Source organism: Chlamydotis macqueenii, chromosome 2 (assembly GCF_036417535.1).
Source record: "Chlamydotis macqueenii isolate bChlMac1 chromosome 2, bChlMac1.mat, whole genome shotgun sequence".
Classification (NCBI taxonomy): Eukaryota; Metazoa; Chordata; class Aves; order Otidiformes; family Otididae; genus Chlamydotis; species Chlamydotis macqueenii.
In genome coordinates, this window is record NC_141557.1 from 47046694 (window position 1) to 47333879 (window position 287186).

A 287186-nucleotide genomic window follows, 5' to 3' on the forward strand; every position below is an offset into this window, starting at 1 on the left:
CTCAATTTTCTCTAGCATATAGTAAAACATGTGCCATCCAAAAGTGCCTTTTGATTGTTTCAGGTATTTTCCTGTTTATCGCTTTTAATGTAGAAATGTGTATTCCTAGATCTCTGGCTAATCACTGGGATCACATATTTCAAAGTGTACTGGGTCATTTTAATGCCATTTAAGAACTTAAAAAGATTCCTGCGGTACTGATATCTGTTTTTCTCAGGTAACTGAATTGCCACAATACATTTTTATCAGAGTAGTCCAGTTGTGCGTTCATCTGGTCAGTATTTCTCACTTGTCTTTTCTTGAAAAGGAATGTAAAGTCTGTAAGAGAAATTCAAGGCTGTCTCATCCCTCTAGCTTGGTTTCTGCAGTTGCTTAGATGAAATGTTGTAGTTCATGTTCTTTCTAATCAACTGATGAAAATGTAATGGAGGTTGGGCTTTTGTTCACAACCTCTTGATTATTGAAGGAAGAATATGATGCTTGTGGACTGCCGTTTTTATTTGTTCTATTTTAACTCACCTTTTGTATGACCATATAAACCTTGGTTTACAGTTGTTTCCTGTCTAAAGTTGACTGTCACTGTGCTTACTCTGCTATATTTAGAGTGAACATTCAGGCACGAATTCCAGTTCACTTTTCATTAAGGGAAAGTTGTGACTTAATTTTTTTTTTTTAATAAATAATATATAACGACACTACCAGCTGGAGTGAGTCGTGTATGTCTTTCTCATGTGTGTGTAAACATAGCCTTGAGTATTTGATATCTGACTGCTGGTAGCTATGCCATCCCCCTAAATCATAGAAATGGGTTTCTAGAGAACCTAGTTTGCTAGGATAGTATGCTGCTGACTGTACACGTCCTTTTTCTCGCATAGCCAGTGATATGTTATTAATTGCTGTTTTTAAGGGCGTATGTTCAGATCACTGGGGAGGAGGATTGTAAAATACTTGAAGCTTTCAATATAAAAATAAATGGTTCAGCATCTTCTTATTAAGATCATGATGTTTGTAATTTATTCACGCCCAACTGATGCATACAATTGAATTCCAAATTAATTTCTTTTTGGGATAATAGCATAAAAGTACATTTTATTTTAGTTTTTCAGCCCAGAAGAGAAAATGTCTGAAGCCCTTTTTTGTCCTACATTAAAGTGCATGAAATCAGTTCATACTGACTGCTTTCTTAGGTTTTTTATTATTTATTTATTTTGAAAAAAGTTTAATGCACATAGAAAACACATAGAAATGCATAGAGAAAATGTTTGAAATCTTCACTCCTGAGGATCCCAGTAATAGCTGGGAATGCATCCTAGGCTGAATCAGTCAGATCTACTCTTGGAAAGCATGGGAGACTCAGCAAGGATCGGCCAGTCCCAAGGCCCTCTCTGCAAAACTGACACTTACTATGAGTGGAAATTAAAGTACTTATCATTTGGATCTTCATTGAGACTGTGCCATCCTGGAGTAGTTCCTGTGCAGTGGTCTTTATCTAAAAATGATTAACCGTTAATTGAAAGGTGTCAGTCTAGAGGAGGACAGCAGTTCAGAAACTCCTGGCTAGAATGTTATTTGCTTTTAAAGAACAAAGAGAAGCGGAGAGTTTTATTGCCCAAAGCAGGAAAGCTGAAGGGATTCTACTTGCTGCTTGGACTCGAATCTGTGAGGTTTGGACAATCTCAGTCTGTCAAAACACTGGTTAATTGCTTTATTTTTAAGCATGTGTGTGAATAGTCTAGTGCAGTTTCCAGGTAAATAAAGAGCAAAGTTGCTACTCGTATTAGAGCAAAATTTGTAGAGCACCAGTAATAAATGAAAAAGTTGCTTTGTTGTTGTTGGCACTGGGCTAACATTGAGACTTCAACTTCTTGACCTTAGAGGGGGGAAAAAAAAATGTTACTCTGAAGAAACTATCCTGAGATACCTGTGAGTGTGACAGAGAGTAAATTTAAGTATGTGAATGTTGGGGGGGGGGGGGGGGGGTAGGAAGGAAGCAAAATGCTGAATAACCCTCATCCATGTGCACATCTTCACCAGCCAGCATTTTATTGTGGGCTGCTGTGTACACAAAGATGGGAGCAAATCTGTCTCCTCAAATACTCTGAAGCTAGAAACTGAAAACATGTTATAGAATTCACTTCTTTAGTATAAATAGCTTTCTACATCCGACTTAGTGATTTGTTTATTTTTGATAAAGTATAGCTTCCCAGCAATTAAGTAAGCATGGGTTACTTAATTTTCTTTGAAACTGAGGAGTTCTGGTATGGAAAACTGATCCAGCCTGGAGGAAGGGGCAGTCCTTTTATGGGGACTTAGAAACTTCTGGCATGTTGTTTCAGCAGCATAAATAAAGCATGGCAAATTGTTTCAATTAGCAACACTCCTAACATAGGAAATGGGTTTTTGTGGTTTGGGCTGCATCCATCTCTTGTGTTAAAGAATTGCTATGCTGCTGCACGCAAGTCAGGCTTTACACTTCTGGGCAAGATGAATCTTCAGAAACTGAAGGAATTGCTTTGTTTCTTCCTACATTTTTGTGTGTGTGTGAATGTATTTTATATCTAGATATGTATTTTTATCCTGGTACAACTGCTACAGTGACTCATAGCTGTAGAAAGATTGCCATGATGTCAAAGATGCTCTGACAGAGCAATACTCTGTCGGCAGACAGCACCTTTTTAGACAGGAGGCTAGAAAAATGGTCTCACTTTCTGAAAGGTGTTTTTTTTTTCAGAAGAAAATGAGGGGAAAAGTTGCAGTGATGTCTTGTCATCTTTGCAGCAAAACTATTTTATTTTTTTCTACCTGGAAATTATTTGATTTCAGAAAGTATTATTTAGAAGGAACAAAATGTTCCATGTAAAGTATGTACCCATTTTCTTTTTTTCTTCCATTGTCACCAGAAAGCTGCACTTTGACATTGCTCACCAAGGCAAAGTCTGTCCTGCACATGGGTGCAAATCTGTGCTAAAGGGAATTGTGGTCAGCTGGAGGGGTGGAGGAGAGTGCCGTATGCCTCTCCTCCCGTCAGGGGAGAGAAACACTGAAAAGGAGCACCAGAGGGACAAAGTTTGCTATATGTGACTGATTTAAAGGGAGCTGAGCCCTAACAAGCAAAAGGCATTTACAGGCCTCCTGGATGTATTTGATTTCTTCTGGAGACTTTTTGTTCTGAGGCATTTTCTTTTTTTTTTTTTTTTTTTTTTTTTTTTTTTTTCTTCCCCCAAATGTAGGAAATGAGGACAAGTTCATGAAAGGTACAAAAACAGCTTCAGGGTACATCAGGGTCCCTGCAGCAACTTCAACCTACAGGCTGTTTTTCCCAGTAAGGGTTAAATGTTAGTTCTTACCACACTATTTGCAGAGCCACAGCCCCTCCATGAAAAGAAAAGAGAAGAGAGCTGTGTTTGGCTGCATTACACCTAGCTGCTTGACTTGGAAACTGATTTCTTCCTGAGGCATGCTGGGCCTGACGTGTCTCCATCAGCCAGCGAGGGCATCGCCTCCACTGTTGCACGTGACTTTTTTTCCTTCAGAAATACAGAAGTTTTGAGTGGCCTTAGGCCTCGTGGTAGCAGAGGGTACTGGAGCTCTCCCGCAGGCTTTTCCCACTCAAATGGACCTATTCTCCAATATTTATCAAAGGCCTTTGGAGCGATGGGTGCTCATCTGTGAACACCAATTGAGGCCATCACTGGTGCCTGCTGAGGTCGGAAAGGCTCCATCCTTCAGCAGAGTGGTTTTGGTAAATACTGGGAGAGGTGAGGGGGTGTTTCCATTTCAGGGGATACCCACTTAAAATGAAACAGGGGACCAGTTTGGGTATTCCTCTTTTTCAGGAGCCATGGGCATGGTTTTGCCTGAAGGTGATATTAGGATATCCTGAACTTCTGCCACTTGTCACTGTGAGAAAAGTATCCCTGCCTTCAATCTTTATTTTGAGAGCTTAAAAAACGACAGACAGAGCCCACACAGACAGCTTCCTCCCTGTGTGAGATTAATCATGGCAAGACATCTATTAAGTACATGTATCTAAATCTAGTTTTCTGCACAGAGGAACCTGGCCTTAAGTGAGATTCACCACTTGGTCTGAGGGGTATGAACTGCAGGCTTCTGAGCCCGGTTGTTTTAGCATCTGCTTCAAATTTTTCATCACAAACACTTTTTATTTGAAAGGTTGTGGTTTTTTTTTTTTTTAAATTAGAAGCAAATGAATGGTGCATTTCGCTTCTCAAAATGCTACTTTTATTTAATTGCTGGATTCTGGAAAAACTAACCCAAAACCAAATATGCATAGATGTTCTGTAACATACGCTTAACTACAAAGGCATAAAAATGATTGCTCTACAGTTGAAGCTGCTAAGTAAAGTTTTGTTCGTACTAAACTCCCCATTTGCACTTTAGGGCATGATTGCATGAAGCTCTCAACTTTGAAGACCTGCACATCTACTGGTGTCTTCTCACTGTAGAAACTATCAGAGTTATGCTACTTGGAGAAGTAACGTGACTTCTGATGGCCTCAAAAGTGAGGGCTTTCAAGATAAATGCTGTGATAAATGTTTTTGTGTAAGAATAACCATCTTAGTAAGAGGCAAAGTCAAAAGCTTGAATTTTTATAGGTTTCATGTTTCCTTAGTAAATTAAAACTGTTCTACTTTCTGCCAAATCAAACCTGTTCAGATACTTGGTAATTACTTTCACAGCTTAATGCTTTACCTATTCAAAAGCTTGAAAAGGTTCATATGTTTTGCCTTAATTTGTTTCCTTAAGTTAATGAGAGTTTATTTAATACGTGGTCAACTCTAAAAAGTAAGCAAAGGCATAATGAAGTCTTCTAGTATGATTGTTCAATGAACAGAGCAATTAAAAAAAAAAACAAAAAAACAAAAGGCAGCCGGCCATTAGATCTTCCTCTCTAATTTCTTTTCTTTGTGTTAACAGAGAACAAGTCTCCAAATATCTTAAACCAACTTAGCAAAGCATACAGGTTTATGCATATGTCTAATATCCCAGAAGACAATTTAATATTTTTCCTTGGTAGTCAAACATCTGAGGAAGATGTGTATTCTGACATTTGATTTTCAGCTGATTGGTTCTGCAGGCCAAACTCCTACACATTCTCCTTCAATTTTTTTTTGGCCTTTTTGGGTTAAAGCATGAGATACAGCTTCAGCTGAAAGGCTATGCTGGATTTCTGTGGCAACACTTCCCGATAATACTCGTGGGACGTGAGTCTTAAGGAATCTGTGACCAGGTTATAGGTGGAAAGGTGGCACTGCTGGAAGTAGGACAACTCAACCTGGAGAGGTTGAACCATGTGTCAACAAAGTTCCTCCAGGAACAGACTGAAAGGCGACTTGTTGTCATCACCCCCCTTACACATGTCTTGTCTTCCTTTCTCTCCACACTCCCAATCAGTCAAATTCAAGACAGAAGTCTCCAGAAACCACTTTTTTTGGTGAATGTTCTCTATGAGATTTACTCCCAGCAGCCAATGCTGGGACGAAATACTTTTAACCTCTGTCTACAGCATATTTTTTACTCCAGCTACACCTGAACTTGCTTGGATTACAGCAAAGATGCTGGGTGAGGTTTGCCGCAGCAAGGTCCCCAGGTTTTGCTGCCCCAAACTCGCTTCAGTGTTGAATGAAGTGGTAGTACTTGAAGTAATTGTTTGCATCTCAAATAGCTGGAGAAGTACTTGGGAAAACATTCATATATGTAGGAAAAACTCAAATTATTCTGGAAATTATTTCTTCTCTTGACATAAATGACCTCTCATATGAGTAATCCCTAATTAGACACCAAATTAGATGGAAGCATGCCAAACAATAAGCCGAGTCTTTGAACAGTGCAATGAATCATGTCGCTACCAGTAACCTCTTTCCAAGATATGCTTTACAAAATCTGTAATGGCTTTGCTAACATCTACCATAGTAAAAAATGTCTCCACCAATTCACACTTTGATTTAAGTGATGCAATGGTGAGGACTCCATGGCTTTCTATCACCAAGGAATGAAACAGAGGAGCTGTTCCTGTTCTGCTGCCTTGAAGTAGAAAAAGATGATGAGAATAATGCATCCCTTTGCATTTGAAGGCTTAGGTACCAACTTTAACTTTAATCATTAAGGTGAAACTTATAGCTTATTCTGAGGGTAGATATTTTCCTGTATGTTTCTTTCAGGGGTAATTTCACCTCAGTCTGTTATTTCTTATTGTTAACAGTTAATAATGTATGCCAAACTTTGCATTTGTATGCAAACTTTTGACAATCTTGTGTCATCATTGTGAGGATGCAGATGCAAGAGGAGGATCCCACTTGCAGTGGCAGGAGCAGTGGATGCAGCTTTCTCCATTCCTGGAAAAATCACAACCATCTCTCTTTCCTGCCAACATCCCAGAGATGCAGTGGGTAGGCAGGCTCTGCTGGGCTTTTGAGGATGGCAAGGACCAAATTCCCAAGCCAGCAGTTGCTTTTGATGGTGTTAGCTGAAGGTAGTACCCCACTGACTATTGAGTCTCTGCTCCTAGCCATGATATTTAGTTAAATCACTATTCTACCCTAAACTTTGTGGGCAGAATACCTTTAGATAACCTTATACAACAGTAGAAACATGAGATATTACCTTTGTCAATGTTAATAGTGAGCCCTAACTAGGGTGGGCTCAGAGCTGGAGCCCACACTTTGGGTTTGGGCTAAGAAACTGGTCACATCAAGGTCATGGCCAGGGAAAGCAAGAGAGGGAGGAGGAGCTCTCCTGCACAGCCGGAGGGCACCTTTCTGCCTGGGTGCTTAAATTTCATCCTTTTCCTCAAAGCTACTGCTGTAATAGCATTTGCTGCGGTTACTGCTGCTGTCGTGCTTGCAGTAAATGTACAAACCCCGCTATGAAACTACTGGTACAGCTAATGCATGATGATATAATGGAAGGGCATTGTATCAAGGTTTCCAGGCGACTTGAATTTTCACACTTTCCTGATTTTTTTTTTAAGGACTGGGACTTTACAGCCTTAATATGTCTTGCCTTGTGCGTGTGTTGTCTTTCATTGTGTGGGATTCAAACCTGCAGACCCATAACTGCAACATCCATAATATTCAGGTGCCCTCTGCATCACCATCACAGCTCTAAGGCAGATGTCTCTGGGCACACGTGGTGCTTGGGTACCAGGTGACCAGGAGCCCTGCCTTGACCCAGCCTGTGCTTCTGAACTAGCTCCCCACAGCGATGCTCGCACAGCCTGGGCCCCTTTCCCAATGAATAAAATAGCATTAGCGTCTCCTGGGTGTGACTGCGGCAAAAGGCTGGAACATAGATGTTGATAGTCTTCTAAATGACCTGGTAGTTTTTTAAACTTTTCCTCTTTTTTGACAAAGCTGGATTTTTCCTGCAGCTCTGCTAAGAGTAGCTGAAGAGCGAGTGGATGGGCCTGGCTGCTGTGCTTCCTGCCTGTTTTATCTGCCTGGGAAGGCTTGAATTTAACCGAGAGCTTGGTTCCTGGACCATGGCTTCAGATTCCAGGCATGCATAATTCCTTGTTGTTCCTGTTAGCTGAAATCCCAGTGCTGTGCTTGTGCACCTCAACACTATGCTAAATATCCCAGCTTGCTCCATGCCATGGAGACGCAGCTCAGGAAGTAGTGGAATTGCTGCAAACTATGACGTGTGCAGATAGGATCTGACATTCTGCAGTGGAGGGATAACTGGCACAGGCTGGGAAACTGTCAGGTTATGTGTGGTGCTGTTTTTAGCAGACAATTTTTATGCAACTTTATGTCCCTCTGCCTGGAATGATCAACTTTAATTCCCAAAGAGTGTGAATTCAGGGCACTGGAGAAGGGGAAGGTGAGCACGAAAGGAGAGGAGTCCTCAGCCCCACGTCTCGTGGATGATCACAAGGCAATACCTCAGGACTTCAAGCTCTGCCTCAGACCTTTGTGTGATCTAGAGCAAGGCAGCTGCCACCTCTATGTCCTTCTCCCCTGAGGCGGAGGGAAGGAGGCGGGTTGGCTTCTCAGTTTTCCTGTAGCTTGGGGACATCCGTCTGCTCCAGGGATTTTTGGCAATGGCCAGTTTGCTCCATCATTTGCGAACAGGTAAAGGAAGAAACCAAGTGATAGATGTGCCAGGAGGATCTATCAGCTTATGGACACCTCTCTTGTTCATCCCAAAACATGAGGGGAGCAAGAAAATTATTTTGCCCCTGTTAACCACCAGTTCCTGAGACTGAGGACCATGATTTCCTATGTACCTCCAGGGTCATCTGGGCCCACCGATTACCACGTGAATCAAAGGCTGAATCTTTGCTTTTGGGTGCGTGCACTGCTCACTGCAGTTCAGCCTCCAGAGCTGTCTGCTCTCTTTTTAACCAATTGATAAAAGCCATGAGGTGGTTTTTTATCTGTCTGTGGACACTACTTACATCTGCACTTCCAGCAGGCTTAAAAATAGGCTACTTGTATAGGCTGGCATAACAATTCCGGTGAAAGAGAAGGAAAAATTCTCAATAATTATTATTTTTGTTTGTTTTCAAGCTTCCCACATTTTATATGTGAAGTAGAGGGTTTTTTTCCCCAGTACCATGCTTTCAGGTTTGCTTATCTTTCTCCAGTGGTATGCTAAAATTACTTGCTGCGCTTGCTTCCCTTTTGGTGCATAAATTTTAATTTAGGAATAAAAAGCACTAATTGTTATTCTGCTTTATTTTTCAAAGCAAGTTCAGTTTCTAGGCTGTGTAGAAAACTGTCAGTCACTCGCAGTAGGTACATAGCACTCCACCCACACAGCGCCTTCCAAGTCCACCCTCTTCAATGGAGCCAATTGTTCAACTGTGTTTATAACCAGTGCTATTTCTGGAGCATTTCCTGAAAGTTGACTGGTTTAAGGTCTACCCGCTTGAGGGTTTGGCTTTCTGCTCTGACATGTTATAGAACAAAGTGCAAGAGCTGGCCTCCATGGATGTGCGGTGCAGCACCTCGGCCTGGTGCATGGGCAGGTGGGACCTGTGGCATCTCCCATCTCCCGGGGTTTGGATACCGCATGTCAGTGTGGCTTGGTGCTCGGGAGGTTGCACATGAATCGTGATGAAATTCAAGCTGCCCGTGGACCATCCTTCTCTAACAGTAAATCAAATCTGTCAGTATAGTTGAGCTGATTCACAACTGCATCTACCCATTCATGAATTGTGTGTCTGGATTGATCATTTAACACAAAAATACATCCTATTGCTTTGGTGGAGCTTTTTCAGTTTCCTTTTGGTTGAATAGTGATATGAAGTTTCAGCTCTTGTCTTTTTATCATACTTGGCAGAGCAGGCAGAGCTCTGGCAATATTGCAGTGTAGAAATCACATCCCACAGGAGTTTATTTTATCAGCTTTCTTGTTAACCTTTCTCTGTAGGATGGCTTTTACATGACCAGGTGCCTGAGGTCATCAGTCTCCCCCTGAAATGCCCAATTCTCCCCTGTGGCTGGAGAAGAGGACCCGTTTACGTAGGTAGGATACCTTGGTCAGTCTCTGTGTCTGCACAGACTAGCTGAGGTTGGCAGGGACTTCTGGAGATCATCTGGACCCACCTCCTGGTCAGAGCAAGGTCCCCTAGCGCAGGTTGTCCAGGGCCATGTCCAGTCAGGATGTGAGTATCTCCAAGGATGGAGACTCTGCAGCCTCTCTGGGCAACCTGTGCCAGGGTCTGACCACCCACACAGAGAAAAAGGTTTCTTTTCAGTTTAAGCAGGACATCCTGTATTCCAGTTTGTGCTCATGGCTCTGTCTTCTCTGTCCATCCCCATCAGGTATTTAAACACATGGGTAAGACCCCCTGAGCTTTCTCTTCTCCAGGCTGAGCAGTCCCTGCTCTCACACAACAGCTGCCCCAATCCCTTCATCATCTTGGTGGCCCTTCACTGCTCTCACTCCAGTAAGTCTATGTCTCCTCCTGTACTGGGGAGCCCAAAACCAGACCTGGCACTCCAGATGTGGCCTCACAGATCCTGAGAAACACAGAAATAGTATTTTCTAAGCATAGCTTCCTGAGACGTATTCTTCATTGGCGGACTGCAAGGTTGGCAAGCAGCTTGTGTGTTTTGTTCTCTTCAACGGGCCCAGGCTTACCTTCCTAACAGGGCTGAAGGGAAAGCAATTATTTTCTGTGATCAGCAGTTGGCCTCACCTCTTGGCAGTGTGGTCATCTGTGGGTTTTCTCTCCGTCCTGGGGTGAGGCTGGACGTTGAGGCACTGGTTAGCGAGCACCCGGGCTGCAGGCTATGGGCGCCATACCGCCAGCGCCGATGGCCTGAGCCTGCAGCACGAGTGCGCGTGCGGGAGGTTGTGGGGAGGTGAGGCAGCCACCAACCTGCTTGCACGGGGCAGGACAGAGCGGTGAGGCTGCTGGGTGCAAGTGGCGGCTGAGATGTTTGTGATTTTGTTTCTAGCTGTATTTGTAACAATCCCCAGGTGTTACCTTTGGATTCCCTCTGGGTACTTCTAAACTGGAGATACTTTTGGATGTTGTTAGGGAATAAAACGCTATTTTTTTTTTCTTTATACACCACAGTCTGATATTCTCTCATCCCCTGCTTTATCTTCTACCCCCAAGGAGATTATTTTTATGCCTTCCATCAGTGTAGTGACCACCGACTGTTTTATATTTATGCTCCCAGCGGTTGTTTGGCTCACTCTTGTTTGCTGATCCTCACAGATCTGTGTTTCTTCCCTGCCTATGGCAGCTCCTGAGCTGGAGAATTGTAACATTAATTTAGTTTTTCATTTTATTTCAAAAGGAGAGATTGAGAAGTCAGGTACTGAAGTGGGGTTCAGTGCGAACATAGGAGTGGGACCAACCAGTGAAGCCTAAAGGAATAACGAGGCTCTGGTGGAGGGGTGGAGGTGCTCCTTCCCTTTTGAGGTACATCCTACTGATGGTCTCATTCCCCTTCGGGCAGGCAGCAGCAGGTGTGTTTGGGAGCTGTTCCTGGCAAAAGATGATGAAGAGATACTGCACCTGACAGGATGAGAGTCTCGGGTCTGAGTAACCCCCAGGCTGAGCAGCCAGGTGCAGGGAGCAGAGGCATGGGGTTGGGATGCTTGTTCTGAGTGTGAATTTTCTCCCGCTCTCTCTGCTTGGAGTCCTTTTCCCATGTCACCAAACTCTCTTGCTCTGAATTTACCCGAGACTGCTAAGGACCGAGTCCCACAAAAGTGTTCCAGGCTCAAAACAAGCTTCTGGCTTGTAACTCCCAAATTCTTACCCACTTTTGCTTACCTGCCCTTTTTACTGACCGAAGCCAAAAGCAAGCTGGCTGCTGGCCGGGGCGCTGACGTGTCTTAATAGTGTGCTGTTCTGGCCCTTGCTGAGAGGGATACTTCAGAAAGGTGTTAACCATTTTGGGGTTAACCATTTTACTTTTAACCGTTTGGTCCTTTGCCTGTGCTCCAGGACCCTGGTGAATTGGGGCCAGGGCAATCAGTTGGGTAGATTAGCACGGCTCTACTGAAGTCAGCTGTGGGTGGCGTAGTGGTGGGGTAATGCTTTCTGTGGCCTCATCTAGCAACTTCTTCTTCTTTTTTTTTTTTTTTTATATAAATGTATGCACATTTCACGTTTCATCTTTCCTCTGCTCTGTTACAGAGTCACAGGCAGCTGAGCAGCACGCGATCTTACACAACATCTCCTATTTTAATAGCACGAGGTTCATTTGAGATTGCAGGCATCACAATACATTGATTCAGACACGATCACTTCCACATTTTTTTTTTCTTGGGGAAGAGCTGAGGTTTCTTTCCATTAGTCTGCATTCCTTCAGTTGAGACTGCACTGTGTGGACAGCAGATGTTCTTCTCTGGCTTGAGTGCCAAAAAGATTTAATGGAAGATCAAAAAAGTGATGCTTGTCCCAGCCCCCAGCAGATGGACCCCATCTGGTCTGGGCAGTTCCCACTGGGTTATACTGGAGTGGAGGCAGCCAGCGTCCCCGGTTCAACCCCTCCACTCCGACATTCACTGCGAGCACAAAATGCGGGACTGGCCACAAATAAATGAAAAAAGAGTGCTGTGGTAAGCAAGGATGAGGACTCTTCCAGAATTTCTTTTTCTTTGGCTTTTAAGATGAAATCTGTAGTTCAGAACATCCAGTAAGAAGAAACATGTAGAAAAATACTAAACTCATAAACACAACCCTGAATCTGCAAGGTCAGTTCTGGCATCCTGGGTCCAACAAATAGGGCAGGAAGCAAAGCCACCCCTTCACCGCACTCCTCCCAGCTTCAGAAGAGCAAAACACCTATGAAAAATGGTGTTGGCAGGAGTGTAGCTATGTGAAAATAGGAGTGCAAGAGAGATATAAGCACGAAATCTGCTGAGAGAAACTTGTTATTATCTAGATTTTGACAGACTGACTCCTTAATGTCGTCTCTGGAAATATCCTTTGGCATCAATCTCCGTGGCTGTTTTTCAGATTCACACTCCATGCAGAGAGATGGTCCAGCTACAGGACGGGCATCTTCCCCAAAGCTTAGCATTGGCAGGGTCTGTGGCTTTCCCAGCACCCCTCTCCAGTTCCTGGGCTCCTATAAAAGCTCTCTATTTATTTCTCTGACCACACATTTGTGTTTTATGGTAGTTTATGACCAATCAGGATCAATGCCAGCAATGCTGCTGGCATTGCTGCTTTGCATTCATGTGTATCTCAAAACATGGAGGGATTGTCTGCCAAGGGAACTAGAGAGTTTATATTGAGACAAGCTGGCTTGTAGGATGTGACTGTGACCTATAGTCCAAACAAAGAGCTTTGAAAACATGCAGGATCAGGGCCCAGAATCTGTCCTCTTGTGCAAAAAAAAAAAAAGACCTAATTTCACATGCAGTTCTGCAGCAGTTGAAACTTCCCAGGCTGGTGTGGAGCACTGGCTTCTTCATGTATGGTCTTCTGTCCTTCACAGGAAGCTGAGGAGGAGAATGAGGAGGGAGAAGTCATCACCACCTCAGTGAGGGAAGGAGAGGAATGCTCAGTGCCACTGCAGCTCTGCTCATGGAGGAGGAGGAGGTGGGAGGCAGCCTGGGAAGTCCTGGCTCAACGCTGGGACCTGAGATGCCACGTCCTGTAGCACCACTGCCACTGCCAAATGAGGATGAGGAAAGGACCTTTCTTCTAGGTTGGCTCAGGAAAGGACCTTTCTTCTAGGTTGGCTCATATATTGGAGTGACATGTCCCAGCAGCAAGAGAAGGGGAGGAAGGAAATCTTTTTTGCCTATAAAAGGATTCCCTGCCTGTATCCCGCATGTGGCATATGACTGGGATGATGAGCCAGGTGGGGGTGGAAATCCTACAAACCATATCCCAGGGCAGAGATGCTTTTCCCCTCTGCCTTTGATATCTCCAACCCTCTGACAGGTCCCTGGAGCTGCTCTGAAGAGAAACGCAAGGAGAAGAAAGCACTCCAATCACGTTGACGCAACTCCATTCCTTCAGCAAGCTATATATATTTTTATTTTATAGTCATTTGAACAGCGGAGAGTTTGGCAATAACGACAGCCTCGGAAGTGTGCACTCTGCATTTGTGTGTGTGTGTCTGTGTCTCGATCCCTCCAGCTTGGCTCCCACTTGATGTCTTGGAAGACCCACCATCGTGCTGTTTTAAAGCAAATTGAAATACCTTTCCTGTGGGCACCCCAAGAGCATCATGCCTTGATACCCCCAACCTGGCAGTGCAGGGGACGTGACCCAAACTGGAGGAGTTATTACCAAGCATCGAGCTGCAAAGAACCGCTGATACCTTTCAGCCAACAGCCAGCAAATCAGCATCGGCAAAGCTTCGTTAAGCTGTTGGGGTGACCTGCACTTCTTGCCCATCACTGCTGTTTATCTCAATTTAATTTTTTTCTTTGACCCTTTTCTCAGCAAAAAAAATTACTGAGGCTAGACTTACAGCTGGGCATGGCTTCATTGGCATAAATAGAACTCAGCAGATTTATGTTTGCTGAGAACTGTGCCTGGACCAACAAAGACTGGAGTGTTTCAGACCCATCACTAAAATAGGTCAGATGATTCCTAAAGCTGTTAAAGTGGGTTGCCCTGGGGTTCATTTTCAATAGACAGTTGTTTTTTACACGGCAGCATGTTCCCTAACAGCTTTGTATTTCTATTATTTACCTAATACTTTCATCTTCTATTTCCAATAATATTGTTTGCCTGACTATTCTGTAAGTCATCACTGCTTCCTCTCTGATGCTGGAACATAAAGTTTCTGGTGGGATTTTTTTTTTTAAAGATCTGGCAGTGGGTCTACCTCTCCCACCGAAATCAGTGAACCTGGCTTCTGATTGGTGAGAAAAGGACCGACAAAGTGGGGAATGGTTCTGAAAAGGACACCCTTCTTCTCAGTAAGTCAACTCAGTCGCTAATTCATTCATGCACGTAGCTGGATGAGTCAGACCACCCACTGAGCAGCCAATGAGCCCAATTGTATCTCTCAACGCCAAGCAGGAGTAACTCCTCGCTCGTTGAGATAGGACTTCAATCCCCAGGAGCCTGAATTGGAGCGCTGTGAGGGGTGAGTAGCTCAGTCCCATGTGCCTCACTGCCAGGGCTTACAGGGAAGAAAAACAGGAGAAGAAAGTGGGAACTAGCTTTGCTGGTGTCCCAGTGAAGATCAGCAAGATGGGAAAGGACATTGCAAGAGTGACAGCCCCAGGCAGCCGAGGCGGCTGTTTGTGAGGCTGGGCTGCTGCACCGGTTCTTTGCGAAAACAACCGAGCCGTCCTAATAAATTCCCTGTGTAAAAAAATATATCTATAAATTGTGCCTTAATAAGAACGATGCAGCTGTTAATGGGGCTGGATATGGCCAAATGAAATGCTCTAACGCTCTCTAATCTGACACAGAGCCATGATGACTTTCTTTTTGCAAGGAATGACTCTACTTGAACACATGTGTGCATACATACATGTACATGTACACATACACGTACACACACACCTATAGCTTTATAATCCTGCTGCCAAAGGGGTAAGACTTGGGTCGTGGGTGGGCAGAGGCAAGGCCCTGCCACTACACGATCATGAACTGGCAGACGTAGGGCAGCTGGTCTTTGCACCTCTTGTCAAACCACTTGCCCACCGCGGCTCCCGACAAGGCTGCGCAGTTTTCCAGCTTGCCGCCGTCAGGCTGGGTGGTGATTTCAGTCTCCCAGTTCTTGTAACGGACAGGGCCACCTGTCATGTCGACCCACTTGCCCTCTGCCGCCATGTCGTTGAGGCCCAGCCAGATCTCCACCTCGGAGCCGATGCTCTTGCGCATGTAGTCATAGAGGGCATCGTTCTCCTCCCCGTTCTGGGGGGTGCTGAGCGTGCCGCCCTGTGAGATGCAGTTTTCGCTGGCCTCGTGGTACGTCTTGGTCTCCGAAAACGCAAGAAAGCATTTCAGGTGAATTTTGGTGCCTTTCAGGCAAACTGAGAGGTTATCACACGAACAGAACAAAAAGACAGAAAAGGGAACTGGTTTTAAAAACAGGGCCCAGGAAGAGGCAGCAGTAGCAAAAGCAGCGGCCAAACTACAAACTTCATTTCTTAGGCTGCTGAGTGACTCTGGGCAGCACGGGAGTCTCAGGGGCCCTCTCCCTCCTACACAGGGACGTGCCCTCCCCATCTGCAAACTGTTGGGAAAAATGGACCTCGGGGTGCCCCTGCTACCCTCCCGGGCTCTGCCGTTGCCAGCGCGGAGGCACAGTGTGATCCTGCTGCCCCTTCCTTTGGCCTCACTCTTCCCCAGCTGCTGCTATGCTGTCTCTGACGAGGTTATTGGAGGTAGGGTTTGTGACAGGCGCTGCCGGGTGTTGGGGTGTTTCAGATGAAAGTCTGTGATTTGAATTAATTCATCTTAATTATGCAAGCATGAGCAAAATGCCTTTTTTTAATTGGCTTTGATCAGAAGCGTTGTGCTTGCATAGCTTGAGGTCTTCAGAGGAAACTTCTACTTGCCTCTGATTTTATTGTTAAGAATAGCAATTTTTTTTAAAGCTCTAAACCCTGAGAGTGCAGCGTACTATAGCCAAACAATAACTCATCAGAGCCATGCATTAGTATCCAAACCAAAGAATGCGAGCTCGGAACTAAAGCCTTGATTTCGTTTGTGTTCCTTCTCTTTTAAGGAGAAAATTCTCCTTAACTGGCATTTTCGTCTCATTTCTGTTTCGTGTTCTGCAAATCCCTCTCCTATTGATGTTGGTGGAGTTTGCACAGAATAACCATGGCAGAAAGATGGAAATTTTAGGGTCATCCTCTCTATGTGTTCAGTGAAGCACGGTGGGACTGACTTCCATGAGGTTTCCTGGGCCATACCATGGTGCATATAAGAAACCAGATCACCATTTCACTGGGGTTTAGACAAAAGAGTAAGCTACGTTTGACTGAAGTACAGAATAATCTGTTACACATCCCTCTAATTCATAAAGGAAAATGAACATCTGGCTTAGTGTCATAGAAATATCCACAGCTTTACAAATAGGAAGCTCTAGCACATAAAGAGGGGTGGCATGTGCTGCACAACTCATGTCATTGACTGCTTGAGAAGCTTCATCTGCCTGGAGGAACTGCAGTGAGCCCACACTTTGCTTTGATCCCCCAACCTGTGATGGACTTCTTGTCGCAGGGCGCTTGGGCATCTCTTGTTAAAGCATGCGGAGCAACAGTAGCTGCTTTATAAGCAGCTCCTCTCTCAAAGCAAAAGCCATGCCTTCTTAAGCGAGTCCTTTACCTGTCTGGAGTGCTTGCTTTTCCTTCAGTAGAGCAACCTCCTGAGAGATGTTGTCAATCATGGCCTTCAGGTCTTCAATCATTTTGAGGCTCACACCATCTGTTGGAGAAACCAAAGGAGGTGCATCAACATCAGCCGCATCCCCCAGGGAGGCAGCCGAAGCTGTTCCTATCGTCAAAACTCCCTGCTTCTCTGCCATCAGGGAAAGAAAAACAAAAGGGATCTGCAAAGTCAATGCCTGTCCCCTCGCACATCTACGAGAGTGAGCGTTTGCTGGCTAGCCTGGTTCCACCAGCAACCCAGTTTTCCCAGTTTGGGTTTCAGTGCTTTGCACCCCGTGGTGGTCATGCATGTGAGCATTGCAAGGTGCAGACTCGTCTCTGGGGCCCCTGTGTAGGGCACTCACCTGAGGTGGTGCTGCACTGGGGTCAAGCTCCCAAAATGCAGGGGAACACCAACCCTTTCTGAGCAGGAATCCTGCCACACACAAATGTTTTGTGGGGAACTTAAAGCTGCTGCTGCTGAATAGGATTTATAGGATTTATTATTTTTTTAAATTCCAAAAAAACAAGCACATACCACCCCAACCCGCCCCCCCCAGCCTTCACAGCACACCCTTCCGGCTTCTCTTAAACATCCTAAGGCACCATTTTCTCTGTCTGCACTCTTTGCTGTGCCCCCACGTTATCCTGCTCTCATGGGTGCGTTGGCAGGAGAGCGCTTTGCTCACCAGGCTTCCGCTCAGTGGGAAAGGGCTGGAAGGGCTGCAGTGCCTCCAACTAGATCTACCCCTGCACCATCAGCCACCCCATCCCTCAGCCCACCAACCACACCATCCCTCAGGCCATCACAGCTGCCTCTGCCTTCAGCAGCCCCACTAGAGGTACCGGAAAACTGGCCAGAGCTGCTCTCCTGCCACAAGATGCTTCCTTGACCAGGGATTTGGTTGCAGCCTGCTACATCTTGCAAGGTGTGTCACCTCTGCGACAGGTCCAACTAACTATTAATCAGTACTTGGATTTGTCCTGTCCAGGCGCGAAAGACCCATCATGCCTTGGAGGTGGTGGGAGATTGGACATTGAGGTGTTTGTATTCATTACGCTGTCTCTGCTGCTCCTGTTGCTTTACCTCACCTGGTAGAGTCTCAGTGGGGTGAAAAGGGACAATTTGCCATGAGTGCAGTAGGATGGGCTTCCTCGAGGGTCAAGGAGATGGGGAGCCCAGGCACCACACCAGGTAAGTGGGGAAAGAGGCTTGGTTGCAGATCAAACCCACCAGCCCAAAGATTGCACAGTGCCATGAATATGGAAAGCCAGACATGTCAGAAGGAGGGCATTAAGCAGCTTTACTCATTGCTCAATTAACTTTAATAGGTTCACTTAACACTGAGGCACTAGTAATTATTTTGGTGCCTTTGATGAAAACACTTTGTGGGAAACAGCTAATTAATGTGGGTTGTTTTGTTTCGGTTTTTTTTCCATGCAAGGCTCTCCTGCAGCAGGACAAATGTCTCTTAGGTTTAATTAACATCCAAGGGCCATGGAAGGACACTGCCAATGAGTCTTGCTGGGTGTTCTGGTTTTGTTAGTGAGGGGGGGCCTAAGGTGGTAGCTTCTGTAGGAAACTGCTAGAAGTTGCTCCCCTTTGTTCAGTGGACTCGACCAGGCCTAGGGCGGACCCACTGCTGGCCAAGGCCGAGCCAATTGGTAGCAGAATGTCCCGTGATAACGCCTCTGCGATAACGTATTTAAGTAGGGGAAAACAGAAAAAAAAAAAAAAAAAAAAAGAGAAGATGTGAAGCAGCTGAGTGGGGGGCAGAGAGGGGGAGGCGTGAGCCTCATGGGCCTTGCAGGCCTCACCCTCTGGCCTCCCGCCGGGCAGCCGACTGGCCCCAACTAGGCCCAGCCTGGCTGCAAGAAGTGGAGAGGAGATGAGAAGTGAACAAGATGTAAAAAGGATCCTGAGAGGCGTCTGCCAGCCTGTTGTGAGGAATGGCTGCAGACGCCAAGGTCAGTGAAGAAGGAGGGGGAGGAGTAATACGGCTTCTGGCCAAGATTCCTCTGCAACTCGTGGTGAAGACCATGGTGGAGCGGGTTGTCCCCCTGCAGCCCATGGAGGTCCACGGAGGAGCAGAGATCCACCCGCAGCCCGTGGAGGACCCCATGCCGGAGCAGGTGGAGGCCTGAAGGAGGCTGTGGCCGTGGAGGGCCTGCTGGGACAGCTGTTCTAGAGGGACTGCACCCCGTGGAAGAGACGACCCACGCCGGAGCAGTTTCATGAAGGACTGTGGCCCGTGGGAGGGACCCCACGCTGGAGCAGAGGAGGAATGTGAGGAGTTCTTCCCCCGACGATGACACAGAGGCGTAAAACAACGTATGATGAACTGACCGCGACCCCCATTCCCTTTTCCTGCCCTGTGCCGCTCGGGAGGGGAAGGTAGTAGAGATAATCTTAAGCCCCGGAACAGGGTGGGGCGGGGGGAGGTTATCTTGTTCCCTGTCTCATTCTCCTGCTAATTTTAGAAATAAATGAATAGTTTTCCCCAAGTCGAGTCTGTTTTGCCCGTGACGGTAACTTTAAGGATTTCTCCGCGTCCTTATCTCAAACCTTGGGCTGTTTTTCTTATATCATCTCCTCCTATTCTCTCAGAGGGTGGGGGGAGTGAGAGAGAGACTGCGTAGTCTGGTCCCAATCAGGGCTGAACTACGACACTGGGGCAGCTCCTTACGCTGTTCCAGCTGGTTTTGCTGGTGGGTTCCTGTCTAGAGGGTGCCCATCACCCCAGGTGGACATATCTCCTTGATAACTACCTGAGCACCATGTCCCTTTTCTCCACCTCATTTCCAAGCCCTGGGCCACAAGATGTTCCTGCAGCAGCCCGTTCACCGGGACATCGCAAGGAGAACTGGGAGTGGTTGATTTGCACTTCAGCTACAAAGCAAGTACTGCAGTTACAGCTACATCAACAAACATCGAGCTTTCTATTCTATTGCCAGAGGTTTTTGGCTCTGCGCTGCCATGTCCTCAAGGCTCACCTCCTGAAGCCTGTGGCCAAGGCTCTTACAGCCTACGAGCTGCACGATTAAGTGCAGGCAGAGGCAAGATGAAAAGGAGACTCATAGAAGGATGCAGGTCGCAATAATCTGTTTGAAAGCCTGGCCAGTAATGTATTTGATGCTACAAATGGGAGCTCTTGCACGTTTTTTCTTTGCTCTGATTATAACAACCGAGTCCCTCTGTACTTCATTTTGATTATTTAACTATCCCGGTATGAAATTTGGATCTCTATCTGGGGTGCTTAGCTTTGCCTGAGGCATTGTCCAGTTTGTTCCCATCCAAACAGGTTTCTGTCCCCCAGTGGGGCAAGCATCGCTCTGGTTCGCAATGTCTGTCATCAAACCTTTCCAGCCATCGCTATTTCTTCTAACACCAGGCATTTCCCTGAACATCCCATCTGGAAAAGTCGGGTCCCCTATTGCAATCTGGATCCAGTCCCTGGATCTGAGCAGGGGACTGAACACACCTGCACTGGGTTTATATCAGTGTAAATGTTCACAAGCATTTTCTGGGAAAAGCACTATAGAATCATAGAATCTTACGGTTGGAAGAGCCCTCCAAGATCATAAAGTCCAACTGTCAACCCAACACCACCATGTCCACTAGACCATGTCCCAAAGTGCCACGTCTTCACATTCTTTGAACACCTCCAGGTATGGTGACTCCACCACTTCCTTGGGCAGCCTGTTCCAGTGCCTGATCACCCCTTCAGTAAAGAAGTGTTTCCTAATATCCAACCTAAACTTCCCCTGCCACAACTTGAGGCCATTTCCTCTCGTCCTATGACAGGTTACTTGGGAGAAGAGACCAACACCCACCTCTCTACAACCTCCTTTCAGGTAGAGGCCAATGAGGTCTCCCCTCAGCCTCCTCTTCTCCAGACTAAACAATCCCAGTTCCTTCAGCCACTCCTGGTAAGACTTGTGCTCCAGACCCCTCACCAGCTTCATTGCCCTTCTCTGGACACGCTCCAGCAACTCAATGTCCTTCTTGTACTGAGGGGCCCAAAGCTGCACACAGTATTCAAGGTGCAGCCTCACCAGTGCTGAGTACAGGGGCACAATCACTTCCCCACTTCACAGACTTCAAGATTACACGGGAATTTCGGGCAGCCTCAGGAGTGGCACCCACATCAGCCCCTACCCGCTAATTTAAGCATCCAGACTTCTGGGCGAGAACCCCGAGGGCAATGGGAGGAGGGTGAATCTCGCCTGCCCACCCGAGACATCAGGGTTCAGGGAGATTTTGCTGAACCGCTGCATCTGGGGAAATCACTGGGGAACAATTTGAGGGGGAAAAAACCCAACAGCAGGCAAAGTTAATGTTCTGTCTCAGCATTTTCTAAATGCTATGGTTTGGCTTTTTCATGTTGAAACAGCACCATTTTTGTTCTGAGGCTGATCCAAATGTAAGCAATAATTACAAAAAAGAAGAAGAAAAAACAAAATAAAAGAAAAAACAAATAAAAGGAAAAAAATATAAAAAGCTTGGCTCAGATAATCATTTTCTTTTCTAACATTTGTGGTTTGGCTGTGCAGATTAAAAAAAAAAATATATCCAGCCAAACACCCCAACCCTCTCGTGGCCTCACCCTGCCCAACCCTCCCTGGCAGAGGGCAGGGGGTGAGCTGGGACGTGGTGGGGGGGGCGGCACTGGAGGCCTGGGATAGGGATGGGGATGGGGATAGGGATGGGGATGGGGATGGGGATGGGAATGGGATGGGGCCATCTTGCTCTCGCTCAGGGCAAGAGCAGCCAAGCCCCAGCCCCTGCGGTGGGTAGGCAGGCGGGCTTGGATGTGTCGAGGGGCTAGGGGTGAAGAAGAACTTTGCGGGGGATTTTTAGTGCTTTCCTCCCTCTTTCACCACCCCCTGGTGTTGGTAAAATCAGAAAAAAAGTTAGCAAAGAGATGCTGGAAGTTTCCAGTAAAGGCAGGGCAGCTGACCTGCCGCAGGGCTGGACGCAGCCAGCCAAAAAAATGCCAAGTTTAGGGTTGTTTTTTTTCTTTTCCCTACAGAAAACTTGATCTCTCCTTTGAAAAGAAACCCTGAAGCTCTCAGGAAAAATTGCCACCAGCTGTTTCAGATGGCTTGATTTTCAGAAAAAAAAATGTTGAAACTCCCCCACTCTGAAAAATGTGTTTAAATCTGAGCCAAATTTTCCTGTCAAAAAGGTGATTTTTCTCCCACCTGCTTATCACCAATAGGTTACAAACAGCAGTTCCAGCGACACAAAAAGAAAAATAAAATTTCTCTGAGAAACTCATCTTTCTCTCTGTACATCCAGTAACTACAATGCATGTATGTGCCCTATACCAGCCCAAGGGGCATTTTTGCTCTAGAAAACAGCCACAGACCAGAGACGTGGAGTAAGAAGATAGATAGACAGTGATTTCATAGAAAGATCTGATGGGAGAAAAAGGAAAAATTTCTCAAGGATGAGATCTGGTGAAAATAGCCACTGGGCGAGCATAGAGAGCAGCCTGGCCAAGTGAATTCCTGGGATGCTTCTTCCTTGCTCGCTGCTTCGTTCCAAGCAGGAAAGCGCCCGCCAGAAGCAGTCTGAGCCCACGCGACTGCAGTCAGACACATCGGGCAGGCTCACACACCGCTGGGCTGCAAGGCATGCCGCTTCCTTACCTGCTCACTCCTGTTATCCATGTGCATTGTGTCAGAGGATGGGATGGTAGCAAAAGAGAAGAAAAGGAAAAAAAAAAAAAACCACTAAGGAAAAGAGAGCTGGAGCACCTTTTTGTGTGCATTCCCCTCTGGTAAGACTGAGTAGTCAGAGTTTGCGAGTGGCTTGACATACACCTGGGGCAAGTGGTCCATGATGGAGATCCATGTCAATATTTAATGGTTTATATATCGCTCCAGTAATCTGCCCTGCTCTTGTCACCAGATCTACAACAGCAGTCTGTCATCTGCCACGTATCTGCTTCTGAAAAGTGACTGAGTAGGGGTAGGGGGTCAGAGAAACAGAGATTCTAGTAGAGGGAAGGTTTGGGGCCAACCTTAGAGATAACATGGAAAATGCAGCGCCCTCCGAAATTCAGACCAAGTTGTCCCATCAAATTTATTCAGGGTAGTAACCTGCCAAAAACATTGCAATTTCCTCACTGTTTTACAGAGGGCTACGCAGTCATTCCCACGGAGGGGGAAGACACTTTATTAGCTTTACAGATGCTTTTTAAAAAGGTTTCATTAAAGCTCTATCAAATGCCAAAATGAGCAGGGTGACTGCATCCCCCCCAAGCCCCTCCAGGTTTCCTCACTGGGAAAGCGCCGCCGCTTCTTACCTTTCTTGGAAGCTGCCGGTTTTTGCCGGACCTTGGCGTTTTGCTGGCTGGAGATGTGGGCGAGGGAGAGGAGGCAGAGGAGGAGGCAGGCTCCCCGGAGCGCCATGCCGCTACCGTCTGGTACCGAGCGGCTCGAGTCTGCCCGCAGACAGTCGGCTTAATGCCGGCTTGAATCAGAAATGGCTTTCCCAGCAAGCCACCCGCTGAGCCCCGGCCAGAGGCAGCCTCCCGGCCCCAGGGAGGGCTCAGGCGGCTCTGGCCAAGGCTGAAAACATCCCAGCGGGTTTGCATTTCTTAGCACGCTGCTTGTTTTTGTTAAAAAAAAAAAAAAACAACAACAAAAAAAAAAAAACCAGAAGGGACTGAATCTACTGAAAGTCTGCTAAGCTAAACACAAGGAAAGGCTGTGGAGTGGTTTCCTAAGGACTTTTAGCAAAATGCCATGGGTTTGATCTCCATGTGTCAGCGATGGCAATGATGATGTGAGGTGTGAAACGGAGTTTGGGTGGCCGAGGGAATAGAGGGAGCTGCTGCGATCCCCCAGCTCAGGGCAGCTGCAGGGGGCTGAAGGGCTTTTTTTTTCCTAGAGCAATCCTTGCTCAAAGTGGAGACCAGCTCTTACACCTCAAAAAAAAGGGCTCCACTGTCTCCTTGGCAGGGTTGTCCTGCCATCATTGCTTCTCCATGACAGGTAAGACTGATGCCTCACACCCACCTCTTCCCAGCTTTGCATGGGGTCCCCTCTGGAGGGTGACCCTTGCTGTGGGGACACCCGTTTCCCCACTCCCTGCAAGGACGGGAGGCAGGTACTGGACAGCCCTGCCCGCTGCATGTAGAGCCAACACACGGCTGTCCCACAAGAGCCACATGCTTTATCCTCTCTGCCCCAGTGGCGATTTCTCGTTTGCCCTTACGCAGCCACGGGTTGAGGGCAGCTTCCAACGTGGTAGGTTTGGACCTCTATTTTTGGATCTCTCCCCCTAAAAGAGGGGGCACTGGGCACAGCAGCCGTGTGGTGCATGTGACTGTGCCTTTGCTCTCGCCCAGCTGCCACGTTTCAGTTGCAGGATAAGGCTTTGGGCTGTGCCCATGCAGGGCAGTTTAGTGGCAGCCGCCTTGGCTGTGGGACCAACTCAGGGCTGAAGGGCAGCAGGGGCTGACCCTTTGTTTGCTGCCACAGTTCCTTTTTGCATCTTTCCCCCAAAAGTGATCTGAAAGGGGGCATGAATTTCAGCAGGCCTCAGCAAAAGCAGGGACGAAGAGAGCTGGGAAAGTGTTTGACCTACTACTGCAGATATCCTGCTAAGAAGAAAGCTGCCCTTCACCTACCTGGCACTGGACCACTTCTGCTCCTCCTCTGGCACCTTTGAGAGTCAAAATCTACACATGCTCTTTGCACTAAAGAAACCTGGCACATGACAGGGTCCATAATCCAAAGCATTTTGTGGCCACCATCTGTCAAATCACCAAAACACTTCATAAAAGGTGGTTGGTGCTTCACACCCACTGCCCTGGAGTCAGGCTGAGTATGCGGAGGGTCTTCCCTGGGGCCACCCGAGTCGTTAGGTGACTGAAAATATTTTGAAATTTGGTCTTCACTCCGTTTTGGGAAAGTTCAGGCTTCTAAAAACCCCAGGGCTGTAAAAGTCGACTGGGATGAGCTGGACTTGGGATGCAGGGGGTATCGCATCCCATAGAAAGCCGCTTTCCCTGGGTCCCCTTTGCAGGGTCCCAGCCTGACTTCAGCGTAGCCCAGCTGCTCCAAGAGCAGCCCTGCAGCCTAAACCAAGACCATTGCCTCAGTTTTTGGGTGCTGTGGTTGTTCAGCACAACCAGGCGAGTCTTTCCTGCGGGAGGAACAGGAATAATCTGAGCATGCAGAGGAAATTCATATAGAGAGAGGAGAGGATGGACAAAGTGCTCCATATACTGGGCATTATCTTAAATTTCTTCTGAAAAATGAAGGCAAGATGCCACCCAGCTCAATGTGAACCAATGGAGTCGCAAGAGCGTAAAAGGTCCAAGCTAAACGGGTGTGGCTGGAAAAAGAGCTGCTGTAGATTTAGTTTGGCCGCGGCTGTGTTACCCTGTCTCACACTTCTGCTGAATCAGGAAAACCCTGCCCTTATATCCTACCTGAATGGAGCTTCCTTGCAGTCCAAGCTTTTGAAGCCAAGGAGGAGTGGGTTTGATTTCCACTCCCCTTTACTACACACACTCAATCACACTCAAATTTAAGCCAGAGAACATATATTTTGGGGATTTACCGTTCTCCTGCCTGGACTATCCCAAAACAGGATGGAGCCCAAGAGATGCCAAACGCCTACATCCATATCCATGTTCCCTTCTCTTGACACTTGAGTAGCATTTACTTATCCAAAGTACTTTTGGTAACTCAGCACCTCCCAGTTTTCCTTTGGCTGCAGATTTGCTCGCCTGCCTTTGCTTTGATTCATGTCCTGCCATGCTGGGGAAAAACTGAAATGCTCTCTTTTCTGCACGAGAAACAGATGGCTCTGATGTGGAGTCTGACAGCAACCTCTTACCTCAGGTTTCTGGGTGGCTAGGACCTGCTGGAGCGTGGCATTTCTCTGATTTCCTAGCTGAAATGGGAAGGGCAGGGTGGCTTTCCATTAGCACCTCTCCAAGCATGGGGTCCCCACACTGAAGGTCTGCCACCAAAGGGGCCGTTACGTGCGCCAGCCAGCAGGTCCTGTGGTGGATGCCACCATAATTGTTCTTGAAAAAGAGAAAAATTAAAAGAAGCAGACATAAAAAGCTGGTCTCTGGCTGTAACACCTATTCGCAGGGTGCTTTGCTGCGTGTCTGCGTTATGTAGGCTGAAAAAAATAAATCCGAGATCCTCTAAAAGCTCATGAACCCATCCAACGGGACTGAGCTGCAGTGTCGCTGCAATGGGTCCAGAACAGGGATGCTATGGGGAAAGACCATGCTGCAGGTACCCAGCCCAGTCCCTGCCTGGGCTCCTGCTGAAGACGGAGGCTGCCGTTCCAGTTAAATAACGGGGATATCCAGGGTCCTTTGTAAGTCAGCTTCTTGGGCAGACATCATACTTTTGACATCCCGATGATTCATGCTTCATATGTAAGGGAGGTGTGGGAGGTGGGTAGAGGTAATCTATCTTATTAGATGAACTAACAAAACCGTGGCAAGGTTTTGGCCATGTGAACCGTTCCCCCTTTGGGGCTGAAAGAGAAGCAGCAAACGTCGGAGCGGAGCAGAGGAGATGGGAGGCCCTTTGGAGAGAAAGGGAGCAGGCGCCAAGGGAAAGAGAGCAACAAGCAATTAATGGGAAGGTTAATGAAAAGGAGAAAGGCTATAATTATGCCAAGAAACCAGGTTTTTGTCCACAAATTTTTGAAATCTGTACAATTATGGATTTTACTTCCCAGTAGAAGCACTTCACTCCCTGGTTTCAAGCCCGATCTCCTGACAGTAGCTCCTGTTAGCTGTAAGGAAACTGGTTCAAGATGAAAAAAAGAGGGCAGAAGAAAGTGTGCTTATGGAAACCATCCCAGGGCCTCAGGGAAGCAGTCAGAAAAAGTTTACGTGGCTTTGGGAAACCCAGTAAGTAGGCTGCGATGCTGAATTTGGAAGGCTTTCCGTTAGCAAAACAGTGGCTGGAATAAGCCCATGAAAGGAAGCTGGATGCTCCTGGCAATGGCACAGACCTGTGATTTCATGCCCAGCTAGGCAAGGAAATGGGCAGCGAGATCAGAGGCTGTTTTGATTCGGCTCCTAGAAAATGAGCGGGTATCGCCAAGCCAAGAAATGAGGCAGTGCCGTCTCACAATGGCTGGAAAGTGAAAGGGTGGACTAGATAACAGTATTCACACGGTCGTTATCAAGACAGGCAAATACCAGCCCTGGCTTTCCAAGGCTAAGTTATGGGTTCAAAGGCCACCACAACACCCATGACCCTGTCTGGGGCAGCAGGCAGGCTTTTGTACCTCTGCTGCCTTCACCGAATGCACTCTGCCAGGGGGAGGATCCACGTCTCCGCAGCCCTGCAGTAACCTCGAAGAGGAATAGGAGTAAAACAGCAGTGGACAGCAAAAAACAGGCTGCGAGGAAGCGCGGCTAACAGGAGAAAATCTCTGATATTAATTAGCCGCTACCCGAACTCGTGCTGGCATCGTTCCTGATTTCCACTGGCATAAACAACATCAGAACAGGTTGAAATGGAAAGAGCCGAATCTATGGATCATTGTGTTTGAGAGTAACCAAGAAGAAATGCGATAATAGTTCAGGAAAGGGCGGTTTTTGTAAGGACAATGATGGGGAGAACTAAGGAGTCAGGACTTTGCCAAAACATTATCCCCAGCACCAACTTTAGGAAATTGGCTCTGAGTGTAAGGAGGGAGCCTTCCCATCACCGCCCACAGCAAGCATGGCTTGCATCCCTACTCCATGTTCACCAAGGGTCACGGGACAGAAGGATCTGTGCTAAAGGAGATCCTTGGGCCTTAAACCAGACATAAACGTGGAGAACTTGAGTTCCAGTGCTATCAGCTGCTCAAAATCCTCCTTTTTCCAAAAAGAGCTGAACGAAAGGACTCACTCTCCATCATCTGGAGCATGCAGCTTCTGTGGGCTAGGGGTAAATCTGACTGTCTTCACTGCTTTTCTGCCCATCATCCATGTCCCAAAGTCCAACCAGCCAAAGGAAAACTGTAGTCAAGTGTCTAAATCTAACACCAAAACGCTGGAGAAATTCCTAATTGTGTAGGATTGCTGAGCAGGCTGCACGAAACCGTCTGTCTCGGCACCAGCTCAAGTGAAGTCACCGTTGAAATTAAAGGCAGTATTTTAGGACTGGCAGGCAGACAGAGGTCCTGCCAGCTTATGATCTTGCTGCATGTCACGCTCACCTTTGAGCAATTGGTTTGCTTTCATATGGCTGTGGATGCTCAATTAGGGATTATAAAATAATTTCAGCATGAAATTAATTTCTTATGAATTTTCTTATGAATTTCTTAGGATTTTTTCCACTTAGAGAAAAGGTTGCATGATCAGAAAGCAGGAAGAAAGCAATCCATGCCTTGAAAAGCCTCATCAGATTAAAGTTGGTTTCTCTCTGGGCGAAAAGGAGAGAAGTAGGACTTAAATCACGGCTTTTCAACCCACAGGTTTCCAGCCCTAGAAATACCAAAACTTACCGTTTGCCAAAACACAGCCAGAATACATGGTGAAAGCTCTCCTCTGGAAGGGAGGGACTGCAGGCTGGTGGCTTCAAGTGCCTCCAACACCTGAGCAGAACTGGCTCAGCCGCAGTCCCTGCCATGCCAGCTGGGTGGAGGAGGGCTCCTATAGGTCAGAAAGCATCCAAGATTTCATTTCCTTTTCCCCCTTCCAAGTTCCTAGATAAGGGGCTGCAGTAACTATGATCTTCTCAGTCTAAATCAGGGAGATTAAATCTGATCTACAAATGGTGCGACATGAAAACTCAGGGGTGCCTGCGCTGCTCATCTTACCCTAATCTTGAGAACAGGGTAGCAACAGAGATGTTCGTGGAGCTCGTAAGACAACCGCAGTCTTATTAAAAAGTGTTCCAGTTGATGAAATTGATGTTGAAATCATCACCAGGGAGTCATAGACAGCAGCACTTTTGAGATCCTAACATTGTTTCGCAGGAACAGCAAAAGAAGGGTCTTTGTTACTGGGTAGCTTGAAATGCAGCTGATCCAAGGAAAAAACAGGGCACCGCAGTCTCTCTGGGAGGAGATGGGTACAAACGTGCCTTGCTGTGGCCAAGCTCTAAGGCTGGAACTCCAGGGCTTCACCAAAGGAAAAGGAGCAAGAGCTTCAGTCCCAGTTGCCAGCCTGCTCTTGCACTTTGCTCAAGGATGTGAAAGGAAAGGAGGGAACAAGGCTCTGGGAACAAGGCATCTTAGGTCTCACCAGGTCACGCTGACTTCTTCACCCTGCTCTGGGGCTCCATGGCTGCTTATTACAGGCAAAGTAAACCAGTTCTCCAGCAGGGCTGGAGAACATCCTCCTGCTGAAGAGATGTTCTACCTAGCAGAAGGTGGTAAATCCCAGTTAATTCCTAATTACAGAGAAAATGCAGAAAACTCCATGAGATATTATTTCTCCCCCCATTGACTCAACCTCCACCCTCAGGGCTGAACAAGCTCTCCTCTCCTCCCCAAACGCTGAAGCATTACTGTAGTTGCGAAACATTGGCTGATGGGATTCCTGGGCTTGGTAAATCTGCTGTGCACCACAGATCTGGAGGAACATGAGAAGCAAACCAGCCAGGTCCACGGATCTACAGCCTTGCCTTCTCCAGATTAAAGGGGACTGTCCGTCTCCAGGAGACCTTTAGGCTGGGACACATGGCAGGGCTGGGCAGGGGGCTGAAGGTAAATTGCAGCTGGGTGCATTTCAGGGAGCACAAGTAGAAGCCTAGCAGGAGTTGCTAGACTCTTCATCTCTAGTGCACAGCTTTTAGCCTCTCGACACTCCCGGTAGAAGCAATTAATTTCTGGGACAAACAGAGAGCTATCCTGCTCCGCAGATGTTTCCTCTTAGTTCTACTGGACTTGAGTCAATGAAAACGTGGCAATATCTGCACAGCAACACACGGAACTTTCCACCAGCCCAGATGGGAACAGGAGCAGTCTCAGTTGAAGCCTTTATTAAAAAGCTAACTGCTATTTTTGTTTGGGATGGAAGGGAGGGGTTAAAGAGAGCTAAGAAAATAGAAATGGGCAGCATAGCCCTTTGCATGCCTGAGAACTAGAGTCTCAAAAGATTTCTTGGCAGATGATGTATCAACCCGGAGAGCTATCGGCCCTTTTACCCCGTCAGAGCTTTGTTTATCCATTTGGGATACGAGTTGGTAGCAGCAAACCTCGAGGGACAGCTGTGTCATACTTTTGGCCAGACTCATTATTTACATCTCAGGGGTAGAAGCAGCCCCAGTCTGAACCGGGGCCACGCTCCACCCCACCGCTTTTCAACGTCAACAGACGGGAGGTAGTGAGTGTGGAAGGAATAGATCCCTTGAAGACCCCTAATTAATTCTGTGCCCGCTTCCATGGCTACAGAAGCCCTGGGGGGAGGACACACATGGTTATAGGAGGCACTGCAGCCACTTGCACCATGTTAATTTACACTTAGGCTTTCAGGAAGTGTTTGGTACCAAGTATTTTGTCACTGACTGGGGTAGCCATTTTTGTATACACGGCTGCTCCACGGCTTTCCCCGTGCTAGCAGCACACACAGATGCTCAGGTAGCAAGAGTTTGCTTTTTAGGTACCTTGAGCACGTAGCCTAGATCTCAGATGAGCTAAATGCCATCCTTAGTAAGAAGTGGAGAGGGAATGCAAATATATTCACCACCACAGAGGTGTCAGTTAACACGCTTGAAACACTGTGAGGTTTCTTCTCTGCCCCAGCTCTCATAACAATCAATTTAAAATTAAAAGGGTCTGGACAGGGAACAAGAACCATCTTAAATGATGTAACTTGCAAAATGCTTGGAGATCCTTCAGCTGGAAGGCTATGTAGAAATACACTGTTATTACCATGTTACAAAATTCACCCTGGAAGTCTCTGGGCAGCCTTTTGGTATCCAACCACAAATCTGTAATAAAACAGGCAACAGCTATTCAGAGAATGGCTGTGGTTTAGGACTTGCAATCCTTGTTTAGACTAACCATTTTCTGAAACACTAAACAATACATGACTAAACAAAAACTGCCTGTGATAGGTCTAAGGTACTGTAAATGGAGTTTCTCCCTTCAGCTTTCTACATCCTTACAAGTAACTTTGCGTGGCAACTAATGGATCGCAGCTACTGTGAAGCTGATGTCAGGTTAGTCTTTGCTTCATGTAGAGTAACTCCTCTGGAGTGGTTAAAGATGATTTATATCATCACTGTCACTTTTTGTCTGTATTACTACGTAGCACTATCATAACATACCTAACTAGGCTGGATGGCCGAACTCAGAGAGCGGTGGTCAACGGCTTGATGTCCAAGTCGAGACCAGTCACGAGCGGCATCCCTCAGGGGTCCGTGTTGGGCCCGGCACTGTTCAACATCTTTGTCAGCGACATGGACAGTGGGATAGAGTGCACCCTCAGCAAGTTTGCCGACGACACCAAGCTGTGTGGTGCCGTCAACACGCTGGAAGGGAGGGATGCCATCCAGAGGGACCTTGACAGGCTGGGGAGGTGGGCCCGTGCCAACCTCATGAAGTTCAACCAGGCCAAGTGCAAGGTCCTGCACGTGGGTCAGGGCAATCCCAGGCACAAATACAGGCCAGGCAGAGAATGGATCAAGAGCAGCTCTGAGGAGAAGGACTTGGGAGTGCTGGTGGACGAGAAACTCAACATGAGCCAGTAATGTGCTCTTGTGGCCCAGGCCAACCGCATCCTGGGCTGCATCAAGAGGAGTGTGGCCAGCAGGTCGAGGGAGGTGATTCTGCCCCTCTACTCTGCCGTGGTGAGACCCCACCTGGAGTACTGTGTCTAGTTCTGGAGCCCCCAACATAAGAAGGACATGGACCAGTTGGAGAAGGTCCAGAAGACGGCCATGAAGATGATAAAGGGGTTGGAGCACCTTTCCTATGAGGACAGGCTGAGAGGGTGGAGGTTGTTCAGCCTGGAGAAGAGGAAGCTCCAGGGAGACCTGATAGCAGTCTTCCAGTACCTCAAGGGGGCCTACAAGAAAGATGGGGAGAGGCTGTTCAGTAGGGCCTGTTGTGACAGGATGAGGGGTAATGGTTTTAAAATAGAGGCGGGTAGATTTAGATTGGATATTAGGAAAAAATCTTTTACAATGCGAGTTGTAGAACACTGGCACAGGTTGCCCAGAAAGGTGGTGGAAGCCCCATCCCTAGAAACGTTCAAGGCCAGGCTGGATGAGGCTCTGAGCAACCTGATCTAGTTGGGGATGTCCCTGCTCCTTGCAGGGAGGTTGGACTAGATGACATTTGAAAGTCCCTTCCAACCCAAACCATTCTATGATTCTACGATTCTAACTTGTTACTTAAGGTACTGAAAAAAATTCCACCTTTTCAAAATAGGTATCTTGGGCAACTTTCGCACAATTTATTTATTTATTTATTTATTTTTAACCTGCCTGCTTGTTATAGCAGTGGCTACACATCTGAAATACACAGCAGTACTGCAGCCACCTTGAATTATTATGTGAGTGAACTCTAGGAAAAGGGCTGAAGAGATATGAGGATCTTAAGTACACCATATATTTTAATGTAATCATCACTATTAATTTGAGCTGTAATATGTTTTGACCTGTATCTACAGCTCTCCTTCAACAAAAACCTTCTCCTCCTCTCCACCAAACAGATTCCAGACAAAAGAATGTTCTTAATCTGATATTCGGAAGTTAAATCTGGAAATTCAGAAAACACTGCTTGAGTAAGAGCTGATTCCTGGATTATTGTAGTAACTTTTGCCATAAGGTTTGTTCAAAATGGTCCTTCTAACATTTGCAGCTGAAATATCAACTGCTTGAAAATAAACTTTTTCTTTCAACTTCTTCCATCTGTTGTCTCTTCCTATTCTGCCAAATAAACAGCTCTTACTCTTTGCTGGGCCACCAATTGATGTAGGGAGACAATCCACTGCTTTGAGGACCTGGTGGTGCAACCTGATTGCGTATCTTATCTGCCATCTTCTGTCTTTCCCCGTAAAGGATCTTTACTGACAGCCACTATGCTTTTCCAGCTGAATTATCAAACTCTAAAAAATTAACTTATTTTCCCTTCTACCTTAGCCACCATGTGTTTTGGCTAGGTTACTATTGTATCTGTTGGCAAAAGGGATAGGCAGAGCTCTAGTAAGCAAACAAATCTTGCTTTAAAATATGAATTAGAAACTTTGGACCATGTTTTATTTATAGTAAAACCTAACCACATTTTATTCCAAGAAAAGTAAGATAATTTGAAGGAAGACTTCCACAAAGTGCTGGCTGGTGAACAAAAAAAATTTCAAGAAGCCCCAAACCTGGCTTGTGCTGTAGCGAGGACACCTTCACATACACTGCAGAACACAGCAAATAGAATTAAGTGGAAGCTACACCAGTCACTCTTGAGAACAGACTCAAGCACTTCCCAGTGCAACTGCATCAATTGCTGCTGGTGCGCTTCCTAGGTGCAGACAGTTACCCACATGGAAAGCATCTCAAATTTGCTTATTCTTTATGCTTAGTAACTTTCTAAGGAGGATAAAGGCACTGGAACAAAAAATACCCTTTCTCTATATACAAACAGACAAGATTGCACGATCAATTAAAAACAGTTTTGAACATTTAATAAAAATTCATCCAAGAAATCCAACTTTCTGCCGTGAGGTCCCCAAACTCTCTTCTTCATCCAAAATCTTCTGAAGGGCTATGTGCAACGACTTGCCGACTCTTTTTCCCGTCTGCAATGCAAAGAAAGCAAAACAAATGTGAGACATACGCTTATTAACGGGAAGACAACTCTCACGGAACACTTCTTTTTAACAAATATTTTCCCTTTAATGATTATTATACACCACCTGGTATGAGAGAAACATGCTTTTAATTAAGAAAAAAGGTGGTGGAAGTTTCATTTTAATTTGATTACGTTTTGGAAAAATATACACATAAAGGCAGCACTTCCATTCATCAGAGAAGCATTCTATGATCATTAACACCAGATCTACAAACCGCTGGACCATCCAGGAATACAAATTAAATTTACATCAGGCACAAGCAGACATTCAAATTAACCAGCACAGGCAATATGAAGCCATATGCTAGCTGCCAGAGGACAAAAGATACCTGACCAGCAAAGCAGCCTGCTAATACAAAGTTCAGTAACTCTTCTGAATGTGCTCAGAATCAGCAGACTGAATTTAGACCAGCTCAACACCCTGTCGCGTGGCCAGAGAAGCCCAAAATGCACACTGGCTGCATCACTAAATCAGTCTGTGGGCAGATTCTTCATTATGGTGGGCAACTCTGTAACATCCAAGGACCTTAAAGGAGTTAACAGAGGTTTTCTTTACAGAAATAAACTTCAGCAGTGGAAAACCACCAGGATTAGTTCCGATACCGGCCTCTCTTCCCACATGCACAACTGTACTGTGGGAAGTGCAGGACAGGGAAGCATTGGGCAATGCTGAAATAAAGATCTTAAGGTAGTGAGTGGTACCTGTTAGAGCTTTCCCAGGGTTTCTGAAATAGACTCCATACAGAGATGAAGGGACACACCTGTCCCTAAAGAGCCAAAGACAGATTATATTAAACTGAGTTTATGAGCTCCTGATGTAAGCAACGAAGCCTATGCCTGCCATACAGCTGACCACAAAGCTCTCTTTCACCTGTTGATGACAATTGCCAACACCATGGGCACACAAATCTTAAAATAAGGTACATTTCCAATCGAAGAACCAGGTGACAGAATATGGCCCATAATACCAAAGGAAATTTGGGAAGAGCTTTGATGCAGCAGGGTAGCTGTCAATCCTACACACTAGGAGTCATGATAAATAAAGGTGGACACGCACAAGAACTGTTACAGCTCTACACTGGGACAAAGATCACAGCAGCAGTCAGGAGTCCTGAAAGGTGATATTACTTTGTGCACTCTTCTCCTCAAATGTAGGACAACATCACTCACAGCAGGTCAGAGTGAATGCGAACTGCGTAGAGCTTTGATTTTTAACACAGCACACAACACTTGCCATCTTATTCCTCCCTGCCTCTCTTATGGTTGGGATCATAAACTCAGTTTAAAAAAAGTCTAATGCTGGCAGCTTCCCAAAACTTTCCCATGAAGCTGCCTTCCTAAGAGGTATGCCCTAGAAACATTTCTCTCTGGTTCTCTACCAGACAGGGAAAGCTGAATGCTCTCTGACCTACAACCAAATCATTAGGGAATGGGGGTGTCAAGCAAAGGTTATGCAGCTCCTCCACTAGACATTCCCAGGCTTTTTTGTTTTTCTTGGTATCCTAGTCAGGCCGCTGAGTTTACAGCGGGTCCAAACTGACAATCTCTTGACCTCCCAAAAAACATCTTGGTTTCTTCTCGTCAGCTTTATCCCCGACTCCTCCAAACTGCTGACGACACACGAGGGAAGACTTCTTCCAACAAAGTGAGACACCACAACTCACTGGGTGATCAGCTTAAGCTTTTAACTTCTTTCACCAACAAGCAAGGACAAGTTCCCTAAAGCTCTTAAGCAGAGTAGGACAGTTGGAAGATTTCCCATGGTTCCCTTCCACATGCATCTCTGATTAGTGTTTCAATGAGCATTACATAACCCCAAGCACTGCCTTTGGGGGTAGGCTATACAATGGAACTGCAGAAGTTAATTTCCTATTTAGGGCTTAATTTAGAGAGAAATCTGTGATCAAAACAGAGGCACCAATCAAAGCTTTCTGCAGGTAATTTGCACATGGGCCAGATTCTACCATGAACCTGTACCTAACTTAAGCACCCATCTCTTCGTAGCAGCCTTAGACCCAATACCTCAAGTCTTCCGTGACATTTAGTTAGAACTGGACTCAAAATCCATCAAGGAAGACACATCAGATGTCCACAGAAAGTCTGGTTTCTTTAGGATGCCGAGTTAGAGATAATTTGCCTATGCACATCTACGCGGATGATAAGGGGCATAAGTGACCTCTCTAGGGGCAAATAAAAACCCCACCAGTACCACCAAGATTGGCACTCTGAATCAACATCAAGAAACAGTGAAGTGCCATATATACTCAGCATGCAATTTCCACTTGAGACCAACTGTTTTCAAACTTGGCTCCAAGTTCTGCATTCCTCACTCACTACAGTCATGCTGAAATTAGCTCTAGATCTCTAGGAAATGGAGCCAATTTGAAGTATTTAATTTTCATTCTGACTTCAAGTTCAAAACCCAGTTCTGTCTCAAGCTCACGGCCAAAACCAGGCATGAGAATTTATACTGGAAGACAGTTTTAAGAAGAAAGGTTTAAAATTGAATTCTTATGTGGATGTGAACAACATTCAGATACTAGTACTTTCATGGAGTAGGGGCAGATTAGAAACCCAATAAAGGTGCAAAGAAAAATAACAGTAAAATTAGAACAGTAAGCCTATCGCAGAACAAATGAGTTGTGTTAGAAGAGAATACCACACACTAGCAATTCAAAGTACCATCTCTCTTCTATTAGGGACTTCACCATGTTAGAAGTTTCGCTCTTTCAGTCTTTAAGGGAAACAATGAGAGGAAACAGGTTCTCTAAAAATTATCTCAAAGTTTATCAACTTAAGCTTTGCAGTCTTACAGCTGTGAGGTACTTGACTGAAACAACAGTGAGTACCATACATTTCAGGCATCTAAAAGTGTTAGATAACTTCAATTCATATTAGATTCTTTTTCAAAGGAACTGTCTGTGACCTTCAGCAAGTCCCTAATAAAAGCACCAGGATCTCTGCTCTTGAAGTCCTTACTGCTGCTTTTCATATACTCAAGTTCCAGTTCATCCAGTACCATCAGTAACTGCTCAGACCTCCTTACCTCCATCATTTCAAAAATACTCTCAGGATCAAGGCTGCCTCTCCCCATTTTCTTCATGGAAGTGAGAGCACCTTTACTGGTCACAGAAATAAGCAGGCTGGCCAAAGAACAAGCTTCTTCCTGAAGGGTAGCATCCACCACATGCCTGTATCCAATCTGTAAATTCATGACAAAATAACATATTAGTTTGCAGTTGTCTAATCTCTTTGTTAAGAAGTTAAACTCCGAGTAGTAGCTCTGTTGGCTATCTACAGCCTCCCATCCTAATATCAGGTGACTGACTTGACAGCACAGTACTTAAACAGCCTCTGAGCCCAACTTATGTGTACATACACAAGAGAGGTGAGACAAGCATGCCACTATTTCAGAGTTTTCCTCTCAGACCATCCTTTTATCTATTTAAAACTTCAGATTTCCCTTTCCCCTCAACTCCAAGGACTTTCCTCCTTGCTGGGTGAAAATTACACAGCCCGAGACTCAGGTGAGCCCCCACTTTAGTGGTGGCCTCTCCAGTATTTATGAAACCTGCTTAAAAGAGATGTCAGATGAACTTCCAGGCAACTAAGCAAATCACTAACTTTGGCATTGGAAAATGCAGCATCCAGCAAATGAACTGCATTACTTTTGGACTATATGGAAAATGAAAACAAAAACCTGTTTCAAAGGAAAGGACAGCACTGCACCCATGAAAACAGAGTTCTATCCCCAGCAACAAATACTCGTTGTGTAACTCCAGGCAGATGACACAGACTCTATGCATCACAACAACAGTCATTTGTTTTAAGATACTGAAGTATCTATTGCTCTGGATGTTGAGCAATGAGTACATGAAAAATAATAAACAACTCTTCCACATGCAAGATGATGTGTTTTATGAATGCATCAAGTGGAAATCTGCAAGTCAGAGTGGGGGAAAAAAACCCTATTCAGTAAAAGTTCTTAATTAGGAGGTCAGGGATGAACAAATACATACACAGTAGACACTGATCACTTCTTTAAACATAAGTTTTCTCTCTAGGCAAAAAAATAAACAGTGGGTGAAGTTAATAGAAACCAAAGTCTCTACATAGAAAGCCAGAAATTTGTCAGGCTTACTTTGCTTAGTGTGACGATGCAGGGCACATCATCCACATTAAGCCGAATACAATCGTAAGGGTCATCAGACAGCTCAATCTCTTTAGAGCCTTCTTCATCCTCCAAAACACGCACTTTGGGTATTCTGTGGAAACAAAACGTGCAAAATCATTGCCAGAACAGTTAACGAAAACAGGTGTCATACAGACTCAACTCCAAGAAGTGCCCTTTCCTCTAAATGACGCTAAATGTTTAGGAAAAAAAAAAAAAATCCAGAAAGTTATCAAAATATTACCAACTCACTCACTGAGACTAGGAAGAAAAAATTGCAAGCAGGAAGATACTTAGAGTAAGACCATCACATTTACATAATTCAAAACCGTTAGAATCCAGGCTGGTTTTTACACTAATATCTGGGGAGAGATTCTTTTGGAACTTGCACAATGCAATTCTGAACAATTCTTTGTACATCTGTCTGGACATACAGGAGAGAAATTACCGAGGCTGAATCCTTTTATACTCTGGTTCCCAACCTTGCAGACAACAGTAAAGTTGTCAGAATTACAGCAATTGCATTCCTTGGCAAAGCTGTGACATCAGTAGCAAACACAAGTAGTAAAGCTGTTCGGAAAAGAATGACACTAAGCAGACCTAGGGTAAAGGAAAAAGATTACATTAGTAAAATCCTTTATCTTCAGCAAGATGGGAAGATTGGCAAGATATCCTTATTCTTTAAGAAGCCAGAAGACACTAACTGTTCTAAAGACAGATATAAAAAAGCAACCACCAGGGATAAAAACCCAGGCAGAAATCCAAGAAATGCTTTCCTCTCAATTGTGAGTGATGAGCTCTCTTCACAAATGAGCTTGACAGGCTCCTTATCAGTGATACATGGACTGTATTTGTTATAGTTATTTAATGAGAGTTTTACAGGATGATTTAATGCAGCTTTCTTAGCAATTAATAAAGCCATTTAAAACAATTTAGTAGAAGATGGTATCTCAAGAAGCCAAGAACCTCAGTGTCTTATATACCCTCATTTATCCAGGTGCCCACTAGAATGGAGCACTAACTGAGAGGCTTTGCTTTACTGGTCAGTAAAACCCACACACAGCTCAACCATACTGCTTCTCACTTTTACACATTTGCACTTGAAAACATAAAATATTTCAAGACATCCCTAGAAAGCTAACTTCAGCAACCATGTGGAATGTAACCACAATCTGGTTTTATACTAGTACTTTTTACAGAAGCATCATGTTTTACTAGACTCTGGAGGTTACATTCTTTTAGCGTTCTGTACCAAATCTCTTTTAAAAGAGGAGGAGATAGGGATTGATTTAGTCAACTTTTCCCTCACCAATGGAAAATTATTTTTGTTGTTCCCTGGAAGAGTATTTTAGTTATTTGTGGCTAAGAGTCCTAGAGGCGAGTACTTCACAACAGCTAACGCTGCTTCAGTGAGAACAAACTCCCTATGAGAACACAGGCCTGAGCCAAGCGAAAACTAAAACTAAAAGCAGAACAACTACGATGTGTACTTTTCCCTGAAATTAAACTAAAAATGCTTTGCAGAGTTACAAAACAACTCATTGGGAATGCATCAAAGCCTGTTTTCAAGTTACAAATATTCCACTAAAAACTGACGGAATAAAGTCACAAGGTGACTAACCCTCTAGCTACACAGGACCATGGAGAACATTGGACAACAGCCTATACAAGAAGTCTATGTGCCAGAGCAGTGCTTAAAAAAGAATGAAGATTTCAAGAAAATGCGTGAGATTAAGCAATTTTTAACTGCATCCTATTTTGGGACAGGTACGAAACCAGAGCAATGTTTGGTCTGCAAGAAAAGTTGCCAGAATTAAAACCTGAAAAAATCCCTGCAAAGAGCTGTTTTGGCCAAAAACAGATGAGAGGTACAAATTAGAACTACTGCAGAGGCAAAAAGGTAGGTGATCAGACACAGCATCATAGTTGCATAAAAAGGAGGTACATACACACAAAAACTAGGCAAAGAGAGTGCAGCACAAAGCACTTTCAGAAAACGGATTTATTTTCCCAACTTGATAAGATTTATCTTAAGAACTAGCTGTACATGTTTACTTTGCAACTTTTATTTTTCTATTCTGATTCCTGCAACTAATCAGGGCAGAAATCTGTACAGCAGGACTTAGTCACATAACGAACAATGCTCTTTTCAGTATGCTACAGACCCAGATTTCACAACTGCAAAATCAGTTCTCCCTTTGGAAGCAGGCATCAGTTCTGCCTCTACCACGCTGCCCAGCAAAACAGCACAACATCTGCAAGGCTGTTGTGTTATGAACTCCGCAGCTTTTGTAACTTGCCTTGTTTCTGTTGCCTCAGTTGCAAGTAGGCACATTCCGCGGGATCAAGTTTAATGCTAGGTCCTGACACAGTAGCTACTCGCACATTCTGCAATACCTACTTTGATCATGGATAAATCCAGCCTTAAGCACCTTACAGACACAGTTAAGAAGCCAGTTTGGCATCTGCTATCTTTTGCACATGATCTTCATACAGTTTTCAAAACATAATGAACAATACAAAACTCCAGGGAGTAAATGTTCTCCCTAAAACAGTCACATTGTAATTGTTCCATGCCTAAAGGGGATACAATGAGTCAGGTCAGACACACAAAGGATTTAAATCCCACAATTCTTGCACAAAATTCCTGAAGTTACCATTTTGCATTTACTTAGCCCTAAAGAAAAATGTGTCCATAGTTACTATAAAAATGGTTACAGCAAGACCTAAAGGCTGAAGCTGAGGTTTTAAAATGCCTGTCTGAACACATGAAAATGTGTAGCTTCAAAGAAAAAACAGCAGCATGAGCTCCCCTGCTCTTGGTTCCAAGGCTGCAGTCAAGGCTGACAAAGATCTGAAAACAGTTATAACAAAAACCTGGTTTGTAAACAGATTATGAAAGGCAAGTAAGACTCAAAGAGGAACACACGTGTCAAGCAAAGTTCAGAACACTTAATCTGAAGTTATCTTCAAACTGACACTTTGTCTTGGTGGGACAATAATATTTTACGGAGAGTGGGCAGTGACTCTAAACGACCTTGTGTCAATCCAAAGAAAACTCAGTAGGTAACAAAGGAAAGGGAGAGAAATAATGAATGAGAACAACAGGTCTTCACTTTGCATTTCTTGACGTTCAGAGTTCATAAGAGATTAGATGTACTAGCATTCCCTCCTCAAATCAATAGACAGGTTTCTCACAGGTCAAAAATCAACAGGCTCTGCGCTATGTCATACTGTATCGCATTTTGATTTGATATCGGAAATCCACAACACTCTGGATGCTTATCCACAGATTAAAGATTATATGAAAGATACAGTTTCCAGAAGAATAAAAACAAAGCAGAATCCCTAAAACAATTACACTCTCCATGTTGCCCATGTTCCCAAAGCAACAGATTTTTTTTTATTTACTTATTTATTTAAATTAGTTTTTATACGATTGTCTCTATTCAGAACTAGGATTCTCGTTGAAATAAGAAAAAAGACCTTGTAAATAAAGTACATACCTTGGATCTGCAATACAGCTCACACGGGAGCAACTGTTTTAACTATACGACTTTTGCATCCCGGTAGCTCACACACGGGGATACAGGCATTTCTTCCCTTTAGCGTACTGTCAACTCTTTTGTGAGTCATTACACTTGTGACAGTATTTTATAACGCTACAAAAACAATCTACTGTTAAAAGTTACTGCTGAGCACTTGATTAACATGGGAAATTTCTCACCAATATATACAAGTTGTAGTCTTAGATGGATTCTCCCTTTGTCTCCTTTTAAATTGTTTACATCCTAACACATTGCCTGTCTTCAAAAGTGTATTTTCATCTTCTTCTTGCATACTTTTCCAGCTGTAGTACTCTGTGCTGATTCCCTGACAAATAAGCCAGAACTATACCAGTGACTTTAGCAGATCTCTAATTTATAGCTGAAGAACAATCTGAAATCCACTTTTAAAACATTTATGCCTATGAGTCCAACTTTTGCACTTCTCACAGCTACTTTTGCTACATAAGTTTTTTTAGCAAAGCCATTCACTAGTTTCTTTCTCAAGCACGCTACAAAACTCTGTAGCCCCTTTCATCTATATATAAAGAAGATAAAAACATTAGAAAAAAGAATATTTAATGTTATAATTAAAACACACAGAGAGCACTTGCATCATTCATTCTACTAGATTTTGTTCTTCCATTCTTTGAATTAAAATGCATGGGGCAAAGTTATTTTAAAGACACAGCATCTCTTCCTCCCCACAATGTCTCACCACCATTTTTCCTCTTAGTTTTAAAAAGAACTCTAGACTAAGAGTTAATGAGAAAGAACATCAGAAATGGGAAAATAGGGCTAGCTACAAATCAGTAGTCACATTGACAGAGGGCTTCTTATTCAGGACCATCACATGTCAGTAAACACTTCTTATTTTAAACCACACATCCACACAAAAGCCTCCACACAAAAGCCTCCAACTACTTGCAGCAAAACCATGATCAAGACAATCTTTTCTGGATCTGGCTACAGAACAAAAGTTATATTGTGAGCCTGATTGTGCATATAATGCAATATGACACTTGATTATTAGAAACTTAATTCAAATCATTAGTTCATGTTACTTGCCTTGCATCCGAATGAAAGTTGCCTTGGGCATTTCTTTAAATAATTAAGCATTAGAAATGCTTAGCTCACAGAGAGTACTTCTTTTTCACTTCCCATGCCACTTCTACTCACATGAAATGAGACCTGTGCTTTACCTTGTGTTAAAGAGAGCTGCCTTCACTGCGATAGAGATTGCATCAAAGAGGTTCCCACCACATTCCAATAACTGGGGAGGAAAAAAAGAATCTCTTTTAAAAGAAAATCAAGCTAGTGCCTTCAAACCAAGTCTTTATTTTACTTAAACCTACTTGAAACAGCACAAAACTAAGACCTAGAACAGGTTTTTAAGTCTTTAAAGCCTGTCTATGAAAATAAAAAACAGATAGGAAATTAAGATTTCAGCTAACTGCATACATGAAAAATAGAAGAGTTAACACACTCTGTAATAAAATTAATGATAAAATCTAATAATAGTAGCTGAAATGAAACCACTGCTTTTCTTACTCTTCTCGTGCTAAGGCTTTGAACTAGATTATGACCAGAAAACTTTTTATAAACTCACTGTATTAATTCTTTAATGTTAAATCAAGCCAAACCATTTTCTACACTTTATTTCAAAGAGGAGTCTTTTTTAATTATCAGTCGGATAAACACAATTGGTAGAATTGTTTCCAAAGAACCAACGTGAATTGTTACCCAGAATGTGGTATGAAAAGCTAGTTATATAAGCTATAGTTGTGAAGGCAGATCATGATTTATTCTCTATTCTTTATGGAAAAGGAGTCATCAGCAGGTTTGTCTTGTAGCTGAAAAGGATCTAAGGAAATCCAGATGTCAAAGTGTACTTGTTGACAGCACAACCATTTGAATTAAAGTGTGTGGAGTAAGTCTAGATGACTTAGTTTCTTCCCATGAAGATAAGGAGAACAGCACTGCACACTATATAAAAAGGCATGGCTCTCATAACTACTAATACCTTCTATAGGCTGACAGACAATTCCAAGATGTATTCGGCCATAGCCTGGTGTTACCTCTCCGACAAGCTCCGCTCTGAGCTGCCAGCACTATTCCATGAACACACACATCCCCAGCAAGCATTTGAAACTTTAGCGAGAACATATGGATGCTTCTCTATTACATCAATCTATGCTGCATGATGAGAGCAAAACAAGTTTTGCAACACTGATTGCATGGATTGTTCTTCAAAATCTATTTAAAAATGAGACAAACTCCCGCACTGGGAGCAAATCATAAATCAGATATTCTGGAAAGACAGTTTATTTTTATGAAGACAGACTGAATTGTGTGAAAAGAATGACAAAAAGTTGGGACAGAAAACTAAATACAAAAGTGATCAAATTATTTCTTTGCAAACACCTGCTGGATACAGAGGTTAACTTGCCACTTTCAGTCATTATTGGATTTTACTGGATAACATAATAAGCCCCACAATATCTTTGTTATTAAAACACAATAATGGGATGTGCCTGTACTGTTGCTAGGCTTATGTTCAGGCTGCTGTTCTAAAGCCTTATCTGTATTACAGTGGCGCCTACAGGCTAGGAACACAGCCTGGACCAGGCATGCTACAACAATTCCTGCAAGAAGAAATGAATGCTCTCGTCAGCTAAAGCACCTTGTACTGAGATTTTCCCTTTTTAAATTTTTTTTAAAAGGACTAAGAAAGTCTGCATAACTGTCAGTTGTGGGAGACAAAGGGGTCTTTAGAAATGACTGCTTTTAATTTACTGAAATACAAATGAAAGTTATTTGGGATGGAAAACAAGTAAACACTGTAGACCTTGCCTTATACAGATAAGTTTCTCCTCCAAAAGGACAGATTTCTAAGGTAGGGGTTTTTTTCCAAACTGTGAGGAATAGAAAAGATGAGAAAATTCTCTAGGGATGCTCAGTAGTGAATTGCTAAAATTTCAACAGAATCTAATGCATCCCCCCAACACACAAGGTACTACTGTGATCTACTGAGATTGGGTAGGGAACGCAAAGAGATTGCATACTTCAATTCCGCTTACTTAGCACTGCAGGCTGCTGGGGCAAATTATGTGGAGAAGGCTATATATGTATCAAAAACACCTCAAAAATGCTGAAAAGCTTACTTCTGACATCAGTGACTTATAAGGGGAAATGAATTGAGGGAAGGTGAGAACAGGCTTATAGTTTTGCAGTACTGTGTAACTCCACATCCATGAGCTACTCTTTGGAAGCTGAATGCCTTTTATTATTAAGAAAGAATGTGTGTATTTTGAAAGGTCAAGTGTAGTAGTGTGTAGAGTTGAAGCTATCTTCTTTCTAGTCTGACTGTGGACAATTACAGCACCTTGCAAATATACTGACCACTAAAAAACACCTGAGAGATGTTTTTAATTGATAAACTGCATGACTACGCAAAATACACTGTCTTCTCTTTTAAGGTTACATATTTCAAATTTTGTTTACACATAGGAGTTGAACATAGATGCTTCGATCAAAGTGTGCATAGCTAAATTACATAGCAATGGAGTATCTCTACGTTCGTAACATTCTTCCTCTGTTTTTGTCTTGAAAACAAGTACCTTCCCACCTGACCACAAGGTACCAGTAGTTTCAGGCTTCTGATAGATTTAAGGCTTACCTTCTCTCTAACTTAACTAAGCAACACAAATACTAATGTGAACAATTTCCTGGAATTCTGAAGGAAAACATCATACAAAGGACTCTCAATAAGCACTGTTATGGAATCTGCCTCCCTCAAACGATGAATAATATGACTTGCAGTGCCTTATATGAGCACAAGTGTCATACAAGAGTAGCTTCAGGAAAACCTCTAGGTATCAAGCATCCACATCAAGTATAAACTATCACATGTGATACACATAGCTTCTATTTAGAAGATGAAACAGTACAAATACCTCAAAAATGTGAAAATACAGAGATCTGGGGAGGAAAAAATAAAAAAAGAGGGGTAGGAAAAGAATAAGAGACAAATGTTAACAGTATCTTGTTCTAACTATACCAGCAGGTCTTCAATGGCTCACACACAAAATTCCTGCAGAATACAACACTAAAAAGACTCATCAAGTTTAGAGTCCTAATTATGAACCCACAGAATAATCATTGGGACTGTAAACAAAGCTAAATGTAAAATTAATTACAAAACATAAAACTAGATGTTTATAATTCTGATACAACTAGTAGTATTAAAAATCCAGGCTGTTTTTCTCTGTGGCTGTGGACAATCAACAAATTTGTCCAGGAAGAATCAAATAACGACCAGTTCTACCACATACAAAAGCTATACAGAACTGCTGCAGCAGTAGCTTTATGAAAGTCTTTGTTTATGCAGTGTTTATGCAATGTTAAGCAGTACATTGCTTAAATAAGCACAACATTTAATGTTCTGTAGCTCTGCTTGTAATTACCTAGTAACTAAAGGCCCCAGTGTGATTTCTCAGAACTAACACTTCATTCTCTATTAAACTATGCTCCAATAAGCTGACTAGGACTGTTAAAGCACTCAACAGTGGTACATATTTGATAATTCTGTATCTGAACCAAGTGACAGTATGTACCATATCTACTACAATTAGGCTAATGCTACTGCTTTTTAAACACCTAATGGACTAATTTTCACATTTACTTAAGCCTTAGTCGGAATGTTCCTGTTTTATTTAACAAAACCCTGTATTTTTTCTTTGGCAATACAGTTTTAACATTCTGCAAATCATTTCACAGACATTAATGTATTCCTACGAGGAAGATCCCTTCATGTATTTTCAGTTACAAATTTGACAAACAGAAACTCAACTTTGGACCAATAAGAATTGGAAATAATCTTCAGGAGAGTCTGACTTGCAGACTTCTATTAAATTCCCATGACAGAGTGCTTTAAATACAGCATAGTTTGGAAACTGAGCTGCTGCATGCACCAGATTTATACACATAAAATTAAGTTTCATTTTTTAATGGAAACAAATATTCCGTTTCTCTTCTACAGTCAATACATGCACACAACTTTCATCAAAAACTGCCTAGACCAAATGTAACTTTTGCCAGAAAAGTTTATATTTTACTTCACTGAATTAGTGCTGACAACAGTGCAAAGAGGTAGACAGGATGGACAGTTATGTTAAGGTTAACACACACCCATGCTAACTTAAATTGATTAGAATGACAGATTTGCTGTTATATCTAGCCTGGAAAAAAAGTTTAGCCTTCTTTAGTGGCAACTTCCCTCTCCGTATAAGGTCACTGATTTTTATTTGAGACAGACTTGGAGTATTTAGTGGTTTATTAGCTCTGCAGTGGATTAGTGGCATCAGGAAGAGTAGAAAAAGAGTAAGCTGGAAGTTGTGATTAACTATTACAAGTAGATTCACAAGAAAACAGTCATCCGTGCTATGAAGCATTATATCCCATTACGAGAAGCTTTTTTTTACATTGAAATACACGTGGTTATGCTGAGTCAGTTAGCACCTTGGAAAACCTCCTTGAATCTTAGTTTTCATTTCCTTACTTACCAATACATCAACATAGAGAATCCAGCAGTGATCTCTGGGATTAATACAAAGTGATTTCAAGTCTATGCTGCTCTCGCTGCTAAATACTCTGTAGAGTGTATTTGCTATCTCTGTGCCCAGTTCTTCTCCTCCCCGGCCTTCAAATTCAGGAGTAGCATTTGCAGAACTAGATAAAGAAAGAAAGAATACTTTCACTTCTGAAGCAGCCAATACCCAAAGAACAGTTCTTAAATATAAAGCATCAGAAATATCTAAGGATTTACTTGTACAAGAATGGGCATCCTATCTGTAAAGAAATTATTTCCATTTTGCATAAGAAAATGTCTTGACGCAGATAATATACCTACATTTTGCTAGAAACTCTAATACTAATTAAATTCCACTGCTATCTTCAGTTCCCAAGTTACAATATTAAAGTTGGTGAATTCTCTCAGCTATTATTTCTTAAGCACTCTCATCTTCCATCACCTCAATCCTTTCAAAAATCAAAAAGTAAAAGAAATCTGAACTAAGTTCAGAACAGCCAACAAGACAGCCTGTTACAGTTGAATGTTAAATTAATAAGAGAGTGACCTAGAAGACAAAAATGTGACAATATGACAAGTAAAATATGCATTTTTTTTTTTAAGTGACATGATTGCCTGACCTTAATTGGTAACTTCTTACTGAGTGCACTCTCTGCTATCAAGTTACTTACAGACAGCAGCTCATTACTTGCAGCAACTAAAGAACATTTTTTCCAGAAGGGATCTGACAAAAGCATGAGGTCTTCTCCTTCCTGATTCCAACATAACAAACTTTGTTTACGAGCAGTCATGCAAGACAGTCCTTGGGTGCTGAGGCCTTGTACATAGCTAAGAACGAAATTCTAACAATAAAATAGGCTTGTAAAAAACCAACCAAACAAAAACCAAAACACATCCACAAAAAAAAAAGCCCAAACAAACAAAAATCCCACCTCCAAGTCACAACGAAACAGAGCAGAAATGTCCAGAGTTGCATACACAGCAAAATAACAAACAAATATTCTGAACCCAGCCTCTGGTTTATAGAGGGCAAGAGCATTCTCAAGCAGTGGACCCATGGCACACACTGCAGATCTTGTTTTAAAATAAACTAGTCAGATCTCCTCCTAATTAATTTCTCATTACAGAACATAGGAAAGGAGGTGGTTCCACGGAATTAGTTTGGTATGTTCAAAACCTGATAGCAAAGCCTCACAGTGCCAATTTCTCATGTGTGTTTTCTGTCTACCTGATGACACAAACTCTTAGCTCTTCCAACAGGAACACCTCAGAAACGCGAACATACAGCAGAAAACAAAGTCTTGGAATATAAACCCTTCACCTTAAAAAAAAAAAAAAACAACTAAAGATCCACATTACCTAGGTATGACTTAAACCATCAAGTGAGCTGTATCAACAGGACTGCAGCGCCTATAAGGGAAATCCTTACCTCACAGTAATTCTCCTAACTCATTCTTTTGCAGAACTGATGAAGACTCAGAATGTCAGGAACAGCTACTGAATTTTTTAGAAGCTATTTGCTGCTTCTGTAACCAGACCTCACTACACATGCTTAAAAAAAATAAATTACTATCAATCAAGCACTGACCCACGCTTCCAAACCACATTTGCCACATGAATAAGTGCTGCAAGTGTGACACAATACTATTCACAGCTGTGTTAATATTAGACATCAATTTTATAAGATAGAACTATATCTAAGTATAACTTAATTCTGGAAATATGCTGAGTGAGGCCTTTAGGTTGTATTAAACAAGCACTTATCCATGGAAGCAGCTTTCACACAAGTTAACCAGATCAATTTGTTTAAACCATTCTTTTTAAAGTATGGTTATGCAAGCATTATGATTCCTACAGTAAGTTGAAAACAAGTACACAAACCTCAGTCTACACCTTGTTATTATTTCTAAAGACAAAGTTTTATCAAATGTTGTAGTTTTTAATTATAAATGGTCACTTTCTTTAAAACTCAATTGGAATATCACTGCAAGTTTCACTGCATCTTAATTCCATTCTTATTTTAACACTGCAATTCCTTGCAAGCAAAATGAAATTAAAAGTAACGTTAGCAGGGTACTATCACAACAACCATTTGGTAAATACTGCCACCCAATGCTTACAGACTATTGTGGTAACTCACATTGTGTAAAATTGGGGGAAAAAAAAAAGTTGTCTAGCACACTAATAAAAGAAAATGCCAAAAAGCTTGTTTTATGGGGCACAGAAGGAACTTAGTAGTAGCCAAGTGGAACACAGAATTTCTACTCCTGAATAGAATGTAATTTTAAAGACTTTCAAAACCATTTCAGTGTCACATTGCATAACCATCCAGACTCCTAATAATGAGGCTTCTACCACAGATCTCTACTTTCAAAACCCTTGCTGTTACCAGCCAAAACCTTTCTCTCGCAGTAGCTAAGCACTTCCTATCTGTTGCTCAGCCATTAATACACTATAATCTACAATGTAAGCACTTATAACAAGAGATAAAACCGTTTAATTAAACAAAAGCTTACAGCTATTTTCCTGGTATACAAGGGCTTCATTACGCAGAGAATATTCTTCACTTAAATTCATATTTACTTCAATCAACCAATACGAGGTTTCTACTCTTGCACCAAAAGAAACATACATCATTTCAAACAAGAAGGCAGATTCACTGTTTTAGAATCAGCAGGAAATTAACCACCTAACTAATCTTCCATTCTTCCAGAAAGCAGTCAGAAGATAACATGTTTATGACACATCTGGACTGTCAAGGTAGCCCCAGATACATCTGAATTCAGATGCAGATGCTAACTGTGTTAATACGATTATGATGATAGTCAAGCTTATGATCCTACAAAGGACTGGGCTACTATTTAGCCTAGTCAGACTGGTAACTCTGCCAACACGGATTTACTGATTCAAGTCTTTGCCTGGGCAGGTACTGTCACTGTAGTTCACGTCAAAAAGAAACATCCGCTTACAGAGCTTGGAACAGTTTTCACTCAAGCATCAGGTGGTGTTTCTCTCTGAAAACGGAACTAAAACCACTACAGACCATTTTTAATGGAGGAAGTACTGTAAAAAAAATTGTAAAGACATTTCATTCTTTCAGAACTCATTAGTTTGCCTCTTGCCTTTTCAAAGTGCAGTTGCCATGATAACAGGTTTATGGTACAGGAGAGCAGGGGAGGAAAGGTTCCTTTTCTGCAACCAGCGTTCAAGTGATATTTTTAGTGACTGCACTGAAATTTGTTTTAAGTTAGCATTTTCCCCACAAAATCCAATAGAACGGTATCTGAGGAGCATGCTGATGTAGCTTGTTCTGCAACGCTGCCATCTCTTATGATCTGGAGAACTGCTTTCCATCTGTAATATTTAAGATCATATCTGATCCAGTCTTCCATGCAGGTACCAATGAAACAGGCTCACTCTTCCAGCTGGAACAAAAGGATGTCTGGCCTTCAAAGTGGAGGAACAGATGGTCAGACTTGGACAAATATATGATTTGTTTCCCTAATTCCACAAACAAAATCTAACGCGTTCAAGGAATTCAGATTTGTCTGCTTCTTAAATTTACTTTTTTTTTATTTCTTATAATTTGAAAATTACAGATTTTTGCTTCAGCCAAAAAAAAAAAAAAACCCAAACAACCAAATAAGTCAGTATTAGAACAACCCCAAAACTCAAACATGAGAAAAGCAGATGCAGTAGCCTTTCAACATCAATGACCAGGACAGCTGTCTTCTCCAGTCCTGATGTGCAGTAAGGACATCACATAAAATGTGGACTTATTCTATGATAATTAATTTCTAGTATCACAAATCAGTGTCCCAAAAATCACCTCTTCCAGAGACTAGCATTAAAGTCTCTCTCAAAATAGGACTAAACATGCTTCTCAGATTTCAGGATAAGGACTTAGGGCAGAATGAATAGAAATGGAATTTTGGGGCAGAGAAATATATATGATCCAGCTAGTGATTATTTTCAGCACTACAAAAAATCTTGAAAGTTTCAGGAAATAAGCATTTTAAGATAGCAAACACTTCAGTCTGAGTTTTTATTACCAGTTTCAACAATAGAAAAGCCAGGTAGCACACACAGGAATTTCGACACGAGAGGCAGCGTATCAAACTGTGATCAGTTACTACCACCCAGTGGCAGCCTGGAAAAGCAGAGTACTGACAGCATCTTCTTTCCCTTTACAGACAACAAGCTGCTCCCACTTCACATTTTGTCCTTTGGATCTTTCTGCAAGCTAAAGGTCACCTTCCCCTGGCAGCAGCACATTGAGAAGTGACTATCCTTCTCTAAAATTTAGGCTTTTGGTCTGTGTTGTCACAGAAAGCAAAGATTACCTATTTCTACAACTGACAAGACCCATCTTGCACAATATAGCTGCACATCTCTCTCCCACCTTCTTATGAAGGTGAGATTAACAGTTAGAAAAGAAAACCTACTGTTAATCTAATGCGTTAAAAGTTTTTCTAACATTTATTTACATATGAAAGAAGAGTCACAGAATTGCAACATCCCCACTGACCACTTCTTTAATAAGGAAAAGTCCCTGCTGTCATTGAACTTGGCTCATACAGAAACCCTCAGAACAAAGAGAGTACTATTTAGGGTATTTCACACGCAAGTTTTGTAAAGCAGTCAAACTCAGATCCCCTCTAACAGCAGGACTGCATTTGAGACCATCTTCCTGTCTGATGTTTCTTGAACAGTAATCATAGACAGATCATTAATTCATAGGTGAGTTCTTCCCTCTACTGTAAGTTTCCACAGTTACCTGGTACCTTGTGATGTACAGAGGCAGTCTTAGAAAAGGCTTCACAATGTGAGAGAGATATAAATGTTAAGGTAGATACAGGCAGTTAGGTCAGAAAGATTCTCAGATACACACTTAGTAGCTCTCATACCTTAGCTTTACTAACGGTATATTGGTTTAATGTCAGAGCAGTAACATTTTTTTATTTTTAATAAAAATAAAGGTCACATGCAAAACAGTTAACTTGACAGTGCCAAGTCTTCTATGAGAGGTTCCCAAAGCCCATTACTTCATTAAGAACAGTTTTAGGAAGTCTGCAAGACATGGATACTGCAATTTCAGACAGCAGACAGTTTGGAATAACACTGAGATGTCACTATGCTATCTCAGAGCACCCTGAAAACAAGAGATCTCAGTTTTCTTCTAGCTTCCTTCATAATTCAAGCACTATGAAGACTATAAGGATAAGCAATAGTCCATTTGTAGCACAAAGGCAGGAATATGATTAAAAACAAATACTGTTTTAGTTAATGAAATACTGATTCACTGATAAATACAATAACTAAATTTTCTAATTAACTTTTGCATCCAAAGTTTGCAGTGAGAATTTTTTTTTTTAAAAACAAGCTGTTTTGTATGAAACACCCTTCAAACTTTTCCACTGCTTTCAAAGACAAAGTAAGCAAAATTATTTAAGTACAGTTGAAGTACAACCTGTATCAGTAAATTCTTTTCTTCTGGAGTACTTCATTTTTGAAAGACTATTTTTTTTTCTATTCTGTCATTGTAAAAAAAGACAATTGACATTGTAGTCATGAATTCACGTTAAACGCATGTGCAACTGAATCATTACTCTCTTCCAGCTGCAGCGATGCTATGCAATTTTTTTTTAACCTGATTTCATTCTTTAGCTCTAACTGCTTTGCTTATTTTGGTTCTGCAGAACCAGCAGAAAGTTTCTGAACATTCACCACCACTGAAAACATAGAATAACTTGTTTCTGTTACTCAGACCCTTAATGTGATGTTAGTGGAATGAAGGTATAAACTTCAGAAAAGTAAGATTTGATTAGTCATTTTTTCCAAATATTAGATTTATTTCCTTCTCTTCTAGTATACTAACCAGTCAACAAAGAATTCCAGGTAACCTTCATCTGGCTTCTCCAACTTTGGTGTCCCCATTTCAGCTTTTACACCTACCAAGATATCAGTGTGTCCCTGTTAAAACAAAAGTGTATTACACAACTAGAATTATAATCACCAAACTACGTGTTTAATTTAAATGTCTATGGTAAGCTGACATTCCTACTTTTCAGTTATCTGCACCTATCACTGTCAGAGTGAACTTAAAATCACTTCTTTTTTTTTTTAAAAAAAGGAAAGACTTTAAAAGGACAATGTTAAGCCTAAGAAGTTTCTTCAAATAATTACTCAAATTAGTACGTATTAACTTTCTCTAGGTTAAAAAGACACTCTTCATCCCCATGATGTTTTCTATCATTTTGGTTCTGGGAATGGCTATACCTGTAGAACCTTTATAATATTGCACAGTATATTTATCTTCTTCACAGTCAACACACGCCAGCAGTAGTTTTGCTTCACTTTAAAGGAAAATAATTATTTTTTCTAGTGATTAGGCACAAAAACAATTACATTTTTTTCCAATATGAAATTGTAGATCAATTCAGACTGAAGGCTTTTCAGGTACTTCACAGTAAATCTTGCTCAAGTAGGTTAAGCCAGCGTGAATGAACTATAGATCCTGTCATTGTTTCCTTAACCCATAGTGTCAGTTAGTGCTATATAGGCAAACATTTTATTAAACACACACACACACAGACCCATCTACAAATAGCCTTGCATTACCTTAAAACTAGTCATACAAACCAGAAGTTTCATCAGCAAGCTATGTGATCCCTAAGAAGTTTACCTACCAGCTTTACTCTTGCAGATCCACTTGTGTTTGACACAACATCTGTTTCCACTTCTGCACATCTGTAGTCTTCACAGCCACGACCATCTACACGAAGGTCCTCCTAAATATGACAATCAGTATATTAAGGGAATCGGCGATGAAAAGTAAAAAGGAATCTGCAATTTTAAAGTTTCTTTTTCCTATGCCAAACACAACAGTAAAATTAACATAAAAGCAACTGTTTCCAGTTTCATCACTAACTTACACTTAAGAGCACAACAGAACCACTTTTCCGTTCACTTCTCATTTATCCGGAGCTTGCAGCAAGCTCTCTGCAGACAGACCTGAACTTCTGCACTACTTCCATCCTGTTTCAACAGAAACCTTCAGAATGCACAAGTGTAAAGGACTTGGCTTTAAAAGGTACTTTACCTAACACAACACAGGTCTTTTTCAGGATACTCAAGTTCTGTACTTTCCAGACATAGCAGACAAAAATAACCCACCAGCCTTGCAAATGCTTTGGTCTGTTTTATTTCAAAAACAGATATTATGATCTCTCAGATACTATACAGCTCATTCCTATAAAAGTAGCTTCCTCTGGAGTGAAATACAGTTTCTGTAATTTGCAGAAAGCACAGTCCTGTTATCTTTGGCATTTCTCCCCACATGTCCTTCACTTTCCCTCCTTGGTCCACTCACTGCTAGCTGTGACAGGCTAAAACTCTATACGATGACAAAAACTTGAAAAAGAGTGAGGGAAGAGGGGGAAAGAGGAGGAAAGAAATGCAAAAACAAATCCACGTTGTTTTCTCAGCCTGCTTTCTGTTCGGATGCCCTGCTCAGTGTGCTTGGATGATTACCCCAGAGTTTTTTCCCTCCAGACACCAGGTAACGGAAAGCTCCCTCTCTGCCTCCCAGCCTACACTGTAACTCATTCCGCCCCATACCTGCTCATAGAGAGGAAGCCCGGAGAGGCGGGCAAGGGCCCTGCCCCACGCCTCACAACACAGACCTACCACCGGCCACAGGCACGGCTGGGCCGAACTAGCCCTTGGATGACTTCCCGCTCCTCTGGGCGGAGGCTACCGCCTCCACGCTGCCCTGAGCTAGTGCGACCTCCCACCGCCGCCACTACCTGGACGCCATGCACGATGTAAACCTTCTCCGCCTCGCTCAGCACCACGGACGCCATGACTCCCGCCACCTGATGCCCCTAACGCTTCCGCTTCCGGCGCCCGCGCGCCGCCGCCGCTACTGGCAACGGCCGCCGCTACAGCAGGGAGAGAGGGCGCGCTCTGCGCCTGCGCATGGCCCCGCGCCTGAGGCGGGAAAGCGCCGGGACCGCGATAGCAGCCGGGCGGAGGTGTCGCTTCGGGAAGGGCTGGCGTAGCGTTAAACCCCGCAAGAAAAACGGGGAAATGCGGGCTTTCTTTACTTCAGAGGAAGGTCCGAGCCAGGTGCAGCACACGGGGCAGGGCAGAAACCAAGCGCTCTCCTTAGGAGAGTGCTGTTGGTCCTCTGCCAGGTGTCCCAGGGAAAGCAGCATGGGAAATGCAATTAAGGGCTCACGCTACACATCAGAACAATCATATAATTAAGGGGCTTTTTATTGACAGCCTTAACTGAAGGTTTCAAAACGATGAGTGGTTAATGTTGCAAGTTCGAGACTTTTTTTTTTTTTTTGCACAGCTCTTGTTGTATAACTCAAATTATTTTAAAAGTTGCTATCTGGCTGCACGCTGATGCTTGCGTGGGTAGGAGCGACCCATGGCTTACAAGGATAACACACCACGCTGCCGGCATTTCTTCGGGTGTCTCCAGCTCTCTGAGACTCTTTGCCTGATCAAATGTACAGAGCATTTCTGGCTGTGCCTACTGGAGCAGGCAGCGCAGTGCGATGGGAACAAACCTGAAGAATGAGAGATGTTCTGGAGGTTTTACTTCAGGCTAGCGCTGGTCTGGTCCCGTTAGCGGGCTGCACGTCCGTTAGCGGTCAGAGCAGATGCATTTCTGGGATGCACCCCACGGCTTACCTGCATCCAAAAAGAGTCAAGTTTCTGCATGTCAGGATTCTCACGCAGGGATCGCTGACTGCTTCTCAGCAGGGAGAGGCAGCGGTGGAGCCTGGGGGCCGAGATTTGGGTAGCTCTCCCTCCTTGCTGGCCCTGGGGAGGTGAGCTGGGCCAGGGGAGCACAAGGCAGAGGCAGCGCTCGTGCAAACAGCACTTTTCTAAAGGCTGGAGAAGCCCAGCTCTGGCTTGTTTTTCCTCAGGGATGGCAGAAGGCATCCCCTTGCTCTAAAGATCAGCACTTCTTTGATTCAGAATTCAAATTCCCATCTCCAGTGCAAGGTGACGGTAAATGCTACCAGGCAAAAAGGATGCCGGTTTTTGTTCGTTTTTAACAAGGGCAAAGCAATGTCTTTTCCTCATTGTGGTAAATGGATGACATGCGTTGGCTGGAATAAAGCCAGCCTGAGGGAACCACCTGGAATGTAAAAATATCCGCGCCCGGTGGTTACCGCCTGGCGAGGCGGTGAGCGCTGGAAGCGGTGTCTCGGAACGGAGGGCGTCAAGCAAAGGCGAAACCTGGTCTGCCTGCCAACAGGCAGGTGCCTGGGCGCTTTGACACCTGCAGCGATGCGCTCGGCCCTCCTGGGCGCTGCAGGGTTTCGATACCTGCGTACCAAAAAAATACCCGAACTCGTCTGGGGCTCGAAGGTGCGCAGTGAGCCCCGTCTGTTCCCCCTGTCAAAAAAAAAAAAAAAAAAAGAAAAAAAAGAAGAAAAAAAAAAGGTTATTTTTCTTTTTCCACAACAAAACCCGCATTTCCCTCCCCCCTGCTCCGCGCGCCCGAGACGTAACTGCGCAGTAGGCACAGGCGCGCCCCGGCCACACGGGGCCCTGCGGCACCACGGCGGCTGGGACGAGCCCCGCCGGGCGCGGCGCCGGTGCCCGCCCGTGGGCCGGGGAGTCCCCCGCGCCGCGCCCGGCGGCGGGGCGGGGAAGGGAAGGGCGGCGGGCGAGGCGGGGGTGGGGTGGGTGGGTTGCGCTGCCTGCCGCCGCCGCCGCTGCTGCTTACTTCCTGGTTCCTGCCGGCGGCCGCCCCACCTCCTCGCCGAGCCAGCGTAAGGGGCGGTGGGGGAGGGAAAAGTGGTGGTGGTGGGGGGGGAGCGGGGGAGCCGTGCTGCTGCCGCGCGCGGGCTCCCCGGTGCGGCGGGGCCGATGGGGCGCGGCGCTGCCGTGGCGGAGGCGGCGGCGGCGGCGGCGCGCGCGGCGCGGGGGCGGCCGTGGCCGTGGCGGCGGCGGGGCGCGCGCGCCGGACGGTGGCGGCCTGTGGGGTAGGTGGTGCGACTGACGGCGGCGAATGGGGGGGGGGGTGACGGCGGCACGCCGCGCCTGCCCGGGCAGTTGTACGCTGTCGGACGGGGGCGGGAGCGGGCTGCCGTCGTCGTCTGCCGGAGGGGAGGGAAGCGGCGGGGCCACCCCACTGCCGAGGTTGAGGCGGGGGCCGCGCCTGCCTCTTGCGCCGCGCACCCAGCCGCCCCCTCGCCGTGGCTCTGCGCCCGCTCCTTCCCGCGCAGCCCCTCGGCCATGCGGGAGCCGGGGAGGGGGGGACGCGGGGGATGCAGCCGGCCAAGGGCCGCTCGGTGCCGTGCTTGCCTCCGCCGGCGCCCTGGGCAGGGGCGGCGGGTCGCGTCCCGCAGCGGCGTCTCCTGGAGCTGTTGGCATCGGCCGGAAAAGGAGAGAGGGGCTCCCGTACGCCCCTCGCCGCCGTCTGATCCGCCGCCTTTAGATGCTGCCAGGCTCAGTGTGTTAAGTAATACCGGGCTCAATACGTGATTTAGGTCTGCTCCGGGGGCCGTTCCGAGCAGCGTAACGTCCCCTCGGCAGGAAATTTAAACCCGGAGCCTCCAGCAATTTCGTCGAGGGTCCTATGATCTGTTCCTGAATTGGGGTGATGAAAAGGCGGGGGGGGGGGTGGGGGGGGTCCTGTAACCTGTTAATAATGAATTGCAGCCATGAAATGCGCCCGTCAGTGAGCAGCTGGGCAGAGGAGCCGGTGGCCGTGGTGGCCCAGCGTTTGACTGCGGCTGTGTCCCATGGGAGCGTAGGGCCTCGCAACTCCGCAGCATCGGGAGTAATCTGTGTGGAAAGCATGGTGGCGGGTTTAGTTGAAGTGGATGGTGAGTTACGTGGTAATAATCTGGACAGCAGCTTCTAAGGATTACTGGAGTCCTGAAAAGTGGCTTTTTGGAAGAAGCAAGTGCTCATGACGGCTCATAAGAAAACAATCGTCAAGAAAACATAGGGGAGGAGGCAGCAGTCTCGTCTCTGCTGCGCTCTCCCGCTGCCTGCGTGCCGGGGTGGACACCCGAGCTCATTTACATTTCTTTGCTTTGATCCTGATTCAGAAAAGATAAACTGTGTTTTTCAGCATGCAAGAGAGGTTGTGTGCCAGACTCTTGACACAGCAAAGATGCCAGTGTCAGGTCTGTAGGGAAAGAGCCCAGATTTGGATGGTCGTTCTGGTACAGTGGAATCACAGAGAAGGGACTGACAGGGTACAGTGAGTGACTGCCTCCAATGCCTGGTGGTGTAGATAGCAAGGCTTTAATGAGTACTGTGTTTTTCTTTGCTTAGTGAAAGCAACAAATAAGTCTTTTGTATAGCGATCCAGGCGTTTCGGTGATAAGAGTTGTTATAAGGGGAGCCACGCGTTAATTCATGTGTCTTTGAAAATGCAGCCCCGTGTGCATTAAAAATCCAGTCCTTCAAACACTACGACTCTGTCAGCGTATCTCTTAGTGCTGTCTCACTGATGCAATAGTATTTGTCATACTAATGGGAGCTGCTTGTGGTAGTAAGTTGCGTTTGACTGAATGCTCATTGAGATTTAGAAGGTGCGACCAGAAGCTCTATGCGGTTATAGGCTTATAAGAGGACAAACGTGAGGTCTGCCTAAAAGCTAAAATATTTGTTGCAACATTTAACACCTCCCGGGAATTTTTGCATACGTTTCTGCTTCCTTTTTAGTTTTTATTTTAATTATTGAACTTATGGACAGGGTGTGTATTTTTATTTGAAATTGCTTGTTTGGTAGTTGACAAAAATGGCAAAATGTAATTTAATGCAGCTATTTGGAGCAGGTTGCAAGATAATTCCTCAGCTGTGCCCAAGTAGTTACGTGTCTTTTCTGGGCAGTTTCTTTTGTGTTAGCAAAGGGGAGCAACTCAGCTTGGGTGAATCTCTTAATTGGGTGAATTTCTTATCTAATGTGAATTTAATTTTCTTGATGGGTGGGTTGCTGTGCATCTCAAACGGAATAGGAGCTAGTGGTGTTGCTTAGTCAGTACAGTTTACACCCATGTGTTGCATTGTTTCAGGGAAACTTGCTCATGCAGCCATGAAGCTTGCTCGAGCAGACTTTTCCCATACATTTGTGACGGGATATATTTCCTGTAGAGGAAATGCAGAGTAGGTGATGGGCACCCACGGTGCTATCAGTCTAAAAATGCCTTGGCTGTAGCTCAGCCAAACTCTGCAGATGTTAATTGGCTGAGCTTATGGTTTTCTCTGGTCCCTCTGCGGTGTGGATGTGACCTTTTACTTAGGGTCATGTTCTGGAATACAATTTTTCTGCCTTCTTGAGAGAAGACAGAAGATAATCTAAAATATGACAAGATAGAAAAGCTTGTTGTCAGCTTTTATTTTACCTGTCCTGTGCTTAGCTGGTTGAAGCAAACGAGATGTGAAGATGGTACCGTATTTGACTTGTGTGTGTAACTAATCTGAAACTTAAGGTTGTGTTAGAGAAAATGAGAAGTTAAAGCTTTCCTAACTAGAGCTCCATATTTCCTGGGTTGTGCAGACAATAAGAAAAAAAAAAAAAGCCTGTAACTTGACTGGAACTGCAGTGCAGCAGGTCTGCCAGTAACACGTTACACATCCTTCTTTTGAGAGGGAGTACAAAAGAGCGAGCCAGCTTGCCTCCGCAGGCTGTGGGTGCCAAAGGCTTCCTCATACAACTGTAGTTCCCAGCTAGTGAGAGGCAAGGTGCAGTTAGGTACTGGCTCTTAGTCCCTGGGAGCACTGGTGGGTTAACTCCTTGCACCTGCTGCTGTCTGTGCTGGTGGAGGGTGCTTGGGAGTGCTTCTGGAGACTGGAGAGAGATTTCTCTAGGTTTGTAGCCCGATATCTCTTCACTCCAGCAGATTACAAGGTGACCATACAGAACTGGTGCTGTTATGGGAGAAGGAGTAGGAGTAGGAGTGGAAGGAGAGGGGAAGGGGGGGGAAGCAGAGGATGGGGGTGGGAAAGTAAGGAAATGAGAAGGGAGGCTACAGCAGCAGAGTTCAGCTAGAAAAGTGTTGGGAGTAGCTGTTCCAGAAGCTGTAATAGCAAGTAAGACAAGGACACAGAAAACGCCTTGGACAAGAGAGGAATGTTGAATGGGAGGAAATGCAAGGCCCTTGTTGATGTTTTTGCTGCTAGCCCAGTGGTGAATGGCGTGTTTGTGACGTTCAGCTGTGAGTTTTGCAATAATGCAGAACTGATAGAGGCGACCAATCTTAAAACATGGTGCAGCATGCAGGAGTTAAAACAAATGGGCTCAACTTGGAACAGTAAGAGTGAATAAAGGTAGTGTGCAATGCAACAGTGAGTGAAACAAGTAATACTTAGTTTGTCAACTCAGAAGTTTTTTACTGCATTTCAGAAGCTTTAAAATATCCAGCAACTTTGAATCTGCAGGTTTTTCCAGTTCTCTGAAGTAGCGGCATAGGTGTCTTCTAGGCTAACTCTTAGCATCGCAAAGCTGGATTGTGACAGTTGTGATTTTAACTTCAGGCCTTTTCAGGATAGAAGTGATTTTCTTTTTTTTCCTTCTTGTTTTATTAGTGCACTCTTTTAATGTATGCCCTGTGTCTTTCTGTGTTTGGTTTAGATATCTGCTTAGATGTAGTATTTAGATTTAAAATTTAAATGCCTTGCTGCCTTCATACCTGTAGCTTCCCTGCCCCTGTCTGGAAGAGAAGAAGTGTAGACTACAGGTTGAGGAATGAAATACAGAGGTACTAAGTGACTTATTCATGCTTGTGAAGAGGAGGCTGTAGCAGAAGCAGGGGAGAGCCAGATTCTGAACTGGACCATCTGAGTGAGAATGTATGTCTGATAGCTAAGGTGTTCTTTGTGCCTTGAAAGGTAACATTCATAATATTTCTTTTTAGACTAGAATGCTTCTGCCAGCTTCTTCTTAATGATTAAAACATTAAAGCTGCAACTCTTTTCTGCTTCTCTGGAAAATACGTTCCTTATGCCATGAAAGCAATGTACTTTTAAAAAAGAGATGCTAAAATTAATACCAGTTGTATAGACAAACCTTCCCCCTTTAATTTTTGTCTTTCTCTCTTTTTTATTTTTTAATAATTGATACAGGGCAAACTGAGAATTTAAATTCCCTTAATCCAGTGGCTTGCTGTTTTAAGTCCTGAGTCAGCATCAAAATTGCAAAGCTGTCTAGAAGACTGGGACACCTTCTCCTGTTTTGTCTCTCATAAGGCTGTCTATTCAGGATAACTGCAATGCTGTGGGAAAGCATGACACCCCCATTCATTGTTTTCTGTTTCCTAGCGCAGTAATTTCTGCAAGATTGCTCTTTCCTTCCAATACCTACTCCAGATAGGTTGCAATGCCACGAAGTTGGTTTGTATGTATATGTTCAGGATTAATATTTCTCTTTTTATGTAAGTTATGTAGCTTATGTTTAGTCTGTTGGGAAGCTGTAACACTGAAGTGACAGAATTTCTCTGTTGCCCTTGCAGCTCTGATAACCCTAAGTTATTTTGTAGTGGCTTGTACTTAATGATGGTTTTATGGAACACCTTCCATCTCTGTGGCTTTTTGAGCAAAAGCTTATTGGGATCACTAACCTTGTGCTCAGACCAAGTCAGATGCAAGCCTGACTTCAGTCTCTGTTGCCCTTGTGACTTATGTCCTGTTCTTAGACCTTGTTCCAGTTTTGTCACTCATCCATAGTGGTCCAGTGTCTGTACCTTGGACAGTGTCTTTGTCTCCTCTCCTTTGCTCAGATTAGCAGCTGGCAGGCCTTCTAGGTGGGAGTGCAACCATTTACCAGATAACTCAGACTCTTAGGTCAATCTTTATTACATTATAATTTATTTATACAATACATATTCATTAGTTAAACAGAAATGATATAGACATTAACCAGGAAGCTGTTACCATCTGTCCTGAGAGATTACGTACCACAAACGTCAGTGTAGGAGAAAACCATATTTTTAATTGAGAAAACGTGGCCTTATTTTCCTTACAGTTTGACGAGTGAAATTCCTCTGGCACTGTTGAGGTTGCTTCTTGATTGCAAGAATGTAAATGAGAGGAGAACTGTGGGGTTTGTGACTTATGTGGCTGCATCTCTTTTGAGCCCGTGAGTCTCAGCTCGATCCAGGCCCTCAGGCTGGAGTTTCTAGAGCTGACGGATGTCTTTGAGGTAATTTCCACCTCCTCCTGCTCTCCTAAGGGAGAAGTTCCCTCTATGTATTCATACTCCCGTTCGAATATATTCTTCAGAAATGCCCAACATCAATTAAATCTTCCCCTCTAATAAGATGGTTCTAATAAAAATAAGAAAAGTGTAATTTTAGTGCGATCCATTTTTACTAAGGTCTTGTTCACGCATGGCCTCTTCAAAACAATAAATCAATTAAAAAATAAGAGGTTATGATTCACCAAAATAGTTAATGATGTGAACAGTTTTCTAAACTGTGACTATAAAGCAACATGGTAATACAGCCACATACTTCCTTCATATATACAAAAATGTTATGTGTGCTCTCTTTCCCCCTTTCCAAGGCTGGTCGTCCAAGCCTGTGCATTTAACCTCAGAAAACACAACTTTGTTTTCAGCTTTTTAATTTTTTAAGATTATTTTTAATGGATTTAATGTAATTCACATTCTGATTTCTTTATGCCATTTTTCTTCAGTATGGGAACTGAAACTTGTGAAACTGCATGACTTCAGTAGTGAAAGGGCTCGGGGGAATGTAAGGTGTTTGTGAGCCTCTTGCTAAAAGCAAACATGTAGCTGGTAATGTAGTACTTAGGCTGAAACTGTACAACTTAATATAGCCTGAATTTCCGTAAGAAAAATGAAAAATTATCTGCATTAGGCATAATCCTGTTACCCTGCTCCTGGGGTGGCTGGAGTAGGGCTAGCTGTACTGACTTTGCCCTGTGACATTTTGATCTGAGTCATGGGGTGTCCGGTCAGCGCGGTGTTAAGCCCTGTGCCTGATCCCTCTCTATTACTTTTGCCATTTTAACCCGAGAGGAGTAGTTTTTGACCTGTTCGGGGTCTTGGAATGGGGTTGCGTTTGTTTTGTTTGTTTATTTTTTTTTAACCGTATGTGGAGTGCCAAAAATATTCCCATGGAAGTACAACTCTCTATAGCAAATTTAAGCCTGCTAATAATAGGCTTGCTTTTTTTAGCTACCTTTCACGGACCTGTTAGAAATGTCCCGTTGACCCTCTTACAGTTTTGTAAACCAGAGCTTGGAAACTGCCATGCTGATAGATATCTGGATGAATCTGCAGGAGACTGCCAAAAATTCTCAGCATAGCTAGGCTGTTTTGTTCCAGTCCTGCTCATCAGATAAAGCTTTTTAGGCCTTGCAGAAGCCATTAGGAAAAAAATACATGAATACTGATATTTCTGTATTATATCTTGCTTTGGCAAGTTTTGACAGGCTTATTGTTAGATTTGGGCTGTATGAAAGCGTGACAGGAGAAGCATAGGTAAATATCCTGTTAGAAAACACACTTTCACTTGTTTCTTTTGCAAAGGAAGATTAAACATGCGGTGTTTTAATCAATGCAGTTTTATATACTGAAAAGATGAAACAAACTTCAAAATGAACTCTCTTGCAGTTTATATCTCTCTATCTATCTGGGGTTTGTTGTTTTTACTGAAAAGGACATCCTGTCCGGTGGATCTAGATTGCCTGGTTTAGCTATCATGAGTATAACGTGGCTGGTAATGTATGTTTGCTTCTTTTTGATGACAATAAAAAATTAACTTTACTGTTGCTCATCAGCTCTCAAAATGCCATTACTGAAGTCTGGTTCTGTGTGTGTCATAACAGCTGTTCCAAAATATCTCTTTAAAGTATATAAAAACCCAAACTGATAACCTCAAAAAATGCACGTGATCTGCTGTCATCTCATTCTTTTAATTTTTTTTTTCCAGAATTGTTTTCATGTAATTGGCAGAACTTGAAATTCACTTGGTTCATAAGACGAAATAATAATTACCTCTTCCCAAAGTTTAATGTTAATGGGCTTCTAATAGAGGAAATAGTTGCAATGTACATAGTGATACTGGAGTTTTGCAAGTCATGTCCATATGCTTGACTTCACTAGCATGAGTAATTACATGAAAATCAGCTGGGTGATGGTGATGATGGCATTAAGCTTGGTTTTATAACATCAGAACCTCACGTAGCTTTCAGGTGCACGTAGAGTGAAGGCCTACATCATTCATTTGTTCATTCTTAATGTGTTCTTTGGTGGTCACAGGCCATTAAAAAATAGTTTTTTGACATGGCTTTATGGCAGGTCAAAAGACAGTTACTTAATTTATTTAGAGTGTAATGGTATATTTTAAGTGTTCATTGTAGCAGGAAGTGGATTTTGTTTAATTTACATTTCTAAAGTGTGTATTACATGGGTTTTTGATTGTTCCTGTAATGCCAAATGCCTTCCAGATAAAAAAGAAGAAAAGATCTTTGCTCTGACATGTCGTTAAGCTAAATTGATGTGTGTGTTGTCATTGTGTCTCACCCATACCGTACCTAGTGGCCTCTCCTGTAGCCTGACACCATGATTAAGTCCTTAAGCCCTTTGCCTTCATTGTTTACGTATTGTTTGCTCCGGAGCAGGAGGGATTGACATATTCCATCTGTGTGTTACAAATTAGGTTCGTATGCAGCAGGGCAGGCCAGTTAAGGCAAGTTACTGCTTCCTTCCCCTCTACAGTCTTTTTCTGGAGGTATTGTTTATATGAAATACCAGGTTGGACAACATAAACAAAACCAGATGTTTGTGTGTGTAAGAACAAGGAATTAAAAAAAAAAAACCACCCCAAACAACCACAACAAATCAGGTCATGCATGTAGAAGAGAAGCTGAGACTCCAAGCTCCTGCAACTTGACTCTAAGTTAATGTACAATAAACCACATAGGTATTTCTCAGATAATGATTACTGATTTTTCATTTTGTCGCCTGATCATGCCTCTAAAGCAAGCATTAAATAACAAAGTACATTAAATAACAAATTTGTCCGCCAGCCAGAAGTCAGAATTGGAAGCCTGAGCTGTATCCTCTTAACTGCTTCCTTACTGCACTGCAGAAACCAGTCCCCAGCCTTTCTGACTGGGGTGCCTCAAGGCTCCTTCTAGTTTCTACTTAGAGAGGTCCACAGCACTCGCTTTTTTTTTTTTTTTTCAATTTACCTCAATAATATTTCCAAGAGAGAGCTGTAAAACTCTTACTGGAGTGAAACCGCTTCACTTATTTGCAAGAGAGATGAATTTTTATTTGACTGCTGAAGTGTGCTGTTTGGGACTCAACCCACAGTTTTAATTGCTGTATATTTATCTAGCCTTCAGTCAGTCTCTACTAATACTGACCTTAAGGTGACTTGTCAGACTAATTTGTCTGTTAAATAGGAGTTTGCTTTTCCTTTGCTTTGGGAAACAAAACTTCGAGGGGTGGGGGAACAGAGCCGCTCAGAGTCTAGGCAAAAAATCCTGAAAGTCTGTGTTCAGGATTATCTCAGGTTGTTACTGCACCTAATGTGCCAAGTCTAAGCTTCTGTTTGAAAATTGAACACCTAAATTACTGCTTGCTTTCTTAATTTTTACTGCCATGTGATGTTGCTGTCAACTAAACATTGTTGTCAGGCATAAGTCTTTAAACCTGACATAAGGTTTGTTTTGAGCTGGCATAACCACTATAACAATTTAAATAAGATTATTAAATGATGCAGTGAAGGTTGACCTGTTTCCTTGCAGGGAGGGAGGGCTTGAGTGTTTAAAATACCTGTTAAGGCTGTGTTAATGTAAGAATTCATAAGTGTCCTTACAGAAATTGTGAAAAACTGAGGAAAAGATACGGATTTACTAGTAGGTATAGATTTATCTGAACTTAGACCACCAGATTGTTTGGGTAATCACTGTTTCTGAAAATTATATAGCTTGTCTCCCTAAGTATAGGAAGTCATGAGGCTAAATTATAGCTGTGGTTAAAATACAAAGTAATTACAATGTGGTATGTGAATTTTGTGAATGAGGAGGAGAGGTTTGTGTTTGGTTTGTTTTTTTTTTCTCGCCAAAGTAAATGAGATCTGCACGTGCACATTTTAATCTTGTTTTTTCTGTTCTGTGTGATGTATATATAAAGATAAGACTGATATGCATTTACAGTAATCCATGTGACTTTCTTCAGATTCATAAGACATCTTAAAGTCTCTCATTTGGCAGCATGCTAAATGCTCAAAGCAGAAATATAAGAAAATACCTAATTATCATATTTTGTTTATACCAGTTACCTTAGAAAACAAGTATTGTAAATGGTCTGGTTCATCCACTTCTGCAAACCTAGAAACTTTGCACTCCTATCTTTTGCCTCTCACTGTGGCAGTAGCAGTTTCAGTCACCCCTCTTCCATGTCACTTGCACTAACATACACGAGCTCATCACTTCTGTTCTTGGATGTAATTAATCATCCTGCTCATTAATAACCTTAATCTTTGGCTATGAAGGACTAATTGTCCTTTACAAATTTGATTCTCTTGAAAAAGCAAGCTACCATCTCCTTTCCTGTCTAGGTAGGGGCAACAGTGTCTCTATTTAGCTTGGCGTTGTGCAAAATAGAGCTTTCCCTTTGTACTTGGCAGAACTTGGCCATAAAAGTTTTGAGAGAAGTTTAAGGTCCTTCATACTTTTGCGATCCTCTCACTATATTTTCTGTAAAATTTATGCATTTTTTTCTAGGCAACAGTGTCACTTTCCTTAACAATTAAACTCAAAAATAAGCTTCAGTATGAACTTTTTTCTGGCAGCAAATGTAATGGTGAACATTGTCTCCCTTCCTTTGTATTAAAATGGAAAAATGCACTCTATTTTTTGCAAAGCAGTGAGAATAATCCTTACATGTTGAAATACGAAGAGATTGAACCCTTCTATTCAGGTCTATGCAATTCAGTATATTTAGTAGTAAAATGATTGTGTCTGTTTTTATAGAAGGTGGGTCTTTATGTAGGGATTGTAGTGTTTTAGAGCATTTACAGTATTGTGCAAGTACTCTGTTAAGAAATATCTTTGGAAGAAATTGCCAGGTGTATAAAGAGCCGCTTTCAAAGCGTAGCATTCCAGGTGTGCTCTCACGTTGAGTGGTGTACATTCACAGTGCAGATTGATCCCCTGCCGAAGTCTTATGAGCAGCTTTTTTGTTTTCTCAAATGCCTATGTTTGGTGAGAGTTACGTTGAGACTACAGTAAGTTCCGTATATACCTGGAGTAGTACAGTTTCTGGCTCCAAGATGGACCTTACCTTCTGGATGGCAAGGTGCCTGCAGAGACAGAGAGGACAGGGCAATGGCAGCAAATGTCATGTTAGCACCCTTATTCCCAGTCAAGGGAATGCTAAAGGGGAGGCAAAATGAATGCCATTGAAGATTGGAGCAAAGGTGGTGGGACAAGCATGGCAAAGTAGAAAACTTAAGAGGAATGTAAAGGCAAAGGAGGAGGTGAGAGCGGGAGACAGCAGTCATTCGGCAAGAGCATCCTCCAGGCAAGACTAGAAATTCCTATCAAGATCTTTGCCTGGTCTGCTTCTTCAGCAGTTCCTGCCACTATAATTTCACAGTGGTGAAATTTTCACAGGTTTGTTTTTGCAGTTGTACCCCAAAGCTGTGAGTCAATGGTTAAGGAAAAAGGAAACCTCTTCCACTTGCTGAACTTTCCAGTATCTGTAGGAGAGACCCTTCCCTTCGCCAAGCCTGGTGCAGCAAAAAGGGACCCTGCTGGCTGTTTTTACTTTCACTGTCTCGTGACAGTGTCCAGTTCTTGCTTCAGTTCATGCTATGGCAGCTCCTGTTGGCACGTACCTGATCACTGCTCTCTTCATTAAAATACTTGTTGCCTTTCCTCTGGGGGGGGGTGGAGGTGGCACGCTGATGGATTTAATGTGTAATTAAGCAAGTCTTAAAAGCACTTAGAGAGTCTTCTGAGTAAGAAGTGTTCTGATAAGCACAAGAGTCTGGTTTCCAAATCCATTATTTCATGTTCGATTTATTTACGTTTTTTGCTTTTTCAGCTTAATTTCTGCAATTTGGAATTTCCCATGTGATCCCCATGCCATTACGCGAATGAAGGTCTACATGTCTTGCAAAGCAGTGAACGCTATTTCTGACTCTTTTTCAGATGCAAGTATGGACATAATAACCTATGATGATTACTCCAGTCCACCGCTTCAGAGATATTGAAAGGAAACCTGAATACCTCCAGCCAGAAAAGTGTGTTCCACCTCCTAGCCGCGCTTCCCTGGGAACAATGTGGTTTATCCGAGATGGCTGTGGTATTGCATGTGCTGTCGTTACCTGGATGCTGGTGTTCTATGCCGACTTTGTAGTCCTTCTTGTCATGCTAGTTCCATCGAGAGATTATGTTTATAGTGTCATCAATGGCACACTGTTCAACACCTTGGCTTTCCTCGCTTTGGCTTCACATTTTCGTGCTATGCTGACAGATCCAGTAAGTATATCTCTCTCTGTACGTCTCGGAAAGAAACAGGCAGTGTTTTTCTTGTCTGTGAGATGTTGGATAACTTAGTTGCTGAGTGAGTGGCAGATTTAAATAACTTTTGTGTGTCAGCCTGCTGAGTGAGACTGCTGATGTGGTATGCTAATTTCTCATCCCACTCAAGTCAGATGCAATGTCAAGGGCCCAGCTTTAGATTCCCATTGTGTGAGCGGATCCTCTTTTTGCACTGGGAAGGAGAGTATTTCTCTCTGACGCTGTTTTCTCCCCAGTGGTAGATCTTGTGTTTGTGGCTTGTCGTGTCTTGACAAACAGGAAAGCTGGAAAAGCTGGTTTTGATTGTCTGCCTTCGCAAGTATTGCTTCAGCAGAACGGAGCAGAACATATGTTGTTTTGAAAGCCATGTTACCATCTCTTATACTAGTGATTTAGTTGAGTATATTGAACCATGCTGAAATAAATACTATGTGAGCATGCTAAGAGCTGATAGTTTTTAGGCAGGCAGGAAGCATCAGAGTTGTGAAGACCCACTTGTATGTCTCCATAGGACATTGCTTTATGAGAGATCTGATCTGCTCCTTTCTTGTCTTTCAGCTAGTGAGAAGATGCATTTTAGTACATGATGCTTCTTCCGAGTGGCTTGTGATAGTTTATTTTGCTTAATAACCTCTGGACAGTAGATTCAGTTCAAAACCCCATCTCCACTAGTGAGTGGAAGGAAAAACAAGCTTAGACTCCTCTTGGCCCTTTCCTCCTGAGTGTTCTTGTTGCTGTTGGAAATGGCAGTGTCACTCTGATACTCTAATTATCCCTTCCAAATGTCATTTCCTATTTGAAACCTTGTTAGCCGCCATTAAAACTTAAGTGTAATCTTTATTTCTTAGTTTCCTGCTCTCCCAGAAGCCACAGCACTGCAGAAATGGCTTGATTTGGGGTAATTTCACAGTTTCTGGTAAAGACTGATGTATTGCATGCTACTGCTGCTGGGCAGAACTGTGAGCAGGAGCTGAGGCTCTAAAACTTTTTGTCATTGGACTCCGGAATACAGTGTTGCATCAATTTGTTACATAGTTTATATCCTAGGGGTTCTCATTGTTGTTGTTAATTATTGTATGTTGTGTGGCTTTAATGCCTAGGGACCTTCAGGTCGCTGGAATTATTTTGCAGAGTTAGCAGGAACTCGTTTGAAACAAAAGCTATTTTCTGAAGCAGACTGGGCAAGCAGTGTTGGAGAAACAGATACAATCGCTATGCAGAGTAATTGGGAAAAGATATGTTGTGGTGGGATTTTTGTGCGCAGATGGTGAAAGCCAGTGGGATTTTGTTTTACTCTTTGTAGAGCTTTTTATGAAGAAATCAGGTAAACAAAATGGAGGAGGGAAGATAAAGTGAGGGGATCAGCAACATCTGGCAGACAGTGTGAGTCAGGGGTGAAGGAAGCTGCCAGTACATGGAGAACCAGGTGCACATCTAGGATAAGAATGAAACAAAGCACTGCTGAGGCAAACAAATAGGAATTCCCATTATAAGTAAATAAAAACCTGAATTCTTCAGAATTCATAAAGTATGTCATACTTTCAGAAACTGCTTCCTGTGAGTTCTTCCTAAAAACATTCCTAAGATTTTGAGCTTTGCAGCATACTAAAGAGAGAACATCAGTTGTAGCATTTTGTGGAAGTCGGTCTCGGTAATTTCTAAATTGGTCAGGCCTGTTGGGAGGTTTCTGTAGGAAAAACCCAAAGACTACTCAAGAAAGCCTTATAGTACTGGTTTAACGTGCAGTTATCTCGTCGATGTGTGTTATTCCTGTTTGTTGCTGCTGGGAGGTTGTGTAGATGTGCTAAAAAGAGACTGTTCCATCAGAAATCTGTTAAAATATTACATCCCTGGTTTTATGTCGGTATAAAAGCCTTACATCCACAGAGACGCGTTTGTGCCAGCGTACCAGCGTGGATTTCATACAGTGCATTTCATGACCTTTTCCCTTTTTATGTTTTTTGGAGGGGGCACATTTATGGCCCTAGAATCATAGAAAGGCTAGAAACTGTTGAACTCTGGCTTCTGCAGCAGCAATACGTTACCTGTTTAAAGACATGCATTTTAAAGTGGGAATTGCACAGCTAAGAATGTTTTACCTAGTCTTATTCAGGTGGGAGGATTCTTAGTGTTCACTGTTTGAGTGTGAAACCCTAATTGAAATAACAAATACACAATGGAAGCATAGCTATAAATACATGAAGCATTTACCAGCAGCTCTTAGTGTACACAATGATGCTTCAGAAATAGCTGCTTCTACTGGAATAAAACATTTGCGGTTTTCAGTTTGTGATATGAAACACTGGCACGATAAATGTGTTGATAGATGTGAGGAGAGCAATGAGGATTCTTAAATATTGTAAAGTTACTATAGGATTACAAAAGACTAATTGCTTAAGTGAGAATTTACTGATATATAAAAAACCAAAAACCACCAGAATGATGTTTAAGTATGTGGCTGTATATATTAGGACCTCATTTGAATTTCTTTTCTGAATCTTCTTGCTCTTCCTGAAACTCTGTTGATGTTAGTGAAGATTTTATTTCTTTCTGTTCCCTCCCCTCCCATAGTTTTAAGTCATCCTATTGTTCTTAGCATTTGTAATGTCCACAAGTTAATCTTTGGGTTTGTTTTTTGTTTTGTTTTTTTTTTTCTGCAGGGTGCTGTACCCAAAGGTAATGCCACAAAGGAGTTCATTGAGAGTTTACAGTTAAAGCCAGGACAGGTGGTTTACAAGTGCCCAAAATGTTGTAGCATCAAACCTGACAGAGCACATCACTGCAGGTAAAGTCTTTTCTGAGGATTGCTCTTTTATCAAGACCTCCAGTGTGCCTTGATCTAAATTGTTATTGGAGTCTGAGACTGGAGTGGTTAAATTGAGAGACTGGCATCCGAATTCTGTTGCCAATACTGCCAGACACTTTCAAGCTTCTCTGAAAAAATCTCAGCCCTCTTCTGAAAAGTTTTCATCTGTAGTAGGCTGGGGCCACTTCTTGCGAAGTGAGAAACACTTAAAATGAATGCTGGCTTGACTCCAGATCTGTAATTGAAATTCCCTGAGTTTTCATGTAAGTGTGACTTAAAAAGAGACATTATATACCAGAACGCGTAGAAATCATTAAATATAGTGTCTCTCAAATGGTCAGTGTCCTTTCTATTTTTGTTTTTATTCACCAACCCATTTGTCTATCTGCAGATGCTACTTAGAAGTGAAAGTTCAGGTAACTATGTATTTTTTTTAAGATTTCTGACTTCCACATTTTCTTTGAGTACTGTGACTTTGCTTTGTAATAGATCAGTATGCCTACTGATCTGCCGTGTCCTTTCTTTTTCTGGTGGGATAAACTACCCTGAAGGAAGTAACTTTTTAGTACTAAAGACAGTGAGCAAAAAATTAATTACTTCCTAAAATTATCTTCTGCTTTTAAAAGAAGTGAACCTGCTTTCCAGTAAGGAGTTAATGAGTTTGCAGTGTTGTTCCTTCCTTACCTACTGAAAAACCAATACATACTGAGAGAGCTCCTATCAGGGTTACTGCTGATTCATGCGGTGGTCTTGCGGGGAGGGAAATACGTGCTACTGAGCTGAACAAACTTGTTCTGCTCTTTGCATTTTTCATATTTGTTTTCAGGTCTCTAGTTTGCAATTGTTTTTCTTTTCTTGATTTTTTTTTTTAATTTTAAACAAAATCAAGAGTTGGTTATTCAGCAGGAGCAATGTGATCATGCCTATCACTTATTAATGCTACTGTAAAATCCCCTCTGACACTTGTTAAATTATGAATGAAACTTCGCATCTAAAATGCTGTCTTGCTGATGACTCACAGTGTAGGTAAATGAAGATGACTCTTTGGCTAAACACGAAACCTCTTCTCCATGGTCATTATTTCTGTGCTTTAAGATAACTTTATAGACATTAAGATTTGAGAAACTGATCCACTGAACACTGATACTGTTGAGACTCTTCAGACAAACTTTTTTTTTTTGTGGAGTAGGGGGATGCATTGGACTTTCACACATCAAAGTTGTGCATATGCGTCAGTGGGGAGGTACTGCTAGCTGTATGCCTGAGGAACCAGAGTGCTTTTTGATTCATATGCTATTTTGTGAGTCCCCTGTGCCCAGTAAATTACTTCTTCCAGCATTTGGAAGCTGGGTAGTTGAGCAAGGGGAGAGTGTTTGAGTATGGGCAATCCCTGCTGCCTATAGTTTTCGGTCTTAGTTTCTGAGTTTCTTTTTCCACCAGCTAGTTTCAAGTTCTGCCTCTCATCCAGCTGCTTTTGGTATGTATGCATGGAATAAAAACCCTCCTCTCCGCCTTTGCTGCCTCCTTTAAGGACATTGTCTTTGGCCTGGCTGCTTCAGGTTGTCCCTCTGGGGATCTAGGATGTAGGAGCAATTGAAGAGGTTGCTTGGGTGCTTTACCTGTTTCAGAGCCCAAAGGAAGTGTGTGCACATCTGCACAAAGTAAATTAGACCACAGGGAGGCACCCTCCTGCTTTTACACCACCTGCCCCACCTCCTCCTTCCCCGTTTATTTGTTGGTTTTTGTTTTTTTTTTTTTTAAACCAGTCGTTGATACTTGTCATCTGAAGTATTTTATTATCTGGCAGATACATTGGTTTTACTGTGCCAGCTGATTTTAGTTCCCATGTAGCTCAGAAATAATTTCAAACTGCTTATTCTAGCAAAATGAGGCTTTTCCTGTTGTCCTCAGCACCTGGGGCTGGTAGGTAATAGGGTGCCTGTGCCTGCCTGAGGAGAAGCAGCTCTTCGTCTGGCCCCATGCTGAGATGCTGAGGCATGCCTGACCAACCCTACATTTAGGATCGGGCTATAGCAACTCATTTGTTTTTCAGGCATGGCGTGTATCCTTAGGGATTACCCCCTCCCACTGTGTAGAGTAAGTGCAAGGCTGTTCTGACAGAGAGGTTTTCTATTATTTATTCATGTGTGCTCATAAGAACCTGTTTGTGTTTTTGTTCGAGTTTCGTTTAAGCATTTGGGTGCTGAAGTTTATTGTTTTATATTAAGGTAAAAATTTTTTTGTTGTTGTTTTAAGAAGAAAAATAAAATTATCTGAGCTCTCTATCCTTTCTGTTTCAGTGCTGCCAGAATTGTTCTGGAATGGCTGTTTCCTTTCTGGGTCTATTGTTTGTTTGTTTTTTTTGAGGTTTTGTGTTTTTTCATATTTGATTTCTGTGCTTGTTTGTGCAATGTAGTATCAGGAGGCTGTCTTTCGTCTCCTATCATATGAGAAAGCAGCACAGAAAAAGACTTCCTTTATTATGTGAGTTGAAGCAGTTGCTGACTAAGGAAGAGAATGATGTTCAGACAAAGTAATAATCTTTTAATTGTTTGACTTCTAGGCACAATGTGCGTGCTGACAAGAATTTGAATTTTGATTTTACTAGTCTGGTTTTGTGAAGTGCTTTAACATCTAATTTTACCTTGAATGCGTATTGTGGTACTGTCTTCCTGACTGACTGCCACAGCTGTTTTATGCTAGTATGTGGCTTACCTTGATGTCAAGAATTTTTTCTGATGCTTTATTTGATTTTATTTTTTGCAAGTTCCTACTACCAGCTTATGTTAGTTACTAAACCTTAGTCTGTTATTAGCAACTCTGAAAAATATCTTTATTACTGCTTTTCGTATCTTTTTGGGTTTTGTTTGTTTTTAATCTGTGGACGTTTTCACAGACCAAATAGGTTAAAACTAAAGTAGATAACAGTTTTGGTTTGTTTTTTTTTTTTTTTCCTTCTGCCTGAATGTATTGTTCAAACCATATTTTGGCAGAACTGCTGATGTGAATATTATGCTAAGGTACCTTACTTGGCATTAATTTTTACAATGGTGATTTGGTATTGTATGGTTCATTTTGAACAGATATAGTCAAGTGAGCAAACCACAAATGTAAATGTTGTAAATTTATTGAGGTTCGAATTTCACCTCTGATTGTTTCCTTTGATTTCTCTGGCCCCTAAACCCATGTGAAACCTTGTATTCCTGCTATTGAATGTGCTATAAATAAAGACCTGTATTCTTTCAGTGTTTGCAAGAGGTGTATTCGGAAAATGGACCATCACTGCCCTTGGGTCAATAACTGTGTAGGAGAGAATAACCAGAAGTACTTTGTACTGTTTACAGTAAGTATTTTGCAAATGGTGTTTGAGGTTGTCCAGTGGGCAGCACTGAAATGCGGTGTGTGAAGCAGCTCCAAAGGCTGGCTTCCTTTTTTTCCCTGTTTCACGAGAACTTTACAGGGAACTGTTGCAGGCTTTGTTTCGTTAATTAGGGAACACACACAACACAGCAATGGGGAAAAGGCATCAGGGGAACTATCACCAGAGTTTTGTGAGGTTTGTGTTGACAGTTGTTCAGCACACTATTTTGGAATGCAAGTAGTTTATTGTGGCGTTGAGCTTGTTGAGAAGTGAGCTGTCCTTTTACAGCATACTGTGGCTGGGATGATCCCAGGCCATATGTAGGGTTCCTAAATATTGTAGTTGTATGAGTACCCATGTGGGATCATATAAGAGCTGTTGCCACATCTAAAGCAAGGAGTGGGAAGTCTGCATCCCCTTTGGCAAGAATTATCCACCTTTTACTTGCAAGTGGCTTATTTTCATACTTGAAAACCAAGGAGGTGTTTGACTTTTTGTACTATATCTGTGGCATTATGAGTAAGAAAATGGGAGTGCAAACTTGGATACTACATATTTATGGAAGGGTTGAAATCTGTTTCATCAAAGCGAACTGCAAAGATCCCGTGGGAGTAGCTTGAACGTTACAAGACTGTGTTTCAGTGATGCTCTGATTTATTAATAAATCTTCTGAGACATCTGTAGGTTCAAGGAAGAATGTTCTCGTATTACCAAGTAAAAAGGGGGAGATTTTCAGTTAAATAGAAAGGCTTACTGTTCTGTGATGTGGTTTGTTAGGATGTTGATTACAAAACAAAACTAATCCTGTTTCTTTCCTTTGAGCAAGAGTTTTTTCACCATGAGGAGTGAGCTAGGTGTTTTAATTGTATCAAAAGCATTTCTGTTTCTGTTAAAACTGACATCTACTTTCAAGCAGACTGTATTAAACACTTAATGTAGTTGAGAGAGAAACAAAATAAGGGTTGCTGGTTTTGTTCTTGGGTATTCTTTTTGAGACCTGAGGAAGTGAAAGAATGGCAGCATGTTCAACAAGGAAAACCAAGAAACTCTACCATCACCTTTTACTTCTTCATGAGGGCTTTCTTGTAACAAACTCCCTCTCACTTCCAGTATCTGCTAACATTTGTCAAATCTGTAGATTCAGGAGAGTCATTTTTAGCCCTGTCTTGGTAAATAGTAGTGTGTATGTAGCATTGCATATAGTTTAAAGCTTTTTATTACAAAGCTAAGACCCCGTTTAAAACAAAAAGGATTAAGTACAAAGCATCGAAGCTTGAGAGAAACTTTTCATGCCAGTGTCTACCTCAGGGGAAAATACTTACTGAAAAAAAAAAAAAAGAAAAAGAAAAATCATTTTTCTGAAACTCATGCTGACAAATAGTAAAAGTGCGTTTTGTGGTTAAGACAAATTAGCTGTTGTTTCTCTGGGAAGCTATAGTGCTCTTAAGAGCAAGGATGTACACTTTAACAACATGATACCTCAATGTCAGAGTGTTGCTGTTCTCTGAAAATTGTGCTGTACTTGTTGGAGATAAGGACAGTAAGCTGTGTGGAAGGCTGTGCTGGGGAGCCAGAGGCTGAGTTTTGTGTCCAGCTGGCTTGGGATTAAACAGTCTCCCTCCTGTGCACTGAGAGCTGCTAGTAAGGTCAGACTGAGTCTGTGTAGTCTTGGTGTTTGCCAGCTTCAGGGTCCTTGTTTAGGAAAGATGGGAGGGCTTGGTGGATTTTGGAGTGGTTTGTTGGTTGTTTTGTTTGTTTGTTTGTTTGTTTTTTGTTTGAAGTCTTAACACTTTGCTTTAATTAAAGTGTTTGGAAGATGTAGCATTTTGGTCTTTAAATTTACCTGATACCTATATTACATCCTTTATTTTTTCAGATGTATATAGCACTGATTTCCCTGCATGCTCTAATCATGGTGGGATTTCACTTCTTGTATTGCTTTGAAGAAGACTGGACAAGTGAGTACTAACAAAGTATCTCATTAAAATACCAGATTAGCCAGTGAATAAAACCTTATGATGTAGTTTGCTTGTAAGGCAACCCCTTTTATGCTGGTTTCAGAAGAATGCTCTCAGGGCTCTGCTGTGCTATCTCTATTTTTTTATTTTTTTATTTTTTTTTTTTATGATCAGTCCTGGAACTTGATAATTCTTTCTGACCTGCTGGGATGTCTGTCCTGAAAAGTCCTGTTTCAATTTAAGACTGATACTGCATAAGGAGAAGCTGAGATGTAAAGACACCTAGATAGTATGTGTGCAATAATCTACTGTTGACATGAACACAGCACTAATTTCCTGAATGCCAGCACGTGATAAGAAGAGTGTGTATGCTTTTTTTAAAAGAGTAATGTGAATCATTCTTGCAAGACTGCCAGAAAAACATGCAAATCAGATCCAAAAATCCACCCGCACAAGAACAAACAATTCCTTTCCACACACACACAAAAAAAACCCCAACAAAACCCCAAACAGACAAACTAAAAACCCGAGCCTTGACTCTGGAGCAGCCAATGAGTAAATTTTCACAAAGCCAGTTGAGATGTGGTTTTAAAAACACAAATAGATGTGTTTTTAAATCCTAGAAAATCCTCTAGGTAATGCTGAGTCAAACAGCAGGCTGTCAAAGAATGCGTGTGCTGCCTGTGGATTTTTTTGGAAGAGCGTTAGCTTAATTTTTCTTGGAATTTCAGTTGTGTCATTCAATGTAATGACCTGGTTTAGTTTATAATACTGCAGAGGATGGGTACATTTGCACGTATCAACTGAATTTGGCAAGGTTATTCTGCAGTTCAAAACTTTGTAAAACAGCTGCCAGGTGAAACTGAGAACATCTGGATTTGACTCCAGTGGCCAGGAACATAGTAGAAGGATACCTCAAAAGACAGAGTTTCCTTTGCTTGCTTTCTCAGAGCCTGGGTCTGTAGGGAAAGCACTTTCCCACCTGTCCCAGGTTTAGGTGGTAGAACAGAGCAGTTAGAGGAAATGGCTCTGTTGTTCCTGCTGCCTTGGATTTGTGCTGATTGTGTTACCTCCTGATTATGGTACCTGTTAAAGTTCAACATCTTATGAGAAAACTAGGGTTTTTTGGTGATGCTCATCCTTGGATTACAGTAAAATCTGGAAATGTTCTAACAGTTATGACACTCAACTCGACACTGATTTTTGCTCTGTAACTTTTTCCTTACTCTTCCTTTCTTCTGCTCCTCTTTTATAGTTACCTTCTCAGATTTTTTCAGCTCTTGCCTGAGTTTGCAGTATAGAGTTTGAGGAAAACTAAGAATTAGGCTTAATCTGCCCTTCTTTAGGTTATGACTTAGAGCAGTTATGAAAGGAAGCATACTCTGGTTTTATGTTGGTGCTACATCTTTGTGTCCTGACCACCAACTTGAGATTTCTAATGGAACTTTATCACTGTGGAAAAACTGCTGGGGCAACACCTAAGTGGAAAAGAAAATTGCATTCTTGAAGTGTTGCAGGGTTTGTTGTTGTTTTGCCTTTTTTTTTTTTTTTTTTCTTTTAAACTTACAGGAGTATCATTTCATTGTTGAATATCCTCAAGAATGTCAGAGCTTCCCTGTGCACCTTTTTGAGAATGGTAATCATATAATTTATTTTGACAGTTTGAGTATGGAAAACTCATGGCTTAGCAGGTGTTTTGCAGCTGCTGCATTACCTGATCTTTCCCCTTCTAACTCTGTTGTTTTGTCTTCACAGAATGCAGTTCCTTCTCTCCACCAACTACAGTGATTCTTCTCATCCTCTTGTGTTTCGAGGCTCTCCTATTTCTCATCTTCACCTCGGTTATGTTTGGGACCCAAGTACACTCCATCTGCACTGATGAAACGGTGGGTGTCTCACACACTCTCTCCTTTATCCTGTCTCTCTCACTATTTTTATAAAGAGAGAAGAGCTACAGGCTTCTGCCTCATTGCATGGGGAGTTCCTGTATGTGTACCCTTTGAGGAAAGATCCAGTGTAATAAAGTGAGCTAGCACAGTGCTGCATTGTGCTCTCTGAAGGTTACTGTGAGAAGTAGAGCGTACACCTCTGTGTTGGCTGGGATGCTGTGTTGACAGTAGCTCTGGTAAGGTAGGCGGTGGTAACTGGGATTGTGCTGTGGAGAGTATTTGTCTCTGTGGATTCAAGAACCTTTGTTCTTTAATGAAGTGCTTTTACATTGATATTGTCTGAATTTCAGACAGTGTTCCCTAGTGTCACTATTTACAGATTTATGTGCTGGAAAGCCAAGATGAGTAGGTGGGGGAGGGATATATATATATATATATGTGTGTGCGTGTATACACACACACTCCTTTTAGTCTAGAAGACTTCCAATTTTAGCTGTTTATTAAACAGTTCAAAAACTCTTGCAAGAGGGAGAAAGAAAAGGGAGTGGAGTAGGCTCATGGAAACCTGCTCGGTACAGTCTGTGGCAAAGCTACCATGTCAATTCAAAGATGGCATAGTAGAGGTTACAGTAGTAGTGTTGCAGTCCATCGTATATCCCTGCATTTGCCCACTTCTGTAAAGATAGAGCTGGTGACTCCTGGGGATGTTCCCACACTTGTGAGTACTGCCGGCCTTCACCAAGCACGCTCAGATACTTGAATTAACTGGAGTTGTTGAAGAGAAGCAATAGTCTTAAAAGAGTGACAACTCTTATTTCCTCCCCTGCCTCCTTTAGCTTTTTTCCCCGCTTCACTTGTTTGCCCGTGGCCAGTTAGGTATTTTTTTTGCTGCCGTTGGAGAGCTATCACTGGCATTATAGACTGTAAGAGCCCATCACTCCTGAGTCTTTTTTGCAGTACTTTTTTAATGCTTGGCTTCTACAAGAGGCTGATGTTCATGCTGTGGCTCTTCTGTGTTCAGAGGAAGACTTCAGCTGTTCTTTCTGCTGGGGAGAGCCCCAGGAAGAAGTACAGCATGTCGTACAGAACAACAAGATCCTGCTGAGCTTGAGTTTATCACTAAGTGTGTAAATTAGGAATGCTGTCTATGAAATAATAATATCAATTTCTCAGTCTTTGAAACCTGTCAAGAATCTGTAGAAGCTGCTTCGGACAGCTTGGCACCCAAATAGGTCCCTCAATTTTCCCTTCCCATCAAATTTTGGGACCTCACAGATGTTAAAAGAACAATGCTACAGTCTAAAATAAAAAGTGAAATGTGATCTCCCCCTCTTGGGTTGTGGGTTTTCATTTTTGTTTTTTTTTTTCAATATGTACCAGTAAGGATTTGGCTCAGTGGAACATCTTGTCGTTGATTTGCTAGCACTGAGCTAGCTGTGTCTCACAAGCGATCTCTTGAGCGGAGGAATATTTCCAGGTGAAATTTTTCCTGGTGTGGTCTCGCAGTGGTTTACTTCACATTTTAGAGATAGGGCTGTGTCTTGCCCTTTCTCACCTTCCTCTTCCAGTCACTTGGAGACCTAATTGCCCGTCTTGTGTACCCTGTCCCACTGGGATGGTGCCTTTCTGCCTGAAGGGATCCAGAGCCCTGATATTTTGTTGTTGTTTCTAGAGGTGACATTTCCCACGGATCAGCACAACTCTTGCAGTTGGCCCATGTTGTGTTCTGCAGAGCTCCCAGAATCAGTAATTGGAGACACACAGATGTATTACAGTGCATTAATCAGTAGCATGGGAGAGACGTGTAGGTCGGGAGAAGCTTACCTTGCAAAAGATCTGAAGTCAAAGAACAGAGTGATCTGCCTGCTGCTGCTGCCCATGGAAGAGTGATGCTCTCCAGTGACTGCACTCATTCATTTTGCTTCTGTGGCAGCCAGGCATAGCTTTCCTTAAAGACCAAATTCGCTTTGTGGGTTTTAGACACAACACAGATAATTTTGGTTTTTTTAATGATCAACTAGTGAATGTTTCAGCTGATTGCTTGATGGCCTATTTTTGTTCTCCCTCTAACCTTTACTAAACAATGCCAATGATTTCTATCAAATCAGTATCTTATTTAACCCCTTTACCCTGCTGTCAGTCCATGCATGTTTTAGCAGTGATTCTAATGAAACATGAAGAGGCAACCAGGTAGACTCAGCTACACTGAGCCATGGGCATTTCCTGAACTTGCTTGGTGAATCTGGGAACATTATAGAGATTATCTTTTGGTTTTTGGGGTGTGGGGTTTTTTTTGTTTTTTTTTTTTTTTTTTTGGTCTGCAAGCTTATAATGGTTCCCTCTAAAACTTTTCCATCTGGTGAGCACATAATACTTTCAGCCATTAAAGCACATAGTTTTTGTTTGGTTTTAGGTGGTGGGATTTTTCTAATTGACATCAAGAGGCAATTGGAGGGCAGGTCTTAAGGTTTATGAAATATCTAGGCCTGAACAAAATGCAAATAATTTTATTTCCAAGGAATACCTTCTATCCTTAATATTTTCTTAGTATAAAGCAATGAGAAGCAAAGGAAAGACAGTGTAGATGCATTTTTATTTTCTTGCTCCATCCTTTGGATAAGGGGTAACTGAAAGTAGACCTTTCCCCAAATCCAGAACTACAAAATTGGAGTGTTTGACTGAAAATGTGATATTTCTGTTTTCAGGGAATAGAACAGTTGAAAAAGGAAGAGAGAAGATGGGCTAAAAAAACAAAATGGATGAACATGAAAGCAGTATTTGGCCATCCGTTCTCTATAGCATGGCTTAGCCCATTCGCAACACCAGACCAAGGAAAAGCAGACCCGTACCAGTATGTGGTCTGAGGAATTCCTGACCAGCATTTCCACTAAAATAGAAACATATTACAGCACTACTGTTATAAATTTTCCATGAATGTTTAAAGCAAAAAGCTAAACAAACTTTTTAATGTCTATTAAATGGCTGATAATTGCAGAGAAAAAAAGCCCTGTATTCCACAATTTTAGATAATTCTGTATCTCTGGCTGAAAGTGCTGCTGCTTTTTTTTTTTCTTTTCTTTTCTTTTTTTCTTTCTTTCTTTCTTTTTTATCTTGTTAACTTTACTGGCCTTTGTTTCTCTCTGCTTTCTGTATGGCATAACTAATGTGGAGGGGTTCCTCTTTCTCTGTTGTGACCCACCTCGTCTGAGTAGATTCTCATGCTGTCTCCTGACTGTGATGAGCTCTGTGGAAGACATATGAGTGCCAACAGCCCTACACAGACACCTTTGGACTTCCTGAAGGAGCACATTGCTCTTTCATAAGTGAACTTGAACAGGGAAGCAGCCACTTCACTTACCAAAAGGTGCAAGACAAGAATGCAACACAGCAAGAGAGCCAGTTGACCTGGTGATCGCGTACGGTTAAAGTACTTAAAACAAATGTTGCCAACACCAATTCCCACCCCACCCTCCTTTTTCCTTCCAGCCACAGACCTGATTCCATCTTTCTGGCATTATTTTATCTGTTCCCTCCGTTGTGCGCAGGAAACTGTTGCCCACTTAGGGTAACTGCAGATTTAGAAGACTCTTTGGATTATTAAATGCCTTACACTTGCAGGAAAGAAAGAAATCGAATTTTCAAGTGTTTAGAATAGCAGAATCATCTTGTTTGTGTATGTTTGTCCTGGTAAATGAGCTGTTAGAGCGATGCCTGCTAAACAGTGTTAATATGGAAAACTGACATGAAAGCCCAGATTACTATAAAGACTAATATTGACAGAGTGTGTACATGTATCGGGGTAATTGATTCTAGATTCTTAGCATTGCCCTGGCTTAGAGCTTTGTAAATCTTTTCTCATATTTATGCATATGTGTGCATGTGTGGAAACATACAGACACGTATGTGTAAGTGTTTTAAACTGGGAAATATTGATGGTAAGGAGCATGCATACTGTTATGAACTGTGTGACTATGAAAGTGGGAGGGACAGAAGGCATTCCAAAAACGGGTAGAGCTAAACCATTCATAACTACAACTGCCATCTTGTGTTTAGGCAGGAATTTTATTATATTTTTTGGATCATGACTCCCATGGGCTCATCAAAGGAATTGCAAACAAAGGAAAAATACAAATCAGCTATGTCCATGACTTCCAAGGAATCTTTTGTTTCCTTGGTTTAAAATAAAATGGTATTTTTTTTGGAAAGTGACCTGTTTAAACTGCTTCAAAGCCATGGGGGAAGTGAGGGAAATCAGGGAAGGAGAAATTTAATGGATGTCTCATTTTGGAAGTAATGTGAATGCTGCATCTTTTCAATCTGTCAATGCTTCCATATGGAAAACAAATGCAATAAAACTTTTCCAAAAAACTTGTTTGCTGTTCTTATTTTCTTTCTTCACTTCAAATGCTGGGAAAAATCTGTAATGGTTTTCTGAACTTTCACGTCTCTACACAAGCAGACAGAAGCATATAAAGGTTGATTAACTGAATGTTTAAATTTTAAGTTTAAAAATGAGTTAATCAGTAGTATACTGATCTGTCAATCATGGGTTTTATTTCACCACTTGGAAGAGGCAGTCAGTAACTGCTCTGCTGTGTAAACAGACTCTGCAGTCCTGCTTGCTCAGGGTTAGTTCATCCGGAGTGTGTGGTAATCTGATGGAGGGAGCCACAGGCTGCACTTGTGCCCCAGTGGGAAGATTCTGTGAAGGAAACGTGGCCTTTGCGTACACATTTTCTTCATTAAGGAAGGTTCAGGAAAAGTTTAGGTTTTGTTTTGATAGTGCTGATAACTGCTGATAGTGGAAAGCTATTGTAAGTAAATACGTAGCTCTGATTTTAGCATGCACTGGTGTTTTTCACATAATGCTCCCAGCTTAATAGTTAAGGGCTGGATCTTTAGCCAGGATCAGTTCAGCCGGTGAGGGACGTGCAGGTGGTAACTTCAACTGGTAGAGAATCCAGCCCTAAAACTGTCTTGCTGCAAAATCAAATGTATTGCGGGGAGAGGCTTTAGTCACCTAGGCAATTAACAAGTGAATGCATCTGTCTATACAGTTCATTGCTTTAAAAATTGTTTTGATTATACATTCTACTGGTGCACATTCCGGTTTTGGTGTATTTTAATAACCCTTATTCACTATGCATTTTGGAGCAAGATTGGTTATGTTGTTCTGATATTTTTACCATTGTGAAAAAACGTGTGGTTACTCGGTTCTTGTTTCAAACAAATGCAAATTGTTAAACAGCTTTATAGAGCATTGATATTTTCAGTCAAACTGTTCTCGTTTTAAATGAGGCGTCGTGACAGCTTGCAGAAATGTCCATGGGTACCTGTGGTGTGCGTGTCTCGGTAACTGGGGATCCTCTGTTTTACTTGCACTGTATGACTCAGTGGTGCCATTTGATGCAATTTGAATGATGTGGGTCAGTATTAATATGAAAAAGGTAGACTTACCAATTTGCTCATGGAAATTACTTTCTCAGACAGGACTGCCTGAATTCAGGTGCTAGTTCTGTTTTAGCACAGCCAAGAGAAATTGAAAGACAAACTTTATCAAAGGCAAGGTGCTGCTTTTTTTGAAAAAGCTAAGTGGTGCTCCAAGTAGAAATGAGTGCAAGGAGCTGCTGTAAGGAAAGTCTGCCTTCATCATTATTTCTGATAGCAATGCTTCCTGTGTATCCCCTTAACGGACAAATTGTTATGATACTTGCCTCTTCTGCTTGCTCTTTCTGTTTGAATTTTAAAAGTGTATTAAAAGAAGTTAACGCATTTCTTCTAACACGCACGAGCTGTCCTGCAGATCGCTTCTGGGTCAGGCCACGCAGCCCGGCATCCTCCTCTGGCGCTGCGCAGGAGCAGATACTGAGGGCAGTAGTGGGAGAAATGGGGTATGTCCTGCAGCGTCACGATGGTAACAGGTCAACCTTGTCTCCTTGTCCCCACGTTTGCAATGTTGTACTTCTTACTGAAATGGGGATGTCTGGTGTTTTGTATTTCTCTGTGTACGTGTTCTGATGCTTTCTGAGCACTTTTGAAAGTGAAGTAGTAGCTGCATGATTGGAAAAAGAAACAGCTGTTAGTGTAATTTGAAATACAAAATTCTCACTTTCTAAAATAATGGTGAGACATTTGGGGTAAACATTAAACATTTTTTTAATTTTTTTTTAATTTTTTTTTTTAGAGGCGAAACCTCACACCCTACTGACTGCAGGGCAGGCAGCCAAAATTAGACCAGGATACAATTTTTTAAAACTTCTGCCCATTTCCAATACGTGCACTGGAGGGATTAGCGAGGTCAGACTGGGAGAGAGAAAGTACACCTGCTCTGATTAACTGCTCCCTAATCTGGCATTAGTACAACCTCAGCCTGACCTTGCTTATCGCCTTGCTTAGCAGATACTGTTCAGAGCAGGTGAACGATGGGGTTTTTTTTGGGAAGTGTCCAAGATCTTGATTCCTGATTTAGATGGCAGCAGGGATCAAACCGGATTACACATAGGACTGAGGCCAGGTTTAAGGCTTGTACTGCGAGGGAAGAGTTTAAATGCTCGGAGTGTGTTTCTCCTCCTGCTCCATGCTACTTGTTTTCCTTCTCTCCAGATACTCACACAATAAAAGCTGCAACTGCACTGATGGTTTGTTACTAACATGTTAGAAACCTCTACAGTTTGCTAAGGAGCAGCCGACAACCGAAGGTCTTCCTCTGCTTTAAGCTGCAGAAGCGTTTGCCTCCTGGCTGCGTGGCTGCGGGGCACTGGAGCTGGAGTATCCCAGAGAAAAAGTGCATGGTACGGCTAAAACGCTTTGCCAAGGCTCTGCTCTGCCACGCGTGAGCACTGCCCTTCTCCCAGCTTGTCCGGCAGGGAGATAAGGATGGGCACTAGCCACGGCATCACCAAGTGCCTCGTTCCCAAGGGGTCAGAGGCTGCAAGTGATTTTTCCCTGGAAAAGTCAAAATTGCTCATTTGCAAGCTTGGAAGCAGTGCAAAGAGACGCGCTGCCTGTGCTCAGCATGCATCTTGCAACGCTAGTGCTTCAGGGCTTGAATTTTGCCTGAAATTGCAACCCCAAAGACTTCACCTTTGGTATTGCGTCATTTCTTTGTGCACATTCACTGCTGGATTTCTCGCAAGTCAGCACGAGAAACGGGGTGTGAATGAAGCTCACAAAAGCTTTGCACGTAAATCTCTGGTTTATGGTGTGTTTTCTCCCGGGCCTGCTGGTACTGACTCAATGTTACTGCAAAACCAAGCTGCTGCTGTATTAAGATGTCATGTTATTTTTAAGGCTTACTGTGAGTGCAGCTTTGATGCCGCTGAGCTGTCGCGTGTATTCATTTCCCCTCCCACAAAGTTTTGAAATGGTTCTTTGGGTCATTAGGAAAAATCTGCAGAATTAGAACGTGAGAAGTGTTATTTTTCATCTAGCTCTTCAAGAGCTGCTCTTTTAAATGGTTTTAACTGAATTTGCTCATTTTTCCATTCCTTGAGCGTCTCAAAACTTGGATCCAGTATTCTTCCTTCTCTGAGAACAGAGTTTCGATGTGGTCACTTGTATATCATCATGAGTGTATGTATCATACGCAGTCATAGATCTGACTCTTCCCTTACGTGAGACAGAGGATGGGCATAAAAAATTGTGCCCTATTTCACGTAGCGGTAGCCTTTAAAAAAAATAATTCTTGCTTCCTTATTTATACATGGAGTAGTCTAGCAGAAGATGATGTCACAGCTCAAATTTGATGGATCTGTTATTTAAATACAATAAAAATGTTTGCTTTACTAGAAGTGATGTTCTTGGAGAGAGAATGAATCAGAATAGTGACTGACGAAGGCTCCGGTCCCGCCTTGAGAGCTCTTCCACCTCTACAGCTTTCCTCGTGTCCCAGCGGGTATCTGGCTTGCATTGTGATGTGTCTTTGACGATATGTTAAATGGGAATTGTGTTCTTCCGTATTTGCTCTTAACTGGCACAAAATAAACTTGCTGTTCTGTCGGCTTCTAATGACAAGCCTAGAAATGGCTGTGGTAAATTCCTGATCACTGGGAAAAGTCGCAGTATTTTGCCTATATCTGAGCTATTGTAAAAATGCCCAAATAAGGTGGAATTTAAAATGTTAATTGTATTTTGTTACTCCTTGGAGGAATTAAAAAAGCATCAGTAAAAGAGATCCATGTTTCCAAAAGGGATGGCTTTTTAAAAGCCGTCTTTTTACCATAAAAATCAATAGCAGCTTGTACCGAAATGAGTCACCGAGGTTCAGATTGTCCATGCATTTGGTCTTGCTTTAGGATTTTGTTGTTAAATTTGGGGATGAAACCAGAATGTCTGTCTTCATTGTTAACTAAATCCCGAGCAATGCCCCGACTGTAGATAGGCAATTTTGCACGTGCTGTGGCGCGCAAATACCTGCTATAAACGTGAGACGACCCAAAACTCTTCTCTTCTTGCAGGGTATCGAGCGTCTTAAAAATCAGAAACCGACCTGGGAGAGGATCAGCGGCTGGGAAGGAATGAAGCTGGCATTCGGTGGTGCCTTCTCCTTGGGTTGGTTCAATCCCTTTTCAAACCTGAACTGTGAGAGCCCAGCGCCGACCGCAGCGGTGGCAGCAGCTCCTGCATCTGCAATAATGACCCAAGAAGAAATCGAGGAGTTTCTCGCTCGAGATGTTGCCCTCCAAGTGTTACAGGAATAAGCAAAGCGTCCTTCAAGATGTCAAGAGTAGCTTTCAGTTTTTTGTTTTTTGTTTTTTTTTTAATAACTACTTGTACTGGAGATTTAAGGGGTTGTTTTTTTTAACATATTTTTGGTGCATTAAAAAAAATCAGGAGTATTTATCTGGAAGTTAGGTACAGCACTGGCAGAAGCAATGCAAATCTCAGAGAAAGCTTTATAAATGATGAGACTCATAAGCTCCTTTTCGGACCTGTGACAACTACTTTATTGAGCTTTTTTATTTGGCCTTTAAGGAAAGTTTCTAATTGTTGGATAGATTGGTCCAGCTCCCAGAAATGTGCAATCCTAAGGAGTCTGCTTAATCTTTTGTTCTTACAGCCTTTTGGAGGGCTAAATGATAAGCCCTGCGCAATGGCCAGATTAGCCCAACTTTAAAGGTTTTCTTGAAAAATGCGGCCTTTTTGGCTCATCCCATGGATGCTGCCTCTGGATTATGAAAGCTGCTGGTGCTCGGGTCTTAGCAGAGGTGGGATAGCGGGGTACAGATACGCAGATCGGCGAGCTCACCCTGGGTTTGATTCCTTTGGGCTCTGAAATACCTCCAGAGGTAAATTTTAACCCTCTGTCCTGGTGGGGCTACCCAAGTCTGGTGGTGCGTGGCTGAGACCAGTCAGCCGGTGGTGGCACCGGGCTGGCAGGAGGATTCACCTGTGGCCAGCACAGCCGAGAGCAGGCACTGGCCAGGTTGTCAAGCTGCTGGCGGGGGGAAGCTTTCACCCAGGGGCTGCAGTTCGTTAGCGCACAGGCCCTGTGGAGCCTGGAGCTGCCTGGCTGGGCTGGTATAGGCCAGGCACTGGGGCTGTTTCTGTGGTCAAAGAAGAGAGGAAGGCGTGAGACCTTGTTGATGGAGGTCCTGGCTCTCTTGCTTTGACTTGCCTAATTTAGATGTCCCTCTTTTTTTTTTTTTTTTTTTTTTTTTTCTTTCCCTTTTCCCCTCAATAGCCAGAGTTAGTTAAGAATTAATATTGTCTCTTAATCTCACTGATGTTTAACATCGTCCTATTAGTACTTGCCATTTTTCAGGGTTTCCTTACACTAATTTTGCAGCCAGCTCCTGGTGAACATTGAGGAACCAGTGGAAGGAACATGCATCGCTCAAGGAAGGTGTCGCTGCAGGTGGCAGTGCTAGCTGCTGCGTTCAGATACATTACAAACCCTTGGCGTGCTGCAGATGTCAGTGTAGTTTTAATTTAGACTGGTTTTGTTTGTTTTGGTTTTTTTTTTTTTTTTTTATTCCTGTCATCTCCCGTAGATGAATTGTCAGTAATTTTGCAGGTTATTGGAAACATGCTCCTGTTTTTCCCCCCACAGGAACATGCTTAACATCTCCCCCTCCCCTGGAACATGGACCAAAGATAATTGCTTCCTGTAGAAAGCAGGAGAAAGGAGTTTGGGGGATGAAAGCATGGTATTATGAAAGACCTAGATTGTTTTTTTATTATTTATAGAAGCAATACCAAATGGAATTTGTACTGGATTTTTTTTTCCTTTTTCCCCCCCAAAAGCATCTTAATATGTGTTAGTGGTGTGACGTTCAGGGCTACCATGGAGGGATGAGCTTCTTTTGTAGCCCTGTCCTCTGCCACAGCAGTCTCTTTTCCTGACAAAGGAACTGGGAACAGAGTGCAGTGACTGTTAGGAGCACAGCTTGGCCAAAATCCAGGGAGTATTTCCAAGCAGTCATGTCATCCCTTATCCCCTCTGGATGGTCTCCTCTTTGTCAATGAGAAATAGATTTAGAAAAAACTCATGTCTGTGCTCTGTGCAGCAGTGTGACAGTGAGGGAAGAAGCTGTCCTGCCTCTGCACTGGCCTATGTTTGTCCGCATCCCACAGGAAAGGGACATCAGGGATATATGTAGATCTATAAGGGATTGCCTATAGGGAACAATAGGGATGTTGCAGGAGGAAGAGTACCTTTTTTACCTCATGTTTGCTAATTTTGGCTTGCTGCTTGGCCTCTGCATCCAATAAATGTCCTTGCCTCCAGTGCTGTGTCCGCAGAGTGGGAATGGTGCTATGGGGTCCAGGGGGGAGAAACTAATTAATGGTGAATTAATCACCTTGAGCAGGTGCATGGGGATGTCAGCTTGGGTGAGACCCCTTTATGCTGCGTTTTGGTGATGCTTCTCAGGATGCAGACCCCACTTAGGTGGTTTCAGGTAGGCATGGATGGAGACAGCAGGTTCACTCTCGAATCCGGTTCACCTCATTGTGAGAACAGCCATCCTTTGCTTCTGTTTCCCACCTCTTGTGTTGTTCCTCAGGTGCTGGCATCTCTGGGCTTTTGTTTGTTTGTTTGTTTTTTAATAGCTGAAATAGAAAAGCAGTGTGAAGAGGCAGGGGAGAGCCAGAATAACTGACTCCCCTCCTCCCACAGTGCAGTTACTGTCCAAGTGAGAGACAGGAATGCGTCCCTGTGCCCTATGCAGAGCCGTAGGCAGCCAGCCAAGCCTTGGCTCTGGTACCTCCCAACACCTCGTGGGGTGACTTCCTTTGTCCAACATGTTGGTTGTTCTGGTTCTCTTGACTGTTGATCTCCCTCATCTGCCTCTTCTTCCTCAAAATGCACATACCCTTTGGTGTATCTCCTCTGTCTCAGTATAGTGTGGCAACCATCAGAAATTGCAAAAGTCTTCACAAGTCAGAAAAATCTGTTTTGTCCGCAGCTCTGGCGTAAACCTCCTTCTTTAATGACTACCTGGTAGCTTGAGACCAAATGTGACTTTCATGACATTGAAACCAAACTCACTGTCTTCCCTCCACACGCTCCTTGCCTCCCGTTAAATCGTGCCTTCATCTCCAGGCCATGCTCCTATGATCCCCACCGGCTCGTCAGGCCCCGAGGACGGCGTGACTCAAGAGCAGTCGGTGTACTGCAGTCCGCTGGAGATCCCACCGCTGCTCCGGCGTGAGGTGTTATTACATGATAGACAGGGTCATGACAGACGTAAATAGCAATTTTCTACTTTTTGTTTGGTGTCTTTGGTGTTTTCTATGCAAGTAAAGAACTTACATGTCTTTAAAAATATATATTTTGCTGTTTGTAACTCCTTTTTATGCCTCTGGTTGCTATTGTACTTATTAAAGAACTAATTTTTCCATCTGCCAAAGACCACCTGCTCCTCCCTTCCTCGTGGTTGTTGTGCATGGACCCATCCGTCCCCTCTGCCTGCGGAGAGGGGCTCCCACTCCCGGCCCTTGTGGGGACCCAGCGCTGCCATGGAGCGTGGACACACCACGGGCAGAGGGGTGGCAGGGGCCAGGGTGCCCTGACCATCTTCTGTAGCCCAACCTCTGCCTGGGTGCTCCTCTGGGAATTCCCCAAATCTTTGAAACACAAGGAAGTGGTCAAAACCTTGTTTTCTCCTCCCTTTGTTTCCTCCTTCCTTTTTATGAGATGGCGCATAACCAGGCATAGTTGCCATTTCTTTTTTCCACTCTACAGCCCTAATGCTTGACCATTGGACTTTCAGATAAACAAACCCCTGCACTACTGTGTGGCTCGATTTTCTCTTTCCTCACAGAAATGCTGGAAGCCCCAGCGCCTGCGTGCTGCTGGCCACGTTTTGGTGATGCTGTGGAGCAGAGCTGTCCCTTGCCGCTGGTGGGCTCAGGAGGTGCTGGGGTGTGCAGCTCAGTGGCGGGGCTGGGTGTGCTCCAGCTGTGCACAGCTGTTGTTTCCTTCCGTGTGACTTTGGCTGGAAGAGCTCCAGATGTACACGGCTGTACAGGTCCCACATTGTGATCCAGCAGCGTTCAGAGTGGAAGAGGAAGGACAGAGGCTGTACGTTTCCAGGAAAGCACTGGTAATGCTGCTGGAAATGGTACTTCTTCCAAAAATGCCCAAGAATCCCCAAAAGAGATTGGGTGGGAGGGAAGGAAGATGTATGAAAAATGGTGTTTGGGGAGACTGAGCCAAGTTTGCTCTTTTTGTTATCTAAAGCCAAAAAGGGCACATGCCGGTACATTCCCCAGCTGGCTAGGTGGGAGGGAGAGGGAATTGCCCAGGAGGGATTTGCTTGAAATGTTCCTTGAGCTGCACGGCTGCCCATGGTACGGTGAGGTCCCTGTGTAGCCTCCCATATAGGACCACAGCGCTGCAAGCCTGGGCAGCCAAGGGCCTGCAAAAGGCTCTCTGGGCTCACACCCAAAGCCGGCACCTTCGCAAGCTACAATCCCGAGCCTGGGGTGGGAATGTCCCCCTGCAGGCTCCGAGCCATCCCAACCAGGCGATACCATACAAGCCAATCACACAGTCGATTTTAATAACCTTTATTGAATCACAATTAACTGCAATCAACGCAGCCGTGCCCTTTAAGTCAGTTTAATTCCCTTAGCTTAATGGGATTTTTGCTCTTTACTTCGAGAGTACTATCCAGCAACTGAGGCGGCAAGAAGTGCCTGAGACACGCAGCTGTGCTACGCATTTAGCGAGGCCACTGTTTACACCCCGCTGAGGCACTGATCCTACTCGATGATGGTGATGGTCTTCTCTGCAGAGACTCCTTTGACCTGGGTCGAGGTCAGCTTGGCTACCATTTTCTTCTCTCCTAGTCTCGTCGGAGTGCATATTACTTCAGACTTAATGATCTTACCAGGCTCTATGTCCCTAAAGACAAAGAAAAAACAATTAGTCCCAGTATGAGTTACGGTTCTTACTGCCGCTTTCAAATCTTTTTGCTTGAAGAAATAGCTGTCACATGCATTTAGGGTGAATGTTTCCCTTCTCTGATGTCCAACATGCAGCAAGTAGCGCTTGGCACAGCGATGCTGGCTGAGGGTCCCAAGTGCTCCCGGGAACCCTCCCAGACCATCCTGTACCGCTGAAACACTAAATTCAGCTCTGAAGGAAGCAGCTGTGTTTGGGCTGGTCAGGTTGTGCCCGGCATCACAGCAGGAACGTGGGGAGAGCCCCTGTCGTGCCCGAATACCCTGAGCACAGCAGCCTCTGCGTGGGTCTTTCTGCCACTGGGACTGAGCCCAAATGTGGCACAGTCTCAAACATGGCTTTCAAAGGGCCGCATTACTACAAATCCCCTAACTCCTTCTTCAAGGGAAATAAAAAAGAAACAAAGCAGAACCCTTATTTCATACTGGGCTCATTGTCTTACCCCTGATCAAACTCTGTCAGCTTAAATATGCCCAAGCCCTCCACCCGCAGCTTGCAGTTGTCCAGGGACACGTTCAACTTGTTCTTAAAGATGAAGGCACAGGTAAACTCCTGGTTCAGTTTGGCTGTTTCTGGCATCTGGCAGAGAAGGAAAGAGAGAAACAAACCCAAATGCTGGGGATCAGAGAGGTAATAAAGACATCGGAGCTGCTTGCCAGTCTGGTCCTCACCACCATATTATTTCCACCCTCCCGCAGCACCATGTACTCTGCCCCACCGGCTGTTTTCCCAGCTCTTCTCCCTAGTTTCTCAACGTATTTGCCCTTCAGGAGGTAAAGCTGTGGGGTTGGAGATGAGCCCCATAATAAATGTTCTCTTCTATCCCCTTCCCTCCAGCAGCTCCTTCCTGCCCATTTTAGATGGGGCAAGAAAATCTTCATTTCATGGCTGCTTTCAACTTTCAAACAAAGGCTGAATAGCCAAATAAAAAGCCAAAGACTGAGCATCCCGGGAGGCAGCAGTTTGGAAGATCCCTCTGGGAATGCTAACACCACTGTGGTGTTTCAGGGAGCATGGCTTTAACCCTCAACGAGCCGGGCTGGCAGCTGCCTCACCTGGACGATGATGGGCGGGTAGTCGAACCTCATCGTCGTCTCCTTGGTGAATTTGTCATCCGTCTCCTGGACCTCGGCAATGGTGGTGACATGGATGAGCACTTCATCTTCCACTGAGGCCAGTGTCTTCATGTATGCATCAGCTGCGATTTTCAGAGGGACCTGTGTTTCTGTGGGAGAGAAATCCCAACTTGGTGCTTCATCGCATACCCATGAACTGGATGACAAATTTGGCACTGGTGGCTGGTGCCTCAGGGTGCAGGATGAGGCATATTTTCTGAGACCATCCTGCTTTTGGCCAGACCTGGGGCTCTGGGGGGGGAAGCCCCAGCTCAGCGAGTGGTACGCAGCACACGTAGCCTGCGGGAAGGGTGGCTGAGCCCACACCATCTCCCTGCCAAGCTGAGTGCTGGCTCAGGCTCACGTCCAGCCTCTTGGCAGCCCTCGTCCCCAGCTGCCCTGGCACTCAGGAGGAGGCAGAGGAGCGTGAGATTGGGTACATTTAAGCCTGTGTCCCCTGGGGTTTCTCCTAAGCACTACTTGCTATAAAATTAGCTGCTTTCCTTTCACCTCAGATTTTATCTTTAATTGCCTGGACAAACTTCCAGTGGCTTGGAAAAGCCCTAGAGTCAGCCGCGCTGGAGTCTGAATGTTGTTTTAGCGGCAAGGCTTCCCAGCTTCTGGGAATAAAAAAAAAAACCAAAACCTGTCCTTATCTCTAAATGTATGTACCTACCCTGCTGCATTTTGTCAATCACAGAATTCGCGTGGAAACACTCAGCAATCACCAGCAGCAAAGATTTTTTTTTTTTTTTTTGCGAGAATGACTCATGCTTGGAATGAGCAAGTGCTGTTAATTATTCATCACTCATTAGTCTCTTGTTTAGCAAATTTCAGTCACATTGCTGGGATCAGAAATGCAACCCAGGTTGCTCAGAGATATGCAATGAAGAGCAAACAGCTCTTGGGATCAACCAGGCAGGCAGCCACGAAGCTGAAGTTTGCTTCGGCAAAGAATTCCAAAAATAACACTCACCAGCATCACCACCAGCTGATCTACATTAGAGTGGCAAACACAAGAACAAAAAAAAGGCTGAAATTTCCAGCCATCTAAATCCTTGGAGGGATTTGACCCATAAGGATGGACCCAAAGCCTGCGGTGGCATCTTTGATGCTGACACAGTGAGGACGGGAGGGAGATGCTTCAGCACACCTCGCTCGCACAGTGGAAATGTCTGCCTGCTCACACCAATGTATTTCTAACCATCTCATTGAAGCTGCAGCAGGGACAGGGTCTTCATGTTCTGGTCCTCCCTACGGTGGGATCTCAGTCTATAACTGAGATTCCCAAATGCCGTAACAAAAGAGGTAGGTAGCAGGCAGGCAATTTCTGCTCTTCATGCCGTACGGAGATGGGCACTGACCTATAGTAGAGCTATTATGAACCAGCTCGAATGAAACCCCAGACTGCCACAGTAAATAGCCCATAGAACACAGCAAGCCTTCCATGCCTACCGGATGTGCCTTCAAGCTTGACAGTCTCCTTGACATATCCAAGGTTGCCCTCAACTTTCCCAGTATAGGACTGCAGCTGGCAGGAGCCAGTAAGATTGATGGTCCAGCTGCCAGGAGTAGAGGTCTTCACTGTGATGGCCAGTTCAAGGGGATTGCCAGGATACAAAGCTTCTGTATTGGTTATCTCAAGCTGGAGCCCACTCTTGGAGACTGTCTCACGCAGGACCTGAGGCTTGGAGCCCATACCATCCATAGGCATAACTGAAGCAAAGCGTGCACGAGGTACCATTCCTGAAGGGTGTATGAAGGAGGAAGCTCTCTCCATAGACTTCCTTTCCTCTTCGGAACCTGTATGTAGACAAAAGATGGGTGATAGCTGTATATCAGTCTCCTCACCCAGAGCCACCTTCCCTTTATTTATGCTTCTGCTGCTGAGCAGAGAGGATATCAGAGCACCTCCAGCCTCTGCTCAGGAGACTCTCTTGGTTTACACTACCACCAGATCTAACTGCAGCATTTTAGACTGGAATAATTTCCTGAAGGAGACACTTTTAGAGAATGGACGCTCTTAAATTTTTCAGCCTAAGATTTTTTCCCTGCTCCTCACTGGGAAGGGTTTAACTGTCTAGCACAATACAGCTTGATCTGAGAACTGTGGTGAGGTAATGTGGTGGTGTTTTTTTGTTTGTTTCCAATATGATCTGGAGAATGGAAAGATACAAAGAAGAATGAAGCAACGGTGAGTCTGACCACTAGGTTGATCACTCAGCCCATTTCTTTCACCGACTGCAAGCTTGCTCGCACCTGTCCCTATAGAGCAGCCTATAGGTGTTACTGCGGGTGTGAAGATGCCCAGGAGCAGCACTGCCTCCCCCAGGTCTCCAGGCCTTGCACAATGTTTGCCACTGCAGCTACCCCTGACGTTTTCTTCTGGAGAAAACATGGGTTGTGGGGTGGCCTACCCAGCTAGAGGTCTCCTCGTCTTTGGCACTAATTTAGAGGATGGGGGCAGTCACCTTCAGGGAACTTGTACTCTGCGGTGATGTCTTCCCGCTTGTCCTGCCCCACGGCTTTCGTGCTTATGTTCACACCGATGCCTTGGGTCTGCGTGCTAATCCTGGTGAACTTATCCTTGCCGTTCACCTTCTTGACGAGCCAGTAGACTTTATCAGCGTTCACTTCCGCATAGACAAACTTGCTGTCAAAGGGCAAATACACATCCCCTTCTCGGACAGCCTTCACTGGGGATGGACCACACTGGAAAACACCTAGAAAGCACATTCAACAACATTTTCTTTTCCAGATATGAGCAGAACCTCCAATTTTTGTTCCACCCTCAGACCCACCCGAGCAAGAATCTGTGCCTATGGTAGTGCAGTCTTAGTAGTAAATATTTCTCCAACTCAGTGATGAACTCCAAAAGCCCCCATTTATCCCATAGCTCTTTGGGTTTTTTTTATAGATGACCAAAGTCTGGCAAGAGGTTTTATGTGTTTCTTCTCATGTAAATTATTTTAAGGTTTGAAAGTCACGGCTTGGTGATGGAACCGAGTCTAGCCACCTGTGTTTGATCTCCTGCCAATACCCCACTTTCTGCACAGCCTTGAGGATTAATGGTTTCTTTCCCAAATCCAAATTCCCTGCATATGTGCAGGGAGGGTAGTCATCAATTTTGGCAGTCACTCCTCTCATTTACCAATGAATTGGACTCATGACTTCCTCAGAAAAGCTCTGCAGAAAGCATCTTTACTGGGGAAAGCTGTGGCACCTCTTACTACACACTGCTTTGAGCCCTCAAGTTCACCAAAGAAATCAGAAGACAGCAGAAAGAGAAATTAGCTCTGCACTCTAACCTCTGAAATGACATTGATGTCCCCACAGAGCCCTACAAGCTTGGTTTTCCACCTGTCGAGAAACACCATTCCTCCCATTCCAGGCTGAGACAGCAGGAGTGAGACCTCCAGCTTTAGGATGTCACTGCCCAAGTGCATGAAGATGTGCATGAGGAGTACGTGCTTTGCTGACTGGGGACCATGGTTTTCATACAAAATGTCCCTACCTCCCTTGGGAGTTGTAGGAGAGCCTTTCTAGGCAAATCCTACCTTGACTTCGCTCCTGAGGGGTTGAATCGATTGCCTGCCAGCCGTCAAACCCTGTGGGCAGGTCTGTCCGCTTCATCCAGACGTCATTCCACACATGGAAGTTCCTGTGTGCATTTGGTTTGGAAAGAAAAGGAGCGAATTGTTAACAGCCAGAAGAGTCACAATCTCTTTCTTAATCCTTAAGTAAGGGCAGGTTTAATGGGGATTTGTGTGTAACCCTGTGAAACCTCAGGCTTTCTCTCTCTGCTGGGCAGCAAACCCAAAGCAGTAGGGAAATTCTCAAAGGAAAGGCTGCTGGGGCTGGGAAACACAGTGCTGTGGGGCAGCGTGGGGGACAGGAAGCTTTGACAGTACCAGACGGAGTCGATGGACAGCCGGTTCAGCTTTTCTCCATATTCGTTCACGTAAATGTCAACTCTCAGGTTCGCATCCGTATCGTGTGCTGAGTTGAAGTTACTCACACAGCGGGATGGAATCCCCAAGCAGCGCATGACTGCGGCACAGACAGACAAAATACAGGGTCACAAAATCACTCAGGTTGTTGGGCACCTCTGGGATTGTCTGATCTGACACCTCTGCCCATGCAGGGTCCTCTAGAGCAGGTGCCCAGGACTGTGTCCAGGCAGCTTTTGAATATCTCCAAAGATGGAGACTCCACAGCCTCTCTGGGCAACCTGTGCGAGTGCCTGGTCACCCTCATGGTGAAAAAAACCTTTTTTCCATGTTCACACAGAAGTTTCCATGCCTTGGGTTGCATCCATCATCTCTGGTCCTGTCACTGGGAAGACTCTGGCTCTTGTTGCCCCACTCCCTCCCACCGGTTATTTATACACGTGAATAAGCCCCCCTGAGCCTTCTCTCCTCCAGTCTGAGCAGTCCCAGCTCCCTCAGCCTCTCCTTACACAACAGAACCTGCCACCTCTAGTACCCAGAGGCACGGTAATCTGGCTTACCAGCACAGCAATTAGGATATCAGAGAAGGGACAGAGTTCACTGTTTACCTGTAGTGAGGACTCCTGCGAAGACCCAACATTGGCCATAAAAGACCGGCTTCTTTGTTTTGTAATACTGCTGCAAAATTGCGACGCTCCCAATCCAATCCATAGGGGAGGTCCCACGACTGTAATTCCCTGACCAGTTCCCTAGCAGGACGCCGTTGTCATCGTTGGCATTAACCTGTGGCCACACACACAAAGGAGAAAAATACGGGGATGAGACTGAACGAAGCTTAAAGTCTGGGGTCTCTGCTCACCCTGTAGCTCCCTGGGTGCTCCACAGCCCTGTGGCACCCAGCGAGGCTGCTGGTGCTGACTTGGGGCTCCCCTGGCTGGAAACTCTCCTCCTGGATATCTGGAGGGAGGTGGCACCGCTGTTTGGGGCAGCCATAATGCACTTGGCATCGTGTATCCTATACGCCAGAGTTCCCAGAAGGGTCACACTGCAGAGAGCAGTTTGCCCCCCAAAACGCAACCCTGCCAACACGGCTGCTGGGGAAGAACAGCTGCTGGGGCAGCTGCAAGCTTTGGAGATGGAGAGATGCTGTATTTCGCTGGCCTCTTCCCTCCACACAAAATGCCTCTGGCTCTTTCCTTGCGGTGTCCCAAAGGAACCCATTTCAGATGCATCCTGAAATGGTTTTCAAGGCCATGGGGAAAGAAGAACAGGTAAGAAGGAGGAGGGAAAGCTGGAGGGGCAAAGGACTTCTCCAAAAGAGACGTACCAAAGCAGACATGGCTCTGGACACAAACACAGGATCCCTTCTGTTCATCAGCCTGAGGCTACTTTTGTCCAGCAGATACATGCAGGCATCCAAGACGAATTCCTCAAACTGTTTTGGAGAGAAAGTGGAGACATTTTTATACACTGCTCTAAAACAGAATTATCTCAATCACCACAGAGTCTATTGAAGTGCTTGGAGGAAACCATCTGACTAGTCCTAACTTCAAAACTTCCTTTACGATAGTGAATTTTCAAGCCTACGGGGCTTCCCAAAGCTGTTCTCTCCAAAGAAGGGCTTAAATAAAAGCCCACCTTGGAATTAAAAAGCCCGTCTCATGTATCTTGCAAACACAGTTGGAACCTGACCCAGCAATCTTTACTCCTGTGAGTAGTCCTAAGTCACCTATGTCATTTCCCTGCAGCCTGCAAGTTATTCACAAGAGTAATGAAAATTTAAGAGTGCTACAGATATTCAGTCTATTGACATAGGTACAAAATGAACCCTGGGGAAAAAAAAAAAAAAGAAAAAAGATTCTTACAGCAAAAGATTCCTAATTAGCAATTCCTGATAAAGTTCCCTTAGGTCCAATTCATACGGATGTCAAACATCCGATCCAATGAAGCTTGGCAGAATATCAATATCAATTCTAATTTCTTAATGGCAGAACAAATATTAGAATAGGACCAGCCCTATGGACAATGTCCTTTGGCCTCTTCATGGAAAAGGCATCAGCACAAGCACTTTTGCTGGGCTATCTATACATTGCTTGAAATTGTGGACTTATAAAACAAAAAAGAACACAAAAAAAACCCAAAAAACCACACAGATTCTAATATTTCTTGCTGGGGAAGTCTGTCTGGATAGGGTGGCAGGATGCTCTGTCTGGGTGCCTGTGTGCTTTCCACGGAGTGCAAATAAACCTGCTCTGGCATACACCTCTTATCGCTAGACTGAGCGAGTTTGTCGTTCTGTTCCACTGGAGTTATCGCAGAGGCAGCACAGAGGAACACCCTTCCTGAGAGGGCTGGCTGGTTGTGTCCTTGCACCCAGCAGTTCACCACGCAGTTGGTGAAGGCACCACTTGAACGATGACAACCTCCACCGGTGGTTTTCCCCTACATTTTCCTGATCATGATGCAACAGGTAGAGCGTCAGATATTTTCCCCTCTCTCCACAGCTCACGAGCTGGTTACCGACAGCTGCTGCGTCACATGAGAGCAGGCAGGACTCCTTATGGGAATCTTTTCAACCAGAAATGCTCCATCCCAGATTGCCACATCCTTTGCCAAGGTTCTCATGATCTGCCTACAAACGTGCCATTAAACCCTGTTCTCAAGCTGTGGCCAGGGAAATCACTTAAGCACACAGATTTCTCAGAGCAGGTGAGCTCTCCCAGTGAAGCTGGCAGGATTATTCAAATGCTTTGAGCTACTCATAGGCTTAAACTATTTTTAGGTCTGATTCATTGAAATGAACACTTAAGGGAGAAAGAGTGAATAAGGGTCATACAGCCAACAAGACAGCTGTGTTTTACCTGCCCGAAATTCCAAGGTCTATTGTATATGCTGGATGCAGACCCAACGTAGATGCAGCCCGTATCATTGAGCACGTACTCCTTTCTCTGTGCCTCATCGGCCAGGAAGACAACATCAGCTGCAACAAAAAAAAAAACCCTCAGATGTCAGGTGGTTTGGACACATGCTATACGGAGTTTTCCTTGGAAAGCTAAACTCGGGGGTCTGATGGTCTGTAACATTCACACCAAATGATGGCTGTGCAACACCTACTTTTTTTTTCCTGTCATGGAAGAATTTGCTATAAGACTAAGCTCCTGTAGGTCCACTGCTAGATGACCACTGTTTTATTTTAGTGAAATGCTTCTTTCTGAATAAACACTTTAGTGGACTAGGTAGGCAGCAGAGAGAAGATGGGGACTGATGCCAACCAACAAACCATGGGTTTTTGTCTGGTTATTTTTCTTTATCTGGGTTTGAAGCCAACCCAGTCATCTCAGTTAACCTTTGCAGTGGCCTGGGGAAACAGCGAGGGGTGGCACAGAGGCGCACACAGACAGGTGACAGACACCCCTTCACCCAGCACTGGGGCCTCCCCAGCGAGGAGCTGGCTCATTGCTATTGCCCCGCTTCCCGCTGGCTCCGCTGCTGTTTCAGGGGGAAAAAGGAATGTATGTGGGAAAGAGAGGAGGAAAAATGAGGAAAAACTCTCCCAGGGACAATCCCTGGCAGCAGTAATTATCACCCCCCTCCACTTGCTGGACCACTCTCCTTACCTTCACACCAAGGATTGAACAAAACGTAGACAGCATCGTTTTCAGGCTTATAAATGTTAGTCCCAGTCTTCACGTTCAGGACATATTTTCCCACTGGGGCACTGGGCGAGCTGGTGACAGACAGCAGGCACTGGGGAGGGAACAAGGAGAGACGGCGTGAGGGACCTTCCAGCACAGCCACAGACATGGCACAAGTACAGCACGAGCACCGAAGGTGATGGCCATGGGGATGTGTGTAGGGGAACAAGGCTGGGGCGCATCCTGCATGCACAGTGTGGGAGCAATGAATTAAACAGGGCAAGGTTGCTGCCCACCTAAAATTACAGGGCTAAGGGAAAGCAGGACGGGGGTATGAGGATTTGCTATATTGCTCCCAACAGGCTCAGTGTGGCTGCCTTCCACCATTTTCCTGTGTGGAGCACGGCCTATGGGTTCTACCTCTTTGCCACTGTTCTTGACGATAGAGATTTGCCACTCGCTGAAGTCCTGCTGCCGCCTCGGGTTCAGCGACATCAGAGTCCCCCTGATTTTCATTGGCCTTTCACCTGGAAACAAACCCAACACAAGATAGGAGAGGGTTGCATGGGTCTGCAATGATCACACAGTGCCGGGCAGCAGGAACAGGCAGCCAGAAGCTCTCCCGCTTTGCCTGACGGCCGCGGAAGGGGGACCCACTTACCGATGCCAAAACGCAGTGCCAGCTTGTCGGTAGGCTTCAGCTCCCTGCTGAAGCTGACCTGGAGCTGAAAGGGCTGCCCGCGCCGCACCACCAAGTTCTTGATGTTGTACGCATCTGTGTGGTGCAGCTGGCAGTTCTGGCTCTTGAGAAAGTCAATCCCAGTCACCTTCAGATCGGTCCCTGGAAAGTCATTAGCAGAGAGGGAGAAAGCAAAGGAGAAAAAAAAAAAAGAAGTTGATGATAAATTGCTCAGGAAAGACAGGTTTTTTTTCTTCTTAATGGAACCCTGTGAGTCATCAAATATCTAAGCATCCAGAGTTCTAGCACAAGAAATCACATCAAGGATCACCAAAGCTAATGGATGGTACAGCAATTTTTATATATATATCTATACAGAAAATGTACAGGATAGTATAATACCATATCATATAAGATATAAAATATATAATCAATCTAATCTACTCTAATCTAATTTTATTTAATCTAATCTAATCTAACATAACATAACATGATATAAGATAACATAACATGACATAACATATATAATATAATATGATATGATATGATATGATATGATATGATATGATATAATATAATATAATGTAATATAATATAATATAATATAATATGATATAATATAATATATACTTAGTGTATGTATACAGAGATATATAGAGAGTTACATTGCTGGGATGGGTTACGGAGGCTGGTGGTGGTGAGTGCGCTGCAGCAATCCGCCTGGAGCAGGGATGAGTGCCTGCCTCACCCTCTGACCATTCAGCCCTGGGTTGCTGCAGCGTGCCTCTGCCTCCCTGCCTCGCCACCCAGGGAGCCTGAGGGATGTCTGACTTCTGAGGTGGCCCTGGGTGAGTGGGGAACGAGCAGCTTGAGGGAGGCAGTAGCAGTAGGAGGTGCAGTGTGAGGATTTCTGCCCCTGCGGGCATCCAGGCATCCAGCCGGTATCCCAGTACCCCAGTGCATGGGCAGGTGCCCACCATGCACACTTGGGGCTGCTTCCTCAGCAGTCAAAAGGCTGCGAATAGGATCTCACTGGTTTGGAAATCCACATCTATTGGCCCGCTGCCTGCCCTTGCACGCTGCTAGTTTGGCCGAGGTGCCAGCAGCCTGGAGCCAGCTCCACAGCTGGCCATGGGCCAGGAAGATGGTATGGCTGCAAGTTTTGTTGGAATACTGAAAGTCTTGCTTCTATGAAAGTCTTGCTTCCCCCTCGAAAGTGGAGTGGGAACAGCGGCTCCGCATTCCATCCTCACAGTTGCTGTGGGGCAGCTCCGCTCCCCTGAGTGTCTCGCATAGGAGCCCACCAAAGGTCCTGACCACTGCAGCATCCCCATGGGCAGTGCCCATGGTCCTGCCACATCTCCAAGCCCTCTCCTCTTTGCTCCCCAGCTGCTCAGCTGCTTTGCTGGTGTCAGAATCAAGGCCGTGACAGCAGCTTTGCTTGCTGCATGCCTGTGCCTTGCCGAGCACATGGTGCATCAGCTCCTTGAGTACTACAAATGTTTCTTCCTTATTACAGGTATTAAAACAACAGTAGTAGCAGTAACAGTAGCAGCAGCAGCAGCAGTAGTAGTAGTAGTAGTAGTAGTAATACGGGCAGGTGAAGAAAGTGCTGCTTGCCGAGGCACGTTCAAAGGTAATGCTCCCAAGCTGTCCCCAGCTAACACAGGGCAGCTTAAAAATTAAACCTCACTGCTGAGATTTTATCTCTGATCAAAGACCAGCCTTATATTAGCATTCAACACGTCCTTCACGACTATCAAAAAATAATTAACAGTAGCTTTAATTGCTTCTGGCAAAACGTAGCGCACACAGTCAAGCTGGAAATGAACTGAATATGTCAAAATTCGACTCCCCTCAATTGCTGGGATCACCAGTGTCTCTGGGATGCCATGAGCCTGGGAAATGGGACTCTGCAGGACTCTGAGGCTGATTCTTTGTATTCTCCCCTCAAAAAAGTCCCAAACAATATTATAGCTGTCATTAATTAAACTCTTATGGAAGTCTCCATATGTGAATCTTTGCAAGTTATGTTTTGGTTTTTTTTTTCCCAAGTACTTGGTTTCTCCTACAACCAAGTACCAAAGGAAGGTCTGAGGCTGGAAGCCAGCTGTGCTGCAGAGATGCTGTCTGTCTGGGGGGATGCTAAACTTGAGGCAGCAGTGCCCCGGCCCTCTTCACGTCAACTGGTGCTTTTGCTGCTTGACTTCAGCATAGCTTTGGATTTCAGGAAGAAACCCTGCCAGGTGCCTCGCTCCCCTTCATTCCCAACACAGCAGATGATTTTGTAGGACATGGCATTTAAAATCACTGTATTTTGGGCTGCTCTCCCCTCCTGCAACTCTGGATGGGAGCAGGGCTGGGAAAAGGGCGTAGGGCTCTGAGAGGTACAACCCAGCACTACCGTTGAGCAAAGAGAAAGCAAAGCTTAAGCAAACAGAAAGCCCTCAGCTTTCAATAAAGATGGGGATTTGGGGAGTTACTGTGTCAGGCTTTGTCAGGCTGCCCAGCTGTGACAGGGAAAGACGGAGCATGCCGAAGCGCAGCCAAGCTGTATTTCTTGGGAAGTGTCTAACCTGTCTTGTACGTGCCCATTAAATATCCTTAAAGGATAAATTCTGTGTAAACAGTAGGGATTAACAGTACCTCAAAAGCACTTGGCTCAGGAGTGATTCAGATGAAGATACAGGAGAGTCAGGAAATTTAAAACCACTTATGGTAACTTAGAAATTAGCAAGCCAAGAGCATAATAGTTGAAGGGATTAGTTGACAAAATGTCTTAACAGATTTGCGTGGTACCAGGCAACCATGCTAACTTGAGTATCAACAGGAGCCACTCCTAACGTCAAAGAGGCTGAAGGCTGCTGGCAGCTGCTGTGGCAAGAGAGATGCCACAGGCAGGGACGGATCCATGGCAGACAGAAATCAGTGGCATGCTTCCCACTGTGACCTGTGCCGGGCAGCAACTGCAGCCTTGAGTAAACTGAACTGGCTGCCCATGGATCCCCACCAGATTACAACCTCTGTGTATTTCTTCTTAGTAACTATATAAATCATATTTATCTTAATTACATAACAGTTATCAGTGGTACAGTAAATAGACTTAAAATTGGCCATCACCTTTCATTAACTGATTTCATTTTTGAGAGATTTTTGTTTGCTTGCTGCCTTGCCATATGCCAACCTTGGGCCGATGTTTTGCGCAACAGGGTGTGTGTGTGTGTGTGCGTGCATATGTCAAAAAAATCTCAGCTGAAACTGCTTAACCCTCTTGAGGAGGACGAAGGGGAAGTATGTCATCCTCAGCATTAACAAGTCTCCAGCCACCAAAGCTGCTTGACCTTATTCCTTATGGACACCCTAGTGCTAGGCTGAGAAGCTACCAGGAAACAGTCCTGGCAATGGGAGAGGGCTTTGGAGGGATGTGGGAGCTTGAATGCATAGGATGGCTGTGGTAAAGGGCCTTGGGGAATCCATTCTTCCAGCATTTCCTAACTTAGGGACTGCATTTCCACCCCTTGTTTCAGGAAATCACCGGTATTGAGGATGCACAGAGGAAAACCGCAGAGAAGAGCTGCCTTAGAATACGCCCTGAGAGTGCACAGTGTGGTGCCAAAGACCTGTCCCCGTGCAGCCCGGCCGTCAATCGTGCTGCGCTTATTCCTGTGCAAACACACCCGTGACGCCCTGCAATCCAGCTGGTGTGGTGTCCCGTGCCAAGAAACACCACGGAGCGAGCTGGTGGTGCGCGCATCACCACGTTGGAGGGTGCTTGGCCGCAGCCTGCCCTCCCCAGGCAGCCCCTGCAGGCCACTTTCGGCCTCCTGTGCTGGGCATGGGGCTGGGCGCCCACACACCCTTGCCTGGCTGCCTGCAGGTGCCCTGGTTTGCCAGCATGGGAATTAATGATTTATAGGAGAGCTGAGCACACTGTGAACGCGTCCGCTCACGGGACGGAGACTTGAGCTGCAAGACGCAGCCCTGGCTGTGCTCACTCCCAGGGCAGGACAGAAGCAAACCCAAATTCTGCCAGATAACTTTTTCTGTTTGTTAGAAGAAATTTCAAGACAGTTGTTTTTTAAATTTTTATCTCCTAGTTCCATGATTTATCCCTTCTAGGTCTTCCTACACTAACCACTGGCCCCACCGCATGCTACGTTCCCTGAAAGATGTCCAGAGCTTCAAGAGCACAGTGATCACCCAGAACAAAAATGAGGATATGAGGGCTTTGCACTGGTAAGGATCTGGGGGTCTTTTTTCCATGAGGATGAGGTGATGAGGTTTAAAAAAAACAGTAATATGGGGCAGAGCATTTATAGCATGCCTGGCTTCAGTGGGAATAAGGGCTGCTCAGAAGGACAGGAGGGAAGTGGGATGGGAAGTGTAATTTTGCAAGAGACAGCAAAATTTGGACACGTGCGTTTACTCCCCAACCTTGCCCAACCTTCAGCAAATACTCCCTCACATCCCAGAGACATGAGATCACATCCCAAAGATGTTGCTGTCCAAGACCTCCCAGAAAATTTCAGCTCATCTACACCCAGAGGACGGAGGTGTGAAACGGAGGGGCTCGGATTGCTGTCAGGACACCCTTCCCCTCCTGATGGCTGTGGCTCCCGGCTCCACTGCAGCCACCACCCAGCCCGCATGCACAACTGCTCAGTTATGCCCCAGATCCTCGGGGTTTAGGGCATCCTGGGTTTGGGCCAGCCCCAGGAGCACAGTCAGCGGCGGGGGTTCAGCAGCTGCTACAGGAGTGACTCGATCTTCTGGCATTAGGGGGCAGGCCAGCCATGGGATGGAGCTCAAGTCCAAATAAATCCCTTTTTCAATTATTTTGAAACTTCTGTCAGATTGTATCAGCCATCACCAAAGAGCAATCATCTACATGATTAAGTAGCCTCAAAGAAAGAAATTCCTTTCACCTTGACACAGAACAAGTTTAGCAAAGCTATGTTTCTTCCTATTATCACCGACAGAACCAGATGCCTACAGGTTGATGAAAAGTGATTAAAAGTGGCTCACATTTTTCAGTTGGCTTACCGATCCATCAAAACCAGAATTCACACATCCAGAGCAAACCTATCCCCCGAGAGCAGCGGTGGCACTGAAACACCTTTCCCCAAGGTATCACCTATGGCAGTCAGAGGGGTGAGAAAACCTCCACCTCCGCTGGAGCTGCCATCCTCCCTGCAGATGACCTGCTAGACTGCACATCTAACATAGGTTATCGTACCGAGCGTTAAAAACTCACCAGCGTTATAGCTCATGGCTCTTTTCGGCGTTTTGACCAGAGGCGCCTGAGATGCCAGCAGCTTCTGAGCTCCTGAGTAGCCACTTGCTTCTGAGTGTGGAGAAGGAAGGCGGGCTGCCCTTTTTATCAGTGTCTCGCTCTGAGGTGTCAGCCGGTCCACTGCCAAGGGGTGGTGTTTAGAGAAAGGAAGTTCCCGCGGAAAAAAAAAAAAAAAAAAAAAAGACTACAACTCCCTCTGCACATAGTCAGACCCTGAAAAACAGCGAAACTTAAATCCCGACTCAGGTGGAAGGTGGATTTGCTCAATCAGATGACAAGTGGACAGACCGTTCACTGACAAACAGTAAATCATGGGCTAGATGAGTAACAAGAATGCACCTATGGCCTAACATACAGGTCAGCAGGACTGCAACTCGGGGCTGACCTTACAAGGCAGCCCACAAACATTTAATCCTTTAGGAAAACAGAGTTTCCCATCAGGGCCAGTCTAACTTTCTTTGACGTTAATGAGACTTTTGTCCTCATGTTTGGGACAGAAGCACTTGAAGCTGTGGGCTAACATCCAGTGTTTACATGTGTAGGTTGGAAAGCCCAAGGATCCTGGTGCTGGCCCCCTGGTCAGGTGGATGCCAGGGGAGATAGCCCAGCAGGAGCACCAAGTGGTGAAGAGGAGAAACACACCATGTCCAGGAGGAGCAAGAGACGTGGTGGATCAGGAGCCATTCGCTGTCTGCGCTTTGCTGACAGCTGTACCAAAGATCTCTGGCCAGGAGGTGGCTGGACTCCATGTGCCCCACTGCCACCCTGAACCTTGGGGTGAGCGAAGATGGAGAGTTGAGTCTACTCCATGAAGGAGAGAGCTGGTGGCACAGGCCAACAGTGACATAGGCACAGTGGCCAGAAAGAGATACAAGCATACCCCTAGATACCCAAAAGTGAAGAGGTGTCTCAATCACGGGAACAGCCTCAGCCCTCCAATGCCTCCCTTCCTGACAGGAGCCAGCAGCAGCCCAGGGTCCAGCAAGGTAGGATTCAGTTTGCAAGGCTGGCACATCTAAATGAAGGATCTCCCTAAATGAAATCTTCCTGTGGAAGCCTCAAAGGCATCTATTTTTCTCCATCAGTTCAAGTAGTTAGGTATTTACTTTAGGAGAACTGTTTCATTTGGTGCTGAAATGTCAGTGCAAACTCAGTGCTGAGGTAGCAGATCCAACCCTTTGGGCATGTCACTGCTTGCTGGTTGGTGTACGTTGGGTGTCCTTACTTGAGAGCATGACTAGTGCATCCCAGGGCACTGAGGGTTCAATACACATCTATAATCTCGCAGGACATCTGTAGGAACATCTGAACTGCCAACCTTCTTAGTAGACAGAGCATCACTCACCATTCGGCACCAGACAATGTGCTGGCAAGCACATACTTTACGACTGAAAAAAACCACTACAACCCCAATTTACCTTTCAGTGTTTTTAGTCTGCATTTCTTTCCTCCTGGAAGGTGTAAGACATTTTTGCTTAGAACCAGCACAGGATGAAGTAAAGTATACATGGAATGTCGGTACAATAACATAACCAATGATTCATGTAATATGAACATTTACGGTGCATATTACTGGTTTTCACTTAATTGCAGCAACAGAGTAGTCCACTTCATCTGAAGGCACCGAGAGTAGTTTTCTAACTCAGTCTCAACCTGTTTTATGTATATCATTCCATGCTTGGTTGGAAGCAGCTGAAATTGTGTTGACACAGGTAGTCCCGCAGCAAAAACTACAGATTTTTGCAAACAGGAAGAGGTTGATGTTGATAACACTTGGCTCCTGGAAAAACTTCATGTAAGTGCCTACTGGAGGGTCAGTGGTGGGGGCAGGGCATGTATTCACCAGGAACAGTCATATTTCCAGTCCCATAGGGTTTTGCAAAAGGCTGATTTCAACAGTGTGCACGTTTTTACCCTCACTTTGAACCTCAGAGTTCAAGGGAAGAGTGTAGAAGTTACATGGGCGTGGGTTCTGCCCTGCCATGAACCTACTTCATCTTGGAAGATGGTTGACCTTTTCACTCTCTACAGGAACATTTGGCTTTTGGCAGAAGTAGACAGGATCTGGCTTTCAGTTCTTCTTTTACTTTGTGCAGCTACTGGTCCTGCCAGCTCCCGTTATCTTTTTTCTGTGCACTCGTAGTATCTCAATTCAAGGGCACTAAACTTGGCACATGCTACAACGCTCCTACACGAGCTTCCTCGCCTGGCCTGTACAAGCTTGCCCTGCCAGGAAAGACTGTTGAACTGTAATACCCTCCGGACAGTTGTTGGCAAGGTCTGAGAAAAGGGATTTTGACTTAAACTGCAGGAACGTTTTTCAAAGACATGTTTTCAGCTTCTTTCATGTTGTCAGCAGGTGATCTCTGTCCTTCCTACGCGCAAACCTCCTTTTGTCTTTGCTGGCCAGAGAGGCCAGAATGGCTGGCTGTGGTTCAGCAGTGTGGATTCTTTTCCTCTTCCTTGGTGAAGTTATTAAAAAAAACACCACCCCTTTTGATTTTTTTCCCCAAACACTTACAACAGTTAATTGCTTCAATTCATCTCGTAAAAGTATACTCTTCTTATTATCCGGAGATGTTATCTTTTCCACAGGCAATCTCCAGCCTATTACCAATAACTCCAGCGACTCACTTCCCAGCTTGCAAAATCAGACACCAGAGGCTATCAGCCTTATCTGCATCTATCTGCTGTAAGTAAGTCACCTTATTAGCTGGCATAAGACGGTAAGAAAGCGCAAACAAATAAAATCAGAATTCCCCAGTGGCTGCTCCCCTGTTTACAAGCTTGCCCTTTGTCTCATCTTTTGTTTATTTTGTATATCAAAAATGACAAGAACAAGCCAAACTTCCAGAGCACGACCACAGATACCGATGACAAGTAGGAAGGACAAGAAGTGTGAGCCAGTCCTCAGCTTTACAGTTTTATTCACTTGCAATCCCATGTCTAGCTACGGAGAAGTTGCCTTTTGTGATAATAATGCACCAACCTACATTTTTTTATCACTATCTAAGGCTTTGTGTTGCTTCTGTTTTGTCTTTTTTAAAACATGTCCAATCAGAGTAACACTCAAAATAAAACACAGATCAAAAGCTTCACAGGTTTCCTTTCCAGCACTCTGGAAAGATGAACTAATCCTTCCAGTTGCCCTGCAAAGTTGCTCCGAGGTGCCAAGGAGTGAGCGGCGCATCTGCCAAGGTACACAGACAGACACAGCCTGTGTCTGATTCCTGAGGGGCACCACGGTGAGAAGGTGCAGCAGGACTGACCGCAGCAGGACTGCTCCCACGTGTACCATCCGATACGCCTTGAGTCCTTCCTGCATCACAGCCTAGGGAACCATAAACAATGAGAAATCTTGAGGGGATCAAAAGAAAAAAAAAATGCACTGCTGGAGAACAGCTGAGGGTCTGGTCCATCACTTTTGAGCTGGGCCTTATTCGAGGCGCTACGTTGGTCCTCCCTTCACCATTTCATTACGCTTGTATCTCGGTCATTCAGAATTTCCTAGTAGTGAGACGCATCTCATCCACGTAATCACCCTGACATGTTGTGCTGCTGTTACTCTGAAAGGAGCACTGATCTGATCACTTCTCACTCATGTATACCAACCATGGCCCGTGACAGTGGCATGTCAGCTACGCCCTGAGGGCATCTCATGTTCTCAGCAGGCAGATTCTCTTCTAATCTTACGTGAGCCAACTTGTGGCAGACAATCGGACGTCAGGGGTTGATGTAAAATGGCCAAGCCCAGATCTTAACTTATTCCAAGTCATCTGGCCCCAGCTACCTGCTAATGAGTTTCTCACAGGCAAATACCATAGAAGTGATTGATGCCAATTAAATTATTACAGAAATTCCATTGTTTCATTCTCACTGAACCTTGAAAGAGAGTTTTTGGATGTAAAGTTAAGGATGTAGGTGACTAGTTTTGCGCATTTACCTCCAGAAAGAATGAAAACTGTATTGCTCTGTGCCCAACCCGGGACCACCCAGGGAGTCTGCTCCTGTAGAAGGTAAAGACAAAGATAAAACAGAGACCACAACCACACATACACCAAATGTAGGCTTATGGCCTTGTGATCCCTGCTCAGGCAAAACGCTCTTGTGTAGCACTTTCCCTGCCCTGAAGTCCTGTGGTCATCACAGGAAATTGGGATTTTAGGCCAGGCCATCTTGGAAAAATGCTGAACTGCTTTAACAGCAAGTCAAAATGCTACAATGTTAAAATATCTTCTCTGGTTATTTTTCAAGATCTCTTTCTCCTTCCCTCGCTGAGATGCAAGAGGCAAAATTGCAAAATTAGTCTAGATATAAGGATCAGCTATGTGTAAATGTTGAACTGGGGATTTCACTACTGTGACTGCTTGACCTGCAATTCACTGAAATTCTTGTAGAACTATTGCACTGGAAACACCAAAATAAGTAAGCCCCCATGCTGAGAAGGTTATTTTATGTACTGGACTAAAATGACTCAGGAGAAGGTACTTCTGCTTCTCAGCAAAACACTTCTTTATAATTTCCTGGAAAAAAATGACAAAAAAAAAAATCTCCATTGTGTCACTTCTTCCAGACAGTGGCTTTTTTTTTATTTTTTTTTTTAATTTAATAAATTTGCCTCCTTTTTGAACCCGAGGAAACCACCAGCGTCTGCTGTATCCCATGGTTAGGAGTTCCTTAGCTGAATGACGCACCGCAGGAGAAGGAATCTCCTCTGGCTTTGAAGCTGCTGCTCTCGAGCTTCCCTTGCGGCCCCCGTCCTTGTGGTAGAGGAGACAGTCAACAGCTAGGCTGGCTTACTTTCTCCACACAACTCACTGTCTTCTCAGCCCCTGTGACAAACACCACCGTCTCTTTTCCATGCTGAATGGTCCTTTTAGCCGGCTAACTCACCCCTCGCACCTTCGTCCCACCCCACCAAGAGACCCAAGACAAGGAGAAGCGGCGTGTGCTTGGCGAGGGCCCAACGGGGTGGGTGCAGTTCCTCCAGGGCCGTACCCACCCTGCTGCCACTGACCCATGAACTAGCTTCAAGTGTGCATGTATGACCACACTGACTGATTGCAGTGTGGACACACATCCACAGACTACACCTAAAGCAAACAATATGAAAAGGCATGAGGAAAAATAAAGCAGAAGAGGGCTGCAAAAAATAAATGGTAAGGGCAAGGAAATCAATAGTTCAAATATTGAATCAGGGATAAAATAGTTTATCCATATATTAAAAACACCTTCAGAGAACAAGGAAAACGCTGACAGAATACCTTCCCACCTACAGGATATGTGTTTGGTTGCACATGTCTAAGTGAGAAAACAGAAACTTGCATGCCAGTGTCTTCAAGCAACATTTCTTTCTGCAGGGGTGGTGCGACAGCTTCTCCCATCTGTCTGCATGGGTGTGCGTGTCTATATACATAGAGATGTACACAGTCTACAGGTCAGACATACCGCATCCCCACCAGTCAGCAGCGTGACAGCAATCGCTACGTGGTGGCAAGGGAGAACCTTCCTAGATGTCATAGGTCAGCCCCGACAGGGACCAGACTACGCAGTCTCTCTCTCACTCCCCCCACCTTCCGAGAGAATAGGGGCAGATGATATAAGGAAAAAACGGCTCGAGGTTTGAGATAAGGATGGGGAGAAATCCTTAAAGTTACCGTCATGGGCAAAACAGACTCGACTTGAGGAAAAATACTCTTTTATTTCTAAAACTAGCAGGAGAATGAGACAGGGAACAAGATAACCTCCCCCCACCCCTCCCTCTTCCCAAGCTTAACATTATCTCTACTACCTTCCCCCACTGAGCAGCACAGGAGGGAAGAGGGAATGCGGGTTGCGGTCAGTTCATCATACGTTGTTTCACGCCGCTGCGTCATTGTCAGGGGAAGAACTCCTTCCATTCCTCCTCTGCTCCATCATGGGGTCCCTCCCACAGGACACAGTCCTTCGTGAAACTGCTCCGGTGTGGGTCATCTCTTCCACAGGATGCAGTCCCTCCAGAAAAGCTGCCCCAGCGGGCCCTCCACGGGCCACAGCCGCCTTCAGGCATCCGCCTGCTCTGGCGTGAGGTCCTCCACGGGCTGCAGGTGAATCTCTGCTCCTCTGTGGACCTCCATGGGCTGCAGGGGGACAACCTGCTCCACCATGGTCGTCACCACAGGCTGCAGGGGAATCTTGGCCAGGAGCCGCATTACTCCTCCCCCTCCTTTTCCACTGACCTTGGTGTCTGCAGCCATTCCTCACAACAGGCTGGCAGATGCCTCTCAGGATCCTTTTTACATCTCATTCACTTCTCATCTCCTCTCCACTTCTTGCAGCCGGGCCGGGCTGAGTTGGGCCCAGTCGGCTGCCCGGCGGGAGGCCAGAGGGTGAGGCCTGCAAGGCCCACAAGGCTCGCGCCTCCCCCTCTCTGCCCCCGCTCAGCTGCTTCACATCTTCTCTTCTTTTCTTTTTTTTTTGTTTTCCCCTTCTTAATTATGTTATCACAGAGGCGTTATCACGGAACATTCTGCTACCAATCGGCTTGGCCTTGGCCAGCAGCGAGTCCACCCTAGGCCTGGCCGAGTCCACCGAACAAAGGGAGCAACTTCTAGCAGTTTCCTACAGAAGCTACCACCTTAGGCCCCCCCTCACTAAACAAAACCAGAACACTAGACCAGTAGGATTTGCAGGAAGGAGCTGGTCCTGCCCACCCAGCGCTGGAGACTTGTCCTACATGCCGCATGGGAGCAGACCCAAAGCACGGTGGGTGCACAGGTTTTGGCCCACTCCTAGACATGTGGACGTCACATGCAGTACCCTCTTTGGTATGGTGGGATTGAGTGAGGGCAGAGATCTGTGGTTATTTGTCCTGAAAAACAACCAAGCCAGCATACTCCTGCTCACCCCTCTTCGCAGCATCCAGGTCGTTGCCCTTCACAGCAGCACGAGATGCTCTCACCTTGGTGGGCAGCTGGAGCAGCTCCATGCCCACCAGGTTTTCTTAGGCAGCGTTCTTCTGCGGTGCTGGTTCCTAGCAGAGCCATGCCTGTGAGTTGCCTAACTCAGGAGTGTCCTGAAGGGCACGAGTCATTCGAAATACCTCCTGTCTGGATGAGGAAACAGTCACTCGTCAGCAGGAAATTTGGCATTTGTAATGCCTCATCCTTCCCCGGGGCACTGCTCATGTCTACCTGAGTGTTGCTTTACCGCAAGCAATTAGTTTCGAAGCCCTGGCTGATGTTCAGGCCGTGCACACACAACAGGTCACAGTGCCACGCAGAGTAGACCAACTCTTGCTGCAAAAATGAAGAAGCCCTGCTTTTGCCAGGGGAGGAGGTGAGCTGCTCACACAGCCAAGCCCCAGCCCCAGGTCCCTCAGGTGGGATGAAACCCCTGCCCATAGTGGCCTGGGACCCAAGCCAGATGGAGCGATGAGTTAAAAAACGTACATGCCTCCAAAAAGTGGTGGTACCACACCTCACTTACCATGGCTCTTTCCAGCCTTCCCATTTCCGCTATCGCAGTGGAGCCTTTGTGACGTGCAAGAATCACACAGGGGTGAGTGGGGTGTGTAGACGCTCCAGCAAAACGGAAGCAGGAGGCCCCACCCAGGAGCTCCCCAGGCACCAGCAACCCCTTGGGAGCTGCTTAGGAATTCCTGGCAATTAGCACAGCCACTCACACTCTTCCTTAAACTCCGAGGAAAAATCATAACAACTAAGAGTGTTATTAAACAGTCAGAAATAAAAAAAGTTTCCGTGGAGAGCGAATAGACTGCCTGATTGCTTGCTCAGCAGGCCAACTGGTGTTCTCTGTATGTCAAGTGCTGCTGCTGGACTTGGGTTACTGCAGTGCTGCATGCAACTGCGCGACGGAGCACTGCAAGGTCCAGACTTTGGTCACTCCATGCTGGGCTGCTGCAGCCCGTTGGCGTCACCCTGCCCTGGGAGCCATCATCAGCTTTCATAGAATCATAGAATCCTAGATAGGGTTGGAAGGGACCTTCAAAGGTCATCTAGTCCAACTCCCCTGCAAGAAGCAGGGACATCTTCGACTAGATCAGGTTTCTCAGAGCCTCATCCAACCCGGCCTTAAATGTTTCCAGGGATGGGCCATCTACCACCTCTCTGGGCAACCTGTTCCTGTGTTCTACCATCCTCATTGTAAAAAATCTTTTTCTAATGTCTAATCTGAATCCACCTCCCTCTATTTTAAAACCATTACTCCTCGTCCTATCACAACAGGCTCTGCTAAAAAGTTTCTCCCAATCTTTCCTGTGGGTCCCCTTTAGGTATTGGAAGGCCTCTATCAGGTCTCCCCAGAGCCTCCTCTTCTCCAGACTGAACAGCCCCAGCTCTCCCAGCCTGTCCTCAGGCTGACCTTTGCATGCAGCAGGCTGTCTCCTCAACCAGCAAAGGTTCAAATACACAAAGCACTTCATTATCAGCAGCTCCATATAGTGGGGTCTTTCTTTGTTTTCAGGCTACAGATGCATATGCAAGTGTCTGTTATGGTTTCTGTGGTTAGCCAACAAGCCTCTGGTGGCCTAGGCCTAGGCCTGTATGGTGTCTCAAGGAATAACCTCCTACTTCTGTGACGCAGTAGCATTTAACGGGAACTGCCAAACTTGGAGGCAAAAGGGCAAACCAGCTTCAGTTATAGATGGTGTTGCCCATGAAATCCGTCTATAGGTCACAGGAAGTCCAATCTCCTGCCCAGATGTGATGGTCTCCAACACTAGATTGGGTGAGCTGAGGTCTTGTCTAGCTGAGCCTTGAAAACCTCCATGGCTGGAGACTGCCACCTCTCTGGGCAACTTACCTCCAGGTGACTTTTTTTCCCTGTTGGCCAGCTGGAAACTCCCAAGACATAACCTGCGCCTGTTGCCTCTTTTTTTGGCCATTTCTACAGAGCAGAGCTTGGCTGTGTTGCCTCTGTAACTCCTCTCCAAGAACATGTCAGCTGCTATCAGGTCAGCCTGAGCTGCCTCCCCCTCTCCAACAAGCCCACATCCCTCAGCCTCTCCCCGCAGGCCCCTAGCATCTTGGTATCCTTCTGGCAGACTGGTTTCCCAACACGCCTCTTGAACTGGGAGGGTCCAGCACTGGACATAACACCACAGGTAGTCATTGACTACATCAGGGCCCTGAGGGCACCAACGGGACTGACCAGCCCTGCTTCGCTCCCTGAGGCCTTCCTGCTACTCTGCCCATGACCCAGGACCCCATTTCAGATTTTACAGGCAAGTCACTGATCTTTTTTTTTTTTGTGTTAAGGTATCTAGAAACAGACTTGCCTTACAAAGGGCACTCAAACACCTAGCCCAACAACCATCTTCTGCCTGAAGCTAGGTGTTTCTTTACAGTATAAACTACTTTGTTTCTTTCTCAGGACCACATTTTCAGGAATGTTGTCTCCTTGCAATCCTTTCCTTTAACAGGTGATGTGGTGCAACACCCTCCACACTTCCTTTTTAGAGGCAAACTCTTGGCTCCTCTGGGAAGGCTTTTACCGCTGAGTTGAGCTCACCTCAGATTTTACTCCAAGACCAAGTGAGCTGCAGGCATTGTGCTGTTTGCTGTGGACAAGTGCCCACCCTGCGCAACTGTGCAACTCCCCTCCGCAGCTCTCGAACCCCCAAAATGAAGGCTTGCTGCTGCTCTTCTGCAGAAGGTGAGCAGAGCACCTGGCACCACAAACACATCAGGATTTGTACCCATTTATTTATAACTTAATGTTTTTTCTGTGGTAGCCAAGGTCAGAGCCATGGCACCATTTTTCTAATGTGTTAAGTCACCGTTACTTCCTTCTTCGAAAAAAAAAAACCCACTGCTTGCAGTATTTTAGTGGAATTAAGTGTGTGTGTGACACCCTTGCGATGTGATCAGTATTTAAGATCTCTGAAGGGTCAACACAGGGCACTGAATCAAATTCCTTGGAAATTTTAAATATACCAAACTTGGCAGACCAATCTACCGATCTTATTTATCGCATCAATTTCTACCACTTATCTCCCACTACAGCCAGGTAAACATACCGTCCTTCAAGTTATTTTGATATATGCTATGACCGAGCTGTTGTACAAACCTTCTAAGTTTCAGTGCCTCCTTGTCAAAGACAACAGGGACATTTCTCAGGTTTTATGTATAGTTCCTTATCTAATCAGTCAAACTATGCTTTAAGGTTCAACTGCAACTATAATTTCATTTGGCTTTGTTCCTTGTAAAGGTATACAAGGCATTATTTACCTTAGAATATAATACTCTTGGACCTTGTTTATACAACAGATTTTTCAAAATGCTTCCCACCATGAATTCAAGAATATTTACTTCAATCTTCATGAGCGACATTGTGAGCCTTGCTCTTAGGCACCCGCTTCTTCTACTGTTTAAAGCATGACACGGTATAGCCCTACATGAGGAAATCTGATGAACAAGATGCTGAAAAATTAAGGTTGTGTTTGAGAACGAGGGGAACGTGCAGGCAAGACTCATTACAGTCAATGCCTGGGAGATATGCAAACAAAAGTGTATTTTGCTGGAATTTGAGCAGAAACGCGTGCCCAAGACTCTTCTCTAAAAACACCTTGGCTCAAGTTTGCACAAGCACACTAGTGTAGTTCCTGCATAAGGATAACCCACCCTCTGCCCTGGTAAACCAAGATTTTATGGTTGGCCATGATCTTGAGCCACCTTACAAGGTCTACCACATTGGAACCACTCACTCTTCAAACACAGCTCGCTCATTAGTTTCACATCACTTTTTTTTTTGTGTGTGTGTGTGGTGTAAAATATCTGTAAACACTAAATTTCGGCCACCAAGCTTTGGCAAGTGTTTTAATTTGGAAAAGCCGGCACTCCTTTTTGAGATCACCTCCAGCCACATTTTGGATGACCACACATGATCCATTTACCAGAAGCGCCCGGCGATTGCAGCCTTCCTTGCAGCCCTGGCCCCATGCTGACAGGAAATGCTGGCAAGAGGTGGGCCAAACCCTGTGTACACAGAGGAGAGGGATTCTGCCGAAAAACACACCCTACTCGGGCAATCTTTTCCTCCCACAGGAACTGGAGGAAAACGAATTTCCATTCCTATCTTCAAATATTTATGACAGTGAATTTACAGCCCTAGTTTACGTTCTTCCGCCTTAGAAGTCAGCATCACCAAGTAAAATGCTGCCCACAATTTCTGCACCTGTGCAAACATCCCCTAGACCTTGACCTCTAACAACGACTGTAGTAAAGACATGCCAGTTTTGAGACAGTTCATGTTAAAAAACTTTGCAAAAGGTGTGTTAAGAGGAGGAGCAATAGCCAAATTAACCAAAGAGGAGAGAGTCTGGTCCTTTTCCTGCTGCTTGTGCATAGGTGGCCATGGCTTAGAGATGGCTGAGAGTTAATAACAAGAGCAACCAAATCTGGCTTGCAGCCTTCATTATTTCTCCATTCTGTATGAAGGTCTAAGGAGACCTGATGTACTTAGAAATGCATAGCTCCTGGTTGTCATCTCTGCAGACCTGTGAGGGGTGTTGTGTCAACTCCCCGCTTCCCAGGTGGCCGGACATGTCCCACTCTTTCTACCTCTGCTGCTACCCAAAGAGCTCCCCAGGTGCAAACACTCATGGTGGTAAGGAAGAAAGGCACTGGGAGTACTCTGCCCTCTTCCTCACCACACATGCAGCTCCTCTCTTTGGAGGGAAAGACTTATGAGCACACCGGGGGCAAAGGCTTTGCCTCTCTTGGGACATGGCTGCCAGATGCCATGAGCTTCTCTTGATGCTCTCCTGATGCAGGGCACTGAGAGGAAACAGCTCCCGCCGTCTTCTGGGAACACTGACTTTTCGTCTTCCTGATACAAAGAAGGAAAAGGCATGAACCCAGCTCCAGCGGCATTTCCACCCGCAAGTCTTTTTTTACCCTTCTGCTGGACACCGCGCAGATCGGCCAGTCATGACAAACCTAACAGGTTCTGATACAGAGGCTCATAGAAATGCTTCCTTAGGTTCTCTGCACATGCCACAACTGTGACTCACTTTCTGTGGCTACAAGAAGACAGAGACAACCTGGCAAGCCCAGAGCAAACAAGTGATATCACCAGCATGATGCATACATTTATAGGCATCATTGTATTTCTCGATTAGGATTGCAACTAAAAAATTTCCAAGTAAAGCAAGATGTGTTGGCATGGGAAAGAAACCAATACCTCAGAAATAACGATTCTTGACACATGAACTGTGTCGACAGGCATCTCATCCTGACCACAGAGCAATCACTGACGCAAGATTCAGCACACATCTGGGTACCACTGAGCTGGTTGATTACGTCGTGCGAATAGGAATCAGCATCGTCCAGAGGTGTAAAAAAAAAAAAGTTGCTTGAGAAACTCCATTTTACCAAATGTTAATGCAACTGCCAACTAAAGCGGGGAGGGGGAGATATGTGAAAGCTCTCAGTGAAAGCGGCTGCCTGTTCACATGCAGGGTGTTGTATTCTCCCAAAATTAGAGGTTGACCTACAAAAACCAGGAATGGTGATGAAAACCGGTTAAGATTTTAAAGGACAGAGCAGCAACCTTACAGTGAGTAACATGTCAGGAATGGGCAAGAGAAATTGCATGCCTCAGACACAAATGGCAAGTTAAAAGGTGTATGTGACTGACAGGGGAAGTTGAAGGAATTACTGAAAGGCCCCAGAGCCTCACAGGCAGCAGGAGCTTAGGGCAGGCACGAGGCCATTTCAAGAGGCAGAGAGGAAAGTCAGGAACAGCAGAGCAGAAATATCAACTGCTTTCAGCATCTACTTCTGACTGCTGTTCTATTTCAGGATGGGTCCTCTTGTGGAAAAGTACTGATGCACAGGCACCTTCCACAGCCACCATGTTTACTTTCAGCCTTCCCCGAAGTGGGAAAGCTCCGCAGCCACAGGGTGTGAAGAGGAGGAGCAGCTGATAAGCCTCTGGCCCTGATTTCCACAATACTGACTCAGAGCAGACCAGCTCCCTTCGAGGCTGTCACTGCCACCACACCACCGCCAGCCTGCCAGGAAAGATGTGACCAGCATGACTTTGCAAGTTGGCAGATCAGCAGGTGAGCAGGGGTCAGTAGGTCCATGGCTGGAGGAAGACCGGCTCGGGGCAAGGGGTGGCATGGCACCGTGACCCTTTTGGCAGCTATCATGCCTCCTTCTTCTCCGCTGGGAGCCGTGCTGGCTGGGGCGCAGCTGTGTGCAGCAGCATGAGGCCGACGAGCGTCACGGCGAGGCCGACCCACCACAGAGGTGTCCACGTCTCCCCGAAGAGAAGCTTGCCCAGGATGGCCTAAAGGAAAAGACAGAGACAAAGCTTTTCTGGACTGAACTTCCCCAAAGCCTCTTGTGCTGCCAGAGCTGCAGGGACTTCTACTGGGAGAGTCAAGCTGAAAAAAACCTGCTCGAGGAAACTCCTGTTGGGACCATCACAAGAAACGTCTGCTGCAAGTGATGCTGGAGATGACCTACTCTACAGTCCAGCCTGGAAGCGTGGCCATACTGTAGTCCCCAAACAAGATTTTGGCATATTTTTGGCTTTGCTGCATTCCCAGCACCTCTCAGAAGCCAAACGTCCAGCTGACTGTACAACTCCCATTGATAAAAAAAAGGCCCCACCGACTCGAGTTTTGGACACCACCATGATCTGGCTGTGAGCTGCTGGAGCACAGAAACCAAGGTGGACAGCTGCTGGGAGTGAAAAGAAAGCAGAAAAAACCTGCGGGTCAAAAATACTCTGGCTGTCGCTAGAGGCTGAGCACCTTCACACCCAGCTAGGGTGGCTTTGGCTTGTCACAGGTGAGGTGTTGCAAAAGAAAAAGCAAAACAAAGCAAAGCTCTCAGCTCCGGCTCTCACTGGCAATTAGAAAAGTCCAGCAAACCGTACAGCTGCTGCAAGACACTGCATGGGGCAGCAGTTTCCTTCCTCCTCCACCACCCAGAGAAGACCTACAGCCTCTGCCAGGAACAGGCAGAGCAGCTGAGGCCCAATTCTATCATTTCACTCTGCTTGTAACTCTCCCTTTGGGCCAGTGGTGCTGGTCGCGCATCCAGTGCGACCATTCCCACATTGCTGTTCTCCCCCAGGCTTCGGCACCTGAGGAAGGGATCTACTCACCGAAGAGATGAAGTTGGAGGCTGTTGTCGTCACAGAGGCAGCGGCCGAGGAGGAGGAGAGTCGCAGGGCTTTTGCAAAGATCGTCCACATGACCGTGTTGCATGCAAGCACCAAGCCAACACAGCCGACGCGAAGCAGCACAGGCAGCTGTAGGATGAGAGGGATAAACCCCTGTATTTTCACCGACCACTCATTCCCCCTCACTAATTCATGGGCACTTTGGAGCAAAACCCAACGGTGCGGGCTCACAGCCGAATTACAGCTGGTGTTAGATGAAGATTAATCTATCAAATCGCAGAAGGCAACAGAAGAGAGGAAACAGCCTTGGATGGAGCATGACTCTGGCATGTCCTCCTGTGAGTCCAACCTCAGACCACAAGCTGGGAAGTGCCGGGACAGCATACAGTAGCTGCCATGCCAGAAGCCAACTCCAGAAAGCTCTCCAGCTCACGACGTGGTGCACACATGATACAGTGAAATGCCCTTCACTCATTGCTACATGTATGGAAAAGGGTCGCATTTGGACCTGCCAGAGAAAACCACCAAAAACATATGGGCTGGTGCTGTGTGTGAATTCGGGCTGAGACCAGTGTGGTCTCAAACCACGGGTCCTCACCACCTCCTGTGACCTGTCCTGCCTTACTGCTGCAGCAAGGACAGAGCAGAGTCCTCTGGGAGGAAAGTCAGAGCTGAGTGGCTTTGTGGCCTATTTTACATGCTCACTGAAGAGCAGGTTTACCGAGAACTCTCTGCTCCAGCGTTTAGCAGCAACAAAAACACCTCTGCATTCACGGGCCTTCAAGGTCAACCAGAGTCTCAAGAAAGATCTCCCTCCTTAGGCAACCTGACAAGACATGTAAAAGCCTCAGCCTGGAAAAGGGACAGAGTTTTGCCTAAAATACCTTCACCATTCAAAGTCTCCTGCCACACCCATAGTTTTTGTTGCTGCAGTCATCTCCCTAGCCCCTGGGGAGTCATGTACTTGACTTGAAGACACCAAGGGAGGAAACCACACGCAGATCTTTGACTCTTGCAAACACTCAGGGGGCACACGAGGGCAAGGGAATGCAAGGCCTTGTCTCAGCCCATAGTGATCATGCCTTCATGGCCTGTCACTTCTCTCAGTCCAGGGTGGGATCTATCCTGAAGCAGATGGAGATACAGGTATGAAGCCACCAACAAACACAGCTGAGAGGTGGCATGTGCCCCACAGGAACGGCCACACTGTGGCCTGAATCAATGGGGGCCAATAACTCCGCTCTGCTCCGACTCAGAAGAAGAAATTATTAGCCACAAGCTAGGGGAGGCCACAGGGATTTCTGAAGCAAGCACAGAGTTAAAAGGAAAAGGCCATAAAGCAGATCCCAGCTCGATGGCTGGCGCAAGCCCTCTGAGGCTCACCCCATCCCAGAGAAGGATGGTTCAGGTGTTCAGCCTCATTTTGCCCTGCTTGTGGCAATGGTCTCCGACTTTTATCAGGGCAACGGCAAATGACCTCAAACGATTCCCACTTGTGAGGCACTTTGCTCTCCCACTGCTGCTGTCACAAATTCTGCTGAGAGGGATAAGAGGGACAGCCATGCCCAGCTGCTACTGGCCTTCTGAGGAAGAACCCTGCTGCTGCGTTATGGCCCACCGTGGGATGGGGTTTCCCTTCTGGCTTCACCCTCAGCCTGTGTGAGCAGATAGTTTTACGTTGCTCAGGGCAGCTGTGTACGTGCACATAAGCCTCTACTGGGCAGGGAAACTTGGGAGCAAAGAGATGAGAGGGGAAAACAATCCTCTGTGTTTCACCCAGATTCAGAATATTCTTTTTGGGATCAGAAAGAGTCTACCAAGGTATGCTGCTGGGAAAAGAAGCCTTAAGAAAAAGAGATGTTACTGTCTCCAGCCACCCATGAAAGGGTGTAGAGGGGAAGGAGCCCAGGCTTTTCTCCAAGGTGCACTGGAGTATGACAGGAGGTAGCAAGTAATGTTGGAACAAGTCAAGTTTTGGTCTGTTACAAGGGAAAACAAAGGAAATCAAACACTGGAACAGAGGTCACAGGCTTCGCAACCTTGGAGATAACTCGAAACTTGACTGGAGAAGGTTGTGAGCAACCTGTTGCAGAGCAGGGTGTGGACTAGAGACCTCTGAAGGTCCTGCCCACCCCAAATTAGTCTGTGAGTCTACCAGTGGTGGAGCAAAGCTGGTTCCCACCATCACAGCAGCTACGCTATCTTTAAAAGTGACCCTGAATCCATGGGTTCTTCCTCTGATCTTCTTCTATTGCAGAGCCAGGGAAATCAGCTGCAGTGTGCTCTACAGATGGCACATGCCCAGAAGGAAGGTCTTCCAGAGAGAGGTTGCATTGCCCTGCGTCCTGGGCAGAGGAGTGGTCATCGCAACGGAACTCAGGCAGAGAGACAGGAACATCACCAGGTATTCCCCACAAGGAAGGAGGGAGGTATAAATTCCTCCCCTGCCAAGCACTCAGCTGAGCCAGCCCAGTGAGTCAAGGATTACTGTTCTGATTGCTTTTCTAAGAGATTAATTTCAGTGTACACTTCAGATAATTCAGAATCACTCCTGAAGTGGCAGAAGTAATTTTAGATGAAGTTTGGCAGGGGAGAGGGGAAAGTAAAGGAAATCTTTTGTTTAAGTGAAATGACCTCTCCTGGTCAGGCCGCTCTCAGGCTGGGCCACCACAACACATCCTTCTGGCCGGGAAATTCATCTCCGTGCTGCCATCAAGTATCCTGCTACCCTATGTCATAACCCCTCAGAAGTGTCAATACCCTTCTCGTGTTTGCTGCCGCTTTCCACGCTGCACAAGTGATGGCTGCTGCTCTCTTAGACTTATTTCCAGACTTCTGTAGCTCTCCCTCAAACACAAAACTCCTTGAATTTCTGTCACCTTGTGGCTGCTCAGCAGAAATGCCTTTGTAGCAAGCGTGCAGGATTCAAACAGCAAGCCCTCTGAAACACTGAAGTGTCTACAGTCCTATGAAATTTAAGCTACTAGGAAGATTACAGCACTTATTTAACACTCAGTCTTACAGCTTAAATGATTAATTTAGTTCATAATTATCACCTAAAATTGACCTAAAAGAAGTAACTGAAGGAACCAATGTGTCCAGAGAAAACACAATCACAGAATCACAGCATGGCTGAGGTTGGAAGGGACCTCTGGAGATCACCTGGTCCAACCTCCATGCTCCTACAGCAGGCTGCCCAGGACTGTGTCTAGATGGTTTCTGAATATCTCCAAGGATGGAGACTCCACCACTTCCCTTGGCAACTGGTGCTCAGTCACCCTCACAGTGAAAAATTGTTTCCTGACGTTCAGAGGGAATCTCCTGTGTCCTGTCATGGAGCACCACTGGAGAGAGCCTGGCCCATCCTCTGTGTCCCCTCCCTTCAGCTCTTTATACACATTGATGAGATTTCCCTGAGCCTTTTCTTCTCCAGGCTGAACAGTCCTAGCTCTCTCAGCCTCTCCTCACAGAAGGAAGCTCTGGTCCCTTTGTGATCTTCATGGCCCTTTGCTGAACTCTCTCCAGTAGCTTGATTATCTTTTTTTTTTTTTTGTAGTAAAGAGCCCAGAACTGGATCCGATACTCCAGCAGTGGCCTCACCAGTGCTAAGCAGAGAGCAAGGATCACCTCCCCTGACCTGCTGGCAACACTCCACCTCAATGACATGACACTTTGTTTTAGCACCTTAAAAAAAAAAAACTAAGAAATGGGCAGTATTTCTGTAAATTTCAAAGGATAAAAATACTCGGAAAAGATGCTGTCAACCTTTTCGGTAATTCCATGCTCTGCTTTTCTGTCAGTGTAAAGCACAATATTTTTTTGGGGAATCTGTAACAGTATCAGGATTTAAGTATTTCTGATATATTGGAAAGGATCAACAGGATTGGTATGTACTGAGCTTTTGCTTTTTTAACCATCTCTAATGATTGCACAAGTCAATTTTCTTTTTCCTGATGCAAGGCTGGATCTTTTTCAGATCTAGCTTTTCTTGTGGGTTCTCCTTTGGATTTCAAGTCCAAATGCACATATGCCATATGAATAACATCACCCGCTCTGCGCCTAAATGAGTCTCCCCTGTGGGGTTTTTATGATACGCGCACATGTTCTCCGCCTCTCCCCACTCGCGCTGCCTGTGCCTGAGCTCACCTCTGCAGGTAAGGACACTGTACACTGGAGGCCAAAGGCCAGCAGGCCCGTGTAACCTTAAGCACAATGAGGTTTGAGAAACACCCCAGGAGATCTCACTAGGTGAGGACATCAAGTGCTCCACCTCTCCGCTCTTGCCACGAGTGACCCGAAATAGAACACGAAAGGGAGGACAACGTTATTGGCAAAGCAGAGGGCTGAGAATAAGTGTTTGATACTCAAGCGTACTGAGACCGTGTGCTTAAAGTAAAACTGACATAAAACTACTGCAAAGGTGCTCTCGGAGCTGTGTTTGGCTTCAGGCGTAACCACCCCATGCCTGGTTTCTTCCCTTTTACACAGCACCAGACCTGCTTCAGTCTGCATCCACCACCTACCAGGCCAGGCCAACCCCGGGGTGAGTCACGGCCCGGCCCTCCCAGACCGCCCCGCTCTGCCGGCAAACCCCTCCGAAGGGAAGCGCCGGGGCAGGCCCCGGGGGGAGCAGGAGGAAGACCCACGCTCCCCCGCCCTGCTCTCCGCCGTCCTTACCCAGCCTCCGGCCGCCTTCGCGCCCGGCCCCAGCGCCAGCTTCGCCGCGGCGGCCGCCGCCGCCCCCAACAGCCCCGCGGCCGCCGCCGCTGCTGCTGCCGCTCCGCCGCCCTCCCGCATGGCGGCCCCGCCGGCCCTGCCGCCTTCCGGGGCCCGCCCCGCCGCGGTGCCGCCCCGTTCCCGGCCGCGGAGCTGCGGTGCTGACGGGAAGGGAAAAGAAAAATGCACCTGTGAACGGGAATTTATATACAAAGGCTTTATTTTTAATTAAAAAGGAGTACGAGAACAATGCAGACATACAGCACAGAGAAAGGCTCACGGGGGCAGCAGGGATCGTGCCTCCCCTTGCAGGGAGGGGCAGAAACCCCCGCCTGCATGGAAATAGTCCAGAAACAGTCACATCAGACAGACAGGTGCTCTGAGGAACACCCGTAAAGCCACAAGATGGCAACAACAATAACAATAAAAAGGCCACAGGAGACAACAGCTTCGTGGTCCAGGACAAACCCCTCTACACTGTTAGTAATCACTGTTAGTTACTTCTGAGCTCTATTACTACTTGTCTACAGGGAAAAAAACCTCCCTCATTTAAGATCAGCTTTTTTACTTCTATACACCACATCAAAGCTCAAGTGTAAACAAATCTGCAGGATTAGGCAACTTTAAAATTCATAAACGTGGGGAAAATTCTTCTTTCCCTCAGACAAATGCTGAAGAGATGCACTAGGCATCCTGCCCTTTGCCTGACACACATCTCTCTTCATTCCCTTTTGCCCCATTGCTTTTGGGCAAAAATAGTACTGTCCAAAGTAGCCAAAAATAGAATGACAATATTACTGACAATAAAAAAAAACAACAACAAAACAAAACCCCAAAACAACAACAAAAACTAACCATACAAGTGTTTGATATTGGTATATAAATCACTGCTTTATGTTCCACTAATAAAAGTTTAAGTTATTTGTGATAAATCTAAAGTGCTACTAAATAAACTTATGCTGTACTCCTGAAATGTCCTGCATATTTTCAAGATCTTGTTTCTTAACATCTTGAACTTTTGTTTGATAAAAAAATGGCTGTAAAATACTTCAAAAGAATGTCCTACAATGCTAATATAGAAGCCTGCTCTAAGTTTATGCTGGGAAAAAATGCTTTAAAAGCATCTGAATTTCACATAGAGAAAAAAAAGAATACAAAGCCAAAAGATATTTATAAGTACTATTTACAAGTCTATTACTAAATTCACATTCATGCTTTATTGAACAAACTTCAATATGAAAATTATTTTTAGGCAACCTATAAGTATTAATAGTTAATGAATTTGACAAATTAATTTTACCTCAGTAAAAACACCTTATGTTTAGCTAAAAAAAAAAAAGAAAAAAAAAAATCGCAAGGAAATTGTGCTTTTTAATGTTTGGCTCTGGTGGAAAACACAGTATTTCAGAAGAGGTAGGAATCTGAATAAAAGCACAAAAAGAAACAAAAAAAAATATTCAGGTGTGTTCCCAGTGAGAAAGCTTTTCCTTGTCAAGGTACAAAAGTTTCAAGGAAGTATCTTCCAGTACCTACACAAAATCAGTTTTTGGAAAATTACAGGAAGGTGTTAATGTCATTGAAAGCTGCCCACTTGGCTGGAGTAAAATTCTTCACTATAAATTATTACCAGCAAAAACTCCAGGAACTAAAATACTTGATTATTCTGAGACCACAGCAAAAGTCAAGTTTGACAATTGGCTTTTGCGTATTCCGTACACTTTAAAAATATGGCTCTGCAATTTTATTTGTGTCATTATAGCTGATCATGTCTACGTATGTCACATTTTTTCAATTCTTTCAAAAAAGCATTTTCAACTCGTAGTTTTTCATTCTCCTGTAAAACAGAAAAAACATGGGGGTATTAAGGAAATTATACTCCCTTCATATTTCTAAATAAGTGGTATCTACACTTATTCAAGTGTTTTTATACACTATGTACTTGAGGAAATAAAATCAGGTGATTCTTGTCTGGGGCCTGTGAGGAGACAGACCAGCCATGACCTACACAACTGCATAAAGTCAGAGGTATCTGTTACTTTCCAACAGAAGATAAGAATTTTAGTTTTCTTTCTCAAAGCTTACCTCTCTTCTATCTCAGGCCATTGCTTCATCTGTATTCTACTCTGCAACTTACCTCACCAAGTTTAGTGTAATCTTTCTTCAGTTTCACAAGATACTGAATCTTCTGGTTTAGGTTTTGATGACCAAGTAATTTTCCGTTCTCCTTAGCAAGAAGGTCAACTTGCTTCCTCAGCAAGTCCATTTCCTGTAATTAATAAATACATTGTGTACCTCTTAACTATAGCCTCTCCTCCTCTTTTCAGAAGAAATAGCTTCTTCAGAACTATTAACATACTAACATTTAAGTTTGTTGTAACATAGGATGCAAGAGTTGGTTCATTCAGGAAATACGTATTTGTCCTGAGGAACTACATTAGATCCCTCTAAAGGGCAAAAGCACCATTTAATTTGTATTCATTGCAACAGTGATTTCCGTACCTAGACTTCCACCAGCGCAGGAAAGAGCATTACAAATATAACTAAACTGCAAGACAAAACATTTCCAGAAGCAGTCTTTCATTGCTAATTTATTAAAAATACTGCCCAATTAGCAACAGCTCTATGTCTGCTGAATAAGATTCTACTCTAATGACAAAAAAAGAAGTTATAGAACCTTTCCAATTCTGTCTCTCTCTTCACACGTTTCCTCCAGTTTTGATCGGATTTCTTCTTTTTCATTAAATGCTTTCAGCTCCAAAGCTCTTGTTCGTTCCATCTCCAGCATCATTTCAAGACAAGTATTGTCTTTGATTTTGAGGATATTTTTGGTCTCTTCTAATCTGCCAACATAAAAGCATCATACACTATTGAAAACCAACATAAATGGCATACAACTGAATTAGTAAGTCATCCTTGCACATGTAGGCAGCCTCTTCTAAAAATTTCCTTTAAAGACAATTTATTTTCCCTAGAACTCAGTGGTAACATAAGGAAAAATTACATTCTGCTTCACATCTCTTGAGTTTGATACAATCTCTTAACTAGTTGGTATTTTGGAGTTGTGGCCTGATTTCGGCAGAGATGGAGTTAGTTTTCCTCTCAGTAGCTGGTGTGTTTTGGATTTTGTGTGTGAAGAATGTTGATAAACACGCTGATGTTATGAGTTCTTGCTAATAAGACCAAGGACACTGTCCAGCTTTCCAGGTCTCACTAATATGCGGATGCAGAAAGCTGGGAGAAAGACAGACAGAATAATTGACCCAAACTGGCCAAAGAGAGTAGTCCACACCATAAACATCATGCTCAGTATATAAGTGGGGGTTGGCCGGGAGGGGGTATCTTCCTTCCCTCTCTCTCACTGGCATTGTTCCCTCTACCTTGCTGGCTCCCTTTCCCTCCTTTGCTTGCTGCTTGGTTTCGTTTCCATGATTGCTGCTTGGGACAGACTGTATCGGTCATTGGGACATCGGGTGGTGAGAAAATTTACATTGTTCATTTTGTGTATTTTAATATCCTTATATTCTGTTATTATTGTAGTTTTCCTTTGCTGTTTTAGTAAACTGTCTTCATCTCAACCCATGAGTTTTCCTTTCTTCCCAGTTCTCTCCCCCATCCCACTGGGGAGGGTGAGGGTGAGCAAGAAACTGTGATGACTAGGGCTAAACCACAAGTTGCTCTTCTTTTTGGTAAGTATGCTGTTTCCATACAAGTCCACTCATGAAAGAAAACAGAGGCTTCACCTACAAGAATGTTACAAATTCATCTAGGGCATGTAAATTTACCAGATGAACTCCACTGCTCTTCAAGTTTCCCTTAAATTCCTTGTTTGTATCTGGCTTTTCCCCAATAGTCTTGTTGCTCAGAAACATCTCTGAAGAGCTCAGAGATCGTCTGAGCTTGTTTGGCCTGGTAACAGAAGGACCACCACTTTGGACAGACGTCTTGTCTACTGAATATGTTTTAATTCCGTCAGGCTCACAGAATGTTAAACCATGCCATCAAACTTAGCAGCTGAGTATATGAACTTCAGTCATTTTGTATGTCTATTCAAATACTGCATAAATGAAAATATTGCTTTTGTTTCACTGAAGCCTTGTGTTTAAGACCTACTATATGAAAACAGTATTCACTTGCTTCATTTGTCAAAACATTTTGTTGATGACAAAAGAATCTTTCTCCTCTTTGTACGTGACTAACACTGCTATAAAGCTTATTTCAAAGACCAGGCAGGTATGAAAACTCAATGCACTGAATAGCAAAAGAATCCCTAATCAAGACTAGGGCTTCTGGAAAATTTGTTATGAATTACTTCTGAAATGACCATGTTCATAAAAATTATCTTCATCTTTATAAGTTAATTACATAGAAAGCATTCCATTAAATGTAATTAACTCAAATATGAGGAGATTCCGCCACTATGAAACCTGAAGCAATACTGATTAGGAAAAGAATAACAGGGGCGACATTTTCAAACTAATTTTTATCTACTAAGTATTTTATTTCTTGACTACTACCCATCCAAGGTGCAAAACACTTGAATTTCTAGGACTACTTGCACAATAGTGCAAACACCATCTAGGAATCCTCTAATAATAAAGAATTTTAATTATTCAAGCTGAAGTGCAAAAATAAATACCATAAAATAGCAAAGAATGAAATTAAGTTTAAAATTATAAAATAATTACAATATTAATAAATAAATGAACAGTATTTCAATTTAATTTGAAAAAGAATGTGCTTAGAATTTACTGCATATAGAAGAATTCAAAACCCTATGGCACAGATAATTTTAAACCTATTTCAGAATATTTTCCTGATATAATGCCACCCTTTTAGAAAATGTAGTAATATGTGCTACTACCACCTACTGATGAGAAAGAGTAAGAACTCAGTGAGTCTTGCGGAAGAGTAAACATTTCCAAACTACGTCTTCTATAGTTCCAGATATTGGACTTTTATTACTTAAATATACCTTTTCAGTATTAAAAAGTTTAATACAAGTCTCCAGTTCAATGAATAATATTTAAACTTACTCTGCTTTGATCTTCAGCATCTCCTCCATTACTCTATTCTGTAAAAGTTCAAAAATATTAGTTACATTCTTAATGTTTAATATACACGTATACATACTAACAAATTATTTATCACTGAACTGATGTTACATATCTCATTCCAGATCCTACCAAAATCATCCTACTGCCCAGTAACTCACATCTCTAATATTCATTATAAGTTCATCTCTTTACTATATGCAGGTATTTCCAATTTCATGCCAGCACAAATGACCCACAGCACCATCTCTCCCCATTCATACACAGCAGAGCTCTAACAGAGTTCTTCTGTCTGGGAGATCCATGGCAACCTCCGCTGCAATATTAACTTCCCTTTGGCAGAGTCTTTGACATTAGCAAGTGACACAATCTTCACTTTCCAGCTCTCTGGAGATGAGTCAGATTTAGTGATCTGAATATGTATTTCCTCATTGTGCAATCTGACACCCAGTTCATTGGTGTTAGACGAAGACAGAAACCTTAAGAGATAAGTACCAGGCTCTGTGTCTGTTAGAATTCACTAGAAATCGGTGTTTGTTTCACTGCCATAAAATAGAGGAGAACATGTTAACACTTCACAGCGGGGAAACAGCAACTGTCATGAGAACAGCAATATACCTTGGCAAGTCGTTCTTCAGCAATCTTCTCCTCTTTCTGTTTCAGGTACTGAACATCTGGATGTTTCTGATCACTAGGAAATCCAAAAATGAGGAAAGTGTATCACAAACAGAGGAGACCAGTTGTAAAAACAACATCTTATCCAGATTAAACCAGGAAATGCATGTAACTGTCTTGACACATTTTCGTACTCAGAATACTGAACATCGTGAAACAACTCTGGAAGGGTTTAAACTTTTATATTCCAAGAACATCACATTTTCCTTTGTTAGAGTAAAGAGAAAATAATGTTTTAATGAAAACAATTAAAAATGTAATAACTATGCAACTGTACATTGGACAGCTTCAGGATTGAGGTAAATGATTTATTAGTTCATGATGTTTATGGGCATATAGACTGCAGAAAGCTACACCTTCCTACAAGGTCATTGCTCAGTGGTCTTGCCAAAGTAAGAAGGTAACAGATTTTTGTATTCAAAATACTTGGAAATTTTTTATTTTGTTAGTTTTTAATAAACATGACATTGGATGGAAGGAAGCAAACACCATAAAATTAAAATAACCCCCAAACCAATAGACCATTGAGAGCACTTCAGTTTTCAGTAACTTAAAAATCTGTGTCAACATACCTAGCTAGGGTGATTTATTTTTCATATCTGGTATAAATAGCCTCAGTCTGAGAGAGTAAGTGTGTGTATGCGTGTGTGGTTTTTCTGTTAATGTTAATTAAATGCCAGCTTTAAAAGTCTAATGTCAAACCTCTGAGAACTAAAATAAAAATAATATATTTTTCCTTATTAAATTTTGGGTGAGTATCATCCACTTCCAAAATCTACCCAAATTCATCCAACTTATGAATGGTTGGATAAAACTGCAACACACTTTGTTTACTTATTCTCAGTGGATACTTACATGAACTTTAAAACCTCCAGATTTAGAATCACTGATTATGCTTGAGCCTTTCAAATTCTAGTACTGGTCAGCCTGTACCAGCTCCAAAGCAGTGTACTGAGTCTGCTCTAGCTTTGTGTTACTGAGGTGAAGGCCGACCTTTTCTCCACACCTTACTCTTCCCTGTCCTAACACTAAATAACAAAGGAGAGCAAGCAGGCTCTTGGTCTCATCTTGTATTCCCAAACTTCCTCCTATGTAGTCTAAGACCCTCACATCCCATTACTTTGTCATGTGTGACACCGATGATCAAATCATCTCGCTCTCTATCACTGGGCCACACAAAATCTAACTACTACCTGCTGCTGTCAGCCTCTCCCATAATGTACGAGGCATGTGTGTGTTGCGAATATCCCCACCTGAGGCATCTAAACTTGATTTTTCAGAGAGCCTGCAATATATACTGCTAGCCTTCAGTCTATTCAAACCACAATTCCTATCAACTAACAGCAATTAGTTAATTGTTAATGCTTATCCAAATTACATCCCAAGGTCCCAAGTCAGGAATCCGGCAAATGAGGAACATAAAAAGTAATGCTTTTCTGTGAAAAATTGGGTCCAAGTAACCTACTCCATAAACTACGTGAAAAATGAAGCCACAGAATCCAGTTTTCCACGGCAAAGTAATAACGTCTTGTTTCTCTTTTTTCTGTGATTCTCATTTCAAGTCACAACCCACTTTCAAATGTCTGTTGCAGACTAAGCAGAAGGCCCTAGAGATGACAACATCATCATTCAGTATCTGACCTGATCTATCCCACCTTGTACACAGAATATTTTCCACAAATGAATCCCTTCATAATTGAAGATTACTGTATAATACATATAATGCAAGGACAAATTGGAGTGGCAGACACCTGCAGTTACAGCATCTTCTAATCAGAATACTTATTTTTGCAAATTTAATACCTATCTTACCAAAAAGGCAGTTCTAAATCTGGCAACACTGATACTTCATTGAATAGAGATAAAAGTTCTGGAAAATATTTTTTGATATATTTAATAGGCAAAAAAAGATTAAACTCCTACCTGGCATTAAGTTACTGTTTATGAAATTGTCCCTTAAAAATGAATTGTCATGAAATAAATATCAATAGAATTATTTACTGCCAGTTCTTTTCACGAAGATGTAAACCAGACGATTATTTAATTCTTTACAAAATTGAAAACAAAGAAAAAACATAAAAAGTAAGCCACAAAACAAAGTCCAAAACTAAGCTGTACAGATTACAGTTTGAACCAAGCCTCAGGATATCTCCAATCTGAGGTACACAACAGCGTACCACCTTTTCAGAGGAAGTTCATTCCTTACCCTCAAAAATACAAGATGGAGAACTGGTTCCATTTGTGTCCATGTTAAAACTTCTGTTAAATTCATTTGGACATTTCCTATCTACTGAATCCATAACTGCACAAGTGCTATGGCAATATATAATAAACAGAAATGGCTATGCATGTAGTTATTTTAAATTCTATTTCCATTTCCTTTATAAAACTTTGCTGTTTTTAAGGATTTGTGATTTAAAGGCAATAAAGTTTACAAGTCAGTAAAGAATTTTCATAGAAAAGGTGAGTCATTCTCTAATTGTACAAACAATATGTAAGATTGTATTTCAAATAAAACCTGTAAATTTATCTTGTGTAATCACTTCAAGCTACAACAGTTTTTTTCTTTTTTATTTTACTTTACCTGTTCTTGCTTAGTCTCTGAGCTTCTACAAGGCTCTGTAAATTCCTGTTGTTCTCCACCAATATCTGCATTTCCAGACGCAAGTTCTCCAACTCATTTAATTGTTCCTAAGCAAATTAAATTGGAAACATTTTATCTGAGAACCAAATTGCAAATCCTGTTTTCCTTTCCAGTTGAATATGTTCTTCGGTAAAACAGAAGACAAAACTATTTATTAGAAAACAAGTACAGATCTCTGGCAAAGATCTGCATCACCCTTCCATTTATAGTTTCATTAGAAACTTGATTCAGAAGTCAGAACAGTTTTAAACAGCAAAAATGCTGTTACCATTTGATATTAATGAACACAAACCCATTCAGTCCCTGGGAAAACGATATATGGACATATCAAACAAGGTGTCACCATTTGTTACTGTCGTGGTTTTGTTAGTGGGGGGGGGCTTAAGGTGGTAGCTTCTGTAGGAAACTGCTAGAAGTCGCTCCCCTTTGTTCAGTGGACTCGGCCAGGCCTAGGGCGGACCTGCTGCTGGCCAAGGCCGAGCCGATTGGTAACAGAATGTCTCGTGATAACGCCTCTGCGATAACGTATTTAAGAAGGGGAAAACAGAAAAAAAAAAAAAAAAAAAAAGAGAGAAGAGAAGATGTGAAGAAGCTGAGTGGGGGCAGAGGCGCAGAGGGGGAGGCGCAGGCCTCATGGGCCTTGCAAGCCTCACCCTGTGGCCTCTCGCCAGGCAGCCGATTGGGCCCAACTCGGTCCGGCCCAGCTGCAAGAAGTGGAAAGGAGATGAGAAGTGAATAAGATGTAAAAAAGATCCTGAGAGACATCTACCAGCCTGTTGTGAGGAACGGCTGCAGACGCCAAGGTCAGTTCAGAAGGAGGGGGAGGAGTAATGCGGCTCCTGGCCAAGATTCCCCTGCAGCCTGTGGTGACGACCATGGTGGAGCAGGTTGTCCCCCTGCAGCCCATGGAGGTCCACGGAGGAGCAGAGATCCACTTGGAGCCCATGAAGGACCCTGTACCGGGGGAGGTGGATGCCTGAAGGCTGGGACAGCTGTTCTGGAGGGACTGCACCCGTGGAAGAGATGACCCATGCCGGAGCAGTTCCACAAAGGACTGTGGCCCATGGGAGGGACCCCACGATGGAGCAGGGGAGGAATGTGAGGAGTTCTTCCCCCAACCATGAAGCAGCGGCGTGAAACAACGTATGATGAACTGACTGCAACCCCCATTCCCTCTTCCCCCCTGTGCAGCTTGCGGGGGGGGAAGGTAGTAGAGATAATGTTAAGCTTGGGAAGAGGGAGGGGTGGATGGAGGTTATCTTGTTCTCTGTCTCATTCTCCTGCTGTTTGTAGTAATAAATTAATCATTATCCCCAAGTCGAGTCTGTTTTGCCCGTGACGGTAACTTTAAGGATTTCTCCCTGTCCTTATCTCAAACCTCGAGCCGTTTTTCCTTATATTTTCTCTCCCTGTTCTCTCGGAGGGTGGGGGGAGTGAGAGAGAGACTGCGTAGTCTGGTCCCGATCAGGGCTGAACTACGACAGTTACCAGCCTAGGTAAAGAGAAGACCAAGAACTGCCCTTCCTGCTTTAATGGACAGACTACTAAGTAGAGCTCATTAAAAATCTGAACTCTGTATTCTGTCTTAATTTAACCTGAAATAATGCCTGTAGAGATTAACTCATAGTACCTTCAGCCTCAGAATTTCATCATTTTTAGCTCTTCGTTCTTCATTCAGTTCATGTACAAGGTGCTCCAGATTTATTGCAGAAGCCCTCCGATCAGCTATTTCTTGCTCATGAGTTTCCAAGAGCTTTGCCAAATTCACATCAAAATTAGGGGGAGTTTTTGGACACTGGCAAGTTAAAAGAAATAAAACCCACAAACTATTAGTAAAGAACTGTTTCCCCTATGTATTGGTTACATGTTTTAATACTTAATTGGAGACATACATTAATAATTTCCTGGCAGTCAAATAATCAATAATACATTTAAGTTACAAACACGGTGAATGGGATTTGACCATTTTCGATACATTGTCATTTCTGGTCCCAGTCTGAAGCCATGCTGTAAAGTTTATTAGTCTTGATTTTTTCAGTGAGTTTTAAGTCATTACAATGAAAATTTTTCTCTCACAAATGCCATACCTGAGGAAATGTTACTGAAGATGAGTCCACAAAGCAATCTATTTGTTTCATTTTTAGTTCATATTCATTCTTCCTCTTCTCCATTTCTTCTGTCATTTTGTCCAACTATTAGAAACCCCAGTTAGAATTAAATTCGCTCATAATACAGACAAAACATTAAACAGCAGCCAGATCTCTATTTTGAGCAAGCTTAAGTACACCACAAATTATTTTAGATTACCTTGGACTTCACTTTTGTAATTGTTTTTTTTTATATCTACCTAATAACTGTTAATCATTCAATAGTTGTATGTAACAGGCATTTTTTGAAAGCATATATACGTTATATACCATGTAATTAACCTGAATTTTGTTCCTGTTGTTTGTATTTGATTTTTTTGCCTTGCTAATACAATCTACCTTTCAAAGTGCTTCCTAGCACAGAAAAACTATTACCAGCTTTGTTGGCAAACATTATGAGTCAAAATATGGTTTGATACAAACTAAGATTTTACTGGTATAGATTTAATCAGTTTCCTCAAAGAGAATATGCTAACATGACAAAAGGACTCTTCTTTCCAAAATAACTTATCCTTACTAGAGTTTTGCCAACACAAATATATTACTTAGCACTACAACAGCTGTGACAACTAAAGCTAAAATTTGGATAAAGTCTTAATGTAGCTATTTAGTCTTCAAAACCTCCAAATCACACTCAGACTGCAAAATTCATAGAGCTCAACAATTACCTCCATTACATAATTATATAGTTTGTGGATAAGTGTTAAATAGAGGAAAACTTAATCCTCTAGGTTACACTGCTTATAACCTCAGGTTGCTGTTATTATAGGTACTGATGATTTTACTTTGCCTTCAGAGTAAACATTTTCATGATCTCTAGACACCGTTTCCAATGTTTCACAAGTTACCTAACCTTTGTGCAGAAGACTTTAAACTACTACTTTGCTTTTACAGAAAGAAGCATTGCACTTCAAGAGTGCTGCACACAAGATGCTCTAAAATGACAAGTAAAACCTTTTCCGTAATCTACAGTTAACCACAGCTCCCTCCCAAGGAGAAGAAGAAATTAATGGTTTTACCTGTTCTCTGAGTTCCTGGATTACAGCTTCTTTCTTCGCTATGTCTTCCTGTGCACACTGAAGCAATGAATCATGTTTCTTAGAGACCTCTGTCAGTCTCATCAGCTGATCAGTGGTATGATGCAAGTCTTCACACAGAAGGTCTCTCTATTTTAAGTCATTGGACAAGTAAAGAAATAAATGTTAAAGTTACTAATCTAAAGCAGTTGTTTCAAGATGTTTTGTCATTGTTGCTAAGACTGCTAACAGCTACAAGCATCTCTTTTCCCTCCACTTTTTCACCATGAATTGTAGCAAGCATTTATCTATAAATTTCTTAATTTTAGCATGTTTTTCATGTCCATTGTCTTGGTTGCAGAACAAAAGTGAGAACTTTTCTACAGTATAGTTGCAGTTAGATATTTGTGGGAAATATTTAGAATCAACCACTCTTTTAAAGTATAATGTATACTTAAAAAGAGATACAATTCTTTAAATAAGAAACGATAAAAGAATGTGTAGATTTTAATCCATGCTGAATTAGTGATTAGAGCTTTTTTAGTGCACTGCTATTCTGTAGATACCTCTGGATTTATTCTAGGATGTAGACTCCCAGCCTGATACCTACACAAGGTGTGTTAGCCTAGAAGGAGAAACAGTACTTAGTATTTTAAATGCCACCTTGGATTAGTTCTTGTCCAGTCTAGAAAGTGTGAAGGAAACTAGTAACTGATGTACAGAGTTAAAGAAGGAGAAACACTGTGGTTTTATCAGGAGCCAGATGCACCCAAGGATAACAATGTAATAAGAATTATTATATCAATTAAAAAAAAGCCTGAAAACAAACAAACAACAAAACCAGAAAGTGATCCACTTGGCAGGCAACTCAGTTTAGGATTCCAGAATATCAAATTTAGTTATGATTATTAATGAAGATATTCTGTCTATTAAACATAGCAGAAATCTACTTAAGAATGGTTTTTGGGAAGCAAACGCTACTCGAAGACTTTATTGGTGCTATGTGATTGGAATAAACATATGTAATATGACAGATGATCTTGCAGAAATTACCTGTAAGGATAGACTGGTGGTTTTGACTGATGGATATGTTCACTAAAATAATGGTGAGAGCAGTAACAGCAAAGAAAAAGTTAAAAAAGAAAGATAAATTTTTAAAAAGCAAATCTGCCGCTGAATTAACCATGCATCCTAGATCTGTTTCCAGCAGGTGGAGCTTTTAGTTAAAATTATGAGTAAAGAAAAGATGTTACTGAATATAGTAGTAGTGGGGGAAGAGATAATATTAAACATAATGTATTCTTCTACCTAGTTTAATTTTTCAGCTGCATCATCTAATGTTGCCATTAAATTCAGCTGATGACTCCTTAGTGGCCTTAACAAAATTAAACCAGGCTGTTAGCACAGGTTTTTGTGAAGTAGCTTATCAAATGTTTACGTCAACTAATGTGATAATTTAACAGAATGTGTCAGGTATCCCATGAAAAATTCCTTTAAGAACAGCTTAACTAGCTTTAGCTTGAACTAAAATGAGGTTAAGTTTTACACAATTATTTTAAGCAAAATCACATCCAATTGGTCTGTTGACCAAATAATCATAATATACCAATATTAATGTTTTTACCTCAATGTTGTCAGCTATTTGTCTTCTCTCCAAAGCTTCCCTCAGTTCTTCAATCTTCTTTTCCTGATCCTCTATGATTCTTTTGCTTTCTTCTTTTGCAGCCAGAGCAAGATTATACTTGCACTATGAAAAGGATTAAATTAAATTTTAGAATATTTTCTGAAAAACACATTATCAAAGAAAGTTGGCAAACAGAATACAAATAAAGGTATATCACAAATCTTATCATGACAACGACAGATGTTTAAAGTCTCAATGTCAGTGACAACAATCTATTCTGATATATCCTACTTGCTAAATTTTACAAGCTACGTTATTAGAAATGAATTATCAGAACAATGGAAAAATATTAATTAATATGTATTAGCCAGCACAATATATATTAACCACTAAAACTATTCTTTAAAAAAAGCAGATAACCATATGTAAAACTCTGCCTCATCAACATTTTGTCTGTAGGACCTTTTGAATTCATAGTTCATACCTATACAGTATCTAAAGCATTCTGTGGGTTGGTCTATCAGTTTGCAAATCAGACTTATTTTCATAAAGAGGATGCCTCATATTTATTCAGAGTTATTCAAATACAGTTTTAGTTCTTTGTTTTCAGATGTAGAACATAGTAATATCAGGAACATAAAAATTCACTCCCTCAGAAATTAATTTACAATTCAGCTTCAATTGTTGAGGCCTTAAATTGCCAATTTCTGAGAAAATCTAAATGTGACTGTCAGCTGAGTGTAGTTTACAGGATGTGAATAGGTCCCTTCAGAGACATTGCTCTTTACCCACCATGTGGAAAGAGTTCAGTTTTCAAGACAGCCTTAGGCATAAAATGTTCAGAAGATTTCAACATGTCAAAACAAAGAAGTTTCCTTCTGAAACGCTACAGCAAGTTACGCTGTTTGAGACCCATGATAAGAAATGTCATTGTCTTCCATTTCTGAGAAACTATACCATGTCCTTCAAAATGACAGAACATACATTTATATCCTCGAGCTCTCTTGTCAGCCCATCTATGGATTCAGTTTTATGATTAATTGAAGACCTCAGCTCCTGGATCTGTCTCATCAAGTCAGTTACAACTTCCTGCAACATAAAAAAAAAGTTAATCTTGATACATTATATATATATGTATTATGTATATTTTATTACTGGACTTTCTTTGGTGTATAATTTGTCAATCCCAAATTTCAACAACCATTTGAAAATGAGGCCTCAATATGTAAAGGAGTAACAGGCGATTTGTTATTAAATCATTGGCTTTTTTTCTTACATAAGGAATTAAATAACCTGCTGTGTTCATTGTTCATTAGAAAAGAAGATTAGCCCTCTGATTTAGTCTCAGGCTTTCTAATAGGAGAACAGAAGTACTATAGTTTAAGGTTATATTTGTTTGTAATGGAAAAAGGCACGTTCAAGAAACACCACTCCATTGACAATACCAGATTCTTCTGACCTTATACATGTCAAATTTTTGGTTTCAGCATGGAAAAAACAAGCCTTATCAATGCATCATGCTGGACAGTAAACACACTGATTTTTTGATGAGTGTTTTACATACAGCATACATGCTTATACTATGGGAACCATTACTATTTAAGCTTTCAGAACACAGGAGGAGTATTTTCATGTAAAAGTGCTTCAAGTTTATTAAACATACCTACAGTCACATTCTTACATCACCTTTCTTACTTTTTCTATTAGCCTGTTACAACATGGCACTGACTGGAAGGCCCTATTAATTATCAGGGGAATTATGCATCATTTAGGCATAGAATGTTTTGTCTAGTAGACAGCTTTACCCTTTTTTTTTTTTTTTTTTTGTTTAACCTTCAGTTATCTTGGTGTTTTCTCTGAATGCATACTATCCTGCAAACTCCATGCTAGTAAAAGATAGGATTTATTTTACATAGATATATAGATTCAGGTTAGATATTAGGAAAAAATTCTTTACAATGAGGTGGGTAGAACACGGGAACAGGTTGTCCAGAGAGGTGTTAGATGCCCCATCCCTGGAAACATTCAAGGCCAGGTTGGACGGGGCGCTGAGCAATCTGATCTGGTTGGAGATGTCCCTGCTTCTTGCAGGGGGGTTGGATTAGATGACCTTTAATGGTCCCTTCCAACCCAAACCATTCTATGATTCTATATACAGCCAGGATTGCCTAGAATCACAGAATTACTAAGTATCATAGAAAGGCTCTGGACTTTCAACTCTGCTACAGAACAGTTACCTGCAAAACTGGGTACCAGTAACAGAAACAAGCTCAAACCTTATCTGCATCATTTGTCTTCTTCAAAGAAACAATAAACTCTTCAGCGGCAGCCAGCTCCTGTTCCAATTTCTGCAGTTTTTCTTCCTAGAAGAAATAATAATCTTGAAGGAGAGACTTAATTACTTTTGAACTATGTTTTGTAAAGCACAAAGCTATAAAAAAAAAAAAAAAAAAGGAACTAAGCTGTTTACCTTACCAGAAAAATTAAGCGGTAGCTTAACAAAGCAATCTGAAACTTGAGAACTCTACATTTATTTTGCTGGTAATCTATAGAACAGTCAGTTCACCAATAAAATTGCTATTAATGCACAAGGAAATCCATGAACACACAACTTAGTTATTCAGTACTGCTGTTGTACCTGCTGCTCGCACTGTGTCACCATTTCAGAGGATTGTTTCTCCACCTTTGCTTTATCAAGTACTTTCAAGAGCTCCCTGGAGAATGAAACATTTCTAGTGAGAACTATAATGAGAACATAAGAAGGGTTTAACAAGAATGAAGTCATATACATTTATTCTTACTTGCACTTAATTTTTTGAAGAGTTCTTTAACTATCACGTTCTCAATGCTATACAGTAGACTAATAGTTTAGTTACTAGCTATATGCTGCTATCAGTAGTCAAACTTTATCTCTGACATGAAGAACTACACTTGACATGAAATTACATTTGTCATGTTAATTGAAGACACGAAAAGGAAGTGTTGTTCCAAGCTGGATAAAATAAAAAAGCCCATTATGTAATTATCTCCACCCAGCTGGGGAAAAACCCCTCTACAAACAGGATCCTCATCTGAATACAAAACTTAGCGTAGGACAAAACCAATTAAGTCAGATGAAAGTAAACCCCACTACTAATTAAAACTTACTTTGAATTATTTTCTTTGTCTTCTTGTAATTGTAATGTTAGTTTTTCATTATGTTCTTTTTCTGTTTTCAGGAGTTTCAAAAGGTTCTAGAATATCAAAATGTATGTTGCTATAGCAAGTTACAATATAAAGTCTTTGTAAAAATTTAAACCAAAATAAAAATCTAAACAAACTCTTAAGATGACTGAAAATAAAACCCACAAAACCTTAAATAGAAACAAAGATCTTCAGCTTTGTCATGGACAAGTTCAAAGGTAAACTCTTATTTATATTAAGCAATCAGCTCTTTTCACCTGCCATTGATAATGATTTCATAGAGCTATAATGTTCCTCAATATCCAAGCCTCTAAAGGGAGAAATTAGAATTTTCCACTGTAGATTAATCTGGGGGGGATGTTTCACATTCTAACTAGCAGTTCAAGATATTAGACTATAGGGAATTAAAAATTATTATTTTCCATCTGTCAGTATTCCTTTAAACACTAAAATGGAAAACTTACAGCAAACTTGCTGAGCAGGCACAATGCACACTGCAGAAAAGCAGGCAAAATCATTTGCAAAAGCCCTTGAGCAACCTCACTGCTGTTTTGCAGTCACTGCAGTCTGACAGGCTTTCAAGGACAGCATCAACTAAATTGCAGGACAAGTGATCCACCACAAAAAGGCACAGGTCATTTTAACAAGATCACATCCACTATGAATTTTTTTACGAAACTACTTTGTAAAGATAGAATAAGCTAGTCTTAGCTGGCACTGAGATGAAAGGTCACCAGCATTTCGACGACAGGATTCTTTTCCAAAGCAGTTTCTTATTCCTTTACTAATTGACCCATCTCCCTCAACATTTCCAGAGCAATTCCTTCAGTCAAAAAAACCTACTACTTCATCATGCTAGTGGATATTTCTTGTAGCCTGTGGTTGCAAAAATCTTGCACTAAATTTTAAAAAAAGATTGAGTACCTCTTCCAAAATGAGATCACCTAGGAAACCTATTATTACCGTAGAAGCTACTATTGATGATACAGTAACAGGAATTAAACAATCTAGTAACAGGAGTAACTATATAATAAAGCCCTTTAAAAGCCTTGATTGTCTTACACAAAGCTCAGTTTTCATTGCTTCTGCTTCGTGTTTGCTGTCCTCCAATTGTTGCTTCAGTTGATCTGTCTCAAACTTCGCTACTTCCTGCAGATTGTCATAGTCATCCTGCAAGCTTGCTTTTTCTTCAAGAATCTTTTCGTGTTCCAGCCTTAATAAAAACACCCCAAAAACCAACAAACTCCCAATATTAATATAAGGGTTTGTTTCATTATAAAAATACTCCAATCAATTGTATTTTATAATCTTCAGGTAATATACAGAGTACAGTTATTTTAGAAATAAGTGACTGACATAAATGTTTTGGTTTTTTTGGTTTGCTTTTTTTTTAACTCAAACCTCAAATTTATTTATGAAGGGCACAGGACATTTAAGTGGCATTGTCAGAGAAGGCAGAATACTCTTTCTGATCCCTAGAAATAATTTTCTTCTTACAGAATTCTATAGAAATTTCAGTCACTGTGTCTTGATAATGGCATTCACTCATTTTTTAAAAATATTTTTGTTTTTAGACAGTTGTCGGACAAAAGACTGCTAGAATAATCCTGAGTACCTACATCTGCTTAGTTGATATCTGGGTTTTTAATCCCATATAAAACCTGTATATACTCTGGGCAAGTCTGGGTTATTTCCTTCTAAATTGTTGCCCCCAAAACTTATTTTATTTAATCTTTCACAAATGTGAAAAGCAAAGAGGGGTCAAAAAGCTGCTAGACAAGTGTTATGAATCATGTTATCAATGGAGTCTATAGAAAGAACACTCTCCAAGAAGTCAGTACTTCTGCTAACAGAGAAGGCATCAATTAAACCACAACTTTTAATTTCAATTACAGGTTCCCAGTCCCACAATGCATCGGTCAAAAAACAACTTCAGATAAGACATGACCTGCTATAGTGCAATAGTGTAGTTAAGCTTTCCAGGGGAAAAAAAACCAAACCAAATCAAAACACAAACCACAAAACTCAAACCCAATAAAACAAACAAAAACCACCACTAACAAAACTCAACATAACTAAGTTGTGCTAATGATTAAAAATCTCACTGATTTTCATCTCCCAATAATCTCAATTATTGCATACAACATAGTGAGCTTTTCAGGCTTAAATAGTCAAGCTTCAGCTTATTTTTATGGTTTCTTTCTGCTTGTACTTTTAGAGCAGCATCATTATGTTGCCTGCTTCATGTGACCAAACTGACAAGTAACAGTTAATTTTTAAGACAAAATTGGATAAAAAGACCCCACAAACTCCCAAACAAACTACGCCTCTTCAGCTACTTAAATTATTGGAGATGAATAAGCTTAGAGGTATATTATACTTAATGGGAAAATGCTGTAGTAAACAAAAATTAAAGAAGCTTCATTATATTTTCTTTCTGCTAATTTCACCATGTTCCCCCTCATGGCTCTGAAAGAGGCATGGAAAGAATTGAGAACAAAATAAGCAAAGGACATAAACACAAAGTAACAACTTTAAAAACCAGATGTAAAGTTCAAGTTCACACGCAGAAAATAACTAAATCACTGGATACATCCAGAAGGAAAGTTAAGGCATTTTAACAAACTGCCAAAATACCTGACGCTGTCCAGCTGGAACTGTACGTCCATATGTCTACCAGAAAGCTGACTCATTTCTTCCTCTTGCTTTTCCCTAAAGGCACTATATTCCAGTTTTACAGCAGACAGCTCCTTGTCTGCAGACTGCAGGACAATGCGCAAGTCATAAACTTCACTTTTTAATACTGTCAAAAAAATCAAACAAATATTTTACATGTTATTTGGAAAACTGTGCTTGATACAGGACATGTAACACTACAGAACATCCTGGGAAAGTCTCACAAAATGTTAGATATTTTCAGTGTAATTAACCTTGAAAGTCACGCACAAAAGGGATTTGTAATGGAAAAGGTCAATGAAACATTGACTTTAAGAACTAAATAGTACAGGCAGAATCAAAAACATTCCAGACGTTATCACTGCCTTTCCATAGACCAATAGAGGTTTTCCCCTTTATTTTTAGTTAATATTTTATTGTGTGAAGTGAATAAGATGTAAAAAAAGATCCTGAGAGACATCTACCAGCCTGTTGTGAGGAACGGCTGCAGACGCCAAGGTCAGTTCAGAAGGAGGGGGAGGAGTAATGCGGCTCCTGGCCAAGATTCCCCTGCAGCCTGTGGTGACGACCATGGTGGAGCAGGTTGTCCCCCTGCAGCCCATGGAGGTCCACGGAGGAGCAGAGATCCACTTGGAGCCCGTGAAGGACCCCGTACCGGGGGAGGTGGATGCCTGAAGGCAGCTGTGGCCCGTGGAGGGCCTGCTGGGACAGCTGTTCTGGAGGGACTGCACCCGTGGAAGAGATGACCCACGCTGGAGCAGTTCCACGAAGGACTGTGGCGTAGGGGTGGGACCCCACGATGGAGCAGGGGAGGAACGTGAGGAGTTCTTCCCCCAACCATGAAGCAGCGGTGTGAAACAACATGTGATGAACTGACCACAACCCCCATTCCCTCTCCCCCCCCATGCCGCTCGGGAGGGGAAGGTGGTAGAGATAATGTTAAGCTCGGGAAGAGGGAGGGGTGGAGGGAGGTTATCTTGTTCCCTGTCTCATTCTCCTGCTGTTTGTAGTAATAAATGAATAGTTTTCCCCAAGCCGAGTCTGTTTTGCCCATGACGGTAACTTTAAGGATTTCTCCCTGTCCTTATCTCAAACCTTGAGCCGTTTTTCTTACATTTTCTCTCCCTGTTCTCTCGGAGGGTGGGGGGAGTGAGAGAGAGACTGCGTAGTCTGGTCCTGATCAGGGCTGAACTACGACAATCAAATACTGTACTCTGTACTCCCTTTACATTCAGAGTAAACAGAGAACAATTTTCAATATTGTATACTGTACAAGACTGGACAGAGAAAAGCTATTCTGCAAGTAATAGAGACTTTTTTTCTTAAAAAAAAAATCAAACTAGTGTGACTAATCTTAAACCCCAAAATTACTCAGCATGTGCTACTGTTGATTCAAAACACTGACATATCAAAATTTCATATAGAATTTCAGTGTTACATAGACTTACTATCAATCTTGCTTTGACTGTCTTGAAATTTCTTTTCAAGCAATTTTATCTGTTCAAGGAGCTCTTGGCGCTCTTTACTCCAGTCGTTTCTTTCAGATGAAAGAAGCTTGAGAAGAGAAGTAAAATTATTAAATGAAAGGAAATGTAGGAGTAGCTAAGTCACAGGGTTGTAACAATAACAATGTATTAGAGCATTTAATCAGCTGATTATAAGTACAAGATGCATTTTTCTTTAAATTTGATGTTTGATGGATCTGAAATCAATAGAAATCCAAGGGAAAAAAAAACCCACCTCAATGTAACTGAAGACATTACCTTATCTAAAGAGTTTAATCTATGAGCAACCTACAGCTTAGGAGCAGACATCTGCTTCAGAACAGAGCTATCGGAAATGAGATTGATCTATGAAGAAAACAGGCCTTATTTAATTTTCTATGTTAAATCACACCTAGCAATTAAGGAAGACTTGTAAATATCTTACAGAGTAAGGACATTTCAGTTCAGTTCCAACTGAGACAAGTAGTATTTTCAGCATTCCAAAGTTTAAGATTTCCTTGTGACTAGTGCTGTTTTCCAGAAATCATGAAGTTGGCCAAATACCTTGAGTGTCTATTTGCTTATATTTAAGATCAAGCAGTCAGAATCACAACATTTAAAACAACAAAACCATAAAACCCCAGACTTGCAGTGTTATGTTAAATGAAGTTCTTGTCTTCCTGTACAGCCCTGAGCTATGATGCTATGTAAATGTTTCAAAAGTAAAAATGCAAGTAACACTGCAGATTTCACTAGACAACATAGAAGTGTGGTAGATATCACTGTATACACACTCACATGTAACCCTGTATGCTATTGTTCTCTCACCTCCTGGATTTGTGCAGAATGATGCTCCAGTTTATTAATATGCTGCTGAAGTTTTATATTCTTGCTTTCCTCTTCATCCAGCTTTGCCTGCATTGCGCTAACTTGATCCTGTGACACGACAGACACTCAAAATTAGAACACTCATCTTTCAGTTATTCTCACATGCCATATGGCAGTCTGTGCATATTAAATATAAAAATGTCAACTACTTTCTTTTTTCATGACCTGAACCAACAGAAAACAGAACATTAAAAAAATAAACTGGTATTTTAAGTAGCTGATTTCTCCTATTGCTAAGTAAACTGCCAGAGCAGAAAAAAAGTCATCAAGGAATACAAGGACTTAATCAAATAAACACTTAAATTTCAGATACTGTTTATCTTGGAGAAATAAGGCTTTAAAGAGAAGTTATTCAAGATATACACTACCTAAATTCCTTACAGGATCTTTCTACCATGGTAAGCATAAAAGCAGGGGTGTGGCTGATGTGCCAGGGTTTTACACACACTGAAGTTAGTGCTAGCTTCTAAAGAGTAGATCAGGTAACTTTGTAGCACTCTTCTGTGTGACAAAAGACCTTCCCCCTGCCCTTTAGAAAAGATAGAAGACAATTAAGGTATAATCATAGAATAGTTTGAGTTGGAAGGGACCATTAAAGGTCATCTAGTCCAACTCCCCTGCAAGGAGCAGGGACATCTCCAACCAGATCAGGTTGCTCAGAGCTCTGTCCAGCCCGACCTTGAACGTCTCCAGAGACGGGGCATCTACCACCTCTTTGTGCAACCTGTTCCAGTGCTTCACCACCCTTATTGTAAAAAATATCTTGCTTATATAATTCATTTATTCCTTATTATGGTGGACAAGGAGTATTTAGCAAATTTCTTCAAATAATGTAGTATTATATATTAAGCTTAGGTATTGTTCCAAGTGTAGCTGTTACCAGAGACTTATAAAGAAACAAGTTATCAGGTTAAAATAGTAAACATTTAAATGCTATGTATATCTTAAACTACTTATGATATTCAACTCTCAAACCCCTTTCAATATTTTCATTGTAAAACCTCTTAAGTACAACGTATAATTAACTGTTCAGGGAAGCCTTGCATATTCATCAAGAGTTTCTGTTTCCCATGCAAATTAAAATATATTTAGTTGGAGGGCAGAAGTATTTCATGCCAAAATCTGCTTTATTATGAAGTTACACATGCACTTCAGTTTTTATTCAGAACATTCACCTGTGCCACTTTGAGCTCCTCAGCAAGGGCCTCATGTGCTTGTTCATTCATCTCTGGGGGAACTGGCTCTTTCAAAATGTCATCCATTATCTCTTCAGAACACTGAAAATCTTCAGAATGATAAGCTAAGATTTCCGGGCTAATTCGCGGCACTAGGCGAGATCTTAGTTGGTAAGCTTTTGTTGGAGTGGTTATGTTCTGTTATAAAGATTAGAAAGCAGACCTTATTTTAACTGTAAAAATGAATTAAGACTTTGCCTGGTATTGTATTTCATAGTTCTATAAGCAGAATAATGAAATAAATAAATGCTTGAAGTGGTTAGTTCTAAACCACTACAATTTTTCAGATTTGTCATTTGATTACAGTAGCAGTCATTCAGTAAGTATTTCAGAACAAAAAAAGCAGTATGTCTGCTTTATCACATATGGATTACATGCCAGAACGCTAGTTTGGTTGAGGGATCATACAAATGAAAGTGTATGTTCTCACACAACTCAGGAGTAAGCATGCATGATTTTAAATAAACTTGTTCTCATACCTTAAGAGTTTCTCTATGTAGCTTATGTAACTGAGACACTTCTCGGCGCTTGTGTGCTTTGGTTGCCTCCAGAATGTTTTCAAGATGTTGGTTTGCTTTCCGAAGGGACTGAAGCTCTGATTCCAGTTCCATATGCTTTTTCCTGTTTAGGAAGTATTTTACTACTGTCAAAACCACCCCATCAGTATGCCCTCCCATCAGTAAGAATAAGCTGCAGTATTGCCAATGAGCAAACTGAAGCTGAACTCTTACCCAAACATTATTTTGAGAAGAAAGCCATCACTGCTATATGAAAAAGTGAAAAAAAAACCAAAACAAAACAAAAACAAACCCCCAAAGCAAAGAAGCTTATTTGTGCTTGCATAATGAAGCAAGCAGATGGATAACTAAAAGTGTCAGGAAAAAAAAATCCATTACACCGTAAGAAACAAGCTGAGAGCTCTGCAATTCCTTTTATGAGAAAGTTTTATCACCCATACCAATGCGGTTTTAAGCTTTAAAAATGTTATCCAGTTATATGAGAAGCCTGAACTGGTGCTTACCAGGATTAAAGAAAATCCTTTAAATTTTTTTTTTTTTTTTTTTAAAGTGCTGCTCTGTTAAGATTATTTTGCCCTCTAAGAGTACTTTAACTGAAATCCAATAGTGGAGCCAAAATTTAGGAATAATTTCCATTAGGTATTTTGCAGAGCTACATGCTATTACTATGATAGTTGGCCTTACTGACGTAATTGTGGGGTCAAAGTCTACAGACAAAAGGAAAGATACTATTTCATCTTTTGGCAGTTGAATGCTATCACTTTCCCTCATGTTTTTAGCATTTGCAACAAAACTTACAGAACAGAATGGAAATCTGCTTCTGACTGCAGGACGACAGAGAAGGTAGCATACATGGATTTTGTGAAATTGTTAAATTTTACTCTACTTATTCAGTTACAGCATACCATTACACTTGCATGTAAAACTAAGCATCCAGTTTCTCTGAAACTGGAAACCAGTTTTAAATTTAGTGAAATCCAGGGGTGAATCCAGAGGCTCAAAAGCACACTTCTGTTTGACTGCACTCCACTAAGAAAGGTGTCAGCAATTGATAATAAAAATGCACACATACTATCAAGAAAGCAAAACAAGTGCAAAACATGGAATATATAAAATAGGAATACATCAAATGAGGAAGAAAATAATTAATATATGAAGACATAAATAAACCATTGTTACTAATACAGGACAGTAGATCGATTGCTGAATTTATAAACTCAGTAGATTGTAACATTACAATTTATAATGGGATTTGCTACACAGAAATCTAAGAATAAACAGATTTGTACTGTATTTTGCCTGAATGAGCAAAAAGGACATTATATAAAGTTATTTTGAAAAAAAAAGTGAGGAGGCCAAAATGGAAATATCTTGTGTCCAGTGCTTCTAGAATTACACCCTAGAGTCATTGAAATCAAGAAAAAGCAACATTAGGTACAAGCTGAAAATAAATATAATTTTTAAAAAAATCAGATCCCTTTTGCCTTCCAGGTTTATGTTACATTTTCTGGAAATGCAATTATTTTTCTTGTCTCTCCAGTAACAGGACTTGTATTTTTCAGAAATGGGGTTGATCAAGTTAAGCCGTGTATTATTCACTTGCATGTGAATACACACACACACACTGAAGGTATTACTCAGGCCTTTTGCATTATCTTGTGCTGCCCTCAGGGAGAACAAGGACAGTAAGTCCTTTGGTAATTCTTTGTCCTTATTAGTAAGGACAAAGTAGACCTTATTTTATGTTCAGATGCTAAAACAAGTGGATATGAACGAAGTACTGACACACCACATCTTTGCTCTAATTTGAATTAAATCTCTGTTCCAATAACAAGTCTCAAGATAGTGGTACTACTGCCTTCTCAAAAAACTTTGACGTGAAGACAAAAAATTAACCAACAGGTTAGCCAAAATTTTCTGGGGTGCTTGGATTGTACATTTTTCGTGACTCAAACTTGCAATTTTAAAGAGGTTATATTAAAAACTACTCTTGCACTAAACCAAAAACCTCAAAATATCCCCCCTACTCCCAAATCCATTGACTCTTAGTCCTTGTCACTGCTTTTATCTGTAATATTCCAGTTATGGAAAAATAGTTGCTCAACATGGAAACTAAGCCAGACTTCTCCCTGCCCCTTTAAGCAGGTGACTGAGAATTCCAAGGTACGTACATCTCCTGCGTATTGTGAAGCATTGTTTTGCATCTTAGCATAAAGAACAGCTTTCAGAAAGACACAGAAATTTGCGACTGTGCAGACATGCTTTCAGATTGCATCATGGTTGTTTCCTAGTTTGGGAGTAACTGAATTCAACTGGAACACATTCTGTGTGCCTGCCATTTTTCTTAATCTAGCCCTCTCTTACATGCAAAGAGCATACTTAGAATGTGTATTCAGGATCTGAGACTAACTTTGAAAAATCAATATAAGTAATTATTTAAAGACATTTCTATACTGTTTTGTCTCACTTGGTTAGCTCTTTGAATTCTTCATACTCTTGTTTTGAACTTGCCAGTTCACTTTGAGTCTGCAGCAGGCGTGCTTTCAGCCTTTCAACAGATGCCAGTGAGTTGCCTTCCACTGCTATGGTGGTAGAATATAAATGATGACCTAAAGAACAAACACATACCCTTTGACATCTCAGAGTAGCTCACATATTGTAACTTTTATTAAAATGAAAGCATTTGTAGGCTTTTGAATGGCATAGCAGCAATTGAGATTGAAGAAAACAAGTATTAGCAACAGTCCACATGAAAACCAGTAGAGTAATTAATATTATTGAGGTCTTCATAACAACCAAGGACAACAAAATGATATTATGAATGGTGTTCACAAGATGCCAAATTCCCTATTACTGTACTTGCTTGAAGGCCAATGTGAATAAAATGAAGTAAACCCGTTTTATCAGTCTTCAAATATCACTTTGAAGAAGGTAAAAATACATCAAGACAGACAACATTTTCAATACTACGCTGCACACAAAAGAAATACAGTAAGCTTATTTAGCTGAAAAACATAAGCATATTTTTACCTCCAGCATTTTTCTCTGTGGCTGAAGCTTCCAAAAAAGCTTTTTCTAGTTCTGCGATGGTCTGAGCATCAATTTCTTGGGCCTTTTTAACTGACTGTAAAGAACGGAGCTTTTTATTCTCCTCTCTGAGGTTATGGTTCTCCATGGCATACTTTGCAATCCGTGGGTGTTGTTCCACCTGTAATAAGCAGTATTTTATTCAACAGTTTTTATTTTCAGACAATGCTATACATAACTAGCTGTTGCTTTACTACCTTTAATAAGCATTAAATTGTAATAGAAGAGGGAAAAAAGGTATTCCCTACAGTGGTTAAAACTGCCCCTCTGCCCCCCTTCTTTTGTTTTTGTTGGTTTTCTTACTCCCTTGGAATCTGCTCTGAAAAAATACAGTAGGTTTAAATGTAACGTGTTTATTCTTTTACTGGTAATAAAGCAGTAGAAGCTTTTCTTGCTGCTTTTGACATCCCTTTTCAGTCTCAACTTTGAGCTTTGGCTTTCTTAACACCGATCCTGCATGCCACAGTAATATTTCTCTAATCCTTTAATAACTGTCCTGGCTTCTATACTTTCCCCCCACCCTCTTCACTTTGGGGCTCAGTTATGAGCTAGACATTCAAGCTGGTCTTCTAATACATCTACTTTTTCCTACCTGTGCTTGGACGAAATAGTTTCTAAATATCTGCCTTTTCTCTTGATTTTCTTTGTTCTTCAGAGCTGCCTCACAAATGATACCACACCTACCAGATACCTGAATAACCCAAAGCTTCCTCTCCTGAAGCCTTAGGTATGTACTTTGCCACTTGCCTTTCTCAGACAGCTCCAGGACAGCATCACATCTAGCATCTGTGTTATTATCTTTCAGAAACCTGCTGTATTACTTGCATCCTGCTGTCTTTCCCTTTCACTAGATGTCATGGAAGTTAAACTTTCCCGTAAGAATGAGGATTTGCTATTTGGAGACATCCTTGAGTTGCTTAAAGGAGACTAGTCCTCTGCCTACCAGACCCAATGGCCTGTAGCAAGCTCCCACCATAACATCACCCTTACTAGCCTCTCCTCTTATGCAAACTCACAAGCTCTAAACCTTGTGCCTTCCATAGGGCATGCATTTGAGATGCTTCTATAAGAGGGACCCACCACACATCCATTTTTTTCCTGACTGTCTTTCCTAAAAAGTCTGTATCCACCCATCACAGAACTCTACCACATGAGCTATTCTCACAAGAGAAAGTTGTTCTAGAAAGGAAAAACTTACCTGTTCTCTGAGTGTCTCCAATTCCTCCCTCAATTCACTGAGAAGATCCTCTTGCTCTTTTGGCAATAAGGTTCCACCAGCCTCTTTATGTAATCTCTCCAAGCGAGCAATATGGTCTTCACGGAATTTAACTATCATTTTATTGGACTGAATAAATTTCTCCTTCTTGGCACACAGATCTTCTAGTTGAGCAATTTTTTCTAACAAATTCTTAGAAAGTACATATACAGATTGGTGGAAAAGTGACAGTTATACTAGATTAATTTTTAAGGTGCACATATCACATACACACACAAATCATGCAAAACTCAGTTAACAATTTTGTGAATACACAGACTATCATTCATTTGGAGTAGATCTGTACAGAGCAATAGCTTGCACCAAGAAGCTAAATAACACACTATATTGCAAAAACGTTACTTAGAAGCTCCAGTAAAATCCTGAAGACTAAGTATTCAGTTAAGCACCTCAGATGTGCTGTTTCAGTTCATTTTCTTAAAAAAAAAATTCCATTTTGTGTGATTCAGCACTGTGCCATGATATGAATGAAAGCACAATAAAATGGGGATGACTCTGGGAGGCTTGCTTCAAAAAACACGCTGTTGATCTAAACACCGAAAGATGCACTCAAAATTAAGTTAAACATAAGTTTGTTGTTCTGTTCAAATTTTATATTAGAAAATCCAAATAAAAACCCCACCCCCTAAAACTAAACATACTATGAAAGCTATCCTATGGCTTGTCTGAATTTGAAATATTTTATCTTAAATATAATTTTACTAATTCCCTTCTTACCAAACTTTATAATCTTTGGACAGTGTCTTTTTATTCAAAATCAAAAGAAAACTCATAAAGAAAGTCAGTTTCAATATGCTCTCGTCATATAGTACACAGAACACACTTAGAAATATTAGTGCTTTCTTACCTTCTTTTCACCTTCTGATTTCTCCCAGAACAACATTGCTTCAAGAAAGTTGTTCAAGTAATTTGTGTTGTTCTTCCCTTTTTCAACAGCACCTACAGGGCAAATAAAAAAACCCAATGCCGTATTTATTAAAATATCAGTTAAGCAAGTTTTCCTAACTGCATAACATGACAGTTCTGTAAAGAAAATTTAAACAAATTTTTTGAACAATATAATTCCTCTAAGATCATGTGTTGTACCCAGAGCAAAGACGTTCAGACTGTAATTCTTAGTCACCTGCAAGTGCTGATAAAGAACAGAGTCAATAGACATAACTGTATAATTAACAAAGTTATTCAAGCATTAAACAGCTTTACGATGAACTTTTAGTAAAATAAAAGACTCAGTTTGTTCAGCTGAGTATATCCATAAAATGCAAAACCTCTCAAATTAATTTGATAACAATAAGCCGTTATTGGCAGTATTATTACAGTTTGTACATATTAAAAGTGGACTAACTGGTTTATGAGAAGGAAATTCAGGAAAGTGAGCATGAATTGAGTGGACAATTAGTGATTTAATCTAGAAGGAAAGTGTCCACACAAGGGATTAAAAGGGCTTAACTAATCCACTTCAGAAATTAATTCAAAATTACTTTCCTGAATATCCTCATGCAGGCAAGACTACTTATTTATAGAATACTAATCATCACAGTACCTAGGTGCATAATAACTACCCTATTGTAATTTAGTGTATTAAAAATGCCATCATATTTTTAAAGTAGCCAGTAAGCAGATTTCATATTTGTGTGATCAAATATTACAAAGATTACTTAACTGCATAGGCCAAACACAACTCTAATCCATTAGGTTCTGCATGAAACCTCTCTTCAGTGTTAAAGCATCATCATTTGCTTTCCCTCAAAACTCTGTCACAAGTCTAAACGTTTTTGTGTCGTCTGTCAATATTTGTGTATTCATGGACAGTGATTCAGTGTTCCACATAATCACTGGCTTGTTTTTACTGGTTAAGTGCGTATGCTAACAGAGAAGTAATTTTTCCTTAGGAGAACTCAACCACACATGCTTTATATTAGACAAGGCTTTCCAACTTCCGTACTAACTCCTATTGTTGTATCTTCTGTTTCTTGGCAAGGTCAGAAAAAAAGAGTTGACTGGGGATCACAGCAAGAGTTACAAGACCAAGTTTACTACCTCATAATTAAACATTATAAGGTAGAGTATTTCAGAGAGAAGTATACATAGTAGAAAGCTATGCTGGGATACATACTGCAGATACAGCGGTCTAGTGAAAACCTACTGGAAGAAAAAGAAATTACATATTCATCAAAACCCCATTACCATCTTACATTTAAACGGATCTTTTATTGAAAGGCAAACATCCTTCTTAGGACCTTCCTGAAGGGGCAAAAGGGGAAGGGGATGGGAGGAGGAGGGGGGTCAAATCCAGTCCTGAGCTTAAAAAGAATGCAGATTCAATGGGCATTATCATCAGCTTAGTGCCCTCCCTCCAACCTAAATGTACAAGCAATCACTTGTAAACTTTTGGTTACTTAAAGGATTAGGCAGCATACCTCCTATGAACTGGAAGAGTATTCTAGGTATTCTATAATAGAAACATAGCCCTGTACACAAACTTGAGAGGAAGAAAATAAAATAATGTTAATTTCTGCAAAATGTTAGATACAAATACAGGCAATGGGATCCATAACACAAATGCAACCTCTGTAGCACAGTCCCTACAAAAGTACTAAATGTTCAGAAACGTAATGAATTCTCTAAGGCTCCAACCCTTTAGGCTAAAAAAGTAGCAAGTTCTTTCTCCCCTCACTCCCACCTCTTACCTTGTGATGCAGAAATACCATGCATAGATGGCACTGAAGTAAGTTGAGCAAGCTGCTCTTTCAACTTTTTGACCTCAGCTTGCAGTTGGCTCACATTTCCTTGTGTGTCTTCATTTACCACAGCCTTTCATAAATATATCAAGAGAATATTAGGAAAAGGTATAAATAAGGAAAAAAAAAATCTTATCTTTTATAGGATAAAGGAAAAGTAAAAGACTGCAAAACAACAAAACTACTGAGAAGTTTTCCATCTAGGAAAGGAAGAACTCATGAGAAAGCAATGTTTCATTTAATGAGAAACTAGTAAGTTGCACTTTAGGTAAAATACTGGTTAAAAAAATTTAATGTTTTCTGCAGAATTTTCTCTGGAGCTTTTTGACCAACAAAGCTAAGCAGTATAAATCAAAAGCAGTAGTTTCCAGTCAGATGCCAACATATTTTCATACTCACGCAGGAGAAATTACATTTTTGGAATTGACATATATAAAAACTAGATGCACTGAAATACTACTGAATCTAATTTTAATGACAATTTAAATTTTTAGTACAGATTTAGTTACTTTTTCCAATGAAGTGCTCAGAGAACAAGCAATGAACACACACTATTATCAGCCATTACCTAGTCCCTAGCTGCTGTATTCTATTCATAATCCAAGGCAAACAAGTAATTTTCAAAAATTGTTTTGGAAACATTTAGGAAAGCAAATTTAGGACTTTGAAATAAGTTATACTAATTTAAATTAGTGAAAGCACAAGAGTATTTCCATGAAGCTATCCTGTTTGCAGATGTGCAGTTTAAATGAGAAATTCTTTATTGTAACAATAAAGACATTGAATGACTCTCTTACCTTGTTTTTAATCAATTTTGCTCGCTGAGCAAAGTTAAGAGTGGACAGTGTTTCACCAAAACACCTGGATCCTGGATGAACATTTGCAATTATGCATGTTTTTGCATTACCACCAAGGGAATCCTATTTAAAAACATAGGAGTTATCTTTATTTGCATATTTGTGGATACAGCAGGAAGCCATCATCTAAGAGCTACTGTGTATCATTTTGAACAAACTGCAGAGGAGATTTTATTTAACAAATCTCCATGCTACTTAAGTTTCTGAAATTTTATTTCACATGTGGGTATAAAGAATGTAACTGTAAATAAAGACTTTCTTTGGCCTTTTAAAACTCTGATTCTATATTACTGATCAACAATTTGAGATATTTGTTACACCTGAACAGCAGAGAAAAAAAAAAAAAAAAAGAAAAATATTCAGGGAATAAAGTAAATATTTCACTCTAATCTTGGTCATTAGCCAACTGGTATTCACACTATTTTGAACGTCATCTAGCCTGTTGATTCTTCCAACCTATCTTCTGGTGGCAATTGCCAAACGAACAAAATCACAAGCCAACAGATTCTTGACCAAGGAAATGAAAAGAACCTCTCTCTTTTACATGCATGTCTTCAAATATCTCCATGCTGTTAGACAAGTAGCTCTCAAATCTCTGGAGAAGGCAGCATTTATACTTAAGACTGTAAAACCCTAGTACTGCAAAACAGCCCACAAGCCTCAATGGCATTCTCTCTGTCTAGTAGAGAAGGTCATGTTTGTGGACTTCTTTGCAGTACAATCACCTTAAAAAAAACAAAAACAAAAACAAAACACAAAACCCACTTAAAGTAACAGCTCATCCAGCTGCAATTGTCTTTCAATTTCCATGTATTTTGGGTTGCATTGGAAGAATATAACTCTTCAGAGGTTCATGATTCTAAAATATACATGGAATAGGGACGGAGTGATTGGGAAATGTGCTGTGATCAAAACAACACTGTGATGTAACACAAATACTATATTATGTACAAGTAATATATTATAATACAAAAATATATTACAGATATTATTACTGTTCACAGAATTTTGGCGAGTGCTGGCATCCAACAAATTTTTGACTGCTTCCATCTTTCCTTTTGTGTTCATCTTGAAAAGAGCCCATGAGCTCTCAAGTAGGAAACTGTAAATTTATCTAATTCTTAACATCATACCAACACTTAGCACACATAGGCTAATTCTGGAAATCCTGTCAAATGTTTCAACACATCTCTAAATATTACATTGTGATACACAGTGTTTCCCAAGTTATAAGGATGAAAACATAAGCCGCTTTTTCTTTAAAACTTGAAAATAGGTAAAAGGGGATTATGAGCATAAATGAATTTATTGTATTCAGTTAACAATAATAAATCGACTGGAAATCTGTTCAGGTAAAAAGATATTTTTCAAGCTTTTTTCCACCTGCCCAATATTGAAACAAGTTTTTATTTGTATCAGAATTCGGCTTTTTAGAGTAAAAAAACCCAACTCAACCAAATATTTTTTTCTACACCCCAAGCAGTATATGAAATCCAGAGGATATATATTACCCGTAACAGAAAAGTGAGCTTGGAATCCCGGTAGCAAATGTGTCTCTGTTTTCCATTACCCACATCAACAAGTGCTGTGATTACTTGGCCCAGGCAACTTAGTGATCGATTTATGTTACCTGCTTCCTAAAAATAAGAGGAGAGAACAAAGGAGAAGAGATTTGGTGGATGTAACAGGGCAGTACATCTGAAAAGATGTCACAGATATTACGAAACTAACCTTTAACCTCAGTCCTTCTGTATGAGTGTCTTTCTGTCTCTCAGATCCTGCCAAGTCTACCAGGTTGAGCAGGGAAGATCGAATGTTAACAATCTCATTGTTTTTCTCCATGGATTCCACTGTGATAGTGAAAACTGCATGTGATCTTGAGGATTCTCTGTTCATTGAGGTCGATGCTACACGACGGTTTCTCCAGCCCGTAGTTAATACCTAAGCATGAAAAAGACATCAAATAATATCAAGTATCTCAGACTGTACCCAGTATTGACATACAAGTGACATAAACAGTAGTAAGCATATTTCAGTGCAACAGCTTTCAAAAATCTCAAGGACAAAGAATTTTTTTTTTTAAACTTTTTTCCACCAGAAGTATTTCAAAAGTGAAAAAAAATATAGCTACAGTCAAGCTTAATAAAAACACTGTAATATTCCCTTCTTTCCTCCAAGAGTGCCATTGTTATTTAAAAGCATAACATATCCAATACTGGTGTATGTTAGCAGTAGACAAGGAAAAATATTTAAAGCCACAGAAGTACTATGTGTATGTGTCTCATCCAATGGAGAAATAAACCTGACAATTTCTGGAACATATATGCTGCCCAGTTAGCAGGAGGTGTAGTTTTCTGTTGCTATTTCAGAGATGTGTAGGGCAAGCATTAGGGAAAGATTACTGTAAGTACAGTTCACATATTCCAAACTCTAGAAGTATATGATTTCCTACATGTGTGGGATAGTCAGGAAGCATTGCCTAGAAACAGCTTTTTACACTGTTTTCTGGAGGATGGAGATAGGGGAAGAGGGTATCACAGACACTATGCTAAAATAATGTGCTTTAATCAAAGCGAAACGTTTACCGAATAAGCATCAAGATAAATAAGGCTTTCCAACTTCTGTACTAAAATAAAAGTAAAAATAATAATAAAATAAAAGTAAACTAAAATAAAAATACCTGGTATGCTTCAGCAGCAGACGACAACACCTGTTCAACAGCACCATCAACAAAGACTCCCTTCTTGATGTGTTCTCTGAGAAAGAGTCCAGCTGAAGCAGAATCTAGCAAGTCAAATATCTGCTCATTGTAGATTTCAATAAATGAGCATTTGCAGAGAAAACTCTTTCCACTGCCAGCCTGAAAAACACAGTAATTTACACTATAAACAGATTTATTTTATTAAGTCTGGCATTGTATGGCGGTGAGTCTCTTTTTACACGTATCTAAAGCTACTAGTTTGCATACATGTTCTGCATGCTAGACATTTCTGATGCTCAGATGACAACCAACATCCAGAAACCTAGATGCATTTTTAGACTCAAAATATAAGCACACTTGTGTCTGAAGGAAGTGTACTATAATTTGGTAGAGTAGTGAATGCAAGCATTTCTTACTAATAAATTTGATGCAAGATGGCATAATCCTGGAAACTTAACTGCTACACACCCAGCTTAACAAACAGCCTTAGCTGATCTTTAATGCAAGACATGACTTTCACTGCAATAATAAGTATAAAGTAAATGTACCTTTTCTTTTTCACGTTCAATTAGAAAAAATAAGTACTCAAAGCTCCGTGGAATTACACCTCTCAGACTGTGAGTGAAGTTATCAGAATCAGATGGTCCTAAGGAGAATTTTAATTAAAAAAACCAAATAATTAATCAGTACTACTCAAGATGAACAGTTGACCTTTTCAAGATATCATTATAGAAGATTTCAGCAACCACATTTCAGTCAGTTTATGGCAAAACCACAAACGAAATGCAATAAAATCAACTTTCAAGATCTAAGATGATATTTCATAATCAGATTTATATGTAGTCTAAACGACGTTTGTGAAAATTTATTTTACCTGCCCAAAGGTTACCTAAGTCTAAAATAGTATAAACTACTTTGATTTCTATAGAAAACACGTACAGATGTGTAAGTATGCCGATACAGCTACCTCAAGCCTGATCTGAAGAACCAGAAAGGTGGGGTGGATTTGTCCCTAGGTTTAGTTAGTTTCTATGTAGTCCTTAGAAACATGTCAGCCAAACAGGTTTTGATTATTTCAGTAACTTTCTAATGTCAAGTACAATATTAATGCATTTAAAATCGCCACTGTATGAAGAACAAGACTATAAGGGGATCCTTTCATATAGAGAAGGCTTAAATTTCTAGTTAGGTAGGAAGCAGTTGTTTTGAAAACTTCACTATATTTTAATACGGAAGACCCTTGCATACTAGAATATTTTTCTACACATGCAAGGGATATCAGCCAAACCAGAAAAACACAAAATCTACATCTTTAAAAAGACAGAGGAGAGTACCTATAGATCACTCTTTTGATATGAAACAAAAACAACTGCACTAAGCACTACACCATTTCTTAAACGTTAAATTTATCTGCAGGAAGACGAAAATCTAAATAATTTCTGGTATTTGAGCAAGATAACATTTCAACTCAAGACAAAAATAATTAAGAAATCACTGAAAGATTAAGCTCTCATGCACTTACCCATCATAGTAAAGGTTTTTCCTGACCCAGTCTGGCCACTAACAAAACAAAACAAAAACAAAAAACAAAAGTCAGATAAAGCTTTATTCCAATTCTGAATTTTTCATTAATCTGCATCTTTTAAGGAGAACTCACAGCTTAAAATTAAAAAAGAAAATCTTCTAAATGGAACATAAAAAGAGAGAGGCATGTTGATAAATCAGTCAGCTAAAAAGGTATAAAAATAGAACAGCAAATTTGACTGTGAAATTCTGTTAGATAAATCACCTTTTCTCTCCCCTGCCACCCACCATTTTCTTCCTTAATTCTGTTGGAAAGGGAAATAGTGGAACTTAGAATTAAAATGAAGGCTTTCAAACATACACATTAAACTAATTTTTGGATCAATCTTTTGGGTTTTGTGCCACTCAGTAGCACACACAAACCCATAATGAGGAAAATACTTTTAAGTACATTTTAAAATGCAGTTATTAATCATGCTAGAGAAACTTCAGGAAAATTTCACTTCATTTTTCCACATTTTTATATTATAACGAAGTAGACTTACCCTCATAGTTTTGCAAATGCTGTGCTAGGCTAAAAAAATCTAGTAAGGTTTGGATTAGATCAGTCCTTCAAATTAGCATTTTTAACCAAAGTGCGTACTCAGTTTTCAAAATGAAAAAATATTGAGACTTAATATGATATTTGTGTTACTAGTCATTAATATCTTTCTACCTTGAAAATATTTTGAAAGTTAAAATTATCATTCACGAGTTCTCCCACAGGCAGCTAAGACTCACTAAAGAGCTGAGTTGGCCAAATATCAAGTTAAAGTGATTTTCATTCCATTTTACTATGGACATACTGAAAGCAACTAGCTTTCTTTTTAACAATACAATAAAACTTCTAAGTTTTAGACAAACAATAGTAACATTGAAACGAGTTTGCAATCCACATTATTTACCTTAAGTATTAGAAGCATAACACCTAAGGAGTCCTCCAAAAGAGGAATAAGAAGTACTCTTCAATACTGCAGGAACATTCCCTATGTTGTGCTGCACTAAGAACACTTTCAAAGCTGACTGTAACATTAAGCAGGCTCTGGCACTTAAAAACACAACTACTCATTAACACAAACTCCTTAAGTGTTGCATTTGCTATGAAATACCAATAAATAACTTACTATGCAAAGATGGTTCCATTGTAGCCATTCATACAAGATTCAACAATATTTTTGGCCACACTTGAGAACACTGACTCCTGGGGACAAGAGAAAGAGAAGGCACTTGGCACCAGTCATTTAAGTATCTCTTCTATCAGTGTTTTCTATTCCATAACTTTATAATGTATAAAATAGATGCATTCCTTAAGGCTAGACAGGTATCATGACCCCTGGAGTTCTCACAGCAAAACAATACATCCTAGGTCTTTGTGACATAAATCACTCCCTCTTAAAAAAAAAAAAATATATATATATTCCTTGTTGATAACTGAAAGAAAAATAATAAAACTCAGCATCATCGTAACAGCTTTTAAATATACATTATATTAATTTTGGTCCTGTGTGTTATATTACGTTATGTGGTTTATACCATTAATAGGTCACAGTTGAGCCTATGACACTTATGAAATGTGGTTAACGTTCAGCACTTGCCACTGCACAATGGTGCATTCAACAAATCTGCACAACTGTCAGCCTCATCTATTTTCATGTATTATTCTTAGACCTGCAAGAAGAGCCTAGCTACAAATAACAGCCTAAAGTGGGTGGGCTTTTTGGGGGGTTTTGGGTTTTTTTAAACATAAGTTAAATGGAACTGAAGTCTTAGAGGAATTAAAATTATGTTCAGAATTTAAAACAGAATATTCTAAAAAGTAAATTGAAGGATTTTCCTTCCCATATTACCTGTCCCAGATGAACAATGCTTCTTTTTAAGAGTCAAATGTATGAGAAGCAAATACAACAAATAGAATATAAACTCATAAGTTCCTAATATACAAATCGCATCTTAATATTAGCTACTGACTGACAGCTATTTTTATGTGTTTATCTCAGCAGGGGGTTTGTTTTCTGTCTATATAACAATAAAAGCTTCAAATAAAAGCTTCAATTTTAACACAAGCTTTAATTAAATAAGTTAATGGTTAAAAAAATACATTAAAACTATTACAGAGCAGAATTTAGTACATTTCTATATTATAGTTACATGTTACCAATCTGATCACTGCAAAAAATAAGACATAAGGCATTACATTTTTAGAAAAGTTTAGTAGCAGTTGCCAAAATTTGGGGAAAAACTGCAATACTGTTATGAGATTCTGGAAGTTATTACCTGTGTTGTGTCCATATTTGCAACATAATCAAAAGTGAAGATCTTTGGCTCAGGCTTTGAATGCAGACGGATGGTATTTGATGAAAGAACAGATAAACACAGGCCTTGATCTCCATCGGTTAACGCAGTTCCTTCTGAAGGGGGACGTACCCTTACATAAACTTTGATAGCATCACCTTCAACACTAAATGAATATTTATCCATTAGATCACTTTGAAATAGATCTATCAACTGTTTGATAAAATTAAAACACAAAAATTAGATTAAGCATGTGTAGTCATGCAAAGGCCTCTCCTGAAAATATACTACTTCTAGCTGTACGTATCAATTCATTACAAGTCACAGATTTAACGGTAACAATGTGGCAGATTTAAAAAACAAAGAACGTGAAGTTACTGGCATTTGTTGCTGTTGCATGTAACTTCAGCTCTAAAAGAACACATTTCACATTGAACTTAAGATATATAAAACCACTGTTACAACAAAGGTTTTGGTAGTTTCTAAGACTTAAGTGCAAGCCTTCAAGTATCCTTCTTACTACTGGAAGTTATAAAAGACTTTACAGATGGAGCACATGATGCTACAATCCAGCAACAAAGGTACTAGCATTTTTCTTTGCTGCTTGCAAGAAGGGAAAGAACAACCAATTCTCCATCCATGAGTACAATAAAGTATAGCAGTGCTTACATCTAAAAGCTCCCTAACCTATTTCATCACTGGTGGATGCACCAGTAAATTTAGCTTGAATAAGCGACCATGCATGAACATTAAAGCTTTGAGGAGCTCTGGCATAAATACCAGTATACTGATATAATATCAAAAAATTAAATTCTTATGTGAAGTGGCAGCAGACTCAGATTAATTTTACTTTGTTCTTTCTCAAAAGGCAGTTATAGCATGAGCGTGTTGTAACTATTACTGATTTTTACTTCTGGTAAACAAAAGAAAGGAACAGAATAGTTTTGAAAGTGAGGGAAGGACTTCATGACTGAAATGTGGGGTTGGAGCGTGGCAAGGGAAAGGGCTAAAAAAGGAAAACAGGAAGTAGCTGAAAAAGGGAAGATGTTGTATTGGATTTGAGACAAAACTCACTAACTTGCTAAATATTTTTTCATTAGATAATATGATTCCGAGTTGTAGCAGAAACTGTTTATGTTTGGAGTAGGGCTTTTTGTTTTAGCTTAGGACTTCCTCACAGAATTGAAGTTCCTTGTGGAATATTTTTCAGAAAAATTCTAGAGTCCAGCTGTAGAGTTAGTGAACAAATGAGAATTTACTCCATGGCAGCATTCCAATAGGAATCTGATGTCTCGGAACTTATACGAGAAAAGTTAAGAGAACTTTTTTTAAAAAAACAAAAAACAAAAAACAACTATTATGAAGTTCAAAGAGAATGGCAAAAATCTTGTGTGGGAAAATGATGAAAGAAAAAGAAACCTTTAAATTATTTTACAGAGTTATACTAGGTACTATTTGCACTTGTTGTGCAATGTGTTTATTCAAATATGGGAACTGGTCAATATTACTTTACCTAGGTGAGTTCAACAAAGGTAATGCAGAGTCACGTAAATCTCCTATAAAATAAAAGTGAAACACATACAAAAGTTAAACAAGATAAAATTATTGCTAAAAATTTCCCATTTAAATACTGTAAGCAGTGCTGAGGAGAGATAAATGGAGAGCCTTATAAATATCCATTTCATGCATGAATCAAAACTGCACAAAAATATTTAGTAACTATCATCCTTTGACAGAAAGTTTGCAGTTTCTGGCAAAGGTAGAGAAAGCTCCAGTCCTGCAATGTGAGCATGCAGACACCTGTAAATGTATGTGCAATGAGTAGTCTCTTAAATTAATGTATATAAGGTTTTGCAAGTGTTTTGGAGAATTAGGAATATAAATGTTAATAATACAATATATTGCTATTATGTTTTAAAAATCGCTAACTCATTGCAGATAAAACAACAATACAGCATGAAATAGTTTTACTGACATGACTGCAAAAACACAATTTCCTAAATTAGCACAACTGGGTAGCTATATAACTTTCACTTTCATGAAGTGATACTGAGCACTCTGTAATGCATAAAGCTCTTCTGTACATAAGAGCACTGTTTTGCACAGCTTCACATTTCAAGGAGATGGCACATATTACCGCACAGATATGACGACTTCTTTTTCACTTAAGGGTGAATCTAACATGAAATTATTACACATAGGTTAGTCAAAATATTAACTACCCTAACATAATCAAATTTTAAAAATAAGTAAAATTACAATGAAAGATTATTTACCAAAATATTCCCATAATAAAGACCTTATAACATCTCTAAAAGTGCACAGGTTCTGTTGCAGGAGGATCCCTTTAAAAGTAGGATTAATGCTGATGTGCAAAGGCACTCATCTTCTGATTAACACACACAGCACATAAATATCCTGCCGCTGCTATACGAGCCTACCTGCTCTGATTTACACAATAACATCTCAGAAGTGTGCTAACTTATAACTCAGTCATTTACTCTTCAAACACACAAGGTGTCAAAACGAGCTGGGACAAGAAATGTAATGCATTTTAAAACTGAAATAAGTACTTGCACTGAGCCTTGGGAAATGACCGACTCTCAGCTAACTGTTCTTAGCTCCCGTTTTAAAGGGCTGCTTTCACTTGAACGTTTGCGAGAGGCTGCAGTTACAAATATGGCAGCTAATTAAAACCCGATATCATTACAGAAGATGAATTGATAAAGGCGGGACGGTTGAGAGCACCGGAGTTTGTAACGCCATCTCGCTTGGGAAGGCTGCTCACAGGTACCAACCACGAGAAAGCCTGGGGCAGATCGGAGCCACAAGCCCTTTTGGAAGGGCCGGAGTCACCCCTCTCCAGGCCGCTGCTCCATCCCCGGCACCACCGGGGTCAGCGCGGCTGCCCTGCGGGCACTCCGGGATCGCAGCCCCCGGGGCCTCGGCCCCTCCATGGGGCACCGAGCCCAGCCAACACGGCCATACCCCTGCCTGACCCTGCCAGCTCTTGCCCCTGAGCGGTGCCCCGCCGGAGGTGGTCGGCCTCAAAGGGCTGAGCCGTCCCCTCGCCCGGCCGGGTGCACTGCTTGCAGCGAGACCTCCCTCACCGAAACGCCCCGTTCCGCGCCCGCTGCCCGCACAGGTGGAAAACATCCCTCAGCCCCCCGGCTACTCCCTCCTGCCTCACCTCGCATGCCGGGAGCCATGGTCCCCGCCAGCCCTATCGGCCCCAACGCCTCCCCGCCCACCGACCACCTCTCCAAAATGGCGGAGCGTTTGAATTTGGCGCTAAGAGCCGCAGGGCAGCGCGGCCCCGCCCCTTCCTCGAAGCCGCCATGGGCGCGGCCATTTCATTCTATATCCTCCCTCCCCGCTCCGGCCACTGGCTGGCAGTGCTGTCGCCCCCTTCACGTGATGGGGGACTTACGGAAGGGAGGAGGTCTGTGAGTTATGTCCCACTAGGGCCGCCGTCCTCCCGCACCGGTGCGGTCCGGAAGTGTGCGGTGGGAGGTGGCAGGCGCGGCTTCGGTCGCGGGCAGCGGCCATGAGCAAAAGGAACCAGGTCTCCTACGTGCGGCCGGCCGAGCCCGCTTTTCTCAGCCGCTTCAAGCGGCAGGTCGGGTATCGGGAGGGGCCCACAGTGGAAACCAAGGTAACGGCCTGGCCCCGCGCTCGGCAGCGCGGCCCTCCCTCCCCGTGGGTTTTGTGTGCGGGCCCTGGTTCCCACCCCACCGCCGCGGCCGGCCCCTCGCCGGGGGTGGGAGGGGGCAGCGCCCGCTCCACGGGGCCTTCCCCTGCCACGATGATCCTCCCGTGGGGCCTAAAAGGGAGGCGGGGGAGAGGCCCCGTCGGAGGCGCTGGGGAAGCGGCACTTCCAGGCTTTGCCCCTGTAGGGCAAGGGGTAACAGTAGTTCCCCGCTTAAAATTAACTGAAGCTGTCTTTGTAACTTGTTTTTTGCGTCTGTGTTGAAGATTCGAAACAACAACGTCAAAAAATCTAGCGCCCCTCCCCGTTGTTGTGTTTAGCAATGGCAGCCGTGGTGATCATGGTGCCCTTCGCAGAGCAGCCAGTGCCGAGCGGCGCGAAACAGCCACGACCTCCCGAGTTTAACTGGCCTTACAAAGTCCAGGCAGGAAAAAAATAAATAAAGATGTTTTAAGAGTACAGTAAAAAAAAAAAAAAAAATGGAAAGGGGTTAACCTCATCCTAACATAGGTCAGCAGATGCAAACTGGTGTGATGGCAGGGGCAGTAGGGTTTGAGCCAGCTTGTATAAAGGCAGCCTTTTCTGAGGGCATTCTTTTCTTTATGTTTCCAGTGTGCTTTTGTGTGTGTTTCCTGCTAACTGTAAGGTTTTATAGGATGCCTTAAGAAAGAGGGCCATCATTATTTGTGTCAAGCTGAAATTTCAGCTAGAAGTATGCCTTTAGTAAATTTAATACAAGTCGTTTCACTTTCTGAGGAAGAATGCATTTTATCTATCGTTTGGTAACTTCACTAGATTATGGTAATACGATCTATACTTTTCCTTATAAGATTTAAGTTTTCAGTTCCTCTAATATTGCAAAACTTTATGTTGTTGCACTGAGGTTTCCATGCCAGCGATTTTATTTATATAAAATCTTATTCTAAATGATTCTTTGGTTTCAGAGCACAAGTTTGAGAGAGTGGAAACAGGGATGTGGTCTTCCTTGTGTCACTAATGCTTACAGTGATTTTGTTGGCAGCTTGAATAACAAAGCCACCATGGTCTTCCTTTCCCTTTGTGCTGTTTTGAGTACAGCACGGAAGATTCCAAATTGGACTTGTGCATTTAAGATTTTCTTAGTGTTCCGTGGCAGGCAATGCTTTGTACGGTAAAGATAATAAACAAAATGAATTGATTTCTTAACTTCCAAGTTCCTACTGTTTTGATCTTTAATTGAAAGAGCCCACATTGTTGTTTTTCTAGGGGACGTTATGTCTCGGTGATGGAGCTGGAGTGCCATTTGGACAAAGTATGTTGGGAGGGCCTGGCATTCTGTGCCACACAGCTGTGCCAGGTCTCCTCACTAATCTTACTGGAAAAGTGAAACCAAAGAGTACTAGCCCACCCTTAGCTGTTGTGATAAGAATTGCTTTCATTTCTCTCCTGTTTAGAGAGAGCAGCTTCCACTTGCAGACGATGATAGTGACAATGGCAGTGACAAGGAAGATGAGCAGCCTCAAGTGGTAACACTGAAAAAAGGGGACTTGACTGCTGAAGAAGCAATGAAAATTAAACAGCAAATCAAAGAGGCCTTAAAGTCAAATGAATCAGGTGAATTTCAAACTAGTAATTTCTTGCTTTGTATAGCCAAAGAGAGATAACCCATAAAAGGGAGCTTGACATTGGCTCAGTTTTCTACTTCTTCCTTTTTTTTTCTTATTCTTTTTTTTTTCTGTTTTCTTTTTATGTTGTTATGGTGTGTCATTGTCCTAGTACACAGTCTTTTGACATCATCTGTGATAATTTTTGAACTCATTAATTAGTTCAGCCAAATTTGATAATGGATTGGATGTCTTAAAGGTAGTCGTATGAGTTAATGAAAGAAAGTGCCTGGGCAGAAGGAGGAAACTCAGGTTAGTGCTTCAGTAGAAAGAATGGCAGGTGTGTAAGCTCAGTAATGTGTTCACTTATGATCTGTGTTATTACTTGCTTAAAATCATCCCCAGTATGTGTTGTAACTTGCAAATATATTAAGCAAAACTGAATGGATTAATTGAAAATAACAGATTATACAATAGTGCCAACAAACAGCAAGGTATAGAAAAAATGCTTATTTGCTACAAAGAATTAGAAGGCTTTATCTAAGTTATTTAACAGGCTTGTCAAGAATGTAAAGATGAAAGTTGTATGGGAGAGGTTGCGGCAGTTGGACAATACAGATGTGAAACTATAGTTGATGAATACAGTTAAGAACTTCTGTCAGTATTTTTATCATTCAGATATGGTTGACATAGATGCTTTGAGAGTCCAAAACCTTCCATCATCACATACAGTGTGATAAAATGCAGCTTTATTTTTATTTTTTTTGCTGACAGAAGACTTAACAGATTAAAGTTAGGTATTGCTATCTCTAGTGGAAATGTCTTGATAATTGAGAATATAGAACTGGAACCTCACAAGTATGAAATATAAAGATGATTCATAGAGGCTGTGGAACTTTTCCTCCGTTAGCCATTGTGGCTATTTACAAAGGCTGTAAACTGAGTTTAGAGCAAGTTAGGAGGCTAGTACATGACTTTCAATACAACATCCTTAGCTTCTGTCTTTTTTCTGCCATTTGGATTGGAAAATTGAGGTTTGTGCTGTCCCTATCTAGAAGTATGTGTTAAAATTTAAATGGTAGAAATTATATAAATGTAGAAGTCAAATAACAATAAAAACAGTTTGATGAAAAATTCTTCATTTTTATAATGTAGGTTAGTTTGGAAATAAATAAAACTACATCTGATTTGTTTCTGCAGGTAGATACATATGTGTTAGGTGTAACCAGGTAGTGGACTGAGAGCTGTGTTTACATAGTTTGAAGTCCTCAGAGAAAACATGTTCAGCTTCCTGCTTACTTCCTGGTCTGTTCTTACTGAGGTGTAAGCATGTGCTTGGTGTTGCAGTTTGTGAAGTTGTCACATGATTTATTTTCAGAAGTGGGTTCACCCTCCTGGTACTGGGAGAAATGTCAGCCTGTTGGAAAGAAATGGCTTGATTCTTTCTGAGCATTGGTTTCCTTTTTATGTAAGCAACTTGGATTTTGAATGATCACAGTAGGAAGAAAAATTATTTTGTAAGACTGAGCAAAAAGAAGCAGTTGTCCGTGAGAATCTATTGAGGTGGAGTCCATGCTGTGAAAAAAGTCCAAAAGAGCTACCAAGATAAATACACAGTATAAAATGGAAGTGTATTTGAATAGAGTGACTGAACTTCTTTGGTGGAAAAAGACATTTCTAAGACACAACTGTAGGTAGTCAGGACAGTAGTATTGACTCCCTGTAGGACTTTGGCACCTCTGCTTATTACCCCTTCAGCCCTTGAGTAGTAACTGGCATTTGTAGGGAAAAATACACAGCAGTAGGTAGCAGGAGTGTTGAATCACTTTGGGGACCGCTGCCCTCTCTTCTACACTATTGTGTTACTATTTGTTCATCTGCCTTTACTATCAATATGAGGTCTTGGCCTTCTTTTCCTTTTTTTTTGGCTTAAGTGCCACTGTGTTCCTCTGCTATGGAGAGGACCCAGTATGAAATTTTTGATGAAGGTGTGGGTGAAGGCTGAAGGCTTCTCTGAGTCTTTGTCCATCTTTGCACTGTCAGTCTGACCTCTAGAATGAAATTCTCATTTCTAATCAGATGCAAGTATTTAGACAGCTCGTTACTTCCAGTTTAAGGAAGAGAATTTTGAATTACATGTTAATCCTTTTTTTTTTTTTAATAATTGTCAGTTCTCTAAATGGAAAGTATAAAGAAAGTTTGATGCTGCATGATTTGATTACATTTCTTGCTGCTTTGATTTTTATCCCAGAGTTGAAAGTGACATTAACAGGTCCTAGACCATAATATATAGTCCCAAATCAGATCATTAGTGAAATTACGTGAAGCTGACAAGGTAGCAGGGAAGTAAATTTCCCAACTGATAATCTTCCTTTCCATCATGTTGACGTCAATGCTGAGACACTTTGGTAGATCATAAGTAATGTGCTGCTAACTGTCTGTCGTGAATAGAAACTGTTTTTCAAAACATGGAAAGTACTCAGTTTTGAGGTTCTGCCCTCTCCTCTTTTGTATCTGTGGTGATTGTCTTAATTTGAAAGTCCTTGTCTTCAGGCTTTGGTTTAGGATATTATTCTAGGATTTTCAATATCTTACTTACATCCTTTCTCCTTCATTTTCTTCTATAACCAGTTTGGCACAGCTATGCTTTTTTTTAATTTCAGGCACCAGCAGTTCCTGTGACTTGCATTTTCTTTTACAGAGGAGTAACACTTTTGCATTAATTTGGCAAAACCAGCTGATTAATTTCCTAGCTGCATTTGGTGCCTCCTAAGGCAGAACAAAATTTAGTGAAGCTTGTACATTGGCTTTTGCAAGTCTAGTCACAGGGAACTTTGTTATTTAGGACTAAACCTTTCCTATATGAGAAAACGCCCTTCCATATTGAAATATTTTTATTCATGGAGACTGACTTAGAGGCTTTTAAAAAAGAAGTAAGTTGTTTATCAGCAGTCATTTTGCTTAATATTGCGATGCAGCATTTAATAAATCGTTACTGTTGATTCAGAGACAAAGAAAAATGTTCTTATGAGAAATTAAATTTGCACAAAAGAAGAGATGGCAATTACTGCAAGATACTTTATCCCAGCATTCATTATAGTCTCTGGAATTGATTTTTCTGCTGCCTATCTACTTCATCTGGCCTCTGGGACGCTCTGATACATGCAGATGACCAAACTTGGCAGAGGGTGTTGTTACTCATTCAAAATCTTTTAATATTGTTCTTGTCTACTTCTGTATGTTGGGGTTGGGGGAAGACAGGAGAGGGGAGAAGCAAGGAGAATACATGCTGTCTTGAGTATCAGAACTCTTTCCTTAGTTTAAGCCGCAGTTATATCTGGTACATATCACAGAGTTCATGCTGCTCTTCATCATGTGAGCAGCAGGAATCTAAATCAAAGCAAATTTACAGTATTTAAGTAACAAAAACTCTACCAAGTGTCCTCATAAATGAATGAGACTGAGCATCCGAGAAAGACTGGCCTTTTTATCTTCGTGATACCAGTGTGCGAATTCCTGCAGTGAATGCTTCCAAAGGCAGGCATAGAGATGGGTGGCCAGAAGGCACTAGAAGGAGCATCTGAAACACCTGACCTGAACTACTAACCTTAGAAACCGTTAAGAAATTTGCCAGGTTATCATACATTTTTTTCCAACTTTTATCATTGAATAGACATATATCTTGAAATACTGTTTGCGCTGCTCCTCCTGTTGCTTCTGCCAGTTTAGTGGCTTTTGTATTTCCTGTTGCTGCCTCATTGACCCATGCGGATAGAAACTGCTGAAAAATGGTGTTGCTAACTACACAAATTACTACTAAATAAAAAATACAGTAAAGGGAAGATCAGTATTTCTTTTTCAGACCCTAATTTCTACTTCTCTTGTAGTATATAACTTGAAATTAAAAGAGAAGAAAAATTGTCTGAATGTGTGGCTTCTTAAATTGCTGTCACTTGTGAAGTGAGTTTTCAGCTCAACATCTGATTGTGCCCCTCTTAGTTGACCATTGTAAAGGTTTGTGATCGTTGTGGTTTAGCCCTGGTCGCCACACAGTTTCTTGCTCACTGTCCCCCTTCCTAGCGGGATGGAGGAGAGAATTTGGAAGAAAGGAAAACACATGGGTTGAGATGAAGACAGTTTACTAGACTAGCAAAGGAAAATGACAATAAAAAAATATAAAGGATACTAAAATATACAATATGAAGAGTGTGTGGTTTCTTACCATCTGATCTCCCAATGACCGATACAGCCCGTCCTGAGCAGTGATCACAGAAATTAAACCGAGCAGCAAGCAAAGGAGCTAGAGGAAGAGAGCAAGGGATGCCAGAGATGTCCCCCACTTCAGGGGCAACCCCTGCTTATATACTGAGCATGACACTTATGGCATGGACTACTCTCTTTGGCCAGTTTGGGTCAATCATTCTGGCTATATCCCTCCCAGCTTCCCGCACCTGCACATCAGTGAGACCTGGAAAGCTGGACAGTGTCCTTGGTCTCATTAGCAAGAACTCATAACATCAGCGTGTTTATCAACATTCTTCACATACAAATCCAAAACACATCTAAATCCAAAACACATCCACTACTGAGAGGAAAATTAACTCCATGCCTGCCGAAACCAGGACAGTGATCCAAGTAAAAGCAGCAATGACAGAACAGTCAGAATTTGAACTACTAGTATAGTTTTTTTTACTTTTATCAGAAGTGGATTTTATTATTTCTCCTGTATTTTACTTTGTGTGTTTATCAGAAATCCTGCTTTCCATAATTTGTGGTACTGATACAGTCTTTAATCAGGGCTCTGTTTTAAAAACTACGAACACTGAGATTGTTTCTTCAATCTCTTCTTTGCATCGCTTAATACAAGGCAGTTTTTGGAGGTCATCTATAAAACCAAAAAAAGACAGCTGACACATAAGAGTTTGGTAAAATTAGAAGCGATGAGGTGGAGCTTTTACCAGCTGGAAAAGACAATCTTAATACATCAACACAAATTTCTTGAGCTGCTACATCAAATTCTTTCAAAAAGCATAGTCTGTCTGTTCTCCCTCTTTCCACAGGTTGCTTAGGTAAGTCTAGGCCTGCTGTGTTTCTTCATCTGCTTTGTTCTTTGTCAAGCACTGCCAACATATCATAGCTCTCTGAAGTTGACCTGGGCTTCCTGCTGTAAGGAATGTCCTTGAGCATATAATGAAATTTTGACAGTATTTAACCGGACCAAGAGCTAACATCTTTTCCTTTGATCCAGAATGATCCTCAAATAGTATTGAGGCCCTAGAGGTCAGAGCTAAGCTAGTTGCCATTTTCGTGGAGATTTTGAGCTTTGTTCTGTTTATGCAGCCTACTTATTAGGAGTTGAAATTCATATTGCAAAGATGCCTATCAATTTCTCCATCTGGTAGACAAGATGAAATGATTTTGTGTAGTTCACAATGTGAGTAGCAGAGACTTGGGGATAAAATTGAAATTTTTTACTTCCATTTTTACATGGAGTATGAGTACATAGTTGTTTATATGATTTATTTTGTGAATATGCTTTTGTTAGATTTTTAGGGGTTTGGTTTTTCAATTTATCATTCTAAGAAAAAGTAGTAATTGCTTTTTAAAAGAGTGTCCAAAGAAATTTTTTTTTTTATGCTCTTCATGCTTATGCAGTAGCTGGTTGCTTTGAAGTCCTATTTCCACAGCTGTACTGATACTGTCTACAGTCTGTGTGCTGACTGGCTCAAGTATATAGACAGTGGGGTCTGCTTGTAAGTGAAATTTTTCTTAGAGATGCTTTTTTTTTTTTTTTTTTCCCCCTCAGAATTTGGCTTATGTCCTGTGCCTCAGATCTGGGTTTTAGTTAACCAACAATTAATGAGGAGAATTATTTTACATTTAACTTTAGAGCCCCAAATTGGAGGCAATTATGTGGAAAAATATTTTGAATTTTTAATCCAGCTTCTGCAAAAAATAATACATAGTGCAGTTTGGTTGGTTGGGTGTTACATGTTTTCAGAAATAGTTATTTTTTTTCTGCCAGAATTTACTATAGGCAGTTCCTAAACTTCTTGTATCCCATGTACAGCATCTAAACACCTAAGCTTTCCATTCAGAATTCACAACGGATCCATTGACAAGTATGATTATCATATCTACAGTTTATTCTTGCTGGTAGTTTCTTGTAACTGTAATGCTTTTCTAATGCACCAGTACTGAAATATTTTCCCAAAACCAGATTAGTTATTTTCTGTATAGTGGTATTCTCTCATAAACTAATGCAGAAATGTGCATGCTGTAGAAGTCATTGACAGAATTGGTGCTCAGTTTTTTTAAGCTAGGTTTCTTCTTTAAAAGGGTCTGTGAAACTTAAGGAGTCACAAGTGAAGTTTCCTAATGTGTTTGATGGTCTTAATTTGTTCCACACAACCCTTAAGACACTAGATTTAATAGCTGAATTGTTGGGAGTATGCACTGAAGAGTGTTTCAGCCAGTGCTATGTATGATAACACAGCAGTGTTACTCTTCTGCCATAATGCGTGTGAATTGAGGAAAGAATTCATGCTAGACAAAATGTATTTGTTGGTTATAATTAAATAGCACATAATCTTATCAAACATGCATATTGTTAGGAAATGTCTCTTGATTAATGAATTTCACAAAAGTACTTTAGGAAAAATAACTTGCACAGAACCTATGGTTCTTTAACATCCTGTCACATATACATGATGAAAATTGCAAACTACTGCAGCACAAGCCTTTGTGTCTGATTCATGATTTTACAATTACACTTCTTTCTTTCCAGAAATATTGCCTTGATGCTGTTATTTGTGCAGTAGCTTTCCTCCTCTGCCTGATAATCCTGGAAGGGACTTCTCTTGTTTTTGAAATTGTTATTTGCTCTAGTACATGCAGAGGAGCAGAATTCCTCAGCTGGAATAGTTTGGTGGTTTTGCAGATACAAAGAAACCGTAAAACTTTTGTCCTATATGATAATAAAAGGCAGGTTTATGATAATGTGATCTTTTTAGCTGTCTCAGCAGGAAAGGGTATATAAGAAGAAAAAGAAAAGCTTTGTCTTATATATGTGTCATTTTGTGCTTTAAAGCGATACCATAATTCTAAAATAAGTGCATTTGTTGTCATGGATTTTACAAATAGTGAAGTGGAATTAGAAGATCCTATAAAGTTGTCCTCTCCATTTTGATAAGTGGATGCGGCTGCATTGTGTGGGAAAAGCTCTATTCCTCACAGTCTCTTGTAAGTTAAAGCTCTGGTTAGTGAGAACCCATTTCTAATAGGAACTGCAAAGAGCTGTCTTCAAGGGCTGGTTGCCATGGAGCAGATGTGTGTGCATGAAGGACATTCATCAATGCAGACTTTGTGGCCAAAAAAATATGTTTTCACTATTGTTGTGCTCTATTAGAGATCTGGCTGATTTTGGTTCAGGGCAAAAAGAAAAGGTAATAGTGAAGGTCTATATGTGTGTGTGAACCTGTGCAGATTAATTCTGATTTTACTCATTGTTATAGATGGTGAACCAGAACCTGCTGATGGAAAAATTATGTTCAGGAAACCAGCCAAACGTTCCTCAGAGAAGCTTTTGGACTTCAATGTAAGTTCAAGTAAGAAGATGAAGGAGGCAAAGAAAACGAAGAGAGAAGCAACTACACCTCAGAGTACAGCAAAGCAAATAAAAAATAGTAGTCTTCTCTCATTTGATGATGAGGAAAATGATGATTAGGAGTTGTATTTTTTAATATGTTACTTTCCCTTCTAGGGATCTGTGTAAGATTTGAGTTTTTTCCTAGTAATTGAAGCATGGTGTCTGAGTTTTCTCTTACTTTGTTATAGTCCAACTAGAGAACATAGTATAAAACTAGCACGAGCTAAGGCTTTGCAGTTCGGATGGAACTGTATGAACAATATGTGATGTCTTTATTTTAAAAGATAATTTAACCACGTGTGTAGAGGCTATTCGAGGTCACAAATGAGTAGCAAAATATACCTGTACATATCCAGCTTATGTAATTTTTCATCAAAACATTTTTAAATGTCCTTCGTTATTAAAAATGTATTTGCTCTGTATTTACTGACCTTAGTTGACAGTTGCATGTTTTTTAGCTGTTGTTGTTGACTTGATATTCAAAAGACAGAGACTTTGCTGTGGAACAGAAACTGAAGTTTTCTGTCTCATAGCTTAACAAAAGTTTGCACTAACTTTTGCTTGCGTGGTTTGGCAGGTTAGCTCTTTGCAGAGCCCTTGCAGTGAGTGAGCCTGCCGTTGCTAAAATCATGTAGTCTTAATCCTGTCTTTGGTGAATGCAGTCTAAGAAGCATCCAATTCATTTGAATTGATTGTGCTAGCAAGACATAAAAATTTTGATTGTAGTTGATGGTGTCAACTAATGCAAAAGAAAGATGCCTAAACCCTTGGAGACTGTGCACGTTGCTTATTACCAAAGTGACGGGCTCAATGGTTTGGTGGTAGGGGTTTTTTATAAGTATATTTGTTCCAGTTGGCTACATATGTGTTCATAATTATTTGGGATCTCAAACAGCTTATTTTAAAAAATGTATTTACGCTTTAAGCTGTGGAAAAGCATTATTTTGGTTTTCTTTGAGTAAGGAATTGTAAACAGGAAATGTAAGTCAATAAATGGTACAGCTGTGTTACAAAGTTTAAAATTTTTTTCAGTTGCCCATGTACAGTACACTGAAAGTGACCATTTCTGTACTGTTTATGTAACAGAATGTGCTGAAATTAAAAATTACACTGAGCTGATGGAATTGGGGAGAACAAGGTGGTGTAAATGGGGCTAGTGACTTTGAAATTATTTGGAGGTATGATGTGTTCTGTAACCATATTTAAGCAAGACCTGAGATTGCTGCAGAATTACAGGGTATGAGGCAATGAAACTAGTTCTGCTGCTGCATGACAGGACATTCAAAATTATTTGGGCTGTAAAGCTTCATTGAGGAGCAAATTTGACGTTGCTGTGTGAAACAGCTGGTTTTAGTTTGTTAATCTGGTATTAAACAATAAATTATGTTTTCTTTAAGTGGTCCGAAGATATTTTAATGAAAATTTCAGTGCATAAAATGGGATTTTATTGTCACTTGATAATGAAGCCTCTTATGACTGCTACCAATCTCTGTACATACCAACTTCCTGCAACATAAGATCAGATGCAATTCTGCATACTATTTCATACTAATTGTGTGAGTGCATGTTACCTTGATTCTGAAAAATGAATAGACACATTGTCCTTTCAGGAAATTAAAACCATACCTATAAATGGATATTAAAGTCTTGTAGCTCTGGTCTGATATTAGAACTGTCAGAAAGGTGCAGCGTGACAACCTGATTATTCCCATGAGGACATGTTATATTTGTAAATACATAATTTGTCTGTATTCTGCATGTATAAAAAAGAAAATCAAATGTAGGAAGAAGAACTACAGAATCAAAGGTTCCCAGGGGTTAATCTTTCAATTTATTTTGTATACCTGAAACTTGTTTAAATCCATTAAAAAAAAAAACACACACACATACATATATAAGAATCTTGTAGCATTATAGTATACTGAAGAAATATTTGGGCATATTTCAACAACTGAGTAAATAATCTGGCTTGTTGAGACTCATCTGAAAGAATGAATTAACCTTTGGCTGCTTACTTAAACTCTTCTGGTTCTGTTCGTCAGCACAAAAATATACTTGCTTACATTTTTCTTGCACCACCTCAAAGCTCTTCACTTTAGCTGTGAGGCAGTTTAGGAGACATGGCTATCAAGAGATAAATGCTTGCCAAGGATCAGAGGAAATTTGGATTTACCTTAGAATTAGAGAGGGCCTCCCAAATATTCAGCTGATTTGGCATGTTCAAAATAAGATTGAGGTCTTACTTGAGTCTGGTTAGTCATGGCATTTAAACAAAAATTACTGTTTCTAGTGAAAGACTTGTGAGACTGAAGTCTGGTAAAAAGCGGGTTACCTCAAAACATTGGGTGCAGTACTTTTGCTTAATCATGCTCCTTGTCCTACAACTTCATGACAGATGTCTGGAATGCAAATAAATTAATTGGGTTTACTTGGAAATAATATGAAAGGCATGTTGTTCTTCAGGCAACCCAGCAGGGGAAAGAAAGGTGGATACGGAAACTCAGTTTCTTGCTTTTATTCCGACTGTGATTTGTAGTGCTCTGACCAGGAGGAGACCTTTGTATTCATTGTATTTCACTCCCAGTTCACCTAACAATAACTAATTGGATATATTTATTAAGAGGTGTGAGTGATGCACAAAAGCATTTTAGTCAAGTAGTCATGTGAAAATTCAGTGCTCATAATGTGACACACCAGGAAAATTACACACGCCATCAACTCCCTATGAAACCTGTGACTAAAGAGAACAATTACTTGTTCATTTAGGAAAGAAATGTGAAACTGTCTTAAGCAATCACCTGCCTTAAGCAATGGGCCATGGAGAAAATAATAATTGCAAGAACTTTCTAATAAAGGGGAAGCCAAAGTGAGCACATGGAACATGAGGCTAGGACTGGAATGGACAATTTTCCTGCCTTTTTCTTTCTCTCTGTCTTCCCGCTCCCACCCCCCCAGTCATTTTCCCTTTCTCGGTTGGGGAATGTATATGTTGTTGTTTTTTTCTTGTGAAGCTTACTCAGCTAAGTGTGAGAGAAGTGCTGTGGAGGAGCAAGGTGAAAGTAGCTGAGGCTTGTTACCTACTATGGGAATCTTGTAGAGTTTTTATTAATAAAATATTTGAAATTTCCTAGTTCATTAAAATTCCAAAACATTTATTGATGGTGGTGTTAGTTCTCACTCTTAGATGAGCAGTAAGCCAGAACAAACCTGGTGAACTGTAGTAGCATTGCAGCAATGGATGCCAATAGAGGAGGCCTTTTGTGTTGCAAAGGTGCTTGGATGTTGTCAGGAAAGGTGAGATGCTGTCACTTTTTTCTTTTGAAGAAACAGGGTCTTTCTCTAAATTATAAGAATGGAGACGAATCATCAAGAATGCTGGGTTATTGAGATAGAAATTGCAAAGATATGGGACAGAATGAGCAAGAAGGTGAACGTGTGGGCAGGTGGTCCAGGAGTTATAACCCTCAGTATATAACCCTCGGTTATATTTCTAGCCTGTCTGATAAGGTTAGTTTTTCTCAAATAAAACCAAATTTGTTGGACTGCAAATGTTCATTTCATTGGCCTAAACAGGAAGGGATGAGTCAGAATTTTATTCTGATAGTTTCTGTGTCCAGCACTTTTCCAGGAAGTATCATTTGGAGGATCAAAGGCTGCATTTTGCAGACACTGAACACAAGCCTGTATTTAGCTGTTTTAATTACAGATTTTTTTAAGTTTCATCACAAGACTCAATGTCCTTTTTTTTACAGTGCTTCAGTATATAATCCTGTTAGGAAGCTGCAGATTTATAATGAAGCAGGAAGTAGCAATGTCATCATTTCAGCTGATTGTTTCCCTTGTGCTGGAGTGTATTAACTAAGTAATGCTTCTCTAGGCTGTGTAGAGCCAATTGCATTCTCAAGGGCATCAGGCATGCCTGAAGATAGATGAGTCATTACCTTTGGTACAGCACGAGCGGTGTGATACGCAGTCTCAGCAAGTGTTTGTCCATTGAAGTTGGTTAATAACCTATAGCCCTCTCCCATGGCAAGATGCCATAAATCAATCCTTTGTGTGTTCAGCAAACAGAAAGGCTGGTGTATCAACTGCCTCTTCAGTGTCATCCCTTTGTTCCCATTCCTAGAGAAAGGTGTTAATCTGCAAAGAGATTTTTCATGTTGTAGACTTCCCCTCCACTTCACTTCCTTGAGAGCGTTCCAGAGGCAACAGTCACAAGGGTAGCCATTAAAACCAAGGGAGAAACACCACAGGGTTTTACGTGAGTGATCGTAACCTCTTGTAGACTTCCTCAAGATTTTGAGAACCTGTGAAATCTCAGAGCCAGCCCCTGGAAAGTAACTTCCTTCTGGGGAAAATGGATGGGACCAGTCAGGAAAACTATTCTATGGCGTTTACCCCGCTATCACTTCTTACTGTTTGTTGGAGGTAAAGCAACAGCTGGCAAAAGCAGTTTTTCCTCTATCAAGAGATTTAAAGGGGCTTTGGTGCCATTCCAAACCATATGGCAAAGGATTCCTTTTCCTTTACTCCTATGGCAGTCCTCAGTGCAATGCCTGATTAGTTAAGGCCATGGGCAAGAGGGAGCTACCTTGTAATAGGCAGAAGTTATCAGAGGAAGGAGTTGTGAAGCCTCCGTGGGGTAACGGTGATCACTGCACACTTTCAGTTTTGATATCATGAAAGAGTTTTTCCCTTAGGGACAATACAGTAACAACAAACTATAAAAGGGCAGATTATAAAACTATGAGGAAAATGGTTAACAGCAGGCTGAAGGGCAAAGAGAAGCACTTAAAAACCATAGAGATCTGCCTGGAGGCTATTTAAGAACGTTGAATTAGAGGCACAGATGGTTTGTATACCTCTGAGCAAAAACATAGCGTATGAGGAAGGATGAAACTCACAGGGTTACGTGGGAGAGAAGCGTAGTGAGTATAGAAAAGCTGAAAATGCATCCCTTAAAATGACAACTGCCTGAATGACAGACAGGGAAACATTATCAGGAGAGTGGGAAGAGCTGGAAAGTGTCAGTGCTACGCAAAAGACTATGGCAAATGCTGACTTTGGATCCCCAGGATGAAACACTGAAAAGAGTGATTGTAATAACGTCCTGAGCACTAAGCCTTTGAAAACTGGGCTGCTTCACATGAAACTTCACCGGAAAAATAAGGATACTCTTAGTCTGACTTAGCTAGCACAAACAAAAATGTCAATAAAGCCAAAGCGGTCTGCAGTTTTAATATGTGACTAGGCCAAATTTAAGAGTAAAGGAGCCCATTTATCTATACTGGGACTTTAATTTACCTTGTGTTAGATTCAGTGCCAAAAATGATGGTTTTAATCTTTGCCAAAGAAGGTAGAGATGAAAAAAAAAATCAAACACTCCTAAAAACTCTAATTTTAGTAAAAGCAGAAAGCCTATTTTTTTTTTTTTTTTTCTGGTACAGCTCTGCACTGAGAGGGAGGCTATCTGATAAGGATGCAGTGAGGTTTGCAGAGCCTTTTTGCACCAATGTGTCACCAGGCAGATGCAGCATTTTGTTGTCATCTATCTGTTGTCATCTATCCTGAGAACAGGAACACAGTGATTATAAATTAGAAGGGGAACATCTCAAGTATCACAAATCTGATGATGTGTGTAAAAAAAGTGCCCTTGTGAAATCAATGAAAGTTATTTTCTGCTTTAAAACCACGGAGAGACAGGGGAAGGTTAGAACAACTATTTTGGCAATAAAAACTTGATGCACAGAGTCTCAGTGGGACTAGAGCCCTGGCATCTAGGCTGTTTTATTCTGCCCTGTTAAATTGAAACAAACAGTTCAGCTGCCCGAGTCTCTTCTTTTCTCCTCTGACATGCCAACTATCAAGAGAGAAGAGATGAAGCATTGTTCTGATTGGTGCCGCAGCAGCAGCAGCACGTTTATAATTTAAGGGCTGCATAAAATTTATGAAGCACTGAGAAGAGCTTAAATCAATTTTATGATTTTCATAAATTATTGCAGGCAGACCATGCTTGTGTAGAAAGCTGGTGAAGTTTGAGCTGTTTATCCAATGGACAACAACATTCAAAACAGGAATTTTCAAAGGCACCTGTGGGAATTATGTGTTTCAGTTTGATGGGAGTTAGAAGACTTGTTCCTTTGAGCTAGTTAGTACTCCACTATTAACTTTTAATCATGCCAAATTGTTTCAAATACTTGGTAAAAATCAAAATGAGAGGAAGGTCAAATTCAGAGCAATTTTAAAATTCAATTTAAATGCTTAATGTGCTTATAGACAGTGGGTGTGTAACTTGTCATTCTATTTTAGGTGAAAAAACATTTTGGCACTTGAAGAGTTAGTCCTTTTCTTACCACACAGTGTATTTTTGTGTTGTTATTTAGGCCCCATGACTGTGAGGAACTTTGTTCTCTCTCAGCTTGAGGCTGTACCTGCGAATTACTCCAGCTGCTACGGAGAAGGATCTGCCTGTAGAGCAGAAAGAGAAACAATACCTGGTTCCTCATAGCACATTTCAAGGTTATATAATAAGACAAATATAATTCCATACATTACGGATATGAATAGGGCTTGAACTTTCATTCTGGACAACTAACCAAGGTGGAGCTGATAAGATACAGTTCCCATTTCATCCTAATTTGGGTATTATCGGTGATTGAAAGAGCCCTCCCCTCACTGGGCTTTATGCCCATCAGGATACAGATAGATTGGAGGTCTGTCATGATATTGGGATGCCTCTGAGCTATAATATTTGGTACTTAATTTTCTGTATTTTAAACTTCTCTAACTTCTCTGAAGATAAATAATTGTGTTTTAGGTTATTGCAGACTGAATATGCTAAACATGGTATTAATGGGAAGAACTGTTGCTGAATTCCTCTACGCTGGATGGGCAGCTTGGGCGAATTTCTTTTCTGATGTTGCTCCATTGCTCTCAATGAAATGACACCGATAGATACCTGAGCTCCTTACTAGGCCTGAACAAGGTAGTCTGAGACAAATAGGTTTAAATTCAGGGAGGTTAAGCATTGAATGCTCCAGGATCTCACCACTGAACTCCCTCAGCCAACAACACACATAAATTATGGGAGCGATCGACTCAGTGCTCATTCTGCAGGAAGGGATCTGTGACTTCTTCGAATTAAAAACTGAACACAAGCCACGGTGTGAGGAAAGCTAATGCAATTTTGGCTCTATAAATAATGTGTCATGGAGAAGAAATGTGAAGTAATCCTACCCTACTTATTTTCTGCTTCAGTCCTTAGCTGGAGTAATGTGCCTACTTTTGTGCAATATACTTCAAAAAAGAAAGACGTAGACCAATTGGAAAGTCCAGCAGAAAGTAGTGCTGTTGATCAGAAGTCCAGAAAACATGACCTGTGAGGACAGATTGAAAGAAGTGGGTTTTTACATCTAGAGAAAGGAGGTACAGGGGATGGAATAAGAATGTGATACCAGTCTTCAGATATGTAAAACTTGCTGCGAAGAGGAAAGTAATAAATTGTTCTCTGTGTCCACTGGGAATACAAAAAGAACTAATGGATTTAAATTGCAGCAAAGGAGATTGAAGGGAGACATTAGGACAGGCTTTCTAACTGTAACAGTGCTGAAGTACTGAAATAGATTGCCTGGGGAGGTTGTGGGATCTTCATTGCCAGACATTTTTAAGAACAGGTTAGACCAACATCTGTCAGGAATGATTTGGGTATAATTGATCCTGCCTTAGGGCAGAGGGCTGGACTAGATGACCTCACAAGGTCCCTTCCAGCCCTATTTTCTCTGTTTCTCTCATTAGGAAGGCTGATGTGATATTCCTAGGACGTTATCATTCCTTTTAAAAGCAAAAACATGCTATAGTGATGCCAAGAGTCAGATTTAAACTGATAATATCTGGAAAAATTCAAAGCTTAAGACTGATATCCCACCCTTAATTGTTAACACTTGAATGCACACAACACTTGTTCAAAGGCTAAACAGTTGGGGGTTACACAACTGAGTCTTTTATGACCCAACTATGATCTTTTTAATGTGTGAGAATCTTTCTTCTAACATGTATTAATCTTCCATATTGCAACTTCCATTTTGCCATTTGAGTGAGTAGCCAGCACTGGTGTTTAGCATCTAACATATTCCAGGTGGGGTCACTCTCATTTCGCATGCCATCACACATTTGGCCACTCACTCCAAAGGTCGTTCTCCCACTCCAATTTATCATGACGCTGGTGCTCAGCTTCATTACGTGGCTGTGTTTGAATCACTCATACCACTGTTAATGTGCTTGGTACGCTCCTCTCCATTCTCAGACACTGGATATTCCTCCTGCTGCTTTCTGCTCACGTGTTCTTTTATTCCTCCTGATAAATTTCATTTTCATCTGTCTTTTGCTGCTTTCCCTTCAAGCTGTTCTTGCGTTACAAACTGCGGTTCAGCAGTTTAGCAATTGGATGGCATCCAAATATTACCAAATGCCACATCTTTTATTATCAGGCAGAGCAGCTTGAATTTTCTTCCTCGGAGTGCTGTAAAAGACACACTGGCATGTTTTTTTGTGCAAATGCCAAAAAAAAAAAAAAAAGTTTAACAAAAGATGGGGAGTGCGAAGCAAGCTGAAATGTCTGCAGTTCCAGAATTTTGTATTTTCCCTGATTTCAGAGTTCATTTCATGACCCAGCTCCTGATTTATGTAACTCAGTGGAAGTGTGCCAGTTTGGAACAGCCAAGAATTTGGCAATGTCACTTCTGTGACTGGTGGTACCTTAGTGTTCAGCGATGTGTATGTTTTTCTCTCCAAAGGCCATGCCTGGCTATTGATGATCAAAGTATTACCAAACCCTCAGATTCTGAAAAATTCTATGTCAAAACATGAAGTGAGGTTATAATATATACACCTACACACACACACGTATACTTAGATATATGTATATATTATATATTTGATTAGAGTTTGGCCCTTTGGTGTTCATGGCTTTTGAGCTCTCCTCAACAGCTACATAAATAAAAGAAACTAAAGTAAAAATAAAACCAGAATAAAACTTTTGACATAATCACAGAATGCTTCCAGAAGCTGAGTCTTGAAAAAGTTTAACATATACCAAGAAAGATGGTAACATTATGACTGGATATTTGGCCATTAAATTGTTTTACTGCATCCAGCAGAGAGAAGGATGCTATCAGTTGTTTTTCATAATGGTGAAATGCTTGTCAGGGTGCTGTGAGGCACCCTTTCCTCCATGTATCTTTGATATTTCCTTGTTACAGATTGACCATATTCACTGAAGCTGTGGGTACTGCATGAGGAGGACTTCCCTTGACTGCCGTGGGCTTTGGATCAGAGTCAAGAGTAGATTTTGCCATGGTTGCCCACCTGTTTCACTGAAGACTTGCCCTTCACATGTTTTGGAGATAGAATCATAGAATAGTTTGGGTTGGAAGGGACCTTTAAAGGTCATCTGCAAGGAGCAGGGACATCTCCAACCAGATCAGGTTGCTCAGAGCCCCGTCCAACCTGGCCTTGAATGTTTCCAGGGGTGGGGCATCCACCACCTCTCTGGGCAACCTGCTCCAGTGTTCCACCATCCTCATTGTAAACAATTTTTTTCCTTATATCTAGTCTAAATCTACCTCCTGTGTGGTGACCAGGGCTAAAACACAACAGTCACCCAGCAAATACTCCTCGCGGGGAGGGAAGGGGCCTCCTCACGCCACCAGAGCACAACCGGCATGGGCATTTGCCACGTGATACTGTTTCTCAAATTCAGTGAGGTAAGGTGTTTGCATCCTATCCCACCTCTGCTAACCTCCCGTGTTGGCCTCTTTGCCCTCCGCTTCAGGCTGGCACAGGCAGAGGCTGAATGTGCCTGTGAATGACACTCCGCCATTTCCCTGGCTCCTCTGCACCTCTGAGGCACTCGTGGAGTCCCCGGTGGCTGTGACGCCAGCTGCTCAAGGGTGGATTTGAGTTCTGAGTGAGCGAGAGAGAGACTTTTATGTGTGGATGCTAGCTTTTTTATCAGGCACCTTTTAGTGCTTGAGAGCCTGTGTAGGCTCTAATAAATAAATGCTTTTATCTCAGTGTCGGTTTTAGTGCGGTCATTCAATACCACACACACAAATACACACCCATGGATCTCTTTGAGCTGTGTGGTTTAGAAAGCTGGTTCCTGGGTGATGGTTCGAAGGGACAACACTCATTTATTATGAGTTTACACAGGACCTACCCTAAAGGAGACCTGATCTGTCCTACAGACTCTGGGCTGCTACTTTAGTACAAAAAAATAATAGTAATTTGTAAATGAATCAGGGAGATTTTAAAATCAATCTTCTTCAGCAAACAGCAATTATTGAAATGGCTGCAGTTATCACTGAGGACTGAGCGTATAAAATGCTTCAAGGTACAGAATTGGATTCTATAAACATATAATTCTTTTATCAATAATTCTTATAAGCAGGCTTCTTTTTAGACTCTCCCTTTTGCCAAAACTCTCCCCTCTATTACATACTGAGCTCATTTCCCTCCTGGATAGTTGCGGATTTGTCGGTATACAATTTAATTTTGTTATTGACTAGAATGAACATTTGGAGGGTAAGAATGTCATTGTTATTCATACCTAAAGGTAATCAATAGAGGTACAGAGGAATAAATATTTTCTAACCGAGTAAGCATCCTCTCTAGCCTTATTTCCTTTTTCTAAAACCCACAGGACTGTATCCTGGCTGCTGTACATGTGAACAAAGCAGTGAGAGGCAATAGCATTTACATCTTGTTACCGATGAGGGATCACGAGCAAGAGAAACTTCTCTCCTGGTCTTGGCTCTTCCCATGCTCCAGCTCAGCAGTTACTCACTCATAGCAACCTATGCCTACTCTTTGATTGCAGTGGTGATAATTATTTGTCCGTCATCAATTTCTTAACCCCAAAAACCATGGAGAAGAAACAAATCCCTACTTGAGGTGGCTTGACATCTGCTTGGGAATGGCAGACGGCAGTCTGTGGCTACTGTGTTTAAGACAGAGGATGCGAGGGGATATTACAATGATGTGGTGTCATTTACATGAGCCAGGGATCTGTCTGCAAAACGAGTATTATTAGCACATAGAAGGTAAAGGAAAGGGGAAAGGGTAGCAAAAAGTGGTGGAATTTGCCCTGTTCCTGGCCTACTCCACTGTCCAGCTCCAGCTACTCTCCACCGATCATCAGCGCCCTTTGTGGTGTTTCAGGCCTTTCTTGCTCAAAGACACCCAGGAGATCTGCACTCACTTGTAGCAAGATTCTGCCTTAATTTATGCCTGAAATCAGTCGGGGGCTAACGGAACATCAGAGCTAAATTTTGCTTTGCTTCAACCTTTCGTGGGATTTGCAAAAGGTCGTTTGACAGGATTTGCAAAGGAAATGCGGGAGTGAGAGGGTGGAGGCAGCTGGTACCCCGCCAGCCTCAGGCAGCGGCTTGTGCATGAGCCGCGCTGCTCCCCGGACCCCACCAGCACCTTCCGCAGCGCTTAACCAATTTTGAGGGGCCCGTGTGGGCCTCGTCCCCTCGGGTCTGTCAGACGAGTGGGCCCCGCGCTGAGCGAGGGCCGATGACAGGGCCGAGGCCGTCCAGCTGCTCCAGGGAGCCCGGCTTCCCTTCGGGAGAAAGGCTTCCTTCCCTCAACGCACTGCCTTCAGCTGGCAACCCGGCCAAGGCCACGGCGCCTGCCGCCCTTCCCCGCCGGGGCTTCGCGGGCCCGGCGGCTGCAGGGCGGCGGGCGGGACGGCAGGTGGCGGCCGCGCCTCAGGCAGCGGGGCGGGGAGGCCGCCTCCGCGGCAGGGCGGAGCGGGCCGCGCCAAGCCGGGACGGGGGGGCCGAGCCTGTTTTCCCGGACGTTATGGCCGGCCCTGCCGGTACGGGCAGCCCGCGACATCTGGCGACCACCCCCGCCCCCCCCGCCTTTCATCGTTTGCCGTCGGTGCTCCCGGCCGCCATGTTGGCTCCGGCCATGCACTGTGCCACGCTGGGCGAGCGAGAGCTGGGGTGCAGGGTGCCCTGCTGCGGGTGTCGGGGGCTGGCCGGCCCCTGGGTGACGATGGGGACGGGGACGAGGCACACCAGGGCCTGCATGCTGCTCTGGCCTCTGACCGCTGCGACCCAGAATTAGTGGCCTAATTGATGGGCAACGCTGGGTCAGGCCCCTTGCATTTGGGATGGGTGGGAGATTAACTGCGGGGAGGATCGGGGACTGCCTGCAGGCACCCAAAAAAATGACCAAAATTAGGGCTTAGACAGCCTTAAAATACAATGAAGAAAAAACAAAGTGGAAAAGATTCCCCTTTCCAACGTATGGTACCACTGGCTTCAAGAACAGCCTCCACAGACAGCCCCACGGGGTGTGAGGGAGGCCTAGCCCAATTCTGTGTGCCACTGTCGAAACGCTGGTATCACTGATGTCTAAATCTTTCAAGTTCTCTTTGATTTGGCTGGCTCTATTTGCAGCGTCTGACCTGCCATCTATTCACATTATTTATGATTTCTCTCCCAGCACAGATGTGCCCAGAACTTTATTAAGCAAAACAAACTGGAGTTGAATATTGAGGCTGAAGTACAATCTGTAATGCCAAAGGAGAGGCCCTAGTAAGGTGTGATTTCTCATATGTCATAAAGTGCAGAAGGGTTCAGATCAATTAATCAATATTTGTGGAACTGCAGAGTAAAGTTTCCAACTGCTGGATGTTTGATACAGGGATATTTAATCATTAGATCTTGTAAACTTACACTGAGCCTGTATGCATAGGTGATGTCTTAGGCAGCATGTGCTGAAGACATAAAAGTCATTCTTGAGGAGAGTTAATTTTTCTGATATATCCTAATCTGACCTATTATGGGAATAGGATCCATGCACACATCAAGTAATGAAACTTGCACATATGATATGGGACAGGAGTTCATTTAAATGGATCTGCCATTTGGTGGCTGCCTGACTATTCACAGCTGCTCTTCTGAGTGCCAGTCCCCTCCTTTCTGAAATGAGGACAATAATATGACTGTCCTTTTAAAAAGTTTATGAAATCTGCTGGTGAGCATTTTCACATGCTGTTTTCTCTTTGTTTTGTAACTAGATTTTTAAATAGAAGTGGGCAGCAACTGAGATTTTGAGCCAAGCACTTACGTTAGACGTAGCTGAAAAGCTAGTCCTATGTCCACAGGGTCCACCTTTCCTTCATAAACTACCAGTTCCATAACCGTGAATGCTTTTCAGAGGCCTCTGAAGACTTAACTGACTAAAACTAAGGGATGAACAAGTCATTTGGTTTCTTAAGCAAATGCATATGCCTATATTATTAAACATGAACATCTAAAGTTAAGCATCAGAATTGTTATCTAGCATCTGAACATCTGTTCTGTGTACTCTCATCTTTTTTTAGGTGGTAGCTTTTTAGCTTTCTGAGGCAGAGGCCAGTCCTTTCTTCATGACAACTTCCAGTTTCCCAGCAGTGTACGCAGTGCAGGGTGCAGGGAAGGTAAAGGAAATCACCTCACCTGCACTGAGGTTTCTTTGCTGCAGCAGAGCAAGTCCTTTAAGCACCATCTCTCCTAAGCATTTTGAGGCATTGAGCAAAGGTTCCCCAGCCCCACAGTTAGCTGCTGTGGTCCGGCTGATGGGGTTGCACCAAGACAACACTGAAACACATGCCAGAGAGCAAGGAGAGGGGAGGAAGAAACATGATCTGTCTCCAGACACCTTTATTGTGTCCCATCTTCATTTCCCTGCTGCTAGGAAGAATAATTTCTGTGTAGGCTGTCTGTCTTCATCCGTGAGGGAGGGAGACAGTGGTAAGCCAGGCATCAAGGCAGCAGAGCCATCACTGCTCGTTATACCTCGAGAAGGATAGGACCTGTGGGAATAGCTATGCTGCTGCCACTGAACCAGTGCAGGCCAGGGATGATGCCTTGGCCACTGCAGTGAGATCTCACTTAAAGCTGCAATTTTGTCTTTTCTCTGCCAGCCTGGGCAACTGCTCACCTTGCTTATGCCTCCAGTTGTCCCTCTTTGTACCCCCAGTGATGACAAAGGACTCCTAAGTGAAAATTATTGCAAATAAGTGGGTATAAATATCTATTAAGAATTACAGAAAGTAACACTACTGATAACTAAATTGGCAACCCCATCTGGAGTGCAGCTGACCAAGGTTAGCTTCACTTTACTTCGGCAGCTGTGTCCACACTGTCTTGAGGTGAAACTTAAGTTCCCCTTTGCCTATCAGGCAGGCAGTGAGCCCGTAAGCATAAGTCTTTGAAGCCAGGCCTCTTTACAGGGCTCAGCACGTCCAACATGCTCCAGTGCCACCAGGCACACACGGGGAGCAGGGCCACAAACTATCTGTGGGGGCAGCGGAGCTCACTGTAACTAAAGCCACTCCAGAAGGTGCTCTTTCAGAGAGATCCAGATGAAACCAGAGAGGCTGTTTACTCCATGCAAAATAAAGGTTTAAAAGCTCAGGCATCCTTTCTAATCTATAGAAGGGGGGGGGGGGGGGGTTGTTGGCCGTATCATGGATATTGCTCTATTTCAGGAAGTCTGAATGAGGGGCAGTTGTCCCCCTTCCCAGTGGGGGATCACAAACAGGTGCCAGGATTTTATGACCATCCGGGCCTTCTCAGGTTGCTAAACGGGTGGGGGAATCCCTTCCAGATCCTGCCCCGCTGAGAAGGCGATTCCAGGGGGTTCCTGCTGTGGAAAAGGCTGACAGCCCAGCTCTGCTCTAATTATAGCATCAGAAGGAGACAATATTAGAGGTACAGATGATAAAGGGTATTTACTGCCCCACTCCTTTCTCCAGGAAGCACTTTCTGTTCTTTGCACCCAGTTTTAGCAGCTCAGGAGTGCTGAAAGCTTAAGAGCTCATGGTGCTTAGACCAAAAATGAAACAAAGAAAGACTGATTCGGTTTCTTGTATAACAATCTCCACCCTTCAAACTCTGGGATAAGTGTTTGCAGAATGAGACCCTTCAGTGAAACACGCTTTGAATTTCAAGCCCAAACTTCTTCCACCATATGCAAAGACTTTGTCATCGCACTGATCCTTGTCATCACATCTGCTTGATCAAAGCGTTCCTGGACAGAAAGTGGGGGTTGCGATTGCCAAGCAGAAAAAAAAAAATAGTAGCTGTATGCCTTATCCAAGCCTGTCCTTGCTCTTATGGCTGCACTCACAATGGGTGCCGCCTTTGCCTGCAGAGCCAGTATTTAACACCTTTGTTTACAAAAGCTCTGGATAACCTCCTCTGCAGGAGGTGCTACAGAAAAGCAAGAGTCTCTCCTAGCTTATTCAAACAGAGCGCCAGGGTTTCTGAAGAATGTACAGGAAGCTCTGTCCAAGAAATAATATTCCCACTGTCCCTTACTGATTTGTCAAAACTTAATTTTCTTTAATGGGGGTTTTAAATCCACGCAGTCTTTTCCACATCCCTTCTCCTCCACCCTGTGGTAGTTCGTTCCTGGACTATAAGCATAGGCACTGACCAAACATATCAGTGGATTTAAAAAAAATGAAACAGGTACTTTACATGTAATTAGTTTAGTGATTTGCTCAGCTGCTGATTCACGTGCATAACCTCAATTAACATTAATGGGAGTTATGTAGGCATGTCAAGGGCAGAATAGACCCCTAATAATCTAACATGGAATGTTATTACATTACTGCTGTAATTATATCCTGCACACACATTATTTCTACTTTGCTTCATGAACTGCTCTTCAAATGCGGTGGCTACTCATCTGTTATTCTGCATGCGTTAACGCTGAGGTTACACTTAGCATTACCCTTCCTTCTTCATTGTTCTGCTGCCTGTTCACAGAAGGTGCACGTAACTAAATAAGCAACCAGCCAGTTGGTATTTTGCGAAGCTACAAGTTTTGTTTTTTGAAGGTGATACTGGAAGCCAGAAACAGTCAAAAACTGACAAATCTCAGCAGAACAGCATGTCATCTCTCCTTCAGCATTTTATTTTTATTTATTTTTAATTGGAATCTGAGCAAGCGTGGCTGAGACACCTTTAGCCTCATGATCAAGTAAAGTCGGGTGTACAGGAATCATACCTCTCAAGGAAGTGTTGAAATGATTCTGCCGTTCCAGAGGTTTTTTGGTCTTTGTTAAATGCTTCCTCTTCCAGGCGAAAAAAGAGGGAGAGTGGTCCTATCCTGGTGCACCAGTTGGATGTTAGTGGAAACTAAAGAAATTGAGAAAAATGAACCTTATCTAACTGGTGTAAATAGCAATTTTCAGGTAATAAAGCTTAACATAGCTGGCTCAGTCTATTCTTTCTCTTGTTCTGTCCAGTGAAGTTGCTGTATATGGACAACAGCTTTCCAATTCCAGCTGTGGGATATATTCTGCCTCTGTGTTTGTACCACTGTTCTCTGAACTGTCACACACATTTCAGTATTTTTGTCTCCAGGCTCTCTCCTGCACTTCTGCAGAAGATAAGGCCTAATACATTTCTGAGCGTGTGGGCTACTGTTCAAACCTGCGTATTGGTAGCAGCACAGTATATCCCTGCAACTAATCATCAGCTCCCTGTGGCCATCTTGCCGTGACAATCGCGCCCGGTACCTTGGATATGACACTGCTGTGGAATCAGAGGTATGCACAGTATGCCTGCACCTTTACAAGATCACACCGCTAAGCCGAGTAGTTCAGATTAGCTTGGCAATTAAGGGATAGTGAAAAGCGGTGAATCCTTAAGGCTGACTGACAACGTGGCACTAGTCAATGAAAAGGGAAAAAAAAGAAGCGCTTGCAAAAACCTGAACATTGTGAAATAGCCAAAGCCCCCAAGTTAGCACACTTTTTATAAGATCATTATCAGGCAGGTAGCCACTTCTGGACTGAAGGCACTGGCTGATACCGATATCTACCAGTATCTTATCGAGATATTTGGTTTTACTACTTCTGTTTGTGTAGGCCCTAATGTTTGTTAAAGTGTTTGTTAAAACGGAGCTCTGTTTCCAAGGTAACAGCTACCTAACTTTATTACTAAAACTGCACTAATTCAAACAGGGATCTGAACAAACAGATTCATGTTAATGTCAAGCTCCATTAAAAATACAAGGGAAAAAAAAATCAATGTTCACCAAATGGAAAAAGAAAAGAAATCGATAGACAAATTTTATTTTCAGCCTTTTAAACGGGGTTTTGTAAACAGTAATTTAAAAAACTAATTAAAAAAAGTAAAACTATGTAAGAGTAGTACACAGCATCCTTGTAAGCTGTACTGTAAAGAGGAGAACAAAAAGATTCAATGATAATGTAGAAGTAATTATTAGAGCTGTAAAACCTTGAGAAACAGAGGCACAGAAGTGGAATGACCTGTCTCAAGCCACGTGCAGCCAGGTCTCCTAACATCTTGTCCAGTGCCCCTGGGCTGTGACTCAAAAGCGATGACCAGAAGCCTCAGAGAAGAGCAAAGGTGTGATGGTATCGTGCCCTGCATTACTGTAAGTAGCGTGGGCGACAGCAGCTGTGCCTCTGTTGCTGCCGGGGCTCTAATATTTGCTAGCAACCAACATGTAAACACCCCAGGGATCCTGGTTATGTGGTTTGATTCCTGCCACCGTTTTCCCCGCCATCGTTACCCTTGCCGGCAGAAAGGCAGGTACGCTGGCACGTGCTATGGGCGCTGTTGCAGTCTGCTGTGTGGGCACAGCCGGCGGCGTGCTGGCACAGTGACAGCTGACACTATCGGGTGACATGTGCAGCTCAAAGGGATGTTGGGGATGGGGTGTTGCTTGCGGTCGAGACACCAGCTAAGCACTTGGGAGATCTGCGTCTGTCTGCTCCCTGCTCTGAGCCTCCGTGCTCCCCTTCTGACTGTAAAATGGGGGTCAGAGTTCTTGGCTACCTGATGCCATTTTGAAACTAAATCCATTACTATGGGCAGCTATGCGGAAGGCAGCAAGGCTTAGAGGATGCCAAGCGAGCTGTTTTGAAATCAGGCCTTTGCACGGTAACTCAGCCATTGGCTCTTCATGATTTATGTGACATTTGTCTGATCCCAGAAGCCTCCATGCATTTCCTTTTGAATGAAGTCTGTCTTGGCAGGCCCATGAGTTTTGAAGCTGTTAGAAAAAGATTTTTGCAAGGAGTAACAACAACTTTTCCCCTTCACTGGGCCATATCTTTTCCACTTTGCCACTGTTAATAAATATTCTTGCTTCCAAAATCTAGATGGAGGAGAGAGAGGTATAGAGAGATATTTTTTCTGAATTTTCCACGCTAGTGTTTTCCCTAGACAAAATACTGTTTTGTTGTGTAAAGGATTGAAAATAAGTGACCCTAACCTCAAAATGCCTGAATTGCCAGTAGTGAGAGTTCCTGATAGAGTTCATTTGTTCAAGATCCAAGTTATTTCGTTATTTTCAAGAACAGGATGTTTCATTTCTTTCTCTAAAACATTAACTACTGAACATTTTTGGCCTTGACAAATGAAATTTTAGATAGATGTGTGACAGTAGATCTTACCTTCCTGACTAGGAAACAGTGAAGGTAATGTCACATGCTTGCCCCTTGGGCAGAGCTCTACCATGTCAATAACACATGATCTAACTCAATACAGCTCTCCAAAAAAAGGAGGTAGGGCACAGAGTATGTAGCCAGTGCTTGTACCCCAAGCATCTAGTATTTAGTCTTTACCTTCTTGGTACCTGTAAAGAAAAAATCTGAGAATGGGAAGGTAAAAGGCAAAATTTGGTGGGCGTACGCTGATAAGGCCTGTCTGGTAAAGAAACAGTGCAAATGAGACAAAAACGACCTATGGCACAATGCGGTAGTTTATTTGTAGTTATCCTCCTAAGGATAACTAGTGATTGGAATGCCTTTCAGAACACAGTAAAAGACATTGCCACGTAAAACCTGAGTGCAGCAGCTATTTGAAAGAAGGGACTGATGACAACAGAAGTCTCTGGCAACATTTGATATGATTTTTGTCAAGACAGCCGGCTTCTCCTCTCATTAGTCTTTTGGAGAGGCATCCTCCATTAAAATGGCACACGATACCCCTTTTCCTCCCCTCCTCTCCCCCTTCTCTAGCCACCTCACTGGTATTACATTGTTTGCCCCGTATTCTAAATGATATTTACTGTAAATCTTCTTTGATTCAGTTACTTCACCTTGGCATCCCATCAGCTGGCAAACGCAAGTAATGAAGTGAAGGGAACATAGTTAAGTTGATATCTTAAATACACACAAATCCCACATGCTGTGGCAACAACAAAATGAATAACAAACACACTGCATGAAAATCCTCTTAAATTCCCTTTTTTTTTTGAATTCCAGCCTTGCATACAACAGGAGGAACATCTTAAAAAATAATCCGGTAATATTCCTGAACTAACAGCATTGACATGAGGCACAGGATGCTCTTCTTAAGCTTCTCCGCATATCTCAGACAATCACAGCTGCTGCTAGTAAATTAATGGCTGCAAGGAGATTGGGAGAGGGAGAAGGAGGAGAAAAAAGGGAAATGGAAAGCCTCGTAGGTGGCCTTGTCTCCACCAAAACTAAATATTTTCATTGGAGCTTTTTCCATTCAACAATTGGCAGCTTTATCCAGAGGCCTTAAACCGACAGAAAAATTCTTACAGTTGCAGGACTGACTGCTAATGGGATGCAGCACTATCTGCTAATGCACATGAATTAATATCTATTTAATAATAGAATTGTTTTCTCCTAAAGTGCCTTTCATCTTTCTTTTCCTTTAAATTCTTGCCTGCTGGGTCTGCCCGCTTCCCTTTGCCCTAGAAATTAAACCTTGGCACTTTCTTTATGCAAGATTTATGCTAGAAACGTTGGCTGGTATTTCATTGTCAGTCAGGGTGTGATTCTGCTGTGACATTTCCAGCTAGATTTTTATGGCAGCTGCAGTTAAACCAACATCAAGCATAAAAACAAACATTTTTTTTCCCTGGCAGAGTTCATTTACATCAGTGAACCAGGCTAAAAGGTGCACTACCCAAAGCACTTTTGGCTGGTATTACTTACATCTGCCCCAGAGGGCTTTGCTAGGATAGGTATAGCTGGACTGCCAGTAGCTCAAATTGGGGGCTGGGGTGAGTGGGGGGGTTTGTTTCTGTGTGTTTCTGTGCATGTGTGCACAGAGGGTAGCTGAAGTGCAGAGTGGATAGTGAAAGAAAAAAAAGAGTTCAAATATGCAATCTGTTTTTCTGGTGTTTAGGTTAAAAAAACCCCCAAACTGATGAAGTTTGGAGAAAAAATAGCAGGGCACTCTGACATGTTCAAGACCAGTTGACTCACGCTGTCTGTTGGATTCAGTGGAGGTGGCTGAAGAGGTTGCTGACTTCTGCCTGCCCACCTCACCTCACCCGGAGCTTATTGCTGTCAGAAGCAGGCCCTGACAGAACAACTGACCTGGTTGTTTCTCAGCCACCCCAGGTAACAACCTACCATGTTAATGTGATTCAAATAAATTGTTCCCAACAAAGGCTTTATTCATAGCAGTCCTGTAAAAGATTTGATTTTCATTTTCAAAGCTTCCAGCCTGCTCTGGACTTTTCCAATTGGATTGGAAGGGTAGACAGAGCATGCAGGAAGAGTACTATTAAGCTAGAAAGTCATTTGATAGCCACAGTCAACGCTTTAATCAGCAAGGACAGTTATCCTTGGGAGTGAAGTTCTTAGTGCTAATAATCAGTATCCAATGGCTCTTTTCTTCACCTACCTCATACCTTAATGAAAGCAGAGCCCACAGAATCAGTGGTGAAGGTACATAGGAGGAATGGAGGAAAAAACAAAAGGAGATGCCAGGCAGGTCCTGTGGTGGTGGAAGGGAGGGATCCTGGTGAGATACAGGGAGAACAGTGGGAATGTGGGCATGCAGAGCCCCAGGATGCAGAAGACTAAGGAGACCTTGAGCAAGGAGAGAATAGGAACCTGTAATCAGTGGGCTTCCATAATTATGAACGCGTAACCTCAGCATGTAGAGTAGAGTGGGAGTCCCTTTTTTACTCACTTCTTAAACATACTTGTCAGAAGAGGCTCAGCCTCCTTGTCAGAAGAGTCTCAGAGGTGGTGCTAGGAGTTCCGGACTGTCCAGCTGCAGTGTCTTTTCCTCTGGAAACTTTTCCCAGTTTGCTGGGAACGTCCTCTGTCTCCCTTTTCCCTCTCTGGCACATAGTCTATGCATTGTTAAATATTGATGCATTTTCATTCCACAAGGCTCTCTGCCACTTGAATTTCTTTGGCCTTCGATGTTGTTTTCTCTTCAGTGCTTGCTTTCAACCTGTCTGGACCCAAGGGGAGGAAAGGAGTGGGGGGAGACTGTAAATTAACCACCTCGTGTAAATCAGTATAACTCCACTGGCTACAATGAAGCTGCGCTGAATTACTGTAGCTGAGAACCTGCTTTGTCGTGTCTCCCTCTTTGGTGTGCTTTGTATTGCCTATTGTGAAAAAAAAAACCCAAAAAACCAAACCCAAAATAAAACAGAAAAACACTCCACCAAAACGCCACTTCTTTTCTGTTTTGCTGTCCTAAGAGGTGCAGCTGTATGCTAATAGTCTTCTTCTCTAGCGGGAAATGGAAAGGGCTGTAGCACGCTTTGATAAACCGGGAAGCAGAAAGCCGACTCTGACGCTAGTGCGCAAAGAGAGAAACATACAGAGCTTTTTTTCCCCCTCTTCTCTCCCTCACAGCAATTTCACACTCTTTTAGTTCTGTTGACCTCTATGGAGTCTCTCCTAATTTACAGCGCCATAAACAAAATGGGAATGATGCCCTCTGAAATGTGCGGAATTGTTTTCAGCTTACACTGACAAACACGGTGTATTCCAGGGATTTGTGAAGGCGTCTCTACTTGGTGAGTTTCTTGCATCATACAACTTCTGCTCTTACTGGCTTATTTTATTTGGATGTGTAAGAGAGATGCAAATAGTGATGCACTTATGTGTCCTGCTGCTTTGGAAGAATCTGAGGGACTCGGTTTCTGCCATATTGCCTTTTAAACAAACAGTTGGAAGTTGCATGGTCATGGCTAGAGCAACAGTCAAGCCCTTGACTGTGCCAGTACCCTGAGGCTGGGTTTGGAGTTACCACTCTGCCGATTAATTGCATGCCGCGAGTGGACTGGAAGTGCTTTTCTTTGCCCTGTGCCTGCCTGTGCCTCGGTGCATGTCCAAGGTGTGCCATTAATCAGCCTGACTATATGGGCTGTTCCGTCTTATTGCTTAATTAAGACTTGCCAGTAATTTACTTGAGATTAATACCTATTTAGATGGAGCTGAAGTTTCATCTCTTTGGAGGATGAGTTATTGAACTGCATTATGTGAAGTAAATCAATAAAATATTACTGGAAATGAGAATGACTCTCCCTTGCACTTCAGTCCTTTCACTAAGCTCACAGACAAAACTAACTTAAAGAAGGCATTCACATTTCAACTTAGCTTCCCATCTTCCAGCTAGATGTGATGTCTATTAATATCTCTGATCACCTTGCTCTAGTTAACTGAATCATATTATAAAGTCAAGACCTGAGAGAGCACTGCTAAGAATAAGAGGTGCTTTTAATCAGTTACAGAGTGGTGGCCCTGTTAGGATATGACCCAGAGCCCAGTCTCTCCAGGGGTTATTACAAAACCAACACCCTCAGACAGGTCTCAAATTGCTATTAAAGGAGTGCTTTGTATCACCATGTTTACACTTTATTCATAAGGAACAGCAGAGAGGTCATCAAGTGGGTGATGTCCAGAATATGTGGAATAATTGTAGGGTTTTGTTAAGCTAATACAACTTGTTTACCAAATGCAAATAGCTTCCACTTAATATCATGTCTTAATTCTGTTCCAGTGCTCAGGAACATTTTTCACTGGTCACGTCACCTGCCTGTGGTGACTGGGCTCTTTGAGCAGGACACTTCTCTCAAGAGATGCACTCTACCAGGAAAGCTCCAGGTAGTCTTGAAGAACAGAGCTAGCCTTTCTGCCTTTTCTTCCACACCTTCTCTTTGTCACCTAACCTTGAGCTTCTGGGATGGATCTGACATATGCCCTCTCTCTACAAAGACATATAGTTTTACCATGATGGATGACTGGTTACTTTCCACTCCCAGTTGTCCTACTCTTCACCCAGCCCTATCCCAAACGAGAAGTGCAGAGGCTTTGTTCTTTTCTCCATTCCTGTGAAAAAAAATGTTTACTTCTGATACCATTTGATTAGCAACCTGCCACAGAAACTGGAACCTTATTTTCTGTGTAATAATTGTTCCTGTCTTTGTAATAATCTTTTCTAACATGTGACCAGAGTCAGGCTGCAGGGACATTAAAGGGTCTGACATTCACTGACTCAAGTGGCTGCCGTAGCAAGTGCTAGGAGAGGGGTAGATGCTAATGTTGAGTGAGGTATGGACTTCAGTTCAGAGGTGTTCACTGAGATGGCAGAGTTCATCTCTAGCCTGGAGCTTCTGTTGGTTTGAAAAAAAACACATCCCCTTCTAAAGTTTGGGCAAAATAAGAGGGCTTTTCTCTTACTTGTGTGTGATTCAGAGGAGTCTTTTGCTTAGATCTTAAAGCAAGGACAACCTTCATCTCTTACCAGCTTCTCGCTCTGTCCTTCTTTCTCTTCATTGCTTCTTTTAGCTTCACTGCTGTCGTCACTGAAAAGCCTCCTGAGTGCTTGTACTGTAGGGAAGAGATCACACAGCTAAGAAATGAGATGCTCTCTTGGCAGCAGGTGCTGTTTAAAGCAGGGGTTAATGTGCTCTTCTGGCCTCAGATGAACCCAGTTTCAGAGCATCCCCATGCCCTAGCTGTCCTTTTCCACTCTGCTAAACATTATCCCCACTTCGTATCTGCCAGCACAACTGCAGGTTGGAGGTGCTCCCTAACCCAATTCTGTCACAGTAATCTGGGTCAGCCTCAACACTTCCAGCACTACGTTTATTTTTGCAGCTCTCATCACTTCAACAGTTGGGTTAGAGGGCCCTTTCATGTGCAATTATGCTGACAAAACTGAGAGGGAAGTGAGCTCCAGAGGGGGCTCAGCAGAGCAGCGCAGGGGTGCCAGTGGCCAGGACAGCAGGCTGACCATTCCCTAAAGCACACAATGAACAAACCTGGGGAGGGACAGCCCACATCAGTTTTTTGATGTCTTGAGGCTTTTGTCCTCTCCTGGCAACAAGAGTAGATGGGAAGTCTACAAATTTAGAATTTAATTCCTAAATTCACAATATGCTTGCATGTTAACAAAGGATAATAGGCTCCTTAGCTAAACTCTTTCCACCTTAGTATGGCCCTTCTTCTCTAGCTGATGTTACTGATTTGGGACTCAGCCTTGCAGTGAGCCTTGTAGGGTGCAAGTATCAAGCTACAAAAGTTTTCCTGAAAAAAAGAGGCCTTACAGTTTCTCAGGTATGCCTTCCAGTTGGCTAACAATATCCATGGGCGTCAAAAGAGCAGAAAAGCTGATGAGCTCAACCTCCATAGAAACAGCACAAAAGCAGATGGATTTGCTGAGGAATGTAATCATTGGCAAATGCTAGGATTTTTTGATTTAATATCAAACAGGAGAAAGTTTGGAGCTGAACTTCCCTTAAGTTTAATAGAGGAGCAGGGAGGAACTGTTCATATTACAGGTTTTGGTCCACCTCCTCTTTTGATATTTAACTGTCGGCAAAAGGCACCAGAGAAAGAAAGAAAAGAAATCATCTAGACACTTTGTTTTATTATTAGCTAAGTTTGGTATTTTCCTAGACACTCTTCTTCTAACCCTTCCCACCTCTATTTCCATCCTTCATTTCACTGAGGTTATTCTATATGCTAGAGCTGTTTCTCTACAAAAAAGCCAACTACAAAATCTTTAGACATTTGCCCCTGGAAAAGAAGTACGCTGTAAATAATACACAGGAGTAAGAGCCTCATGAGGATCTGAGTCCAAGCAGATGTCACTTACTTGGAACTGCATATAATACCTCTAATACCTCTGAAAACACACCAATCCTGCCAGTCCCAGCCTCTGTCACCTCTTCAATAACATCTGATCATTGGAGCAGGCTTGGCAATTCGAGGAAAGCTGTCCTTTGCCCCATGAGAAGCTGGCATACAAGAGAGCATAGGCTGCCAACTCAGTGTTGAACTGTTATGACACCGGAGTCGCTAACCATTTTACAAACAGTTGGAAGCAGCTTTTACATGACTTCCACCTCCTCAGGCTTTTTGACCTCTCTCTTCAGCCTCTGCCTTTATTAAACATAATGAAAATGTCAAGACTGTTCTTAGACCCACTCGCTTGGGCATGTGCACCTCCTGAGTGAAAATGGGTTTGTGACTGTGGGTGCAATGTACATTTATTGAGCTATCTCCATAGATAGTGGTCGCTTTTTCAATTCAGCCTTAACTAACTCCACGTAGTGGTGGAAATGAAGCAGCCAGTGTAAATAAATAGATTTTTTGTGCCTGCGGTTTAGATCACTTAAGCTGTCTTTTACAGCTGAGGTAGAGAATTAGGAACTGACTGTGGCAGAAAGTCTTACCAGCTGCTTGCACCGCAGTACACAGCCAACTCCAGAGTAAGGATATCCATAGAGGATAGTGCCCAAGTAGTTGTATGAGTTTAGAGTCATACTTTGGTTTATAGCAGTGTAATTTTGCTGTAGAGCCAAGCTTTTAAAAATTAAATTGAATTTATTCCCAGATTTATATTGGTATTTAATACGTGCGCATGCACGTATTTATGTCCTATGAGGTGATCCTACACTCATGTGGTAAGCTGCCAAAGCAGGTGCTAAATTGTACTTAATCTCACTTTCACCTTTGATCACCTCAGTCTTTGGCCTTGATTGCTTAAGAAGACTTTTCCTTGAGAACAACTTCTTCGTTGTGAATTCCCCTGAGATTACGTAGCTGGAAATCTCAACTCCAATGAGAACAATTTATCTATTTGTGAATGAGAACATGTATCTGAGATTTCATACCTCAGCCAATTTACTTTAAGCTTCTCCACATTGACCAACAGCAAAAATTTCCTTCTCGAATACAAAATCCTGCTTCTGCTCAAAGATCAACCAACCAGTCAATCAGTTAGTCTGCCAGCTGGTTTTGCTATATGTACGATATTCAGTCCCTCAAACAGTGTCAGTTGTAAGAAACAAATATCAATATATATCATTATAAGTGCTTGAAAAGAAGGCTTTCTGCTACTGGATGGCTGAGAAATCCTCCTTTCCAGAGGAATATAGCAAGTGTTTCCAACCGTGGCAGATTGGAAATACAAGACTTTAAAATCATGACACTGACTGACAGGACTGCTGTTTTAGGCAGTTGCTTAGACATTTTAAAATGCGCCATTTATATTTATTTTCCCTCCTAGATCTCTGATAAGACAAATTAGCAGTGTAGGTAGAGGGATTAAGAAAACAGACGTTAATAAAGTCTCAGAGTTAGGGTTTGTGTCTGGAAATCCTGTGGCATAAACAAGAGGCAGTGGTGTGGCACAGTAAATATCCAAGTGTCAGTCATGCCAGGGTGACTAATATAACTCACTTGTGGCCTCATTAATCATGAGTGCAGCAGGCATCCCAAATTCATGTCAATAACAGCTTTATGCCACCCCAGCAAATAAAGAATCCTCTATAGGTATCCTCAGGTAGAGTGAGAAACCCTGCTCCTTCGCTGCTGTAAACCACCTGAGCTCTGCTGAAGACTGATGAGCGATGCCCGTTTGTCTTAGCTGAGCATCTGACCCACATTTGCTATTCATTATTACCATGTTATTTTTTAGGAGTCAGCAAAGTTCTTCTTGCGGCTCTGAACAAAGTGTTTGCCTTGTAATCTCACCAGGCTGGGGATGTCTCCAAATACTCTTTGAAACTTTATAAAAAACACAACCTCTGCCCCAGCAATAGAAAAGAAATTGAAGATTTTTTTTTTTCCTCAGGTGAAACTGATACCATCTTTGGACACTGGTGATCCCTGAATAAGGGGGTCATACAAGTAATCCTGACAAACACACTTGGTTAGATTGCAAAAGGATGGTAATTAAAAAAGAAAATTAGGTAATTAGACTTCTAGGCTTCTTTAAAAGGTCTTTACTTCCCCTTCTTCCAAGCTGTGTGTGTGTAACGTTTTGCTGCCCTCTCCCTGTCTCCACACCACAGTATTCCTTTGGGCTGAGGAAGAAGCATTGCTGTCAAACTGCTCACTCTGACTTCATTTCCCAGCATGTGGAGTTTTTCTTCCTGAGAGTGACACTGAGACTGCTGCTGATGTTTTGGTGTACTTTGATCTGATTGCTGAGAAAGAGGCTGTGCGCACTTTCACAGCCACAGCATAGGAGTGGCTGTGCAGTCTGCCTGAGGAGATGACTGATCTGGTTGAAAAGTCATCACTATTTTTTAGGTAGGAGTAGTGTCCAGGTGGATTAGCTCCTCTCTCCTCTGCCACACGTGCCAGCAGAAGGGAGGCAACACAGACAGGCTAAGGGCAGGACCCTCCACTGTTTTGGTGGCTGTCTGCATGTACGTCAGCTCAGTCTAAGAGCTAAAATACACTGCGAGGAGAAAGCGGTCATACAGATTTGACAAAATTTGGTCAATGCTTTGACTGAAGGCTGAAGAAACTGACAGCACAGTGCTTCTTAGACTTCAAAAAGTCCTGCTGGCATGGCAGCAGGTTGGACCATCCTGACATTTGGGTAAAAAAACCAAACAACCCACAAGGAGAGGAAAGGATCTTTCCTGTCTCATTATCCTGCAGCAAAAATGGGCAAGAATATCCATTTCTCTCCTGTGTCTCCTCTATATAAAGTATATCTTTATATATTTGCTTCAAAATTCAACTTTTCATCAAAAAGCTTATCATAGGGTGGTGCTGGTCAGGAGTCCTCCTCCCTGCTGCCCAGTAGTTCCATGTTGTTCTTGAAAAGCAGTCTGCCTTTCCAACTTATCTGTGCTCAGCCCGCTCCCTGGCCCCAGACAGTGAGCCGCAGTTCAGGTCAGCTGGGCTGGAGCCGGGCGGGATTCCTGCAGGGTCACGTCAGCCTCCCGGGCTGCATCTACTACTCCTGCTGCAGCAGCAGTAATAGTAGTATTGCATCTGGATGAAACATGACTTTTGGATTTCTTGGGGTGTTCTCAGGCCCAAGATAAAATGGCACGGCTGATGTTGCCTTTCAACGTGAGCCGCCACACAGGGTGACAAAAGTGCAGCCGACGGGCCACATGTAGCTCTGGAGTGCATCTGGTGCCACTGCATGTGGTGCTTGGTGAAAACCCCCGGCAAGGCTGAAGCGTGGCAGCCAGATGTGCCCTCGCTTCCTCCCCTGCGCTCCGTGCTCCACCACAGGGCAGAAGGAAGGGCCAAAAGCAGCAGAGGAGATAGCGCCAAGCAACCCAGTTCTCCTCCCTACTGGGAGAAAGGAGCTGCCTAAAGGTAGCAAACTGGTGTTGCAATATTCTTTCCAAATCTCAGCATGTTTAAGGTGCCCTCACCATGGTTGTGTATCCAGGTGATGACATTTGAATGCCTGTGGTTGGAAAGGTCAGATGTTTTCAGCTGAGGTTGATGGGCTGATCATACAGATGAGTAGAGACTGAACAAAGAAAGACCTGGACCAAAATTGAGTTTTCTAGGTGTTTAGTGAGGAGGCAAAAGGCTTTCCTTGTCCCGAGGGCAGAGGAGCTCATGGATGCGATTGCCAGTGGTGGGTACGTGGCAAAGTGTAAGCCCAGTTTGGGCAGGCTGGCACGCTGCGATGTGGAAGAGGATCAGCCTGCTAGCAAGCCTGCAGGTTGCATCCCAGGATGTGCAAGTGGCCAGTGAGGTGCCTGGTGGAGCAGTCACCCATGCACCTACCTGATGTGAAAGAGGTATCACTTTGCTTTGTGTGTGCATGCTTCCATCTGAAAGTGGAAGCCAAGAGAAAAAAAAAAAACAACAGGAAGGAGAAAAGGAAAACAGAAAGTGTTACAAGGTTTCTGGTTAGTGTGGCCCCGTGCTGAATTTAAATCCATGGTGAAATAGTCATCATGTGTCGGCAGTAATAGTTATATTATGCGTTAACAGGCAAGAGAGTATAAAAGGTAGTCTTGTACACCGTTGAAAACAGGCTGACATCCTTACTGATGTTGTCTGTGGGTCCTGCATCCCTCAGGTGCTATTGGTCCACAGAAGCTGCAATGATTCCCATGGAGCTGTATTGAGTCCTTTGGAGCCAGGCCAATTCATACCAAGTTTTTCATAACACTCACGTAACTTGCAGATCTAAAGCTTCATTTGTAATGAACCCACCTCATGAAAGACAACATATCAATGGTGATGGTTGTTCTTTTGGCTCCGAAGGTGAAGATTGCCTTGCTACTGGGGAAATTCATGGAGAGCTGCTCACACTTGCTTGCACACTCTGGGCTGACACAGGGCAGAACCCCTTCACATCTCTGAAGCTACAGCAGATGCTCCTTGCTCTGGAGTTCATTCATGCTTTGCGGAAAGGCCACATCCAGGCTCCTGATAATAGACTTTTGGTGCAATTGTTGCAATTCCAGAGTATAACTCCATCTTGGTGGTTGATATGGTTCTTCCCCATGCCTCATAGTTGGGGAAAGATGGGGAGAAAGAGGAGAAATGCATGACAGACTTCTCTATTTCAGGCCGTACCATGAATTTACATCGAGACAGGTTCCTTGTGATGGACCCCCAGCCATCAGGGCTGAGCTAAATGACCACCCCTCCACTCTTCATCAGCCCTCTGCCTCGACAGTGGGCTGAAGGTCCTTGATTAAGGTCAGTGCATGGTCACGAGCACTCCCAAGGTTGAGTGCTGACACGGTGGTAATTGGCAGCTCTCATCACGCTGGTCAAAAGTGAATTCTCCTTCACAGCCATTATCACCCAGGGGGAGGAAAAAGGGAAAAAAAACAACCCCAAACCTGGAGGCAGCGAATTAGAGTAAGCGCTGATGAGTTGGCAGATGCTGCCGGATCAATGGCCATATCATGGCAGGGAAAGCAGTGACAGCCCTCTTGGAGCCGTCAGTCACTGTTGTTTTGGGTAACTGCCAGCAAACAGAGCGAGAGGAGAGATGGGGGAGGGAGGCACCAGCCCGCTGGGCCACTTTTAATTACTTCAGGTCACATCAGACAGGGAACTGCCCACCGTGACAGATCAGTCCCGCTCAGAGGGCTTGCACGCAACCCGGGGTAGCAATCAAGACTTATGTTCACGCAGCCCCTTTTATCCAGAAAAAAAAAAGAGACAACTCAAAGCGCTGCCACAGCCAAGCGACAGGCAGAAGCATATTGTGCACATCTACGCGTCCCCATGCCGCGCGGGGCTCCCCTGGGCTGGAGCGGTGAGGGGCATCTGTCTAACAGCGCGCGCAGCGGCTCTACACAACTTTCGGGCAAAAGGGAAGGTAGGGGAGGCTCGGTGGTGTGATGGCTTCCCTGGACGGGAGCCAGAGCATTAGCACATCTGAGATAGGGCTCATGTGTCTCCACGTGGCTCGAGTTGTTTGCCGCAGCCTCCGGAAGGGGATCTCGCCATTGCCTCGCTACTTTTCTCCTTAGCTGCCACCCTCTTCGAAGTCTTCAGTGGGGCTTGTGGCAGCAAGATCCTTTCCTACAAGTGCTCTGCAAAGCCTAATTCATGTGGTTTTTTTTGCACCAGCAGCAAAGTGTTGTAATAGGAGTGGTCGCAGCCTTTCTGTACTTCGCTGCCACCACAAATTCCTTAGAAGTTCTCTAAAAAAAAAAAAAAGGAAAGGCGTATCACCACCGTATAAATATTTTTATGACTGAATTCATCACTGCCATATATGAAGCTCATATACGAGCCTTGCTTTCTTCACACGCTGCGATCTCCTGTTGGCTTCACTGGGAGCTGCATTTGCATTTGGGTGGCAAGGTCGGGTTGTTAATTATGCAAACTCACCTGGTCCTGAGCTCAGCACAAATTCAAATGGACGTGCCCTGATGAAAAGCTGTCCTGCGTTGCCCTGCTATAGATTTCAAAATACTAGTTTCCCTGGTGGAAACAGCATTTAGTGTTTCTAGAAGACTCTGATGTTGTGTGGCTCCTCTTACTTTCTTCTCAGCGATGATCCTGGTGTCAGGGCTTCTGTCCCTGCCTCTGTGCTTCTCCTTCGGCAGAGTCGGTCTGATTGATCGTGGTGTTGCCCTGTTGACTGCATTAATGAGCTGATCCAGGTTTAAATAATAAAAGCAGGCAGGGTTGGTTTTACAGTGCAAACAATTTTTTTCCCTAAAGATGATGCAGGGATGCAAAAAATCAAAGAGAAGACGGGTAAAACCTGATTTAAACTGAAATTTGCCACCATAGTGTTAAATTGCAGTGGAAGTCAAAATTAAACTGCTCATCAGCCACGCCAGTGCAGACTAGGAGAATGAGGCGTTGTTTCTGTTTCAAATCAAATGCGCGTATAGTCCAGGGGTGCCAGTTTAGCTTACATAAAGGCGAAGCCTTCATTATAAATCTGAGAGGCCACTTTAATGAGCTGGTTTAATCTGACGTAGTCCGACCGATTGTGGGGAATTTGGCACAGGCACGGCTGCGCTGCCTGGGGGACCAGATCTGGCGGCGTGCTGTACCCCCCGCGGCACCTGCACGTCCCTGGCTGCCAGCGTCTTGTGTGGGTGCGTGCCCCACAGTTGCTGCAAGGATGCCTGGATGGAGGGAGCTTCTCACTCGTCCCATTTGACTTGGTGTTTTTCTCCACATTTTCTCCAGCTGACTGACTCCGGCTAACAGCTTTGGATAGTGGGGTTTCAGGAGTGGGCATCTTATTCCCAAAACATAGCAGCTCCAAATTACTACCAACAAGATATTCCTTCACCTGAGTGGAGGGTTTTTCCTCTTATGATATTCATAACAGTGTCTTCTTGTACTACACTGTCATTTAGGGAGAGAGCCTTTCTGCTATAAACACACTGATTCCCTCTTCCCCCAAACACCTTTTAACTACAAGGTTAAAGCACGGCATTCATATTCTTAGTCTGACGGGCCGGTGCAAAGAGAGTGATAGAAACAGAAGGAATTTTAATGCCACCCTAGACTTCCCATGTAACTTCTGGAAGGCTATTGTAACAGTAGAGCTGATCAAATACTAAATAATACTTTCTACTAAAGATTGTTTTCAAATATTTGTTATTATTCCAAATGATGACTCTACTCAACAACAACTCATACTTTGTTTACTTATTTATTTGCTATTCGAATATCTACCTAAAGGGAGTTTTCTTGCACAAATATCAGGCCATTCTTTGTACCAAAGCCCCTGTTCACCTGCAAGCAAAAGTATTTGAGAAGAGGCAAGAAACACATGTTCCTCATTGTTCGCCAACTGATATTCTTCATCCGTTGTTGCTATTACTGCTATTGCTATGGAGTGAGAAGGTTTTGGATAGCGTACAATCACTGCACGTGTGACCTGGGTCAGAGCCATTCTGGCCTGTCAAGTGAGGTGATGCCCTGAATTGGGATCTATAATGCCTTATACAACCATACGAGAAGAAGGGTCTGCCTTGAAGATCTCCCAGATGAGAACTAACCTGCTTTTAGAGGTTCCAGCATCAGACAAGGGAAGACATTTGGTGGGAAGGATACTCAGTAGAGGAGGGAAGAGCTGTACAAGCAATCACAGATACAAAGGTTAAAGTCAAATTTATAAGTCACAACCAGGAAAAAAAGTCCCTTAAAAATCAACAATTGGTATAAGCAGCCTTGGGGGTAAAAGAGGCTTGGAGGAGGAGAGGAGATGGTGTATTGAGGGAGAAGGTCGGTGGATGGGAGGACACTCAGAAAGTGACTGGAGGCTTTCCAGTGGGATACAAATATTTTTCACTTGTGGGCTGAAGATTCACATAGGTACTGAAATCTGCAGGGTGGTCATTAGTTGTTGTCCCAGTTTCTGTTGGTAAATTTATACCACAAAAAAACCCCGAATATTTGTCCTCCTCCTTTCTCACAGTCTCTGCCACATTCAGAGAAGACAGGACAGAATTCATATTTTTCTCCTCTGCCACCTCTCCTGTTCACTCCAAGTGTCTGTCCAGGTTGGGGCAAAGCTGCATTTCCAAGATGTGCATCTTGCTCCCCGCCGGGCGTGAGACAGCCACTTGCAGTCCTTGTGCTCTGGGCTGACAGAGCAGTAATATTTTTTCCAGGAGTGCTAAATTCTTTCTGAAACGATTTAAAACAAACAAGCAAACGATTTCTTTTTGCTAAGCACTTACTGTATTAAACAGGCCCAGCGGCAACTTTTTAATAACAAATATTTCCTAAGGTTTCTGTTCATGCTTGGACACAGCGCATTATGCATACATCGGACCAAGCATAACAGCACCTGCTGCTGCTCCTGCTGCTACTAAAGAGAGAGCAACTAATCTCTTTAATTATTGGAGAAGAATTAAGGCTTTGATTTGTCTTATGGCAGAAACATAGGTATTTCCCCCCTGCAGCTTGAGGAGGAGATGCTCTTTGCCATCCCTGGAAACGTTCAAGGCCAGGCTGGATGAGGCTCTGAGCAACCTGATCTAGTCGGGGATGTCCCTGCTCCTTGCAGGGGAGTTGGACTAGATGACCTTTGAAGGTCCCTTCCAACCCTAACCATTCTATGATTCTATGATTCCTGTTCTGCTGCAAAAGGGGCTTAAACCATTGGGTGGGTGGCCCCCACCGGCAGCACCCGAAGGAAAAGCGGGGCTGTATGGTCACCCACCCCTCCGCTATCTATACCAGAGTTAACATGGGTGGGTTTTATTCCACACGGGCAGTGCTGTGTGTAAGGCAGAGGGGCCAGTTTGCTCCCTGGAGCTGTGGTAGAGGCAATTCGCTTGGGTCCCAAGAGCGATGGAGTGGGGTAGGCTGAGGGTAGGGTTGGGCTCTCTCTGGGAGCAAGGCGAACACAAATGGCAGCGGGATTGTCTGGGGGCTGCTTGGAGCCCGCTCGTCTGCAGGCGTGCTGCACGTTCTGGGCACTCCAGGGAACCACAGGACTGCCCACGCGTCAGCTGTCTCTAGCGAAGAGATGGGCTTGTCATCAAGCCAGCACATCTGCTTCTTTTGCCTGGGAGGAAGAGGTGGTGAATTGGGAGTAGAAAATAATCACGGGGTAATTGTCTTCTTGATGGGGATTTTGTAGCATGTTATTAAGAGGACTTTGCTGGACACATGCTGAAAAAGGGCAAAGGGAGTTGGAGGAGCTCCTGCAGGACAAAGGAGTGTCTGTTGCCAGTCCCCCTCCAGTTAAATCTGGACCAAACTGGGCTGTAGTGGTCTTCTCTCAAATGCTACCAGCATTTGGTGAGCCTCCTTTCCTAAACTCCCCGCCCAGTCCCCTTTTTATGCCACTTCCAGACCTTTGCCTCCTTGTCAGTGTTAAAGCAAGAGGAGTGCAGCCATGGAAAAGAGCAAAAAAGACCCTTTCCATCCTTTCAGCTCGCTGCTGCCCTCCCCTCCCTGCTTCCCTTCCCACAAAGGAGCCATGAGTATCCCTCTGTACCACAAAAAGGACCTGCCAAAGGGTCTAGGACAGAAAGGGTTAAACTCAGACGAGCAGTAGCTCCAACACAGTTAATCCATATAAAGCTCATGGATTTCTCTGCAGTGATCTTTGTGGATGTCATTTGCATTTTTTTCCTTTTGTGAAATCTTTTCTTCTTTCCTTTTACACTCGTATGCATGCAGAAATTAGCATATTGTACCGAGAGTGGGAGATGTAAGAAGCCGACCCCCTGCTGTTCAGCGGATTGTGCAATCTGCAGGCGGCATCAATTTTTCAGCAGTTTTCTCATTTCTCATTACAGTCAGGGCACCGCATAGCTCCCGATTCAACACAATCCCTAGTGGTCCTACAGACAAGCATATGGGCTGGCGAATATCCGTGCTGCTACTTTCATAGCATTAATATCCTTGTTTATGCTTCCGCTGTAATTAATCCTGGTATTAATATAGTTTGGGCTTAGCTTTGCTAATTATGTATGGGCTAGCAGGATAATTATGTCAGCAGACTCTGGAGCTACTACTTGACAGCAGTTTGCTAACCTTAGGAGCGGCGCATAAACACTTTGGCCGATCCTGCCTTGGAAACGAGGAAGGCGAAGAGACGAGGAGGAGGGCAGATATGGCGAATCAATGTCTGATAACTATAAATAGTGTTTTTAAAATAAGGAAATTTCACAAGCACAATAAAGTTGTCCTCGGGTATCAAACTCCGTGGTTGTCATAGTGATGTGTGCATTATTAAGAGGGTGTTGTTCACTCTGGCATCTAATCTTATAATGAGGACGGCTCATTATCGGCCCGACGAGAGTCCCTTTCCTCACTGACCGCATCGCAGCCTGGCAGGTGCTTGGTGCTGAGGAGAACTTTTTCCCCTGCCCCTTCTCTGCCCTCCATCATACCCCACCCCGAAAAACCTCAGCAAGCCTTCGGCGTGGTGTAGAGCTAATGGATGGCCAGCACGAGGCAAGCCATTTCCCAATTTTCCTCTGCTTTTGAGCATGCCTATGACTTTAATGTGTACGAAAAATTACACTCTGGCCACTTCAGTCTCTTTGGTTCTCCCTGGCCCTCCTGTTCATTAGCATTGCAGATTGCGGAGTTTAAAACGAGCCATTGGTTTGCTTTTAGTTCTGCACCTGTTTCTGCCGCCTGACCATTCCCAGCAAATTTCCTTCGGGGAGGGGGGGGGTGGTCAACGATGCCCCTTTGTGTCAGCGCATGGCTTAATGGAACTTCCTTTGCTTATCATTAGCCACTTTGCATTTTTATAGAGCGCTATTAGCCGGGATGCAGGCTTGCTTTTAATTCCCTTCTGAGGTTTGTACACAGCGGTCACATCCCTCCCCTGCGCCCCAAACAATCCAGTTATCACAGTTTGTCACACAGGCGCGGGTGATCCACACTCCACCTGCTCCGCTGGCGGGCCTGATCCTCCGGGATGGCAGCCAGGCATGGGAGTTTGAGTTTTGCCTCAGTGGGACCCTTTAAATGGCTTTAAAAATCATATATCCACTTTGTTGGCAAAACCAAAACCAGAACCCAAAATCGGCTGTGAAATTGCATTGTTTGAAGGTCTGGGATTTGAAAATGTCTTAAAATAATTTTATTTTCAATTTCCTCCTCTTTTTTTTCATACTTTTTTTTTTTAGAAATAGATTTATGTCTAGATGGGCAACCTGTGTATTGTTCCAGCCGAGTTAGGATTAAAATGACCTTGACGACGTAAGGATCTGATCAGCCGGGAAGTCTGAAAAGTGGAAGTTAACGGGAGTGCTTCTGCCAGCCTCCTGTACAGGTGTGTGTGTAAGCATGAGGTCAGAATTAAGGATGTGATTAAATGTCATCTTCTTCAATTGGTTTTATTATGTGCTGATGCATTTTCCTGAAATGGCTCCCAAATCTTACCCAAAGACATGGGTGGAAGTATTCCCCATGTCTTCAGTTAATTTTGGAGCAGCCCCTTTGAGCTGTGCCATTAAACCTGCCTACGTTGGACTTTCCTTGTCTCAGCCCTCCCTGCATGGTTTCAGCCCCTTCCCAGCAGCTTCTGGCCCTCGGCCGACAGCAGCCCCAGGTCTGTTTCTTTAAGTTAAAGGGCCACTTGCTAAAACACAGAAGCAGTCCTAACACCAGGAACTTCATCCCAGGTCTCCTTCCTCCCAGGCAGAGGTTGCAATTAGAGACCCTTTGCTCTTTGGCCCCAAGCCCTGAAGTTTTCTTTGCCCAGCAGCAGGGTTTCGGGAAGGGTAGAGCCCAGTCTGAGTGGCGAGCGTGCGGTCTCACAAACGATATGGCACTGGGCTCGTGTACCCTAAGAGATGCTGAATCCATGACTTGGGTGGTTCACCTACAGATTGCCGAGGGTGAGCTGTGATTTGCCCAAAGAAGAGGTAGTGCTGCTGTCTTCTCCACTAAGCTTTATCGAGAGATCTCTTCTTATAGAGACTTCTGTTTCTTTACAATATGCACCAGGGTTTCTCCACTGCTTCCTTCCAGTTTTATTTACTTTTTTCTTTTGGCTGTTGTATTTCAACTGAAAGTAGTGGGGTTCCTGCAGTAAGGGTTTCATGCTGTATGTTCTCTTTGTCACACAAAAACCAAGCAGAATTTTGCATGTGACTAAAATAAGGGGCTGGAAGAGGCTATCAAAGTATAGCTAGAAGGTCCTGGATTCCTCCACCAGTGCACAGGAGGAAGCCTCCTGTCCCAAAGCAGTAATCTCCAAGGAAAATCTATGTCTTTGTGTTTTTAGACTCTGCAGGGCATTTGGATAGACCGTGGAACTGTACAAGCCTTTTACCTTTCCAACAAATCCCAGATTTCCAAATCTTGAGATCCAGATTGTCTGAAAGTTATGTGCTCTTTAGACGCTGGACATTCCTCTCAGTTCTGCATCGTTTGAAGGCTAGGAGTCGATAGCAGGGAGCAAAATAAGATAAATGTTTTAAATGTGTGTGACTAGTAAGTGGATTGACATTTTGTTTTCTATTTCAAAAGGCTTTTTCTACTGGGAAATTAGTCTCTACTCATAGCGTTGTGATAATCCGCTTATAGTCCAGTTCATCAATATCTTAAGTACCCACAAGCTTTTCCTGTACAACAAAGTAACTTTGTCCTTTATGTACTGGTTGTCAACCATCTCAAGTAAACCACCTAGCAGAATATAAGTGAGTTTTAGCCAGCTGTGTATACTTTAATAGGATACACTAAATAATGCTATCACTAATTATATTTTCCAGTTACCAGGAGCTTGTTAGACCCCTCCAAGAACAACTACATTACTCTCTACCTTCAGGACCTTGCAAGCCAATACCAGATGCTGTAGGGAAAGGGAAGGGCATGGAGGAACCAGGGCTTCTGCATAGGAACGTGGCTGTCCAGCAAAGGTCCATTGGCAGAATGGAGAGGTAACAAATGGACAGGATAAGTAACAAGCATTTTTTGTTAGCTTACATGTGATAAGCTACATCAGTCAGTAAACTTGGTCCTTTTGGATTCCCTGGAATAGCAGAACGAGTCCTCAGCTTTGCATGCTGGTAACTCATCGACTACAGAAACAGCTCATGGGACTACAGCCACAGATTGCTGTGGCAGTCCTAAGTGTAAGTGGTTTTACCAAAGTTTTGGGTGGAAATGAGGAAGATGGATCTACCAGTAAGTAAAACACAACCTGATGCGCAGAGAGTGCCTCAACTGCTGATAGGCAGAAGCTGAGAGGGGATATCAAGGAAAGATCTTTGTATACAAACCCCATTTCTGTTCTTTCTAAATATCTACTTCTGACCACTGTCAGAGAGAGGTTACAGGGCTAGACAAGTCCTTGGTTTGATTCAATGTGGCCTTTCTTAATCAATTTTAGGGTGTACTGTTGCATACCTGGTGCTTCTGGCTTTGCAGCATTCCCTCTGCTGCAGGTAGCATTGCAGACTCCTGGGCAGAGATCAAGGCCCTCGCTCTCCATCTCTGTGAGTCCAGGTGATGAAAATTCATTTAATCCCCCACGGGGGCAGAATTACTAATGCTGAATGCCACTAAGAGCTTGCCCTGTTCCTCTGGGGTCTTGAAAAGGGAATCCTAGCAAACTCATGTAGGTATTAGCTTGTTTTCCATCACTGCCCTGGGTTACTGCAAAGGAGACACAGGGGAGCAGAAACATAAATGGAGCATGGGATTCTTTTTCACACATGAGCACTGAAACTATTACTCATGGTGTATAGTTTGAGCCAATGCAGTTTTAGGTTGTCTGCTGCACATGTATTCACCATGCATAAACATCTGACAGCAATTACACTTTGTGATGCCGATGGAAATCAGAATCATATCTCCTCCCTGAGTTTATAAAAGGACCTTTTCAACTTTAAGACCCCAAATTAACAAACCAATTATTCATCTGTGTTATTTTAAGCATGTGCTTTAATCCAGGCTCACTCCTCTAAGCGCACTCAAGCTGAGCAAGTAAGGAAGTGCTTTGCTCCACTGGACCTGGGTGCATTTTCCAAGCACTGTTAGAAATTAAACAGCTGTAGTTATTTTAATATTTCCAAGACTGTCTTGCCTTTTTAAGGAATCCACCCAATTTAGACAATATAAAATTTGCCCTCTTTTGATGTACACTGAATACGCTAACTCACCCACTTTTTTAATCCATCCCTACACAGTGATCTTTTTTGCACACGATGGGTTAATCTGATCTATAACAGCACCCCAGTATTTTCTCTCTCATGAAACTTTTCTCATGGAAAGTAATTTCCTTTCAATCTTTTGGACTTCAACAGAGCAAGGAAGTTACCAAAAATGTCCCTTTGGCAATTTCTCCTCTTAGCATCTGTCCCGGTGGTGTCAGTAAGGGCAATGAGGGCCCAGATGTCACTTCACCCTTTGGTCTGTGTGGCATAGAAAGCTCTCAGTGACGAGGTCCCACTTCTGCACAAGCCCAAGGTGTGCCAGGGGTATTTGGTCTCTCATTGCAAAGAAGAGACATCAGGACAGAAGGAGCGAGTCTCTGATGAATTGCATGCTAAAAGGAGATCCACATTCTGCCAGTTGTGTGGTTATATGCTGGGACATGGTTTTTTAATGGAGATGGAAAACAGACATTTTGACAGGACCGAGTTTTGCTCAGGGCTATCTGTGTGCTGCTCTCACGAAAGCTTCTTGGCCCAATTTGACCCTGGTTTGAGAAGACACAACTCTGCTGAGGCGTGATGGAGCTCAGTTTGATACTGAGGTGCAGTTGAAGAAAAATATTCCATGCTGTCTCCTGTCAGGGCAGCGTGAGGAGCCCTGTGAGAACCTAGTTATGAAATCCTACTGCTGCCCTGTGCTTGTTTGGCTGGCAAGCCAAGATTTAATGAACATTGTTTTGGTTCTCCAATTGATCTTTAATTCCAACTCTCTTCTTTTAAGCTTGTCTTGTAGAACACACTCACTGTGAATAAACTGTTATTTGGGCTTTACCTGTTCTGAGCATCAGAAAATCTCAAAGAATTTCTTTCATGAGCATAGAATTTTACTGTAATATAAATAAATAAATAAACAGAGAAAGAAAGGAAAAAATACTGAAAGAATTAATCTGAAACAGCACTTCAACTACTGCAATACAAGAGGAGAAAAACTTTTCAAAGTCCTTGGATGTGGATCTTGCCAGAAGGGATCAAGTCAGCACAAGGTGATGTTTTCCTTCCTTTTGGTGATGGCACTAGCAGGGCTTTGGAAAGTACTTCAGCATTATCATTATGTAGTTATGGGTGGAATTTCTTTCCCCTTTTTCAAAGGTACTTTTGTTTGAAATGCCTACACTGGTGCTGAATCGTCTCCCTGGAAGACTTCAGGTCAAGGCTAAGACTGTTGAAAGGGACACTGTAGTCAGACGCAGGTGAGCTTGCAGGAGGGTAAATATCACACTCATATTAGCCCTTGGCCCATATTAGTAAAGTTAGATTAGGTGATTTGATAATCAAATCTAAACCAGCTACTACTGTACTAACAGGAGATAGCAGGCTTGTAAGTTAATGCCAAAATGTCAACAATGATGTCTGTCCTCAGAAGACCTCAAGAAATAGTAGAAAGAGTTTTTAGTTCAGCAAACTAGATTTCACATACTCTGTGCCCATGAGGCAGCCCCACTGAAGTCATAGCATTTATTCTTGTCTTTCGGTCAGCTACCTTGGTGGACCATAAGTTTAGTATTATCATGAGGTGGGGTCTGCGCGCTGTTTCAAGGAAGAAAAAATGACAAAGTCCCTTGTAACCTCAGGGGTGGGAAAGGGAATGGTCTTGGAATATGACTGGGCTCTTCCCCATACAAGGGCTACTGTATAGTGATGCTAGCAATCACTCTTGCCAGCTCCCTGTGACAGTCATGGTACTCTGTAGGTAGTCCCACCTGTTTCATTTAACTGACCTGACCTAAAGGATCCTGCAATAATGGTACCGGAGAATAGTACACTTCATTTATCCGTTAAACTCACTGAATGTTGCCAACTTCACCTTGCCCAGCATGGCTTTGGTATCCTGTAGAGCTGTATGGGAAGCTCATATTTCATATGACAGGTCATATGAGCTCATATCAAGTTCATTTGAGTTGTCTCCTGAGAGGTTCAAAAGCCCACTGGGCAGTGGCTAGTGCTTAACTGCCAGCTGCCATAGTTAAAGATAACTGAAGTCACTCTATCTCTTGTAACAAAACTGACTCTGCCACCTAATCCCCTCCATCACTGAGCAGCCAACCGCTGCAAATTAAATTAAGCCTTGTCTGCCTCTACAGGGCCCAAAAGGAAGATGTAGAAGACAAAGCTCTCCGCTACTATTGCACGTAGCAGCCCGTTTCCTCCTTGTTAGTGAAAGAGTGTTTCTTTGGATTTTTTTTAGGAAAAGTCAAGTATGACAACAGGGTGTGGAAAAAAAAAATGAAATCAATCTCCCTTCAATGAACAGGGAAATAATTCTGAGAAACACAGCAACTTAGATATTAAAGTCTTCTCTCTCCATGAGAGGAAAACCCATCCCCAGTCATAAAGCCTTTTAAATCAAGCTCAGGTACCTTTTCAGAAGATGATTGCCAGTTCAGGATCTGTTCAATGTGGAGAATTACAAATGTACCATTTTTAATTGTGATGAATAACTTATCTTTTATCAAATCATCTCTGCTGGAAATAGTTTCTCTCTGTGCAGTAATGATAATTTGCGCACTTATCATTCGGTACCTGCCCAAGACAAGCAGCCAGCCATGGGATGTAATTTAACAACTTGCAGGTTCATCCAGCCCTTTCCAGCCAAAAGGGCATTTCATGTTATTTAAGAGACTTTGCCATATATTGTCATCAATTTAAGATTTTGCCAGCCCCTAGTCATTACAATTTTCCACTTAGCACTTCACTTTATAACCTGGGGATGTGGCTGCTGAACGACGCCAGCAGGCCCACTGAATTATCTGCTCCGTGCAGATGATGGGATAATTACCAAAAGGATGCAAATTGCTGACTGTCGAAGGGAGCTATCATGATTAGCTGTATGTGTCACGTACAGAGGTTGGAAAGGCATGGTGGGAAAAAAAAAAAAAGGGCTATCTGTGGCATGCTTATCCCCCTCCTTGTGTGTTTTCAGCTGGATGTCTCTCTGGGGTTGTGTCTGTTGAGCGCTCAGAGGGATGGGGTCTGGCATCTGACTTGGTGTGCTGCATGCCGTCTCCATTGAGTCAGCAACAGAGAGGCAGGGAAGGTCATCAAGGTCCCATGGTTCACTCCCTTGCAAATATCTGTGGCAGGCCCAGGCCTGGAAGAGCCCTGGTTGCAAGGCCAGAGCACATCTTCATGACCACTGCAAAGGTGTGAGCTATGCTATCAAAGCCAGACATGTAGGAGTTGTGTTCAGGAGGAACAGGCAGTCGTTTTGGTATTAGTGCATTAGACCTTTAGCGTACAGTCTTTCCTTCACCTTCGGCATCTCCCCAGATCCCTCTGGGGCCTGCAGCAGACCACGAACTGTCTCAGCAGCTCCTTTGCTGCTTTCCCTGGTTGTCCTCTGCCAGAGGCACCTGGAGACATTGTCTGCTACTCGGCAAGGAGAGAGGAAAAGACCACATGGAATGGCAGACTCTGGTCTGGCTGGCGGGCAACTAGCACGTAGCTGGGAACTCCCTTTGTAGAGAGCACTGTTAGGTCCCTCCTTTGCACTAGTGATCGTAGCCTGGCTGTGTGCTCGCTTTCCCGCTCTCCTGCCTTCTCCCTGGCTGAAGGATGGGGAATTAGATGGTGCTGTGGAGAGGATTTGCAAAAGGAGCTCTGGGTGCAGGACGATGCTTCTCTGTATTTAGGGTACAGTGCTTTGAGTGAGTTGACCTGGGGTTTTGGGATCCTCTCTCTGCTGAGAATACCTGCTTGTGGGAGTGGAATTTCTTTTTCATTGGCAGACTCAAGCAAAAACAGGTTAGGACTACTAGGTGGGACTTATCCACTTGAAGAAGGATTTCCCCATCCCAGATTTCTGCAGCAGTGACCCTAGGCTTCCATTACAGTCTGCATACACATAGCTAACAGTCTTGAATCTTCCCCTTTTTGTCCTAAACTAGGTCATGGCACCCTGAAATTGTGTCGTTCTCCTTTTTCTATAAACGAAGATGGAGATGACCAGCTTAGTGGCAGACTTCTATGTTGCAGTGTGAATAGTGAGATAAGTCCTACTTACTCCCACAGACATAGATTTTATGAGACTGGGGACCATCTCTGGCCTTTACAGCAGCTTTCTTCTGACAGCCCTACCAGCTCTTACTGTCCCTGTTGTTGTTATCTTAAAAAAAAAGCACCAGTGCAGTGCTTTCTGGCCTCCTGGCAGACACAATCAGGCCCGGTGCTCTCCAGCTGGCTATTTGAGCTGTAGCTGATTCCCAAAAGCCTGCTAGAGTCTCACTGCAGCATCCTCAGGTTCCTAACTGTGCCTCCTACCCCTCCCAGGAGTCGTGCTGCTCATGACTGCTTCCTTCCTCTTCCTCCCCACTCACATCCCCGCTTGGATGGGGAGTTTGAGGAAGTAGTGACAGCATTCATAGTTATCAGCACGGTGGGTGACCTAATGTGAGGCTTTTCTTCTCTGCTGGCTGCCTCAAAGCTCACAGGAATCTGGGGTGTCTGCCTATTTGGCAAACCTGGCTGAGTTGGACCAGCCAGCCTGAAAGACATCTGGGGAATTGGTCTGCAAGTCTAATTTCCTTGGGAAACCATCATTTATTTAAAGCCTTGCTTCATTTAAATAGAAGAAGTCTTTCGGCTCCTTTGGCTACTTCTTGCTTTTAGAGGGTCCTTTGGACTGGAAGAAAAAGCATATAATCCCTTCCATAAGTGGTTCAACATCCATTTTAAAACCGTAAAAAATTTGAAGAGATCATCTACCTCTACCCCACCTGCTGCTGCGACTTAGGCGTTGAACACAAGACCTACAGCACAGAAACCAGAAGTCAGAGACCTGGACCAGCTTTTTATCAGGCTGCAGTGAAATAAAAGGAGAGAGGAGGGATAGGGAAAAATAGGGGAGGTAAAATAGGATGGGGAGAAAAATATGCACATTAAAATGAATTCTAGACATATTTTTTTCCAATCATTTTTAACATTGGGGTGACTTTTGAACAAATCATTGTGCATGGTATTTCAGCCAGACCTGTTATAGCAAAATCTCACAGTGCAGCACAATTTAATTAAAAAAAAAGTTGCAGGATTCTCAAGCGCTCATTAAGCCTCCCACCATCGCTGCAGTGTGGGAAGGCGTGCAGAAACAGGGGCTGAACTGCCTGGTGTCACGCAGCACCTGTGTCCCTGCAGTCCCCGGTGCCTTTTTTAGTCATCACATCATTTTTTTCCTCTGTGCACCTCACCTCTTTTAAGGTTTTGCTGCCTCACATGTAGGCAGTGCCTGGTGTTTTTATGGTTGAGTACAAGCTGTGACGATTGAGGAGGGGGTGACTATGAGGACTGGCCGTGCTTCAGCTGATTGGCCCTGGCACTGCACTAACGTGCTGATTTGGGGACCATCTGACCCCAGCAGGGGGGACATCCCTGCTGTTGCCCTCTGTGGTGATGTTTAGTGCTGGGTGCTGGAAGATGTGCGGGCTAAAGCACTATCTCACAGAGTTCGGTGAGTGCTTTTTATTTTTTTGCTAGCTAACAAAGTGACCCAGCCATTGATTTGGTAAAATGTCACTCTGCTGCTTGACAAAGGAGGAAAATTCCCACTACCAGCTGTAATGACTATATTCCTGGGTTTACACCTGTGTAAACATGAGAATGAGACCAGGCATGGCGTGACAGGGCTGGGAGAAGAGTTACGGCTGAGGGAAGACTTTAAAAAGATGATGTTGAGAATAGGGCTCTGCTTCTGCCTTTGCAGCCAGGATCATGCTCTCTCAGTGCCGTAACTTTGGGGTACGCTGCTTGTGTCTGTGTAGCTGTGCATCTTCCAGATGGCTTACAGGTGCTCTACAGGATTGGCATTAAAGTCTGCTTGCATAAGGTATTAGGGAGGGAACATTTACTTGGAAAAAAAAAAACAAACCTCAGCTTCTTGAAATGCAAGATGACTCTGTTATGTCGTGTTATTAAAATGCAGAGATTGGTCAGTGGATTTTTTGAGTGAGAATCCAGATTTCCAAACGCTCTGTGCTTGAGAAGGGGGCCAGGCTTTGAAGAGATGTCCCTTCTTGCCTGGGTAGGTGACCACAGGGCAGGGTCTTCGCCAGCACTGGGCACTTTGCATCATGTGAGGAGCTGCTCATGGTGAGAGTTTCTGTTTTACACAACATGGTGGGTATTTTTGAAGTCTGATCTCAGTTGTATCTATGTCTTCTGAAAATACATCTGGGTTGTTCCTCAGCAAAGTACGGAGACCTGGGCGTGTTGCTGGGGAGCCTGGGAAAAGGCTTTGCTCTTCAGACTGCAACCTTGGAGACTCTCACAGTGCTTTTTCTCCATGCATGCCAGTGAGGGTATTGTTGCACAAGCTCTCAGTCCTGGGCAGTATTTTGGATTTGTGGAGGGGATTCCTGCTGACTACACTGCAGTGTTTGTGTTCAATGTTAAAGACTTTACTACGGTGTGTGTATTTTTTCCCAGAAGTCCTGCAGGAAACTTAATGAGTGTATTTTCGTGTAGCTGTCATCCTCTTGGGAGCTGCGTTGGGATGCACATTCCCACTCGGCTCTTGAGCGAGCTCAGCGCAGGACGCTCCCTTCCACCAGCTCTGCGTTTAGTGTCCACTGAACACCTTTGTGCATTCAGTCGATGAAAGCCACCTTGGTGCAGCCGGCAGCACTCCACACTTCTGCACGAGACCCCGGGCCGTACCAGCACACCACCTTCTGTGGGTGGCAGCTGTATAAGGAAAGACTGCAATGACAGGGCTTGTAGAAACATCTTCGTTCAATAAAACCTAGCAGTTGCTGGCCATCAGTGAATGAGGGAACTTCACAAGCCAGAGGCTGCGGCCAGATCCCCATGTTTAATAGCTGCCAGTGGGCCCAGTCTCCCTGAATTTGTCCAATTCCTTTTTTAACCCATTTGTAATTCCAGCCTTTGCAACATCCTGTGGTGATGGTTGGGTCTTTATTTGTTTTAAACCTGATGTCTGGACATATCATTGTATGGCCGTTTCCCTTCCTGCCAAAGCCACTTGGCTTCACCTCGTTTCTTCAAAGAGGGCTCTGATGCAGCACCATAAATCATTATGGCCAGAAAATATCCTTTGAATCCCACAGCATAATTTCAAAGCTGTGGACTGTGTGTGGTCTTTTAAATATAAAATGCACGCCTAAAAAATTGAAGGGTATTTTTTTCCCCCTAAGTGGTCTGGAAAGGAGCAGATTGTCCTTGAACTGTTTGCAGAAGCTGGAGTTCAGCAGCTGTCATTCATTTGGCTTCTCCCCACCTCCGGGACTGATGATATCCTGGAAGGCAGGAGGGGGATAGGGTTTGGAAGGGCTGGGGCAAATGGAACGAGGTTTTGAAATTGCTAGCAGTGATGTTTTCACATCCAAAAGATCTCTCTTCTCCCATCTCTTATATTTATTGTGCTCATTTGTTTTTTTCTTTGACCAGAGGCCAACAAACAGCAAGCAATACATATAATTTTTGCAGAAGAGAACTAAAGAGCAGCTTCCAGAACAGGGCAGCAACAAAGTCTTACAGCATTAATAAAGTATCTATATTCACCCTGCATGATAGAAGGAGAGGAATCAATGCTGTAATCAGCTATTCAGAAAAAATCAATTTCTAACGCTAAAAAAAAAAAGCAAAACTTTCACCCTTTAAAAAAGAAAGTGAATAGGAATCTGAGCAAGTTTAAATTTGGTGAGCTCAGAATGGAGCAAACTGTGATTCACTGGCCAGAAATTTCAGTAAAAGAGTGAAATTCACTGAACCCAGTGCTCCTGAATGTGTTGAAGGATTAAGAGCCTGATCCTATGCTACGTGGAGGCAGTGGGACTTCTGACTTGGTCAAAAAAAGGTCAGCCCTAAATAAAGGGCTTAGGTCCCCAAAGAAGAAGGTGTGCTGTCCTATAGGGTATGGGCGAAACATCTCCACCTAATCAAGCAGATCCTCTTGCCCTGGCAAACAGTCAGAGCTCATTTCTGCAGGGAATACCCCTTTCCTTGCTTCAGGACAGCAGTTTCCCAGGAGCTGCAGCCATGCAGAATATGGCTTTACAGCAGGTGTGAAAGTCTTACGCTCTTGCAGTGTCACAGAGGAGCTCTGTATCTACTACAACAATCCAGGTACGGAGAATCCGTATTTTATTTCTACCTAACTAACTCATCTGCTGTGAACGCTTTTAAATCAATGAAGCGGGCCACAAAATTTGCCCTTGCAGGTATAGAGTACAACATAACGAGCATTTCTGAGAAGCCAGGCAGGAGAACACCGTAACAGTCTGCCTTTTCCAAAAAGGAGCAAATTCTTTTGCTCTGATATGTCGTGATGGACCCTGACAGTAGTGGTCTATTAATAGCAGCAGGTCACTCTAGGAGAATGCCTGGGGAGGGTGAAGTGTGTAGCATACGGTTTTGCATGTTGAGGGACGCAACAGTTAGTTGGCCAAAGGCTGGCTTCATCTGGGTCTCTCTTTCTGATCTCACAAGCTTTGTCCTCATAAATACGTGTGCTTGGAACAGGCTGTACCAGTGGTTTCAGTCACCTTGGGACTTCAACCTCAAATCGTGCAAAACTGCAGACATGAGCTGTGCAAAGCTGCCTTTAGTGATTTGTTAAGCTAAGCAAGAAAAAAGAAAGAAACGTCACCATCCGACATCTAGCCTGGTGCATGAATTTGTCCTGTAGACAGCCATATGTACACTTGCCTCTAAACCACAGAATCTGAGTTAATTTAGTTGTTGAGCTATTTCTTATGCCAAGAATAACAAACCAAAGGGCTTCCCACCCAGCATAGATTTTGTATAGTGTTGTCATGAATGTGGACTGAGTTTACAGAACCAAATCTTTATTGTGCTTATCCCTTCTCTGGTAATATCTAGATTAACATTTGAGGTGACAAACTGTATAATCCATAAAAGGTAAATCATACAGCATCGTAGTCTCACTAAAATGGACTCCCCTGTGTAAAATGGTAGGGTAGCATAGATGGGCATTAAAAGTGAATATGGCTCTTTGATAGAAAGCAAAGCCCTTCCTCACCCTCTTTTTAATCGCGGTGGCTCTGAAAATTACATTAGTTTTACTGCTGTCCTTAAGGCTAAAAGGAGAGGCACATGTGAGTCTTTGGTCTTTCAATTAAAATGAACTTTATTGCAAAACGTTTGTTCTTTTGTTGGCTTGCCAGCTGGGTGGCTTCAGGAGCTTGAATAATACATGTGCAGCATTGTACAGTAATTGTTCCCCATCCTCTAAAATTCACAGATTACGAATTCATAGATTGTTTGTGCAGCTGACAGTGGCTTTGAGCTTCCCCATAGTTAGAAAAGGACTGAAGCGAGTGCAGACTCCATGTATACAGCTTCAGTGAATCTAGATTGAATAGTTATCCTTAGCCTGTGTTGGCAAAAAAAAGACATCAACCCCAAGCCTACCACAAAGGGTACACCAGGCTGGCAGGGTATGAAGCCCAGATTCACCCTGGCTGTCCTGAGGCAGAGGGAAATCTAATTGAGGTGCCTGATTCAAGAGCATCATCTAAGCACATAACTTTAGCGAGCACAAGTGAGACCACGCCAGAAGGCGATGAGAATTACCTGCAAGACCTCTTTGTCTGTCTTGAGAGAAGAAAAATAGAGCTCTCGGGGTGACCAGTCAGTAACGCAGACTTCAGGTGATGCATTGAGTTGACATGCACCTAGGCCTGTGTGCCTGAAAGTGTTCGGGTCCTAGGCTATAAAGCTAGTGAGGTGTCAGAGCAACAGCTGCTGTTGCATTGCTAGGGCTGCTCAGACCTGGGAGGAAGAGTGGCCTCGCAGCTGGAGTTGGGAAGGAAAGAGGGAAAACAGTGAGGTAAAGGCAGAGGAGCAAATGGAAATAATGAAGGTGAGGAAAGGAAGGAGAAAACACAAGAAAAGCTAGAACAAAGAAGCTGGAAAGGACATAACACTGTGGTAAGAGCACTTTCTAATGGTGTACATGTCTGCAAACCTGCTCTGAGCAGTGCGTTTGTTCTCCTCTCAGCAGAGTGCATTGGTGCTTCAGTTCCTCACCGCAGAGTGGCTCTAATGAACGCTCCTCTGTAGTCTCCTAAACACCTCCCATGGCTTATGCAGGGTACGCTAACGTATTTGTAAAGGTTTGCTTAGCAATGAATAGATCTGCCCTAACTTCAAAATACATCAGTGGCATGTAGCCTCAGGACCCCCTGCGTCTTAAACGAATCCCTGATGGCAAGCCAGATTTAACTGTACACAAAAGCAATGTTGTTTTCTTTTTTTTTTTGGGGAACCGCCTTTACATTCAGCTAGAGGAGTTGCAGCCATGTACAGCATATTGCCCTGATGTCAGCCAGAAAGGAACAAAGACGTTTTCTTCACAGGTGCATTCATCCCTGCGCATCATGGGTGTGGGCGTCAGCTTCAGTGCTGAAAAGCATTTATATTTGATTACTCTTCTTTTAAAAGAATGTCACTCTCAGAGAGAATTTCTGTGCCTCGGGGCACAAGGAAATGATTGTTTGGGCTGTTTTGAACTGCGTATTTGCTCTTTGTGTGTGCGGGTACTCCGCTGCAGTTTCCCATTTGTGGGCTCTTTGCCCTCGTGTTGGTGTCTTTCAGCAGACCTCACTGGTAGTAGTGTAATAGTGGAGTGGATTGGTGCCATCTTTCAGAGGGTTTGTCTCTCTAAAACAGTGAAGTTATGTCTGCAGTGAGGTCCTGAAGACCTGGCAAGTATTCACGGTACAAAAATTGGACACAGAAGTCCTAAATCTCCTTCTGGCCGTAGGAACACAAGCACTCATGAAGGATTCCTTTAGGATGGACATTGCACCCAAAGGACAAAATTTTGCATGGTGCCTCTGAGCACCAGGGATGAGCGAGGTGAGAGAGGGAATGGCACTGGAGGACCTGCAGCCCATCTGCTCTTGGCTGCTTGATGGCCCTCAAGGGTTGCTGCATCTGGAGTGTGGTTTGGAGCAACCCTGGGTCACATCTTGAGTGAGGGGCTATGGGAATCTCCTCTGCAGTTCCCTCACATCTCTGGTGCTCAGATCTGAATTCCAGAGGTTTGAGGCTTGGAAGAAAGCACTGCCCATGTCCAACCACATAAATCCACAAGATTACGAAAAAGACGAGAGCTGCTGGTGAGTATCTGCAATGGGAGGTGGTTGCTTCAGAGTGAGGATTTGCTTATGCAAAATCACTGAGGAAAACTTAATCTGAATTAACTAAATATGTGAATTGAAAGTGGATTAGCAATGCCACATAAATGGATGGATTCCTTAGACTCTTCTCTCCGGAATTAAAATGGTCCTAATTTGCTTCAGCATAATTATGAAAGAGAATGTCATACAGGCCTTTAATGAGCTATAACTTACTGACTGTAAAAGTTAGTCTGGGTTAATTTTTTTGTGTCTCCCAGCAGGAGTGGGATTGGAATACAGTCCTGAAATTTTTTTAATAGGAAACTTGTATTGTCTTTGCTGGGGATTTTAGTAACTGATTCTGATAATGTAGTAATCTCTTTTTACAATGATTATACTATTTTTAATCTTAAGATATAAAAACTCTGAATAAGCAGTTAATTAATCCTCACCATGTCCCTGTGAGGTTGGTAAAGGCTTTGTAACAATCACTTCGTTCATGCTGTTCTATGTCTGCTTTTAGTCATTTAGTGGAATACAGCAAGGCAAAGCAGTGCTACAAGATATGGGAGGGAAGATGAATATCAAATCTGATTGAATGCATGGGAGGAATTAAGTAAGAAAAAAAATGTTATTACCCAATTTAGAATTTGGTCAAGCCACCGTGATGCACTTGTGAGAAAACGTCAGGGGAGTTTTAGCAATCAGGGCATCTAACCAAATCCACAGCACATATAACAGTACCACACACAGTGCACTGTGGTGGGGAACAACTTGATAGCAGGGTGTAAATATCAAGGATTAAAAATTTATCTAATTTCCTTTTATTTGGAAATAGGATTTATCTATTTAAATTACATTTCTTTTTTTTTTAAAAAAAAAAAAAGGTAAAGAAAAGAGAAAACCAAAACCTCTGAGATCATGAGTGCTCTCTGAAGGCTGACTCTTTGTTTTCATAGCCAGCTCCATCGGTGTTGGAGTGCAAAGTGGCACTTCTCACAGTCCCTTCTTAGTATGGGCAACGTCTTTCTTCTCATCAGCAGACAGTTTATTTTCTGCTGAATGCTAAGTCTTGTGTTTCTCTTACTTCTTTAAATGAGAGCAAGCATGGCACTTTTGTTCTGCTCCTTTTCCAGTGCCTTTTTGTTGATCTTCTCTGCATGTATCTGAAAGGTCAGGAAAACAAATCAATAGGGAGAAGGACCTCCTGTCCCTGTTAACCTAACCTGTGGGAAGGAGGGAAGGGAAATCGCCAATTTCATGAAAGGGAATTTTAAATATACTTGAAAAAGCACAGTGGGAGAGAGGGTTTGGAGGGACAGGTGTTGACAAGACCAGTCTCTGCAGTTCAAAGAGTGCCTTTATAAACTCATGGTTATCTTCTCCACGATAGCATATATAGGCAGAATCATAGAGCTGAGAAGCATGCCATGAAAGAGGCACTCTAACAGGGAATAGCCCTCTCATTTCAGCATCACTGACCGTGAAGGTTTCTTGAAAGGGAGACCTTGGTGCAGTGGGAGCTGGACTGAGACTCACTACATGATTTGAGGGCTAGAAAATGCTGACTGCTGTCATCTACTGGCTGGGTTTGCTTCAGTACTTCCTGGTTAGCACTGTCTTATTTCCACTTCTCTAGGTGACCAGTTCCTTCTGCCAATAACCACCGTGCATGATGCAGAGCATCAGGAAGCAGGAGAGAGTCTCCGGATGTCCAAAGCAACTGGACTGCTGCTGCACCATCACTGGAGCAGTGAGGCCTATAACTGAGTCTTTGTCTAAACTCAAGCCTGAATACTACAGACAAGTTTACTAATCATGGCCTCTCTTCCCAACACCTAGCCTCAAGCTTTCGGGTGAGAGTCCTCCATTAGCAGAGCACTCCTGGGATCTTCCTCGGCAGGCAATGGAAAGGAGATAGCTCTCCCTTTCCTTTCCAATAATGAAGACTTCTAGATTGCTCATTATATGATCTTCATGCAAGTGCCATGTTATATGCTAAAAATTCAGGCCTTAATCTCCTAAATTATTTTAGTCTTTAAACATCTGCCTTTGAATTTAGCCTAGATTGATCTATCAGATGCAAGACTCCTGAACACTCCTCTAATGCACCTTCCTTTCCCCACGGCCTCACCCCAGGTGCCTTTTTAAGAACTGCTTTTCACTTACTGCTTACGTGGCAAATACCACAGTGTGGAAAAGTGGCTTAATCACTCTGCCCTCCTTCCAGCATCAAGGTCAGCAAATGGAGAAATGCAAAAAGCAAAGTAAGCCACTGCTTTGAAACTTGGGAGTTTCAAACAGTGGCCATCCGTCTTGGGTAAACAGCAACACTTTGCACAGGTATCAGCAGATGGCTTCTGCACCCCCTGCTAGCTATCTGCTTAATTTCTGTTCTCTTCTTTGCATTATATTTTCCTTTACTGAATCAGCAGTAGAGATGAAACCCTCTCTTCTTACATATATCTATACATTTAGCCCTCTTGCAGGGGAAAACCTAAAGGGGGCCTATAGGAAAGACGGGGGAAACCTCTTTAGCAGGGCCTGTTGTGATAGGACAAGGGGTAATGGTTTTTAAATAGAGGGAGGTAGATTCAGATTAGATATTAGGAAAAAATTTTTTTACAATAAGGGTGGTGGAACTCTGGAACAGGTTGCCCAGAGAGGTGGTGGATGCCCCATGCCTGGAAATGTTCAAGGCCAGGTTGGATGCGGCTCTGACCAACCTGATCTGATTGGAGATGTCCCTCCTTCTTGCAGGGGGGTTGGAGTAGATGACCTTTAAAGGTCCCTTCCAGCCCAAACTATTCTATGATTCTGTGATTCTAAAACAACAGTGACTGTATTTCTCAGAAAGCTCAGCATTCATGCTGCTGAGTGCAGGATGGTGGTGCTCCTCCTGCATGCTGGTAGAGTGTCAGTTGCCAGAGCAAAGAGACAGAAGCAGGGGACAGAAACAATAAATAAATTAGATGTTTTCCCTTCCTGAGGTGGTCTGTTGTGCTTCTTCAACTGCTTCATTAAAAGCTTTTTAAGAATAAAGTTCATATCTTGTTTGCAGTAATAGCCTTTTGCAAAAAGCAGCTGTTAGAAAAACAACGTTCTTTTGCAGATGCTGAACACAGAAGCCCACATGATAGACGTTTTTTAGTCTTCACTTTTCTTCCTCCTTTGTGCCCTGCACCAGGCCATTGCACTTTGGGCCCGTTATTGCTCTTCAGCTGACTGCACAATGCCGATGGCAGAGCCAGGCTGGAGACGGAAAACAGTGATGTGTTGCACCCCCCATTTTGAAATGTCTTCTGGAAAGGTCTGTGTGGATAAGCTGCTGACATCTCCAGTAAGATTGCTATGCCTCTTGGTACACTGTTTTCATACAAAGAATAAACTATAGGACTCAAAAAAAAAAAAAAAAAACAAAAACCCAAAGAAAAAACAAGTGAGGAAGCCATTCAGGGTTTTCAGGTTGTTGGGCGAAATTTCTTACACTGAAGTGCCCTATGTTGTCAGAAAAGTGAGCCTAAGATTTATGTCCTCAGAAATGAAAACAGAACTTGGTCCATTAGACTGAGTAGAGAGTAATTTACCTGCAGATGCCTTTACTCTAAGTGAGAACATGGACCTCTTTACTAGGGAGAAGCAATAGAGTTGAGACAAGAGAGGATTGTGAGTTTGGCTTCCTGTGCAGCTCCAGTCAGCCATGGTCTTCTTTCAGGTCTTTGGATGGCTTCAAAATGCTGCTAATAAGGAATTATTAACATTTAGGCCCCTTACATTTCTGGATTGTAGATGTCTTGATGGGCCCTCCTTATGGAGGGGGACCAGATTTTGATTCCAGTAGTGTAAACCTGGAGTAGTGGATTTTAGTGTATGTCAATGGAATTCATCTAGGAAAATCCATACATAATGGAAATGAAGCATTTTCAAAGCGAAATATTTTTATGCTGGTTAGCTGCCTCCCCTGTCCTTCAGCCTAAACAATTGTTTGGCATTCCCATGTTGGTTTGAAATGGCCAGTGAGAAAGATACCTAATCAATCACTATTCGCATTGTTATGGGAATTTCCCTCTTGCAGTCCGATATACCTCAGAAAATGACACTGAACAGCTCAGCATCTCTCTGAGGTGATGGTATGGTCACCCATCTGTAACTCACCTGGGAGCATTTTGCAGACCTTTGGAGATTTAGTTGCTCAAAACATCATGCAGCAATGTTTTGTGTGAACTTCTGCTCGTCTTTATCCCTCAGTGGAGACAGCAGTGCCGAAGCAGTAATCTCCCCTGGGACTCCTTGCCTAATGCACTCTCTAAGCTGTCAAGACGTGCTGCTTACCTTCTCCTCAACCTCAAAAAGAGGAGTATGTGGCTTACTAAGACTTGAGCAATGAAAATCAGAGCGATGGGCTGTAATGAAGTAGACTGATGACAGTAAAGACGGGTAATTAACATGTAAACGTTAATTGTTCCAGGCATTACACGTGGAATGAGCTGTTTTATGCAGAGACAAGCTTAGCTGTTTGTTGGGATATGGCAGGGTACACTGAGCACTGTGGGCTTATGCAGCATGCTTCACACCACAGCAACGCATTGATGATCAGATAATTCTGTGGGCAGTTACCCCCATCCCTCCATGTTGTTTAACTTGTACTATGTGCTGAAGTCCCCTGAGCAGCCCACCACTAAGTTGTAATAGCAAGCACAACAAAAAATCATCTTAATCTTTCCTCTCCTGCTATTTTGACTTCGACTCTGCTGAAAATTTGGCACCAGATTCCAGAAGCTAACCAAGCCCTTGTCTACTGTACTTTACTCACAAATATTCTTTAGAAAAATGCTATCAAGAGCAACCCGCAAGACAAGATGTTGTAAAATTATGCTAAAATCATGTGTGAAGTGAGCCCACAGAATTGACTTGTGATTCTGATACCTCTGGTGTTTTGTTTTAAGGCTTTAGCTTAAGCCACCAACAGGATATTCTGTGTATATGTGTGTCTGCATAACACAATTGCATTTTTACTGCCCACAAACTCATACACACAATTAGACAGAGAAAGCTGTCTCTGCCCATAGTTTTGGGTTTAGGAAACAGATGTGCCTGTATCTTGCAATGTCCTCAGATCTCCAGAAGAGAGAAACCACAAAGATCCAGAACAGGTTTTTTTCACTTTTACTTAAAAGTGAATCTCCAATAGTCTCCTAAAAAGGCATGAACAAATGGTAGACATTTTCTCAAAATTCTTCTGCATGGTACTTTTTAATCTGCAGTGTAAGAATTGCTCTTGCTGATATAATGACAGAGAATCCTGAAAATTTTATGGGTGTCTAGTAAAGCTTATAAGTGAACTTCAGCCATCATCTTCTGTGAAATCCTTGGAATGGAGCAGCATCACAGCACCTTTGGGTTAGATGCCTCCTTCAAGGGGCAGAATTGACAAAGCTCTGGGTGGCTTATTGGAGGGTATAGTAAAGGCCTTTCATAGGTGACTGGTCTTTTAAATTCCTGAAAATACCAAAGGTTTACAAAACACACCTAGCCATCACTGAGACACTTGTTCATACATAGCTGTGTATTTCCTTACATGGGAGAGGTAAACTAAGACCTATTTTGGAGCCCTCTTTCCCCAGCAGGCTGTTGGGGTACAGGTATGATAGGACCTAGATTTGAGTCATCCATGGTTTGGGGTTTAATTTTGCAAAACACAAATCTTCCATTTGAGCTTTACAAAGAACATCTTCCAGTGTTATCTGATGCCAGATTTCCTCTTGTGCTGGCATGGGTGAGAGCAGCCAATGAGGCACAAAAATGCACAAAGGGACCTCTATAACCATGCAACTGCTGTCACGCTGATCTACTGCTTCATCCTGCATCAAGCAGTGCATGGGGGAAAGTGAAGGGTGTGGGCTGGAGCGACAATAGCTCCATCAGCTCTGCTGCTAAATTTTCACTTGTGGCTAAGCTAATGTTCTTGGAAAACACTAAAATCCCAAAAGGTAGGGTAGGACAGTGCTTAACTTCTCTAATATGTGAGCAATGTTTTATTCTCACTTTGCATTAATAATAGTAGTAATAATAATAATAATAGATAATAATTAAAGTAATGCACTGCCTACCCACTGGTGTTCTTTGTTCTAGCTTAGGACTGCAATAAGCAACACCTAGTTTTTGTGTTTTTCCTGTCCTGGGTTTCTAAGGGCTGCTTGTAAGTTCCTAAGGCAGTAGCTTGAATCCCTGAGAGGAGAAGTTGCCTTTCCTTGTTGTGCTGCAACCTCTCTGACTAATCCAAGACCTCCACTAAAATAGCCCTTGACATGTCTTCTGGACGGTGCAGAGTTGGTAAAAGGTAGTGAGGAGTGGAGGAGCCTCTGCAAAAGACAAGTGCTTCAGTCCAACACTGCGAGTCGCTTCATGTGGTCAGGGGATTTATTCCCGTGAAATGGCCAGAGCCTGACAGTGGAGAGGCTGTGTCATTCCAAATTACACCACGGATGCCTCTGCTATCATTATTCCCTATAACCAGTGTCACAGCATGGCCCTGTTGCTGGTTTTTCCTCCTTATTTTATTATATAGGCTCCTTTCAGTCTGCCAGCAAGGCAGACAGCGAGCTTTCCAGCGATGACAGCAGGCGACAGTGTTTACTGCAGGGAGCAGAGCTGTCAGTTTGGGAACACATGGGAAGACTGTAGGAAAAAGGAGGCCAGTCTCAGTATCTGCCTTGGCTTCACTCAGACTAAGCTGAGCCTAGCAAAGTCTTATAGGTCTGAGTGAGTCAGGGGAACTGTGAAGAAAGCTGCCATGAAGAAATCTGAGAGGGATTACACAAATGAGTCTGTGTGTGGTCACCCAGCAGTGCTAAGGACTGGTCAACTCTAGAAACTGAGGCCAGACACATGGGAATCAAGTGCCAGTGTGGTTAAATTTGAGGTTGGAAACTCCAGCTGGCATCACCAGGAGCAGCCATGGAAACAACCAGCATGGTCCTGCTGCACAGGAGGTCAAAGGCAGGGAAGCCCAGCCCTCTTGCTAGCCAGAGATGGTGGAGTCAGAGCATGTCACCACCAGAGGTGTTGACCCAGCACAACCTGGTCCCCAGAGACGAGTCCACTTCCATCAGCAGCTTAAGGCTGCTCACTCACTGGCTGGCTGTCAGAGGATCAGGAGCTGGTACATGTGTGATTTGAAGTATCTGGGATGCTACTCTGGGTTCTTGAGCAGAAGAAACACACCATTGCTAAAGCCAGTGTTGGGTCCATAACCATTGGAAGAAAACCAGGGAATGTTGCTGGTCAATGATTTCTTTAGAGCTGGGAGAAAATTTTAATTTAGGCTTAGAGATTTTGTTTTCTGACCATAACCTTGATTTGCTCTGACTTCATATGAACAACAGAATTTGTGAAGTGTCACTGCTTATAATTTACTTTCTAGAGAGAAGATGGTCTTACACTCAAAGAAACGATGCCATACAGCCTTAAGGGGGGAAAAAAAAGTGGTTTGTAAATTAAACTGCTTTGGAGACCTGGTTATTAATCATTTCACTTGATTTTGGTATCTCTATTGTTGACACCTGAACACACACTTTGGAATAATGGTGGTGATTCTGGCTTTTAAAACACCTGCTAGCAACTTTATTTGACAATGCAAATTCCCTGATCTCAGTAGAGTTCAGACTTTGGCAGTTGCTTTTCATTCACATTGGTGAATGCAGAAGCAGAATGGGATCCTGATAATTAAAAACCCTGGAAGGCATTCCTTGCCCTCCACAACTTAAGGGAAGGCTGTAAGCACTGCATCCAATACCCCTTGTTATGCTGGCTCAGAAACAAAGTTGACAGTACAGAGTGTGAAACCATTAATTTTCAACTGAGGCACTGAGGACTAAATTTTACTCTGACACTGGAAAAATGATGCAACTCTGGATTTACATGGGTGAGGTTGTGTTCTGTCTGAGACCTTTGTAGTTCAATAAATTGCTGAAGATGTTGGAAGAATAAATTTTGAGGGGAATTGGATCACCTCACCTTAATCCTGAAACTTGGGCTGAGACTAAAAAAGTACAGCGATCAATTCCTAATACTGCAGAATAACCTAAGCACATGAGATGTCCTCCTCATTTCTGTACTATATAGAAAAGAAACAAATAAAGGCAACTCCCAAGAATGCTGCTTTTTGCCTAAACTTTACCAATCCCTTGAAAAAAAGAGGTATAATGAATTGAAAAATAGAAAGCAAAATTCTTTCGGAAAGAGGAAAGAATTGGAGTTAATGACACTGTTTTCCAGCCCCTAGATGTACTCAGGCTGGTGTTCCAGGAACACTTGGCTTGTGGCATTTCAGCGATCAAGTAATATCATCACACGGACGTGGCATGACAGGCCTCTTATCACACATAAACTATGTGTGTTGTCCACATAAACACGCTTATCATGTGTGTCACAATCAGGGGTGCCAGTTTTTCTCTCCTTAACAGTAAAGGAATATTAATACCACAAAAGGCCTCGCACGAACCTTACGAGTCAGCCAAAACTGGTTTTGTGTGGAGTAGCTGCTACTTGTTTTGTTTGACTTGTTTGGGTTTTGTTTTTAATTTTAATTCACATTCCTGTTCCAACATGGCTTGCAGAAGTTGCCTGGAAACCATCTCGCGTCAGCTCACTCATCCAGAACACACAGCTCCCCATATGCAGGCAGAAAGATAAGCTTAACTTCCTAATTTTTAAAAGAAATGCAATTAACTTCCCCCCATCCCCCTCCCATGGATGTGATATCTGAGAACTCAGGGTAAAAAAACAACCATAATACATCACTGAGTCAGAAAAGTCTGGCATGCGTATTGTGTGGGGGTGTGTGGATGGAGAAGGCGCCCTTGAGGTGGTGGCAGAGTCAGAGCCACATTTGTCCCCACTAGAAGGTCCAGTGGGCTTCTGGTGGACCCTCCACTGCTTCTGGTGATGCAAAGCAGCCTTAAACTTAGTTCAACTGGACTTTACATTTTTGCCTCCCTGCTTGTGAAAGCACTTGTTCCTTTGCCATGCATCCTGTCCAAAATCTCCTTTTGGCTCTCAGTGTTTCCTGTAGTAGTTGTGACCAGCTGCTCCTCTGCAGCTGGTTATGAGGAGTACATGTTGGGCAGTCAGAAAAGTGATGGGGTGTCTTGTCTTCCTCCAGGGTAAAATCACCTTCCGTGTAATAAATTCAAAGAAGTTGGGAACACTAAACACAGGTCTGATGGTGGAAACATCCGTGCAAGTAGAACTTGGAAAATAAAGGGTTTGTCTGGGCAGTGATTGGACTAGAAGAATTTGGGTTTTGAATCAAAACCCAGAGGTTTTATTAGGCTCCCCAGGAAAATACAAAACCCAAAAAATAATTTTGGGTTGACCTGTAGCACTTTATTTGGAAAATATTTATTTTGAGGTGCCTAGCCTTTCCGCTTGTAACTTGGGATGCTTTTTAAATGAAAAATGCCATCTCTGAAAGAAGTGTTGAAAGGAATTGAATACTTCTTAAGTTGAAAATTAGTGTTTCAACACTGAAAAAAAAAATTGCTCCCTTTGTGGGACTTGAAACAATTAAATTTGGATTGAATTGCCCAATGCTTCTGCTCTTCCCAAAATTCCACTTTCTGGCAAGATTTACTATGCCTTGGCCATTTTTATGTGATTGTAGGTACTAAGTAAAGGTTTTTAAGGACAAATGTGAACATTTGCACAATAGGAGGACCTGGATTGAAACTTCCAAAGGTAATTCACTACCACTTTTAACCTGTCCCTGCTTACTCCTTCTTCTCTTTCTTAACACCTCTCTCCTGCTGCTGTTGGCTTTTTTTGATGAGCTGCTTTAACCTGTCCCCCATGAAATGGACTTTCCATTGCATAAAGTGGCTTGCATAAAGGATATTATTAAAAAAAAAAAATAACAAAAGCCACCCTGCACTGCACTGCTAGTGGGACAAAAGTGGGCAGGGGTGGAGGGCTCAGCTCCTCGGGGTCAGAGTTCATCGTGCCTGGGGGAGGCAGGGGAGAGCCCCTCACTCACCACTCAGGCAGTGGAGGTAGGAGCCTCCAAGTTGACATCTGGACAGCATGCTCCAACGCTGTTCAAAGTAGCAACCGTCTGCTGTAAATGGTTGTTGATCGATAACTGACTTTCATGTTTTAAGCCAGCTTCTCTGCTTGCCAAGTAGGAGTCTGAATCTATTACCACCAGGATGATATGCAAAGCTTTCCTTTAGAAATTTTGGCTGAGATGGTGTGGCTGAGGATTTCTGAAAGCCTTGGGACCTTGGGTGGTTTGCAGTGGAAAGGATGAGTGGGCATGGTATGGATTGTTTATATGAGCTCTGATCCTGTTTTCCTGAGCATTTTAGCAGATGCTAGGGTCTGAACAAAGGAGGACTAAGACAACTTTATCCATTAGGACCCAGCGTTTATCTGTGACTCTCAGAAACCATGGGTAGATTTTGATCACTGCCAAGTAATAATGTCCACTTGGCTCTCCACGTGCAGCTGAAATGCAAAGGGCTGACTCCCACTGAATCCAAAGTTCATAGGCATCCCTTCATGAGGATGGCAGAGAAGGTCTTTCTTGACAGATGCCCTAAGGAACGTGCTGTATTGGACTCTTTGGGTGAGTCTGAAGAAATGTAAGTGATCCTTTGTTTATACTTTCCTCTCCCCTGAGAGTGAAAAGAGCTGTATGAGTATATGACTGAAGCCTCTGAATCTATATTTGCAGCTACTGATTATTCCCACCTTTCACAGGATGATGTGAGCTCTGAGAGATGGATGGGGTTTACTGGCATGGTAGGGGTCAGGCAGGGAGACATTGCTGTTTGGGAGAGGGATGCAGACTTAAATGCACACATTGGTCTTGGTAATGCAAGTCAAGAACACTTGAACTCTGACCTAAGGAAATATTTCTAATAAAGATAACTAATTTCCTGGAAATTAGAGCACATCACAGGCTTTTATCTGAAATCATGCAGAATATTGCTGTCCTGGTGATCTAACAGACCAAAGAAGGGATGATGGTGCTGTTATAAATGAATAAATGTTCAGTTCCTTTGTCTCCAAGTATTTCAAAGACAGAGTCCTTTAAGGTGGAGTGTTTATTTCAGCAATTCAAGGATAAAAAGCATAGAGAGGACATTTGAAAGAAGTCCTTGTATGTTACTGCAAGAAAGATGCAGGTTCAATCTAACAGACAATCCTAACTTTGCCCTGTAAAGGAAATTTAAATCTGTAAGCAAAAAAAAAAAATTGATCTGGAGCAGTAAAAGGTCAAGTGGCTTCTTGTATGGAGGTGTGGCTCTAGTGTATGGTAGCCTCTCTGCAAGTTACAGCCAGCAGAAGGAGGGTCTTGCTAGTCTAGGGCTTGGGCAACATTTGAAAGGGGTGTAATGTGTTTTTGAGAACCAACAGAGCAACACTTTAGGGATCTCTTAGCCCTCAAGTTAATGCAATGAGTTGCACATCATCTTTATTTCATCTGCATAGCCAGATATTTCTGATGATCTGGATGCTTGCTTCAGACAGTGAATTCAGCAGCAAAGCAGAGCAAAGTGAAGGAAGGTACACTTGACTTAAAAGTGTTTTGAGTTACCTGAGTACAAAACAGCTGAGGCCCATGGTGTTACAGGACTCTAATTTTTGGTTGATTCGTGGGGGTCACTACCACAGCTGGTGCCCTGAAAGTTCCTGTTTTATTGGTGGCAATCCCAAGCATGCCGTGTCTATCTCGAGCTAGATAAAAGCAAGGTGTTCAGTTTAGTTGTCTTAAGTAACTCTCTAGTTAGTGTAGACCTATAAAATGAGTTTCCTTTGGAGAGACCTCTCCTAAGGTAAGTCAGAAGGGATGAACTGCCTCTTAAATGTGTCCTGTTCTCCCTCTGTTGCTGCTAGGGAAAACCTAGGCAGGTGATTTAGACTGGATGTAGGTGGAGCTGATATGCCACAAGGGATGGGATGCCCTTTGGTTGCCACCGGTGCTCTGACCATAGGCAATGACACGTTACTATCCAGTGTTGCAGAGAGCACTGGTAGTTTTTCAAACGTTGGTGTGCAAGCTATCAGGCAGCTGTAGAAATGACTGATCTGTTGAGTGGACTCTGTCAGTAGTCTATATAATCATCTCACTTATATAAATCATTACCAGCTTGGCTTAGCTACAAAGTAATGTCTTCAAATACAGCCTGGGCATGCAAGAATTTAATTTTTAACTATATGGGAACATTGAACAGAGGTCTGGCAGAAGCACTAAGTATCATAAAGACCCAGTCTTTATTTCTAATTGTGTTAAAAATGCATTTAATTAATATTGTAAATCTCCTGAGGATTCTCTTCATACTCCAAGTGCTGCAAGTTTTTGAAAGCATGAGTGCATTAATCATAGGTAAGGAGGTTGAGTTCCAGTGAGCAGCTGAAGGAGGGAGCTGGTATCCGAACACCAAGATGTGCTTGGTACTTCCCTAGTAAAAAACAGTCCCTTACAGCTGTTTTCTCTGCATTTTTCCGTTTCCTTCCAGTTATGTCCTATCTATCCTTGGTTATCCAGGCAATGTTAGTGCCTCCTGAAGAAGCGAATCAAATTTTCAAGGCAGAGTTGAGCCCTCATTGAACAAGGTTTCCTTGAGAAAAACCAATAAACAGAGAAGCTACAAAACTAAGATAGGAGGCTAATTGCAGTCATTGGAATTTGGCACTCTCTGCTTTTTTAGAAGTGTAGGAAAATGAAATCTTCCAGAAATGTAGTAAAACAAGTGTCATTTTTGTATTATAGTGCTGGAGTGTATTTGTGTACCCAAACCAGTCCTCTGCTACTGAATCTTGGTTGTTAGGTTGTGCTGCTATAGTTTCTAAATAAGCAGTCAGCTAATTAAGTTCTTTGGTACAAATTCACATGAGCCTTTTCCTGTGTCTTGCAGCTTCCCCTACAGCGGTAGTTAAAAGTTGTAGTCATTTTATTCTTTTGTTTTGTTCACATGGAGCACTCTGGTAACTATCAAAGCAGTAAAGTTCACAGAGATCACAGTGAAAAATTCAAGTGCTAAAAATAAGCAGGAGGCCAAATGCTCAAGACATTGGGTGCTATTTCCACTGAAGTCAACTACAGCTCAGCCTCAATTCTTGCACATGTCTCTCTGCAGGAACACTTGTATCCAGCTTAGTGGTCCAAAATTGTGCAGTTGAATTTGAATTCAATAAACATTCAGGAATGTGCTTCACAAAACTCTGACTAAACACATCCTCCCACACTGTGCTGTTGCGGCAGCTGTCTCCTATGTCTCCCATGTCTCCCAACCCCACACAAGCACCTGAGTAAGGTGTCTGTCTGCTTGGACTCGGCAACCTATCCATAAATCCCTAGCTGTCATTCCTGTGCTGAAAGCTGTCAAGGCGCTGCTGGAGGAAAAATTATCCCTAGCTTCAGCTTTGCCTTCTGTCTAGACGTTTCTCCTTACCTGGCATGCTGTGGAAGCGAGGAGGTACGCTGGGGTGTTCGCTGATGCTGCATCTGGGAATAAGGATAAATAGAAAATGTCTGAGAGCTGAAACTCTGCTTACAAGGCCCTAAGTGCACGAGAGCAACACAGCACCTGCAGCCTTGGAAGCTGGGCTGAAAGAGAAGTGAATTTTTACATACGCTGTTTAAGGTTGTTACTGGCCTCCTCATTACTCAAGATCATTTAGGTAGTGAAATAAAATGCAGGCAGCCAAACTCTAACAAACAGTGGGTCAGGTACGTGGCTGGGATAAACTGGGGTGGCTGGATTATAGCTGCAGCATCTGGGAGCAGAGGAGGAGATAGCAAATGTACGGCCGTGGACTGAAACCTGCACTGAGTGACGCCTGCACTTAGATGAAACATATTCCTTAGCGATATCAGGGCTGGTGTTGTGGACTCTAAATGGGATTCTGTGATGAGCCCGATCTTTGATGGTATTGGATTAACATCACTGCTCATTCCAGCTTATTATGTGTCCTGCAGTACCTGTCATGTCTCTCTGCCATCTACAGCAAATAATGACTCCGGCAATTATGAAGGCTTTGTGTGCCTGCAGATCAGAAATGCTATCTTGCAAAGGGCAAACTTTCCCCATCTCTGCACTACAAATTCTCCCTTCACGCAGTGATTTGGCCCTCTTCATCTCCCCTTTCCTCTGCACCCGCTAGTTCGTGAAACAGCAGAAGCTTTACAAAAGAGAAAAAAAAACGAGAGGCAGCTTCATCTCCTATCTTTCCCATTTTTCTACCCTTTTCTCTGGAGCTGGAACAGAATCTGGTATCAAACATGCAAGTTCTGCTTCGCTCAGGGTCTGATTGAAAGTCTGCTAAAATAAATGGAAAAATTCCCACGGGTTTTGCTCTACTCTAGATTATTTCCAGCTCCCATCCAGCTACGTCCCTTTGGCTGTATGGGCGTGCAAGGCGGCTGTGGGAGCTCAGAGGGGGAGATTTTCGGTGAAGCCACTCACAAAGAGGAGCCTTGTCTCCCTGTGCAAAGTGTGAGGCTCTTGAGTTTTCCACTTGGTCCAGATCTGCAATTCATCTGCTTTCCCATGCGTGCACTCACATTGTAACATGCCACAAGCCAGGCGTGGGGCTGAGTGTGAGGCCATCGAGAGTATGTTTTTTCTTGCTCTCCCTTTTGTCTCTCATCTTCAGTTGCTCCCTGGTCCCCTCATCCTCCTCACCTCAAATTCTGCCATCCTGGAGCACTGGCAATCCACTGCCCCATCTCTAGCGCATCCTACATATCTGCTGGCACCTGATTCAGCTGTTAGGTTACTGCTCCTGATTATAGTTGTAAAACCCAAATCAGAGCTTGCTTTGTTGTCCTGTCTGGATGTGGCTTCCACTGTCCCTGCAGTACTGTCACATCGTTGACTACATCTTTGCAAAATAACCTTGAAACCACAGATGGAGGCAGAACAATGGGGGCATGTGGGGAGGGTCTGCTCTGAAAGAAAGCATTGGAGGTAATGCGTTAGATTTGACACACATGGCTTCAGCATGGGAGCTTCAGTTTGGCAAAAATATGGAAATAATAATAGCACTTCTGATCTTCAAAGTGCTCTTCATTCACTAACTAATGAGTGTAATGTTAGGCTTTACAAATTGGTCATACTCTGAAAATACATTGGGTAGCAAGGACCAACGGTCAAGCTTACAGCTACTGTAACGCCTTTGTAATGTCAGTGCAAATTTTATGGTGTGAAAATTAAGGACCAAAGTCTGTTCTAAGGGTACAAAGTCTTGTTTAGTCAATGGGAATTGCACGCTTGTTAATGAGAGCAGATTCAGACCCTAATTAATTTCAGGCTTGCCACATACATTCTTCCATTTTGACACACGTGATTACTGGCAACATCTGCCCTCACATGTGAACGGACTGGAGCTTTGCAATATATGAACTGGATATCGAGACTTAATGTACCAACATTTCTCCTATGGGTTTCTGTGGGATCCTTTGCCAGGGGAGGGAGAAAAATTCAAAAGAACCCAGCCAGTTTCAGTTGTACAGTATCAGATGCACAGACCCCAACACACACACAGCAGGGTCAACTGTAGATTTGCAGATGCTCCGGGGTACCCAGAAGCGAGCCTGGGATGTTGAGTCCTTGGTCCCTCCACGCAGTTAGGGGTCTAACAAGAGCAAGCTGCACAGGCTTTGTTGTTGATGTACAGATGATGTGGCCGTGGCTTAACTCATTCCATCCAGGTTTATGGGAGGAAGGATCTCAGCCTGAGCACGGCGTGGGAGGGGTGGGGGCTTTCTCCAGGAGCAAGACCAGAGTCACAGCCTTGCAAGGTAAGTAGGAAACAAGCTAATTTTAAAGGTTTCAATTTATTCAGGATTGAATAATTCCGCTCTGCAAAGTGCAAGGTCCCTGTCCGGTATCAGTGACGGAGATCGGTAAAAGCTGGCCCATGGCAAGCAGGTCATAGATCTGCTGCATTAAAGAGCTGCAGGCACTGATTCCTAGTTCTCTTGGGTGAGAGACAGATCAGCATTGTGTTTGTGTTTTCAAGATTAAGTATCTCAAATCATAAATGTCAATAGAATTATGAAGTACATTGAAAGCTTCCAAGTTATTTAAAATTAAATAACAACCCTGTAAGGCAGCCAAGCCAAGTATTGCTCAGATCTGTTCGACCCTTTCAGGAGGCAAAGGAGACTTTCAATTTCTTTGTTCAATCACTTCATTAAATTCCAATTCCTCTTAAAAGCTTGGCAGTCCTTATCCTCTCCCACTTACTTCTGACACAAATCCCCTTTGTCTGTGCTCAGGTTTCTCATGCTTCCTATGCTTACCCACCTTCCTGCATCCCAGAGCCTCGCTAAGCTTCAAGGCAGCACCCCTAGTAAGGACAGCTAATGGTATTTTTGCTAGAAAGTTGTGTCCTGTGTTGCCACCACATTAGAATCATAGAATAGTTTGAATTGGAAGGGACCTTTAAAGGTCATGTGGTCCAACCCCCCTGCAAGAAGCAGGGACATCTCCAACCAGATCAGATTGCTCAGAGCCCCATCCAACCTGGCCTTGAAATATTTCCAGGGATGGGGCATCCACCACCTCTCTGGGCAACCTGTGCCAGTGTTCCACTACCCTCATTGTAAAAAAATGAGGCTGGGATATGTGGGTGTGTGCGAGCAAGAGAAACACTACTCTGGCATTTTGGGGGATTTGTGATGGGAAGCACGCTGCACGCTGTTAGCCAGTGATGCCTCTGGGGGAGATGAAAGTGTCGTGGCCAGCCCTTGTCCTCACCAAGGTGCCCTGCTTGGTGTCAAAATAACCTGAAGTGAGAGGCAGGGCAGTCATGTCAGTGGAGGTACATGGTAAAGATGAAGCTTCTGACCTCAGGAGCGTCATTATTGTACAAGAGAAAAATCTGGGCTGAGTTGAGAAATGGCTTGTAAAATCCCAGCACTGCTACCTCGTGAAAGTCACTGCCACCCTGATCAGGCACCTGTAACATGGTTTTAGGCTGTGAGGAATACCTCTGCAAGGGAACCTGGGCTCTCTAACTTCAGGATGTACCTTTAGACCATGGCAGTGTACCTTTTTTCCTGTACTTTTCTCTATGAGGACAGGTCTGGTGTTAGCGTATTCAGTGGTAAGAGGGAAATAACACCCGACAAGCTGCAGGTCAACCTGCGTGTGCACTTTTATGCATGGGATTCATTAGCTTTCCTCTCCTGTTCTCTCACAGGTACTCAAGGAAAGGCAACAGCAGAAAATGCTGTAGGACAAAGCCACAAAAATAAACCATAGGTCCTGAAGGATGCCATTTTCTCTTTCTATAAAGAAGTTCTGGTTGGAGCTGAAGTTGCTTTATGCTTTGACATGCTTATAGCAGCCTCTATGAGCAGTGGGCCTCTAATGTGTTCTCATTTCTGCTGGGCCATCCCACCAGCACATGACTGCAGTACCTGGACTTATTTTCTTTTATAATCTCTTTGTAGGCTTTTGCTGAGATTTCCTGTCTTAGGGGATCTTGCTTAGGCTGGATCGATTACTCAAATGTTCTTGGTCCAGCTCCAATTCCGGCTTAATTTATCTCTAGCCAGTAGTGACTGGAAAAGCTACCCTGTAGATTAATGAATTCTTACTGAATGAGGTGCACAAGCTGACATGCAGCAAAAGAGTAATGATCTCTGTGTGTCAAGCTCACCATTAATACAGTTGCAGAAGGAGCTTGCTCACAGCATCCGCCTGAAAGGCTCTTGCCACCAGCAGGGCTGGTCCTCCTGCGAACGAAGAGCATGGTTTTGCCCATTCCCTAAAGCAAGCAAGAGGATGTAGGCTGTGTAGCTCTTTGCCCATGGGCTTCCACATCGCCATACCCATGGCGGACAAAAGGGTCAGTATTACGCTTTGCTTTGGACATCGTTAGTGATGAAAAATCAGATCTGGAGAGAGGAAGTTTTCAAATCCTCAGCATGCAACATGAGGGAAAATTTCATGTCTTCAGTACAGGGGAATTTTTTGAACTGGTGCTGGTACATTCCTCCTTTGCTATGCCAGTCCTTGTTAATTCACCTCTGGGTACTATTCATAGGCAAAGACCCTTGGGAAGGGTCTGCCGCAATTGGCATCGGAGGATACATACAGTTCTCCTATAGACAGAGACCCGCCTGCAGCGTGAGGCTTACAGCTCTCTCCGTTAAAACAGGCATTCCTTATGACTTTGGGTAGCAGTTTTGCAATGGTCAGTGAACTCAGATACCTTTGAAAGGCTGGACATGAGGCTGACTTGGCAAACTGCTCCCAGGACCAGTGCCTGAGGCATGGGTTTTGTCCAGCTCATGTCTCGACATGGTACCTGGCTTTCAGTAGTTCAGTGCAAGGTGTAGATCTTTCAGAGTTTGTCCATGCAAGTCCTGAATGTCTTTCAAAACTAAAGCTCTATGACTTGAACATGTACTGAGATTAACCTAAAGTTTCTACCAAACTTTTCACCTCTCCTCTGTGCCCTCTCATCTGTGCTAAATATGTCTGGCCAGTGCCAGACAAAAGTTAAATGTGACATCAAGAGCTCAACATACTCCTGATACTCCAGAAACTCTACTCCACCATGCACAGGAGAACATATTTTGTTGGCTTATAATGTGTGGCCCACAACATACATTTCACTAGACTAAATTTGCCCAGCAAAGGCCAATAGTGTAAGTAAAATTACCCAGATCACTGCAGTATTTCTGAGAGACGATGCTTTAGTTCTCTTAGCACGTCTAAAGAAAGACCTTGTGATTCCCCTACAGGGTGATTGTGTATGAGCTGTAGTAACTGCTGAAAGAAGTAGTCCCAGGATTGTTCCAACTGGCTGATCTAGTGACATGAAAGTGTTGTCGTTTACACGCTCTGGAGAGCTTCAGGATGCAAGGAAGACAGGTGGTTATTCTTCTTGTGCCTGCTTGAACAATATATTTGATCCTGTCACCTGCCCTGTGTGAACTGCCTTCTTTAGAAGTCAGTATTAATGACGCAGATCAAATCTAGATGCTGTCACTTATCCCACTTACTCCAACAATCTTTGTAAAAAAAAAAAAAGTCTTTTTGACCTTAAAAAGTGGAGTTGATAATACCTTTGTAAGATTGTTAGGAGAGATTCTAACGACTAGAAAAGTCCTTCATTGGAAGAATGTATTAGCACATGCCACTTTGATCACAGGGACATCTGTATCCTTGGTAGGACATGGGAAAAACAGACCTCTCATCAGTTTATATTCCTCATGCATTGACATCACTTCTTCTCACAGTGATCTGACCTTGCTTCATGGTTTTTAAGGATCCTTAAGAAAAGCACTGCTGAACTATACAATGGGTGTATCTTTAGCAGATAGCACTCAAGGCCCATTACCACCTTCCCCCTCTTCTTCCCACAGCCTGGCCCCACATCATTACTACTCAAATGAATAGTCTCTTCACCAGACTTTCTCAGCTGGAACTGAAGCAGAGATCTGAACTAAGCTGTCCAGCTCCTCAGGGGCATGGGCTGCCCACCATGTCTATCTAGCCAGGTGTCAAGTGTCTCTCTAGTGCCAAACCAAGGATCTGCCTAACGCTGTGTCCTGCTTCTAGCAGTGGCCAGGTGTGGGTGCCTGGAGAAGACTTCAAGCATGCCAAGAATGCATTTCCTGAGAGTGCTCCCAGCCTTCAGCTATCTTCAGGGGTTTTCTGAGTCAAATGCAGTTTCTATGTATTACTAACACCCAAGGTATTTATTTATCTTCCATGAACTTGCCTGCTCTCCCTTTGAATCCCTGTTCCAGCTGTTAGTTATTCCAGATGTTACTTATTCTCTCCTCTTTGTGCCCAGCTAGTTGTCATAACTTTCTTCCCACATCCTTGTCATCAGTTCCTACTGCTGTGTAACTTTACCGTATCTGTGTAACTTTCTGTTGACTGTGTAATGATTAAAGGTCTGGGAAATTAAAAAAAAAATAGTATTCTTACGTTTATTTTTTCTTATTATTAAGCTGGAGAGTTTACAAAATTGAGTTTGGAAGTAATCAGACAAACTATTTAAATTGGGTGAAAGTGTGAATGTGATGACTACGGTTAGGGTGGGGAAAGGCTGGGACTGTTAACTGTTCTTGGGAGTGGAAACCTTTTCACCTCAATCAGCAGCAACTGGAACAGTTTGCCCTTAGTATGCCTCTCTGACTTGCTAAATGTTCAAACACTCCATGCAGAGGGGAGCTGCCTGAATTTACAAATAGCCTTGGCCACCCTGAAACTGCTTTTTTTTTTTTTTTATTTCCAGCAAATAAATGATTCACCAGCCAAAAATATCATAAGCACCTATCACAACAGCACCAGTTGCTCCTGGGTGTCTTGGAGTTTACAGCAGACCTGTTAACTGGTAGGGTTACAGTGGAGGAGGTGGTGAATATGTACATTTGTCCAGGCAGGGTGTGCTTTCCTCCAGGCCATTGCTGATCAGGGCTGGGCTGCCTGCTTCTGCCTAGCCCAGGGGGAACTCTTCCTTCTCACTCAGGAACCTGGAGTCCACCACCCTGCTACAGAACTAATAATAGCAAATGGACGCAGCTTGCAAACAATTGGGAGGCTGAAATTGGTTTGTCCGGAGTGTTTGCCAAATAGTTATGAATACAGGAGAGGTTTGTTTAAAAAAGAACCTTGCTTGCAAAAAAACGGTGAACTGCGAAGGCAGAAATCTCTGAAATTATTTGTGACAAATAACTCGGTCAGTTCTATGAGCCTCTGTCTAACTCTTGCACAGATGGGAGTCACTCTGTCCAGAGTAAACAGAGCAGCCCAGCGCACTCTCTGGTTACCAGACTGGAAGAATGCACTACGTTTCTGTGAGTATTTGCTCTGACTTAAAAAAAACGCTTGCTTTATCTGTGTTCACACCTCCCTTGCGTTCATGAGCTGTGAACACTCAAACAGTCAAGATTTACTCCTCTGGATATCTACTGAAAGCAAAATTAAACTTCATTATTTGCAAATGGAATAATAGGCTTTAACGTGGGATCCTGTTCTCAGAAAGCCCTGCCAGGTCTCTGGAACAAAGGCTATGAAGTGAGCCAGACATGGGTGTGCCAGTCTCCTGTAAATAAAAACATGCATGCACAGAAGTATGTCTAACAAGTACTCAGACAGAATTAACTGCAAGATCCATATCTTGCCAACAAATCTGTTGAGCAGCTTAAGTTTGGGGGTTTGATTTTTTGTTGTTTTGAGTTTTTTTTTTTCCAAAAGTAGCAGTGCCTCAGGCAAAGGTCTGTGTGGCCCAGAGAGGAAAAGCTGAAAATGGTCTGCACAAAACTTGTAGTCAGGGCTTATCTGCCTCCTGTCCCTAGGCAGTGAAAGCCACCGAGGGCCTTTGCAAAACCTTCTCCTGATTACAAGATTTGTGCTTATCCAGGCAGGAATCTAACACTGCCATGGGACTTGGGTGGCCTGTTTCTGCCAGAGAGGACATTTGCAACAAGCTGTCGGCAGTCCTTCCCTAAAAGCAGGAAAAAAAAAATCCATAACTTCAAATAAACCTGGAAGGCTGCAGTTTGCCAGAGGCTGATGCGTGACGAGTGTCTAGTCTTGTCGAGTAACGCGTTTCGGGCCAACACTACCCTCTCTTTAAGCATGCAGAGCGGGAGGGAAAGCTCTTTTTCCTCACTGCCTGCTAAATCAGTGCATTGATTGAGAGGACACATCCGCTGATTGATGGAGAGGTAACTGGCCCAAACCACTCATATGGAAAGGCTTAGGAAGATGACAGAAGGAAACGCTGCTGCTTTCTCGTGTCCCGTGTAGCTGTGCTGCCTCTTCCCAGGCTTCCCAGAAATGACACCAGGGCCAAACGACTGGAATAGCTGCCTGGGTGCCTAATCCCCGTGACTCAGCCGATGGGTGCAGGGCTGCTCCGCGTGGGAGATGTGTTATCTGTCTGCTGCGGGAGGGAGCTTGTTTCCCTCTCAGCTTGCACAACCTGCGTGGCTTCCCTCCTCCCAGCAGTGCCCTGCACACTGGTGGCGGCTGAAAATCTACCTTGTGTGTATCTGTGTGTGTGTGCATGGACACACTGACACATGCGAATGGTTAAAGGCAGCTCCTGCACTCGCGAAGTCCGTCGTCAAAAGTTAGGAAATGCTTAAGTGACTGTTCACGCCTTCACTCTTCTCCCCTTTGCCTCCATTTTGGGCTAAAAATCAGGGAAGAATCCTGTGGAAAAATACAGCAGTTCATTGCATAGGTGTAGGTGGAAGAAAGTGTTCTGGGAAGACTGGTATTTCCCAAGTCCCAAGTGTTTGACTCCATACCCTTCTTGACATTCCTGCAGGGGAAGATTTTTGTGTGCGATTTCCCAATGGCAAACAACAGCCCTTCAAGCCAGGCCTGAGAACGGCTGTCGTGACAAAGCCCTTGTTCCTCTGCTTCCATCCTTTGCTTTTGTTTTCTTTCCCCCTGCTTTCCTCTCCTCTTGGTCCCCAGCATCCCCAGTGCAGTATGTCACACCGATGGCCGAGCAGCGTGTGACCCCAGCATCTCCAGAAGTGACACCAGTTTGCTGTGGGCTATTTTGGCTCAGTGCTGCAAGATTTCTGAGGCATATTCAGTCAGGGAAAGGGGAAGAGTAGTTGAACAGGGAATGAGGGGGAGCAAAAGAGTTATTCATTTTTAATGCCTTATCTACTTTAACAAAATTGGGATAGCAGTTCACAAGTCTGGGGAAAGGCATGGCTTTAGCCTGAGGGCTCTACCTGCTGCAAATAATAGTAATCTCCAAGCATTTCAAGAAACCTCCACAAATTGTTTATCATGCAAAAAGTTAGACAGGCTAAATACAGGAGTAATGGCCTGGATGATCATGCCTCAAATTGCTTTTTATACCTGTTTCTTAACCAACGTTTATGTGCTCCGAGCGAAAGTGTTCTCCCTCCACTTTACCTTACAGTAACGTGGTTGGTATATCAGCTTCTGAGGAACCTACTTGCTGCTTGCATGTCATAAAATAATGTCAGATTTGCTGGTCTCAATGAAATGTGTCCAAGTTCTGTGTTTGGTGGAGAGGTAAGACAGCAATTGGGGCAGGAAGTTTTCTTGCAAGTCTGCGCTGGCTTGGCATGGCTGAGCATCGCAGTAGCCATGGAGACCTGCTCTCAAATGTGTGCCACTGTCTGTGTCCAGCCAGAAGAAGGTGAGTAGGAAAGGTCAGCACGGATGGTGATCTGTGAACCGTTTCCAGGAGGTGGGAAGATGCATAAAATAAGGTGGTAGGGCTGGTGCAGGAGGAGAGGGAAGCTGCTTCAGAGGAGCTCGGGAGGCAAACTCCTCTACATTCAACAGTAAATGGTATCAGCAAAAGGTGTTTGTAGAGCCTAAAGCGGAGCCCAGGAGGATGGAGTGGAGTAAATGAAGCACGCGGCTGGCTGTTGTGCCAGGCAGGACCAGCATCTGGACCTCCTCCTTTCCCCACTCTTTTCTCTCTCATCTCATGACTTCCACTGCTCCTTGTCCATACGTTGTGCCTTTTTCCACTGGGTAGTCCACTGCAGGCTCCATAAGCATCCAGCCACATCCTCCTGACTGTAGCTCTTCTTTCAAAGTCTATACCTGGGCAAGCCCCTGAAAATACCTCATCACAAGGATGCAGGTAGCACGTGTCCATGCAGAAAGGGGGTACAGGGGAGAAGAAACTCTGCTGTAAGATATCAGAAGATCAAGGCCGTCAGAAAAAATAGTGGCATGAAAATTACTGTATTAGGTAAGTCCAGTGGCCTCTCCAGTCCAGTGTTGTATCTGATGTGAAATGCTCAGGGAGACGAGTGAAAAGCCCTTGCAATAGGTAGATATGGAGTTTTCTACAAGAGGTGAGTCTTCTCCTCATGTCCCTTATTGACACTGTTGTAATTGTGGGACATGTGGCTTTTTATTGCTCCTGAAACTCTCTTGGTATTTAGTCATGCATATGAAGATTTAATGATATGAGTCATGAGAAATCTGTGGCCTTGATAGCCATGAGCTCCACTGTATGTGTCTGTTTTCTTGTTTCTGTTGTACTCCCTGACAGATTCTTTGAATGACGTCTGCATAGTAATGTGAGGAGAAATTCAGTATAGCTTTTAAATACCATTCATTCATGTTCTTTACTCTAATTTTTTCGTTAGCTTGTTGCCTCTTCAGTTGTAATGTGGGCAAATCTCATTTTCTCCTTCTTTTTCTCTGCTCTCTTTGGCTTCCTTCTGCCTCATCCTTGATTTATTGCTGGCCACCCTGCCTTCCTGAAGTGATGCAGCTTTCTGGTTTGCCTTTTGCATGGGTTGTTCCAACATGTGCTTGCTGGCCTGGCATTTTGGCTGCTACTGTCCTGCTCGTCTGCCCTTTTGGGCAAGTTGTTGTGAAGCTTTCTTACGCTCTAGATGTTACCAGTGCACTGTGTATCAGCTGCCAAGTTTCCCACCTTGTTGCTTCTTCAGGCAAAAACCCCCCACACTCATCCTTTCCCAGTATTTCTGAGGGATTTTCTACAGATGGAGATGAATGCTGCATGGGAAGCTAGATTGCTACTGTCCTAATGCCCTGTGGGATCCTCTTCATGCTCCCTAGGAGATGTCACTCTTCACAAGGCACCTTTGGGCTTTGTAACATGACAAACACTGGATCCTTTTGCTTGAGTACTTTCCATCCATACTGCTGGCTCTTAGCTAAGCCATGGTTTGGGCTTGAAGTTTCCAACTGGAGCTGGTTTTGGGATTACTGCTGGTGAACCTGTCTGTAGCACAGTCACAGCAGTCCCTCTCAGACCCTGTGAGAAAGAGCGTGGGCCTGGGCCAGGGCAGTGAGTGCTTAAGCATGGTTCAGAGCTTGGTCTATGTACTTATGGGGTTGTAGGCAGCAAATGGGAATAGGGAGCCTGGAGCTGAAAAGATGCTTAGGGTGAGCAAGTCCAGCCATACTCTGTTCACAGATGTAGTGAACATACAGCAGCACAACAAAATTTTATTTCTACACTTGCTCTTCGTGCTAAGTCCCCTAGAAGCAGACCTTACCTCATCTCTTACTGCCCTGTAGCTTCTGGACCATGGTAAACTCCTCCTGGCTTTTCTGAGGACACAATTCATGTCCATTTTGAGCCATGTGGGATTCCAGCGTATTTCTAGACCTATGATCTCGTCCTGTTATCTCTGGTCTTTTCCCACCCTTTCACTGACACACGATCCACACTTCACATCTTGAATTCCAACTGCCTGGATAAACACTGGAGGAAATATTGGTGGGGAGGGGGCGGGGAAAAACGTGTCTAGCAAAAAAAAATAATGTCTAGCAATTGGGCTTGCTGCCTCCAGGCAGATGCAGGCTTCATGTGAACAGCAGCAATTCACTCAGCAGTGCTTTTGAAAGCAAGTAGCTGACGGCACTGGGAAAGCTGAGTGATGTGATGGGTCTGGGGCCAGGGAAGCATCGCGTGTGGATGCCAAGCAGACGGCTGAATTTTAGACGCCGCTAATTTTAGTTCAGCATGATTTGCTTCACTGAGTTCTCCTGGTGCTGTGAATGCTATCATTCAGGTTAACCATAATTCTTTACAAGACTTAAAACTCTTGGATATACAAGAATCTGATCTGAGTTTTTTTTTCCTCCCCCTTAAGATGAGGTTTTCCTATGTGCTCTGACGTTTCCATGAATGCATGTTAGTTAGACCAGTGCCAGTAATCATGAACCTGCTGTTCCATACTCTCTCTCCTCCTCATAATGTTCTTTAACCTATTTTACATGTAAAACATTTCATAATATGCAGCTGAGTGTTTAAGCATTCAATTCCTTTCCTTCGCCCGCCCCTCCTGTCCCTGCGGCTGGTTGCAGATCACTGCCTGGAAGCAGGCAGAGTGAGCGGGCAGCAAGGTGAGTTTTGTTCCTGTGAGAATACCTCCTTTCAAGCAATTCTTTATCCAAGGTGACCAGTGCGCGCTGATACCGTATCTGGGCTGAAAGCACGGCAATTTCTAACAGTGCAGTCATCTGACCCTACCCTTAAACAAAGCCACGCTCTGGTCCCCAGGCAGGATTGCTGGAGAAAGCCAGGGGTGGGTACAACTCCACACATCCTCCGTCTTCTTTAAATCCTGTAACTTTTCCCTGTGTTTCTGGGCTCAGCTTCCTATGTGTTTGCAGTGGTGAGCGGGGAGAAGGCCCGCATGAAAATTGCTCAGGTGTAAAAATGAGAGAATGCTTAAAACCTGATTCAAAAATAGACCCAGGCTAATAAGGTTTCATTTAATTGCCAAGTTGCTGTTCAAGATCCAGTTTGTGTAGGTTGTGATGAAATGTGGTTTCCACCAGACAAGTATTCAGTGCTTCGCATAATGAAAATTGGCACTTTGCAGCGATTTCTAAACAGACGCCGCTGCAGCTGCCGTGGGAAGGCTGAGGCCATCTGTTCCTCCCTGCAGTTGTTGTCTCCTTCCTCATCCTCATCCCCAGCCCCGCTGTATGCAGCTGGGAGCACTCATGGGCATGGGGTGTGTGGTGATGGGATTTGTCACACTTCAGGGGTCGGCGGCAGACTGGTGCAGGGAACCTGGGGCTGTGGTTGCATGATTCCTATGTATCTCTAGGATCCCTCACTCCAGCATCGTGTATTTTAAGTGGGAGTGATGTACAATAGCAGGGGAGTGTAGGAAATTTGTGTCATTGCCAGTCTTCTCTGCTTGCCCTGTGTCCATTCAAAGTTGAGTACTTTGTGTTTCTGGTTTCAGTCTATCAGGCTCCACAAGCTTGCTTTGATTCAGATTTATAAAGCCATGTCTAGAGTAGGCAATGTCATATTCATTTTTTTTTCTTTCCTTCTAGCAGTACCTTCTCAGCATACTGCAACCAGGGTGTTATGCTCATGTGAGTGTAACAGTAGTCCGGCTCTATGAAAGCCCATGGAGGTCTGGTCCATGCAGACCAACATTTTTCTACAGTGATCCTTCTCTGAACACTTCTGTTCTGGAAGAAGAGTATGTCTGAAGGCAGCTTTTCTACAATGGCTTTGCATTCAACACTGGGTTTATTTTGTCATCATTTCCCTGCAAAGACAAATATTGAACCTGTAGGGAGTTCCAAGATGCATCCCTGGGATCTGATTACAAGGAAGACTGTGGAAAGATGACGATGTTTGCATCATACTTCCCACCAGCCCGGCGTGCTCACCTTGCTCCTGCAGTAGTCTCTGCTGCAGGACCAAGGCAAGAAAGGATTTGATTCCTCTCAGAGGTACATTCCCAGCTTGCATTAACATCCATGTTGCAAGTAAAGATCTGTGGAGATCAGGTGCACAAGGCTGGTGTAGTTTCTGCACAAATATCAGGCAAATATGAGCCCCAGCCACCAAAGTTTAACAACTATAAATTTCAAGACTGAACCATTTATTAAAAAAAATAGATCTTGTGGTAAAGTTCTCCCTTTGATTATGAAAGTTTCCAGGTGACATAAATTTCTCTTTCTACCTGGGCACAATTACCACTTTTGTCAATGGGGTTCCTGCCGCCCCAGGGGAAGAGAGGGAGGAAAGCGAGGAGCCACTGGGCAGCACAGCAAGTAGAGGCTTCCTGCGATGCCTTTGTTAACGGTGTGTTTCTGGGAGCTCGTCCAGGGCCATTTCAGAGCATCAGTATAATTTTGCTGTTATTTCTCAGGTTGAGTTTTGATCCATGAGGCTTTATCTTTGGAAACAACGGTTTCCCAGAGCAGTGTCCCTGTCCTCATGATGAAGGGCTCTGCAGTACATCCTTTGCTTCTCTGAAGCACGGCACGCTTCACAGACCTAAAGCATTTCCTAGCTGATTGATGGCAACTCATTTAATGCAACGTGTAGGTCTAAAACTATGAATATATTGAGCTATGGAACAATATATTTCTTCTTCTTGGGGGTGCTTATCGTACACCACTCTCACTTAAAATGGAGGGAGCAATTGCATTTTATCACCTGTTTGCAAAAAGTCATTATCAGAGGCTAAAAAATTTACAGGCACAACCTCTGAAATCTGATGTCTTGACACACACTGTTTTTATTGTTTGCTCTATGGCCCTGATGGAGGCACACTGAAAGCAGATTCCTCTCCAGCCAGGCAACGGTATCGTACTATCAAGGTAGAAACAGAAAGTAAATCAGTGTGAACTGTGAGTGGGTCAGCAGCTCTGGAGCACCTGCCTACGTGCATCCTGCCACCGAAGCTACATGTGAGGCTGATCACCTCTTTCATCAGAGGATGGTTGAAGCAGTTGATCAGAATCAGGCTGTGTGATCCAGGGACAGCTGCGGCAAAGGGAGAATGGGAAAAGATACTGGGAGGAGATGTGAGCACACATGCAGGGGAGGTATGGCTTCAGTGCCAACCTCCTGCATCCCCCCAGAGCGCGGTCCTCACACTGACTGCGTGCTGTGGCCATGTCTGAGGCTGGAGCCTCTGTCTTGCAAGCAAAGAAAATAACTGATTATCTATCTGTTTTTCGGCAGTCTATGGGCCAAATGTATGTCTGCTGTAACTGGATTTGACTTCTATGGGCTTAAATTTGGAAGAGGTTTCAAGCAGTTTTTCTCTTCTGTCATGTTACTTGTAACAGCCATCACACATTAGGCTATCCAGGGATCCTTTTGAACATCACCCATCTCAAAAGCTGAATGTTATTTATATTTGCAGGGACCGGGCTGGGGTCAGCTTTGCCACTTTCTGGGTTAAATGTTAATATTTTTTATCAAAAGTTGACTGATTAGCTTAGGGCCTTTTTTAACTTGTCAGGATTTGTAACTAATATGTCATGAATAGGGATTTTTTTTGCCACATTATTCCATATTCAGTAAGAATTTAATCCTTCAAATTGCAGTACACATGCATAGTTAATAGCTTAATTTATATTAATCACATATTGCATTGTTTGCAAATAACGATGAGCTACACTTGTAACCATAAAGGGTTCTGTGCGACTGAGGATGTTGCACACCCTTGCCAGGATTTAGGAAATGGAAATAAGCAAGCAACACAATGTGTAGTTTTCAGGCAGCCATCACCCGAAATGAGTCCCCCAACCTGTATTTTCAAACAGGTTGCCTAGCTTTTAGCTGCTTATGTTAAACACAGGCCAGTCTTGTGCACAGAGGCTGAGTTGCAGCTCCTGCAGCCACTCCAGCATTTGCATTTCCTTCGCTCTCTGTGACTGTAACCATAGAACCTACCACAACACTTGGAGAAATATCATCTTTGGCATTTCATACATTTTCTCCACCCCTATGCACGTGCACTTTTCAAGAAGGAAACAGAAAATCCACATAACTCTGGTGTCCATAGCCAGGAAAAGCTGTGACCGGAGAGAATTAAAAAAAAAGGCAATAGTTATAGAGGGGAAAAGCATTAATTTGGGGAGTTACAGCTCCACCTCTGGGAGCCAGTGCTGCACTCTGCCAAGCTACGTTGTGCCGTCCTGGCAGCGCAGATAGGCTGCTAAAGCAGAAATGGGTCAGGGGAATGTGCCCTCCATCAAAGTGCTTGAAAGAGCACCTGAGCGGGGTTTCAGCGCTGCACGGGGCTTGCACTGGCCATTATGGAAGAGATGAGTTTTAATGGAAAGGAACACAAATAACTACTACAAATGGCCCCGGGCTAAATGGCTCACCCAGGCTATTTTGGCAAATACTTAGGAATGACAAATATATTCACCCATCAGGGCTGGCTCAGCAAATAGGCTGCATTAATGATAATGATTGCAGTGAATAATTCAACTGGATCTACTGGCAGTCTGAGCGTGAGTTGTACAGGCAGAGAAAATAAGGAAAATTAGATTAGTTTCTTGGGTGCTGGATGGCAGGGAAAGAAAGAGAAGGAGGCATATGATGGAGAAAAAACCCACCCAACAGCTGGAGCATTTGGTTGGGATGCAAGACACAGATCCACCATGTTTCTACTTGGGGCTGGGTGGAGCAGCATTCAAATTTGGAGGTGCTCTGGGGGTTTTTCCAGGCAAAAACATGCAAAGGAGGAGAACAAGCAAGACAAGTCAGGCAAGGACCTAAGGAAACTTTTGTAGCCATAGATGCCTTTCCATGGGGAGTCTCAGTTTGTCTGAGTCCTCTTTTCCAAGGACAAACCATTTTGTCAGAAGCCCTTTGCCCAACTGTGCAACGCCATTGCTTTTGCATTTCCTTGAGTCCCTACAGGTAGTAACCTTATGCTGACTGAACAGGCACAGCCTCAGCTGTGTTGTGCCCAGATGTTTCCATACCTATTTCCCTCTCCTTTCCCTTCCCAGTATCTCTGTCCCTTCTGGCCAAGAGCTGTCCCCTGTCCAGCCCCAGGAGAGTCACTGAGATCCAGTGGGTTTTGCCCAGGAGCAGTGATCTGCTCATGCAGGAAACATTGAAGGATTTAGGGTTGAGCTTCTTAACACAGTCCTGGGAGTGAATACTAGGGAAGGAGAAGAAGGGGATGAAGCTGCCATTGTGTTCGTAAAACTGCTCCTTGCAGCAGATTTAGCATTGGCAGCACATCCCTTTTCACTCCATCCCTCTTTCCACACTATGAGGCTGGTTCATGCAGTGGTCTGGAAAAGCCCTCCTTTCAGCTTCATCTTTTACTGCCACACAAGGAGCTTTTAGATTCATTTTGGTTAATCAGGGCCTTGTGCTGCTGTTTCTGGATGCCTAAGATGAGAAGAACTCACAAAAAGACATGTAGATCATCTCCCATGGTTTCTGCTCTTTCTTCTGGCATCACGTTTGGGGGATCCCCATGTACTGTGATTGTGTAGGACCTGTTTTAAAAGGGTTTCTGCCTGGAGAGGTTCAGATATCTTTTGCTTGCAGGCACCTTCCTGGTGGCGTCTGCTAGCTAATCGGGATAGATAATGAGGATGGCAGAATGGATTTATGAATGACCAAGTTACTGGTTATGTTACTTTAATCACAGATGCTAGCCTTGCATTGAGTATAGGAGCTCAGCACTTCAATATGGGCTACGGCGAGCTTTAAAGATGAAGAGGGCAAACCATGGCCATTCCCACCTGAGAAACAGGAGCAGGAAGGAGAAGAGGAAGCAAGCTACTCCTTCCCCATGAAGTGCTGTGGGTCCTGCATCTGCTGATGCTCTCTGCCAGGATGCTTGACCCAGCAGCTGGGGGAGATTGGGGTGCTCTGCCTCTTCCCCTTAAACGTCAAAGGAGGAATCAATGCTGCTGAAACGGGCCTCTGAAGGATCCCAAATTCCTGTACCAGGGAGGTTCCCTAAGGTGCTTTGATTTTTCTCCAGCAGCACCCAGGAGAGGCAGTTCAGAGACCCTGGAGAGCATATGGGTCCCTGTCATTCTCCATCCCCCCTTGCTGGGGATGCAGCTTGGTGGGGACAAGGACATGGTGAGATGGGCTCCGAGCTTAAGACATGTGGCCTGTCTGCTGGGAAGGACTGAAATTTGCTGGTCCTGGGGCTGAGCAGTCCTGGCGCAGGGGCAGCCAGCACACAGAGCAATGCCTGTGTGCAGCGCGGGGAACTGGGAATGAACTCTTGCAAAAATAATAATAATAATAAAAAAAATAGTCGGGCCTGTATTTCACATTTCTCTCTTGCCCTTCCAGCAACCCTTCCTTGAAAAGTTTATGTCTACATTACAAGAAGCGGTTGCATTTTCATGCAGCCAAGTCCTCTCCCCGCTGTTTTCCATAGCTAAGCTGGCCTTTGCTTAGCCTTGGCGATGTGGGGCCTCTCGCGGACAGAGCCGTGTTTGTCTCGGAGGCATGTTGAACTTGGCAGGTACTGCACGTCTAACTCCAATTTAAACTACCACCTTTCCGAAGGAAAAGAGTCTGCAGTATACAATGGCAGCTGCCACAAGGAAAATCTACTTGCCCGTCTGGAAAACCCAACAGGGTCGTTAACAGCAGTTTCTCCATCTTTTTCACACAAATTTACTCTGCAGTCTCGCAGACACTGACCTAGCTGCCACGTTTTTTTCCAATTTAAAGAGGCTAAACTGGGTTGGCCTGATTGCAATCAACTCACATAGACTAATGTGTGCTAAACCAGGCAGAAATGCAACCTTAAAAAATACGGGCTAGGCTCTCTCCCCCTTGCAAACAACCATCTATGGTGCCTGTGGATCTGAGGTTGAGCCTGCTGTGCTCCTCGGTGGCCTGATCCTTTCCTGTGGGTTCATCGCTTCCCATGAACTGCAGCAGAGTCAATATATGGTGGTGTGTTTCTTTGGAGCCTGGCCTGGGTGTTTTTTTCCCCCTTTGGTTGAGAGGAAGCACAAGCTGGTTGCAGATGGCGAGAAGGTTGATGGAGGGTCTCCATAGGTAGCAGATCCTGTCCTGGAGGGTCTTGGTTAGCCTGCTGCTGGGAAAGGGGAAAGTTGGTCATCCTGCATGGGGAAGAAACATCTCTTTTTCGAGGGACAGCTCTCAAGAGGAGCAATCCTGGTCAGAAATCTCCGTGGGGCACATAACGTGTCTGCGGGCAGTGGGGAAGACAACATGGAGTGTTTCTGGCCAGCAAAGCCTGTGTGCACACCGCTGAGGAGTACAATTGTTCTCCATCGCCGTTTCCATCTCCTCATTAAGCTTGCCATCAATAATACAGTGTTTCTTGTGCAGCTGAGAGCGGAAAGGGCGGTTGTGTGGGAGCTGACTCACTCTGACTCACATCTCCTGGGAACACAGGGTCAGTTGAGTTAATCTCAGCCCGTTGCACATCTAGAGACCCCTGAGGAGAGTGAGGGTATCCCCTCTCCACTCTCTGCCCATGTGCCCTATTGTCACCTGTAAAACCGGCTTGTCCTGGGGCAAGAAAAAGCCCCTTCTGAGGATTAGGCTGAAGCAAGGGGTGAGGAAGCCTGGTCTGTGCCACCAATTTTCCTGGTCCTCCACCAAAGCAGCAGTTCACACTCTGGAGTGCCAGGAGCCTCATCGCGGTGGGAGAACTCTGGATGCCCCGGGTCGGGCAGGCTGACTGGGGGAGTCAGGTCTCCCTGGGTACTTTGGGGCAGCGTCTAGACCAGAGAAATGCAGCTGAGCTCACTGCACCATTTTTTTCTATTTTTTTTTTTAACTTGCCCTTTCGGGAACAGCAGAGAGACAGGGCAGAACATGCTCCCAGAGAACAAAAGTTTAGTTTCCTACACTTTATCATTTAATGGTGTGAATTCAGAGGTTGATCTTTGCTCAGGCAGAGCAGAAACTTATTATACTTGATTTCCTAGGAAAGGAGGGCTTGGGGGAAGGGGGAGCACAGGAGGACCTCTCTGGCTGCTGGAGCGTCAGCTGTGCCGTGCTGCTGCTCTATGAGCAGCTCTAGGCTTTGGCAGGTACAGCCTGGGCTGGGGGCAGCAGCCAGTGAAAGTCAGTGTTGTTCTTTTGGTGACTCCTGAGATAACACTTTCAGCTTGCAGGGATGTTCACATTTGTTTTCTCTTTGTTTTTTTTTCTCTCCCAGGACAAAAGGGTGAATACAGGAGGGTTGGTTGAGCAGAATGGTACCAGATCAAAACCAGCCTGTATTGCCATCTTTCTGGCAGGTGCCGTGGTGCAGAGCCCATTAGATGGGCACAGCTGAAGTTAGGGAAGGATGAGGGAGGAAGAGGTGTTTTCTGAAATGCTTGTCTCCAGGCAGTCTAGACCCAAATTCAAATTTTCTATTAAAAAAAAAAGGCTTTGACACTGGCAGTCTGCCTAAACATGTTTTTTGTAGGCACTAAGTTTTGGAACAGGCCAGCAACCGTGATGGAGCAATAAACAAAATGTTAAAGTAAATGAGAATGATTGAGGTTGCCTTTGTGGTTGTACGCTGATAATGCTTTCCAGATTCAGTTGCGTTTTCCTGTTAGTGGCATGCTTCTCCCTCTCTCTCTTTTTTTTTTTTTGATGTGCACACTTCCTGTTTTCTATTTGCCCTCTTTCCAATCTGTTCCCTCCATCATTACTCTAAACCTCCATCCATCCCCACTTTTCACAATGCCTGAAGGTCTTTGCAGTTCATCTGGTGCAAATACCTGTTTTCCAAAGCCTCCAAGAGGTTTTCATGCCTTTCTCTGAGGTTGTGGGTTTTTCCTCAGCTCATTCTGCAGACGGGAGACCACCACTATCCCAAAGCATGACTGGATCCAGTAGACTAGATTCAATCTCAGGTGCCATTGGCAGCTGTGATGGATTTACCTGTTGGTCCCCTTCCTACTTACTGAATGCTTGATTATCGCTTTCCACTACCCCATCCCATTGAACTCAAGCAGCAATGCTGAGTCTAGGGTGAGGCAGGGCCAATAAACCCGCAAGGCACAGCGGTAGCACAGCAGCGATAACAGCTCTCCAGTGAAAGGTGTTAAGCCTCTGTCTCCCTCATCTCATCTGGATGCCTTGTATGGTACCCAGAAGAGATGTTGCTAACGCTAGCCCTGGTGCGTTGTTGTCTTGGATATGTAGCAAGACCTTGTTATCAAGGTCTCCTCTTTGGGATGGCAACCAGGGCTCTGATGCACAAAATTAAAAGTCCTATGGCAGCTCATTTCCCATTAGGGAGGGAAAAAAAAGCCCAGCAGATCTATTGAATAAACGAGACGTGTTAACAATATGAAGTGTGGCTTGTTCTCTGCTTCTTCCCCGTCTCAGTGTCTGTTTATGCTGTTTTCCTGCACTTTCAATTTCGTGTGCCACAGCTGAAAATCCTGTGCCTTTTTTTTTTTCCTTGCGTGCCAAAGGGCACTGGCAAAGCTGCTATGCGGACGCAGGAGGGCCCAGCAACGTGGCAGCCAGGCTCTTCTCCCTGCAGGGATGGGGAGCCCATTTCAGTCTGGGCAGAGTGAGGAGCCTGGTTCTGCTGAGGCAATCAGCACTTCCAGATGTATGAGTGTTGAAAGTCATAGGATCAATCAGCTTCAAGGATCAACACCCAGGAGCCTGCATTGTGTTTTCATTTGCCTTCTAGTTCTTGAGCTTTTTGTGCTGGCACTTTTAAAAGCTTTCTCTGAAACTGAGAGGAGGAAGCATCATTTTCTCCATAGGCAGCTGAGCTTGGTGTGTAAAGATTTGGGGAGTTAGGACTTTGAGAAGAACACAAAGTGTTGTCATACCTGCAGTGTAGTTATACCTTGCAACATTTGTCTCATTTCTTCCTCAGCAGCCTCTTCCAAGCTCAGGGAGACAGATGAGTGTTCAACTTTTATAAAGAAAGAACATTTCTTTTAGCTAGAAAGTCTAAAACTTAAGTCTCCAAATTCCTTAGTGAAGTTTTGCAGCAGAAACTGGACTCAGTTCCCCTAAAGTCATGGCTGTGCCTTAGCATGTAGACATGTTTCTGCTTTCAGAGAGTAAATATTGCTCTATGGTGCTGCAATTTGTGCTACCAGGGAGGCTGGCACTAATGCAAATACGCTGTGAAGCTATACACTTCCTGTTCACTTTGAGCATCAAATTACGCTCACCTTTAAAAAAAGCTGGTTTCGCCTTTATTTACAGAGCTGGTCTTATCAGCAATGTACTTCCCTGGAAACAAAGTTTCTTCCAAGAGTTAAAAAGATGCATAACCGCATAAAAAGTTTAAAATATATCCTCGTACCATTCGGTGAAAGCTGCTTAATTGGAACTCCTACAGTGCTTTGCAATTAACGCCGATGCTGCCGTTCAGAAAAAAACAAGGGGGGCAGAGGCTCAAAGTCAGAATACAGAATACAATCACGTCATGTGTGGAAATATGGCGCACAGCTACAGACACTATTAGTTATCTTTCATCTCCATGTCTCCTGATCACGAATGAGTCCTACTCTTCTCCCTGTTTTGTTTTTGGTTTTTGGGGTGGGTTTTTTTTGTGCGTGTGTGGGGCCCCTGTGCTATAGGGGAGCCTGGGGGCTGTGCAGCTGAAGTGCAGCACCCATTCCTTTTCCCTGCACTGAGCAGGGGTGTGAGATACCGAATTCACGCTAGGTACCTCGCAGGTCTTACTTGCAGCACCGTTTCAGTCCTGGATTCATTGTGCACTGGCTCAAAGGCTCCTGTAACTGAAGACGCTGCTTTGGGCAGAGGCGGGGAGAAGATCGGCTGATGCAGAATCCCTGAGTCATGTCCCAGTTCCCCTCTGCAGCAAGGCCATAAGGTAACCTTCAGCTGCGCTCCTCTTGGTATGGAACGTACAGGAGGATGCAACCCTGGCCTTCTGTGTGGGAACACCTACATAAGGACCCTCCCCAGTGCTCCCCAGCTCAGGACTAGTGAAAAGCCAACTTTCGTAAGGTGGTGAGAAACAGCATCCTTCATTAAATCAGAGGAACACAGCTGTAGGAAGGATCTATTCTGTAGAAAATGAGATTTTTCTCCCTCCCTAGTCCTCTAGTTCTCCTTCATGTTCAGGCTGGCGTTTCCTCACTGACCTTTGCATAGTTTGCTTGGGACACAGATGTTGGGGGTCAGTGCAAGTAGGGGGCAATAGTGCAATAGTACCTCTATTTAACTTATTCACACATAACTGGCTGATGAATGACATGAAAAAACAAAGACCTCAGGCATGTGGAGTTATTAAAAATTATGAAGGGAGGGCAGACATCTGATGCTGGTCACGCTACCCAAATCCCAGCGATCTTAAGCTCCAACTGCTGCATTTTTGCAGAGCGTGATGGGCTATGGGAGGAGAAGGCCCAGGGGCACCTGGGCTTTGCCTTGTTTGCCCCAAACCCTCCCCTAGATTAGACAGGGTAGTAAAAAAAAAAAAAACAACCCCAAAACCCAGGGACAGGAATTTCCTTGTTGACGAGAACAGACTGGCAGAGCAATTCCTGGGGGCTTTCAGCAGGCTAACCACAAATTTGCTATGGAGCCTCATGCTCTGAGAGCAGTGTGGGTAGAAGCTGCTCCCCTTTGATGTTGGACCTTGAACCCATTTAATTTTCAGTGTAACTGGCCTTGTTGCCATGGTGGTTACAGCTTGCAAAGGTGAAGCGGTGAGTTTGCACAAAGAGAGGCTGGAAGCAGCTGTGTTTCTTTCTCCTGCCTCCCACCCTCCGTCTGACCACATTGAGGTTTGATGGTGGGGAGACGCATTTGGCTGACATCAGAACAGCCCCGCCGCATTCAGCCGTGCATAACATCCCATCACACCAGTATGGGGACAGCCTGGCTCCCCCACCACCTGCCCCAGCAAACCTCATCGCAGCTGCCGGGGTAAGAGTCTCGCAGGCACAGCCAGCCGCGGCTCTCATACTACCAGGAAGGTGCAGTGTGCAGGACTGGTGATGATCAAAGGCCAGCTATGAGTCATCTCAAATCCAATGAACCATCATTAGTTGGGGGAAGAGATAATTAGACTGGCTTCGCTATCTTGCTGTTATGCTCAGGGGAGTAATGGGGTGGTATTGCTGCCATTGAAGAACTTTATTTGTTCTGAGTGACTCATTGGGTATGCGTCACAAATTATACATGGGAAAAACTACCGGTGCTCCCTGTTGGGAGTTGAAAGTCCAGCGCAATGTGCCCAGACAATCCTAGCAACTGCCTGATAATGATAGCATCACCTGGTGAGCATTCCCTCCCCTTTCATCTCACCTAGAGGAAAACTATCAAAGTCAGGTCTGCTTCTGCCACCAGTAACTTCATGGGCCATGTACCTGCCCCACTGCAGAAGTTGAAGGGGAAATGGCTTTTGACAAAACTAGCAGAGTCAGAAGAACCAGATGCAGAGCCCTGATTCCCTGGCTGCCAAGGTCCCAGCAAGGACTTTGTAGCCCTTGAGAAGGAATTTAGCCTGCTGATCCAGGTCAAAGCTTCGTGACCGCTCTGTTTCAGTAATAAGCTATAGTGAAGTTTGATTGCAAAGCCAAGACATTTGCAGTATCCAAAATCTGTCCCCAGACCAGAATGTCACAGTTGAGTTGGCCCATCTTTTGTTTTAGAAAAAGATTGAGTGAACTTTTATTCTTATTTGACTGATTTTTATCCCATGGACCTGCCAATTTCAGTTGAACTAGTTCTTCTTAATAAACTTTTAAAAGATATATTTCCTAAGGTTTCTGCTTCCAGAACAGCCTGAGGTGGGCAAAAACAGAGGCAATCAACAGCAAAAGGAGACAAAATAATTGCTTGGATCTTTACATTCTTTTTGCATTTTGAAACTTAATTTTAGATTATAGCTGAGGCTTAAGGTTTGTCCTTAATTTGCCCAAACTGTTTTTCTTTCTTCCTCTAGAACAAACCTGGTCAAACCACATTTGCCCTTCAAAACTTAGTTCTGAGAAGTGCCCAGCGCAGAGTTACTCAGTGTAATGAATGTAAACACGGGGAAGATTACTTATTTCCTTTGTGCGTGTTCTTTTGAGTTGGAATTTGATTACACAGCTTGAAGAATGCCCTCTTACTGTATAGAAACCACAATTAGGAAAACCTGATCCTCATCCTCGCTTCAGAGGAGATGTGCTGCTAAGGTGTGTAGGTGTAAAGCAAGCATGTCATGTTTTCTGGGGGGATGCTGTGCTCTGAGTCTATCTGGATTACTCTGAGATGTCTGCTTTGAGATGGTGGGTCCTGGGCCAAATATTTCTGCTTTTTCATTGAAACAGCCTTTGCATAATCTCAGACAACCTGAGAGAGTAATGAAGAGCTTGATCCTGAAAAATTGCAGACAGCTGCAGCACAGCCAGAAGCCGGGTGGTACCTCCCTGCTGCCCATCCCAGTGACCCCAAAGCAGAACCACATTTCCTGTGAAGGTGCTCATTGCCTCCTGCCCAGCCTGTGTCCCCTAGCTAACATGCAACCATTGCTTTCCTGTGCAGGGACACATGGAGGGGACCTGTGGGTGTCCCTGCACTGGCACTGAGACCATATCCATCTTAGAAATACCCAGCTGGTCCACAGAAGATGTGTTTGCTGTGAGCTGTTCACGTCATCCACAGACATCAGATGTCCCTGGCCATTGCAGCCTGTGCCGTGACCGATACTGGAGACAGGTGAATTAAAGCTACCTGTTTGCTGAACACGTGCAAACACATCTCTCTCTCAGACATACACACGTGCAAAACTAGAAAAAAAAAAGGCACCAGAACTGCGGAGTATAATGTCATGATAATCCACTGGAAAAAGCTCAATACCTGACCTGCCAAAATTCTTCCATTCTGGTCTCAGTGTCTAAGAAAAAGACTAGTGAAACCAGGTGGGCATTTTTCCAGGAGATTTTTGAAGAAGAGAGATGATGACTTGGTTGTAGGCCATTAGGACACTATGGAAGATCATGGCATGCCCTACAAGATCCACGTTGTTTTGCTTAAGCCCTTTGCTTTCCAGCCTCAAAGAGTTCCTGGGTTTGAGCTGCACCTTCCCGAAGGGCACACCCCGCTTCGAGCTACTGGGGAAGCTGCAGCCTGTACAGCATTCCTGGCAGATGATACCTCATCCAAGCTGGGCTGGCAGTTGGCAAGCTCTCTGGGGCACCAACTGCCTTGCACCCCAGACTGGTTGCTCTGCAGACACACCAGGACTCTGATCTCTTCTGGTCAGAGCCTCTGGATGTTTCTGCAACTCAATGGGGAATCCTGGCCTGTTTTCTATCCATCTCCAGAGTGAAAGCTCATTTTGCTTTTCTCTTCTCCCACAGCCTGGGTGGCTTTGTTTGGAAGAAATTACACAACTAAATAAGAGCCAGCATGAAAGGCCAAATCTTGAACTTATCCATGGGCACGACTGCACTGTGGGTGATGTGTGGACAGGCGTATCTCTGAGGGGCTCATCTCCCAGGCATGGAAAACAATATGAGGGCAGATGTATCTGCAGGGCTGTGGAGCGAGATGTCAGAGGGACACCCACAACCAGGGACACACGCTGCATTTACATTTGGTGGAAAGCCTATGCCATGCTGCTGGTATCTCTGCTGATGAAACCACGGCTCAGCCAGATGTCCCTCATTTTGCTGTGCACATCTCTCTCTCTCATGGTAAAAACTCTCTTCTCCCCTCCTTTTTCTTTCACCACATTCAAGTCTGCTTCGATAAAGCACCCCTACATCATCTGCTGGTCATGTCCCTCCTTTCCAAATTCACACCAATAGCAAATTGGGATAGATGGCAGCTATTTCTATGTGAGGAGGAGTGTTTACATCCATAGCATCAACACGGAGGTGTTGCCTCTATGGGGCCACTGCTCTGCAGAGAGCAGGATGAGCTGCCCCAGTCACTGTCCGGTATGGGGTGCAGAGCAAAGCCAGCCTCTCAGGTGGGAGGGCAAGGGGAGACCAGACCCTGCTGAGTGTTTTACGCTAACATCTTGCTGAAAGCTGCACCAGATGTTGGAACTAAAACTATTTCTTCACACCCTTTCATTTTTGCGGTCAGTTTTGGCAGGACTGCGGTGGTGTCTTTGTGAAGCCACAAAAGGCAATGAGCAAAGGCAAGGCCAGATTCTGAGCTGGGTGTGGGATGTTACACCAGAACACCCTCACTGATTTTCTGGCCTGCAGTTTTCAGTCATGCCATCTGCAAGCACAGCAGACACAAAGTCTGAGTACGCAGAGGGTGACACTGCAGATCCCCACCGAAATCAGCGGAAATCTTGCCATTGGAACCAGGGACAGGATTTTGCTGAACTTAGAAGACAAAGATGGCAGTGACAAGGGAAATGATGTGAACCTAAACCTTCTTGCATTTTTAAGATTGCAAATTTAGTCTTCCTCTAATCCTTTCTGAAGATTTCTTATTGAGCATTTATTTTCCCCTGCCACTAAGCCGCTGCTGCTGGCTGCCAGAGGGACTGTCAGCCTGCCCCACATATTTGTCAGGGAGAACAGAGTGGTGATGGAGAGTAACTTGATCAATAAATCACCCAGGATCCCTTCCTATGGGCTGATCATTGCTGTCCAAAACAAACTCAGCTCACTAGCAGACAGACATTTCATCTTCGGAGTCTCCTGCAGCCTCAGTGAGCCAGGTTTAAATGTCTCCACTCCCTGCTTCTTTCCCCCCTGATAAGACCAGAATGGAGAAGCAAGTTGGGTCCAGTCTGCCGTGAAGTCTTAAAATGTTTCAGATGGGCTTTGGGGAGAGAGGAGGTCAACAGCAGAGCTGGGTCTCAAAGAGACAACAGGATATTTATCATGGTCCAGTTCTCTTTGCTCGCCAACTACAGTCTTCTTCATTGGTACAAAAGGAAAGCAAAAAAAGACCCCTAGTAAGTCAAAGTTTTACACCACTTATTATACCATTATCATGATGATAAGTGACTATAAAGTACATAAAGGATCTAGACAAAGAGGTTTTTCTTTTTTAGCAAGTTGCTTTTTTAGGTAGAGTTAGTTTTATGTTAGCTTGGCAGTGTTTGACATACTGCATTATTTTTAATAAGCCAGAAATCTGCTCCAAGATTGTTGTGGCTGAAGAATTAATAAGATAATGTTTCCATTTTAGGAAATCCCCTGAAAACAAAATGTAAAAAAGAATGTAAAAAAGCCTAAAAGCTACTAGTCTTATTTTCAGGGATTCTTATTGCCCAGGGCTCCCATCAGTCAGTGAGACTAGAGGCAGCACAGTGTTTCCCAGATGTCGGCTCTACAGTGCTGAGGGGTTTTACTGGTGTGGATGGGAGGAGATCCTGGCTTGTAAAATGAGGCAGTGTTTATCCCAGAAATTCCCATTTATATATTGCTCAGTTCTGCCGCAGTGGGACCTGCCTGCCTCCCTGGCAATGGAGTGCCCATGGTGCACACAAACAACCCTCTCCAGTGTTTTTTGGCCTGGCCCGGATACTAGAAAAGCCATTTATCTGCTTCTCTGAAGAGACAGCCATAGAGACTTGAACCTTCAGCAAATGGGAGGGGAATTTATTAAAAACAAAGGAAGACTGCAGGTGTAAAATGTTTGTCATGCTAACACCTGAACAAACATATCACCCTGCCCTTGCTTATCTCCTTCCCACTCACTGCATTTATTGAGTCCAGTGTCCTGCTAACTGCAGATGTATTAATCAGGCAGTTAGATTAGAACAAAGTCACTGCCTCTGTGCTGCCTTATCTGAACCATATAAATGTGTCATTATACAGATCAGGGCCAGGCAAAAGGGTTTTTTTTTTTTATGCCTTTGTGATGACCAAGCTGCTCACTGCTTCCTGTTTGCAGGAATTCCCTGTGCCTCAGAGGGAAAGCCGGCCTCCTCCGCAACAGTAGCAAAGTTGTCCCACCTATATAAATAAGTATATAGAAATACAGAATATTTTTTTTCTATTTCACCTTCATTTCATCATTTGCAGCCCTTCCCCCACAAATGTCCATTTTCTCCTTCAAAAACCAGATTGATGAAGCAAGGTCTTTTTGACCCCATACCTTTTGCAGCCCATAGTTGCATTAGTGGGAAGATTTTTCTTGGGGCAAATATCTCTTAGTGATTGCTGCTGCTATGCATATGTTAGTCCTTGGTGTGTTACCAAGGACTTCCCAAGCTTCCCATCCTTTGCCTGCTTCCCAGAGTTTTGCTATGAAGAGGTTGATGTACCGAGATGAAGCTGCCCCCAGCTACACGGGAAGTTGTTTGCCCAGGGCAGCACTGGGGCAGGGCAGTGGTGGAGCAGGGAAGATGGGGAGGCAGCTGGTGCAGGCAGGCTGCGTGGTGTCAATGCCTCCTTTCTGCCTCTTCTCTCCCCTGCCAACACAGGAAGAAGCCTGGTGGCTGTGACCTGCATTTTGGTCTTTCTCTCAGGGCCTGGCCTTGCCCTCTATCCATTGGAGTTTGTCTACCCAGCCTGCAGCCCTGGAAGCTGTGGCAGGGAGCATCTTCCTGCACGAACAGAACATAAACCTGTTTTTACAAGTACTTGGAAAACAAAATCTCTCCCTTTCCTTTCCCCTTTTTACATTTTTGATGACAGTAGACAAAGCTGCATGCAGACAAGAGCTTTGAGAGCATCACTGTCTGCCTGGTGTGCTAAAAGCCTGTCCGTAGCGGGCATTCAAAACACAAGATGCTTCTGTGATAAAAACGAGTTGCGGGTGCTGTGGCAGCACCCTACCGCGTGCTCTAGCTGAGTTCTCTAGTCCTCAGCTCTCAGAGTACCTCTGGAGAAGCTGCCTTGGTTTTCAACCACCTCCTTTTTCTATTCCTTGTTCCATTTCTATTTCATTAAAATTAGAGGTGGGCTAAAGGCATGTCTTGGGAACTGCATGTCCTCATCCTTTGGAGATCTGTGAGTCACAGCGAATGCAGGGGCAAATGTCACGGCTGAGTAAAGGGGATGGGGTCACAAATCAATGCAGCAAGTGTCTCACTTTTTATAGACAGCCAAGAAAAACACAGCACAATCCTCACAGCTCAGTGCATGGATTAGTGCTCATGTAGAACATACGTGGTTATAATATTCATAATCAAAATAAATATGTTTACCAGTTCTGTAAATCTCCATAAATCCTTCTTCCTCTTTTGTATGTAATGTAATTCTCCAAAGGCTCGAAAATGTGCACGGTGAGTCTCTAGTGCACATTTTATTTGCTGATTTCCAGTGGCTCCATATAGACATTTTAACTTCCACAGAACATCTCAGCAGGAACTTTCTTATCAGGACTTCTGAGGCTCGCAACCATATTCAGAACATCCAGTCAAAAGATTCCTAAGTCTCTGGAGACATCCCCGCTTAAAACCGTGTTTGCTTTCCCGGCAGTTTCCTCTGAGAGCCTTTGAATGTGGGGAACAGTGCCATGAGTGTCAAGCTTTTCTCTCCCCATTGCTACGATTCCAGCAGGCGTCAAGTCACATGCGCTTGTACTCGCCATGCTGCCGGGGAATCTGGTGCCTCACGAAAATGACTGAGATGATTATGACAAAAGGTTCCCTCCACCTTTTGTACCAGGAACCTCTTTTGCCCTAGGAAATGTCTGTGTTTCTGAAAAGGGCTTAGCAGTAATCTTGCTGCAAACTGCTCTCTTAAAGGAGCCGCTCCTGTTCACAGCGCCCTGTGCTATTAGAGGGAGCGTGCTGAAACAGATGCATCATGTCTGGCAAATTTTGTGGTGCTAATTTCTACCAAGACAGTGATCTTCTTAAAGTGGCTTGGCTTGCTGGGATAAAATAGGATGGCGATATCGCACCTAAGCCACAAAATACAAAGGAAGGATCTGTCCTTACTGCAGGTGTGATGCAGGCCTCTTGCTCTTCACTCCTCGGTGTCACTTTCTCCTCTGTAGGTGGAAGTCTGATCGCCCCTCACCAGTGTGAGTGTCGTTACAGGCAAGCCATGAAGGCTACCGGTGTATGCACTATGTTGCATGGTATGTACGGTAGCTAGCCTCAAAATAAGTGGACAGCCAGAACGCATTTGGGAACCGCTAATGGCTCCATAAACTTTGAGAACATAACTTTGAGTAGTTGTAAGTGACAGACAGGTCTCCAGAGTGGTTTTGGTCATGTATTCGCTCCAGTGCAATGTGTACACTAGCTATTTTTTTTTCTTGTTTGCCTAATAAACCTCTCTCACAAGGTTTTCCCTTTTAAGTTCCCCCTTGAGTGGCATTTATGGAGAGTGAGATTGTCACTGTCCCTGTGAAGTTTGGCAGAGGACGATGCTGTCACTACTTCTCTAATGGCTGTGCACTGAAAGCAGGTTTCAACGCCTTCAGAGCAAAGATCTCAAAGCTCTATGTAAACAGCACACCGTTCAGCCTCAGAGACACCAAGATGGGCAAATCTTAGTTTTCTCTGCAGCTGAGGCAGGGTGACACAGGAAAACCCTGCACCAGTTTCAGTGAGAGAGTCAAGCACAAAGCACCCAGCCCCCATGGGTGCCTGTGAAACAGAACTTGGGTTTCTGAACCCCAAAGTCTCCATCCATTCTCCAGTAGGAAATCCTTCCCTTCGGGTGGGTGTCGTCTGGCACTTTCGACTCTATGATTTGCATGAAAAGATCTCATCCTGCTGTCAAAACTGCAAAGCCCTCACATTTTATACTCTGCCACATACTAGTAAATATGAAATATATTCAAATGCAGAAGGCATTCTGTTGCCTTCTTGCAGAAGCAGATCAATATCTTCTCTCTCAGCTAGCACTGCTTCAGTTAGCAGCAGACAAGCTGTTGGGTTTAGGCTTCCTGGGCTGACTTTATTTTTAGCTAGGAGTGGCATTTTTCCTCTGGAAGCTTTCTCTGCCTCACATCATGCAATGAAAGCTGCTTGCTGGCATGACACTTTCTCCTCCTTGCTACTATTTTCTCTCTGCTGACTTTGTAGCCTTCAAAACATCAGTTTGCTTATTAAATTATCACGCTGCCCACAGTGAGAGCGGAAGATGACTTAGCACACAGCTTGCGGCCGAGCATCGTGTCGGGCACCTGCCTGCAAAGGGGCTGGCTGGCGCTGGGGAGGCGGGCAAGGCTGCAGGGCAGGGGCTGTGATTCTGCAACACCCTTGAGCCTCCCAGCACCCGGGACCCCTTTCCGTGCGGGGTCAGACATCTCCCACTTCGGGTCTGCTGGAGGGAGGCGAAGGTGTGCTATGCATGGCTGCAGGTGAAGTGTTCATTTGTTCAGTCCATGAGGGGGAAAAATTAAATAAAGTTTTGCTGCTCATCTGTCTGAGGATTTTGAGGTGCAGCATGGTCAGCTCTGGTGAGAACTGAGGTGGGTCCTGACAAAGGCAGCATGAGGATGCGCTGGGAGAGGACCCCCCACAGCGAGTACTGTGTGGCTGGGATTTCAGCCAAAGTCCTCGGTGGGAGATGGACCAGACTCCAGATCCTGAGCTGATGGAGACAGGAGAGAATAATGGCATTGTCTTATGTGGTTTGCTCTCCACGTTGAGACCATGTGCGTTTTCCAGCAAAGCTCGTGCTGTTTTCTGTCATTCCTCAGCTAGAGAGCTTGCCACAAACTCCACCTCTTGCAGTGAGTCATGGTTCAAAATGTACACTTCTATTAAAAAAAAAAAAAAAGAGGAGGGGGAAACAATAAGTTATGAAGGCTATGAAGAAATCTTTAACAATGTGAGGCAATGTGCACCATTTCAACATTAAATAAATCTTTAGAGAGCTCTGAAAATCCGTAAGAGGTGGATGAACTCATCTCCATCTCTTAAACTTAATGACAGTTTATATCTCTATGGTGAAATGATTTGTGCACTGGCCTCTGGGTTCTAAAATCATGTCCTTCAATCTCAAAACTCCTTCCTGCCCTTAAGAGCTGTATCTCCAAATGTTCCCTACATAGCCGCCAAAATGTCCAGCATCTGCCTTTGTGATACAATTATGCACAGTAAATATTAGCACGAAGGTGTACTGAATATCCAGGTGCTAGGCAGAATTAATGCAGTTCATGCCTCTTCTGCAGTCCAAGCATGTTTCCTGAGAGCGATGATAACATCCTGAGCAGGCAGGTAATAGCAGGCTTCCTACTGAAAAGATGCACAGATGATCCTTTGTCCCTCCCTCCAAACTCTTCCAAATCAGATGCGCAAATCTGGCGGCAGCTGCTGCTGCTGCCTTCTGGAGGAGAACGCTGCGAGAGCGAGAGCCTCAGCAAGCAGAGTGTAAATTGTCTGTGATAGTCGAGCCTGTTTGAACTTTGCACTCTCCTTCCCTCACTAGATAACATTATCGAAATCCCAGTGTTAAAGACCTGCAAGGTTGTAATGCAAAAATATAGGGAAATAATTCTGCATGTCCTTGACAGTCTCTTCTACTAAGATGATCTCCAGCTTCGGTCTGTGAACACATGAGCCTGTGTGCCTGTGTGTTCTAAAATCTCTGCATAGTTGTGGCCAGGTATGCCTCTAGGTCCATGCTCTTTCCTGCTCCTTCTATAGTGCCTGCACACACATTTGGGTTTTCCTTTATTATTTGCTTATCTGAAATAAACACTTACGAGCCTGAGCTTCCTTTTCAGCTCAGCTCTTCCTAGAGGAGTCCTTACTTCTGCTATTTCTCTCTAAGACTCATAATCCTTTGGTATTTACAGTGGTAAGAAGTGCCTTCTCTGGCACATGGGATGAATCAACGTAATGGTTCTTCATCTCTGTGTTGGGGGCAAGGTACCCACCCACACTGATGAAATGACAGTCACCAAACATGTGAGACAGGATGGATTTGGCTATGGTTGTATTTTAGCATCTGTGACAACAAATGTTGCAGGTCAATAAATTCTCCAGTTTGGGCATTAGGCTCAGGCAGCACCGTTCGAGTGGAAAATGTATTTCTTTTTGTGTTTTTTACCAGTTCATAGTTAATTTCCCCTTGTCCTAATGTCATTGATACTCTTGTCACTTCCCATGTCACTGATATTCCCAGAGTACCCTCAGAAACACATGACATCGTGCAAGTGCAACTCCTGCTTACTCACATCTGGCCATGCTGGTCAGCCAGACCATGGGCAGCAGAAAACACCCAGCCTGCTGCTGTTTGTTATATTGCTCCAGAGGGGAGAAAACCAGCCCTGCTATGCATCATCTTCCCCCTCCATTAAAGACAAAAATATTAAAATGATATTAATTAATTTAACAGCGCACCTCATTATGACAGATGCATGTTCTTACAGGGCTCCGTGATGGAGTATAAATGCCTCATTAATATTGGATATATCAACCTGGGAGCAGGAGCAAAGTCAGAGAGGATAGTGACTGGCAGTACAATGAGTCCAGCAGACCCAATGCAGGGACGCTTCCTCTCGTTTCTCAGCCCGCTCTCCAAAGACACCATCTGTGCAGGTTTCCAGTGCCCGTGTCATACCTCCTCAGCACGGCCCTGGCTGGATTCCCTGGGCTTTTCAGGGCTTTTTGACCAGAGAAAGCAGCTGTGGGTAGGCTGAGTACGAGCCAGACCCCAGCCGACCTTGAAGCTGCCTCCCACAAGCTATAAATACTGTGGGAAGAGTTGCCGGTTAAGAAACAGCATTTCCTTGGTCTCCAGCTTCTCTGATCTCCAGAATTAACTGCCAGGAAAGCTGTAATACCATGCTATGAGCCATCCTGGCAAGAAGACTGACCCGCTACAAAGTTTTTGGCCCAGATCTGAGCCACGGTAATTCACCCATCTCTGCACTGCTGTTTAATGGCATCTTTTCCAAAGAAGAACAGAAATTGTTGGAGGGGCAGAGATGGGTGAAGGCTACCAAGTGGGGGTGGCTCCAGTTAGCACTGTGGTGGGGACAGACTCATGGAGGGAGAAGAGGTGATAGATGTCCAAAAGGCCGTCCTTGCTCCCTTCCTTCTCCTCCTAGGTAGTAGGTAGCAGAGTGATTCTCTGTCCTGTTGTCCACCAGAAATGCCTTCACCCAGCATTCTCAGGACTCAGATGGTGGCACTGGAGGAGATACTGAGATATTGGCAGCTGTTTCTAAAAGCTCTTTCCTTCCAACACGTGGAGAAATACTTCCCACAAGTCATATTTCTTTCTTGGGCTCAACCCAAACTTGTACATCTCAGCTTCCTCTGCGTTGAGGCGTCCGAGTTCATTAGTCCTTTCTATGCTGAACGAAGCATCTGGGACCATTTGACTCTGTTTCTCTCTACAGATTTGGATCCTTCAGGAGGAAGAATCAGTGGGAATCTCCTTCAGGATGGGTAAATTATGATACATCTGCACTCACTTGCTCCTGCTCTCGGACAGGGCACAGAAACGTGGCTTGCTTAAGGATAAGCACACGTGTGTGGGACATCTGGCCTGAAGTGGTGATGCTTCATGCAGGTGCTCACACAGCCTGGACACCGCTAGTGTCAGTAGGGCTTTCCCACGGGGCTGTGGGCTCTGCTCTGCCCAGGACCTGGACAGCTGTGTTTTCTGCCATAGGTGAGCTTTTCCTGGGCATTGCCACTGCACTTGGCCATGGTGTTCCCCTACATAAAGCCTTGTAGCAATGCCTCTGAGGGGGAATCACTATTTCCTGCAAGAAGATTGGCCCCGTATGAATATGTAATAGGTTACATTTCCCTCTTGAATCTGATATGCCTATCATAACTAAACTTCTGTTGTATATAAATGGGAAAGTTTCAGTGGAAAAATAGCATTGCTCATGTCTAACATCCCCCTCTAATTAATAAAGATGGTTTTCTGCAATGTATGTGCACCTAATTACCATTCTGAGTGATCATTAAGATGTACATGGAGTTAGCAGGAGCCTTGCTACTCATTCATCCAGAGAGACCTGATACCCTAGAGAGGGAAAGCAGGGCAGAGGAAAGCTCCTGGAAGTTCAGCATCGTGTGCAGAACGCGTTCCCATCCACGAATGCAGTACAGCATGCTGGTTTACCCTGCCAAGAGGAATAGAGCCATGTGGGATCTTAGGGCTCATGTTTTAAACCAAGATATACATTACAAGGCAGCACAGAACACACGCGTGCTCAGTGCTTTTTGCCAAGGTGTTCATGTACCTCTCATGCTGTTTTCTCCAGGGCTTAGCGTGATATCCATAAGCTCTTACATTCCTCATGAAGCTGGAAATTTCTATTATCGGGCACCCAACCACTTGGGCACTGTCTATTTTTCCCTCCACTGAACTGGCTGCTATCTTACTGTCTCACAGCCTCGCTTTTATTAATTCAGCTCTGGCAGGCAACTGAGTGCTTCTAGCTATGGCTGAGGTGCTAAGCCTAGGAAAGGGAATGCATCGTGTTAACCGTTGCCGTATCTGACCCATGTCTGGTTTTAATATGGCGATGGGGTGAATGAGAAGGCGACTGCTGTCTTCAGAAATGTGGGAAGCATTTGCAGCGAGGAGCGAAACCGTGCCAAGACAATAACTGGGAATAGCTTTGTTTCCAGCAGCTCGCAGTGGGTCACAGCACAAATCCGTAAGGTTAGGCTTTTCCAGGTACACTGTGTTGGAGTGTCGCAGCACCTCGTAAATGCTGACTAACATAGCACCACAGCTCCAGAGGAAGGAGAGATTTTAAGGCCAGTAGCAGCAGGTCTGAGCACAGCTCTATGCCCAAAACCAGCACCTCAATCCCCAAGCAGCCAGAAGCTTGCTCCTGCCCCATTCACCACTTTTTAACCAGACTTCTGCTGCAAGTCTGGCATGGCAACCCATACAGATTAGAGGTGAAGAACACGTTCATTCAAATTCCCATGAAGCAGAACTGTTCTCTTTTGCCGAAGCTGAACTGGGAAAGGCACCCTTTTTGCTAGAGGGAGAGAGAGTGAGCCCCTCCTGCCACTGCCCCTGCGAAGGTCTGCGTGCCAGTCCCCATCCCACCCCTTCCAGCAGCCTCACTCTTCAGTTTATTGATGATTGAAGTGCAATTTTTTTTCATCTTATTTTTCCCTACGTTTGTTCCTGTGAGAGAACAAAGTAAAGATTCATCACTTTCTCTCCCACACTGGCTAGAAACATCTGTCTCCCAGTCTGTCTTTCAAACTGTGTCCTCCTACTACTGAGCGTCCAGAATGTGGCCAAGGAAGGCTGGCTGCAGGTATGGCCAGAACATCTGCAGTGTGATGATTTGGTTTTCTTTCCATTTCTTGACAAAGTTGTGATGTGCCCTGGCCCAGTCTTTTCTCAAAAATCAATGTTTCTGGCAAGATGCAATTGCACGCCAAAGTTTCATTTCTGCATATAGTACAACTACAGCACAATTTCCAGGTTGTACAACCTTGGAAGTCATCAGGAAGAAGAATAGTCATGTAAGGGGATGGCCCAGATGGGCAGAGGTGAAGCCAAGTCAAGGAAGGAGCTGCCTGGCCCATACTCATTAGCTCAGAAACTTTGTAGGACAGATGACAATATAACTCTGAGAGCAAATGGGGAAAGCAGGGCTGCTGACAAGTAAAGATCAGGTGCCATTAGTTATTTTTCCAAAGCAAAAGAGGTGAGCAAACAGCGGAGGCTTGTTCCAAACCATGATGAAGTCCAGGAGAGCCTTCCCTCTAGTCTCAGAGGGCATTGGGGCAGGTCCCCGGTGTTGTCCAATAACAAGCTGATCTCAGTAACTGCTCCGTTTATTTGTTTCTTTTATTTCTGCTCAGGAGGTGCTGAGGATTTTCTGCTGATAACCAGCTCGCTGATTACATCTCACACCATGCTTGTGAGTTGCAGTGAGCAACTCGTGAGGGCCTGCAGCCATCTCCACGCTCATGAACGCTGCTGCAAGCCCCAAGGGGAGCTGCTGGAAGAGGCTCCCTCTCTCCCCTCTGTCTTTCCCTCGTTCTCCTCCTCTGCAGCAACAGAGACTGAAAATCCCACCCTTGGCTCTTCATATCAACAGACGGCCCTGTTATTTCTCAGACTGAGAACTCTTAACGTTTCCTGCCGACAGCTATTTTGGGAATATTAAGCCCGAATGTTTTGGTGGAGAGTGAATTCAAAGGGCTGCAAGAGCAGGGGAACGAGTGAATGAACCCAAGCAATTCAACAACACTAAAAATTTTGTAACCCTTTTTTTAAACACAGAGGGAGCTTTGATACTGCACATAGCAACAAAGACTTTTGTCATGTAGGCTGCTTGGAGTTAATATGAAAACGTCTCCATTGTGCCAGCGTTCGGTTGCAGGAAGCAAAGCTTATAGCGGAGCACGAGATAAAATATTTTTAAGGCTCGTCACTTTTTGACATCTCCACTCCAACACCTCCTCCCCAAAGCGGTGTGTGCAGACAGCTCCGTTGTGGCTGCTGCTTCTGATCTTCAGCCTCACCCAGCGAACATGCTTGGAGCACGCATGCTGATGCAAACTGTACGGGGAGCTGGAAGAGCTTACGGTGACAACCCGACACCAATGGGGACAGCTCATCTATTTAAAGTGTTCAGGATCTGGCCTCCAGTGAGCAGTAATTATCTTTGGCACTGAAGCACAAAGGAGCTGAATCTGTCTATGAAATTACATTGTTCTGCAACAGTGGGAAAAATCGGTGTCCTGTGGTCATGATCATGCAGGCGTTGGACCATGCTGGAGACCACTATGTGGTTTTGTTTTCATCTTAAAGAAGCAACTGGGCATTCAAGTAATTCAATAAAATAAAAATTCTGATTTTCAGTGGAGGTTATGCATGCACTGGATTAGGATCTGTGTGCCTAATTTCAAAAGCATCTTTCTGTTGGAAAAAAAAGCTTTTACATTTTTCTCTTTTTGCTACTTTCTGCCTCAAGATCTCAAAGCAGAGCAAGATTTGAACAAATTACAGCTAACCAGGAACATGTAATATTTATTCACAGTAAATGCTTTTTCCTAGAAGAGTTCTTTGGAGCACATTTGCAATATAGTGAATAAAAATGTACATTTTAGAAGAAGATTCAGCCTTTCTAGGTCTGCGCAGCAAAGAACCTGCCCTGCTAAATCCTTCCCTGTAGCTGCAAACAAGCCTTAGTGTGGCCCTGGTGCTATAAGCACCTGCACTGTCTAATGGTCCTGAGACTGGGTAGGCGACACGGTTCACATGGGAATGTTTGTCCACACTACATAGAAATGCCATGTGTAGTGCAGTCACAGGGAATATAAAGGAGGGCATCAGGACATGGAGATCTGCTACTACCAACCAGTGTAGTGCATATACGATGCATATTTGGTATGCCGCCCATTTCTGAAGCTCTGTTTCAACCTCCAGGCACGTATTTGCACACATCATATAGCTGACCGCGTGCATCTGTATGGTACGTAGTGTGGTTTGTGTAGGCAAGCCAGGGACTGACTTTCAGGTGGACACACCATGGTTTGGTGACGGGCCTGGAGAGACTGGAGTCCTGCCTCGTGTCCCTTGGGAGTGGTATGGAAAGCCCAGCACTGGGGGATGCCAGCTCAGGTGTGCTTAGGGCATAGTCCGCAACTTAATTGTAAAATGAACTAGGGACTGGGCATAAATTTGGTTAAGTCATTCCTGGGAATTTGGCAATGGGTTAAGCTTTCCATGCACACAGTGCCTAGCCCTGCACAGTGCTGGCTGAGCAATGCTTTCCCTATGAAACTCAGCCCTGCTTCCTTTCATGTCTGCTTGTATTTTCTAGCGCCACCTCAGCTTTCCAAGGGGACGTGGCAGAGGGTAGAGGTAAGAAACAGAACATTTCTAGTGAACCAGTGTCTAATTTCATACTGAAATAGTTTGGTTTCAGCAAAAGGTGATGACTTTAAGTGATTGGCAGCCTTATGGTTTCTGCTGAATTCGGCGCTGAATTCGGCACTAATTTTTGGAGATATTTTAATTGTGTAGCTGGAAAAAAAGGGGGAGAAAGATTCACGAGACCCTCCTGGACCTGAAGCTGCTATGTGCAATACTTCTTTACTACCCAGCAGAGTGGAGTGAGTAGGAAAAGAGAAAAAAAAAAAAAAGAAAGTATATAATAATTTGAATTTGAAAGTGAATTTTGATTTGATTGAGTTCAGAAGTGCTTCTGTGTTTGACTTCTGCATTTATTTGTATATTCAAGCTCTACAAGCATGAGGGCTTGCCGAGTGAATTTTAAACAGAGATGCTCATGTAGTGACCATCAGTGAATTCTGAATAGTTTATTTTCTTGTAAAATTTACACTGTGCTGCTTTGTTACCTAACTCCCCTTACCAGGGAATAGAAAGGGAGAAAGATGGATATGGCACACAATGCATATTATAATTTATAATAGACTGCTCTACAGAGAGGAAGTTATTTGCTGACATTACTATTGAACATAAATAATGAATAAATTAGAAAATGTTGCAATCTGTTTATAGAGAATTCTCAGAGAAAGGTGAAATTCATGAAAAAAATATTAGTTGCCAATGATTTGCTCAGCTCTAGTTCTTACTCCTGTGGCTCTGAGGGACCTTGACTACTCATGAGCTGATAACCTTCCATTTCAGCACGGCAGGCTATGAACTCCTCTACATGACTTAGAGAATCAGAAGAACTTTAATTAAAAATATTCACCAATATTCATGCCTGCCTTCATCTCCAGAGTGACCTCAAAGCAGAAGAGGCAGAAGGGGCCTTTAGCTGACAAGAAATCTAGGTCGTTCTCCTTCCACCTTTCCTGTCGCTGAATCTCAGGTGAAGCTTAATTTTACATCAGGACAGAGTAAAAGCAAGGTGCTTAGTCCATGCGCGGTTATAAATTTTGGATGTTCAGTAGGTGAAGCTTATTTGTGCCTCTTGACCCTCAGTACAACATGGGTGGGGTGAATATAACACTGAAATTTTATGTCTAACATTCAGTCATTTTCATCTAGGATAAAGAAGATTCTAGATAACAATGACCCAGCCAGCATGTAAGGAGGAGGTTGCAATCTCATTAAGTGTTGATGTGCTGGTTGGTGTTAACAGGCTGCTGTTAGTGTAACCTCTTTTGTTAAAAGTCTTCTGGTTAAAGGACATCTCTGCAAATCAGGAGATGAGAGCTTTATTCTCAGTTGTGTCAGAGACTTAAAAAAAAAAGCCATCTTGTCCAGACAGTTTAAGACTTAAAGCAGTAGTGTAGGTGCTTAGCTTCCTGTGATTTCTCCTTGTTATGTTTGTGGCACCTAATTATTATGTGGATATGAATTTTGAAGTGGCCAATGCCCTCTCCCTGTCTATTCTTATTTCAATGACATAAAGATTATAGTCTCATCTGATCTCACAGGAATGCAGTGAGGGACCATTAGATGCCTTTTTGTCGTAGAAGAGAAGCTATAAAAGTTCATAATGTCTTATTAGGGATGCAGATCCGTCTGGACTGTCCACAAAGGCTTTTCAAGACACATTGGATGAAGTATTTTGAACTAGTGAGGGCCATCCTGCCCTTAACACCAAACTCAGGGGGTTTATGCAACAGCAACTGGTTTATCTTTGAGGCAGTTCCTGTGCCCTGGGTTTCGGCAGCTCTTTTGGAGCAGTGTGGTTTGGGATGGTGAGAATGAGTAGTCCCTGAGCAGGATGCTCAAGACATCGTTTGTCTCTTGCACACTTGTCCCATGCACAAGAAATCCCCAGAACTGGCTTTCTGAGAGCCTGTGAAACCCTTCCCACACCTGCTCTGTGGCTGTGGGTGAAGAAGTGACCCACGGTGAGGTGACCCACGGCATGACCCACGGCAGCTCCCACCACTCCAGGTGGCAATATTTCAGCTCCAGATCTGAAATAGCCATGCAGATCCTATCCCCTGAGGTACCCACGGGCCTACTTGTCTCATTTCAGGTTCTTCTGAGGCCCTGGAGGAGGTTATAAAGTTTATAGAGTACATGTTAATCAGACTCTTTTAGGCTTAATGTTTTTGCATGTTGATACCATATTTTCTAATTATCCATGCTGTTATCTCTATTAGACTCCCCCTTCCTGCCTGATACACATTACGGTGAATTTGTGACAGGTTCAAGCAGAAGTAAGGAGGGGAAAAACTCAGCTTCCCAACCTCCAAAGCGTCCTTACTTCAGTTTCTGCCTTGTTTTGGCTTCCTCCTTCCTGCCTCCTGCCCCGGTTGCGGTGCTTTTGCTTCGATTCATGCATTTCAGCTTTAAAGCCGCCTTCTCTCTCCAGCAGCCATCAGCCACACCCTTGCCCTCACAGGGTATTTTGCCCTGAGATTCACATGCGCAGAATGAATAGATATTTGCTGGAGTTTCTCACATATGGGTTTGGCAAGACCCAGCCCCCCTTCCTTACCCCTTTTGGTCTGGTTTGCTTTCCCTGTGTGCCTGACCGTGCTCCTGTAGGATTATAGTAATACAAACAATAATTCTGTTAAGTGAATCCTGTTGGGAGAGGTGTTGGAGGACAGTACCATAACTGAAACAGCATATCAGGGCCGAGCGAACGTAATAATAAGCTGTTCTGCAAATTGTGGCCTAAAAGAAACAAGAAAACAAAATCTGAGGGAGAGTTGCTGTTATTATGTTATAGAGACTGTGATTTCCGTTGCTATGTTTTGCCACTTTCTTGTTTTCAGCTTTCCACCTCTGTGCTTCAAAGCATTTCAAGACTTCAAAAGCATTTCACTATTATCCAGAATATAAAATCTCAGCATGGACTTCTGGTTCAATCACAATCCACTATGATATAATATACGTCATCTCTTCTCTGGATTACATCTAACCAGGAAAGGTGACCCTGCAGCAGCTCCTCATCTATCCTGCAAACACCAGTCTAGTGGGAGCAACCAGAACCACTGCAGTGAGCATCCTACTGCTGGTTATGTTCTTAAAAGGAATGTTTGGGAAAGGTGGGACCTCGTACAAGCAGCTGAAGTTCTGATGGGGAGGGGAAGGTAGCCCTGTCGCCTGCTGTTTGCTCCCTTTTTCCTTGCCATACCCCTTTAAATAACACCACAGCATGCTTGCTCATAAATTACCAGGCCGCACAGCATCATCAGGGTTCAAAACTGTCGTAGTTCAGGCTCGATCAGGACCAGACTACACAGTCTCTCTCTCACTCCCCCCACCCTCCGAGAGAACAGGGAGAGAAAATATAAGGAAAAACAGCTCGAGGTTTGAGATAAGGACAGGGAGAAATCCTTAAAGTTATCGTCACGGGCAAAACAGACTTGACTTGGGGAAAACTATTCATTTATTACTACAAACAGCAGGATAATGAGACAGAGAACAAGATAACCTCCCCCCACCCCTCCCTCTTCCCAAGCTTAACATTATCTCTACTACCTTCCCCCTCTCTGAGCGGTACAGGGGGGAAGAGGGAATGGGGATTGCAGTCAGTTCATCATACGTTGTTTCACGCCGCTGTGTCATTGTCGGGGGAAGAACTCCTCACATTCCTCCTCTGCTCCATCGTGGGGTCCCTCCCATGGGCCACAGTCCTTCGTGGAACTGCTCCGGCATGGGTCATCTCTTCCACGGGTGCAGTCCCTCCAGAACAGCTGCCCCAGCGGGCCCTCCACGGGCCACAGATGCCTTCAGGCATCCACCTCCCCCAGTACGGGGTCCTCCATGGGCTCCAAGTGTATCTCTGCCCCTCCGTGGACCTCCATGGGCTGCAGGGGGACAACCTGCTCCACCATGGTCATCACCACAGGCTGCAGGGGAATCTTGGCCAGAAGCCGTATTACTCCTCCCCCTCCTTCTGAACTGACCTTGGCGTCTGCAGCCGTTCCTCACAACAGGCTGGTAGATGTCTCTCAAGATCTTTTTTACATCTTATTCACTTCTCATCTCCTCTCCACTTCTTGCAGCCGGGCTGGACCGAGTCGGGCCCAGTCGGCTGCCTGGCGAGAGGCCAGAGGGTGAGGCCTGCAAGGCCCACGAGGCCTGCGCCTCCCCCTCTGCGCCTCTGCCCCCGCTCAGCTTCTTCACATCTTCTCTTCTCTCTTTTTTTTTTTTCTGTTTTCCCCTTCTTAAATACGTTATCGCAGAGGCGTTATCATGGAACATTCTGCTACCAATCGGCTCGGCCTTGGCCAGCAGCGGGTCTGCCCTAGGTCCGGCCGAGTCCTCAGTGCCATGTCTTGTGGTGTGCAGTCACACCCCCTTCTCGAGTGTTTGGATATCATCCCCTGGAGCGAGTTTATGCCTGACCACATGGATGAAGAGCTCTGCGCGGGCTTTCAGCTCCTGCTGCACCTTCCCACATACAGGTCAACCATATCATCCACCCACCCCATCATAGAGGGCTGAACTCAGGGCTTTGTGAGGTCTGTGGGAGAGTTTCTGTCAGCTCTGCAGGGGTTTGGCCAAAGCACAGGGTGACAGCAAGGGACCCTCCCTTTGCAGGAGCAGCTCTTTGGATGGAGGTGGAATCATCCCTGCAGATGCACGCGAGTGCAGCTGCTGGAGGGAGGCAGGTGGTGGAGGATTTATCTTTGTGCAATCGCTAAAAAAGCTTTTCCAACCAAATAGAAATGTTTACTACTTTGGAGGGCAGAGTGTAACGGTACTGAGAGCCGCCAAAGAGCACAGAGGTGGGGTCGGAGTCAACCGTGAGTAAAATACAGGCTCTTGGGTCCATGGTATAAGCGGTTAATATAGCAGGTTTGTTTTCTTCCCTCTCACACTTCCACAGCATAGTGCATACAAGATATCACTAAAGAGATGACATGACACAGAATCAGAGTGTTTTTTTCCTCCTTATAGCAAGAAAATATAATAATCTCTCCAGGAAGCACGTCTCAGGCTATCTCCAAGAACAATAGATGCTTGTAAGGCATCCAGTGAAGTCAGAATAGCTGGAGGCTGCGAGTCACATAATAACTTTTTGTGCTTGCATAGTGTTTCATTTTCAGACTGATCTGAGTAGGAGACAGGAAATAACCAGATATTTTTCTTTAATTGGCTACTTCTCAAGTTGGTGGAAAATCAAGATTTGCTGTCTTAATTATGACACTGGTAAGAGCAGGATTGTGCCACGGAAACAAGAGGTCGCCTGTGGATGCTTCGGCTCTTTGGAGCAGATCATGGGAGTAGAAGAAGAATACTGGTACTTTGGAGGAAATTTTAAAGGACACCGCATGTGCTGTAAGAAGGACGCAGGCCTCTGGAGTGGTCTAAGCGGTGTCCCAGCTTGTGCGCGGGAGTGGAGCCTGCAGCAAGCCATTGTGACCACCGCCAAGGTGTGGGTCCCAGCACTTCAGCTGCTGCTGCCTGCAGCAAGGACCTGAAAAGGGACAACATGCGCCACATACCCACCAGTGCCGCTGCCAATAAGCAGCAAGCCACAGGGCTTCAGGTGTGGGGTGTAGAGGTGCTCCAGTGTCCTCACCTAAATATTGCAAGATCACTACCAGTGCTCGGGAAAAAGAAAGAAAGATTATCACAGAAACTTCTGGGACCCAATTATTCTTTATCATGTCTGGGTTCATAGAAAGGGGGGCTCTAATATTTAAGATACATTTTGCTACCTATCTGGGATGGAAGATCCAGGTTTCATTGAGCCTGGCTTGGAAAATGAGATGGTGTTACTATACATCACTCAGGCTGGAATGAGGTCCCTAATGTACTGTGTTCCTCCCAACGGTCTGGACAAAATCACAACAGGCTCTAAATCAGTGTTATTATATGTTGCTCCTAATTATGTGTTGCATAGACTTGGATTTGAGGAGGCTGAGACCTTATTTGTGTTTGCTTTTCCCCTAAAAATAATTTTTAAAAATTTCATTAAGCTGTATAAAAACAGATCATAGTGTACAGAATCATACTTGCTGGAGAGGGTTTTCAGCATTCCCTAGGAAGAAGTAATTTATGATCGTCTGAATTACCAGGATTTGGTGTGAGGAGGAGGAAATGAACTTTGTTTAATTCCAGACCTCGTTCTCTGACTGTGTGACTGTCACCCACATCCTGGGCCTCTGCTTTGTGCATCAGGCAGAGGGGAGAGAAAGTGATAAGATACAGCTTTTACTGGAGGACAGGTAGCTAAAGTTATGGCATTTAAATCAAGATTTGGGTTGTGCTTTGTCCTTTACACGGTTTAAATTGCAGCTTCCAACAGAAGCTGGGTATCTGTGTACATGCTTTGGTGCGGGGGCATGGATGCTGTATGCTACCTGGCTGATATATTTAGTTGAAGTATACAGTGCTACTAGTCTCAGGCAAAAATTTTCATCAGCAAACCATTTATTCTGGTGTCAGGACAGGAAAAACAATTCAGCAAATATTTTCAGGGAATACAAAAAGAAAAAACAGACGCATTCAATGGATTTAGTAGAAGCATTTTCAACTCAGAGATTTTCCTTTTGCGGATGATACGATTTGACAGATTCTTTGCAAATTGGAGTAGTTACTGATAAAGAAAACCCCTTTTATGTCCTTCTCTCCCCTCACCTTACATGCATCCTTACATGCATCTTTACACGTATACTCACCATCCGAATGTGAGAACACACTTGGGACAGGGAAGCACAGAGCTCCAGTCCCTTCTCCGTCTGATTTGTACTTTTGGAAAGGCCCTTCACTGTTAGGCTTTAGGATATTTCTGGATATTGACTCTCTTTGCTGTTGAAATTCTTTCACTTAGATTAAAAATACTTGAATATGCAGAGCAAAAGGTACTTGAATATTTGGACCAAAACCTGACACTCAGCTACCCTTGCTGTATAAGCACCCAATTATTGTCACCTTGTCTGAGCTGGTGAGTATTTACCCCTTTCAGACTCACTCCCCTTTTTGGTGTTTGATATCTCCCCTTTCTTTGTCCCATTTCACAACTAATTTATTCCCCTCTGCCAAAAAAATAAACAAAAAGCTAGGCATCTCCACCCACTCTATCTTGAGTGGTTTAGTTCATCTTGGGTCCAGTCCATAGAACCATAGAATAGTTTGGGTTGGAAGGGACCTTCAAAGGTCATCTAGTCCAACCCCCCTGCAAGGAGCAGAGACATCTCCAACCAGATCAAATTGCTCAGAGCCCCGTCCAACCTGGCCTTGAATGTTTCCAGGGATGGGGCTTCCACCACCTCTCTGGGCAATCTATTCCAGTGTTCCACCACCCTCATTGTAAAAAAATGCTTCCTTAAATCCCATCTGAATCTGCCCTCTTTTAGTTCAAAACCATTACCCCTCGTCCTGTCGCAACGGGGCCTCCTCCATTCCACACAGTAACCCCACATTTCCCACCTATCTCTCTGGAGCCTGACCTTGTTCCAAGCTTCTTACAAAAGAGCTAACCCAAGCCTGAGCCTCTCATTCAGGCTTTCCTTTACGCTGGGTGAAAAATCAAAGTCAAAAGATGCCCATGCTCTGAATCACCTCTCTGTAGTGGTACTGACCTTGTTCCCCCATGCCTCTCTTCGCAGAGCTTACAGCATCCTTCAGAAAGTGTGGATGGGGCTTTTTAGGCTTCTCTGGCTTGTCTCCCTCGCTGTTGGGTTGGATCGGTATGCTCCACCCATATTGCAGGGGAGGGCCTGAGCTGCTGCCTTGGCTTTGGAGGAGGAAAGGAGCAGCCCTTTGACCACCTACCTCCTCCTGAGTATCTAAAGTAACCCCTCAGCCAAATCAGGGAAGCTAGCCCTGCATTGCCCTTTTCTTTTGCCTTATTAGAGTCATGGGGAGGAAAAATGTTTTGGGTTGAAGAAAATGTTTCTTTGACACAAGACAGTTTATTTTTTCCTTGCAAAAAAAAAAAAAAAAAAAGGGGGGGGAGGAATGGTTTTGGACAAGCCAGACTGACTTTT

The 287186-nt window shown here is 43.5% G+C and overlaps 7 protein-coding genes across 11 annotated transcripts; 2 read left to right on the plus strand and 5 right to left on the minus strand.

The window, feature by feature from the left end:
* Positions 1–13460: 13460 nt before the first annotated feature.
* Positions 13461–23351, minus strand: CLEC3B (C-type lectin domain family 3 member B). Its single transcript, XM_086742842.1, has 3 exons — positions 23103–23351; positions 16748–16846; positions 13461–15444 (listed from the first exon to the last, which is right to left on the minus strand). Exons 1-3 carry the CDS (start codon positions 23206–23208, stop codon positions 15044–15046), a joined length of 606 nt encoding a protein of 201 aa, XP_086598968.1. The 5' UTR covers positions 23209–23351; the 3' UTR covers positions 13461–15043.
* A 10034-nt stretch (positions 23352–33385) lies between these two features.
* EXOSC7 (exosome component 7) lies at positions 33386–54818 on the minus strand. The gene is made up of 8 exons (XM_086742843.1): positions 54689–54818; positions 53570–53671; positions 52759–52853; positions 46855–47020; positions 42493–42563; positions 37716–37839; positions 36621–36776; positions 33386–33521 (listed from the first exon to the last, which is right to left on the minus strand). Exons 1-8 carry the CDS (start codon positions 54743–54745, stop codon positions 33417–33419), a joined length of 876 nt encoding a protein of 291 aa, XP_086598969.1. The 5' UTR covers positions 54746–54818; the 3' UTR covers positions 33386–33416.
* A 1778-nt stretch (positions 54819–56596) lies between these two features.
* Positions 56597–90289, plus strand: ZDHHC3 (zDHHC palmitoyltransferase 3). 5 transcript variants are annotated; one of them, XM_086742844.1, is made up of 7 exons: positions 56597–56680; positions 68058–68387; positions 71090–71214; positions 74482–74578; positions 76473–76554; positions 78310–78440; positions 86900–90289. In XM_086742844.1, the coding sequence occupies exons 2-7, from the start codon at positions 68082–68084 to the stop codon at positions 87140–87142; spliced, it is 984 nt and encodes a 327-aa protein (XP_086598970.1). In that variant the 5' UTR covers positions 56597–56680; positions 68058–68081; the 3' UTR covers positions 87143–90289. The 5 variants fall into 5 exon arrangements, with proteins under 5 accessions (XP_086598970.1, XP_086598973.1, XP_086598974.1 ...); XM_086742847.1 differs by lacking the exon at positions 86900–90289 and adding an exon at positions 81149–82524; XM_086742848.1 differs by lacking the exon at positions 86900–90289 and adding an exon at positions 81656–82524.
* A 1224-nt stretch (positions 90290–91513) lies between these two features.
* Positions 91514–106538, minus strand: TGM4 (transglutaminase 4). Its single transcript, XM_086741838.1, has 14 exons — positions 106488–106538; positions 101216–101395; positions 100975–101081; positions 100537–100666; positions 99781–99899; positions 98247–98354; positions 97528–97702; positions 96881–97019; positions 96527–96630; positions 95441–95692; positions 94425–94772; positions 92910–93079; positions 92297–92433; positions 91514–91794 (listed from the first exon to the last, which is right to left on the minus strand). The coding sequence occupies exons 1-14, from the start codon at positions 106501–106503 to the stop codon at positions 91653–91655; spliced, it is 2127 nt and encodes a 708-aa protein (XP_086597964.1). The 5' UTR covers positions 106504–106538; the 3' UTR covers positions 91514–91652.
* A 12991-nt stretch (positions 106539–119529) lies between these two features.
* TMEM42 (transmembrane protein 42) lies at positions 119530–125471 on the minus strand. Its single transcript, XM_086742849.1, has 3 exons — positions 125343–125471; positions 120648–120794; positions 119530–119822 (listed from the first exon to the last, which is right to left on the minus strand). Exons 1-3 carry the CDS (start codon positions 125460–125462, stop codon positions 119679–119681), a joined length of 411 nt encoding a protein of 136 aa, XP_086598975.1. The 5' UTR covers positions 125463–125471; the 3' UTR covers positions 119530–119678.
* Positions 125472–127134: 1663 nt separating this feature from the next.
* On the minus strand, positions 127135–166263 carry KIF15 (kinesin family member 15). The gene is made up of 35 exons (XM_086741630.1): positions 166230–166263; positions 164553–164595; positions 163022–163205; positions 161872–161948; positions 160707–160744; positions 159733–159830; positions 159164–159343; positions 158215–158424; positions 157995–158120; positions 156424–156546; positions 155576–155699; positions 153733–153824; positions 152808–153017; positions 151553–151730; positions 150990–151131; positions 148484–148625; positions 147945–148142; positions 146710–146817; positions 145846–145951; positions 144359–144524; positions 142784–142934; positions 141686–141771; positions 141177–141252; positions 140815–140901; positions 139523–139627; positions 138539–138661; positions 136918–137064; positions 135839–135943; positions 135382–135546; positions 133692–133798; positions 131051–131123; positions 130415–130452; positions 128056–128221; positions 127516–127647; positions 127135–127215 (listed from the first exon to the last, which is right to left on the minus strand). Exons 1-35 carry the CDS (start codon positions 166246–166248, stop codon positions 127135–127137), a joined length of 4206 nt encoding a protein of 1401 aa, XP_086597756.1. The 5' UTR covers positions 166249–166263.
* Positions 166264–166472: 209 nt separating this feature from the next.
* Positions 166473–177378, plus strand: KIAA1143 (KIAA1143 ortholog). Its single transcript, XM_086742850.1, has 3 exons — positions 166473–166694; positions 168182–168341; positions 175846–177378. The coding sequence occupies exons 1-3, from the start codon at positions 166587–166589 to the stop codon at positions 176055–176057; spliced, it is 480 nt and encodes a 159-aa protein (XP_086598976.1). The 5' UTR covers positions 166473–166586; the 3' UTR covers positions 176058–177378.
* The last annotated feature ends 109808 nt before the right edge of the window (positions 177379–287186 follow it).

Excerpts from the sequence above, each read along its gene's own strand:
- EXOSC7 (XM_086742843.1), bottom strand. The coding sequence starts at position 54,745 with ATGGCGTCCGTGGTGCTGAGCGAGGCGGAGAAGGTTTACATCGTGCAT. Across the intron at positions 53,672-54,688 it reads ACATCGTGCATGGCGTCCAG|GAGGACCTTCGTGTAGATGG; the intron begins GTAGTGGCGGCG and ends TGTCATATTTAG. Across the intron at positions 52,854-53,569 it reads GATCTGCAAGAGTAAAGCTG|GGACACACTGATATCTTGGT; the intron begins GTAGGTAAACTT and ends TTGTTTTAACAG.
- KIF15 (XM_086741630.1), bottom strand. Across the intron at positions 144,525-145,845 it reads CAGTCAAAGCAAGATTGATA|TATTAAAAAGTGAAGTTTAT; the intron begins GTAAGTCTATGT and ends TTTTTTTGACAG. Across the intron at positions 135,944-136,917 it reads TCCAGGAACTCAGAGAACAG|TTGGACAAAATGACAGAAGA; the intron begins GTAAAACCATTA and ends GGTTTCTAATAG.
- CLEC3B (XM_086742842.1), bottom strand. The coding sequence starts at position 23,208 with ATGGCGCTCCGGGGAGCCTGCCTCCTCCTCTGCCTCCTCTCCCTCGCC. Across the intron at positions 16,847-23,102 it reads ACCGGCAGCTTCCAAGAAAG|ATGGTGTGAGCCTCAAAATG; the intron begins GTAAGAAGCGGC and ends TTTCTCCAACAG. Across the intron at positions 15,445-16,747 it reads AAAGCAAGCACTCCAGACAG|TTTGCCTGAAAGGCACCAAA; the intron begins GTAAAGGACTCG and ends ATAACCTCTCAG.
- TMEM42 (XM_086742849.1), bottom strand. The coding sequence starts at position 125,462 with ATGCGGGAGGGCGGCGGAGCGGCAGCAGCAGCGGCGGCGGCCGCGGGG. Across the intron at positions 120,795-125,342 it reads CGAAGGCGGCCGGAGGCTGG|CTGCCTGTGCTGCTTCGCGT; the intron begins GTAAGGACGGCG and ends CTCATCCTACAG. Across the intron at positions 119,823-120,647 it reads CCTCCAACTTCATCTCTTCG|GCCATCCTGGGCAAGCTTCT; the intron begins GTGAGTAGATCC and ends CTTTTCCTTTAG.
- TGM4 (XM_086741838.1), bottom strand. Across the intron at positions 101,082-101,215 it reads GGCACTGCGTTTTGGCATCG|GTGAAAGGCCAATGAAAATC; the intron begins GTAAGTGGGTCC and ends GTTTGTTTCCAG. Across the intron at positions 97,703-98,246 it reads CCAGAGCCATGTCTGCTTTG|GTTAATGCCAACGATGACAA; the intron begins GTACGTCTCTTT and ends GTGTGGCCACAG.
- ZDHHC3 (XM_086742844.1), top strand. The coding sequence starts at position 68,082 with ATGATGATTACTCCAGTCCACCGCTTCAGAGATATTGAAAGGAAACCT. Across the intron at positions 68,388-71,089 it reads GTGCTATGCTGACAGATCCA|GGTGCTGTACCCAAAGGTAA; the intron begins GTAAGTATATCT and ends TTTTTTCTGCAG. Across the intron at positions 76,555-78,309 it reads CTTTGAAGAAGACTGGACAA|AATGCAGTTCCTTCTCTCCA; the intron begins GTGAGTACTAAC and ends TTGTCTTCACAG.
- KIAA1143 (XM_086742850.1), top strand. The coding sequence starts at position 166,587 with ATGAGCAAAAGGAACCAGGTCTCCTACGTGCGGCCGGCCGAGCCCGCT. Across the intron at positions 166,695-168,181 it reads GGCCCACAGTGGAAACCAAG|AGAGAGCAGCTTCCACTTGC; the intron begins GTAACGGCCTGG and ends TCTCCTGTTTAG. Across the intron at positions 168,342-175,845 it reads CTTAAAGTCAAATGAATCAG|ATGGTGAACCAGAACCTGCT; the intron begins GTGAATTTCAAA and ends TCATTGTTATAG.